Raw genomic sequence first — 288,358 nt, forward strand, 5'->3', positions numbered from 1 at the left:
AGTTTCAACCCTTAGGTATTCATCAGGCATCCATATCCCAGGTAGGGGTGGAAGGTCCTATATATAGGGGCAGTACTCTGTGACATCACTTCCTGAAACAGGAGATTAAAAATGTATAACATAGGTTCACAATATTAACATTCAATAAATGAAAATATATGATCATATACAAGGAATGCAATCAATATTTACAGTAATATACATACAATATTCATACAATGTTCAATTAGGATTTTTTTGAAAACACAATTTGGACATATTGAAACTATAAAAACGGTTTCAAGTCAAACTCCTTGTTAAGGCCAAGAGGAGACAGTGTGTTGAGCCTGTGGATCAAGAAAGATTCCCTTTGAAGAAGTTTCCTTTCAATGTCCACTCCCCTGCGTGAAATTTTTTCCAAGTAGTTGTGGTGGCCAGTAGTTGTGGTCAGTAGTTTGGGTCAGTAGTGATTATCAGTTTTGGTCAGTAGTTGTGTTGTTTTGGAGAGTAGTTGTGTGGTCAGTAGTTGTGTGGTTGTGGTCAGTAATTATGTTCAGTGGTTGTGGTCAGTAGTTGTGTGGTTGTGGTCATTAGTTGTGTGGTTGTGTCCAGTAATTATGGTCAGTGGTTGTGGTCAGTAGTTGTGGTCATTACTTGTGGTCTATAGCTGTGTGGTTGTGGTCAGGTGTTGTAGTCAGTAGTTGTCTGGTCAGTAGTTGTGGTCAGTTGTTGTTTGGTTGTGGTCAGCAGTTGTGAGGTTGTGGTCAGTAGTTGTGTTCAGTAATTGTGTTTTCAGTATTTGTGTGGTTGTGGTTGCCAGTAGTTGTGGTCATCAGTTTAGGTCAGTAGTTTAGGTAAGTAGTCGTGTGGTTCAGTAATTGTGGTCCGTGGTTGTGGTCTGTGGTTGTGTGGTTATGGTCAGTTGCTGTGGTCAGTAGTTGTGTTGTCGGTATTTGTGGTCAGTAGTGGTCAGCAGTTGTGGTCAGTAGTTGTTTGGATGTGGTCAATAGTTGTGGTCAGTTGTTGTCAGTGGTTTGGGTCAGTAGATGTGGTCAGTAGCTGTGTGGTTGGTGTCAATATTTGTGTGGTTGGTAGTTGTGTGGTTGTGGTCAGTAAATGTGGTTAGTAGTTGTGGTCAGTATTTTTGTGGTCAGTATTTTAGCTCAGTAGTTATGTTCAGTGGATGTGTTCAGTAGTTGTGTCATCAGTAGTTGTGTCTGTGGTCAGTACTGGTGGTCAGTAGTGGTAAGTAGTATTATTAAGTAGGTCTGTGGTTCAGTAGTTGTGGTTAGTAGTTGTGTGGTTGTGGTCAGTAATTATGTTCAGTGGTTGTGGTCAGTAGCTGTGTGGTTGTGGTCATTAGTTGTGTGGTTGTGGTCATCAGTTTTGGTCAGTAGTTGTGTGGTTTTGGTGAGTAGTTGTAGTCACTAGATGTGTGGTCAGTAGCTGTGTGGTTGTGGTCAGTAATTATGGTCAGTTGTTGAGGTCAGTATTTGTAGTCATTAATTGTGGTCTGTAGCTGTGTGGTTGTGGTCAGGTGTTGTGGTCAGTAGTTGTCTGGTCAGTAGTTGGGGTCAGTTGTTGTGTGGTTGTGGTCAGCAATTGTGTGGTTGTGGTCAGTAGTTGTGAGGTTGTGGTCAGTAGTTGTGTTCAGTAGTTGTGTGGCTAGTAGTTGTGTGGTTGTGGTAAGTAGTTGCGGTGGCCAATAGTTGTAGTCAGTAATTGGGGTCAGTAGTGGTCATCAGTTTTTGGCCAGTAGTTTTGGTAAGTAGTCGTGTGGTTCAGTAATTGTGGTGTGATTTTGGTCAGTAGTTGTGTTCAGTAATTGTGTCGTCAGTATTTGTGTGGTTGTGATAAGTAGTTGTGGTTGCCAGTAGTTGTGGTCAGTAGTTGTGGTAATCAGTTTTGATCAGTAGTTTAGGTAAATAGTTTTGTGGTTCAATAATTGTTGTCAGTGGTTGTGGTCTGTAGTTGTGTGGTTGTGGTCAGTTGTTGTGGTCAGTAGTTGTGTTGTCAATATTTGTGGTCAGTAGTAGTCAGTAGTTGTGGTCAGTAGTTATTTTGTTGAGGTCAATAGTTGTGGTCAGTTGCTGTCAGTAGTTTGGGTCAGTAGCTGTGTGGTTGGTGTCAATAGTTGTGTGGTTGGTAGTTGTGTGGTTGTGGACAGTAAACGTGGTTAGTAGTCAGCATTTATGTGGTTGTGGTTAGTAGGTTAGGTCAGTTGTTGTGGTCAGTTGTTTTGTGGTCAGTAGTTTAGGTCAGTAGTTATGTTCAGTGGATGTGTTCAGCTATTGGGTCGTTAGTAGTTTTTCTGTGGTCAGTACTGGTGGTCAGTAGTGGTCAATAGTGTTATTAAGTAGGTCTGTGGTTCAGTAGTTGTGGTTAGTAGGTTAGTTCAGTAGTTGTATAGTCAGTAGTTATGTTAATTAGTTGTGTGATCAATAGTTGTGGTCAATAGTTGTGTGTGGTTCAGTAGTTGCGGTCAGTAGTTGTGTGGTCAATAGTTATGTGGTTGTGGTCATTACTTGTGTGGTTGTAGTCAGTAGTTGTGGTCAGTAGTTGTTTGGTTGTGGTCAGCAGCTGTGTGGTTGTTGTCAGTAGTCGTGTGATTCAATAATTGTTGTCAGTGGTTGTGGTCTGTAGTTGTGTGGTTGTGGTCAATTGTTGTTGTGGTCAGTACTTGTGTTGTCGATATTTGTGGTCAGTAGTTTATCGTCAGTAGTTATTTTGTTGTGGTCAATAGTTGTGGTCAGTTGCTGTCAGTAGTTTGGGTCAGTAGATGTGGCGGTAGCTGTGTGGTTGGTGTCAATAGTTGTGTGGTTGGTAGTTGTGTGGTTGTGGTCAGTAAATGTGGTTAGTAGTCAGCATTTACAGTGAGGGAAAAAATAATTTGATCCCCTGCTGATTTTGTACGTTTGCCCACTGACAAAGACATGATCAGTCTATAATTTTAATGGTAGGTTTATTTGAACAGTGAGAGACAGAATAACAACAACAAAATCCAGAAAAACACATATCAAAAATGTTATAAATTGATTTGCATTTTCATGAGGGAAATAAGTATTTGACCCCTCTGCAAAACATGACTTAGTACTTGGTGGCAAAACCCTTTTTGGCAATCACAGAGGTCAGACGTTTCTTGTAGTTGGCCACCAGGTATGCACACATCTCAGGAGGGATTTTGTCCCACTCCTCTTTGCAGATCTTCTCCAAGTCATTAAGGTTTCGAGCCTGACGTTTGTCAACTCAAACCTTCACTCCCTCCACAGATTTTCTATGGGATTAAGGTCTGGAGACTGCCTAGGCCACTCCAGGACCTTAATGTGCTTCTTCTTGAGCCACTCCTTTGTTGCCTTGGCCGTGTGTTTTGGGTCATTGTCATGCTAGAATACCCATCCACAACCCATTTTCATTGCCCTGGCTGAGGGAAAGAGGTTCTCACCCAAGATTTGACGGTACATGGCCCCGTCCAACGTCCCTTTGATGCGGTGAAGTTGTCCTGTCCCCTTAGCAGTAAAAAAACCCCAAAGCATAATGTTTCTACCTCCATGTTTGACGGTGGGGATGGTGTTCTTGGGGTCATCGGCAGCATTCCTCCTCCTCCAAACACGGCGAGTTGAGTTGATGCCAAAGAGCTCGATTTTGGTCACATCTGACCACAACACTTTCACCCAGTTCTCCTCTGCATCATTCAGATGTTCATTGGCAAACTTCAGAAGCGTATGTATATGTGCTTTATTGAGCAGGGGGACATTGCGGGCGCTGCAGGATTTCAGTCCTTCACGGCGTAGTGTGTTACCAATTGTTTCCTTGGTGACTATGGTCCCAGCTTCCTTGAGATCATTGACAAGATCCTCCCGTGTAGTTCTGTGCTGATTCCTCACCGTTCTCATGATCATTGCAACTCCACGAGGTGAGATCTTGCATGGAGCCCCAGGCTGAGGGAGATTGACAGTTCTTTTTGTGTTTCTTCCATTAGCGAATAATCGCACCAACTGTTGTCACCTTCTCACCAAGCTGCTTGGCGATGGTCTTGTAGCCCATTCCAGCCTTGTGTAGGTCTACAATCTTGTCCCTGACATCCTTGGAGAGCTCTTTGGTCTTGGCCATGGTGGAGAGTTTGGAATCTGATTGATTGATTGCTTCTGTGGACAGGTGTCTTTTATACAGGTAACAAACTGAGATTAGGAGCACTCCCTTTAAGAGTGTGCTCCTAATCTCAGCTCGATACCTGTATAAAAGACACCTGGGAGCCAGAAATCTTTCTGATTGAGAGGGGGTCAAATACTTATTTCCCTGATTAAAATGCAAATCAATTTATAACATTTTTGACATGCGTTTTTCTGGATTTTTTGTTGTTATTATGTCTCTCTCTGTTCAAATAAACCTACCATTAAAATTATAGACTCATAATTTCTTTGTCCGTGGGCAAACATACAAAATCAGCAGGGGATCAAATACTTATTTCCCTCACTGTATGTGGTTGTGGTTAGTAGGTTAGGTCAGTTGTTGTGGTCAGTCGTTTTGTGGTCAATAGTTTAGGTCAGTAGTTATGTTCAGTAGTTATGTTCAGTGGATGTGCTATTGTGTCAGTAGTAGTTTTTCTGTGGTCAGTACTGGTGGTCAGTAGTGGTCAATAGTTTTATTAAGTAGGTCTGTGGTTCAGTAGTTGTGGTTAGTAGGTTAGTTCAGTAGTTGTATAGTCAGTAGTTATGTTAATTAGTTGCGTGATCAATAGTTGCGGTCAGTAGTTGTGTGTGGTTCAGTAGTTGCGGTCAGTAGTTGTGTGGTCAATAGTTATGTGGTTGTGGTCATTACTTGTGTGGTTTTGGTCAGTAGTTGTGGTCAGTAGTTGTTTGGTTGTGGTCAGCAGCTGTGTGGTTGTTGTCAGTAGTTGTGTGGTTTTGGTCTGTAGTTGTGGTCAATAGTTGTTTGGTCAGTAGTTGTGTCGTTGTGGCTAGTAGTAGTTGGGGTCAGTAGTGGTCATCAGTTTTGGTCAGTAGTTTTGTTAAGTAGTCGTGTGGTTCAGTAGTTGTTGTCAATAGTGTTGTGGTCAGTAGTTTTGGTCAGTAGTTGTGTTCAATAGTTTGGGTCAGTATATGTTTTCAGTAGGTGTGTGGTTTTGGTCAGTAGTTGTGGTTAGTAGTTTTGGTCAGTAGTTGTGTGGTTTTGGTGAGTGGTTTTTGTCAGTAGTTGTGTGGCTGTGGTCAGTAGATTTGGTAAGTCGTTTTAGTCTGCAATTGTGTTGTGGTCAGTAGTTGTGGTCAGTAGTTGTGTGGATATGGTCAGTAATTGTGGTCAGTAGTTATGGCCAGTAGTTGTGTGGTTGTGGTTAGGAGTTGTTTCGCTCAGTAGTTGTGTGGTTGTGGTGAGTAGTTGTGGTCAGTAGTTGTGTGGTTGTGGTTAATACTTGTGGTAAGGAGTTGTGGTAAGTAGTTGTGTGGTTGTGGTCAGTAGTTGTGTAGTTGTGGTCTGTATATGTGGTCAGAAGTTGTGGTCAGTAGTTGTTTGTTCAGTAGTTGTCTGGTCATAAGTTGTGTTGTTGTAATCAGTAGTTGTGTGGTCAGTAGTTGTGTGGTCAGTAGTTGAGTGGTTGTTCTCAGTAATTGTGGTCATTACTTGTGGTATGCAGTTGTGTGTTTGTGGTCAGTAGTTGTGGTCAGTAGTTGTGTGGTTGTAATCAGTAGTTGTGGTCAGTGTTTGTGGTCAGTAGTTGTAGTCTGTAGTTGTGGGGTTGTGGTCAGTTATGTGGTTGTAATCAGTAGTTGTGGTCAGTAGTTCTGAGGTCAGTAGTTGTGTGGTTGTGGTAAGTAGTTGTTATGGCCAGTAGTTGTCGTCAGTAGTTGTGGTCAGTAGTTGGGGTGAGTAGTGGTCATCAGTTTGGTAAGTAATTTTTGTAAGTAGTCATGTGGTTTTGTAATTTGGTCAGTGGTTGTGGTCAGTATTTGTGGTCTTTAGTTGTGATCTGTAGTTGATTGGTGGTCAGTTGTTGTGAACAGCAGTTGTGTGGTCAGTAATTGTGGTCAGTAGTGGTTAGTAGTTTTGGTCAGTAGTTGTGGTCTGCCGTTGTGTGGTTGTGGTCAGTTCTTGTGGATAGTAGTTGTGTGGTCAGTATTTCTGGTCAGTAGTGGTCAGCAGTTTATTTCAGTAGATGTGGTCAGTAGCTGTGTGATGGTGGTCAGTAGTTTTGTGGTTGTGGTCAGTAATTGTGGTCAGTAGTTGTGTGGTAAGTAATTATGGTCAGTAGTTGTGGGCAGTAATTACAGTGAGGGGAAAAAAGTATTTGTTCCCCTGCTGATTTTGTATGTTTGCCCACTGACAAAGAAATTATCAGTCTATAATTTTAATGGTAGGTTTATTTGAACAGTGAGAGACAGAATAACAAACAAAAAATCCAGAAAAACACGTCATAAATGTTATAAATTGATTTGAATTTTAATGACGGAAATAAGTATTTGACCCCCTCTCAATCAGAAAGATTTCTGGCTCCCAGGTGTCTTTTATACAGGTAACGAGCTGAGATTAGGAGCACACTCTTAAAGGGAGTGCTCCTAATCTCAGTTTGTTACCTGTATAAAAGACATCTGTCCACAGAAGCAATCAATCAATCAGATTCCAAACTCTCCACCATGGCCAAGACCAAAGAGCTCTCCAAGGATGTCAGGGACAAGATTGTAGACCTACACAAGGCTGGAAAGGGCTACAAGACCATCGCCAAGCAGCTTGGTGATAAGGTAATTGTGGTCCGTAGTGTTCAGTAGTCTTGGTTAGAAGTTAGTTTTGAACAGTAGTTGTGCTCAGTGGCTGTGTGGTTTTGGTCATAAGTTTTGTGGTTGTGTTAAGTGCTTGTGGTCAGTAGTTGTGGTCTGTAGTTGTGTTATGGTCAGTAGTTGTGTGGATGTGGTCAGTAATTGCAGTAAGTAGTTATGGTCAGCAGTTGTGTGGTTGTGGTCAGTATTTGTATGGTTGTTGTATGTCATTGTTGGGGAATCATTGTGTGTTCAGTAGTTGTGTGGTTGTGGTCAGTAGTTGTGTGATCATTAGTTGTTTGGTTGTGGTCAGTAATTGTGGTCAGTGGTTGTGGTCAATAGTTGTGGTAAGTTGTTGTGGTCAGTGGTTTTGTGGTTGTGGACAATACTTGTGGTCAGTAGTTGATGTCAGTCGTGGTCAAATGTTTTGGTAAGTACAGTTGAAGTCGGAAGTTTACATACACCTTAGCCAAATACATTTAAACTCAGTTTTTCACAATTCCTGACATTTAATCCTAGTAAAAATTCCCTGTTTTAGGTCAGTTAGGATCACCACTTTATTTTAAGAATGTGAAATGTCAGAATAATAGTAGAGAGAATGATTTATTTCAGCTTTTATTTATTTCATCACATTCCCAGTGAGTCAGAAGTTTACATACACTCAATTAGTATTTGGTAGCATTGCCTTTAAATTGTTTAACTTGGGTCAAACGTTTCGGGTAGCCTTCCACAAGCTTCCCACAATAAGTTGGGTGAATTTTGGCCCATTCCTCCTGACAGATTTGGTGTAACTGAGTCAGGTTTGTAGGCCTCCTTGCTCGCACACGCTTTTTCAGTTCTGCCCACACATTTTCTATAGGATTGAGGTCAGGGCTTTGTGATGGCCACTCAAATACCTTGACTTTGTTGTCCTTAAGCCATTTTGTCACAACTTTAGAAGTATGCTTTGGGTTATTGTCCATTTGGAAGACCCATTTGCGACCAAGCTTTAACTTCCTGACTGATGTCTTGAGATGTTGCTTCAATATATCCACATCATTTTCCTTCCTCATGATGCCATCTGTTTTGTGAAGTGCACCAGTCCCTCTTGCAGCAAAGCACCCCCACATCATGATGCTGCCACCCCCGTGCTTCACGGTTGGGATGGTGTTCTTCGGCTTGCAAGCCACCCCGTTTTTCCTCCAAACCCATTATGGCCAAACAGTTCTATTTTTGTTTCATCAGACCAGAGGACATTTCTCAAAAAAGTACGATCTTTATCCCCATGTGCAGTTGTAAACCGTAGTCTGGCTTTTTTATGGCGGTTTTGGAGCAGTAGCTTCTTCCTTGCTGAACGGCCTTTCAGGTTATGTCGATATAGGACTTGTTTTACTGTGAATATAGATACTTTTGTACCCGTTTCCTCCAGCATCTTCACAAGGTCCTTTGCTGTTGTTCTGTGATTGATTAGCACTTTTCGCACCAAAGTACGTTCATCTCTAGGAGACAGAACGCCTCTCCTTCCTGAGCGGTATGACGGCTGTGTGGTCCCATGGTGTTTATACTTGCGTTGTCATGATTTAACTGGATTAGAACCCAAATGCAGACAAGTACACCAAGCCAGAGAAGGTTTAACAGGTTATTTTACAATGTTCAAAAAGTCCAGGTTTCCAATAATAGGGGAAGAGCAAGTCCAGGTTACAGGAAGGGTAACAGATCCAGGTCAGGGCAGGTGTGGTACCGTAATGTCCTAGTGTCCGTGGTGAGTCCAAAAGGGAGGTCCGGTAGTGGGGAGCAGGATGGTGGTGGCAGGAGTGAAGCGGAGGCAGGAGTCAGGTTCCCATAATCTGTGGCACAGGAGAAAAGTAAATAGAACAGGCCAAAAACACAAAGAGCGAAAACAAACAGGTTGAGTCGGCAGCGAGACTAACATGGTCGTCTTGACTATGATCTGACGATGAGTGGAAAGTTTGACCGGGTCTTAAAGGCTGAGGTGATTATGGTGAATGAGCTGCAGCTGGAACCCTGACTCCCGCACACCAGACTTCACTCCTGCAATCAAGGACAGACAGAGGGGAGGGGAGAGCAGAGAGAGAGCTACCTAGCAGCAGTAGGCCTAAAAGTACCCCCCCTCTACGGACGCCACCTGGCGACCCGACAGGGTTTATCAGGATGTAACCTATGAAACTCACGGACCAGAGCAGGATCCACAATGAAGCTCCTGGGCACCCAGGAACGTTCCTCAGGACCATAACCCTCCCAATCCACCAGGTACTGGAAACCACGACCCGGCGGTGAACATCCAGAAGTCGCCGGACAGTGTAGACCGGACCCCCACCCACGATCCTGGGCGGAGGAGGGGGACGAGAAGCGGGCACAGAGGGCTAACCGACACAGGCTTAATCTGGGAAACATGAAAGGTGGAATGAACCCGTAGGGGAGGCAGGAAGCTGTAGCTTAACCGCGCAGGGGTTACCAATAGACAGTATCTTGAACGGTCCTATAAAACGAGGCGCCATCTTCTTAGACTCCACTTTCAACGGAAGGTCACGTGACTTAAGCCATACCTCTTGACCAGGAGAGTAACCGGGAGCCTGGGACCGGTGACGGTTGGCTTGCCTCTGCATGTACGCCGAAGCTCGGGACAGAGCTACCCTGGCCTTCCTCCAGACCTTGAAGCAGCGGCGCATGTGGGACTGCACCGAGGGTACCGCCAGTTCCCTCTCTTGAGAAAGGAACAGGGGAGGTTGATAACCCAGAGCACACAGAAAGGGAGACAAACCAGAGGAAGCGTTAGTCAAGGTGTTATGAGCATATTCCACCCAGGGGAGCATGGAGCTCCACGACCCAGGGTTAGACCCTGTGACACAGCGGAGAGTGGTCTCCATCTCCTGGTTCGCTCTCTCGGCTTGCCCGTTGGTCTGGGGGTGATATCCAGAGGACAGGCTGGATGTAATGCCCAAAGCTTTACAGAAAGCCTTCCAAACCTGGGAGACAAACTGGGGAACCCTGTCAGAGACAATATCCGTGGGTAGACCATGAGAGTGGAACACATGTTCAACCAAAATATCAGCAGTTTCTCTGGCAGTGGGCAGTTTAGGTAGGGCCAAAAAATGAGCAAACTTAGAAAAACGATCAATAACAGTAAGAATGACAGTCTTTCCAGACGAGGGGGGAAGTCCAGTGACAAAATCCAAGGCAATGTGGGACCAGGGCCGGCTGGGTATTGGCAGAGGTCTTAGATGACCAGCGCTGGCCTGCGTGGAGTTCTTACTACGTGCACATACCGTACAAGCAGCAATGAAGGCTCGAGTGTCCGCCTCCATCCTGGGCCACCAGAACTTCCGTCGCACAAAGTCAAGGGTCCGAGTAACTCCAGGGTGACAGGTAAGGGGAGACGAGTGAGCCCACTGAAGTACCTGGGAGCGAACAGATTCAGGGACAAACAACCGGTTAGGAGGACCGCTCCCAGGGTCAGCTTGATGATGTTGAGCCTGTCTAACAATCCCTTCGATGTCACATGTAATGGCCGCAATACTGCAGGTAGGAGGCAAGATGGGTTCAGGGTTACTACCAGTATCAACAGCAGAAAAAACACGAGACAGGGCGTCAGGTTTGACGTTGCGTGACCCAGGACGGTAAGACAGAGAAAAATTGAATCTACCAAAAAATAGTGCCCACCTGGCTTGACGGGGGTTGAGCTGCTTCGCTGACTGGATGCTATGCCAGATTCTTATGATCCGTCCAAACGATGAAGGGTTGTTCCGCCCCCTCCAGCCAATGCCGCCACTCTTCGAGAGCCAGCTTCACGGCGAGCAGTTCACGATTGCCAACATCATAATTCCTCTCTGCCTGAGAAAGTTTCCGTGAAAGGAAAGCACAGGGATGCAGTTTGTTATCTTCCGGTGAACGTTTTGACAACACCGCACCTACCCCAGTGTCGGATGCATCCACCTCCACGAAAAACTGGCGGTCGGGGTCGGCTGCATCAGAATGGGAGCCGAGGCGGCGATGTTTCAGTTCTTCAACGCTGCTTCGGCCCCTTCATTCCAAGCGAACGGTCGTGCGATGGAGGTGAGAGCGGTGAGTGGCGCCGCAATGCGGCTGTAGTCCTTGATGAACCTCCTGTAGAAGTTCGCAAACCCCAGGAATCGTTGAAGTTGTTTTGCGGGTGGAGGGGCTGGCCAGTCCGTGACAGCAGAGATCTTAGCTGGGTCCATCCGCAACTCCTCCTGAGCTATTATGTAACCCAAAAAAGAGGTCTCAGACACATGAAATTAACATTTCTCCATCTTCACAAACAGTTTGTTCTCCAACAACCTTTGCAACACCTGGCGCACATGCAGTTCGTGTTCCTGGGAGGACTCTGAAAAAATCAGGATATCATCCAGATAGACAAAAACAAACCGATTCAACATGTCCCGAAGGACATCATTGACTAGTGCCTGAAAACGGCAGGGGCATTGGACAACCCAAAAGGCATAACCAGGTACTCAAAATGTCCCAAAGGTGTGTTGAAGGCAGTCTTCCATTCATCACCTTTACGAATGCGCACCAGGTGATACGCATTTTGTAGATCCAGTTTAGTGAAGATAGTTGCACCATGAAGGAGGGAAAAGCAGAGTTAATTAAAGGCAGAGAATATTTGTTCTTAATGGTGATGTTGTTAAGTCCACGGAAATCAATACAGGGTCTGAGGGTCTTATCCTTCTTAGCAACAAAAAAGAATCCCGCTCCTACAGGTGACGAGGAAGGACGAATAATACCTGACGCCAAGGAGTCCCGAATGTAGTTCTCCATAGCCTCCGTCTCCAGGCGGGAGAGATTGTACAGGCGACTGCTGGGGAGAGGGGCTCCTGGCTGGAGGTCAATGGCGCAGTCGTAAGGCCGGTGAGGAGGAAGAGAAGTAGCTCTGTGTTTGCAGAAAACGGATGCCAGGTCATGATACACGTCAGGGACAGCAGAAAGATCCATGGACTCCAGTGGAGGTTGAGGCACAGTGCTGGCAGGGGTCTGAGCAGAACACAAACAATTCACATGACAAAATGTGCTCCATGAAACAATTCTACCGGTCACCCAATCAATGTGTGGATTGTGTCTTATGAGCCAGGGGATACCAAGGACCAGGGGGTCTGTGGGCAGTCAATTATATGGAATTGAATGTTCTCCTGATGATTACCCGACACTCTGAGACAAACAGGAACAGTCTGATGAGTAATACGGGTCAACAATTGTCCATTTAGACCCTTAGCCTGCAGCGGACAGTCCATAGGAACAGTCTCTAACTCCATTTGTTGAGCCAACTCTCGATCCAAAAGCTTTCATCGGCACCAGAGTCAACCAGCGCACTAACCGAGAAATTCTGGGACTGCCACTGGAGGGATGCCTGGAGCAGAATGCGGGGAGAAGAGGAAGAATCCGCTGCTCGGCTCACCAAAACTTCTCCCAATAATGATGAGCCGGCCCATTTCCCGGACGAACTGGGCAGGAAGGAACGAAATGATCAGCTTCTCCACAATACAGGCAGACCCGAGCCTGAATACGACGTGCACGCTCCTCTGAGGACAACCGTGCACGACCCACCTCCATGGCTTCGGGTTCAGTGCTCCTCGTATCGACTCGGGAAGACTCGGCTTTCTCCGTAGGGAAGATGCGGGAAGGAGTTTGTTGACGACAGACCAGTTGCTTGGAACTAACACTCCTCTCCCGGCGGCGCTCCCGAATCCGATTATCCATCCTGATTGTGAGTGAAATAAGATTATCCAGCGTAGGCGATACATCATATGACACCAACTCATCTTTTAAAGTCTCAGACAAAGCATTGATGAACACTCCTTGTAATGCCTCGTCATTCCAACCGCTCAACGCCGCTAACGTCCGAAACTCCACTGCCATCTCCGCCACACTGCGAACCCCCTGCAGAAGAGACAACAACCGTTTCGCAGCCTCCTTGCCCCGTACGGGGTGGTCAAAAACCTTCCTCATCTCAGTGGAGAAGGCCACGTAAGCGTTGCAAATGTCCGACTGACTCTCCCAGACCGCGGATCCCCAGGCACGAGCGGAACCGCTAGTAGAGTTGATAAGGTAGGCAATACGGGCTCTTTCTGAGGCATAGGTGAGGGGCTGTTGTTCAAACACTAACGAGCATTGAGTCAAAAATTCACCACAGGTTCCCATGTTCCCATCATAGCGCTCTGGAGCAGGAACAAAAGGCTCTCTGATCTGGGCTGGAGGGCCAGGAAAAACAGGTGGAGCAGGAGAAGGGGCAGTTTGTATGGCATGCCCGAGGGTTGCATTATTAACTTGGGTAGTAAGGACAGACACCTGATTGGTGAGTAATTGAACCTGATTAAACAGCACCTGACTGTTCTCAACAATAGTCTTAAACAGGGTATCATGTTGGCCAAGTAAAATGTCCTGATTGGCTATAGCAGTCCGAATTTGAGTGCACTCTGGGGTGGTATCCGAGCTACTGTCTGCTGGGTTCATGTTGGTCAGATCATACTGTCATGATTTAACTGGATTAGAACCCAAATGCAGACAAGTACACCAAGCCAGAGAAGGTTTAACAGGTTATTTTACAATGTTCAAAAAGTCCAGGTTTCCAATAATAGGGGAAGAGCAAGTCCAGGTTACAGGGAGGGTAACAGATCCAGGTCAGGGCAGGTGTGGTACCGTAATGTCCTAGTGTCCGTGGTGAGTCCAAAAGGGAGGTCCGGTAGTGGGGAGCAGGATGGTGGTGGCAGGAGTGAAGCGGAGGCAGAAGTCAGGTTCCCATAATCTGTGGCACAGGAGAAAAGTAAATAGAACAGGCCAAAAACACAAAGAGCGAAAACAAACAGGTTGAGTCGGCAGCGAGACTAACATGGTCGTCTTGACTATGATCTGACGATGAGTGGAAAGTTTGACCGGGTCTTAAAGGCTGAGGTGATTATGGTGAATGAGCTGCAGCTGGAACCCTGACTCCCGCACACCAGACTTCACTCCTGCAATCAAGGACAGACAGAGGCGAGGGGGAGAGCAGAGAGAGAGCTACCTAGCAGCAGTAGGCCTAACATGCGTACTATTGTTTGTACAGAAGAATGTGGTACCTTCAGGTGTTTGGAAATTGCTCCCAAGGATGAACCAGACACATTTTTTTCTGAGGTCTTGGCTGATTTCTTTTGATTTTCCCATGATGTCAAGCGAAGAGGCACTGAGTTTGAAGGTAGACCTTGAAATAAATCCACATGTACACCTCCAATTGACTCAAATGATGTAAATTAGCCTATCAGAAGCTTCTAAAGCCATGACATAATTTTCTGGAATTTTCCAAGCTGTTTAAAGGCACAGTCAACTTAGTGTATGTAAACTTCTGACCCACTGGAATTGTGATACAGTTAATTATAACTGAAATAATCTGTCTTTAAACAATTGTTGGACAAATTACTTGTGTCATGCAAGTACATGTCCTAACCGACTTGCCAAAACTATAGTTTGTTAACAAGAAATTTGTGGAGTGGTTGAAAAACGAGTTTTAATGACTCCAACCTAAGTGTATGTAAACTTCCGACTTCAACTGTAGGTGTGTGGTTCAGTAGTTGTGGTCAGTAGTTGTGTGGTTGTGGTAAGTAGTTGTGGTTGCCAGTAGCTGTGGGCAGTAGCTGTGTGGTTTTGGTGAGTGGTTGTGGTCAGTAGTTGTGTGGTTGTGGTAAGTAATTTTGATATGTAGTTGTGTTGTGGTCAGTAGCTGTAGTCAGTAGTTGTGGTCAGGAGTTTTGTGGTTGTGACCAGTAGTTGTAGTCAGAAGTTGTCAGTAGTTTTGGTGAGCAGTTGTGTTCAATAGTTTGGGTCAGTAGTTGTTTTCAGTAGTTGTGGTTAGTAGTTTTGGTCAGGAGCTGTGATCAGTAGCTGTGTGGTTGTGGTCAGTAGCTGTGTGTTTTTGGTGAGTGGTTGTGGTTAGTAGTTGTGTGGTTGTGGTCAGTAGTTGTGGTAAATATTTTAGGTCTGCAGTTGTGTTGTGGTCAGTAGTTGTGGTCAGTAGTTGTGTGGATATGGTCAGTAATTGTGGTCAGTAATTATGGCAGTAGTTCTGTTGTTGTGGTTGGGAGTTGTGTGGTCAGTAGTTGAGTGGTTGTGGTTAGTAGTTGTGGTAAGGAGTTGTGGAAATAGTTATGGTCAGTGGTTGTGTGGTCAGAAGATGTGTGGTTGGGGTCAGTAGTTGTGTTCTGTAATTGTGGTCAGTAGTTGTGTGTGCAGTAGTTGTGTGGTCAGTAGTTGTGTGGTTGTGGTCAGTAATTATGGTCAGTGGTTGTGGTCATTGGTTGTGGTCAGTAGTTGTGTGGTCAGTAGTTGTGTGGTTGTGGTCAGTAATTATGGTCAGTGGTTGTGGTCAGTAGTCGTGGTCTATAGTTGTGTGGTTGTGTTTAGAAGTTGTGGTCATTGGTTGGGTGGTGGTGATCAGCAGTTGTGTGGTCGTGGTCATTAGTTGTCTGGTTGTGGTAAGTAGTTGTGGTGGACAGTAGTTGTGATCAGTATTTGTGGTCAGTAGTTGGGGTCAGTAATGGTCTTCAGTTTTGGTCAGTAGTTTTGGTAAGTAGACTTGTGGTTCAGTAATTGTGGTCAGTGGCTGTGGTCAGTATTTGTGGTAATTATTTGTGATCAGCAGTTGTATGGTCATTATTTGTCGTCAGTAGTTGTAACGATCCCGGCAGTCTGAGTCGGGTCCTGTCTGTGGACTAGTTTTTCTGCTCGGGATCTCCAGTTTCCCGAGGGTTCTGGAACGCTCCGGGGAGCTCTCTTGATTTCCGCACCTGCATCCCATCTGCAATCTGCACACCTGGTCCTGATCATCACCCTTCTTAGGCTCTGGCCTAACATCCATTCCCTGCCGGATCGTTAGCCATGAACAGTAGGTTTACCAGAGTATCAGTCTTAGAGCCTCTAGCGGTAGTTTTGTTGTTTTTGCACCTTGTTGGTTTGTTGTTTACTTACCTCCGTTTTGTTCCATCTGCAGTCACTCGTCCGGAGCCTTCATCCAACCTCTGCCTGGTGGTCGGCGGCTGCCGAGCCATGACGGGATCAACCACTGCACCCCCAACAACTAATCAACGCCGCCCGCTCTGTTCCCTGGATTATTCAGCATCACTCTTGAATTTGTAAATAAACACTCACCTTCGTTTCAACTTACCTTGTCCTGGTCTGCTTCTGGGTTCTGGCTTTGTAACTCGTGACAGAAACGATCCGGCCAGTAATGAACCCAGCGGACCTGGACTCTGTTCGCCATGCCATTACCCATCAGGAGAAGATGTTGGGCCATCATAGCACGGTACTACAGGAGATCGCGTTGTCAGTTCGGAACCTTTCTACCGGTCTGACGGAGGTCCAGAACCAACGCAAGAGTCCGGTGGAGGATCCACTACCGGTTTCACCCATCTCGCCTGCCGCTTCTGGAGCTGTGTCCTTCCGTGAGCCCAAGGTTCCGACGCGGATAAATATGAGGGGAGCTGGGAAGATGCCGTTTCCTTCCTTATGCAGTGTGGATTAGTGTTCGATCTACAGCCCTACTCTTATGCCACAGACAAGGCTAGGATAGCCTTTGTGATTGAGTTGCTGCGTGGTCGGCGCTGGAGTGGGCTTCAGCCGTTTGGGAACGACAGGATCCCTGCATGGCTTCATACCAGGGGTTCACGGCCGAGATGAGGAAGCTCTTCGACCATTCCGTCCGTGGGAGGGACGCAGCTAGGCGCCTGTTTTCGCTTCGCCAAGGAACTCGCAGCGTGGCCGACTTCGTGATCGAGTTCAAGACATTGGCTGTGGAGAGTGGGTGGAATTAGGAGTCTCTGCAAGCGGCCTTTTACCAGGGTCTGTCGGAGCAGCTCAAGGATGAGTTGATCTCCTATCCGGAGCCTAGTGACCTGGACAGCTTGGTAGCCTTGTCTATTCGGGTGGATAATCGAGTCCGAGAGCGAAGGAGGGGAGAAGCAATGGGTTCCGTCCAACCGATCAGCTTCTCAGGTTCCAGTCGGGTCGGGTGGTGGACCAGAACACGTCGATCATGCTCCACCACAAAGGATTAGTGGAGAGGTCCTCTCTCCCAATTCTGAACCCATGCAAGTGGGGCGGCACGGGTTAACCAAGGAGGAGCGTCAACATAGACGTAAGACCAACTGCTGCCTCTACTGTGGTAGCTCGGGACATTACATCTCCACTTGTTCCCGGCGGTCGTCAAACTGCCCGGCTCGCTAAAGTTGGGAGGACTTTTAGCGAGCCAGTTTCAACCTCTCAGTACCTCTGTCAGACCCGTTTCCCGGCTACCCTTGTGAACAGGAATCAGAGCTTAGCGATTAACGCTTTTATCGATTCAGGTGCCGATGGAAGCTTTCTTGATGCCGAGTTGGTGGAACAGCTGGGGCTTTCCAAGGAGCAATTGTCGGAAGCCATTGAAGCGACCACTCTGAACGGCAGTAGTCTGGCACGTATCACGATGAGGACTGAACCGGTTAAGATGCTGTTGTCGGGGAATCATTCGGAGATGATTTCATTCTTCATTCTGCCGTCTTCCCATGTTCCTCTGGTCCTTGGATACCCCTGGCTGAAGGAACACAATCCCACGTTCGATTGGGTGACGGGCAAGGTAACGAAGTTGGAGCCTTGATTGTCATGCTAACTGTCTCAAGACTGCCTGTCCCCATTCGGTTCCCAGTCAGGTGATTGAGGCTAAACCCCCAGATTTGTCCCTGGTTCCCGAGACATATCACGATTTGGGGGAAGTGTTCAGTAAGCAGAAGGCTCTGTCACTCCCTCCCCACCGACCATATGATTGTGCCATCAACCTGTTCCCTGGAGCTGTCTACCCCAAGGGAAGGTTATACAGTATCTCCCGCCCTGAACGTGAGGCTTTGGAGACCTACATCAAGGAGTCCCTAGCTGCTGGTCTCGTTCGTCCCCCTCGTCATCACCCCTGGGGGGCAGGATTCTTCTTTGTGGGTAAGAAGGATGGCTCTCTTCGACCGTGTATTGATTATCGGGGGTTGAATGACATCACGGTCAAGAACAAGTATCCCCTGCCCTTGATGAGTTCTGCCTTCGACTCCTTAAAGGGTGCTACGGTGTTCACCAAGCTAGACCTACGCAATGCGTATCACATGGTCCGGATCAGAGAGGGAGACGAGTGGTTGACGGGTTTCAATACACCGATGGGTCACTCGAGTATCAGGTGATGCCGTTTGGACTGACCAATGCTCCAGCGGTATTCCAGAGTATGGTGAACGACGTCCTGAGAGATATGATCGGTCTCTTTGTGTTTGTTTACCTGGATGACATTCTGATCTTCTCGAAGGAACCTTCCGACCACGTCCAGCATGTCCGGCAGGTTCTGCAGCGATTGTTGGAGAATCGCCTGTTCGTGAAGGCCGAGAAGTGCGAGTTTCACGCCCACACAACATCCTTTCTCGGGTACATCATCTCCAGGAGAGAGATTAGGATGGACCAGGAGAAGGTTAGAGCGGTTCTGGAATGGGCCCAGCCCGGTGCGAGATTGCAGCTCCAGAGATTTTTGGGGTTTGCGAATTTCTACCGCAGATTCATCCGGGATTACAGCCGTGTGGCCGCTCCGTTAACTGCCTTGACTTCCAGTATCAGGAGCTTCAAGTGGAATCCGGAGGCGGATCGAGCGTTTCTGGATTTGAAGAGGCGATTCACCAACGCACCGATTCTCTCTCAACCGGACACGGCCCGTCAGTTCGTCGTTGAAGTGGGACGCGTCTGATGTGGGAGTTGGCGCCATCCTGTCGCAGCGATGCTCCACGGACAGTAAACTCCATCCCTGCGCCTACTACTCTCGTCGCCTTTCGCCTGCGGAGAGGAATTACGATGTGGGTAACCGGGAGCTTCTCGCGGTGAAACTTGCCTTGGAGGAGTGGCGCCACTGGTTGGAGGGGCGGAGCAACCGTTTATTGTCTGGACGGACCACAAGAATCTTGCTTACGTGCAATCGGCTAGACGTCTCAACTCCCGTCAGGCCAGGTGGTCGTTGTTTTTCGGACGATTCAATTTTTCCCTGACGTTCCGACCTGGATCTAAGAACGGCAAGGCGGACGCCTTGTCTCGGATGTTCTCAAGACGGAGGAGAGTGGGTCCAAGACCGAGACAATTCTCCCCCGGAACTGCGTCGTGGGAGCTGTTAGGTGGAAGATTGAGGAGGAGGTGATGGCGGCTCTTCGGACGCAGCCCGGTCCCGGTAACGGTCCACCCGGTCGGTTGTTTGTGCCTGAGTCGGTTCGTCTTGCGGTCCTCAAATGGTCCCCACGCCAGCAAGATGGCTTGTCACCCTGGCGTGGCTCGGACGATGGCGTTTCTTCGCAGGCGTTTTTGGTGGCCTGCCATGGCCGAGGATACTCGGGGTTATGTTGCTGCCTGTCCAGTGTGTGCGCAGAATAAGGGTACCAATCGGCCCAGCTCTGGACTACTTCACCCCCTTCCTATTCCCCGGCGACCATGGTCGCATCTGGCCCTGGACTTTGTCACTGGGTTGCCCTTCTGAGGGGAACACGGTCGTTCTGACTATCGTGGACAGATTCAGCAAGTTCGCCCACTTTGTGCCAATTGCCAAGCTTCCCTCTGCCTCGGAGACGTCCGAGATCCTGGTTAGGAGGTTTTCAGGGTCCACGGGTTGCCCAGTGATATCGTTTCCGACCGTGGCCCTCAGTTTACCTCTGCTGTCTGGAAGTCCTTCTGTTTGGCCATTGGAGCTACAGTCAGTCTCACATCTGGTTTTCACCCCCAATCTAATGGTCAGGCGGAGAGAGCCAACCAGAAGATGGAATCCACGCTACGCTGCCTGGCCTCTTCCAACCCCACCTCCTGGGTCTCTCAGTTGCCTTGGGTTGAGTATGCCCACAATACGCTCCCCTACATCTGCCACTGGGATGTCTCCCTTCCAGTGCCTGTATGGCTACCAACCTCCTTGTTCCCTTCTCAGGAGAAGGAGCTCTCAGTGCCTTCTGTTCAGGCCCATATTCGTCGTTGCCACCGGACCTGGCATCGGGCCAGAAAGGCACTCCTTAGAGTTTCGGACCGGTATCAGCTCCAGGCGAATCGTCGCCGGATCCTCGCTCCCACCTACACCATCGGAGATAGGGTCTGGTTGGCCACACGGATCTTCCTTTACGGACTGAGTCTAGGAAGTTGTTGCGAAGTTCATTGGTCCGTTTGTGGTGGAGAAGGTGATCAATCCGGTGGCAGTTCGACTCAAACTCCCGAGGACGCTCAGAGTCCATCCCACCTTTCATGTCTCCTGCCTCAAGCCTGTTTTCCTTAGTCCTCTGTTGCCTCCTCCGCCTCCTCCTCCTCCTCCTCGGATGATCGGAGGTGGTCCTGCCTACACGGTGCGACGCATCATGGATTCCAGACGGCGGGGCCGGGGTTTCCAGTATCTCGTGGACTGGGAGGGGTATGGTCCTGAAGAGAGGAGTTGGATTCCGCGGCGACAGATCCTAGATGCTGACCTCATCGTGACTCTACCGCCTCCATCCTGGCGCTCCGGGGAGTCCGCCCGGTGGCGTTCGTCGGAGGGGGGTACTGTAACGATCCCGGCAGTCTGAGTCGGGTCCTGTCTGTGGACTAGTTTTTCTGCTCGGGATCTCCAGTTTCCCGAGGGTTCTGGAACGCTCGGGGAGCTCTCTTGATTTCCGCACCTGCATCCCATCTGCAATCTGCACACCTGGTCCTGATCATCACCCTTCTTAGGCTCTGGCCTAACATCCATTCCCTGCCGGATCGTTAGCCATGAACAGTAGGTTTACCAGAGTATCAGTCTTAGAGCCTCTAGCGGTAGTTTTGTTGTTTTTGCACCTTGTTGGTTTGTTGTTTACTTACCTCCGTTTTGTTCCATCTGCAGTCACTCGTCCGGAGCCTTCATCCAACCTCTGCCTGGTGGTCGGCGGCTGCCGAGCCATGACGGGATCAACCACTGCACCCCCAACAACTAATCAACGCCGCCCGCTCTGTTCCCTGGATTATTCAGCATCACTCTTGAATTTGTAAATAAACACTCACCTTCGTTTCAACTTACCTTGTCCTGGTCTGCTTCTGGGTTCTGGCTTTGTAACTCGTGACAGTAGTGGTCTGTATTTTTGGTCAGTAGTTGTGGTCAGTAGTTGTTTGGTTGTGGTCCGTTGTTGTCAGTTGCCAGTAGATGTGGTCAGTATCTGTGTGGTAGTGGTCAGTAGTTTTGTTGTTGTGGTGGTGTGTGATTGTGGTCAGTAACTGTGGTCAGTAGTTGTGGTTAGTTGTTGTGTTGTTGCAGTCAGTAGCTGTCATCAATAGTTGTGTGGTTGGTAGTTGTGTGGTTGTAGTCAGTAGTTTTGGTTAGTAGTTGTGGTCAGTAGTTTTGGCCAGTAGTTTTGGTAAGTAGTCGTGTGGTTCAGTAGTTGTGGTCGGTATTTTCATGGTCAGTAGTTGTGTAGTTGTGGTAAGTAGTTGTGGTGGCCAGTAGTTGTGGTCAATAGTTGAGGTCAGTAGTGGTCATCAGTTTTGGTCAGTAGTTTTGGTAAGTATTAATTTGGTTCAGTAATTGTGATCAGTAGTTGTGGTCAGTAGTGGTCATCAGTTTTGGTTAGTAGTTTTGGTAAGTAGTCATGTGGTTCAGTAGTTGTGGTCGACAGTGGTCATCCGTTTTGGTCAGTAGTTTAGGTAAGTAGTCGTGTGGTTCAGTAGTTGTGGTCAGTAGTTTTGTGGTCAGTAGTTTTGTGGTCAGTAGTTTTGTGTGTTGTGGTCAGTAGTTGTGTTCAGTAGTTGTAGTCAGTATCTGTGGTAATTAGTTGTGGTCAGGTGTTTTGTCGTTTTGGCCAGTAGCTGTGGTCAGTAGTTGTCAGTTGTTTTCAGGAGTTGTGGAAAGTATTCATTTGGTTCAGTAATTGTGATCAGTAGTTGTGGTCAGTAGTGGTCATCCGTTTTGGTCAGTAGTTTTGGTAAGTAGTCATGTGGTTCAGTAGTTGTGGTCGACAGTGGTCATCCGTTTTGATCAGTAGTTTTGGTAAGTAGTCATGTGGTTCAGTAGTTGTGGTCGACAGTGGTCATCCGTTTTGGTCAGTAGTTTTGGTAAGTAGTCGTGTGGTTCAGTAGTTGTGGTCAGTAGTTTTGTGGTCAGTAGTTTTGTGGTCAGTACTTGTGTGTTTGTGGTCAGTAGTTGTGTTCAGTAGTTGTAGTCAGTATTTGTGGTAATTAGTTGTGGTCAGGTGTTTTGTCGTTTTGGCCAGTAGTTGTGGTCAGTAGTGGTCAGTTGTTTTCAGGAGTTGTGGTAAGTAGGTATGGTCTGTAGTAATACCTAGCAGTAAAATAAAAAATACACACATATCCCCCCTTCCCTTTATGGTATTAAGGGAAAGTGTCTATCGACTCTGCAGTGTACATACACATGAATCTGAGCTGTTGATAGACTGTCAAGGCCTAAGTGTTGGCTGAGTAAATGCTGTGGCTGGAATATGTTATTCTACTCTGCATTGACTAGAAAACAGCACCCCAGCCCCAGCACTAGGATTGAATACATACTTTTCATAATAAAACTTTATAAGGGGTGTGATGTCACGAGAGGCTGTGTCCTGGAGGGACGTTACATCCCCCTGAGGTGGCTGCAAACCCAGACAGCTATGGCTCCATCTGCTGGTATGGTCGGGAACTCCACCCCTCTATGGCCAATCTTCCCACGCAGCTGAAACAAATGAGGAGCTGATGAGCTGAAGGTTGGGGAAGGGAAGAGACACAGTCTCCAACCTGGGCTCTCTGGAGGACAAGAGTGCTGCACGTCCACTTCCATGAGGAATATAAGGATTTGGAGATACTTACCTTTGGGAAATACTCACCTTTGGATATATGCACCTGTGGAAATACGTGAGAGACATTTGGAAGGACTTTTTGCTGGGTTGGCCACTAGCTGCAACGTGGACTACAGTAAGGCTGGGGAAAAGTTATCTGAGCGAAGTGAGAATTATGATTTTGGATGTGGAAGAGACATCCCGAACTGCTTAACCCTTAAAGAGCCACAAGAGAACAGAATTTTTGTTATATTTTCGTTAATTTCCCAAGACCTATAATAAAATCCTTGTTTTGTTTGAACCTTGTCTCCTTGCACTACTTGAGCAATCCCGCTGAAAGCTGTGTAGCCCTCGTGACATCACAGATGGTGGAGAATACGGGCACGCTCAAGCGTTAATAGTGCATGTCAGAGGAGGATACCGAAGGTTTGATCACCCAGTTTTCCAAAGTTGGCCGTGAGGCTCCCCGCCGACTGAAATGGAGGACATATTGAAAGCCCTTGTTGCTGGCCAGCACGCCCAGATGCAAGCAAACGTGGCTCTCTTGGAGGAGCAAAAGAAAGCCAACCTTCTGAAGGCAGAGGAATTGCAGTTGCAGAGACAGAGGGTTGTCCAAAATACCCGCCCAATAAAGGCAAGTGACTTTATATCTAAGATGGGAGCTACCGATGACATTGAGGCATACCTGCATGCATTTGAGGCCACGGCCACTAGGGAAGCCTGGCCCAAGCAACAGTGGGTTGGTCTGTTAGCCCCTTTCTAACCGGGGAATCGCTGAATGCTGTCCGGGACCTGGGCCCTGACCAGGTTACTGACTATGATGCCCTGAAGTCTGAGATCCTCAGCAGATATGGACTCACAAAGTTTGGTATGGCCCAGCGCTTTCACAGCTGGACCTTCCAACCAGACCAACCTCCTCGGGGCGCAGATGCATGAACTTGTCCGAATCGCAAGGGAAATGGCTGGATCCGCAGAGGAATACAGCAGCGGCGGTGGTGGAGGCCGTTGTGGCGGATCGTTACTTACGCAGCCCTGCCTTATGAGGCAAAACGGTTCATCAGTCAACAGGCCTTGATCACGGCTGATCTGACCGTGGAAGCTGTGGAAAAGTACCAGGCCACAGCGGAGATGCTGAATGCTTCCCGAAAAAGACCCCAGGAGTGCGGCCCCACCACAAATGGGAAGAACCCCGTCCAAAGGACCCCAAGGTCTCGAACCCAGCCACGTCAGGACTTATCCCGGCTCAGGGGAGCCAGAAACCAGGCGGGTCCAAGAAGAGTACACCAGGAGGGGAAACTCGACAGTGTTGCGGTGTGGGGAGATGGGACATATCTCCTGGCAGTGTGGAAACCAGCCGATGAACCTATGCCCACTGCGGAGTCCTCCAGCTCAGCACCCACACACCGTTTTTGCCTCGCTCTTGGGAGTCAGTAGATGGCGGCCCAGATCGACCCCCCACCTGCCCGGTAACTGTGAATCACCATGATGTGGAGGCCTTACTGGATTCTGGTAGCGGGCCACCCTGGTGCGTAAGGATTTGGTGGGCCCAACGTGTCTGACCCGGGGAAAGTCCTCCCAGTTTCCTGTGTCCATGGGGACACCAGAGAATACCCCATTACTGAACTTACAATGACCAGCACACGGGGAACCATACACACGGCCGAGCGGGGGTGGTTGATTCCCTCCCCGTCCCTGTCCTAATTGGACGAGACTGCCCAGCCTTTTACCCACTCTGGAGAGAGTCTCAGGAGAGGATAACCCCGAGTACCTTGGAAACGGAGAGGCAAGACTCATCCTGGGAAGGCTCCGGTGCAATCCTCCCGAGTTACTCACTCCCGCCCGGGCTCTGATAGGGATGGCAGGTGCCCAGACCGACACAGAGACGGAGCTACAGAATCTGGACAAGAACTGTCTGGTCTGAAGGGGACCGCTGAGAGGTATCGTTTGTTAAAGCAACAGTTAGACATGAAGACAGAAGAGTTAGATATCCTCCAGGCTAAACTCCAACAGAGCTCCTTCCATAAGCAACAGGAGGAGCTGGAGAGGCTGCGCAGGACCATCGAGGAGAGTGTGAGGAGACCCTGCGCAGTAGTAAGGAGGTCCAGAAGAAGGCAGAGGGAGAAGTACAAGGTGTTGGAGAACAAGATGAAGAATGCGGAGGCAGAGAGAGAGAAGGAACTGAAAGCTGCTCAACAGAAGCTAAACTCTGCTAAAACCAAGGCTGATGCGTTTCAGTAAGAAACTCAAGGAGAGACAACAGGAGGCTGAGTCCCTGGTCCTAGAGGTGGAGGAGTTGAAGAGAGAGCAGGCTGGCAAGCACCACGGCAATGCGGGACGCCCTCTCCCGGCGTGATGCCTTCTTCGGCTGCCTTTGCCCGGCAGGGCGTCGGTCGAGGAGGGGATGTGTGATGTCACGAGAGGCTGTGTCCTGGAGGGACGTTACATCCCCCCTGAGGTGGCTGCAAACCCAGACAGCTATGGCTCCATCTGCTGGTATGGTCGGGAACTCCACCCTCTATGGCCAATCTTCCCACGCAGCTGAAACAAATGAGGAGCTGATGAGCTGAAGGTTGGGGAAGGGAAGAGACACAGTCTCCAACCTGGGCTCTCTGGAGGACAAGAGTGCTGCACGTCCACTTCCATGAGGAATATAAGGATTTGGAGATACTTACCTTTGGGAAATACTCACCTTTGGATATATGCACCTGTGGAAATACGTGAGAGACATTTGGAAGGACTTTTTTGCTGGGTTGGCCACTAGCTGCAACGTGGACTACAGTAAGGCTGGGGAAAAGTTATCTGAGCGAGTGAGAATTATGATTTTGGATGTGGAAGAGACATCCCTGAACTGTTAACCCTTAAAGAGCCACAAGAGAACAGAATTTTGTTATATTTTCGTTAATTTCCCAAGACCTATAATAAAATCCTTGTTTTGTTTGAACCTTGTCTCCTTGCACTACTTGAGCAATCCCGCTGAAAGCTGTGTAGCCTCTCGTGACATCACAGGGGTCATAAGCGTTTATGTCTTACAATGCATTATAATCGCATCATAATGCATCATACATGGAGCCTTTATGTAAAGTGTTAGTTTTTTCACTGAAGTAGGTTATTGTGAGGTGACTCGGTGCTGTGGAGAGTTACCATAGTGATGGCAGGCAGAGAGATTGGACTGATATGACACAGTGGTAGGTAGAATACCAGGCATTACTTAGCAACCACACTTCTTCCCTCAGGAGGATCGCTCCTTTCCTCTCATGAGGGGGAATGATGATGCAACAAACACCCTATTATTTACAAGCCTGTGTTCTACTCAAGGAGCCACAGAACAAACGAACCTGCAGGAAACCTGACCACTATGCCCCACTGTTTCTTTTTTTGCAGTGTTTTTTTGCTCTCATTGCTAATGCCTTTGTCTGTCTGTGTGTCTACACAGAGACAGAAACAGAATTATAGGTTTTTTTGCATACTGTATAGTCGATGGCTGGTTTAAATGCTCGTCAGTTCTTCTTTTGGGTCTGATATACAGTGGGGAGAACAAGTATTTGATACACTGCCAATTTTGCATGTTTTCCTATTTACAAAGCATGTAGAGGTCTGTAATTTTTATCATAGGTACACTTCAACTGTGAGAGACAAAATCTAAAACAAAAATCCAGAAAATCACATTGTATGATTTTTAAGTAATTAATTTGCATTTTATTGCATGACATAAGTATTTGATCACCTACCAACCAGTAAGAATTCCGTCTCTCACAGACCTGTTCGTTTTTCTTTAAGAAGCCCTCCTGTTCTCCACTCATTACCTGTATTAACTGCACCTGTTTGAACTCGTTACCTGTATAAAAGACACCTGTCCACACACTCAATCAAACAGACTCCAACCTCTCCACAATGGCCAAGACCAGAGATGTGTAAGGACATCAGGGATAAAATTGTAGACCTGCACAAGGCTGGGATGGGCTACAGGACAATAGGCAAGCAGCTTGGTGAGAAGGCAACAACTGTTGGCTCAATTATTAGAAAATGGAAGAAGTTCAAGATGACGGTCAATCACCCTTGGTCTGGGGCTCCATGCAAGATCTCACCTCGTGGGGCATCAATGATCATGAGGAAGGTGAGGGATCAGCCCAGAACTACACGGCAGGACCTGGTCAATGACCTGAAGAGAGCTGGAACCACAGTCTCAAAGAAAACCATTAATAACACACTACGCCGTCATGGATTAAAATCCTGCAGCGCACGCAAGGTCCCCCTGCTCAAGCCAGCGCATGTCCAGGCCCGTCTGAAGTTTGCCAATGACCATCTGGATGATCCAGAGGAGGAATGGGAGAAGGTCATGTGGTCTGATGAGACAAAAATAGAGCTTTTTGGTCTAAACTCCACTCGCCGTGTTTGGAGGAAGAAGAAGGATGAGTACAACCCCAAGAACACCATCCCAACCGTGAAGCATGGAGGTGGAAACATAATTATTTGGGCATGCTTTTCTGCAAAGGGGACAGGATGACTGCACCGTATTGAGGGGAGGATGAATGGGGCCATGTATCGCGAGATCTTGGCCAACAACCTCCTTCCCTCAGTAAGAGCATTGAAGATGGGTCGTGGCTGGGTCTTCCAGCATGACAACGACCCGAAACACACAGCCAGGGCAACTAAGGAGTGGCTCCGTAAGAAGCATCTCAAGGTCCTGGAGTGGCCTAGCCAGTCTCCAGACCTGAACCCAATAGAAAATCTTTGGAGAGAGCTGAAAGTCCGTATTGCCCAGCGACAGCCCCGAAACCTGAAGGATCTGGAGAAGTTCTGTATGGAGGAGTGTGCCAAAATCCCTGCTGCAGTGTGTGTAAACCTGGTCAAGACCTACAGGAAACGTATGATCTCTGTAATTGCAAACAAAGGTTTCTGTACCAAATATTAAGTTCTGCTTTTCTGATGTATCAAATACTAATGTCATGCAATAAAATGAAAATTAATTACTTAAAAATCATACAATGTGATTTTCTGGATTTTTGTTTTAGATTCCATCTCTCACAGTTGAAGTGTACCTATGATAAAAATTACAGACCTCTACATGCTTTGTAAGTAGGAAAACCTGCAAAATCGGCAGTGTATCAAATACTTGCTCTGCCCACTGTAACTGGAGTATTGATATGACACAAGCCCAGCAAATCAGACAGCAGCAAACCCTGCTATATTTCTCTGATAGTAGCACTCTCCCTCTGAATCCTCTTTGGCAGCAGTAACCCCATGGTGTGTGTGTGTGTGCGTGTTCGTGCGCGTGTGTGTGATTGCACTTTTATGCACACATCCTGCCAACTCCCCCCATATTAAGTCTGTTCTTCATTGGTTCTATAAATTGCCTATTGGAGGGAAGCAGTGCTGCGCTGCGTGTGTCATCCAACCTCTATGTCCTCATCAAATGAACACTCTGGGTGCCCTGACTCGCTCATACAGTGAGTGTATGTTTCCCCCACAACTTAGTCGTACAACTTGCCCATTCACAAAAACTGCAAGTGACATTCAGTCAATACCGAAAAGAACACACAAAAACTGGCCCTCTCAAATTCAACTCTGGACATCGAAGCCAGTTCCACTGCTTTTTTTTCGTTGTTCCTCTCTAATCAGGGACTGATTTACCATGTAGAACAGAAAACCAGCAGGCTCTGGACCTCGTAGGGTAAGAGTTGAATACCCTTGAACTAGCCAATGAAAAGGGAAAACAACTCATAAAATAAGTTATCCAGTAAATGCTGGATTGGACCTTATATATAATAATACTTTTTGTTGCTGTTTTACAGTGTCAGCATGAAAAGATACAGTAAGACAAAGACACAGTCAAGTTACGATCAGAGTTGTTTTCTGTCCTTTGTTGTTGTAGTGGTTGGTCGTATAGAAAGAAAGAAAAAAAGAAAGAAAGAGTAACGTATACACTAGGAGTCAGGAAGCAGGTGCAGTTTAATAATGAGAATAAGCAGATAAATAAAATAGTGTACTGAACGTGAACAAAACCAATACTGCCTGAAGACTGAGGCTACTGAGGGATAAATAAAGGGGAAGTAATCAAGGTAATGATGATGTCCAGGTGTGCATAACGATGGGGAGCAGGTGTTCATAATGATGGACGACGTTTCACACCTCCTCTGCAGGTCAGAACCACTCGTCCACTGCAGGGCCTCGGTCTGGCTTGGAGTCCACGGAGCCAGGGCCGGCTGATATCCCAGGACGCTCTGGAAGCCCGGTGGAGGAGTGACAAAGTGAATTGGGATCCAGCACAACAGAGAAGGAACCGGGCCCACTCCCCCTGCCGATCCTGGCAGTGACTCCTTAAGAACCTCCCCAACTCCTGGTTGGTCCTCTCCACCTGCCCGTTGGACTGAGGCCGGTACCCGGATGTGAGGCTGACCGTGGCCCCCAGCTTCTCCATAAAGGCTTTCCAGACCAGCAACATGAATTGGGGACCACGATCGGAAACGTGGCCATAGTGCTGGAAAACCTGCTGGAATAGTGCCTCAGCGACCTGGAGAGTGGTAGGTAGACTAGAGAGAGGGGTACAACGGCAGGATTTAGAGAATCTATCAACAACGACCATAATAGTGGTAAAACCATCAGAAAGGGGGAGATCAGTTACAAAGTCTATGGAGAGATGTGACCAAGGCCGCTGAGGCACAGGAAGGGGAAGTAGTTTCCCTGCTGCAGTGTCCCGGGGAGATTTGGATTGGATACATACGGTGCATGAGTTGGCATAGTGGGTGACGTCCTGCGTCAAGGTAGGCCACCAGTATATATCGGAGAGGGATTGGATGGTGCGAGTGAAACCTGGGTGTCCAGCGGCGAGGGATATATGTGCCTAGGTCAACAGCCGATCTCTCACCCCTGTGGGGATGTAGATGCGCTCTGTAGGGCAGGTAGCAGGAGTGGGTTCCCTCTCCAGAGCCTGGCGGATGTCCACATCTACGTCCCAAAACATGGGCCAATGATTTGGGAGGACAGATTGATAGGCTGGAGGGCACTCACAGGACCCTCCACCAACTTGGAACCACAGGGTGCGGGAAAGCAGGTCCTCCGTCACCCTGGTCCCCAGGCGGTGATTCTCATCCTTGACCTGGAGATGGTGGGGTTATGAAGTTGGAGCCACGGGAGGCCGAGGATGACTTTATGTAAGGGTGCGGTGGTGATGAGGTAGGGAAGGCTTTCCTGGTGCATGGGTCCCACGGTGAGGGTGAGTGGTGCTGTGATGAACGTAATTGTGCCGGATCCCAATTGTCGCGTATCCAGGGCTTGGACAGGAAAAGGAGAGCGTGTATGAAGTTATGATGATAATGAAATGGGAACCAGCAATAGTACTCACGCCTACCGAGGAGACGGAATGGTCATGGGGCCGCCCCTCTGCTCTAGTGGACACCGCTGAAGCTGGTGACCCTCCTGGAGGCAATAGGGACAGAGACCCAGCTGTCTCCGGCAACGCCGCTCTGCCCCTACCTCCATGGGTTCAGGCTCTGCCTCAGGACAGCCAAAGGAGGGAGGCAAGTGGCGAGGTGGACACCGGCGCTCCCGAAGTTTATCCACATGGATGGCCATCGCAATGAGATCGTCCAAGGATATGTTATCATCCCGACATGCCAACTCAGTCTGGACCTTCTTGCGCAGTCCACTGCGAAATAGAGTGCGGAACGCCGGCTCGTTCCATCCGCTGGAGGCTGCCACAGTCCGATAGGTGAGGGCGTACCCCACAGCGGTTTGGGCACCCTGCTGGAGTTGGAAAGGTCACTCACCTCCCTCTCTGCCCTCTGGAGGATGGTTGAAGACTGCCCTGAACAGAGCCATGAACCTCTTATAGGAACACAGCTCCTCCTCTCCTCTCTCCCAGATGGCCGAAGCCTACTCCAACACCTGTCCGGTCAGCAGGGAAATAACAGTGGCAACCTTGAACCTCTCGGTGGTGGGGCTCCGTCATACTCCTCCGGAAGGGACAGTCGGGCATCGCTGACCTGGGCGGATGGCTGGGTAGGCTGGGGTACTGGCTCACTGTGACGACCCGTGGTAGGAGGCCCTCCGTCAGAGGTATGGAGAACCTCGCTGGTGGTGTCGAGGCGTTGGAGAATGCGGATTAACTCCTTCATGGCCGTACCCAGTAGAGCCAGCTGGTCGTGGGGTTGGTGGAGTAGATGACCCTGTTCCTCGAGCGTCCGGGAGATGGTGTTATCTTCTGCTGCTTCCATTTTTTTCAGTGGAGTCAGGAAACAGGTACAGAAGGTGAGTTTTAATAATGAGAATAAGCAGATAAACAAAACAGGAGAAGAGTACTGAACGTGAACAAAACCAATACAGCCTGAAGACTGAGGCTACTGATGGCTAAATAAAGGGGAAGTAATCAAGGTAATGATGAAGTCCAGGTGTGCATAACGATGGGGAGCAGGTGTACGTAGTGATGGTTGCCATGTGTGCGTAATGTGGGTTGCCAGGACCAATGGTTAGTAGACCAGCGACGTTGAGCGCCCGTGAGAGGGAACGGGAGTAGGCGTGACAGAAAGAAAGAAAGAAAGAAAGAAAACCCTTTAATGAGATGCAGAGTAAAAGACAAAAACTCAGAAACTGAGAAACTGAAATTCCAATTCAATTTTCCTCAATGCTTCTCTACTTTCCTGAATTGACTGAAATTAAATGGAATGGACCACAACCCTGCAATCAACAGCCAACACTCACCGCGAGGAGAGAAGTGTGTACATCGTTCATTGTCATTTTCTGGGTTGGTGGTATAGAACCAACTGGTTAATGCTGATCCCTTGCTCTTTCGCTCCCTTGCTCCTCCGTTCGGCATCTCATGATGTGACAGGAGGTTCAATCAAGCGGCCCTCCCCGCCTCTCGCTGATGGCCCATTAGGAGGGAGGAAGTAGGAGGCTACGGCTGGAATTACCAGCTGTGTGTGCATCCGTGTTTGCGTGCACAAGTCTGTGTGTCTGTGCGCGTGCTGCGGCCCTGTTCACTCTCCAGCATGCTATCGCTATCGATCCACGCTGTCCATTCCCTTCCCTCTCCTGTCCTCCTGTCCCAGCAGTGTCTGGAGACCTGTAGGAGGAGGATAAGAGGGGTGTGGAGTGGAGCTCTCTTCCTTCAATATGCTGCTTATGCTGTGTCAGGAAACCAATATCACCTGCTGGCTGCAGGAAGGGGCGTGGGCTTGAATTCAAAGTGGTGTCAGACCTATTGCAATGAGAAAACTGAGAAAAGTGGTTGGAATTCTTTTGGAAAACGTTTATTGACAGGTTTCCCTTGGCCAAACTGTTTAGTCTCTTTGCTTAGTGGGAGAAGTGATATTGACTCAGTCTTTTGTGTGCTTGCCTTCGTGTAATAAAATAATATATTCCACTTTTATCCAAAGCGACTTATTGTACTGTGTTTGTGATCTCTGACGGAATTGAATCAACAACCTTGCAATTAACAGTACCACGTTCTTAACAAATGCGCCACACAGGGATAATCCGCAATCACTTTGATGAAGGGAGCAATATTACAGGGTTATCTGGGTCCTTACTCAGCCAGTGGTTTGGCTCTAGCATAGACTTTCTTCTTCACTGCAGAGGGACAGCAACAGCGACAGGGAGCGAGAGAGCGGAAGAGATCAATATAGAGAGTCCGGAGAGGGGGAGATATTTTTCCCTTTGTCACATTGTTCCTCCAAGTAGTCAGAATCTGATTGAGTCTCGTGGTCGCTTTCTCTACTCCAGCCCCGTTTATACCTGTGACGAGGTGTGAATGAAGGAGTCAGGCGCAGGAGGTAAAACACTGATGTCCAGAGTATATTCCGTTTACATAAATAAAACGCACCCAGCGTCAAAACGAAACTATCACAAGGGAAATATTCACAAATACAATCACTCACAAAGACATCCTCCTCAGGACTTTAAACGGCCCCACAAACCGCAGGCTCAGCTTCCGGCAGGGCAGGCGGAGGGGTAGATTACGGGTCGAGAGCCAGACCTGATCCCCCGGTACGAAAACCGGGGCTTCCCTGCGGTGTCGGTCAGCGTTCGCCTTCTGACGACGCACAGCGTGCTGGAGGCGAACGTGGGCAGCATCCCAAGTCTCCTCCGCGCGCCGAAACCAGTCATCCACCGCAGGAGCCTCGGTCTGGCTCTGGTGTCACGGTGCCAGGACCGGTTGGTAACCCAAAACACATTGGAAGGGTGTTAGGTTAGTAGAAGAGTGGCGGAGAGAGTTCTGAGCGTATTCTGCCCATGGCAGGAGGTCCGCAGGAACCTACCCACATCTTGATTCACCCTTTCCACCTGCCCATTACTCTCGGGGTGAAATCCAGAGGTCAGGCTGACTGAGACCCCCAGAGGTTCCATGAACGCCTTCTAGACTCTAGACGTGAACTGGGGACCTCGGAAGGACACTATATCCTCTGGTACCCGTAGTGCCGGAAGACGTGGGTAAACAGAGCCTCCGCAGTTTGCAGGGCCGTGGGGAGACCGGGCAGAGGAAGGAGGCGGCAGGACTTCGAGCGATCCACAACGACCAGGATAGTGGTGTTACCTTGGGAGAGGGGAAGATCAGTAAGAAAATCAATACTAAGGTGAGACCATGGTCGTTGTGGAACTGGTAAAGGTTGTAACTTACCCGCTGAGAGGTGCGTGGGTGCTAACTCTGGGTGCACACTGAGCAGGAGGAAACATACACCCTCACGTCCTTAGCCAAGGTAGGGCACCAGAACTTCTCGGTCAGGCAGCGCATTGTACGATCGAAACCTGGATGACCAGAGGAGGGTGTCGTGTGTGCCCAGTAGATCAGACAATCACGGATAAGCGCAGGCACGTACTGCAGCCCAGCTAAATAAAGGGGAAGTAATCAAGGTAATGATGAAGTCCAGGTGTGCATAACGATGGGGAGCAGGTGTACGTAGTGATGGTTGCCATGTGTGCGTAATGTGGGTTGCCAGGACCAATGGTTAGTAGACCAGAGACGTTGAGCGCCCGTGAGAGGGAACGGGAGTAGGCGTGACAGAAAGAAAGAAAGAAAGAAAGAAAGAAAGAAAACCCTTTAATGAGATGCAGAGTAAAAGACAAAAACTCAGAAACTGAGAAACTGAAATTCCAATTCAATTTTCCTCAATGCTTCTCTACTTTCCTGAATTGACTGAAATTAAATGGAATGGACCACAACCCTGCAATCAACAGCCAACACTCACCGCGAGGAGAGAAGTGTGTACATCGTTCATTGTCATTTTCTGGGTTGGTGGTATAGAACCAACTGGTTAATGCTGATCCCTTGCTCTTTCGCTCCCTTGCTCCTCCGTTCGGCATCTCATGATGTGACAGGAGGTTCAATCAAGCGGCCCTCCCCTTCTCTCGCTGATGGCCCATTAGGAGGGAGGAAGTAGGAGGCTACGGCTGGAATTACCAGCTGTGTGTGCATCCGTGTTTGCGTGCACAAGTCTGTGTGTCTGTGCGCGTGCTGCGGCCCTGTTCACTCTCCAGCATGCTATCGCTATCGATCCACGCTGTCCATTCCCTTCCCTCTCCTGTCCTCCTGTCCCAGCAGTGTCTGGAGACCTGTAGGAGGAGGATAAGAGGGGGTGTGGAGTGGAGCTCTCTTCCTTCAATATGCTGCTTATGCTGTGTCAGGAAACCAATATCACCTGCTGGCTGCAGGAAGGGGCGTGGGCTTGAATTCAAAGTGGTGTCAGACCTATTGCAATGAGAAAACTGAGAAAAGTGGTTGGAATTCTTTTGGAAAACGTTTATTGACAGGTTTCCCTTGGCCAAACTGTTTAGTCTCTTTGCTTAGTGGGAGAAGTGATATTGACTCAGTCTTTTGTGTGCTTGCCTTCGTGTAATAAAATAATATATTCCACTTTTATCCAAAGCGACTTATTGTACTGTGTTTGTGATCTCTGACGGAATTGAATCAACAACCTTGCAATTAACAGTACCACGTTCTTAACAAATGCGCCACACAGGGATAATCCGCAATCACTTTGATGAAGGGAGCAATATTACAGGGTTATCTGGGTCCTTACTCAGCCAGTGGTTTGGCTCTAGCATAGACTTTCTTCTTCACTGCAGAGGGACAGCAACAGCGACAGGGAGCGAGAGAGCGGAAGAGATCAATATAGAGAGTCCGGAGAGGGGGAGATATTTTTCCCTTTGTCACATTGTTCCTCCAAGTAGTCAGAATCTGATTGAGTCTCGTGGTCGCTTTCTCTACTCCAGCCCCGTTTATACCTGTGACGAGGTGTGAATGAAGGAGTCAGGCGCAGGAGGTAAAACACTGATGTCCAGAGTATATTCCGTTTACATAAATAAAACGCACCCAGCGTCAAAACGAAACTATCACAAGGGAAATATTCACAAATACAATCACTCACAAAGACATCCTCCTCAGGACTTTAAACGGCCCCACAAACCGCAGGCTCAGCTTCCGGCAGGGCAGGCGGAGGGGTAGATTACAGGTCGAGAGCCAGACCTGATCCCCCGGTACGAAAACCGGGGCTTCCCTGCGGTGTCGGTCAGCGTTCGCCTTCTGACGACGCACAGCGTGCTGGAGGCGAACGTGGGCAGCATCCCAAGTCTCCTCCGCGCGCCGAAACCAGTCATCCACCGCAGGAGCCTCGGTCTGGCTCTGGTGTCACGGTGCCAGGACCGGTTGGTAACCCAAAACACATTGGAAGGGTGTTAGGTTAGTAGAAGAGTGGCGGAGAGAGTTCTGAGTGTATTCTGCCCATGGCAGGAGGTCCGCAGGAACCTACCCACATCTTGATTCACCCTTTCCACCTGCCCATTACTCTCGGGGTGAAATCCAGAGGTCAGGCTGACTGAGACCCCCAGAGGTTCCATGAACGCCTTCTAGACTCTAGACGTGAACTGGGGACCTCGGAAGGACACTATATCCTCTGGTACCCCGTAGTGCCGGAAGACGTGGGTAAACAGAGCCTCCGCAGTTTGCAGGGCCGTGGGGAGACCGGGCAGAGGAAGGAGGCGGCAGGACTTCGAAAAGCGATCCACAACGACCAGGATAGTGGTGTTACCTTGGGAGAGGGGAAGATCAGTAAGAAAATCAATACTAAGGTGAGACCATGGTCGTTGTGGAACTGGTAAAGGTTGTAACTTACCCGCTGAGAGGTGCGTGGGTGCTAACTCTGGGTGCACACTGAGCAGGAGGAAACATACACCCTCACGTCCTTAGCCAAGGTAGGGCACCAGAACTTCTCGGTCAGGCAGCGCATTGTACGATCGAAACCTGGATGACCAGAGGAGGGTGTCGTGTGTGCCCAGTAGATCAGACAATCACGGATAAGCGCAGGCACGTACTGCAGCCCAGCTGGACACTGCGGTGGAGATGGATCTGTGCGTAATGCCTGCGCTATATCCGCGTCCATCGTCCATACTACCGGCGCCACAATGCATGAGGCCGGGAGTATGGGGGTGTTGTTTCTGGGCCTCTCCTCTGTGTCATACAGCCGAGACAGTGCATCTGCCTTCACGTTCTTCGTACCCGGAATGTATGAGAGTGTGAAATCAAACCGGGTGAAGAAGAGGAGCCACCTGGCCTGGCGAGGATTCAGTCTCCTCGCTGCCCGAATGTACTCCAGGTTACGGTGGTCTGTCCAGAAGAGGAAAGGGTGTTTCGCCTCTTCGAGCCAATGCCTCCACACCGTCAAAGCTCGGACAACAGCCAGCAGCTCCCGATCACCAACGCCGTAGTTCTGCTCCGCCGAGCTGAGCTTTTTTGAAAAGAAGGCACGGGCGGAGCTTGGGTGGCGTGCCCGAGCATTGGGATAAGACAACGCGTATCCCTACCTCGGATGTATCCACCTCCACTACGAACGATAGTGATGAATCGGGTTGAGCCAGTACCGGGGCTGAGGTGAACAGACCCCGCAATCTACTGAAGGCCAAATCAGCCTCCGCAGACCAGCGGAGCCGGGACGGCCCACCCTTCAACAAGGAGGTAATGGGAGCTGCGACCTTGCCAAAGCCCTGAATAAACCTCCGATAGTAGTTGGCAAAGCCAAGGAAGTGCTGCCCCTCCTTCACCGTGGTTGGAGTCGGCCAATTACGCACGGCTGAAATGCGATCTCCCTCCATCTCCACACCTGTGGTAGTAATGCGGTATCTGAGGAAGGAGATTGACTGCTGGAAAAACTCACACTTCTCTGCCTTGGCATGAAGATCATTCTCTAGCAGTCGGACCAGTACCTTGCGAACCAGGGCCACATGCTCGGCGCGCGTAGCGGAATACACAAGGATGTCATCGATGTAGACCACCACACCGAGACCAAGCATGTCCTGAAACACCTCGTTCACAAAGGACTGGAAAACGGATGGAGAAGAAGAAGAAACTCGAGGAAGCAGGTGAAGTGGAGGGACATATATACTCCTGGCACAGGGACTCAGTGACGTATGTTTCCATAGCCTCCGTTTCAGCCTGCGACAGGGGATACACATGACTCCTGGGAGGTACAGTGTCTACCCGAAGGTTTATCGCACAATCCCCCTCCCGATGAGGTGGTAATTTAGTCGCTTGAGTCTTGGAAAACGCGAGCGCCAGATCATGGTATTCGGGGGGAATGCGCATGGTGGGGGTACCGTCCGGACTTTCCACCGTGGTCGCACCAACGGAAACAACTAGACACTTACTTGGACACTCACGCAACCACCCCGTAAGAACCCTCTGTGGCCATGAAAAATTGGGGTTGTGAAGGGCTAAAACATGGGTTATTGCAACGGTCTTTGTCTGGCAACTTTCTACTTCCACAGCTTGATAGACTACAGGGTAAGCAGGAGACTCAATAATCAAAAAAGTGATCTGCTCAACATGCGTCTCCTGTGTAATCATGGTGACTGGTACAGTAACCTCCTTAACCAACCTGGACCCTAATGGTCGACTATCAAGTGCTCTGGTGGGGAGTGGAATGGATCGGGAACCAATGAAATGCCTTGACGGCGTGCAAATGCCCTGTCCATAAAGTTTCCAGCTGCGCCTGAATCGACTAGCGCCTTACACTGGGAAACTACCAGGTGATCGGGAAAGGAGATAGATAAGGTACAGTGCGCCGCAAAGGGCTCTGAACAAGTTTGGGTGTTCGTTACCTGGGGTGATGCGTGAGTACCCTGCCTACCGCTTCCAGACCCAAAGGAACGTTGACTGCGACGTGAGGTGGATTGTCCCTTCGTGTTGCTGTCCTCCTGCACTCTCTCGACCGGCGGCTCCCCCCATCTCCATCTGCTCGGGGTCAGAGTCGTCCGTAGTGGGAATGGGCAGACCCCTACCAGGATGTCCTCTGGCTGCTAGCAGATTGTCCAGCCGGATGGCCATGTCCACCAGTTGGGAGAACGATAGCATGGCATCACGGCAGGCTAGCTCCTGTCGGATGTCCTCCCTTAGGTGGCACCGGAAATGGTCGATCAGGGCCCGCTCATTCCACCCGGACCCCGCTGCCAGCGTCCGGAACTCCAGCGCATTGTCCTGTGCGGTCCTCGTCCCCTGCCTCAGACGGACCTCTCGACCCTCAGGCGGGTGATCGAACACGGTCCGAAAGAGGCGAGCAAACTCCCCGTAGTCCTCCAACGCGGCAGCTCCCTCATTCCACACCGCGTTGGCCCACTCCAGGGCTCTCCCACAAAGGCAGGAAACGAGGACGGATACCTTCTCCCACTCCAGTGGCGCCGGCCTGATGCTGGCGAAATACAACTCTAGTTGGAGCAGAAATCCTGCCATCCCATCAAACGCCGGTGGCCGGGATATCTGTATCCCTCCAGGGGCTGGGGTGTAGGTGGCTGGATCCGGTTGACCAGCTGGTCTCGATAGATCGGTTCCTCTCTTCTCCAGGCGCTGTCCTACCTGAAGAACCCGATCCATCGCTTCCCCCAAGCTGGCCAGCATCTAGGAATGCTCCTGGACCCTTGCCACAACTCCAGGCATGCGGTCTTCTCCTGCTGACTCCATATCGCGGGTGAGTGATTCTGTGACGAGGTGTGAATGAAGGAGAGGCGCAGGAGGTAAAACACCGAAGTCCAGAGTTTATTCCGTTTACATAAATAAAACGCACCCAGCGTCAAAACGAAACTATCACAAGGGAAATATTCCACCTTGGCAATAACAAAATAGAAGAGTAGCTCAACCGAGCTACTCGCTCTCACAAATACAATCACTCACAAAGACAAGCGGAACAGAGGGAACACTTATACACATACTAATTAGGGGGATGAGCACCAGGTGTGTGTGATTGACAAGACAAGACATGACAAGTGGAGAGATGAGAATGGGATCGTCAGTAGCTAGAACGCCGAAACCTGCCCGAACATGGAGGGGAGGCAGCTTCGGCGGAAGTCGTGACAAAACCTTTGTCCTTTATCCTGATATTGTCATGATCTTGTCCATTTACACTTATAAGATCTGATCACTATCAGATCACAATGCGTATTTTAATCGTCTACACGTGTCATAAAATGTGGGCACAATCAGAATGTGGACAAGATCAGAACAAAGGACACATTAGCACCAGGTATAAAAGGGGCTTAAGTTATGAAACATAATAGCTGCATAATAACCACTGAGAGACAGCTTTACCTGCCATTTCAGCACCCCCAACACAATCATTTCAGCACCCCAGAACGATATTTTCATCCTAATTAGTCAATTTCACTGTGTAGGCGAATGGCTCATTGGGCTCTGAGAAAGGATCCTAATTTGAATGACTAGTGAATAATTGGGTAGATTTTGTGTGAATTATAATCATAGAACTTTCTACCTGTCTTCAGGGGGACCATACACATATATTTCTAGGAGGGAACAAGCTCCATAAGATGACTGTGTGATTCTCCTAAGTAGGGTAGAGTCACATTTTTGGGAGGAATGGGGGCGTGTTCAATGTGAATGGGGGAGTGTTCGGCCCTCCTTTTCCTGTAGTCCACGATCATCTCCTTTGTCTTGCTCATGTTGAGGGAGAAGTTGTTGTCCTGGCACCACACTGCCAGGTCTCTGACCTCCTCCCTATAGGCTGTCGGGCCATCAGGAAGTCCAGGAGGACGTGTTTCTTCCAAATGGAAGAAACATAAAATAACTGTCAATCTCCCTCGGCCTGGGGCTCCATGCAAGATCTCACCTTGTGGAGTTGCAATGATCATGAGAACGGTGAGGAATCAGCCCAGAACTACACGGGAGGATCTTGTCAATGATCTCAAGGCAGCTGGGACCATAGTCACCAAGAAAACAATTGGTAACACACTACGCCATGAAGGACTGAAATCCTGCAGCGCCCGCTGCTCAAGAAAGCACATACACAGGCCCGTCTGAAGTTTGCCAATGAACATCTGAATGATTCAGAGGAGAACTGGGTGAAAGTGTTGTGGTCAGATGAGACCAAAATCGAGCTCTTTGGCATCAACTCAACTCGCCGTGTTTGGAGGAGGAGGAATGCTTCCTATGACCCCAAGAACACCATCCCCACCGTCAAACATGGAGGTGGAAACATTATGCTTTGGGGGTGTTTTTCTGCTAAGGGGACAGGACAACTTCACCGCATCAAAGGGACGATGGACGGGGCCATGTACTGTCAAATCTTGGGTGAGAACCTCCTTCCCTCAGCCAGGCATTAAAAATGGGTTGTGGATGCATATTCCAGCATAACAATGACCCAAAACACACGGCCAAGGCAACAAAGGAGTGGCTCAAGAAGAAGCGCATGTCACGATCGTCATAAGAAGTGGACCAAGGCGCAGCGTGATATGCGTACATCTTTTAATGAGTACTTTATAACCATAACAAAACGATACGTGAAGTCCTAAGGTTAACAAACACAAACCTCTCCGGAACAAGATCCCACAATTAACAAGTGCCAACAGGCTGCCTAAGTATGGTTCCCAATCAGAGACAACGAGAATCAGCTGCCTCTGATTGGGAACGACCCTGGCCAACATAGAAATACACAAACTAGACCATGAACATAGAACATACAACATACTAGAACAGAAACCTAGAAAACTAAACATAGAAACTAACACCCTGGCTCAACATTAAAGAGTCCCCAGAGCCAGGGCGTGACAGCGCATTAAGGTCCTGGAGTGGCCTAGCCAGTCTCCAGACCTTAATCCCATAGAAAATCTGTGGAGGGAGCTGAAGGTCAGAGTTGCCAAACGTCAGCCTCAAAACCTTAATGACTTGGAGAAGATCTGCAAAGAGGAGTGGGACAGAATCCCTCCTGAGATGTGTGCAAACCTCGTGGCCAACTACAAGAAACGTCTGACCTCTGTGATTGCCAACAAGGGTTTTGCCACCAAGTACTAAGTCATGTTTTGCAGAGGGGTCAAATACTTATTTCCCTCATTAAAATGCAAATCAATTTATAACATTTTCTACATGCGTTTTTCTGTTTTTTTGTTGTTATTCTGTCTCTCACTGTTCAAATAAACCTACCATTAAAATTATAGACTGATCATGTCTTTGTCAGTGGGCAAACGTACAAAATCAGCAGGGGATCAAATACTTTTTTCCCTCACTGTAGTGATGAGCTTTGGGGGCACTATGGCATTGAACGCTGAGGTGTAGTCAATGAACAGCATTCTCACATTAGTGTTCCTTTTGTCCAGGTGGGAAAGGGTAGTGTGGAGTGCGATTGAGATTGCGTCATCTGTTGATCTGTTGGGGCGGTATGCGAATTGGCGTGGGTCTAGGATTTCGGGGATGATTGTGTTGATGTGAGCCATGACCAGCCTTTCAAAGCACTTCATGGCTACTGACGTAAGTGCTACGGGGCGTTAGTCATTTAGGCAGGTTGCTTTCTTGGGCACAGGGACTATGGTGGTGTGCTTGAAACATGTAGGTATTACAGACTAAGGGAGAGGTTGAAAATGTCAGTGAAGACACTTGCCAGTTGGTCCGCGCATGCTCTGAGAACACGTCCTGGTAATCCATCTGGCCCCACAGCCTTGTGAATGTTGACCTGTTTAAAGGTCTTGCTCACATCAGTTACGGAGAGCGTGATCACACAGTCGTCCGGAACAGCTGGTGCCCTCACGCAGTGCTGCTTGCTTCGAAACGAGCATAAAAGGCATTTTGCTCGTCTAGTAGGCTCGCATCACTGGGCGGCTCGCGGCTGGGTTTCCCTTTGTAGTCCGTAATAGTCTGAAAGCCCTGCGACATCCGATGAGCATCAGAGCCGGTGTAATAGGATTCAATCTTAGTCCTGTATTGACGCTTTGCCTGTTTGATGGTTTGTCTGAAGGCATAGCGGGATTTCTTATAAGCATCCAGATTAGTGTCAGGCTCCTTAAAAGCGGCAACTCTAGCCTTTAGCTTGGTGCTAATCCATGGCTTCTAGTTGGGATATGTACGTACGGTCACTGTGGGGACGACGTCGTCGATGCACTTATTGACGAAGCCAGTGACTGAGGTGGTATACTCCTCAATGCCATTGGATGAATCCCAGAACATATTCCAGTCTGTGCTAGTAAAACAGTCCTGTAGCGTAGCATCCACATCATCTGACCACTTCCGTATTGAGCGAGTCACTGGTACTTCCTGCTTTCGTTTTTGCTTGTAAGCAGGAATCAGGAGGATAGAAATATGGTCAGATTTGCTGTCACGTTCGTTTATAGACGGGACGGACCAAGGCGCAGCGTGATATGCGTACATGTTCATTTTTCCGAATAAACACAATGACAAAACAACAAACGAAATGTGAAGTCCAAGGTACACAAAACAAACATACCTAACACGGAACAAGATCCCACAACCCACTAGTGCCAATAGGCTACCTAAGTATGGTCCCCAATCATAGACAACGAGCTACAGCTGCCTCTGATTGGGAACCACACCGGCCAACATAGATCTACACGATCTAGATCTAAACATAGAAAATGCAACATAGAACATACCACACAGAAAATACACACCCTGACTCAACAAATACGAGTCCCCAGAGTCAGGGCGTGACAGTACCCCCCCCCAAAGCTGCGGACTCCGACCGCACAACATAAACATAACAGGATAGGGGCCGGGTGGGCATTCCGCCTCGGAGGCGGATCCGGCTCCGGGCGTGACCAACACCTATTCTCTGCCTCCCTGTTGCGCCCCTGGTCTGGTCTGGACCTCGGCGCGCTGCTTGCCCTCTCCTTCCTCCCATGAAGTACCAAGCCCTGTCTGGACCCTGGTGTGGGAGACCCCGAAACTGGAGAGGGGCTGACGTCTGAGTCTGGACTGGAACCGCTGACTGGAGATGGACCCGACGACGGTGGATCGAACTGCTCTGGCTCCAGAGTGGAGCCGCTGACCGGAGCTGGATCAGGAACCGGTGGAGCAGACTGCTCTGGCTCCGGAGTGGAGCCGCTGACCGGAGCTGGACTGGACCCCGGTGGAGCGGTTTGCTCTGGCTCCGTAGTGGAGCAGCTGACCGGAGCTGAACTGGGCACCGGTGGAGCGGACTGCTCTGGCTCCGGAGTGGATCCGCTGACCGGAGCTGGATTGGACCCCGGTGGAGCAGATTGCTCTGACTCCGGAGTGGAGCAGCTAACCGGAGCTGGAACAGGCACCGGTGGAGCGGACTGCTCTGGCTCCGGAGTGGATCCGCTGACCGGAGCTGGACTGGACCCTGGTGGAGCGGATTGCTCTGACTCCGGAGTGGAGCAGCTAACCGGAGCTGGATCAGGCACCGGTGGAGCGGACTGCTCTGTCTCCGGAGTAGAGCAGCTGACCGGTGCCGGACCAGGCACCGGTGGGACAGGCACGGGCCGTGCCGGACTGGACACACGCACCACTGGCTTGGTGCGAGGAGCAGGAACAGGCCGGACCGGGCTGGCGACGTGCACCACTGGCTTGGTGCGAGGGTCAGGAACAGGCCGGACCGGGCTGGCGACGCGCAACACTGGCTTGGTGCGAGGGACAGGAACAGGCCGGACCGGGCTGGCGACGCGCACCACTGGCTTGGTGCGAGGGACAGGAACAGGCAGGGCTGAAGATGCGCACCACTGGCTTGGTGCGAGGGACAGGAACAGGCCGGACCGGGCTGGCGACGCGCACCACTGGCTTGGTGCGAGGGGCAGGAACAGGCCGGGCTGGCGACGCGCACCACTGGTTTGGTGCGAGGGGAAGGAACAGGCCGGACCGGGCTGGCGACGCGCACGACTGGCTTGGTGCGAGGGACAGGAACAGGCCGGACCCGGCTGGCGACGCGCACCACTGGCTTGGTGTGAGGGGCAGGAACAGGCCGGGCCGGGCTGGCGACGCGCACCACTGGCTTGGTGCGAGGGACAGGAACAGGCCGGCCTGGGCTGGCGACGCGCACCACTGGCTTAGTGCAGGGAGCAGGAACGGGTCGGGCCGTACTGGGAACACGCACCACTGGCTTAGTGCGGGGAGCAGGAACGGGCCGGACTGGCGACACGCACCACTTGCTTGGTGCGAGGAGCGGGACTGGGTTCCTTTATTAACCCCCGCTCCTTCTGCTGCCTAACCAGCTCCTCTCGCCGTGCCTCTACACCTTCCTTCTCCCTTTTTGCCTCCTGTAGCTCCTCCCGCTGACCGAATAACTCCTGCTCCCTCTGAACCAATAGCCCCCGTAACATGGTGGCCTCTTCTCCTAACCTGCAGATCCGCCCTGTCGCTGCCTCCTGCTGCCTCGTCGTCCACACCGTGTGCCCCCCAAATAAATGTCCTTGGGGTTGCCTCTCGGGTCTCCGTCGTCGGCACTCCTCTTCCCGTGAGGACTCCTCCGGGAGACCCCACTAGTTAGGGAACAGACACTCGTCGTCGTCGTCATCCTCCGACTCCTCAGTGTAATACTGTTCCCACTCCTCTTCCCAAGGTCGTAGGGACCCAATCCGAAACCCAACCGGGTGCAGTGGTCAGGGCTCTTCTCTATCGCTCCCCGACCACCCCTTTAGCCCCCCCAACATTTTTTATTGGGGCTGCTTCTCGGGCCTCCTCCTCGGCCGGCTTCCATGTTGCCGTCGTTCCTCTCCTGCCTGGGCATTAACCTTCGCCCATGGCCCTTTCCCCGCGAATATCCCTTCCCATGACCACAATTTACTCACCTGTGACATGGCTATTCGCTCTTCCTGGGCACGCTGCTTGGTCCTCGTTTGGTGGGATCTTCTGTCACGTTCGTTTATAGACGGGACGGACCAAGGCGCAGCGTGATATGCGTACATGTTTATTTTTCCGAATAAACACAATGACAAAACAACAAACGAAACGTGAAGTCCAAGGTACACAAAACAAACATACCTAACACGGAACAAGATCCCACAACCCACTAGTGCCAATAGGCTACCTAAGTATGGACCCCAATCAGAGACAACGAGCTACAGCTGCCTCTGATTGGGAACCACACCTGCCAACATAGATCTACACGATCTAGATCTAAACATAGAAAATGCAACATAGAACATGCCACACAGAACATTCACACCCTGACTCAACAAATACGAGTCCCCAGAGTCAGGGCGTGACATTTGCCAAATGGAGGGCGAGGGAGAGCTTTGTATGCGTCTCTCTGTGTGGAGTAAAGGTGGTCTAGAGTTTTTTTTCCTCTGGTTGCACATGTGATATGCTGGTAGAAATTAGAAGACGTTAAGACGTTAAGTTGACCTTCTATGTCCAAGGACCCCATTATCAGATTAATATTTTGCCATTGCCTCCCTCTGATTCATTGGAGTGAAGGAAAGGAAGTATGAAACAATGGCTAGAAGTTGGTACAGCCTGTTGGTACCACTGCCTACTGGACATTTGTTAGGGTTGTTGTACATGCTGTTGGAGTAGGTGCCTCAGGCCGTTTGGTTTTCAAAAGAGAAACGTGATTTGGAATTTCCTCATGTCAACAGTTGCACTTCCAACAACTACCAGCAGATGGTGAACAACATGCTTTTGGGTGGGCAGAGTTCAGCTGTATGCCCCCACACAGTGATGAACTGTATACAGATATTGTGTGGAGGGTAAGAGTCTGGTAAGGGGTGTCTGATGTTCCCATACATATTGTGCAAATAGTATGTTATGATTATCATGTGTTTGTAAAGCCTAAATTGTAGAGCACACAGTACCACAATACACTATAATACACTGCTCAAAAAAATTAAGGGAACACTAAAATAACACATCCTAGATCTAAATGAATGAAATAATCGTATTAAATACTTTTTTCTTTACATAGTTGACAACAAAATCACACACAAAATATCAATGGAAATCAAATGTATCAACCCATGGAGGTCTGGATTTGGAGTCACACTCAAAATTAAAGTGGAAAACCACACTACAGGTTGATCCAACTTTGATGTAATGTCCTTAAAACAAGTCAAAATTAGGCTCAGTAGTGTGTGTGGCCTCCACGTGCCTGTATGACCTCCCTACAATGCCTGGGCATGCTCCTGATGAGGTGGCGAATGGTCTCCTGAGGGATCTCCTCCCAGACCTGGACTAAAGCATCCGCCAACTCCTGGACAGTCTGTGGTGCAATGTGGCGTTGGTGGATGGAGCGAGACATGATGTCCCAGATGTGCTCAATTGGATTCAGGTCTGGGGAACGGGCGGGCCAGTCCATAGCATCAATGCCTTCCTCTTGCAGGAACTGCTGACACACTCCAGCCACATGAGGTCTAGCATTGTCTTGCATTAGGAGGAACCCAGGGCCAACCGCACCAGCATATGGTCTCACAAGGGGTCTGAGGATCTCATCTCGGTACCTAATGGCAGTCAGGCTACCTCTGGCGAGCACATGGAGGGCTGTGCGGCCGCCCAAAGAAATGCCACCCCACACCATGACTGACCCACCGCCAAACCGGTCATGCTGGAGGATGTTGCAGGCAGCAGAATGTTCTCCACGGCGTCTCCAGACTCTGTCATATCTGTCACATGTGCTCAGTGTGAACCTGCTTTCATTACATTGTGTTGTTTAAGTGTTCCCTTTATTTTTTTGAGCAGTGTATATTGCAGCGACCTTAACACAATACCTAGCAATCTCGTCAAGAGATTCGGACCTCATGGCGTAACGGTTAAGGTGTTGGCTTGACAGTCGCCTGACCCAGGTTCATGTTCTGGTCGGGGCTACCCGCAGAATACTCTTTAAAATTCTCCATGCTGGCATCATATTTTTACTTTATTGAAAACATGGGTCTTATCTTAATTTTCTACCACTGTGCACATTGTGTTTGTGTTTGTGTGTGTGTTTGTGTGTGTTGTGAATCTTCACAGGTTTGTTACATACAGTGGGGGGAAAAAGTATTTAGTCAGCCACCAATTGTGCAAGTTCTCCCCCTTAAAAAGATGAGAGAGGCCTGTAATGTTCATCATAGGTACACGTCAACTATGACAGACAAATTGAGAAAAAAAAATCCAGAAAATCACATTGTAGGATTTTTTATGAATTTATTTGCAAATTATGGTGGAAAATAAGTATTTGGTCACCTACAAACAAGCAAGATTTCTGGCTCTCACAGACCTGTAACTTCTTCTTTAAGAGGCTCCTCTGTCCTCCACTTGTTACCTGTATTAATGGCACCTGTTTGAACTTGTTATCAGTATAAAAGACACCTGTCCACAACCTCAAACAGTCAAACTCCAAACCACTATGGCCAAGACCAGCTGTCAAAGGACACCAGAAACTAAATTGTAGACCTGCACCAGGCTGGGAAGACTGAATCTGCAATAGGTAAGCAGCTTGGTTTGAAGAAATCAACTGTGGGAGCAATTATTAGGAAATGGAAGACATACAAGACCACTGATAATCTCCCTCGATCTGGGGCTCCACGCAAGATCTCACCCCGTGGGGTCAAAATGATCACAAGAACGGTGGGCAAAAATCCCAGAACCACATGGGGGGACCTAGTGAATGACCTGCAGAGAGCTGGGACCAAAGTAACAAAGAGTACCATCAGTAACACACTACGCCGACAGGGACTCAAATCCTGCAGTGCCAGACGTGTCCCCCTGCTTAAGCCAGTACATGTCCAGGCCCGTCTGAAGTTTGCTAGAGTGCATTTGGATGATCCAGAAGAGGATTGGGAGAATGCCATATGGTCAGATGAAACCAAAATATAACTTTTTGGTAAAAACTCAACTTGTTGTGTTTGGAGGACAATGAATGCTGAGTTGCATCCAAAGAACACCATACCTACTGTGAAGCATGTGGGTGGAAACATCATGCTTTGGGGCTGTTTTTCTGCAAAGGGACCAGGACGACTGATCCGTGTAAAGGAAAGAATGAATGGGGCCATGTATCGTGAGATTTTGAGTGAAAACCTCCTTCCATCAGCAAGGGCATTGAAGATGAAACATGGCTGGGTCTTTCAGCATGATAATGATCCCAAACACACCGCCCTGGCAACGAAGGAGTGGCTTCATAAGAAGCATTTCAAGGTCCTGGAGTGGCCTAGCCAGTCTCCAGATCTCAACCCCATAGAAAATCTTTGGAGGGAGTTGAAAGTCCGTGTTGCCCAGCGACAGCCCCAAAACATCACTGCTCTAGAGGAGATCTGCATGGAGGAATGGGCCAAAATACCAGCAACAGTGTGTGAAAACCTTGTGAAGACTTACAGAAAACATTTGACCTGTGTCATTGACAACAAAGGGTATATAACAAAGTATTGAGAAACTTTTGTTATTGACCAAATACTTATTTTCAATGTGATTTTCTGGATTTTTTTTCTCATTTTGTCTGTCATAGTTGACGTGTACCTATGATGAAAATTACAGGCCTCTCTCATCTTTTTAAGTGGGAGAACATGCACAATTGGTGGCTGACTAAATACTTGTTTTCCCCACTGTACATGGCCAATTACAATTGGCATGCCTGTCATGCATTTGGCACAGTGCCAGTGCCTGTCAACTTTTTCTGCACTCGCGCAGCGCCAAGACCAAACGAGGTAAAGTATCACTTGTTCTTATCAGGATGGAGCTGTTCAAACACAACTGGGTTACACAACGAATCCTTCTGATCTCAACAAGTTGCGGGGAAAATGGGCCCATACATTTTAAACTCTTTTTGTAGGCCTCAATTATCATTTGAAATCATGGATATTTATTTGAAATTTACGGGAAAGAGCGCAAAGTCCAATGAGGAATTCACCCACAAGAGAAATCAGCTTCATAGATTTCCAAGCGGATTTCAAACATAGAGGATAGTATGGTAATACCACCGCTGAACAATTAACACTGTTTGTATGCTCTGTGCGCATGTTGGAAATGTGATATAGATATAGGATAGACACTTCAAAACCTTACTCCTTATTATTGGTTTTTTGACAGTTTTTTTGACATTTATAAATGTGTTACGGGCAATAGTAGTAAAGGCCAAATTCAATATTTTATTAAATACATTTTTTGTATTTATTTTTTATACTTAAAGGGGTCCTAAAATTCAAAATCAAATAGCTAAATGATCCATGGTAATCTTTAAAACAATTCCATATGTCAGACCATTGACCATTGACCAAGTGGTACAAGTTGAACTCCTAGGAGTAACATTGGATAGTCAGTTATCATGGTGAAATCATATTGACAAAGTTGTTGTTAAAATGGGGAGAGGTATGTCTGTTATAAAAAGATGCTCTGCGTTTTTGACGCAAAGATTATGACTGTGTGGCCAAGCATGTCTCCAACTCAATCGTCAAGTTTGCAGACGACACAACAGTAGTAGGCTTGATTACCAACAATGACGAGATCGCCTACAGGGAGGAGGTGAGGGCTCTGGGAGTGTGGTGCCAGGAAAATAACCTCTCACTCAACATCAACAAAACAAAGGAGATGATTGTGGACTTCAGAGGGTGCACCCCCCTATCCACATCGACGGGACCGCAGTGGAGAAGGTGGAAAGCTTCAAGTTCCTTGGCGTACACATCACAGACAAACTGAAATGGTCCACCCACGCAGACAGTGTGGTGAAGAAGGCACAACAGAGCCTCTTCAACCTCAGGAGGCTGAAGAAATTTGGCTTATCACCTAAAACCCTCACAACCTTTTACAGATGCACAATTGAGAGCATCCTGTCGGGCTGTATCACCGCCTGGTACGGCAACTGCACCGCCCACAACCGCAGGGCTCTCCAGAGGGTGGTGCGGTCTGCCGAACGCATTACCGGGGGCAAACTATCCGCCCTCCAAGACACATACAGCACCCGATGTTACAGGAAGGCCAAAAAGATCATCAAGGACATCAACCACCCGAGCCACTGCCTGTTCACCCCGCTATCATCCAGAAGGCGAGGTCAGTACAGGCCATCAGACTGTTAAATAGCCATCACTGGCACATTAAAGGCTGTTGCTGCCTATTGAAATCACTGGCCACTTTAAGAAATGCAACACTAGTCACATTAATAATGTTTACATATCTTGCACTACTCATCTCATATGTATATACTGCATTCTATTCTATAATATTCTTCTGTATCTTAGTCCATGCCGCTCTGTCATTGCTTGTCCATATATGTATATATTCTGAAATCCCATTCCTTACTTTTTTGTGTGTATTGGGAATATGTTGTGAAATTGTTAGATATTACTGCACTGTCGGAGCTAGAAGCACAAGCATTTCGCTACACCCGCTATAACATCTGCTAAACACGTGTATGTGACAAATACAATTTGAATTGATTTGATTAACTGTACTAGTTGTTCAGGCTCTGATCTTGACCCATCTTGATTACTCTCCGGTAATATGGTCAGGTGTAGAAAGAAAGATCTAGCAAAGTTGCAGCTGGCTCAAAACAAAGCAGCATGCAATGCCCTGAAAGAAAAACTCCACCCAAAAACTCCACCCAAATCTTTTGGTATTTGTTTCATTAGTCCATTGTTGATGTAGTCACAAAATGTTTTGCTTGTAAGCAATCCAGTTTTCAAGATATGTAACTTTCAAAATACAGAAATCCTCCCTGTATAATGCATTTTGCATCATATGATGCTGCTTTTTGCAAAATCCTAATTATCATACATTTGTTAGTCTTGAACAGATGGTACCTATTTTATCATTCTTTGCCAGCCTTGGCGCCACCATCAAGTGGTCGGGCTAGACTCCCAGCGGCAGAGGCAACAGAAACATGTAAGACACCCACTCAAGTCTGCTGTAACTTGACAGGAGGAGACTGGACTTGGGATGAAAATGCAGCGTTTGTGTTTCTTTTAGATGATCACACCACTTTCTCTGTATCGCTCGAAGTGGTAACAAGAGATTTGCAGTAAGTCCTATGTGTTTCGTATTACATAGTAGGCTTGCTACTGTACTGTCTCACCACCAGTTATATAGGGTCCAAGCCTGGATGTGGCCCCTTACACTGGGTGTGGCCCCTACTGAATGAGGATGTTGGAGTGAGTGGGGCAGTGTTAAATATTGGAAGATCAGTTTTTATTCAACTGACAAAGCATAGGAGAGATCTTTGAAAGACTCAGATTTATGCAAAACACTGCATGAAATGTCACAACTGAATTAAATGTCCCAACACCATTGGAGAATGCGCTAAAGGATGTTTGCAGCATGAACATGCCATGGGAGACAATAATGCAATGTAACAGCTAGAAGAAGTAGAACGTGCGTATGAGTGTATAACACAGGGTGGGTGGGATATGTATGACAGCCTAGACTAGAGCATGGACAACTAGGCCTTTATTCATTTGAATGCTCTGAAATACCTTGAAACAGGTGTCTTCAACTGTCAACTATGCTGTAACACATTGTCAACATGTAACAAAATAACCAACATTTAACTAAATATAATTGTTAGGCCTATAATTGATAGACAACAAGCTAAAGTAGAGCCTGGGACACTTGGCCACACCTGGCACTCCCTCCCTGGGCTCCAAGGTTGTTGTCCTTGTGGTGGTCTTGGATCTTGGATGAGGAAGGGCACCACCCTGTAGCTGGCTTCCTTGGTTCCCCATTGCTCGCTGTGCGTCTGCAAGGCATCTGCTGCCAAGCAGTGAGCTTCCGTTACCATATGGAGTTTTCAATGAGAAGTGAGAGAGCTAAAAAAATAACCATAGCGGAGGTAATCTCAGCCAAGTGAATATAGGGGGGTGAGGTAGCGGATGTGTTAAAGAAAAACACCTCAATCTCAGTCTCTGCCCATGGACCGCAACATTTTTGTTTGCAAATTGAGGGGTGAGTCTGGGCATATGTAACTGCTGCCACTGAGTGATTTGAATTATGTGGTAAATGCCCCCACTACCATACCAAAGATGGGGTGGTGTGTTTGTGTGGGTTTGAAACTTACTCCTCAGCCTGAAGATTCGGCATTTGCGCCTCCGACTTGTTAACTTCTTGTTGGCGTTGATGCTTCGGAAGGGCGGTAATGTGTGTTAAAAAGGTCCTGAGTTCGAACCTCGGTGTGAGCCGAATCAGGAGGAAGCGATACTCCCTAAGCAGACAGCGTGACGTCCATTACAGATTAGTGATGGGGGGGAAAAACCTATACAGTTACATATCACAATTTTATTTGATATACAGTTGAAGTCGGAAGTTTAAATACACCTTAGACAAATACATTTAAACTCAGTTTATCACAATTCCTGACATTTAAACCTAGTAAAAATTCCCTGTCTTAGGTCAGTTAGGATCACCACTGTCCCGCCCTGGCTCTGGGGACACTTGTATGTTGAGCCAGGGTGTGAGTTTCCTTTGGGTATTCTAGTTGTTGCATTTCTATGTTGGCCAGAGTGGTTCTCAATCAGAGGCAACGAGTGTCAGCTGTTGCTGGTTGTCTCTGATTGGGAACCACATTTAGACAGGCTGTTTTCCCACAGTGGTTGTGGGATCTTGTTCCTTTTGGTTTGTACCGTAGGACTGCACGTATCGTTTGTTGTATTGTTCGTGTGATCATCAATTAATAAATATGTTCACCTTCAACGCTGCGCCTTGATCCTCCTCCTTCGACGATCGTGACAACCACTTTATTTAAAAAATGTGAAATGTCAGAATAATAGTAGAGAGAATTATTTATTTCAGCTTTTATTTATTTCATCACATTCCCAATTGGTCAGAAGTTTACATACACTCAATTAGTATTTGGTAGCATTGCCTTTAAATTGTTTAACTTGGGTCAAACGTTTCAGGTAGCCTTCCACAAGCTTCCCCCAATAAGTTGGGTGAATTTTGGCCCATTCCTCCTGACAGAGCTGGTGTAACTGAGTCAGGTTTGTAGGCCTCCTTGCTCACACATGCTTTTTCAGTTCTGCCCACAAATGTTCTATAGGATTGAGGTCAGGGCTTTGTGATGGCCACTCCAATACCTTGACTTTGTTGTCCTTAAGCCATTTTGCCACAACTTTGGAAGTATGCTTGGGGTCATTGTCCATTTGGAAGAGTCATTTGCGACCAATGTTTAACTTCCTGACTGATGTCTTGAGATGTTGCTTCAATATATCCACATAATTTTCCTTCCTCATGATGCCATACATTTTGTGGAGTGCACCAGTCCCTCCTGCAGCAAAGCACCCCCACAGCATGATGCTGCCACCCCCGTGCTTCACGGTTGGGATGGTGATACTTTTGTACCGGTTTCCTCCAGCATCTTCACAAGGTCCTTTGCTGTTGTTCTGGGATTGATTTGCACTTTTCGCACCAAAGTACGTTCATCTCTAGGAGACAGAACGTGTCTCCTTCCTGATGGCTGCGTGGTCCCATAGTGTTTATACTTGTGTACTATTGTTTGTACAGATGAACGTGGTACCTTCAGGCATTTGGAAATTGCTCCCAAGGATGAACCAGACTTGTGGAGGTCTACAATTTTTTTCTGAGGTCTTGGCTGATTTATTTTGATTTTCCCATGATGTCAAGCAAAGAGGCACTGAGTTTAAAGGTAGGCCTTGAAATACATCCACAGGTACACCACCAATTGAATCAAATGATGTCAATTAGCCCATCAGAAGCTTTTAAAGCCATTAAATCATTTTTTTGAATTTTCGAAGCTGTTTAAAGGCACAGTCAATTTACTGTATGTAAACTGCTGAACCACTGGAATTGTGATACAGTGAATTATAGGTGAAATAATCTGTCTGTAAACAATTGTTGGAAAAATGACTTGTGTCATGCACAAAGTAGATGGCTTAACTGACTTGCCAAAACTATAGTTTGTTAACAAGAAATTTGTGGAGTGGTTGAAAAACGAGTTTTAATGACTCCAACCTAAGTGTATATACCGTGCTTTGAAAAAGTATTTGCCGCCTTTCTAATACTAATACTTTCTAATACTTTCTCTACTTTTGCATATTTGTGATACTGAATGTTATCAGAACTTTAACCAAAACCTAATATTAGATAAAGGGAACAGAAGTGAACAAATAACACAACAATTACATGTTTATTTCATTTATTTCATAAACAAAGTTATGCAACACCCAATTCCCCTGTGTGAAAAAGTAATTGCCCCCTTACACTCAATAACTGGTTGTGCCACCTTTAGCTGCAATGACTCCAACAAAATGCATCCTGTAGTGGTTGATCAGTCTCTCACGTCGCTGTGGAGGAATTTTGGCCCACTCTTCCATGCAGAACTGCTTTAACTCAGTGACGTGTGGGTTTTCAAGCATGAACTGCTAGTTTCAAGTCCTGCCACAACATCTCAGTTGGGATTAGGTCTGGACTTTGACTAGGCCTTTTTAAAACTTCCAATTTGTTGCTTTTTAGCTATTTTCATGTAGACTTGATTGTGTGTTTTGGATCATTGTCTTGCTGCATGACCCAGCTGCGCTTCAGCTTCAGCTCACAGATGGATGGTCTGACATTCTCCTGTAGAATTCTCTGATACAGAGCAGAATTCATGGTTCCTTCTATTAAGGCAAGTTGTCCAGGTCCTGAGGCAGCAAAGCATCCCCAAACCATCACACCACCATGCTTGACCTTTGGTATGATGTTCTTACTGTGGAATGCAGAGTTTGGTTTTCGCCAGGCATTACTGGAACCATGTCGTCCAAAAAGTTATACTTTTGAATCATCTGTCCATAGAACGTTCTTCCAAGAGTCTTGATGATCATCCAGGTGCTTTTTGGCAAACTTGAGTCAACTTTTTGGACGAGATGGGTCCCATTATGCCTGGCGAAAATGGCGGTATCCATGCTGGTTAAGTGTGCCTTGAATTCTAAATAAATCACAGACAGCGTCACCAGCAAAGCACCCCCACACCATCACACCTCCTCCTCCATGCTTCACAGTTGGAACCACACATGCGGAGATCATCCGTTCACCTACTCTGAGTCTCACAAAGACACGGCGGTTGGAACCAAAGATCTCAAATTTGGACTCCAGACCAAAATACAGATTTCCACCGGTCTAATGTCAATTGCTTGTGTTTCTTGGCCCAAGCAAGTCTCTTCTTATTATTGGTGCCCTTTAGTCGTGGTTTCTTTGCAGCAATTCGACCATGAAGGCCTGATTCACGTAGTCTCCTCTGAACAGTTGATGTTGAGATGTGTCTGTTACTTGAACTCTGTGAAGCATTTATTTGGGCTGCAATCTGAGGTGCAGTTAACTTTAATGAACTTATTCTCTCCTTTCCTGTGGCAGTCCTAATGAGAGCCAGGTTCATCATAACGCTTGATGGTTTTTGCGAATGCACTTGAAGAAACTTTCAAAGTTCTTGAAATGTTCCGGATTGACTGACCTTCATGTCTTAAAGTAATGATGGACTGTTGTTTCTCTTTGCTTATTTGAGCTGTTCTTGCCAAAATATGGACTTGGTCTTATACCAAATAGGGCTATCTTCTGTATACCACCCCTACCTTGTCACAGCACAACTGATTGGCTCAAACGCATGAAGATGGAATGAAATCCCACAAATTAACTTTTAACAAGGTACACCTGTTAATTGAAATGCATTCCAGGTGACTACCTCATGAAGCTGGTTGAGAGAATGCCAAGAGTGTGCAAAGCTGTCATCAGGGCAAAGGGTGGCTGCTTTGAATAATCTCAAATATTACATATTTTGATTTGTTTAACACTTTTTTGGTTACTACATGATTCCATATGTGTTATTTCATAGTTTTGATGTCTTCATTATTATTCTACATTGTAGAAAATAGTAAAAATAAACAAAAACCCTGGAATGAGTAGGTGTGTCCAAACATTTGACCATATTTATTCCATTTTGAATTGAGGCTGTAACAACAAAATGTGGAATAAATCATGATGTATGAATACCTCCTGAAGGCGCTGTATTGAGAAATATGTTTGGAACATCAAATCTCAACAAGATTGCAGCATCAAATCACAATACAGAAAGAATATCGTTTCGGCACCTAAGTATCGTGAATATATCGTATCATGAGGTCCCTGGCCATTCCCAGCCCTATTACAGATGGTGCTAGTGACTCGGATCTGCAGTTGCACTCAGCCCAACGCTGTGGTTGCTGTGGAGTAAATATGGGGGGTGAATGTAGCGTATGGGGATGTGTGAAACATACTCATCAGCCTGAAGTGTCGCCACTTGCGCCACCAAATGGTTTACTTTTCGGTGGTGGTGACTGGTAAGACCCTTTGGGAGGGCGGTCATGTGTGCTAGCAAGGACTGGGTTCGAGCCTCGGTGTGAGCCGGAAGCGGTACTCTCTAATCAGGCAGCGTGACGTCTGTTACGCGTGTTTGCGTGCATGCGTGTGTGTGTGTGTGGTATTTTAATCTACAACAGAAGATGCAGATGAGAATATACAGGCAGATAGAGTAATACACTCTCCTAGTCCCTGGTTTTCTGAGTGAATGACACTCGATACTACACGGGTGACAGCCAGGTGAGAATAGGCAGGTGTCATCATGGCTGTGTCTCAGAATTATGGAATGCACCGGAACTTCCCACACCAACATGCTTCTCTAGGGGATGAAACGCCTTGACACGGTTATCTTGGCATGCAAGAAGTGGTTATTTATCATCGAAGGCCATTCTTAGATGCTGCTCTCATGCGGTAGTGATTGTTTTTCCCCAACTGTCTTGCCATAACAACAATAAAATGTAGTAACCAAACATTCCTCATTCAAATGCACCAAACAGCATACAGTAGCTAACCACAACCAGGCATGCTGCACAGCATACCAACAATAACTTAGTCTGCCTCAATTCAAATGATTCTGGGGGCTTCCCGAGTGACACAGCGGTCTAAGGCACTGCATTGTAGAGCTTGAGGCGTCACTACAGACCCAGGTTCGATCCCAGGCTGTGTCACAGCCGGCCATGACCGGGAGACCCATGAGGCAGCGCACATTTGGCCCGGGTTAGGGGAGGGTTTGGCCGGGATTTCCTTGTCCCATTGTGCTCTGGCGACTCCTTGTGGTGGGTCGGGCGCCTGCAAGCTGGCTTCAGTCGCCAGCTGGACAGTGTTTCCTCCGGTGCGGCTTGCTTCTGGGTTAAGTGAGCAGTGTGTTTTGGCAGGATTGTGTTTCGGAGGACGCATGGCTCTTGACCTTCGCCTCTCCCGAGTCCGTAGTGGAGTTGTAGCGATGGCACAAGACTGTAACTACCAATTGGGGGTAAAAGTACCAAAATAAAGTCAAGTAAATCAAAACAACCAGAAGCTGCTATATATGAGGCTAATAATGAGCTTCATATTACCCAGGGAAATGTATATGTAAATACATTGTACATGTTTTTCATTAGGTTAATTACACTGAACAGATGAAACTATCATTTTAAATCAAAATAGCCTTTAGGCCTAATGGAGAAGAAATTATGATAAATGTGTTTTTAAATATAAAAACACATGGAGTTTTTTCATTGAATTCTAGTTGGCTGCGAGGAGGTGAATTGAACCGGGACGCACCTCCTGCTAACATTTATTTCGACAACAAATCATTCTCCCCCTGGAGTCTCAACACCCAATGCCCAGGTCGAGGCAGGCTACATACAGACGTAAACAGCTATCCCCTGCTGCTGTCATAGCTTACCTGACGAGGTAGGAGAAGGAGAGCGAGAGTGAGAGAGAGAGGGGGAGAGAGAGAGGGGAGAGGGAGACACACAGATACAGTACATAGAGTGAGATAAGAGAGAGGAGAGATAGGGGGGGTGTTGAGAAGGCAAGGTGAAAAAATACATGGCAGACGGGCTAATCGACAAGCAGGCAGACAGGCTTGAGTTAGGCAGGCAGAGAAGCGGGGAGGAGAGCAGCAGCAGAAGGCAGAGATGAGATGAGGAGAAGGGAGGGGAGAACCATGAGCGTAATACACACCTCTCTCCCTTTGCATTCAGATACGGGCCAAAAGAAGACTCCCGAGAGGAAGGATGTGCGTAGCATGTCATTCCAGAGACCCAAGGGAACCGTGGAATATTCCGTGAGTAATATTATTATTATTTATTTTTTATTCTCTTCCGGCAGTGTTTAGAGAAGTGGAGCTGTATTCTCTGTGTGTGTTTGTGTGTGTGTGAGTGGCACATCCTTATTCTCTGACTCAATTTGGCTTATGCAAAAACAGCAACAACTGTTTTTTCCTGGCCATGTGTGATATGGAGGCATTAGAGCCAGACGTTCTCTCTCTCTTTCTCTGTACCCCTCCAGTTCTGCCACTCACAAATGACCGCTCCTCTTGCATCTATCATTTCTATTGATTCCATGTTGGGGAGAGGCAGAGAGACAGGGAGGGGGAGACAGAAAGCGAGAGAGGCAGATGGGGAGAGAGAGAGAGAGAGGGAGAGGGAGAGGGAGAGAGAGAGAGAGAGAGAGAGAGAGAGAGAGAGAGAGAGAGAGAGAGAGAGAGAGAGAGAGAGAGAGAGAGAGAGAGAGAGAGAGAGAGAGAGAGAGAGAGAGAGAGAGGGGAGGGGGGGGGGGACAAGGGACATGAGAGAGATATCCTATTCCATGCCATTTACTGGAAACCGAGCTGAAGCCGTAGCAGCCTTGTGATGTGCTCCGCTCTTGAAATGACCCTCAAATCCTGTTCCTCATCTCCCTGGTAACAGTGGGATGGGGAGAGGAGAGTGGGATGATGCTGGATGGGGAGAAGGTGACAGTGGAGTGGGGATGGCTCTCTGACCTATCATTGCAGCCTGTTCTTTCTGATACAGGAAGGAGCGCAGCAGCAGAGCAGCACGGGGGTCCTTCCATCCTGTTGTGGTGATGAATGATGATGACTCTGATGACTGAGCTGCCTATTTGTTGTTGATTTTGTTGTTCAGAGCACTGCCCTCCACATTGGCGGAGGCTTTACCTATGATGTTCCCAAGGCCACCTGCCTTATGTGGTTGGTTGCGCTTGCAGATAAAATCCGTATTCAAATGGGCAGAAAGAGCTTAGTAATAGTGCCCGTCTCTGCCAGAGAGGGAGGCAGGGACTCATGCCAATGTTTTTGAGTGGACTCTTTGTCAATAACTGAGTTCGAACCAACGGAAGTGCTCACTCACTCTGTAAAACATGTATGACCACAAGGGAATCTGAAAGTGATTATGTAGTGTAGTGTTCAGTTTTCTTCATAAAGCAATTGGAACGAAGGCAGGAAGCAAACTGGGTGAAAGAAATGTGTAGATGCAGTCAGAATAAGCAAGTCAAAGAAATGTTGCTTTTGTGACTGTTACTGCGAAATTTGTACACCTTTATATTAGTAAAGGGTAAGCAGCTTCTCTGTATAAACAGCATTGTAAATAGAATATTCATAACATTCGAAAAATCTATAGAGGAAAGTGAATGGCGCACTAGTAGATTTCATTGGTATATTTTAGTCAAGGTTATCCGCTGTCTCTTCTCACCTGATATTGTACAGCTTGGATTTAATGAAGGTGCTGACCTGTTCCTTGTCCTAAATATCGTTATCCACATGATTCATTTTGCATAAAGTAACAAAGCAATTTCCGCAAAGTTACTGTGTGATTTCAATATATAGTTTTTTATCAATTTGATGTAATAGTGATATATCGGCTTTGGATCAGTTTTCAGAGTGGTTGGATAGGTCTTTGAATTTGTATCAGGCATATAACTTTCCCCAGTGATGTTTCTAAGGGGGAGATGAAAACACATGGCAACATGGTCGTTCATTATTCATGCTAAACTGTACCGCGGTAAGTGATACCCACTGAGCTGCATTGATTTGGCTTGGTAATGGATAAGGTGGCCATGTGATCCTGTGACCTGAGATGCCATCACCATATAAATAGAATGACTAGACTCATGGAACAATTGACTTGAATGGGGGTGCCTATCTAGTTATTATATTTCTATGGCTGTCACCTAGGAGTCAGTCTTCTGATGTTCCAGCAGGACAGACAGAGCACAAGGAGCTAATGACTGTTTTGTGAAAATGCCCTTGTCTTGACTGTCCGAATCCCAATGTTTATGGTGCTACCTGATGTCCGGTTTAAGGTCTCCACCAGGTGGGATACTGCTCTCTTTGATCGTAGGCCAGAGGTTGTGGATGTGCTACTGCTAACCTGGTGATGCACCCTTGGAGCTGTGTATTCCCCAATGCACCATTTTTACTTTTCTGTGGTTGTTTAAGAGCTACAGTCTATAATGCATTTGGTGACCTTGTTCGTCCTGCCCTGGTTGCCTCTGTTCATCTGAAGGCCAAGTATACATCCCAAATGGCGCCCTATTGCCTTAATTTTTGTAAATGTTATTTTACCAGGTAAATTGAATGAGAACATATCCTATTTTACAGCAACGACCTGGAGAATAGTTACAGGGCAGAGGAGGGGGAATAAATGAGCCAATTGGTGTACTATGTGCTCTGGTCAAAAGTAGTGTACTTAATAGGGAATAGGCTGCCATTTGGGACGCTACACAAGTGTTGGGTCTGAGAGGGGAATGAAAGACTCTCTAACCGTGTTTTCTTAATGGGTATTCTACATTCTCTTGAAGAACATTGCTTTCCACATTCCCTCTTATTTGGCTTCAGCCAGTCCTCCTTTCCATTGCTTACTGTATCACACTGAGTTACCAACCTCAGAACACACAAACCAGTGCTTGAGTTGGGGTTCATTTACATTTACATTTTCGTCATTTAGCAGACGCTCTTATCCAGAGCCACTTACAAATTGGTGCATTCACCTTATGATAGCCAGTGGGACAACCACTTTACAATATATATATATATATATATATTTTTTTTTTTTTGGGGGTGGAGTAGGGGGAGGATAGAAGGATTACTTTTATCCTATCCCAGGTATTCCTTAAAGAGGTGGGGTTTCAAGTGTCTCCGGAAGGTGGTGAGTGACTCCGCTTTCCTGACGTCGTGAGGGAGCTTGTTCCACCATTGGGGTGCCAGAGCGGGAACTGTGCTTCCGCAGAGGTAGGGGGGGCAGCAGGCCAGAGGTGGATGAACGCAATGCCCTCGTTTGGGTGTAGGGACTGATCAGAGTCTGAAGGTACGGAGGTGCCGTTCCCCTCACAGCTCCGTAGGCAAGTACCATGGTCTTGTAGCAGATGCGGGCTTCAACTGGAAGCCAGTGGAGTGTGCAGAGGAGCGTGGTGATGTGAGAGAACTTGGGAAGGTTGAACACCAGACGGGCTGCAGCGTTCTGGATGAGTTGTAGGGGTTTAATGGCACAGGCAGGGAGCCCAGCCAACAGCGAGTTGCAGTAATCCAGACGGGAGATGTCAAGTGCCTGGATTAGGATCTGTGCCGCCTCCTGTGTAAGGTAGGGTCATACTCTGCGAATGTTGTAGAGCATGAACCTACAGGATCGGGTCTCCGCTTTGATGTTAGCGGAGAACGACAGGATGTTGTCCAGGGTCACGCCATGTTCTTTGCACTCTGGGAGGAGGATACAACGGAGTTGTCAACCGTGATGGCGAGATCATGGAGCGGGCAGTCATTCCCCAGGAGGAAGAGCAGCTCCGTCTTGCCGAGGTTCAGCTTGAGGTGGTGATCCGTCATCCACACTGATATGTCTGCCAGACATGCAGAGATGCGATTCGCCACCTGGTTATCAGAAGGGGGAAAGGAGAAGATTAATAGTGTGTTGTCTGCGTAGCAATGATAGGAGAGACCATGTGAGGATATAACAGAGCCAAGTGACTTGGTGTATAGAGAGAATAGGAGAGGGCCTAGAACTGAGCCCTGGGGACACAAGTGGTGAGAGCACGTGGTGCGGAGACAGATTCTCGCCACGCCACCTGGTAGGAGCGACCTGTGAGGTAGGACGCAATCCAAGAGTGAGCCGCGCCGGAGATGCCCAACTCGGAGAGGGTGGAGAGGAGGATCTGATGGTTCACAGTATCAAAGGCAGCAGATAGGTCTAGAAGGATGAGAGCAGAGGAGAGAGAGTTAGGTTTAGCAGTGCAGAGAGCCTCCGTGACACAGAGAAGAGCAGTCTCAGTTGAATGACCAGTCTTGAAACCTGACTGGTTTGGATCAAGAAGGTCATTCTGAGAGAGATAGCAAGAGAGTTGGCTAAAGACGGCACGCTCAAGAGTTTTGGAGAGAAAAGAAAGAAGGGATACTGGTCTGTAGTTGTTGACATCGGAGAGATCGAGTGTAGGTTTTTTGAGAAGGGGGTTCCCTGTTCTGATAGCTACAGCACTGCCACTTTGTTACGCTAAAGACCACTCTCCAAGTCCCAGCACTCCCCTGCTATGTTCTTGAATCAATCATTATTTGATAAGTATTTTTTCTCTATTTGCTAAGCAAACACCTTCAAAAAAGAGTGTGTGTGTGTGTGTGTGTATGTATGTGTGTGTGTGTGGGTAAGTGTGTGTGTGGGTGTGTGAGTGTGTGTGTGAATGTGCTCAATGCTCAGTATCTGTGTTTGTTCTGTTCTCCTGATTATGGTGGACACACATGCCTTCCAAAGCTTTTAGTCACACACACTTTGACATGGTCATTCCCTGACCTCAAACTGTCAATGCCCCCGTCTCCTCAAAGTGTAACAGACTATCAGCTATCAGACTCTATTGATCCAATGCCAATACACTGATCAATGTCCTACAGTTCAAGATAAGTTATAACTTATATGTCACAGCAATGAAGGGAATGGAGAACTTGAGTAACAGTATTGATATGCCTCTCTTAGACTACTAGGATAGTCAGCAGTAGCTTGTTGCTGTAAAAGAGAATGTGTTCTCTGTCAATCTACCAGGTAAAATAACGGCCAAAAAAGGACAATTCAGAAATCACAAATTTCAAGAAGGCTAATAGGGAAGCACCATAACAAGCTTCAAACAACATTCAATTAACATCAACAGCTTGCTTCCTTTGCATGCAAAACAATGCCTGTCTATTGTCTAGATTGAAGAACTGTACTACATATGAATTTAACTGGATGCATGGATATCCTGAGGGAATTGATCTTTCAAGTAAGTGTGTATGCAGACCTACAACGCATACTGGCTGTGTACTCTGGCGGCAGGTAGCCTAGCGGTTAAGAGCGTTGGGCCAGTAACCGAAAGGTTGCTGGTAAGAATCCCATAGGTGGAAAAATCTGCCATTCTGTCCTTGAGCAAGGCAGTTAACCCTCAGCAACAATTGTTCCACGGGTGCCTGTGATGTTGATTAAGGCAACCCCCGCACCTCTCTGATTCAGAGGGTTTGGGTTAAATGCGGAAGACACATTTCTGTTGAATGCATTCAGTTGTGCAACTTACTAGGTATTCCCTTTCCTCTAGAGTTTATCGTGTCAAGCTCATCCCTCACCCTAGCCACTAAAAGGAATCATGGGTAACTGCATACGTGGCGTGTCTGGAAGTGGGGGTGTCAACAGAAGTGGGAGAATGGAAAGCGAATCAGCTAATTGGGCAGATTTGCTACCACTCAACACCGTTTTCAAACTTTCCGTGTGTGGTCTTGGTCGGCAGAGATGACGGTAAGAAAGTTCAGTTAGGCTAACATTTATGAGCTGTGTCTTTGGTGTAGCTACCTAAGTTCTTCATAGCTGTATGCTAACTTTTTATTGCTATCTAACATTAACGTGGCTATAATCTACCAAGCCAACGTTAGCTAACCAAGCCTGTTAAAGTCACTATCATCACCGAGAGTCCTGTTTGCTGCGAGCGAATGTTAGCTAACGTTATCAACTCATCTAACTAACAAGCTAGCTAGCTTACTAAACTCTTTGTTATTTATGTTTTTGTTTGACAACATATCTCAGTTTTTAAAGATGCTGATGGCCACATGGTTTTATCCCAATGTCAGAAGTGGCAATTGTATCATTGCACGTTCTGCCAGCCGTCCATTATCATGCCCAGAGACTATGACAGTTTGTGAGTACACATTGAGTCTCACATATTGAAGGCTGGCAGTAATTGCGCAAACATACAAAAAATATATATATACAGTACCAGTCAAAAGTTTGGGCACACCTACTCATTCAAGGGTTTTTCTTTATTTTTTAAATGTTTTACATTGTAGAATAATAGCGAAGACATGAAAACTATGAAATAACACAGTAACCAAACAATTGTTTGTGGTCCTCTGTAGCTCAGCTGGTAGAGCACGGCGCTTGTAACGCCAAGGTAGTGGGTTCGATCCCCGGGACCACCCATACACAAAAATTTATGCACGCATGACTGTAAGTCGCTTTGGATAAAAGCGTCTGCTAAATGGTATATTATTATTATATTATAATTGTTAAACAAATATTTTATATTTGAGATCTTCAAATAGCCACCCTTTGCCTTGATGACAGCGGTGCACACTCTTGGCATTCTCTCAACCAGCTTCATGAGGTAGTCACCTGGAATGCATTTCAATTAACCGGTGTTCGTTGTTAAAGGTTCATTTGTGGAATTTATTTCCTTCTTCATGCGTTTGAGCAAATCAGTTGTGCTGTGACAAGGTAGGTGGGGTATACAGAAGATAGCCCTATTTGGTAAAAGACCAAGTCCATATTATGGCAAGAACAGCTCAAATAAGAAAAAAGAAACAACAGTCCATCATTACTATAAGACATGAAGGTCAGTCAATCCGGAAAATTTCAAGAACTTTTAATGTTTCTTGAAGTGCAGTCGCAGAAACCATCAAGCGCTATGATGAAACTGGCTCTCATGAAGACCGCCACAGGAATGGAAGACCCAGAGTTACCTCTATTACAGAGGATAAGTTCATTAGAGTTACCAGCCTCAGGAATTGCATCCCAAATAAATGCTTCACAGAGTTCAAGTAACAGACACATCTCAACATCAACTCTTCAGAGGAGACCGTGTGAATCAGGCCTTCGTGGTCGAATTGCTGCAAATAAACCACTACTAAAGGGCACCAATAAGAAGAAGAGACTTGCTTGGGCCAAGAAACATGAGTAATGGACATTAGACCGGTGGAAATTTGTCCTTTGGTCTGGAGTCCAAATTGGAGATTTTTAGTTCCAACCGCCGTGTCTTTGTGAGACTAGGTGTGGGTGAACAGATGATCTCTGCATGTGTTTTTCACACTGTAAAGCATAGAGGAGGATGTGTTATGGTGTGGGGGTGCTTTACACCATCCCATCTGGTTTGGGCTTAGTGGGACTATCATTTTTTTTTCTCCAACAGGACAATGACCCAAACCACCTCCAGGCTGTGTAAGGGCTATTTTACCAAGAAGGAGAGTGATGGAACACTGCATCAGATGACCTGGCCTCCACAATCTCCCAACCTCAACCAAATTGAGATGGTTTAGGATGAGTTGGACCGCAGAGTGAAGGAAAAGCAACCAACAAGTGCTCAGCCTACGTAGGAACTCCTTCAAGATTATTGGAAAAGCATTCCAGGTGAAGCTGCTTGAGAGAATGCCAAGAGTGTGCAAAGCTGTCATCAAGGCAAAGGGTGGCTATTTGAAGAATCTCAAATATTAAATATATTTTTATTTGTTTAACACTTTTTTGGTTACTACATGATTCCATATGTGTTATTTCATAGTTTTGATGTCTTCAGTATTATTCTACAATGTAGAAAATAGTAAAAATAAAGAAAAACCCTGGAATGACTAAGTGTCCTAAAACTTTTGACCGGTAGTGTATATAGATTGTAAACAGTAGTGGGCCGAGTATCAAACCTTGGGGCACCCCTTTATGTAACTCAAGGAACTAAGATTTGACTCCATCTACCTTGATGGCCTGAGTACTGTCATTGAGATAATTATGAAACCATCAATAATCATCAATACCCAACCCTATCGATGACAGCTTATTCAACAGAATAACAGCACAATTATTTCTATCATCTAAGGCTTTTGCAGTATCATTTACAACCAGCATGGTACCCATAGTGGTGCTATGTTTAGGTCTGAATCCAGATTAATTAACAGTAAGAATACCCTGTAGCTCAGTTGGTAGAGCATGGCGCTTGCAATGCCAGGGTTGTGGGTTCGTTTCCCACGGGGGCTAGTATGAAAAATGTATGCACTCACTAACTGTAAGTCGCTCTGGATAAGAGCGTCTGCTAAATTACTAAAATGTCAAATGAATACCAGAAAATAACGTAGCTGCTTGTTTACCAATGATTCTAGTATTTTCAAGGACAAGAATGCCTGGAAATAGGTAGATAACTATCAAGATCCCTACTATCCCACCCTTATGGAGTGGTAGCACAAAAGCTGCTTTCAACACTTTTGGAATATTTCCTGATACCAAAGTAAAAAAAAAAAAAAAAGTGTTTTGGGCCAGCAATGGGGGGCACTGCATACTTAAGCAAAGATGGGTCCAAATTGTCAGCCCCTAATGACTTATTGGTGTCAGTAGCTAATAAGGCAGTAAGAACTTCTGTTTCTGTGAGTTTCCAAAACTAAAAACCCTGACTACCATTTCCGAAGTCACGAGACCAAAGCCCAGCTCAGTTAATCCCTACCATTGTGTTGCTGAGTCATCATAATGCTTTAGCAAATGTACATTATACCAGGGGCATTTGTAGACAATGTAAGTAACCTAAGATATGTTCCTCTAACTGCACTGAATGCCTCTGCTGATCCTACAGCGATTGTATGCAGCAATCATGTGCCTATGAACCAAAGTATTCAGACCCATTGACTTTTTCCACATTTTGTTACGTTACAGCCTTATTCTAAAATTGATTAAATAAAAAAATGTCCTCATCAATCTACACACAATACCCCATAAGGACAAAGCGAAAACAGGTTTTTAGAAAAAGATAAAAACAGAAATACCTTATTTACATAAGTATTCAGACCCTTTGCTATAAGACTCGAAATTGAGCTCAGGTGCATCCTGTTTCCATTGATCATCCTTGAGATGTTTCTACAACTTGATTGTAGTCCACCTGTGGTAAATTCAACTGACTGGACATGATTTGGAAAGGCACAGACCTGTCTACATAAGGTCCCACAGTTGACAATGCATGTCAGAGCAAAAACCAAGCCATGAGATCAAAGAAATTGTCCGTAGAGCTCCGAGACAGGATTGTGTCGAGGCACAGATGTAGGTAAGGGTACCAAAACATCATTCTTAAATGGAAGAAGTTTGGAACCACCAAGACGCTTCCTAGAGCTGGCCGCCAGGCCAAACTGAGCAATTGGGGGAGAAGGGCCTTGGTCAGGGAGGTGACCAAGAACAAGATGGTCGCTCTGACAGAACTCCAGAGTTCCTCTATGGAGATGGGAGAACCTCCCAGAAGGAGCACTACACCAATCAGGCCTTTATGGTAGAGTGGCCAGACTGAAGCCACTCGTCAGTTAAAGGCACATGACAGCCCACTTCAAGTTTGTCAAAAGGCACCTAAAGACTCTCAGAACATGAGAAACAAGATTCTCTGGTCTGATGAAACCAAGATTGAACTCTTTAGCCTGAATGCCAAGCATCACATCTGGAGGACACCTGGCACCATCCCTAAGGTGAAGCATGGTGTTGGCAGCATCATGCTGCGGGGATGTTTTTCAGCGGCAGGGATTGTGAGACTAGTCAGGATCGAGGGAAAGATGAATGGAGCAAAGTCCAGAGTGATCCTTGATGAAAACTTGCTCCAGAGCGCTCAGGACCTCAGACTTGGGCGAAGGTTCACCTTCCGACAGGACAACAACCCAAAGCACACAGCCAAGACAACGCAGGAGTGGCTTCGGTACAAGTCTCTGAATGTCCTTGTGTGGCCCAGCCAGAACCTGGACTTGAACCCGATCGAACATCTCTGGAGAGACCTGAACATATCTGTGCAGCGACGCTCCCCATCCAACCTGACAGAGCTTGAGAGGATCTGCAGAGAAGAATGGGAGAAACTCCCCAAATACAGGTGTGCCAAACTTGTAACGTCATACCCAAGAAGACGCAAGGCTTTAAAGGCTGCCAAACGTTCTTCAACAAAGTACTGAGTAAAGGGTCTGAATACTTATGTAAATGTATTTTCAGTTTTATATTTTTAATACATTTGCAAACATTTCGAAAAACCTATTTTTGCTTTGTCATTATGCGATATTGTGTGTAGATTGTTGAGGAAAAAAAACAATTTAATCCATTTTAGAATAAGGCTGTAACGTAACATAATGTGTAAAAAGTAAAGGGGTCTGAATACTTTCCGAATGCATTGTAGTGTATTTGAGGTCATATAAGAAGTTTTGTAGTGATCAAATCAAATCTTATTGGCCACATGCGCCGAATACAACAGGTGCAGACATTACAGTGAAATGCTTACTTACAGCCCTTAACCAACAGTGCATTTATTTTTTATAAAAAAGTAAAATAAAACAACAACAAAAAAGTGTTGAGAAAAAAAGAGCAGAAGTAAAATAAAATAACAGTAGGGAGACTATATATACAGGGGTATAGATTGCAAAATAGTTGGGAAGAGATCTTTGACGTACCGATCCCATGGCATAGTGTTTATGAACTGACACGCAAAACGACACCGGATTCAAAAATTAGAATCTTTCAATTTAAATTATTATATAAAAATCTTGCTACCAATAGAATGTTATTTATATGGGGGATACAATCTTCCCAGCTCTGCAGATTTTGCTGTGAAGAGACCGAATCATTAGATCATTTGTTTTGGTTCTGTCCATTTGTAGCTTGTTTTTGGACACAGGTCCAGGAATGGCTAAAGGATTGCAATATTTACTTGGAACTAACCTTGCAGATAGCATTACTGGGTGATCTGAAAAGTCATAGTCAATCAATCAATAATATAATAATACTTTTAGCAAAAATGTTTATTTTTAATTCACAATCTGTAGAAGCAATGAGAATAGAAAGGTTCAGAACTTTTGTAAAACATCACAGTACGGTTGAAATATATATGGCAAATAGAAATCCTATATGGATGGTGTTAAGAGATAGATGGGAGGTATTGAATAGAGTTGAAGGATGGGACTAATAACAAATAACAACAAATAATAACAAAGATAGCTAATAATGTAAGCATACTGTGTCCATAATAAGTATATAGGTTGTATGTTGGGAGCTTTTGGGAAAGAGCACAGTTAGAAAGATATGGCATTTAGAAGCAAACCGGATGGACATCATGAAAATGATCAGAGAGGTTGAGAGTAGAAGAAGTTCAGGAGCAAAAAAAAATATATGTATATATATATATATATATATATATATATATATAGAGAGAGAGAGAGAGAGAGAGAATTATTGTAAAATTAACTCTGTCCATAAGGTGTAGATAGTAAGTATAGACCGGAAGTAGAGGCCTGGGCGTCGTTGTTCACTAATTTACTCCAAGTAGGGAAAGGATGGTGGGGTTGAAAAGTAATAAAGGGGAATATATATATAAAAAATAAAAATAAACATGGGGGATTGGAAGTGATGCAGACAATTACATTGATAGAAGATACAATCTATCTGCAATATTAAGCTGATCCATTCCCCCCCCCCAAAAAAAAAAAAATAAAAACAGTAGGGAGACTATATATACAGGGGGGTACCGGTGCAGAGTCAATGTGCGGGGGCACCTGCTAGTTGAGGTAGTTGAAGTAATATGTACATGTGGGTAGAGTTAAAGTGACTATGGATAAATAATTAACAGAGTAGCAGCAGCGTAAAAAGATGGGGTGGGTGGTGGGGGGTTGGGGGGGGCAGTGCAAAAGTATGGGTAGCCATGATTAGCTGTTCAGGAGTCTTATGGCTTGGGGGTAGAAGCTGTTGAGAAGTCTTTGGGACCTAGACTTGGAACTCTGGTACCGCTTGCCGTGCAGTAGCAGAGAGAACAGTCTATGCCTAGGGTGGCTAGAGTCTTTGACAATTTTGAGGGCCTTCCTCTGACACCGCCTGGTATAGAGGTCCTGGATGGCAGGAAGCTTGGCCCCAGTGATGTACTGGGCCGTACGCACTACCCTCTGTAGTGCCTTGCGGTCGGAGGCCGAGCAGTTGCCATACCAGGCGGTGATGCAACCAGTCAGGATGCTCTCGATGGTGCAGCTGTAGAATTCTTTGAGGATCTGAGAACCCATGCCAAATCTTTTCAGTCTCCTGAGGGGGAATAGGCTTTGTCGTGCCCTCTTCACGACTGTCTTGGTGTGTTTGGACCATGATAGTTTGTTGGTGATGTGGACACCAAGGAACTTGAAGCTCTCAACCTGTTCCACTACAGCCCCGTCGATGAGAATGGGGGCGTCCTCAGTCCTCTTTTTTTTCCTGTAGTCCACAATCATCTCCTTTGTTTTGGTCACATTGAGGGAGAGGTTGTTATCCTGGCACCACACGGCCAGGTCTCTGACCTCCTCTCTATAGGCTGTCTCATCGTTGTCGGTGATCAGGCCTACCACTGTTGTGTCGTCGGCAAACTTAATGATGGTGTTGGAGTCGTGCCTGGCCATGCAGTAATGGGTGAACAGGGAGTACAGGAGGGGACTGAGCACGCACCCCTGAGGGGCCCCCGTGTTGAGGATCAGTGTGGCAGATGTGTTGTTACCTACCCTTACCACCTGGGGGCGGCCCGTCAGGAAGTACAGGATCCAGTTGCAGAGAGAGTTGTTTAGTCCCAGGATCCTTAGCTTAGTGATGAGCTTTGAGGGCACTATGGTGTTGAATGCTGAGCTGTAGTCAATGAATAGCATTCTCACGTAGGTGTTCCTCTTGTCCAGGTGGGAAAGGGCAGTGTGGAGTGCAATAGAGATTGCATCATCTGTGGATCTGTTGGGGCGGTATGCAAATTGGAGTGGGTCTAGGGTTTCTGGGATAATGGTGTTGATGTGAGCCATGACCAGTCTTTCAAAGCACTTCATGGCTACAGACGTCAGTGCTACGGGTCGGTAGTCATTTAGGCAGGTTATCTTAGAGTCCTTGGGCACGGGGACTATGGTGGTCTGCTTGAAACATGTTGGTATTACAGACTCAGTCAGGGACATGTTGAAAATGTCAGTGAAGACACTTGCCAGTTGGTCAGCACATGCTCGGAGTACACGTCCTGGTAATCCGTCTGGCCCTGCGGACTTGTGAATGTTGACCTGCTTAAAAGTCTTACTCACATCGGCTACGGAGAGCGTGATCACATAGTCATCCGGAACAGCTGGTGCTCTCATGCATGCTTCAGTGTTGCTTGCCTCGAAGCGAGCATAGAAGTGGTTTAGCTCGTCTGGAAATCTTGTGTCACTGGGCAGCTCGCGGCTGTGCTTCCCTTTGTAGTCTGTAATAGTTTTCAAGCCCTGCCACATCCGACGAGCATCAGAGCCGGTGTAGTACGATTCAATCTTAGTCCTGTATTGACTCTTTGCCTGTTTGATGGTTCGTCGGAGGGCATAGCAGGATTTCTTATAAGCGTCCGGGTTAGAGTCCCGCTCCTTGAAAGCGGCAGCTCTACCCTTTAGCTCAGTGTGGATGTTTCCTGTAATCTATGGCTTCTGGTTGGGGTATGTACGTATGGTCACTGTGGGGATGACATCATCGATGCACTTATTGATGAAGCCAGTGACTGATGTGGTGTACTCCTCAATGCTATCTGAAGAATCCCGGAACATGTTCCAGGCTGTGCTAGCAAAACAGTCCTGTAGCTTAGCATCTGCGTCATCTGACCACTTTTTTATTAACCGAGTCACTGGTGCTTCCTGCTTTAGTTTTTTATTTTATTTCATACTGGCCCCCCGTGGGAATCGAACCCACAACCCTGGCGTTGCAAATGCCATGTTCTACCAACTGAGCTACATCCCTGCCGGCCATTCCCTCCCCTACCCTGGACGATGTGTGCGCCAGAACAGACTATGGGAGGCACACAGTACTACATTGTCACACCCTGGCTCTGGGACTCATTATGTTGAGCCAGGGTGTGTTCATTTCTATGTGTGTATTTCTGTGTTGGTGTTCATTCTAGTTTGTTGTATTCTATGTTTGCCTGAGTGACTCCCAATCAGAGGCAACGAGTGTCAGCTGTTGGCTGGTTGTCTCTGATTGGGAGCCATATTTAACTGTATGTTTTTCATTTGTGGTGGTGGGTTTTTGTTCCGTGTTCGGTCATTGATACCGTGGACGTCACGAGTCGTGTTTTGTTTTGTATTTTGATGCTTTAACTAATTAAAGTATGTTTGTTCATCACGCTGCGCCTTGGTCTACTCCTTACCTCGATCGTGACAGAAAAACCCACCATGCAACGACCAAGCAGCGTGTCCAGGGGCAGCCCTTGGGGTGGACATGGGAGGAAGCGCCGGGAAAGGCCCTGGCGAAAGAGGAGCAGCGTGTCCAGGAGCAGGCAGCCTGGACATGGGAGGAGATATTGGACGGTAAAGGGTCCTGGACTTGGGGGGAAATCCTGGCCGGGATGGATCGCCGGCCATGGAGTGAGACAGTGGAGAGGCGACGGAGAGAAGAGCAACGGCGTGATCAGGGTCGTCGTCGGACGGTCGTGAGGCAACCCCAGAAATTTTTTAGGGGGGGGCACACGGCATGGACGACGGGGCTGACGGAGGAGAAAAGGGGGCGGATCCAGAAGGCCACCAGGCCAGGGGTTCACCGCCCTGTACGTCCTGTGCGGATGCCTCACACAGAGTGTGTGAGGGTAGGCATTCAGCCAGGACGGGTGGTGGCCGCTCTTCACTCCAGGCCTCCTATCCGTCTCCACAGCCCGGTTCGGCCTGTCCATCTCCACGCACCAAGCCTACGGTGTGCGTCGCCAGCCCGACCCGGCCTGTTCCTGCCACTCGCACCAAACCTACGGTGCGCGTCGCCAGCCCGGTCCGGCCTGTTCCTGCCACCCGCACCAAGTCTACGGTGCGCGTCGCCAGCCCGACCCGGCCTGTTCCTGCCACTCGCACCAAACCTACGGTGCGCGTCGCCAGCCCGGTCCGGCCTGTTCCTGCCACCCGCACCAAGTCTACGGTGCGCGTCGCCAGCCCGACCCGGCCTGTTCCTGCCACCCGCACCAAGTCTACGGTGCGCGTCGCCAGCCCGACCCGGCCTGTTCCTGCCACTCGCACCAAACCTACGTTGCGCGTCACCAGCCCGGTCCGGCCTGTTCCTGCCACCCGCACCAAGTCTACGGTGCGCGTCGCCAGCCCGACCCGGCCTGTTCCTGCCACTCGCACCAAACCTACGGTGCGCGTCGCCAGCCCGGTCCGGCCTGTTCCTGCCACTCGCACTAAGCCAGGGGTGCGAGAAGTCAGCCTGGTAAGGCCCGTTCCTTCTCCACGCATCAAGCCAGGGGTGCGAGTCGTCAGCCTGGTAAGGCCCGTTCCTCCTCCACGCACCAAGCCAGGGGTGCGCGTCGTCAGCCTGGTAAGGCCCGTTCCTCCTCCACGCACCAAGCCAGGGGTGCGAGTCGACAGCCTGGTAAGGATCGCTCCTGTTAAGTCCAGTCCTGCTCCAGCTGGCGGGGCCAGACTGGACCAGGGGCACTATGGGGGGTGTATTGGAGGGTGGTGGTCAAGGCCGGAGCCAGAACCGCCGCCGAGGAGGTATGCCCGCCCAGCCCTCCCCTGGTTTGTTTAGTTGAGGCGCGGTCGCAGTCCGCGCCTTTAGGGGGGGGTACTGTCACACCCTGGCTCTGGGACTCATTATGTTGAGCCAGGGTGTGTTCATTTCTATGTGTGTATTTCTGTGTTGGTGTTCATTCTAGTTTGTTGTATTCTATGTTTGCCTGAGTGACTCCCAATCAGAGACAACGAGTGTCAGCTGTTGGCTGGTTGTCTCTGATTGGGAGCCATATTTAACTGTATGTTTTCCCTTTGTGGTGGTGGTTTTTTGTTCCGTGTTCGGTCATTGATACCGTGGACGTCACGAGTCGTGTTTTGTTTTGTATTTTGATGCTTTAACTAATTAAAGTATGTTTGTTCATCACGCTGCGCCTTGGTCTACTCCTTACCTCGATCGTGACATACATAGAGCCATGACTACATGGAACTCTATTCCACATCAGGTAACTGATGCAAGCGGTAGAATCAGATGTTTAAAACAGATAAAAAATACACCTCATGGAACAGCGGGGACTGTGAATCAACACAAACATAGGCACAGACACAAGCATACACAAACGATAACATATGCACTATGCACACACGTACACATGGATTTTGTGTTGTATATACAGTAAGGAGAACAAGTATTTGATACACTGTCGATTTTGCAGGTTTTCCTATTTACAAAGCATGTAGAGGTCTGTAATTTTTATCATAGGTACACTTCAACTGTGAGAGACAAAAATCCAGAAAATCACATTGTATGATATTTAAGTAATTAATTTGCATTTTATTGCATGACATAAGTATTTGATCACCTACCAACCAGTAAGAATTCTGGCTCTCACAGACCTGTTCGTTTTTCTTTAAGAAGCCCTCCTGTTCTCCACTCATTACCTGTATTAACTGCATCTGTTTGAACTTGTTACCTGTATAAAAGACACCTGTCCACACACTCAATCAAACAGACTCCAACCTCTCCACAATGGCCAAGACCAGTGAGCTGTGTAAGGACATCAGGGATAAAATTGTAGACCTGCACAAGGCTGGGATGGGCTACAGGACAATAGGCAAGCAGCTTGGTGAGAAGGCAACAACTGTTGGCGCAATTATTAGAAAATGGAAGAAGTTCAAGATGACGGTCAATCACCCTCGGTCTGGGGCTCCATGCAAGATCTCACCTCGTGGGGCATCAATGATCATGAGGAAGGTGAGGGATCAGCCCCGAACTACACGGCAGGACCTGGTCAATGACCTGAAGAGAGCTGGGACCACAATCTCAAAGAAAACCATTAGTAACACACTACGCCGTCATGGATTAAAATCCTGCAGCGCACGCAAGGTCCCCCTGCTCAAGCCAGCGCATGTCCAGGCCCATCTGAATTTTGCCAATGACCATCTGGATGATCCAGAGGAGGAATGGGAGATGGTCATGTGTTCTGATGAGACAAAAATAGAGCTTTTTGGTCTAAACTCCACTTGCCGTGTTTGGAGGAAGAAGAAGGATGAGTACAACCCCAAGAACACCATCCCAACTGTGAAGCATGGAGGTGGAAACATCATTCTTTGGGGATGCTTTTCTGCAAAGGGGACAGGACGACTGCACCGTATTGAGGGGAAGATGGATGGGGCCATGTATCGCGAGATCTTGGCCAACAACCTCCTTCCCTCAGTAAGAGCATTGAAGATGGGTCGTGGCTGGGTCTTCCAGCATGACAACGACCCGAAACACACAGCCAGGGCAACTAAGGAGTGGCTCCGTAAGAAGCATCTCAAGGTCCTGGAATGGCCTAGCCAGTCTCCAGACCTGAAACCAATAGAAAATATTTGGAGGGAGCTGAAAGTCCGTATTGCCCAGCAACAGCCCTGAAACCTGAAGGATCTGGAGAAGGTCTGTATGGAGGAGTGGGCCAAAATCCCTGCTGCATTGTGTGCAAACCTGGTGAAGACCTACAGGAAACGTATGATCTCTGTAATTGCAAACAAAGGTTTCTGTACCAAATATTAAGTTCTGCTTTTCTGATGTATCAAATACTTATGTCATGCAATAAAATACAAATTAATTACTTAAAAATCATACAATGTGATTTTCTTGATTTTTGTTTTAGATTCCGTCTCTCACAGTTGAAGTGTACCTATGATAAAAATTACAGACATCTACATGCTTTGTAAGTAGGAAAACCTGTAAAATCGGCAGTGTATCAAATACCTGTTCTCCCCACTGTATGTTGTAGTGTAGTAGGGGCCTGAGGGCACACACTTAGTGTGTTGTGAAATCTGTTATGAATGTATTGTAATGTTTTCTAAAATTGTTTAACTGCCTTAATTTTGCTGGACCCCAGGAAGAGTAGCTGCTAATGGGATCCATAATAAATACAAATACAAATACAAATCCATCGAGGCAACTGGAGGCTTTACGCCTTCAGAAAGTATTCATACCCTTTGAATTATTCAAAATGATGTTGTGTTACTGTCACGCCTGCTCCCGCTCCCCCTCCCTGGTGCTCGAGGGCACCAGGCAGCCCATCATTACGCACACCTGTCACCATCCTTACAAGCATCAGTGCTTCATTGGACTCACCTGAACTTCATCAATGCTTGGTTACCTCCCCTATATCTCTCTGTTCCTCAGTTTGATCCCGGTGTCTGCATTGATGTTGTGTAGTTTCCCCTGTCCATACACTGTCCGTGTTTTGTTCCTGTCTGTTTTTTCCATTAAATGTTCACTCCCTGTACTTGCTTCCTGTCTCCCAGCGTCTGTCCTCACAGAATGCTGACACCAAAGTTGGAAGCATCAGGAAGTTTTTTTTTTTTTTTTTTTTTGGGGTTGGTGAAATCGGGTCCGGGTGCCACGGCCGAAGGAACCGGGGGTGCCTCAGCTGGCTCCTCTGGCTTCCACGCCTTAGCTGGCTCGAGAGGTTTCATTGCCTCAGCGGGCTCGTCATGCTCCCATCCCACTTCATGCCTCAGCCGGCTCGTCAGGTTTCCACGCCTCAGCCGGCTCGTCAGGTTTCCACGCCTCAGCCGGCTCATCAGGCCTCCACGCCTCGGCCGGCTCGTCAGACCCCCATGCCTCGGCCGGCTCGTCAGGCCCCCACGCCTCGGCCGGCTCGTCAGGCCCCCACGCCTCGGCCGGCTCGTCAGGCTCCCACGTCGGCCGGCTCGTCAGGCTCCCACGCCTCAGCCGGTCCATCAGGCTCGAGAGGTTCCTGCGCCTTGGCCGGCTCGTGAGGCTCCCATGCCTCGGCCGGCCCGTCAGGCTCGACAGGTTCCCGCGCCTCGTCCGGCTCCCATGCCTCGGCCAGCCCGTCAGGCTCGCCCAGGTGGGAAGACGGGTGGCGTCCCTAGCGGGGGGGTACTGTCACGCCTGCTCCTGCTCCCCCTCCCTGGTGCTCGAGGGCGCCATGCTGCCCATCATTACGCACACCCGTCACCATCGTTACACGCATCAGCGCTTCATTAGACTCACCTGAACTTCATCACTGCTTGGTTACCTCCCCTATATCTGTCTATTTCCTCAGTTTGATCCCGGTGTCTGCATTGATGCTGTTTCGTTTCCCCTGTCCAGACGCTGTCCGTGTTTGGTTCCTGTCTGTTTTTTCCATTAAATGTTCACTCCTTGTACTTGCTTCCTGTCTCCCAGCGTCTGTCCTCACAGCTACAGCCTTAATTCAAAATGGAATAAATATATTTTTTTCTCACCCATCTAAACACTAACCCATAATGACAAAGTGAAAACATGTTTTTAGAAACTTTGGCAAATTTTTGGAAAATGAATTACAGAAATATCTCATTAACATAAGTATTCACACCCCTATGTAAATACATGTTAGAATCACCTTTGGCAGTGATTACAGATGTGGGTCTTTCTGGGCCTTAATGCAGGCCTTAATGCTCAAATCAGTTTTGTTTTTCAAATCCATTTTGGACTACTGACTCTCCAAACAGCAAGTTACAATTGACCAAATTGGATTTGTGTTTGTTCAGACAGCAGTCATTTGCTGACAAGGCTACACTAGTTGTCATAGTAACGACAGGTGTGTGTGCAGTGGTGTAGGCTGATTGGTGTTGGTGCTCTTGGTTCCTATCACTCAGAAGTTATGTAGCAAGCTAAGGTGACAACAATGCCTGCCATGGACATTTCCAAGTTTCTTTGAATGTTCAAAATCATAGGGTAAGAACACTTTTAAAGCCTCAAATGATGAAATGATTTAGCTTTCCAGCAAATTCACGAATTTGTTTGTAAACAATTAACAAGCTAGTTAGCTACCACATCTTCTTGTCAAATTGTCAACAGAGTAGCTAGCAAGCAACGATGTGCTAAATAACAGTCTAAAAACAACTTTAGGGCAAATAAATCAGATTTGACTGTTCAAACACAAGTCACATGGCCAGAAATCATATTTGTATCTGACTTCAAACCACCTACGAAGGTGGTTTGAAATATGGTTTGAAATATCTGATTCCATGTGCTTTTTGGCTGTTCAGACTGCAGGAAAAAGAACAGATTCAAATCAGATATGCAAATAAATAGGATTTGAGTCACTTCAAACTGACAATATGACCAAGGCTTAAGAGGCCCAACCTGGATTGTACAATATTTACCCATTATTGTTCTCAAAATTCTTCAAGCTCTGTCAAATTGATTGTTGATCATTGCTAGACAACCATTTTCACATCTTGCCATAGATTTTCAAGCCGATTTAGGTCAAAACTGTAACTCAGCCACTCAGGAACATTCACTGTCTTCTTGGTAAGCAACTCCAGTGTCGATTTGGTATTGTGTTTTAGGTTACTGTCCTGCTGAAAGGGGAATTAATCTCCCTTTGTCTGGTGGAAAGCAGACTAAACCAGGTTTTCCTCTACCACTATATGGTGACTGCTCAGTAATTTGCACCAAATATAACACTTTGTATTCAGGACAAAAAGTGAATTGCTTTGTCACATTTTTTGCAGTATTACTTTAGTGCCTTGTTGCAAACAGGATGCATGTTTTGGAATATTTTTATTCTGTACAAGCTTCCTTCTTTTCACTCTGTGAATTAGGTTAGTATTGTGGAGTAACTACAGTGTTGTTGATCCATCCTCAATTAAACTCTGTAACTGTTTTAAAGTTACCATTGGCCTCATGGTGAAATCCCTGAGTGGTTTCCTTCCTCTCCGACAACTGAGTTAAAAAGGACACCTGTATCTTTGTAGTGACTGGGTGTATTGATTCACCATCCGAAGTGTAATTAATAACTTTACCATGCTCAAATTGATATTCAATGTCTTCTTTAAAAAATGTTTACCCACCTACCAATAGGTACCGTTCTTTGTGAGGCATTGGAAAACCTTCCTGGTGTTTGTGGTTGAATCTGTGTTTGAAATTCACTGCTTGACTTAGGGACCTTACAGATAATTCTATGTGCGTGGTAAAGAGATGAGGTAGTCATAAAAAAATTATGTTAAACACTATTATTGCACACAGAGTGAGTCCATGCAACTTATTATGTGACTTGTTAAACTAATGTTTACTCCTGAACTTATTTAGGCTTGCCATAAAAAAGGGGTTGAATACTTATTGACTCAAGACATTCAGTTTTTCATTTTTTATTAACTTGTACAAAAATTCAAAAAACATAATTCCACTTTGACATTATTGGGTTTTGTGTGTAGGCCAGTGACAACAAAATCTCAATTTAATCCACTTTAAATTCAGGCTGTAACACAAAAAAAGGGGAAAAAGTCAAGGGGTTTTAATACTTTCTGAAGGCAATGTATATGGGAACAGTCAACTGACTGGCCAAGACCGGTATGACCACCATTTCTTTCAAATAGGAAACAACCTGAGATTAAATGCTGATTAAAATCATCACAAATAGAAACTTTTTCAGTAATGATGCAGGATTCTAAAACTACTTACTTAAGCAGGGAAGTATTCAAGATGGCGCCAATAGACATGGCCACCTTGTTTCAGGCTCCTAAGCAACTTTGCAGTATTTTAATTTTAATGTTATTTCTTACGCTGTTAGCCCAGAACGTTCTTTGCATTTTTATATACAGCCAGAAATAAACTAACTCACCAGCATTTCCACCAGGAATACGACTTTCCTGAATTGGATCCTTTGTTCATACCTTTCAGGTGAAGTGAACTTATCCCAGAGGCTGCTCCAAGACACCGCCGGCGGAGAAGAGGTATTCGGAGTGGACTTTTAGTCAGACTCAGGAGGCGTGCACACCATCCACCACTTCCAAGTAGATTACTCGCTAATGTTCAGTCCCTGGACAATAAAGTAGACGAGCTCAGGGCGAGGATCTCCTTCCAGAGACATCAGGGGCTGTAACATACTCTGTTTCATGGAATCATATATACTGTCCCCATCCATACAGCCAGCTGGGTTCTCAATACATAGTGCGGATAGGAATAAAGAACTCTCTGGGAAGAAGAAAGGCAGAGGTGTATGTTTCACAATTAACCTTTTCATGCGTGAGTTCCAAATATCTCTAATGGTTGCCCCAGTGTGAGTTGTTTTATGCACGTGATGTCAGAATGCACTCACTGTTCCAAAATGTGATTGTTACGCAACAGGACAGTAACGCTGTCTGCTAATTATCTATAGGCAATGTTTCAACTTGTCAATTTCAAATTATTTTCTAACAAGTTTTATTTTCTAACAACAGTTTGAATTGAGGTGGGTTCCGCCTCCTCATTAATTCACATAGAAGTAGCCCATTTCACTGTTGCGGACAATTTATGTTTGAGGCTTTCCTGAGCCGGACAAACTTCTCTCTTCTAGGAGAGCCCAAGCACTTCACCAGTGTTTCCACAGGCATTTGCTCAGTCTTGCACGAACTGGCACATTTTCTGGCTGGCGCTCGCATTGCCTTCATTGTTGTTTTCCTTACAAATAATAACTTTGGACATGTGTGCGTTCCTATCAAAGTAAGTGCCTTATTTTCTGTATATCTTGTTGTCGTTTCTACTGTAGCATACAGTATGTAAGTATGGAGCATAATGCATTTACAGTTTTATTCACATGTTTTCAAGTACTGGTGACAAATAATGCCTTCCGATTATTGCATAGATTGTAATGGACACCTATGATGTGTGTAAAATACTTTTTTGAAGGTTGTACTGATTATGATGAGCTAATGCTAAGCTATTTGCCAGCTATGTGTGGCGACATGTTTTTTAAAGTTATACAATGCATTCTGGGTGTCACGTAAATGTCTGTCAGACCAAAGATGTTATAATGAGGTGATGGAATGGTAAACTTCCGGAAGTGAATGAAGGGAAATTAATGATAGTAGACAACACACCCCCTTCAACATGCGTACAGCAAACAGACCAAACTCATCTTGTGTCCTCTTCTTTTCTTTGGTTGACGCGAAAAAACATACATGTTGGCGCTCACAAACGACCTATCGTCGGATTACTTTCGATTTTTAGAAAGTGTTTTACTCAATTATTTTGATCAGTGGTGAGCTCAACCGTGATATGATGAATTGTAAATAGTAATTGCTATTAGCTAATTCATATTGTGGTTTCTGTCTGCCCGAGATTTAGCTAAATATGACCGCTTGTGTTAAGTCAATCTTTCCTCAGTTAGCATTAGGACTAATGTAGCCTACATTTTCCAGTTTGGATGATTGTGTTATGCTTTCACTACTTATGTGAATTTCTGAATATTGCATCCAAAAATAAACTGGTCACATTCAGGACATAACTTTGGAAGGTCTGTGTTTGTGCAAAATGTTTCTATAAAAAAAAACAGCTCAAATGCTGACTGTTGTGTCAATCGAAACTGGACGTTCTAAATAAGCGTTCTAGTCACACCAGTGACTTCAGGGACCACTATAGAGTGATCACACCCGTTTGTTGGTACATGTCAAAGGGTTAACTACTCATGGTGTGATAGTGATTACATACAGGAACTCAAGTCCTTTTGTTCTCCCAACCTATAATACCTCACAATCAAATGCAGACCATGTGGGTTACCTCCCTAGAGAATATTCTTCGGTTATCGCCGCAGCCGTTTATGTTCCCCATCAAGCCAATACCACGACAGCTCTCAAGGAACTACACTGGACCTTGTGCAAACTGGAAACCTCATATCCTGAGGCCGCATTTATTATAGCTGGGTACTTTAATAAAGCAAATCTTAGGAAAATGCTACCGAAGTTCTATCAACAGAACTTGTTTTTGCATGGATTCCACGATGCGGTTAGTTTTTAACAGCTAGGACCGCTATTTATTGTCCCGGAATCCCGCTTTAGAGACAGGTTGAATCCTGCTTGACAGAGACGCTAAGCTGCTAGCCATCAAGCTAACGAAGTTGGTACCAGATGAGTTTTGCAATGGAGCCCTCTTTGTCTGGGGAACTAAATGAACGGTTCCAGCGCTGTAGGAGCTGTATCTATTACTCTTTGTTTCGGGACAAACCGGATCACTCGGAGTTCCAATACGGCAATTGTTTACTTGCCGAGGATTATAGGCTTGAGGTGGCTTCCTTGATCACGCAGGTCGCCAGCCTAAGTAAGAAACTGGGGAAAACGCAGTTTGCGCTTGTTGGATGCATCTCCGCCTTGTCGTTTATCGTTATCCGACTGGCCGGTGTTGCCCGGAGCTCCCCAATCTGATAGCGCCGTCGAAGGAGCCCAGCGTGAGGAGAAAGGCAATCAACGATGGTCGCATGTCATGAGCTGTGGAAGCCAAAGACAGCGACCTCCCGCAAAGCAACGAGAGGCCCGGAGTGGATACAAACAACGTATAGTTTTGCCGTCCTGGAACCTGATCTTCCTGCACCTACGTCGCTGGGGGTGCCTGTGTCTGCGGCCACAGTGCCTACTACTACGAAGTCGACATCGGCAACCTTCCATCCCTGCTCTGGATCAAGTGGGGCCTCGTCCTTCTCACCAGCTGTGATTTTGGGCAGCTCTATGGTAAGAAATTTGACCGTTCCTGGTGCAAAAACAACGTCCTATCCCGGAGCTCGAATAAATGACATTACTAAGCTGCTACATCACTAAAATTATATCATAGTCCATGTTGGTTTTAATAACATTATGAAGGGCAGCTCTGAACAGTTGAAACTGCTCTGCTAGACACTAATAAAAGACCCATCATATCTGGCCCTGTGCCCTCTCTGAAACGCTTTAACAGGATTCTTTCTCTTTACAACTCACTACGTGATTATTGCAGCTCAATGGGTGTAACTTTTGTTTACAATGTTGATACATTTTGGAAACAAAACACGTTTTATAAGGAGGATGGGATCCATCCAAATAATTTAGGTTCCTGGATCCTTTCGCAGCATTATAAGGCTGAATTGAGAAAATGACTTATCAATGACCCAAGCCCAGCTCAGTTAATCCCTACCATTGTGACGCAGAGTTGTCAAAAGGCTTCAGCAAATGTACATTACACCAGGGGCATCGGTAGATACATTATAAGTAGCCTAATTTATGTCCCTCTAACTGCCCTGAATGCCTCTGCTGATCCTACAGCTATTGTATGCAATAATCATGTGCCTAATAACCAGATTTATACTGTTAGCACTGAGCCGCTGAGCCTGAGGAGGCAGTCCACTGTGTGCAGCTCATCCTGCACTAACATAAAGAACATGAGCACATCTACAGCTGCTAAGCTTCCCAGTAAAGCAATAAAAACAAGTAAGCATCCCAGAAGAAAAGTGCTCAAAATAGCACACATTAACATATGTAGCTTAAGAAACAAGGTTCACGAAATCAATAATTTGCTAGTAACAGATGACATTCATATTCTGACTATCTCTGAAATTCACTTAGATAATACATTTGATGATACAGTGGTAGCAATACAAGGTTATAACATTTGCAGAAAATATAGAAATGCCAGTGGTGGAGGTGTTGCTGTTTATATTCAGAACTACATTCATGTAAAGCTTAGAGAGGATCTCATGTTAAATAATGTTGAAGCAACATGGCTACACGTTCATCTGCCTCACCTAAAGCCCATTCTGGTGGGATGCTGTTATAGACCACCAAGTGCTAACAGTCAGTATCTGGATAACATGTGAGAAAAGCTTGATAATGTACAGTTGAAGTCGGAAGTTTACATAAACCTTAGTCAAATACATTCAAACTCAGTTTTTCACAATTCCTGACATTTAATCCTAGTAAAAATTCCCTGTTTTAGGTCAGTTAGGATCACCATTTTATTTTAAGAATGTGAAATGTCAGAATAGTAGTATAGAGAATGATTTATTTCAGCTTTTATTTCTTTCATAATATTCCCAGTGCATCAGAAGTTTACATACACTCAATTAGTATTTGGTAGCATTGCCTTTAAATTGTTTAACTTGGGTCAAACGTTTCGGGTAGCCTTCCACAAGCTTCCAACAATAAGTTGGGTGAATTTTGGCCAATTTCTCCTGAGAGAGCTGGTGTAAATGAGTCAGGTTTGTAGGCCTCCTTGCTCGCAAACGCTTTTTAATAATATACACTGCTCAAAAAAATTAAGGGAACACTTAAACAACACAATGTAACTCCAAGTCAATCACACGTTTGTGAAATCAAACTGTCCACTTAGGAAGCAACACTGATTGACAATACATTTCACATGCTGTTGTGCAAATGGAATAGACAACATGTGGAAATTATAGGCAATTAGCAAGATACCCCCAATAAAGAAGTGGTTCTGCAGGTGGTGACCACAGACCACTTCTTAGTTCCTATTCTTCCTGGCTGATGTTTTGGTCACTTTTGAATGCTGCCGGTGCTTTCACTCTAGTGGTAGCATGAGACGGAGTCTACAACCCACACAAGTGGCTCAGGTAGTGCAGCTCATCCAGGATGGCACATCAATGCGAGCTGAGGCAAGAAGGTTTGCTGTGTCTGTCAGCGTAGTGTCCAGAGCATGGAGGCGCTACCAGGAGACAGGCCAGTACATCAGGAGACTTGGAGGAGGCCGTAGGAGGGCAACAACGCAGCAGCAGGACCGCTACCGCCGCCTTTGTGCAAGGAGGAGCAGGAGGAGCACTGCCAGAGCCCTGCAAAATGACCTTCAGCAGGCCACAAATGTGTATGCGTCTGCTCAAACGGTCAGAAACAGACTCCATGAGGGTGGTATGAGGGCCCGACGTCCACAGGTGGGGGTTGTGCTTACAGCCCAACACCGTGCAGGACGTTTAGCATTTGCCACTGGCGCCCTGTGCTCTTCACAGATGAAAGCAGGTTCACACTGAGCACATGTGCCAGACGTGACAGAGTCTGGAGACACCATGGAGAACGTTCTGCTGCCTGCAACATCCTCCAGCATGACCGGTTTGGCGGTGGGTCAGTCATGGTGTGGGGTGGCATTTCTTTGGGGGGCCGCACAGCCCTCCATGTGCTCGCCAGAGGTAGCCTGACTGCCATTAGGTACCGAGATGAGATCCTCAGACCCCTTGTGAGACCATATGCTGGTGCGGTTGGCCCTGGGTTCCTCCTAATGCAAGACAATGCTAGACCTCATGTGGCTGGAGTGTGTCAGAAGTTCCTGCAAGAGGAAGGCATTGATGCTATGGACTGGCCCGCCCGTTCCCCAGACCTGAATCCAATTGAGCACATCTGGGACATCATGTCACGCTCCATCCACCAACGCCACGTTGCACCACAGACTGTCCAGGAGTTGGCGGATGCTTTAGTCCAGGTCTGGGAGGAGATCCCTCAGGAGACCATCCGTCACCTCATCAGGAGCATGCCCAGGCATTGTAGGGAGGTCATACAGGCACGTGGAGGCCACACACACTACTGAGCCTCATTTTGACTTGTTTTAAGGACATTACATCAAAGTTGGATCAGCCTGTAGTGTGGTTTTCCACTTTAATTTTGAGGGTGACTCCAAATCCAGACCTCCATGGGTTGATACATTTGATTTCCATTGATAATTTTTGTGTGATTTTGTTGTCAGCACATTCAACTATGTAAAGAAAAAAGTATTTAATAAGATTATTTCATTCATTCAGATCTAGGATGTGTTGTTTAAGTGTTCCCTTTATTTTTTTGAGCAGTGTATAATAATATGCCATTTAGCAGATGCTTTTATCCAAAGCGACTTACAGTCATGCGTGCATACATTTTTTTTGTGTATGGGTGGTTCCGGGGATTGAACCCACTACCTTGGCGTTACAAGCGCTGTGCACTACCAGCTGAGTTACAGAGGACCAGTTTCAGTCCTGCCCACAAATATTCTATAGCATTGAGGTCAGGGCTTTGTGATGGCCACTCCAATACCTTGACTTTGTTGTCCTTAAGCCATTTTGCCACAACTTTGGAAGTCTGCTTGGGGTCATTGTCCATTTGGAAGACCCATTTACGACCAAGCTTTAACTTCCTGATTGATGTCTTGAGATGTTGCTTCAATATATCCACATAATTATCCCTTCCTCATGATGCCATCTATTTTGTGAAGTGTACCAATCCCTCCTGCAGCAAGGCACCCCCACAGCATGACGCTGCCACCCCCGTGCTTCACGGTTGGGATGGTGTTCTTTGGCTTGCAAGCACCCCCTTTTTCCTCCAAACATAACGATGGTCATTATGGCCAAACAGTTCTATTTTTGTTTCATCAGACCAGAGGACATTTCTCCAAAATGTATGATCTTTGTCCCCATGTGCAGTTGCAAACCGTAGTCTGGCTTTTTTATGGTGGTTTTGGAGCAGTGGCTTCTTCCTTGCTGAGCGGCCTTTCAGGTTATGTCGATATAGGACTCGATTTACTGTGGATATAGATACTTTTGTACCTGTTTCCTCCAGCATCTTCACAAGGTCCTTATCTGTTCTTCTGGGATTGATTTGCACTTTTCGCACCAATGCACGTTTATCTCTAGAAGACAGCGGTATGACGGCTGCGTGGTCCCATGGTGTTTACACTTGTGTACTATTGTTTGCACAGATGAACGTGGTACCTTCAGGCATTTGGAAATAGCTCCCAAGGATGAACCAGACTTGTGGAGGTCTACAATTCTTTTTCTGAGGTCTTGGCTGATTTCTTTGGATTTTCCCCTGATGTCAAACAAAGAGGCAATGAGTTTGAAGGTAGGCCTTGAAATACATCCACAGGTACACCTCCAATTGACTCAAATTATGTCAATTAGCCTATCAGAAGCTTCCAAAGCCATGACATCATTTTATGGAATTTTACAAGCTGTTTAAAGGCACAGTCAACTTAGTGTATGTAAACCTCTGACCCACTGGAATTGTTAAATAATCTGTCTGTAAACAATTGTTGGAAAAATTACTTGTGTCATGCACAAAGTAGATGTCCTAACCGACTTGCCAAAACTATAGTTTGGATAAGAGCGTCTGCTAAATGACAAAAATGTAAATGAAAATGTAAATGTATACTTTCTGGGTGATTTAAATATTGACTGGCTTTCATCAGGCTGCCCACTCAAGAGAAAGCTTCAAATTGTAACCAGTGCCTGCAACCTGGTTCAGGTTATCAGTCAACCTACCAGGGTAGTTACAAACAGTACAGGAATTAAATCATCAACATGTATTGATCATATCTTTACTAATGCTGCAGAGATTTGTTTGAAAGCAGCATCCAAATCCATTGGATGTAGTGATCACAATATAGTAGCCATATCTAGGAAAACCAAAGTTCCAAAGGCTGGGCCTAATATTGTGTATAAGATGTCATACAATACGTTTTGTAGTGATTCCTATGTTGTTGATGTAAAGAATATATGTTGGGCCGTGGTGTGTAATGAGTGGCAAACAGACACTGCACTTGACACATTTATGAAATTGCTTATTCCAGTTACTAATGAGAATGCACCCATTATGAAAATGACTGTAAATACTGTTAAATCCCCATGGATTGACGAGGAATTGAAAAATGTTATGGTTAAGAGGGATGAGGCAAAATAAATGGCAAATAAGTCTGGCTGCACAGCCAACTAGCAAACGTATTGCAAACTCATTCATGTGACTAACCTGAATAAAAAGAAGAAGAAACTACACTATGAAACAAGGAAAAATGACAAAGAATGATTGTAAAAAGCTTTGGAGTGCCTTAAATGAAATTTTGGGAAAAAAGGCAAACTCAGCTCCATCATTCCTTGAATCAGATGGGTCATTCATTACAAAACCAACTGATATTGCAAACTACTTTCATGATTTTTTCATTGGCAAGATTAGCAAACTTAGGCATGACATGCCAGCAACATTTGCTGACACTACACATCCAAGTATATCTGACCAATTTCTGAAAGACAAGCATTGTAATTTTGAATTCCGTAAAGTGAGTGTGGAAGAGGTGAAAGAAATATTGTTGTCTATCAACAATGACAAGCCACTTGGGTCTGACAACTTGGATGGAAAATGTCTGAGGATAATAGCGGACGATCTTGCCACTCCTATTTGCCGTATTTTCCTATTTAAGCCTACTAGAATGTGTGTGCCCCCAGGCTTGGAGGGAAGCAAAAGTCATTCCGCTACCTAAAAATAGTAAAGCCCTCATTACTGGCTCAAATAGCCAACCAATTAGCTTGTTACCAACCCTTAGTAAACTATTGGAAAAAATTGTGTTTGACCAGAAACAATGCCATTTTACAGTAAACAAATTGACAACAAACTTTCAGCATGCTTATAGAGAAGGACATTCAACAAGCAAAGCACTTACACAAATGACTGATGATTGGCCGAGAGAAATTGATGATACAAATATTTTGTGGGGGCTGTTTTGTTAGACCTCAGTGCGGCTTTTGACATTATCGATTTTAGTCTGCTGCTGGAAAAACGTATGTGTTATGGCTTTAATCCACCTGCTATATTGTGGATACAGAGTTACCTGTCTAGCAGAACACAGAGGGTGTTCTTTAATGGAAGCCTCTCCAACATAATCCAGGTAACTAAATCTTGTAATAAATAATGTGGAAATTGAGCAAGTTGAGGTGACTTAACTACTTGGAGTAACCCTGGATTGTGGACTGTCATGTTCAAAGCATATTGATACAACAGTAGCTAAGATGGGGAGAAGTATGTCCTTAATAAAGCACTGCTCTACCTTCTTAACAGCACTATCAACAAGGCAGGTCCTACAGGCCCTAGTTCTGTCACACCTGGGCTACTGTTCAGTCGTGTGGTCAGGTGCCACAAAAAAGGACTTAGGAAAATTGTAATTGGCTCAGAACAGGGCAGCACGGCTGGCCCTTGGATGTACACAGAGAGCTAACATTAATAGTATGCATGTCGATCTCTCCAGGCTCAAAGTGGAGGAGAGATTGACTTCCTCACTACTTGTGTTAATGAAAGGTGTTGACATGTTGAGTGCACCGAGCTGTCAGTTTGAGGTACTGGCGCACAGCTCGGTCACCAATGCATACCCCACAAGACATGTCACCAGAGGTCTCTTCACAGTCCCCAAGTCCAGAACAGACTATGGGAGGTGCACAGTACTACATAGAGCCATGACTACATGGAACTCTATTCCACATCAAGTAAATGATGCAAGTATGAAAAATGTATGCACTCACTAACTGTAAGTCGCTCTGGATAAGAGCGTCTGCTAAATGACTAAAATGTAAATGTAAATGCAAGTAGTAAAATTAGATTTAAAAAATCTGATTAAAAAACACCTTATGGAACAGCGGGGACTGTGAAGCAACACAAACATAGGCGCAGACACATGCATACACACACAATAACATACGCACTATACACACATGTTCACATGGATTTTTGTACTGTAGATATGTGGTATTGGTGGAATAGGGGCCTAAAGGCACACAGTGTGTTGTGAAATCAGTGAATTTATTGTAATGTTTTTTAAATTGTATGAACTGCCATAATTCTGCTGGACCCCAGGAAGAGCTAATGGGGATCCATATTAAATACAAATACAAACACATCGCCTGCAGTACTCACGCTTCAAAAACTCTCGACCATTGTTACTCTCCTTCCGGGAAGGCTACAAGAACCTCCCTTCGGTAAATCAGATCACGACTCCATTTTGCTCCTCCCATCCTATAGGCAGAAACTCAAACAGGAGCTACCCGTGCTAAGGTCTATTCAACGCTGGTCTGACCAATCGGAATCCATGCTTCAAGACTGTTTTGATCACGCGGACTGGGATATGTTCCAGGTTGCCTCTGAGAATAACATTGATGTAAACACTGCCACGGTGACTGAGTTCATCAGGAAGTGGATAGGAGATGTTCTTCCCACTGTGACAATTAAAAACTATCCAAACCAAAAACTGTGGATAGATGGCTGCATTCGCGCAAAAATGAAAGCGCGAACCACCGCATTTAACACAAGGCAAGGTGACTGGGAATATAATTGAATACAAACAGTCCAGTTATGCCCTCTGTAAGGCAATCAAACAGGCAAAACGTCAGTACAGAGACAAAGTGGAGTCACAATTCAATGGCTCAGACATGAAACGTATGTGGCAGGGACCCCAGACAATCACGGATTATAAAGGGAAAACCAGCCACGTCGCAGACACCGACGTCTTGCTCCAGGACAAGCTAAACACCTTCTTCGCCCGCTTTGAGGATAACACAGTGCCGCCGACACGGGCCGCTCATGAGGACTGTGAGCTCTCGTTCTCCGTGGCCGATGTAAGTAAGATATTTAAGCGTATTAACCCTCGCAAGACTGCCGACGCAGATGGCATCCCTAGCTGTGTCCTCAGAGCATGCGCAGACCAGCTGGCCGGAGTGTTTACGGACATATTCAATCTCTCCCTGTCCCCACTTACTTCAAGATGTCCGCCATTGTTCCTGTACCGAAGAAAGCAGGTAACTGAACTAAATGACTAGCACTCACTTCTGTCATCATGAAGTGCTTGAGAGGCTAGTTAAGGATCATATCACCTTCACCTTACCGACACCCTAGACCCCACTGCAATTCACATACCGCCTCAATAGATCCACGGATGACGCAATCGCCATCGCACTGCACACTGCCTTATCCCATCTGGACAAGAGGAATACCTATGAAAGAATGCTGTTCATTGACCACAGCTCAGCCTTCAACACCATAGTACCCTCCAAGCTCATCCTTAAGTTTGGGGCCCTGTGCAACTCGGTCCTTGACTTCCTGACAGGCCGCCCCCATGTGGTGGAGGTAGGCGACAACACCTCCACTACGCTGATCCTCAACATAGGGGCCCCACTAGGGTGTGTGCTGATTCCCGTCCTGTACTCCCTGTTTACCCATGACTGCGTGGCCAATCATCAAGCTTGCAGACGACAATACAGTGGTAGGCCTGATTACCAACAACGACTAGAGGTGAGTGCCCTGGCAGAGTGGTGCCAGGAAAATAACCTCTCCCTCAAAATCAACAAAACGAAGGAGCTGATCGTAGACAGTAGAGGTAGCACACCCCCATCCACATCGACGGGGCCGCAGTGAAGAAGGTGAAAAACTCGGCGTACACATAATATTTGTTATTTTATTAGGATCCCCATTAGCTGTTGCAAAAGCAGAAGCTACTCTTCTTGAGGTCCACACAAAACATGAAACATGATATAATACAGAACATTAATAGAGAAGAACAGCTCAAGGACAGAACTACAGTACCAGTCAAATGTTTGGACACACCTACTCATTCAAGGGTTTTTCTGAATTTTTTTAAGACATCAAAACTATGAAATAACACATATGGAATCATGTAGTAACCAGAAAAGTGTTTATATTTGAGATTCTTCAAATAGCCACCCTTGATGACAGATTTGCACACTCTTGGCATTCTCTCAACCGGCTTCACCTGGAATGCTTTTCCCACGGTCTTGAAGGAGTTCCCACATATGCTGAGCACTTGTTGGCTGCTTTTCCTTCACTCTGCCGTCCGACTCATCCCAAACCATCTCAATTGGGTTGAGGTCAGGGGATTGTGGAGGCCAGGTCATCTGATGCAGCACTCCATCACTCTCCTTCTTGGGAAAATATACTTTACACAGCCTGGAGGTCTGTTGGGTCATTGTCCTGTTGAAAACAAATGATAGTCCCACTAAGACCAAACCAAATGGGATGGCTTATCGCTGCAGAATGCTGTGGTAGCCATGCTGTATTTCCCACTAAGACCAAACCAAACAGTGTCACCAACAAAGTACCCCCACACCATAACACCTCCTCCTCCATGCTTTACGGTGGGAAATACACATGCAGAGATCATCCGTTCACCCACACTGTGTCTCACAAAGACACAGCGGTTTGAACCAAAAATCTCAAATATGGACTCCAGACCAAAGGACACATTTCCATCAGTCTAATGTCCATTGCTCATGTTTCTTGGCCCAAGCAGGTCTCTTCTTCTTATTGGTGTCCTTTAGTAGTGGTTTCTTTACAGCAATTCGCAGTCTCTCCTCAACTCTTAGCCAAGAGAGACTGGCATGCTTATTTATATCAGCCCTCTGATTACAATGAAGAGCAAGACGTGTCACTCTTTTCTGGGCCACCTGAAGCTTAACTAGGTCTTTCCTTACAGCACTCGACCACACGACTGGACAATAATCAAGATAAGACAAAACTAGGGTCTGCAGGACTTGCTTTTTGGAGTGTGGTGTCAAAAAAGCAGAGCATATCTTTATTACAGACAGACCTCTCCTCATCTTTACAACCATTGCATCTATATGTTTTAACCATGACAGTCATTTGTTCAATAGAATTCATTACCTGATTCAGCTGAGGTCTAGAACTTAGGGAATGATTTCTACCAAATACAGTGCTCTTAGTTTTAGAGATGTTCAGGACCAGTTTATTACTGGCCACCCATTCCAAAACAGACTGCAACTCTTTGTTAAGAGTTTCAGTGACTTCATTAGCAGTGGTAGCTGATGCGTATTTGGTCGAATCATCAGCATACATGGACACACATGCTTTGTTTAATGCCAGTGCCAGGTCATTGGTAAAAATAGAAAAGAGTAGAGGGCCTAGAGAGCGTCCCTGCGGTACACCACAGTTTACATTATTGACATTAGAGAAGCTTCAAATAAAGAAAACCCTTTGAGTTCTATTAGATAGATAGCTCTAAATCCACAATATGGCAGAGGTTGAAAATCCATAACACATACGTTTTTTTCAACAACAGGTTATGGTCAATAATATCAAAGGCTGCACTGAAATCCAACAGTACAGCTCCCACAATTTTCTTATTATCAATTTCTTTGAACCAATCATCAGTCATTTGTGTCAGTGCAGTACATGCTGAGTCCTTCCCTATAAGCATGATGAAAGTCTGTTGTTAATTTGTTTACAGCGAAATAGCATTGTATTTGGTCAAACACAATTATTTCTGACAGTTTGCTAAGAGCTGGCAGCAAGCTTATAGGTCTGCTGTTAGAACCAGTAAAGGCCGCTTTACCGCTTTACCAGTAGCGGAATTACTTTGGCTTCCCTCCAGGCCTGAGGACAAAGACTTTCCTCTAAGCTCAGATTAAAGATATGACAGATAGGAGTGGCTATAGAGTCAGCTACCATCCTCGGTAGCTTTCCATCTAAGTTGTCAATTCCAGGAGGTTTGTCATTATTGATCGATAACAATAATTTTTACACCTCTCCCACACGAACTTTACAAAATTCTAACTTGCAATGCTTTTCTTTCATTATTTGTTTTTTTATTCATGAATACGATGGCTCACGGTTCGTTGTATGCATTTCCTGCCTAAATTTGCCCACTTTGGCAATTAAGTAATCATTAAAATAATTGGCAACATCAAATGGTTTTGTGACGAATAAGCCATCTGATTTGATGAAAGATGGAGTTGAATTTGACTTTTTGCCCATAATTTCATTTAAAGTACTCCAAGGTTTTTTTTTTCTTCATCATACTTTATATCATTGATCTTGGCTTCATAATACAGTATCTTCTTCTTTTTGTTGAGTTGAGTCACATCATTTCTTAATTTGCAGTAAGTCGGCCAGTCAGATGTGCAGCTAGACTTATTAGCCACTCCTTTTGCCCCATCTCTTTCAACCATACAGTTTTCAATCCCTCATCAATCCATGGAGCTTAACAGTTCTGACAGTCAATTTCATAAATTAATCAAGTGCAGCGTCTGGATTAGACCAACAAATATTTTTTACATCACTGGGAGCACACTCCTTGCCCTTCAGGACATCTACAGCAACCGGTATATTTTAAGTCCAAGAAGATCATGAAGGACCTCAGCCACCCGAGCCACGACCTGTTCACCCCGCAATCATCCAGAAGGCAAGTTCAGTACAGGTGCATCAAAGCTGGGACCGAGAGACTGAAAAAAATGCTTCTATCTCAAGGCCATCCGACTGTTAAATAGCCATCACTAGCCGGCTACCACCCGCTTACTCATCCCTGCACCTTAGAGGCTGCTGCTCTACAGTATGTACATAGACATGGAACACTGGTCACTTTAATAATGTTTACATACTGCTTTACTCATTTCATATTTATATACCTGTATTCTAGTCAATGCCATCCTTTTCAACTATTGCTGTACATATACTATTCTATCCACGTATTCTTCAGATATACTACATATTCTATTCACATACTGTCCATAAAGACCCATCCTACATATACAGTGGGGAGAAAAAGTATTTGATACACTGCCGATTTTGCAGGTTATCCTACATACAAAGCATGTAGAGGTCTGTAATTTTTATCATAGGTACACTTCAACTGTGAGAGACGGAATCTAAAACAAAAATCCAGAAAATCACATTGTATGATTTTTATGTAATTAATTTGCATTTTATTGCATGACATAAGTATTTGATACATCAGAAAAGCAGAACTTAATATTTGGTACAGAAACCTTTGTTTGCAATTACAGAGATCATATGTTTCCTGTAGATATTGACCAGATTTGCACATACTGCAGCAGGGATTTTGGCCCACTCCTCCATACAGGCCTTCTCCAGATCCTTCAGGTTTCGGGGCTTTCGCTGGGCAATACGGACTTTGAGCTCCCTCCAAAGATTTTCTATTGGGTTCAGGTTTGGAGACTGGCTAGGCCATTCCAGGACCTTGAGATGCTTCTTACGGAGCCACTCCTTAGTTGCCCTGGCTGTGTGTTGCGTGTTGTTGTCATGCTGGAAGAGCCAGCCACGACCCATCTTCAATGCTCTTACTGAGGGAAGGAGGTTGTTGGCCAAGATCTCGCGATACATGGCCCCATCCATCCTCCCCTCAATACGGTGCAGTCGTCCTGTCCCCTTTTCAGAAAAGCATCCACAAAGAATGATGTTTCCACCTCCATGCTTCACAGTTGGGATGGTGTTCTTGGGGTTGTACTCATCCTTCTTCTTCCTCCAAACACGGCGAGTGGAGTTTAAACCAAAAAGCTCTATTTTTGTCTCATCAGACCACATGACCTTCTCCCATTCCTCCTCTGGATCATCCAGATGGTCATTGGCAAACTTCAGACGGGCCTGGACATGCGCTGGCTTGAGCAGGGGGACCTTGCGTGCGCTGCAGGATTTTAATCCATGACGGCGTAGTGTGTTACTAATGGTTTTCTCTGAGACTGTGGTCCCAGCTCTCTTCAGGTCATTGACCAGGTCCTGCCGTGTAGTTCGGGACTGATCCCTCACATTCCTCATGATCATTGATGCCCCACAAGGTGAGATCTTGCATGGAGCCCCAGACCGAGGGTGATTGACTGTCATCTTGAACTTCTTCCATTTTCTAATAATTGCGCCAACAGTTGTTGCCTTCTCACCAAGCTGCTTGCCTATTGTCCTGTAGCCCATCCCAGCCTTGTGCAGGTCTACAATTGTATCCCTGATGTCCTTACACAGCTCTCTGGTCTTGGCCATTGAGGAGAGGTTGGAGTCTGTTTGATGGAATGTGTGGACAGGTGTCTTTTATATAGGTAACGAGTTCAAACAGGTGCAGTTAATACAGGCAATGAGTGGAGAACAGGAGGGCTTCTTAAAGAAAGACTAACAGGTCTGTGAGAGCCGGAATTCTTACTAGTTGGTAGGTGATCAAATACTTATGTCATGCAATAAAATGCAAATTAATTACTTAAAAATCATACAATGTGATTTTCTGGATTTTTGTTTTAGATTCCGCCTCTCACAGCTGAGTGTACCTATGATAAAAATTACAGACCTCTGCATGCTTTGTAAGTAGAAAACCTGCAAAATCGGCAGTGTATCAAATACTTGTTCTCCCCACTGTATATATACGGTATATACACACAGTGCCTTCGGAAAGTATTCAGACCACTTGACTTTTTCCACATTTTGTTACATTTCGGCCTTATTCTAAAATTGATTAAATACGAAAAAATTCTCAGCAATCTACAAACAATACCCCATAATGACAAAAAAAATATATAGAAATACCTTATTTCTACAACTTGATTGGAGTCCACCTCTGGTAAATTCAATTGATTTGACATGATTTGGAAAGGTACACACCTGTCTATATAAGGTCCCACAGTTGACAGTGCATGTCAGAGCAAAAACCAAGCTATGAGGTCGAAGGAATTGTCCATAGAGATCCGAGACAGATTGTGTCAAGGCACAGATCTGGGGAAGTGTACCAAAAAATTACTACAGCATTGAAGGTCCCCAAGAATACAGTGGCCTCCATCATTCTTAAATGGATGAAGTTTGGAACCACCAAGACTCTTCTTAGAGCTGGCTGACCGGCTAAAGTGAGCAATCGGTGGAGAAGGGTTTTGGTCAGGGAGGTGACCAAGAACCCGATGGTCACTCTGACAGAGCTCTAGAGTTCTTCTGTGGAGAGGGGAGAATCTTCCAGAAGGACAACCATCTCTGCAGCACTCCACCAATCACACCTTAATGGTAGAGTTGCCAGACAGTAAAAGGCACAAAACAACCTGCTTGGAGTTTGCCAAAAGGCACCTAAAGACTCTCAGACCATGAGAAACAAGATTCTCTGGTCTGATGAAACCAAGATTCAACTCTTTGGCATGAATGCCAAGCGTCACGTCTGGAGGAAACCTGGCACCATCCCTACGGTAAAGCATGGTGGTGGCAGCATCATGCTGTGGGAGTGTTATTCAGGAAACTAGTCTTATGTCGCTGGTCGCTACTTCACAGGAGAGCCATTTGAACGTAAACTTTTTTTAAAAATCAAAATGCGTTTTTTGGCAGAAATGCCTTCTGGAACATGTGAACTTTAATATGCCTTAATAACAAACTTGTATGCCATCTGTAAATACGAATACAATTGTTAAATATTGAGCCTAGTTAGTTAAGCCACAGAAAAAGACAGCAACTTTCCCACTAGCCATGATTGGCTGAGATAATGAGTGGGCTGGACATGCCGAGAGAAGAGTTTGGATTGGTCTGCCATATAGAAGGCTTCTATCTATTTGAGCTGGTCAGTATGTGTAGGTAATCCTGTCTAACACTGCTTTTTTTTATGTGTCGTGTAGTGCAGCTGCATAAGTGTCGCTCTCCACTTTCTGGAGGATCGAGTTTTGACATCAGTGGAATTAGAGTATGATAGCTAAAGAGATGGAGAAAACATCTGTCTCCAGGTTACATCTTCAAACTAAGGGCAACCATGGCATCCATGACAGGGAGACGCATCCATCATGCTTGATGTATATGGGTAAGATGTTCTAGCTAGCTATATTTTCAGATATTACACATTTCTAATTGACAGAAAGTGGTTTCATTTCAAGTTAAAGTGTACTGTTAGCTAGCTAGCGAACGTTAGCTGGCTGGCTCGCTAGCTTACTTTACATGTATGATGTTATTATTCGTATATCAGAGCAGTTTGCTTGGCTAGTTAGAGCACAATGTTAGCTAGCTAACATTGATCCTGGTTGGTTAGCTACCAGAAGATTCATGCAGGGTAGTAACGTCATGAGTTGGCACTATGGTTCATTGTTTAACTAGCTACGTTAACTGGCTGGCTTATGACTGGCTCGCTAGCTAACGTTACGTGTATGATGTTATTATTTGTATCTCAGAGCCATTTGCTTGGCTAGTTAGAACCTAATTTTAGCTAGCTAACATTGAACCTGGTTGTTAGCTACCAGCAGATTCATGCAGGGTAGTAACATCATGAGTTGGCACTATGGTTCATTGTTTAACTAGCTAACGTTAGTTGGCTGGCTCGCTAGCTAACCTTATGTGTATAATGTTATTATTTGTATCTCAGAACCATTTGCTTTGCTAGTTTGAGCCTAATGTTAGCTAGCTAACATTGAACCTAGTTGGTTAACTACCAGCAGATTCATGCAGGGTAGTAACGTCATGAGTTGGGATTATGGGACATTGTTTAGCTAACATTAGCTGGCTGGCTCGCTAGCTAACGTTATGTGACGTGTATGATCTTACATGTTGTTTACCTATCTAGGTTAATTGTTTACCTAGCTAGCTACACGTCTTAACAAAATACTCCACTGTGCAAGTAATCATTTTGGGGGCATTCGTAAATTCAGTCTGAGTATGCCAAAGTACAGAATAACAGATTCATTTACGAACGCACAACACCCGTTGGCCGGTGTCAGTAAACGTCGGCAAAAAAAAAGCGTAATTAAATTGTTGTCGGCAGAGCTGGTTAGGCTTTTTTCATGAGGTAAACAATGAACCATAATCCCAATTTTGTGTCTGAAAGTAAATAGCAAGCTAGCCAATGTTAGCCAGTTAACTTGGGTGCTTGACTACCGTTGTGAGGTCAGAACGCTCGGATCAACCCTACTCATCGGCCAGTGCGTCAAGTGTGCGCTCTGAACGCTCCGAGAGCGAAACGAGATTGGTGGGGCTAAAGCTTAAGAGGGTGTGAATGATGCTGAATGGGTGTAGACAAAGAAGAGCTCTTCACTAGGTACCAAAACATTCAAAGGCCAAGTTTATCAACTTTCAAAGCAGAATTACTTTCCCATTGTTCCCTTAAATGCAATGTATGATATACAATTGTCTAGCTTTGTCTCTGCTTTTATCTAATGTAAAAAACACAATTTAAATGTTTTATACATAAGACCAAATCAAGGCGGTCGGTCACATATGTGTATGCGAACAATAAAAATTGATTTGAAGTAGAGGAGTTACCCCGCTTCAGTGAATTAACGGTCTTCCAGAATTTAGAGGGATTACTAACTAAATGTGCCATAGGGCTCAGGAAGTAGTTTTATTTGGCCTGTTTAAGTGAGGCAGTGCACCAATTTCTCAATTGCCTAAATAGCTGCCAATCAGGTAATGAGTCAGTTTGTCTAGCCTGGGTCCAGGCTTGATTTCTTATCAAGAGGAGGTCTGACAGTACAGGAGTGTACCATGGATTAGTTAGTTTTTTTACTCTGAGTCGCTCAAAAATGACATTTTTATCAGCCAGAGACGTAAAAATGGATGAGAAAAGTTCAAGTGCCAAAACAGGGTCTGGTATGCAGCTAGTAGGAAAAAGCTTTGAAAAATATAGATCACGAAGGAACGCCTGGGGTGAGATTTTTATTTCATTTTTCCTTATCCGTAATCAAATTATTCAGCCAGGTCTCTGAGATAACCAGTATGTCTGGGTGAGTGTCATGCACCCAGACATCCAGAAAGTCCAGTTTAGACATCAAGCATCGCACGTTTATATGTAACTTTCCAAGCCCTCTGCAAGATTTATAAACAGCACGAGTATCTATGGTGACACAAGAGTCAATAGAGCTGGATGAACTAGCCATAATAGGCTTCCTGATTGGATTGAAAGTTGCAGAGCTAGTAGTAGAATTCAGGTTAATGTGCACAACATTACTATTGACAATACCCCTATGCGTCTGAGCACATGTAGCAAAACGATAACTTGATACAAAACTATAAATAGCATAGGTGGAGCTATTAACAGTGGGTTCCTTAAGGGGGCTAACAGAGCTATCAATGGAAATTAAATTAACAGGTGCATAATTACAATACCCCTTTCAACGTGGGAAGCTGTGGCGGAATGATATCGCTGCAATAAATGGGAGTAAATACCTTTGAGGAGCTTCATTTAATCAGTCAATGCCTCAGTGCTGCCTTTTAGTGTTTGAAGAGGACTCGTGTAAGAACAACCATCCCACCCCAAGGAGAAAGCAATTGCTCAGAGGGAGTAAGGCAAGGCTGCGTTCAATAAAGGGGATAAATGACTGTGAAGGGCGTTGTTAAAAACGTCTGCCCGTGAGCTCTTTGATTTCCTCAGATTCGGGGCGAAATGGATTTTAATAAAGAACACGGTGAGGCTTAATTGGCTTTTAATGTGAAAGCTTTTTATGAGGTGCTCGGCTGATAACAGCCAGCAGTGTCTATAGCCTGGCAGTCCATGTTTGACACAGTGCTTTACTCTAATACTGCTTGGGATTACATTGCTGCACCTAGATGGTTTTGTACTTTCATAATAGTCATGCACCTAATACAGGATTACAATCATGAAAATGAGAATTGGTTTATTCAGAGAACAAGGGATTAAAACTAGGCAACATAACGAGCAGTCAGTGCTTTGAAATACTGTGACTGTATAGCTTTTATAGACTATCGCATATGGCTATTTTTCAGTGTGTCATGACCCCTGGCAATATAGGGCTCAAGGTTCAAAGTCAAATGCCATAGATATCACGACTCAGGATATGACCCAGATGCAGACATAGGAGGCGGATGGTTCAGTACTCAGATAATTTATTATAACACGGGGAGCCGGCAAAGGGCAGGTCGAGGACAGGCAGAGGTTCGTAACCAGATCAGATTCCGACAGGTACAGGACGGCAGGCAGGCTCAGGGTCAGGGCAGGCAGAAGTTCATAAACCAGGTCAGAATCAGGCAGGTACCGGTCAGAATCAGGCATGTACAGAACGGCAGGCAGGCTCAGGGTCAGGGCAGGGTCAGGGCAGGCAGAAAGGTCAGAACCGGAAAGGCTAGAAACGCTGGGATGACCTGACAATACAAGACGAACTGGCAACAGACAAACAGAAAAAGCAGGTATAAATACACAGGTGATAATGGGGTAAATGGGAGACACCTGGTGGGGGGTGGAGACAAGCACAACATTTACATTTAAGTCATTTAGCAGACGCTCTTATCCAGAGCGACTTACAGTTTAGTCACATTATTATTATATATATATATTTTATTTGTATTTATTTTTTATACCCCCTGTGGGAATCAAACCCACAACCCTGGCGTTGCAAACGCCATGCTCAATCAACTGAGCTACATCCCTGCCGGCCATTCCCTCCCCTACCCTGGACGACGCTGGGCCAATTGCGCGCCGCCCCATGGGTCTGTTTCACAAGACCTGTGAAACAGATCAGGGTGTGACAATGGAGATGTAATGCACACACTATATCATTGCCATTACAGCCATGTGTTGGACTCACACTAGGTAGATTTGTGATTTCACATTTGTGATTATTTTTAATTTAACCTTTATTCTAACAAGGAAAACATATTTAGACACAGGTCTCTTTTACAAATGTGCCCTGTATACACAACATAGACATACACATTATACCCAAACATATACAAATTAAAATACACAAATACAGTCATGGGAAGCACAAATAAAACATCACCCAGAAAACTGTTAAATTCCTCCACAAATAAATCCCCAATAAATACTTTAAATTGCCAGAACTGCACCAGAACATCAAGATTAAATTAATTTAGAATTTTGTTCCAGCAATACGGTGCATTAAAACTAAAAGCAGATTTACCTAGCGCGGTGGAGACTCTAGGAACATCAATAATTAACCAATCCGGTGAATGGTTTAGGCAACTCAGATGTCTATACTTCAGCAGCAAAGTTAGATAAGATGGAAGTTTATAAAGTAGGGCCTTGTAAACAAAAAGGGAGTAACGTAGAGATCTACAGGTCTTTAGCGAAGTGCAGCCAACCTTTTGATACAGGATGCAGTGATGAGTATCAAAACTGTCACCTGTAACAAAACGAAGGGCACTATGGTAGATGGCATCCAAAGGTTTAAGAGTAGTAGCAGCTGCACTTTGATAAATAATATTACCCTAATCAAGAACAGATAAAAAGGTTGACTGAATAATCTGCTTCCTACTGCATGATATGTTTCTGTAGAAAAGGCCAACTTTAAATCTTAGCTTCTTATTAACCAGCTCATCTATATATTTCAAAGAAAAGTCAAATCCATATCAATCCAAATGCCTAAATCTTGATATGCGGGCACATGTTCAATTGGAGAACCATCTAATGAATAAACATGTAGTTCATCTGAAACATTCTTATGAGAGTTTGAAAACAACATGTATTTCGTTTTGCCTGTATTAAGCACAAGTTTTAAATCAGCAAGGGATTCCTACATAGCTATAAAATCTGGCTGTAGTTTTGCAAATAGTCCGGGTGGCCATTATATTAATTGTTCAGCAGGCTTATGGCTTGAGGGTAGAAGCTGTTAAGGAGCCTTTTGGACCTAGACTTGCCGCTCCGGTACCGTTCAGTGATGCATCAATGATGGCATTCTTTTCCGTAATGAGGCCAGTGTCTGAATTAATTTGTTGTGGCAGAGAGGAGAAGGTAGAACCCCTCAGGGATTTGACAGTTTTCCATAATTTAGCCGGGTTCCCCTTACAATCCGAAGGAGTGGTTATATAATAATCCTATTTAGCCTTTATGATTTCTCTTACACAATGATTCCAGTTCCTCCAGTCCGAGGCTAAGGCTGTGTTCCTGGCTATGATCCAAGCATCAACTCTTTTATGAATGACTTCTGATAATTCCGGAGTGTACCAGGCCTTCGATCTACCTTTTAACTCTTATTTTTTTGAAGGTAGAATGATTATCCACAATAGTGTTGAAGACATCTGTAAATAGGCTGAAAGCTAAATCAGCTTTAGGGATAGCTGAAATGCAATCATGGTCACTAAAATAAAGATAATGTAAAAAAGCCTGTTCACTGAAGTTTTTAAAGTTACTCTTTGTGATGACACAAGGCTTAGATGTTTTATTCTCACGTCTCTATCACAAACAACTGGGCAATGATCACTAATGTCTTGGGCGAAGACACCAGGAGAAACATATTTCTCTGGTGTATTCGTTAAGATAAAATCAACCAGAGTTGACTTTGAAGGATCTTAGGGTTGGGCCGTGTAGGCTTAGTCACCAGCTGGGATTTAGGTTTAGATCATTACACGTCTTTTAGATTATCTGAAGCCTGCATTTCCCAATCATATTTTAGGTCACCCAGGATATTAACTTCTGATTTAATAAAAGAAGACAACAAACTAGTTAACTCCTCGAGAGCACAAATATTAGACCAGGGAGGATGGTAGAACCCTATAATAGTTATGGATATATTTTTCCCCAGAGAAAGGCAAGGGAAATGGATTTCAGTAAAGAGACAGAGAAATAATGTTGAATAAAAATGGCCACCCCATCACCTTTACCCTGTCTGTCAGCTTTGAACACATTATAACCCTTAATATTAATATCAGAATCTTGAATGTCCCCAGAGATCCAAGTTTCAGTCAATACCAGAATGTCCGGATTTGTCTGCATAGCCCAGATCTTAATGTAATCCAGTTTATGAAGTAAGCTCCTAATGTTCAGAAGCATCAACCCAAGGGCTTTACAAATGTTAAAGTCACGTGGCCTCCAACTTAAACAAGCTACGTTCAATAGGCGGTTGCAGACCCTGTCTGATGGTTGATATTGATATAGTTGGTATGGCTGTAAGATTGCATAGAACTGCACCATTTGGTCTATCCCTATTGGCAATAGAGGAAGTAGTAGAAATTGGAATTACTTTTCCAAGGTTAGCACCATAGGGCCTGAGGCCGCAGCCGATGTCAACTCTCAGAGTAACCAATGATGGAATGTTCTAAACTGACTTACATGGGCTTTGGTTGCTATCGTGCAACAGCCCAAGTCCTCTACGTGATTTGAAAACTGAGGGGGTATTCAAAATGCCAGGCCTAAATCCCTTTTGATTAGTAGCAGTGGAGATTTTACAAAGATCCTGACTTTTACATTTTAGTGTAAGTCCACAAGGGGGAAATAGAGCCATCCATAAAATGTCATATTTATTTACCACCAGCCAGCTGGTATCCAACAGCTAAATCCAGCAGGCTAAGCTAAATTGCTCTATTTCAATACACCTATTTCTGGGCCACTAATGTATCAATAAAACTGTTACCCTGCACTAGTATGCATTGATTTCCAAGCGTCAAATATCCTGATAACCATAGCTAATAAGAAACTGTAGTTTTCAGTCTCTGATTCAGATAACTACAGTGTAAAGAACCTTCTAGTCATAGTCTCAGTCATCTCGTTCTCTGGCTGAATCTAGCTCCGTCTGGTTGAGCCTACCAAATGGCAGCAGTCAACACTGGCCTGTGTCCTGGAGGTGACACACACACATGCACGCACTAACACACACACACACAGGGGCTGTGTGTGTGTCACCTCCAGGTAGGATTGTATTGGGTCTCTGGGTCTGGGCCAGGGGTCCTACAGTCAACACAGTGGAGAAAGACTCCAGATGGTCCTAGTGACTAGAGCTGCCAGGACACCAGGACAGCGCAGTCATATTTCCTCTATGACTCACCTTCTAGTTATACACATCGCAACAGGCATGCACACAAGCTTGCGGATGTAGGCTACACATACTAATCAGTGCACTCACACATACACACACAAATAAACACACACACTCAGGTCCATTCATTGGCACCTCTCTCTCTCTCTCTCTCTCTACAATTCAATCTCAAATACTGTGGAAAAGAGAGAGATGCCTGTAGAGAAGAGAGAGATGCTTGTAGGATTGAAGCATGTGAACATTGCTCTGAAAGGAGTTAAAGGATCCTTTCTTGAGTTAGAAGCATTATTTTGTCAATTTCCAATAAAGTTATACCTTAAAGGGATAGTTCACCCAAATGACAAAATGACAGATTAGTTTATTTTCCCTGTGGACAGTCTATGGACAAGGTATGACAGCATTCCATGCTTTGGTTTTGTTTACCTGGCCACTCTTTCCAAATGTTATCTTTTAGCATTTATGGCACAAATCAAATGCAAGTCAATGGTAACGAAATTTATATTTTTTACGCTTCATGTCCAAATCATTGGATTTGTGCCACATAGTAGTATTTAGAAACAGAGGCCAGGTAAACAAAACCAAAGCATGGATTGCTGTCATACCTTGTCCATGTACTGCTTACAGGGTAAGAAAACAAATGTGTCATTTTGTAATTTGAGTGAACTATCCCTTTAAATATTTTGCTAATGTTGTTTTTCACTGCCCAGTTTACTGGGAGATGTTGATGATTTAGTGCATATGTTAACAGTATCCTCAATTAGAGGCTATTGATCTAATTTGGATGACATTAATGTGATTTGCAGCAGCAAAGGGCTCAGATTTACCTCTCTCCTGGTAAACAACTAATTCACCCTTGGGGATGAACGGGGGTAAGTCAAGTGTGAGTGTTAGTTCACGAAAGGCAATCTTTTGCCTGTCCTAGCTTCATGGGGAAGCTGGTTCCAACATTGGGGTGCTAGGACAGAGAAGCGCTTTGACTGGGCTGAGCGGGAGCTCATAAAAAATGAATCACAAAAAAGTTTTTGCTTAGCAGCTGGGTCTGCCAATGCAGTGACCCAATGGGATGAAATGGAAAACAAAAATTGTTGTGTTTCCAAAATCAACGTAATATTTTTTTATTGTACTTAATTTCTAACTTGATTTTCTATGCTTTAAGCTCCAGACAACACCATTGACACTGAACACTCGTTCTTCATTCGTAACACCAGGGTTGTAGCTCAACGCATGTGTTCCATTGAGCAACCATTGTAGACAGAATAAATTAAAATTAAATTAAAATGGAATGGATTAAAAGCCATTCACAAGGCCTCCCGGGTGGCGCAGCGGTCTAAGGCACTGCATCGCAGTGCTAGAGGTATCACTACAGACCCGGGTTCGATCCCGGGCTGTATCACAACCGGCCGTGATCGGGAGTCCCATAGGGCGGCGCACAATTGGCCCAGCATCATCCGGGTTAGGGGAGGGTTTGGCCGGGGGGCCTTTATTTGGCTCATCATACTCTAGCGACTTCTTGTGGCGGGCCGGGCGCCTGCAGCTGACATTGGTCGTCAGGTGAACGGTGTCTCCTCCGATACATTGGTGTGGCTGGCTTCTGGGTTAAGCGGGTGGAGGTTAAGATGCACGGTTTGGCGGGTCATGTTTCGTAGGACGCATGACTCGACCTTTGCCTCCCGAGCACGTTGGGGAGTTTCAGCGATGAGACAAGATCGAAATTGGTGCATGGATGAATACAGAGCTACTGACCACCAGGCGCCCCTCCCTCTCGCTCACTCTCTCCCTATCTCTCTCTCATATCGCTCTCTCTCTCTCTCGCTCTCGCTCTCTCACTCTACTAGGACTCAGATGACATCCATCGGCGGGATTCCACACCGTCCCCTGCCCACCCCATGTCCCGTCCGGCCAGAGTGGTGTTGTCCACATCTGAAGAAGAAGAGGCTCTAACACAGAAGTTTCTCAAAATCAACTGCAAGTACATCACAGATGGCAAGGTCGGTTAGCCCCCAGAGATCCATAGATCTCACATCATCGCTATCTTTTATTTTAAATTTATTTTTTTGTATTTCATTTTCCCTTTATTACTTTCCAACCCAACTACCCCTTCCCTAATTGGAGTAAACTAGTGAACAACAACGCTTAGGCCTCTACTTCCAGCTTATACATACTATATAAATTTGATGGACACAGTCAATTTTACAATAATTATATTTTGTTTGTTTTTACTCCTGAAGCTCCTCTACCCTCAACCTCTCCGATCATTTTCATCATGTCCATCCGGTTTGCTTCTATATGCCATATCTTTCTAACTGTGCTCCTTCACAAAAGCTCTAAACCTATAACCTTTACACTTATGGACACAGCATGCCCTACATTAGGTATCTTGCTGTTATTAGTTGTTATTAGTCCCATCCTTCAGCTGCATTCAACACCTCCCATCTATCTCTTAACACCATCCATATTGGATTTCTATTTGCCATATATTTTTCAACAGTACTGTGATGTTTCACAAAAGTTCTAAACCCTTCTATTCTCATTGTTTCTACAGATTGTAAATTGAAAATATATTTTTTTACTAAAAGTATTATTATATTATTGATCGATTGACTATGACTTTTCAGATCACCCAGTAGTGCTATCTGCAGGGTTAGCTCCAGGTAAATATTGCAATCCTTCAGCCATTCCTGGACCTGTGACCAAAAACAAGCCACAAATGGACAGTACCAAAACAGATTATCTAATGATTCTGTCTCTTCTCAGCAAATTCTGCAGAGCTGGGAAGATTGTATCCCCCATATAAATAACATTCTATTGGTAGCAAGAATTTTGTATAATAATTTAAATTGAAAAATTCTAAGTTTTGAATCCGGCGTCGTTTGCGTATCAGTTCATAAACACTATGCCATGGAATCGGTACGTCAAAAATCTCTTGCCAACTATTTTGCAATCTATATGGGACGGCTGTCAATCCTTTGGTCCTTAAATGAAACTGGTATACTTTTTTATTTATCACAATTTTCTTTAACCAATTATGTTCTTTAATGCAGGGCCGACAGACAAGTTCCTTACTTTTTCCCCTTTCCACTTTCCTCTACCATTTTTGCGGTAATGCTGCAATTATTTGGTTGTAATTTTGGGTAGAGCAGACATTTCCATATGTTTTTGTTAGCTGCATAACTCCACCAGTCCTACCTATGATATCATTTATGAAGATTATACCTTTGTTAAAAAAAAAATCAAAAAATACTGGCTTTTTATCAATTAGTATATTTAAGTTTAACCACAATATTTGTTGCATTATTTGTTCTGTCATTTCTGGAGGATTAAATTGAAATTGCAAGCAACTTTCTATGGCTTGTTTTAGAAATAGTGATATTTGGGAGATTATTTCCTTTTCAAATAACTGAAAGTGAGAGGTTGTAATCTGAATAAAGGGAAAAAGGCCATTCTTGAACATGGGGTGAGACAATCTTACTAATTTAAGTATAACTTTTGTATGACTGAAGCTTTTAGTGCTAGATCTAATGCTTTAATATTTAATATATAATTTATGTCCTCCGAATTCATATTCATTATATAAATAGGCCCGTTTAATTTTGTCTGGCTTGCCGTTCAAAATAAAATGGAATATTTTTTTCTCATATAATAAAAAAAAAACTGTTCGCTAGGCGTAGGCAAGACCATAAGTAAATAGATAAACTGGGATAATACTAAATAGTTAATCAGGGTGATTTTTCAACAAATAGACAGGTATTTACCTTTCCATGGTAGCAAGATCTTATCTATTTTTGCTAACTTTCTATTAAAATGTATTGGAGTGAGATCATTTATTTAATTTGGGACATGTATTCCGAGTATATCCACATCACCATCAGACCATTTTATTGGTAAACTACATGGTAATGTAAAAATTGTATTTTCAGTGATCCAATACATAATATAGTACATTTATCATAATTTGGTTGTAATCCAGAGAGGTTCAAAAATGTATCTAGACCCTCTATGAGGCTGTGGAGGGATTCACGTTGTGTATTTAAAAGAAAACATGAAGCATCAGCATACAATGACACCTTTGTTTTTAAGCCCTGGATTTCTAATCCCTTGATATTATTTTTGGATCTGATTTTATTAGCTAACATTACATTTGAGATTTGATTAACCTATATCAAGTCCTAGGTGATGGAGATCAGATCCACCCTCTTCCCCTGAGACAGAAACACACTGGTCCCCCGTTGTAACCATTTTCCTCAAGCATCTCCGAGCAGTCATACCTTTGATTATTTTGTGCCACCAGGGCCACAGTAATATGCCCCCTCTCTGATTGTCCGAGTGTGACCCCCCTCCCCATGGGTTACTGCAGCCAGTGTTGCCAGCAATGCCACTACCTGAATGGGGGTGCCCCACCGGAATCCCCACCGGCTAGGTACAAGGTCGTCAAGGTTCTCATTAGCAGCTTTGAGAATTTCCTTGGAAATTATGCTCTCCCATCAGGGGGCTCTGGCTTTGTTGGACCAACCCTAACAGGCAGGCTCAGAATCTTGAGGGGGCTGTGCTGCTCTAGTATGTCTCTGACCGCATTTATCTTTCTGTTTTGGCTGCATATAGGCAACTTACAGCAGGACCATAAAACAGATGGGGACTTCTCTTTGGTGTATGGGTCGCTCAGGTGGGTGTCTAGGATATAGGGTTGGGGACCGTTCCATCATGATAGGACAATAAAAATAAATTAGATGTATACTTTATTTTAAGATGTATATCCCTCATCTGCACAAAATTGAAAGCTCCCTCTCACAACCCCTGCTCACAGACACACATTGGTTCTGGGATATGCAACCATTTCCTTTCTCACTCACTTAACGCCACACTTTTCCAAACACAAAAATGCACACCACACCTTCCATCACAATACATCCACACATACCCACATACAGTGCCTTCTATGTCTTCTGTTTGCTATGTTTTTATCTCCACTATGTTGATTGAGTACTTGTGTTCTAATTAGTTATATTTGAAGATGTATTATTTCGCTTGTTGTCCTTTCTTGTAATACCGTCTTATCCCTTTATAAAATACTTGTCACGCCCTGACCTTTAATGCCTGTTGTTTCTTGTTGGTTTGGTCAGGGTGTACATTCTATGTTTTGTATATCTATGTTGGCCGGGTGTGGTTCCCAATCAGAGGCAGCTGTCGATCTTTGTCTCTGATTGGGGATCATATTTAGGCATCCATTTTGCCTACCTTTAGTTGTGGGATCTTGTTTCAGTTTGGCTTGTTGGAAGTTTAGCCTTTTGAACTTCACGTTACGTTGCGTTTGTTGTTTTGTCGGTGTTTAATATAATAAACGACTATGTACGCATACCACGCTGCACCCTGGTCCAATCCTTCTATCAATGAACGTGACAGAAGATCCCACCACCAACAGACCAAGCAGCATGCCCAGGAGGAGCAAACACCCTGGACACAGGTGGGGAAGACATTGTGGTCTTTGGAGGAGATTTTTGCTGGGAAAGGACCCTGGGCGAAGGTAGAAGCCCAGGTAGGAGAGGATCAACGGCGACGCCAACGGTGCCGACCGCTAAGGAAGCCAGAGAGGCTACCCCAATATTTTTTTTGGGGGGGGGCACACGGGGTGGTTGGCTAAGCAGCAGGAGGCTCGGAGAGACCTGCAGATTAGCACTCTGACAGAAGAGATAACCACCTTACAGGGGCTGATCGCGAAGATAGAGCAGGAGAGCTCCCTTCAAAAGGAGGCGCTGCAGGAGGCCCTTAGGGAGAAGGAGTAAATGGTTGCACGGAGAGAGGAGCTGGCCAAGCAACAAGAGAAGCTGAGAGAGGAATTAACCCTCCAGCAGCAGAGAGCTCAGTCTTTAGAGCAGAGGTTAGCAGAGCCAAATCCCCGCACTCGCTTTGAGGAGCGTGTGACCGTGCAGGCACCAGGCTATGCGCCGGATTTACGCACTGTGCCGCCAGTGCGCCTTCACAGACCGGTAAAGCCTGTGCCTGTTCCTCGCACCAAACCAGTGGTGCGTGTTTCCAGTCCTGTACGGCCCGTATCTGCTCCTCGCACCAAACCAGTGGTGCGTATCCCCAGCCCGGTGCGCTCCGTGCCTGCTCCTCGCACCAAACCTGTGGTGCGTGTCTCCAGTCTGGCGCGGCCCGTGCCTGCTCCTCGCACCAGACCAGTGGTGCGTGTCTCCTCTCCGGTACGGCCCGTGCCTGCTCCTCGCACCAAACCAGTGGTGCGTGTCGCCAGTCCGGTACACCCCGTACCTGCTCCCCGCACCAAACCAGTCGTGCGTGTCTTCAGTCCTGTATGGCCCGTACCTGCTCCTCGCACCAAACCAGTGGTGCGTGTCACCAGCCCGGTACGCCCCGTACCTGCTCCCCACACCAAACCAGTGGTGCGTATCCCCAGCCCGGTGCGCCCCGTGCCTGCTCCTCGCACGAAACCTGTGGTACGTGTCTCCAGTCCGGCGCGGCCCGTGTCTGCTCCTCGCACCAGACCAGTGGTGCGTGTCTCCTCTCCGGTACGGCCCGTGCCTGCTCCTCGCACCAAACCAGTGGTGCGTGTCGCCAGTCCGGTACACCCCGTACCTGCTCCCCGCACCAAACCAGTGGTGCGTGTCTTCAGTCCTGTACGGCCCGTACCTGATCCTCGCACCAAACCAGTGGTGCGTGTCGCCAGCCCGGTATGCCCCATACATGCTCCTCGCACCAAACCTGTGGTGCGTGTCTCCTGTCCGGTACGGCCCGTGCCTGCTCCTCGCACCAAACCTGTGGTGCGTGTCTCCAGTCTGGCGCGGCCTGTGCCTGCTCCTCGCACCAGACCAGTGGTGCGTGTTCCCAGCCCGGTGCGGCCGGTGCCTGTTCCTCGCACCAGACCAGTGGTGCGTGTCCCCAGTACGGTACGGCTGGTGCCAGAGAAGTCCGCTCCAACGGTGCCTAGTCCAGTTCCGGTCAACTGCTCCACTCCTGTGCCAGAGCAGTCCGCTCCACCGGTGTCCAGTCCAGCTCCGGTCAGCTGCTCCAATCCAGTGCCAGAGCAGTCCGCTCCACCTGTGCCCAGTCCAGCTCTGGTCAGCTGCTCCAGTCCAGAGCCAGAGCAGTCCGCTCCACCGGGGTCCAGTTCAGCTCCGGTCAGCGGCTCCACTCCAGAACCAGATGGCAACAGGGCTTGGTGCATCGCGGGGGGATTGCCGGTCCAGGCCCAGACGTCAGCCCCTCTCCAGGGTCAGTGCCTCCCACACCAGGGTCCAGACAGGGCTTGGTGCATCGTGGGAGGACTGAGAGGGGAAGGATCGCACCAAGGTCCAGACCGGACCAGGGGTGCAATGGGGAGGCAGAAACGGAGAGGATGTCACGCCCGGAGCTGGAGCCGCCACCGAGGCTAGATGCCCACCCAGACCCTCCCCTGTTAAGTTAGGTTTTGCGGCCAGAGTCCGCACCTTTGGGGGGGTACTGTCACGCCCTGACCTTTAATGCCTGTTGTTTCTTGTTGGTTTGGTCATGGTGTACATTCTATGTTTTGTATATCTATGTTGGCCGGGTTTGGTTGCCAATCAGAGGCAGCTGTCGATCGTTGTCTCTGATTGGGAATGTACTGTGGAAATACAGTGAAGTAAACATTGTTAAATTGGAAACTAGTCGCTTTGTCATTTTGAGTTAACATTGGTAGCAGAGGATGGCTAATAACTACAATGTGTCACTTCGCTTCGACAAGAAGAGGTCGTATGAAAGTTAGAAAAATTAACTTGGAATCTGGACACGGGTTACTAATCTGGACGAGAAAAAGCAAGCACTTGCGATGGTATTATCGCTCGAGGGAAGAGCGACAGATACAGCACTGGAAATATCCACGGAGGATTTGAAAAAGGATGATGGTATGGGAACTTTGATCAGAGCACTGGATTCTGTGTTTCTTAATGAAGAGAAAGACCGTGCCTTCGAGGCATATTCAAATATTGACAGTGTTACTAGAGACATTTCGGTTGCAATGACGGACTACATCATTGATTTCGAACAGAGGTACAAAAGGATGCGCAAGTACGACATTGTTCTCCCGGATGCAGTGTTAGCTTTCAAGTTGCTAGATATTGCCTGTCTGGATGGTAGGGAGAAACAGTTGGCTTTGACTGCTTGTACTGTGCTGACTTTTGCGTCAATGAAGTCGGCACCCCAAAAATATTTTGGGTGAAAAGACGTCTGTTGCGCCAATAACAGATGGAATGCAAGTGAGTGACGTGGCATATTACACTTAGCAGCAGAGAGAAAAGGCGCCAACCAGTCACGTTCTCAAGACAACCAGACGAGGGCGCCATGGCCCGGCACAAATCCACTGGACAGGTATGGAAGGAGATCAAAATGTGCTACTTGTCAAAGCACTTACCATTGGGTTAAAGACTGTCCTCATAAAAATGAACAAGTTAAACTAACAGAGGAAAATGTAAACACAGAGATGGAGCACTGTAACATTCCACTGTTTTCAAACGAATCTGCTTCTGATACTGAGATCTTTATAGTTGAATCCTTAGGATCTGCTGTGATGTATACTGCATGTACACACACATTGTGTGGTGCAAAATGACTTGATGGCTATGTCAGTGTACAAAATATGATTGACACACCAAGCAACAGAGCTTTCGAATTTGGAGATGGGAGAATCGTCCATTCTACCAAGAAAGTCAAGATACCAGCAAAAATTGGTCAGACTAAGTGTCACGTTGAAACAGAGGTGGTCCCTGCAGATATCCCGAGTGGCGCAGTGGTCTAAGGCACTGCATCGCAGTGCTAGCTGTGCCACTAGAGATCCTGGTTCGTGTCCAGGCTCTGTCGCAGCCGGCCGCGACCGGGAGACCCATGGGCGGCGCACAATTGGTCCAGCGTCGTCCAAGGTAGGGGAGGGTTTGGCCGGCAGGGATGCAGGTTCGTTTCCCATGGGGGGCCAGTATGAAAAAAAACAAAAAAACAAAAAAAACATGTATGCATTCACTAACTGTAAGTCACTCTGGATAAGAGCGTCTGCTAATTGACTTAAATGTAAAATGTAAATCCCCTTACTATTAAGCAAAGCTTCCCTCAAGAAGATAGGGGCTGTACTAGACATAAAAAAATGACAAGGCAGTGATGTTTAAACAACCAGTGACCCTTGAACTTACTACCTCAGGCTACTATTGTGTAAACATTTTAGACAAAGACATCACACAGAGTCCATGTAAAAATGAGATTCTGACGGACACAGAGCACATAGAGATTCTGGCAGACACAGAGAACATGAACACAGAGGAAAAACACAAAGTATTGTTAAAACTTCACAAACAGTTTGGACATGCTACAGTTGACAGACTTCATAAATTACTCAGCAGTTCTGGGAATAATGATGAGAGTATTTCCATTCTACGGCAGATAGTTAACAGTTGTGAGACATGCCAGAAATACAGCAAACCTATGCCCAGACCAGCTGTTGGTTTGCCACTGGCTTCCAAGTACAATGAAACCAGTGGCTGTAGATCTACATGAGCTAGGACCAAATGTGTGGTACCTTCACATAATTGACCACTTCACACGCTTCAGTACTGGAAGCATTGTGAATACAAAGAAACCCAGTGAAATCTTCAAGCACTTCATTCATTTCTGGATAAGCGTGCATGGCCCGCCCCAGAAATTATACAGTGACAAAGGAGGAGAATTCAGTAATAATGAAATAAGAGAAATGGCTGAGAAATTCAACATGGAAGTAAAGACAACTGCTGCAAACAGTCCATGGAGCAATGGACTTCTGGAGAGACATAATCAAACACTCACAGAGATCATGCTGAAAGTGAAGCAAGACAATGGATGTGACTGGAAAAAAGCCCTAGATTGGCAAAAAACTCAATGCACAATGTTCACTGCCCACACCAACTAGTGTTTGGGCAGAACCCTAATCTTCCCTCTGTACTGGTTGACAAGCCACCAGCACTAGAAGGGGCCAGTGTGAGCGCACCTTTCAGCACTACATGCAGCGAGATAAGCGTTCACTGAAGCAGAGTGTTCAGAGAGAACGCGCAGGGCTCTGCGTAAACAGATTCGACCCACCGATGAGAAGTACGAGACTGGAAACAAAGTGTACTACAAACGAGTTGACTGTCAAGAGTGGAAAGGACCAGGAGTAGTCATTGGCCAAGATGGTGTGGTGATATTTGTGAGGCACGGAAGCACCATTGTCAGGGTGCATCACTCAAGATTGTGGAAAGTAAATGATCAACAAGATGGAGAGGCTGTTACTGAGATTCAGCCTCTTACTGAAAATGACAAAAAGGACACATTAACAGACACAAACCTGCCAGATGTCGCATCCAATGATATGGACACTGAAACTGACACAGGAAATGGAGCAGAAACCTTTAACTATGACACAGGTAATACTGTTGAGGGTTCAAATGGGGAAAACATTCAACAACAGCCACGTGTTAAGACCACATGGTTGTTCCAATCTAAAAACTGGACAAACTGTTAAATACATGGACAGAGAAAGTGGTATTCCACACACAGCAACCGTTATTGGATGAGCAGGAAATGCCAAAGGCAAACACCAGAACTGATACAACTTGCAGTACTCTGAACCAGCTACACTTTCTGGTACAACAGGGTCAGCTGACCTGTCACTTTTAGATAATCTCAGAGTTGAACCCATGGAAAATCAAGAAAAACAGAATGACATTCAAAATGATGATGTACTTGAAACAAAGGACATGTCATTTGACTCAGCTACAGTATTTAGTCAGCCACCAATTGTGCAAGTTCTCCCACTTAAAAAGATGAGAGAGGCCTGAAATTTTCATCATAGGTACACGTCAACTATGACAGACAAAATGAGATTTTTTTCTCCTGAAAATCACATTGTAGGATTTTTAATGAATTTATTTGCAAATTATGGTGGAAAATAAGTATTTGGTCAATAACAAAAGTTTCTCAATACTTTGTTATATACCCTTTGTTGGCAATGACACAGGTCAAACGTTTTCTATAAGTCTTCACAAGGTTTTCACACACTGTTGATGGTATTTTGGCCCATTCCTCCATGCAGATCTTCTCTAGAGCAGTGATGTTTTGGGGCTGTCGCTGGGCAACACGGACTTTCAACTCCCTCCAAAGATGTTCTATGGGGTTGAGATCTGGAGACTGGCTAGGCCACTCCAGGACCTTGAAATGCTTCTTACGAAGCCACTCCTTCGTTGCCCGGGCGGTGTGTTTGGGATCATTGTCATGCTGAAAGACCCAGCCACGTTTCATCTTCAATGCCCTTGCTGATGGAAGGAGGTTTTCACTCAAAATCTCACGATACATGGCCCCATTCATTCTTTCCTTTTACACGGATCAGTCGTCCTGGTCCCTTTGCAGAAAAACAGCCCCAAAGCATGATGTTTCCACCCCCATGCTTCAGAGTAGGAATGGTGTTCTTTGGATGCAACTCAGCATTCTTTGTCCTCCAAACACGACAAGTTGAGTTTTTACCAAAAAGTTATATTTTGGTTTCATCTGACCATATGACATTCTCCCAATCCTCTTCTGGATCATCCAAATGCACTCTAGCAAACTTCAGACGGGCCTGGACATGTACTGGCTTAAGCAGGGGGACACGTCTGGCACTGCAGGATTTGAGTCCCTGGCGGCGTAGTGTGTTACTGATGGTAGGCTTTGTTACTTTGGTCCCAGCTCTCTGCAGGTCATTCACTAGGTCCCCCCGTGTGGTTCTGGGATTTTTGCTCACCGTTCTTGTGATCATTTTGACACCACGGGGTGAGATCTTGCGTGGAGCCCCAGATCGAGGGAGATTATCAGTGGTCTTGTATGTCTTCCATTTCCTAATAATTGCTCCCACAGTTGATTTCTTCAAACCAAGCTGCTTAGCTATTGCAGATTCAGTCTTCCCAGCCTGGTGCAGGTCTACAATTTTGTTTCTGGTGTCCTTTGACAGCTGGTCTTGGCCATAGTGGAGTTTGGAGTGTGACTGTTTGAGGTTGTGGACAGGTGTCTTTTATACTGATAACAAGTTCAAACAGGTGCCATTAATACAGGAAACGAGTGGAGGACAGAGGAGCCTCTTAAAGAAGAAGTTACAGGTCTGTGAGAGCCAGAAATCTTACTTGTTTGTAGGTGACCAAATACTTATTTTCCACCATAATTTGCAAATACATTTATAAAAAATCCTACAATGTGATTTTCTGGAAAAAAAAATCTCAATTTGTCTGTCATAGGTGACGTGTACCTATGATGAAAATTACAGGCCTCTCTCATCTTTTTAAGTGGGAGAACTTGCACAATTGGTGGCTGACTAAATACTTTTTTTCCCCACTGTAAACTAGATGAGCTCAGTAATTGGAGGAAAAATTTAGTGTTTGAGGAAGTCAAATACATTGGCCACAAATGTGTCTCAACCAGGTGGGTCTGTACCCTTAAAGAATCCTTAACTAAAATAGTGCCAAAAACATGTCTAGTGGCTAGAGGTTTTGAGGAGCTGGCTGCTAAAGAACTCCCAAAAGACTGATCGACATGCGCCTCAGAATCACTCAGATTGCTGATGACAGTGATCTGCCAGAAAAAAATGGAAACTTCAGTCCATAGACATCATCTGCATTTTTGCAGGGAACATACAGTGGGGAGAACAAGTATTTGATACACTGCCGATTTTGCAGGTTTTCCTACTTACAAAGCATGTAGAGGTCTGTAATTTTTATCATAGGTACACTTCAACTGTGAGAGACGGAATGTAAAACAAAAATCCAGAAAATCACATTGTATGATTTTTAAGTTATTAATTTGCATTTTATTGCATGACATAAGTATTTGATACATCAGAAAAGCAGAACTTAATATTTGGTACAGAAACCTTTGTTTGCAATTACAGAGATCATACGTTTCCTGTAGGTCTTGACCAGGTTTGCACACACTGCAGCAGGGATTTTGGCCCACTCCTCCATACAGACCTTCTCCAGATCCTTCAGGTTTCGGGGTTGTCGCTGGGCAACATGGACTTTCAGCTCCCTCCAAAGATTTTCTTTTGGGTTCAGGTCTGGAGACTGGCTAGGCCACTCCAGGACCTTGAGATGCTTCTTACGGAGCCACTCCTTAGTTGCCCTGGCTGTGTGTTTCGGGTCGTTGTCATGCTGGAAGACCCAGCCACGACCCATCTTCAATGCTCTTACTGAGGGAAGGAGGTTGTTGGCCAAGATCTCGCGATACATGGCCACATCCATCCTCCCCTCAATACGGTGCAGTCGTCCTGTCCCCTTTGCAGAAAAGCATCCCCGAATAACGATGTTTCCACCTCCATGCTTCACGGTTGGGATGGTGTTCTTGGGGTTGTACTCATCCTTCTTCTTCCTCCAAACACGGCGAGTGGAGTTTAGACCAAAAAGCTCTATTTTTGTCTCATCAGACCACATTACCTTCTCCCATTCCTCCTCTGGATCATACAGATGGTCATTGGCAAACTTCAGACAGGCCTGGACATGCGCTGGCTTGAGCAGGGGGACCTTGCGTGCGCTGCAGGATTTTAATCCATGACGGCGTAGTGTGTTACTAATGGTTTTCTTTGAGACTGTGGTCCCAGCTCTCTTCAGGTCATTGACCAGGTCCTGCCGTGTAGTTCTGGGCTGATCCCTCACCTTCCTCATGATCATTGATGCCCCACGAGGTGAGATCTTGCATGGAGCCCCAGACCAAGGGTGATTGACCGTCATCTTGAACTTCTTCCATTTTCTAATAATTGCGCCAACAGTTGTTGCCTTCTCACCAAGCTGCTTGCCTATTGTCATGTAGCCCATCCCAGCCTTGTGCAGGTCTACAATTTTATCCCTGATGTCCTTACACAGCTCACTGGTCTTGGCCATTGTGGAGAGGTTGGAGTCTGTTTGATTGAGTGTGTGGACAGGTGTCTTCTATACAGGTAACGAGTTCAAACAGGTGCAGTTAATACAGGTAATGAGTGGAGAACAGGAGGGCTTCTTAAAGAAAAACTAACAGGTCTGTGAGAGCCGGAATTCTTACTGGTTGGTAGGTGATCAAATACTTATGTCATGCAATAAAATGCAAATTAATTACTTAAAAATCATACAATGTGATTTTCTGGATTTTTGTTTTAGATTCCGTCTCTCACAGTTGAAGTGTACCTGTGATAAAAAATTACAGACCTCTACATGCTTTGTAAATAGGAAAACCTGCAAAATCGGCAGTGTATCAAATACTTGTTCTCCCCACTGTAGCTGTCAAGGGACATTCACATCCGAGCTCTGCCTGAAGCTAAGAGCGTAGGAACACTGTGTAAAAAAGTGTGTGTATGGCCTGGCAGATGCATCACTCTACAGGTATAACAAAGTCAAGGCAACAATGCTGAGTACAGGTGGAAAAATGTCAAAAGTGGATCCTGCAGTCTTCTACATGCTTGTCATGTTGATGACTTCATCTGGGGTGGCTCACAGACCTTTGCTACAACTGTGATTCCACACCTCAAAGCTGTTTTCCAGGTCGGCCGTGAGGAGCATGATAGTTTTTGTTATGTTGGCATAGACTTTATTACAATTGACGGAACAATGCAGATTCAACAGGAAAGCTATATCAAGAATCTTCAACCCATCCAAATGGATTCTTAAAGAGCCATACAAAGGAATTTCCTGATCAATTGAGGTCAAAGATAAGTCAAATTCTATGGGTTGCTAGACAGAGTATTCCTGATGTAATGTTTGATGGCTGCAACTTGGCATCCAACACAAAACACGCCTCTGTACAAACCATTCAACTTTGAGGCAAACAAAGTTCTTCGTAAACTGAAATCACAACAAGTGACACTAAAGTTTCAGCATGTTGGAAAAGATGACTCTCTGAAACTAGTTGTCTTCAGTGAGGCTTCCCTAGGGAACCTTACAGATGGAGGCACACATGGTGGACATCTAATCGTGTTAATGGGTGAAGAAGGAAGATTCTCACCAATCTGTTGGCAGTCAAAAAGGATCAGAAGGATTGTCCGAAGCACACTTGCTGGAGAAACCCTTGCTCTTGCAGATGGAATTGACAATGCCATCTTTCTGGCAACTCTGTTCTCAGAGCTTACCATTGTTGAGACAAAACGGTACATTCTACCTGTAGTTTGTGTCACTGACAACTACTCCTTAGTTGATGCTGTCAAGTCAACCAAGTCTGTCACAGAGAAAATACTTCATCTTGAGATTAGCAGCATCAAGGAACTTATTCAAGCACAGAGAATCCACAAAGGAACAGTCTGACAAAAAAGGGAGCATCCGGTCTTGTGCTTCTAAAGGCACTCAGTAATGGAAAGTGGCAGCTTGAGTAATACAAATAAAAACTTTGTCACACAACCCATTTATAATGGGTTACTTAAATAATACTTGGGATATAAAATTATTTTGTTGATGTTTTATTTCTTTAAAGAAAAGTGGGAGATTGTTTAAAGTATCCATATATTTCTGTTATTACGGTGCTATCACTCTGTTATTAGTACGCCTGCGCAGTAGTCTCACTGGAGATGGACCTGGCCTGAGCGTGATGGCAACTATGTACTGTGGAAATACAGTGAAGTAAACGTTGTTAAACTGGAACCTAGTCGTTGTGTCATTTTGAGTTAACACATACAGTATGACGGTACTAACACTCAATTGACATGTTTGTTGCCTTGCGGTCTAAGCTGCTGCCTCTGGACACATACTGTATAAACTGCAGCTTGGTTTCGATTCGGCCCACAACTATTTCAGCATCACCCTCCTCATATCTTTCTCATCTTTCCTCTGTCTCTATCCATTCCAAAACACTACTGTTGTCTGTTTGTGTGACCTTTCACTGATATTTCCAGATCTATATAGAGGTATTGTCAGTTAGTCACTCAGTCACTGGCCTTTTCTTATTTGGGAAAAAGTCTGTCCTCCACCCTCCTTCCTCCATCCTCTCTCCTCCGTGACCTGGAAATTGATGTGGTGGTGTGGTCAAGGAGATGTCAATTTGTTTGTAGGCAAAAAGGAAGAGTGTCCTCCTCTCCTCGATAGCCACCTTTCATCGAGGACAGTCATGTGTATCCTACATGAGTCCTTTGCGGAAGAGTTTTGAAATCTACCACACCCCCTTTGAATCAGCTTTTGTTTTGTCGGAGGACAAAAGCATCCACATTTTTTAAAACAATATGCTACTTTTATCTATAAAATGTCTTGCACAAGTAACTTGTTTGTTTTTATCACTTTAAACATTTATTTTGGGATCCACCCCTGTAAACGTAATTTGCCTGATGACGTACGAGTGGAGAAGGAGAGTCTCATTTCATACAAGCACATTTTCATCTACGTTCCCTCTCCTCACCACCTCTCCTGGATTACCTTTGACCTTTTTCAAAAGGAGGCGAAAGAGGAGAGAGGACACAGGAGTTGAGCAAATCCAATTGAGAAAAGGCCACTAACTCAATACCTCCCACCCTCACCTACTTCCTGTTTCTCTCTCTCCTTAGGGGGTGGTCAGTGGGGTGTTGCTGGTCACGCCCAACAACCTCATGTTCGAACCCCACAAGGCGGACCCGCTGGTGCAGGACCGCGGCTGTGAGGAGTATGGCATCATGTGCCCGCTGGAGGAGGTCATGTCTGCCGCCATGTGCACCGAGGTCACCGACAGCAGGATCAAAGAGTTTGTTCCCCCGTAAGTCTCTAGCAGTTACTCTACTTTATAATCAGTTTTCATATTAGCATGGTATGTTATGCTGTATGTCAATAATCAGCAGGGCCGGGAGTGTTTCCAAGGTAATATATCTTGTTGTACATTTTTAGGGGCCCTGTGTTTTTCCAAGTCAGGTCACTTAGGAAAAACTCAGGGTTCTATCATGATGTCAGGAAAATCTCAGGGCCCTAATCATCAGTTATAACCACATAATTAAATAGAACTCAAATAAATACAGTATTACTTTTTATCTCTTTGGTAATAACCCACAGTATCTGTGAACAGCTAACACTATATTTCTCTATATGTCTCTCTTTAGAGAACTGGAGCTGCTGTCATCAGCGCCAGAGCCCTGCCACATGAAGAGGGTGCCTTGGAGCAACCTGGAGGACGCGGCACAGCGTGCCCGTGATGCAGGAAATGACAGCGCCAGCACGACTGCTCGCAGCACTGAGGACTCCCCTGTACGGGATGACCCAGGGTCCTCAGACGAGCTACGCCGGGACAAGTCCTCTGGGGCCTCACCTGAGTCTGACCAGACCATCAACCAGGCCCAGGACTCTGAGTTAGCCATGGAGGAGCTCAGGAAGCTTTGGAAGAGCCACATTATGCAGTCAGCCAATGAGCAGGGAGAAGGGGACCAGCAGGAGGCCAAGACAGCCAATCAGGATCAGTCAGAAGAGGGCACAGGCAAAGGTAGAGTGTGAAGAGTGTGGTCTTTCTGTTTAGGAGTTAATGACCGCCCAAAAAAAACACTACGAACAGAAGCTTGAAATGATTATATATATAAGAAATTAATATCACTGTTTTTAAACCTAGCCTCTTTGATTTAGTTTTACAGAATAACATTTAAGTGGGTAGAAATACAGTGTTGCAAACATTGCAGGCAAAAAATAAATGGAAATAATATGCCACATTTTCAAGATTATTACTGTATCCTCTGGCTAATTTCTGCAATGAGGGAAGAGAGGAGGGCTGATGCTTTGAAGAATATTGCCTCTACACTGTTAGAATTAGTGGTGACTCAAAGAACCCTGGAGATTCTCAAGGAACCATTAATCCTGTTTTTACGGTAACTTACTGGCGGCCAGTTACTGTAAGTTACTGTTAAAAAAATTACGGCCATGTACTGTTAAACCAACGTTTCTTTGGAATTTACGGTAACATACTGTACCTTTACAGGTAACTGGCTGCCAGTAAGATACTGTTTAGCAGTGTAGTCAATGGTTCATATTTGCACTTTTGGTTAGTTGAGGGTTCTTGGAGGAACCTTTCATGTTTCAATGTAGCAAAGGTTTCCTGGAGGAACCTTGGACTAGAGGTATTTGTATTTGTATTTGTATTTATTAGGGATCCCCATTAGCTGCTGCGAAGGCAGCAGCTACTCTTCCTGGGGTCCAAACATATTAAAGCACTTACATTACATATAAAACAAAATATAAAACAGTGCATCATAGGACATTATTACACCACTACCTATCTACAATACAAAATGTTTAATACCACCATACAACAATATCACAATGTGTGAGTATGCATGTGTGTGTATATACCCTTGTGTGTGTCTCTTCATAGTTCCCGTTGTTCCATAAGGTGTATTTTTTACCTGTTTTTTAAATCTGATTCTACCGCTTGCATCAGTTACCTGATGTGGAACAGAGTTCCATGTAGTCATGGCTCTATGTGGTACTGTGCGCCTCCCATAGTCTGTTCTGGACTTGGGGACTGTGAAGAGACCTCTGGTGACATGTCTTGTGGTGTATGCATGGGTGTCCGACACCACTTACACCACTCAGCTTGTCAACACCACTTACAAAAACAAGCAGTGATAAAGTCAATCTCTCTTCTACTCTGAGCCAGGAGAGACTGACATGCATGTCATTAATGTTAGCTCTCCGTGTACTTTTAAGGGCCAGCAATGCTGCCCTGTTCTGAGCCAACTGCAATTTTTCCAAGTCCCTCTTTGTGGCACCTGACCAAACTACTGAACAGTAGTCTAGGTGCGACAAAATTAGGGACTGTAGGACCTGCCTTGTTGATAGTGTTGTTAAGAGGCAGAGCAGCACTTTATTATGGAAATACTTCTCCCCATCATAGCTACTGTTGTATCAATATGCTTTGACCATGACAGTCCACAATCCAGGATTACTCCAAGCAGTTTAGTCAACTCAACTTGCTCAATTTCCACATTATTCATTACGAGATGTAGTTGAGGTTTAGGGTTTAGTGAATGATTTGACCCAAATACAATGCTTTTAGTTTTGGAAATATTCAGGACTAACGTATTCCTTGCCACCCATTCCGAAATGAACTGTAACTATTTGTTAAGTGTTGCAGTTATTTCAGTTGCTGTAGTAGCTGACATGTCTCCGACCACTACTTTGTATCCTTTTCTCTCTCGCTCTCCTCCAACACTACTCACTCTGCCCCTACACAGATGGTAACGCGCCGCCGCAACCTTCGCTCTCTCTCTCCCACTACTCTCTCCTCTTCCATCCTATCATCTCTTCCCTCTGCTCAATCCTTCTCCCTCCAATCTCCTGATTCTGCCTCCTCAACCCTCCTCTCCTCCCTTTCTGCATCCTTTGACTCCCTGTGTCCCCTATCCTCCCGGCCGGCTCGGTCCTCCCCTCCAGCTCTGTGGCTTGATGACTCATTGCGAGCTCACAGAACAGAGCTCCGGGCAGCTGAGCGGAAATGGAAGAAAACTAAACTCCCTGCCGACCTGGCATCTTTTCACTCCCTCCTCTCTACATTTTCTTCATCTGTTTCTGCTGCTAAGGCCACTGTCTACCACTCTAAATTCCAAGCATCTGCCTCTAACCCTAGGAAGCTCTTTGCCACATTCTCCTCACTGCTGAATCCCCCCCACCCCCTCCTCCCTCTCTGTGGATGACTTTGTCAACCACTTTGAAAAGAAGGTTGACGACATCCGATCCTCGTTTGTTAAGTCTAATGACACTGCTGGTCCTGCTCACACTGCCCTACCCTATGCTTTGACTTCTTTCTCCCCTCTCTCTCCAGATAAAATCTTGCGACTAGTGACTGCAGGCCGCCCAACAACCTGCCCGCTTGACCCCATCCCCTCCTCTCTTCTCCAGACCATCTCCGGTGACCTTCTCCCCTATCTCACCTCGCTGATCAACTCATCCTTGACCGCTGGCCATGTCCCTTCCGTCTTCAAGAGAGCGAGAGTTGCACCCCTTCTCAAAAAACCAACACTCGATCCCACTGATGTCAACAACTACAGACCAGTATCCCTTCTTTCTTTTCATTCCAAAACTATTGAGTGTGCCGTCTTTAGCCAACTCTCTTGCTATCTCTCTCAGAATGACCTTCTTGATCCAAACCAGTCAGGTTTCAGGACTGGTCATTCAACTGAGACTGCTCTTCTCTGTGTCACGGAGGCTCTCCGCACTGCTAAAGCTAACTCTCTCTCCTCTGCTCTTGTCCTTCTAGACCTGTCTGCTGCCTTTGATACAGTGAACCATCAGATCCTCCTCTCCACCCTCTCCGAGCTGGGCATCTCCGGCGCGGCTCACTCCTGGATTGCGTCCTACCTGACCGGTCGCTCCTACCAAGTGGCGTGGCGAGAAGCTGTCTCCGCACCACGTGCTCTCACCACTGGTGTCCCCCAGGGCTCAGTTCTGGGCCCTCTACTTTTCTCCCTATACACCAAGTCACTTGGCTCTGTCATATCCTCACATGGCCTCTCCTATCATTGCTACGCTGACGATACACAACTAATCTTCTCCTTTCCCCCTTCTGATAACCAGGTGGCGAATCGCATCTCTGCATGTCTGGCCGACATATCAGTATGGATGACGGATCACCACCTCATGCTGAACCCTGGCAAGACGGAGCTGCTCTTCCTCCTGGGGAAGGACTGCCCGTTCCATGATCTCGCCATCACGGTTGACAACTCCGTTGTGTCCTCCTCCCAGAGTGCGAAGAGCCTTGGCGTGACCCTGGACAACACCCTGTCGTTCTCCGCTAACATCAAGGCGGTGACCCGATCCTGCAGGTTCATGCTCTACAACATTCGGAGAGTACGACCCTGCCTTACACAGGAAGCGGCACAGGTCCTAATCCAGGCACTTGTCATCTCCCATCTGGATTACTGCAACTCGCTGTTGGCTGGGCTCCCTGCCTGTGCCATTAAACCCCTACAACTCATCCAGAATGCCGCAGCCCGTCTGGTGTTCAACCTTCCCAAGTTCTCTCACGTCACCCCCCTCCTCCGCACACTCCACTGGCTTCCAGTTGAAGCTCGCATCCGTTACAAGACCATGGTGCTTGCCTATGGAGCAGTGAGGGGAACGGCACCTCCGTACCTTCAGGCTCTGATCAGTTCCTACACCCAGGCGAGGGCATTGCGTTCATCCACCTCTGGCCTGCTGGCTCCCCTTCCTCTGCGGAAGCATAGTTCCTGCTCAGCCCAGTCAAAGCTGTTCGCTGCTCTGGCACCCCAATGGTGGAACAAGCTCCCTCACGACGCCAGGACAGCGGAGTCACTCACCACCTTCCGGAGACATTTGAAACCCCACCTCTTTAAGGAACACCTGGGATAGGATAAAGTAATCCTTCTACCCCCCCAAAAAAAAATAAAAAAATATTATCCCACTGGCTATAGGGTGAATGCACCAATTTGTAGTCGCTCTGGATAAGAGCGTCTGCTAAATGACGTAAATGTGCCCTTGAGCAAGGCACTTAACCCTAATTGCTCCTGTAAGTCGCTCTGGATAAGAGCGTCTGCTAAATGACTAAAATGTAAATGTTAATGTTATCCGCATACATAGACACACTGGATCTACTCAAAGCCAGCGGCATGTCGTTAGTAAAGAAGGAAAAAAGCAAAGGGCCTAGACAGCTGCCCTGGGGAATTCCTGATTCTACCTGGATTATGTTTGAGAGGCTCCCATTAAAGAACACCCTCTGTGTTCTGTTAAACAAGTAACTCTTTATCCACATTATAGCAGGGGGTGTAAAGCCATAACACATACGTTTTTCCAGCAGCAGACTATGATTGATAATGTCAAAAGCTGCACTGAGGTCTAATAAAACAGCCCCCACAAGTTTTTGATCATCAATTTCTCTCAGCCAATCATCAGTCATTTGTGTAAGTACTGTGCTTGTTGAATGTCCTTCTCTATAAGCATGCTGAAAGATTGTTGTCAATTTGTTTACAGTAAAATAGCATTGTATCTGGTCAAACACAATTTTCCCCAATAGTTTAATAAGGATTGGTAACAGGCTAATTGGTCGGCTATTTGAGCCAGTAAAGGGGGCTTTACTATTCTAAGGTAGCGGAATGACTTTTGCTTCCCTCCAAGCGTGGGGGCACACACATTCTAGTATGCTTAAATTGGAAAATATGGCAAATAGGAGTGGCAATATCGTCCGCTATTATCCTCAGCAATTTTCCATCCAAGTTGTCAGACCCGGGTGGCTTGTCATTGTTAATAGACAACAACAATTTTTTCACCTCTTCCACACTCAATTTTTGGAATTAAAAATTACAATGCTTGTCTTTCATAATTTGGTCAGATATACTTGGATGTGTAGTGTCAGCAATTGTTGCTGGCATGTCATGCCTAAGTTTGCTAATCTTGCCAATGAAAAAATGATTAAAGTAGTTGGCAATATCAGTTGGTTTTGTGATGAATGAGCCATCTGATTCAATGAATGATGGAGCTGAGTTTGCCTTTTTTCCCAAAATTTCATTTAAGGTGCTCCAAAGCTTTTCACTATCATTCTTTATGTCATTTATCCTTGTTGTTTCTTCTTCTTTTTATTCAGTTTGCAATACGTTTGCCAATCGGTTGTGCAGCCAGACTTATTTGCCATTCCTTTTGCCTCATTCCTCTCAACCATACAATTTTTCAATTCCTCATCAATCCACAGGGATTTAACAGTTTTTACAGTCATTTTCTTAACTTCCTCCAAAAGTTCTACAACTGCACCATTGAGAGTATCCTGACTGGTTGCATCACCGCCTGGTATGGCAACTGCTCGGCCTCCGACCGCAAGGCACTACAGAAGGTAGTGTACAGTGGGGAAAAAAAGTATTTAGTCAGCCACCAATTGTGCAAGTTCTCCCACTTAAAAAGATGAGAGAGGCCTGTAATTTTCATCATAGGTACACGTCAACTATGACAGACAAAATGAGGAAAAAAATTCCAGAAAATCACATTGTAAGATTTTTAATGAATTTATTTGCAAATTATGGTGGAAAATAAGTATTTGGTCAATAACAAAAGTTTCTCAATACTTTGTTATATACTCTTTGTTGGCAATGACACAGGTCAAACGTTTTCTGTAAGTCTTCAAAAGGTTTTCACACACTGTTGCTGGTATTTTGGCCCATTCCTCCATGCAGATCTCCTCTAGAGCAGTGATGTTTTGGGGCTGTCACTGGGCAACACAGACTTTCAACTCCCTCCAAAGATTTTCTATGGGGTTGAGATCTGGAGACTGGCTAGGCCACTCCAGGACCTTGAAATGCTTCTTACGAAGCCACTCCTTCGTTGCCCGGGCGGTGTGTTTGGGATCATTGTCATGCTGAAAGACCCAGCCACGTTTCATCTTCAATGCCCTTGCTGATGGAAGGAGGTTTTCACTCAAAATCTCACGATACATGGCCCCATTCATTCTTTCCTTTACACGGATCAGTCGTCCTGGTCCCTTTGCAGAAAAACAGCCCCAAAGCATGATGTTTCCACCCCCATGCTTCACAGTAGGTATGGTGTTCTTTGGATGCAACTCAGCATTCTTTGTCCTCCAAACACGACGAGTTGAGTTTTTACCAAAAAGTTCTATTTTGGTTTCATCTGACCATATGACATTCTCCCAATCCTCTTCTGGATCATCCAAATGCACTCTAGCAAACTTCAGACGGGCCTGGACATGTACTGGCTTAAGCAGGGGGACACGTCTTGCACAGCAGGATTTGAGTCCCTGGCGGCGTAGTGTGTTACTGATGGTAGGCTTTGTTACTTTGGTCCCAGCTCTCTGCAGGTCATTCACTAGGTCCCCCCGTGTGGTTCTGGGATTTTTGCTCACCGTTCTTGTGATCATTTTGACCCCACGGGGTGAGATCTTGCGTGGAGCCCCAGATCGAGAGAGATTATCAGTGGTCTTGTATGTCTTCAATTTCCTAATAATTGCTCCCACAGTTGATTTCTTCAAACCAAGCTGCTTACCTATTGCAGATTCAGTCTTCCCAGCCTGGTGCAGGTCTACAATTTTGTTTCTGGTGTCCTTTGACAGCTCTTTGGTCTTGGCCATAGTGGAGTTTGGAGTGTGACTGTTTGAGGTTGTGGACAGGTGTCTTTTATACTGATAACAAGTTCAAACAGGTGCCATTAATACAGGTAAGGAGTGGAGGACAGAGGAGCCTCTGAAAGAAGAAGTTACAGGTCTGTGAGAGCCAGAAATCTTGCTTGTTTGTAGGTGACCAAATACTTATTTTCCACCATAATTTGCAAATAAATTCATTAAAAATCCTACAATGTGATTTTCTGGATTTTTCTTTCTCAATTTGTCTGTCATAGTTGACGTGTACCTATGATGAAAATTACAGGCCTCTCTCATCTTTTTAAGTGGGAGAACTTGCACAATTGGTGGCTGACTAAATACTTTTTTTCCCCACTGTATATGGCCCAGTCCATCACTGGGGTCAAGCTTCCTGCCATCTAGGACCCCTATACCAGGCGGTGTCAGAGGAAGGCCCTAAAAATTGCCAAAGACTACAGCCACCCTGTGTCATTGCCAACAAAGGGTATATAACAAAGTATTGAGAAACTTACTTTTCTTAAAGCTGCATTGTTGGTTAAGGGTTTGTAAGTAAGCATTTCACAGTATGTAACAAATAACATTTCATTTTATTAGATTTTTATAAGATTCTAAATGTAACCCCTCCCAGCACAAAAATATTTTGGTTTAACCTTTACACAGGGGTTCCTCTAGGAACCTTTTTTAACTGCAAAGTTTCCACCTGTCAGGCAATTGTTTTAGCCCCAAAAGTTTCTTCCAGGCTCCTTTACTTCTAAAAGTGTAAAAAAAAAAAAAACTGTGACAGAATTCTCAACAGGACCCGGTTTTTACTTTATTTTTATGCAGCTGTTATCAAATCATTTCTGGGTAACAATTGAGTACCTTACTGTCATAGTTTTCAATAAGAATTGTAAAAATAAATACATCTGGAATAATTTTGCTAGGACTGTCTGGGAGTGGTCTGAGTGGGGAGGGGAAAACTTAAAACTAGCTGTTATTGGCAGAGAAGTTTGGAACTCGTCAGCTGTTGTACAATATGACACAAAACACACAGAAAACATAATTTCTACTGCACTGGGCCTTTAAAGCATCAATCAGCAGTTGAAACCGTAACAAAGTGTCCTGTTTTGGTAAAAAGCTGAGCGATAGGGCTGGAGAAATGTAACCACTTTCAAATTCATAAACAGAGCTATGGATGCAAGGACTGACCATCCATGATATCAAAATTATAGTTTGAACCATGTTTTGAGGCTATATAGTGTTTGTTTACATTTACCCCATCAGAACCCAAAATATACATTTGTTTCACTCCAATGTTTGTAAACAAAGTAAATATAAACAAACACTATATAGCCTCAAAACATAATTGAACTAGGCATTTATAAGTTATACTATTCAAGAATAATTTAATTAATTCAGAAGTCCAAAAATGGATGAAGCAACTGCAGATTGCCCATTTAAAACCAGTATTAGGCTTAGTAAGACATTATTCATCAGAGAAAGGGCTTTTTAAACAATCTCAGGAGTGGATGAGCCTGAAATTGATTTTCTGTTGTTGAGGATGGTGTGAGTAAAGCAATGCTTTCTTATTACAGTATACTTCATATGAGGGACCTTTATTTCAGGGTTTAAATCTAAAATCTACAATAAATACATTTCAGGAATGATCTAGTATTGATAATTTTTTCGAAAATTATTTGAGATGTGTTCCTCAATCTACTAACACCTTTAAGTTAGGAGTTTGTGTGATATGCATCACATACTTTGAAATTACATGATTTTTCGACACAAGACAGAGGTCCGTTCATCATCATGAACTAATGTGCTAACGAACACATTCTGTACATAGACTGTTGGAGCTGCTGGCACAGATCAGTAGCCATTACCCTTCCTGTTTCATTACACCTAGATTACCTGTCCTCTCTGCCCCCTGCCACAGCCTTGCCGGTGCCCAAGGAGAAGCGGAGGCAGCGGTCCCATAAGTTTCTGTGTCTGCAGGTGGGCAAGCCCATGAAGAAGACCTTTGTGTCCCATGCCAGCGCCTCCATGCAGCAGTACGCCCAGAGGAACCGGAAGCATGAGTACTGGTTTGCAGTCCCACACGAGAGGTGAGCAGCATGGGCGCAGGAGGAGGCCAGAGCAGGCCGTTGGATCAAATCAAATCAAAATGTATTTGTCACATGCGCCGAATACAACAGGTGTAGACCTTACAGTGAAATGCTTACTTACAAGCCCTTAACCAACAATGTAGTTCAAGAAACAGTTAAGAAAATATATACTAAATAAACTAAAGTAATATACAGGGGGTACCGGTACCGAGTCAATGTGCGGGTGTACAGGTTAGTCGAGGTAATCTGTACATGTATGTAGGGGTAAAGTGACTATGCATAGACAATAAACAGGGAGTAGCAGCAGCGTAAAAACAAATGGGGGGGGGGGGGTCAATGCAAATAGTCTGGGTGGCCATTTGATTAATTGTTCAGCAGTCTTATGGCTTGGGGGTAGAAGCTGTTAAGGAGCCTTTTGGTCCTAGACTTGGAGCTCTGGTACAGCTTGCCGTGCGGTAGCAGAGAGAACAGTCTATGACTTGGGTGACTGGATTCTTTGACAATTTTTTGGGCCTTCCTCTGACAACGCCTAGTATATAGGTCCTGGATGGCAGGAAGCTTGGCCCCAGTGATGTACTGGGCAGTATGCACTACCCTCTGTAGCGCCTTATGGTCAGATGCCGAGCAGTTGCCATACCAGGCGAGGATGCAACAGGTCATGATGCTCTTGATGGTGCAGCTGTATAACTTTTTGAGGATCTGGGGACCCCATGGCAAATATTTTCAGTCTCTAGACGGGGAAAAGGTGTTGTTGTGCCCTCTTCACGACTGTCTTGGTGTGTTTGGACCATAATAGTTTTTTTGTTATGTGGACACCAAGGAACTTGAAACTCTCGACCCGCTCCACTACAGCCCCGTCGATGTTAATGGGGGCCTGTTCGGCCCGCCTTTTCCTGTAGTCCACGATCAGCTCCTTTATCTCGCTCACATTGAGGGAGACGTTGTTGTCCTGGCACCACACCGCCAGGTCTCTGAACTCCTCCCTATAGGCTGTCTCATCGTTGGCGGTGATCAGGCCTACCACTGTTGTGTCGTTAGCAAACTTAATGATTTTGTTGGAGTCGTGTTTGGCCACGCAGTCGTGGGTGAACAGGGAGTACAGGAGGGGACTGAGCACGCACCCCTGAGGGGCACCAGTATTGAGGATCAGCGTGGCAGATGTGTTGTTGCCTACCCTTACCACATGGGGTGCAGCCCGTCAGGAAGTCTAGGATCCAGTTGCAGAAGGAGGTGTTTAGTCCCAGGGTCCTTAGCTTAGTGATGAGCTTTGCAGACACTATGGTGTTGAACTCTGAACTGTAGTCAATGAACAGCATTCTCACATACAGTGGGGGAAAAAGTATTTAGTCAGCCACCAATTGTGCAAGTTCTCCCACTTAAAAAGATGAGCGAGGCCTGTAATTTTCATCATAGGTACACGTCAACTATAACAGACAAAATGAGGGGAAAAAATCCAGAAAATCACATTGTAGGATTTTTTATGAATTAATTTGCAAATTATGGTGGAAAATAAGTATTTGGTCAATAACAAAAGTTTCTCAATACTTTGTTGTATACCATTTGTTGGCAATGACACAGGTCAAACGTTTTCTGTAAGTCTTCACAAGGTTTTCACACACTGTTGCTGGTATTTTGGCCCAGTCCTCCATGCAGATCTCCTCTAGAGCAGTGATGTTTTGGGGCTGTCGCTGGGCAACACAGACTTTCAACTCCCTCCAAAGATTTTCTATGGGGTTGAGATCTGAAGACTGGCTAGGCCACGCCAGGACCTTGAAATGCTTCTTACGAAGCCACTCCTTCTTGCACGGGCGGTGTGTTTGGGATCATTGTCATGCTGAAAGACCCAGCCACGTTTCATCTTCAATGCCCTTGCTGATGGAAGGAGGTTTTCACTCAAAATCTCACGATACATGGCCCCATTCATTCTTTCCTTTACACCGATCAGTCGTCCTGGTCCCTTTGCAGAAAAACAGCCCAAAAGCATAATGTTTCCACCCCCATGCTTCACAGTAGGTATGGTGTTCTTTGGATGCAACTCAGCATTCTTTGTCCTCCAAACACGACGAGTTGAGTTTTTACCAAAAAGTTCTATTTTGGTTTCATCTGACATTCTCCCAATCCTCTTCTGGATCATCCAAATGCACTCTAGCAAACTTCAGACGGGCCTGGACATGTACTGGCTTAAGCAGGGGGACACGTCTGGCACTGCAGGATTTGAGTCCCTGGCGGCGTAGTGTGTTACTGATGGTAGGCTTTGTTACTTTGGTCCCAGCTCTCTGCAGGTCATTCACTAGGTCCCCCCGTGTGGTTCTGGGATTTTTGCTCACTGTTCTTGTGATCATTTTGACCCCACGGGGTGAGATCTTGCGTGGAGCCCCAAATCGAGGGAGATTATCAGTGGTCTTGTATGTCTTCCATTTCCTAATAATTGCTCCCACAGTTGATTTCTTCAAACCAAGCTGCTTAGCTATTGCAGATTCAGTCTTCCCAGCCTGGTGCAGGTCTACAATTTTGTTTCTGGTGTCCTTTGACAGCTCTTTGGTCTTGGCCATAGTGGAGTTTGGAGTGTGACTGTTTGAGGTTGTGGACAGGTGTCTTTTATACTGATAACAAGTTCAAACAGGTGCCATTAATACAGGTAGCGAGTGGAGGACAGAGGAGCCTCTTAAAGAAGAAGTTACAGGTCTGTGAGAGCCAGAAATCTTGCTTGTTTGTAGGTGACCAAATACTTATTTTCCACCATAATTTGCAAATAAATTCATAAAAAATCCTGCAATGTGATTTGAAACATGTAGGTATTATAGACTCGGTCAGGGAGAGGTTGAAAATGTCAGTGAAGACACTTGCCAGTTGGTCTGTGCTTGCTTTGAATACACGTACTGGTAATCCGTCTGGCCCCGTATCTTTATGAATCTTGACCTGTTTAAAGGTCTGGCTCACGTCGTCTACCGAGAGCATGATCACACAGTCATCCAGAACAGCTGGTGCTCTCATGCATGCTTCAGTGTTGCTTGCCTCAAAGTGAGCATAAAAGGCATTTAGCTCGTCTGGTAGTCTTGCGTCACTGGGCAGCTCGTAGTTGGGTTTCCCTTTGTAGTCCGTAATAGTTTTCAAGCCCTGCCACATCCGACGAGCATCAGAGCCGGTGTAGTAGGATTCTATCTTTATCCTGTATTGACGCTTTGCCCGTTTGATGGTTCTTCTGGGGGCGTAGCGGGATTTCTTATAAGCGTCCGGATTAGTGTCCCGCTCCTTGAAAGTGGCAGCTCTAGCCTTTAGCTCGATGCGGATGTTGCCTCTAGTTGGGATATGTACGTACGGTAACTGTTGGGACGACGTCGTCGATGCACTTATTGATGAAGCCGGTGACTGAGTTGGTATCCTCCTCAATGCCATTGGATGAATCCCGGAACATATTCCAGTCTGTGCTAGCAAAACAGTCCAGTAGCGTAGCATCCGTGTCATCTGACCACTTCCGTATTGAGCGAGTCAGTTTTTGCTTATAAACAGGAATTAGGAGGATAGAATTATGGTCAGATTTGCCAAATGGAGGGTGAGGGAGAGCTTTGTATGCGTCTCTGTGTGTGGAGTAAAGGTGGTGTAGAGTTTTTTTCCCTCTGGTTGCACATGTGACATGCTGGTAGAAATGAGGGCAAATTGATTTAAGTTTGCCTGCATTAAAGTCCCAGATTTCTGGGGAATTTGCAAGGATATTCACTGAATTTCCTGGACACATTCAAAAGGTTATTTATTAGTAGTGTTTTTTTTATTATTGGGAAAGATGCTAATTAACGATCTGATATTGGGTTCATTACGACAATTGCTTCAATTTGGTTGTGTTTCGGGTCCAGCAAATATTTGATGTGCTTGATTGAACTTGCCAGTCCCAATGGAACCAATGGAATTGTTCCAAAACTGCAAACCGCCCATCTGGCACTCCTTGTCAGGCTCAGGAAAATGCTCAAAGTATTTGAAAGAAAACAAATAAGATTTGAACCCAGGTGTGGATAAGTCCCACACAGGAAGCCTGTTTCTGAGAGGCTTCACATGTTTTCTGTTTAACCTGTTTAAGTTAGCTTGAACTATGGCTTTTTCAAGGAAAGTAAATCTATCTAATTTGCCTTAAAATCATGGTATCATTAGAGATATGTTTGTGATGTCATTTCTTGTAATCCAGAGAGAAAATACATCGGAAATACATTTTTATCAGTTCTGGACGCAGTTTGCAAAGCACAAATTTCGTCAGTGGAGAAGAGGTGAACTGAGTGTCATCTACAGTCGTGGTCAAAAGTTTTGAGAATGACACAAATACTAATTTTCACAAAGTCTGCTGCCTCAGTTTTGATGATGGCAATTTGCATATACTCCAGAATGTCATGAAGAGTGATCAGATGATTTGCAATTAATTGCAAAGTCCCTCTTTGCCATGAAAATGAACTTAATCCCCCAAAAACATTTCCACGGCATTTCAGCCCTGCCACAAAAGGACCAGCTGCCATCCTGTCAGTGATTCTCTCGTTAACACAGGTGAGAGTGTTGACGAGGACAAGGCTGGAGATCACTCTCTCATGCTGATTGAGTTAGAATAACAGACTGGAAGCTTTAAAAGGAGGGTGGTGCTTGAAATCATTGTTCTTCTTCTGTTAACCATGGTTACCTACAAGGAAACACGTGCCGTCATCATTGCTTTGCACGAAAAGGGCTTCACAGGCAAGGATATTGCTGCTAGTAAGATTGCACCTAAATCAACCATTTATCGGATCATCAAGAACTTCAAGGAGAGAGGTTCAATTGTTGTGAAGAAGGCGTCAGGGCGCCCAAGAAAGTCCAGCAAGCGCCAGGACCATCTCCTAAAGTTGATTCAGCTGCGGGATCCGGGCACCACTAGTGCAGAGCTTGCTCAGGAATGGCAGCAGGCAGGTGTGAGTGCATCTGCACGCACAGTGAAGCGAATACTTTTGGAGGATGGCCTGGTGTCAAGAAGGGCAGCAAAGAAGCCACTTCTCTCCAGGAAAAACATCAGGGACAGACTGATATTCTGCAAAAGGTACAGGGATTGGACTGCTGAGGACTGGGGTAAAGTCATTTTCTCTGATGAATCCCCTTTCCGATTGTTTGGCGCATCCAGAAAACACCTTGTACGGAGAAGAAAAGGTGAACGCTACCATCAGTCCTGTGTCATGCCAACAGTAAAGTATCCTGAGACCATTCATGTGTGGGGTTGCCAAGGGAGTGGGCTCACTCACAATTTTGCCTAAGAACACAGCCAGGAATAAAGAATGGTACCAACACATCCTCCGAGAGCAACTTCTCCCAACCATCCAAGAATAGTTTGGTGACGACCAATGCCTTTTCCAGCATGATGGAGCACCTTGCCATAAGGCAAAAGTGATAACTAAGTGGCTCGGGGAACAAAACATCAACATTTTGGGTCCATGGCCAGGAAACTCCCCAGACCTTAATCCCATTGAGAACTTGTGGTCGATCCTCAAGAGGCGGGTGGACAAACAAAACCCCACAAATTCTGACAAACTCCAAGCATTGATTATGCAAGAATGGGCTGCCATCAGTCAGGATGTGGCCCAGAAGTTATTTGACAGCATGCCAGGGCGGATTGCAAAGGTATTGTAAAAGAAGGGTCAACATTGCAAATATTGACTCTTTGCATACACTTAATGTAATTGTCAATAAAAGCCTTTGACACTTATGAAATGCTTGTAATTATTCTTCAGTATACCATAGTAACATCTGACAAAAATATCACAACACTGAAGCAGCGAACTTTGTGAAGACCAATATTTGTGTCATTCTCAAAACTTTTGACCACGACTGTACTGTAGACTAACTGTATGACAGTCAACAATAAATTAACATGTTTATTTTACTTCAATCAAATTCAATGACATCTCCATCTAATTTTGCAGGATTTCAATGCCACACTTCATTCTGTGCATGTGTTTCTGTCTGCATGTCTATGTGTATATGTACAGTTTGCGTGTGCTGCTGACAGTGCTTACTGAAGTTGCAGTCAACATTTGCTACATCCAAATCTCTAACACACAAGAGACACAGTCCCCATGCCATAAACTTTGTATGGGACTACTCTTCCACTGCCTGGGCCAGTTGAGTAGCCAGCCGGAAGATATGTGTGAGGTAGCATAACAATAGTTGGAGAGTAGCTGTACAGTAGAGATGAAGACTTTTCAGGTCACTCGTTATTGGGCCGATGACCTGGCAGGTTTCTGGCTATGGTTAAAACGTTCTGGGTCTGTTTTTGTCCCATGTTTTCATTACCTCAGCCAAATTGTATGCTAAGTCGCTTTGAAAAAAAGGGGCAGCTAAATGGCATATTACAGCGACTTCAGAAGTATTCACACCCCTTGACTTTTTCCACATTTTGTTGTGTCACAGCCTGAATTTAAAATGAATTAAATGTAGATGTTTTTATCACTGGCCTACACACAATACCCCATAATGTCAAAGTGGAATTATGGTTTTCTAAAATCTTTCGAATTAATTATAAATTTAAAAGCTTAAAACTCTTGAGTCAATAAGTATTCAACCCATTTGTTATGGCAAGCCTAAATAAGTTCAAGAGTAAAAATACAAAACATGCATCCTGTTTGCAACAAGGTACTAAAGTAATACTGCAAGAAATGTGGCAAAGCAATTAACTTTATGTCCTGAATACAAACTGTTATGTTTGGAGCAAATCCAACACATAACTGAGTATCACCCTCATATTTTCAAGCATAGTGGTGGCTGCATCATGTTATGGGTATGCTTGTAATTGTTAACGACTGGAATGTTTTTCAGGATAAAAAAGCAACGGAATGGAGCTAAGCACAGGCAAAATCCTAGAGGAAAACCTGGTTTGGTCTGCTTTCCACCAGACGCTGAGATATTAATTCACCTTCCAGCAGGACAATAACCTAAAGCACAAGGCCAAATTGACACTGGAATTGCTTACCAAGAAGACAGTGAATGTTCCTGAGTGGTCGAGTTACACTTTTGACTTAAATCTGCTTGAAAATCTATGGCAAGACCTTAATATGGTTGCCTAGCAATGGTCAACAACCACTTTGACAGAGCTTGAAGAACTTTTAAAAGAATAATGGGAAAATGTTGGAAAATCCAGGTGTGGAAAGTTCTTAAAGACTTACCCAGAAAGACTCACACCTGTAATCGCTGCCAAAGGTGATTTAACATGTATTGACTCAGGGGTTTGAATACTTATCTAATCAAGATCTATATTAGTGTTTTATTTTTCATGATTTTTTAACAAATGTTTTTTTTTCATTGACAAAACATGACAATTAAATATATTTGAATCCACTTTCTGACAACAAAATGTGGGAAAAAATCAAGGGGTGTGAATACTTTCTGAAGGCACTTGACATCATTTTTTTATCTCACCACCAACTTTTCTCTATGATCTCTCCTTTCCAGGTCAGACCACCTTTATGCCTTCTTCGTCCAGTGGAGTCCAGACATGTACCGGGAGGATATGGGAGGAAGAGGGGCGTCCGGAGAGCCGGGGTTCGTAGTGGTCAAAAACAACTGGGAGTCTGAAACAGGGTCTGACGTGCCGCCAGGCCCTGACATCACCGCTAAAGAGTGGGAGGTAAGAGATGGAGAAGCATAGAGACTGCGTCCAAAATGGCACCCTCTTCCCTATATAGTGCAGTACTTTTGACCAGTACCCGCTGGCACTTACAGATTGTCAATGTCTTCTATTCGGCAGCCATATGCAATATACAGATGTGTGTTTCAGCAAATAAAATCATTACAGTACGTCTCTGTGTGTGTCTCAGCATCAGTTATGATATATTAGCATAATTTCATGCAGTGAACTTCTCTGATATAAATAGTTGATGTGATGATAATATTACATAAATGTATACGTGTAGCAGGCCCACATTTGTAGTACTATGGTATGTCTCTCAGTTCAGGCTTGTTCATAAGGATTTGTGAAGTTACTGTGACGTATATGCTAAGAGTCAGGAAGCAGGTGCAGAAGGTAAGTTTAATGATGAGAAAATGCAGATAAACAAAACAGGAGAAGCGTACTGAACGTGAACAAAACCAATACTGACTGATGACTGAGGCTACTAAGGGCTAAATAAAGGGAGAGTAATCAAGGTGATGATGAGGTCCAGGTGTGCGTAATGATGGGGAGCAGGTGCGCGTAATGATGATGCCAGGACCGGTGGTTAGTAGACTGGCGACGTCAAGCCCTGGAGAGGGGGAGTGGGAGTAGGCGTGATAGTTACTATGAGTTTCAGACTGCTGTATGCTTGTCTGCAGCTCTCCTATTGTACTGTACTGTGCAAATCCCTAAACCATCATACTACCACCACCATGCTTGACTGTCGGTATGAGGTTCTTACTGTGGATGCAGTGTTTGGTTTTCGCCAGACATAATGGGACCCATCTCGTCCAAAAAGTTTACTCAAGTTTGCCAAAATGCACTTCGAAGCACCTTGATGATCATCAAGACTCTTGGAAGAATATTCTATGGACAGATGAGTCAAAAGTATAACTTTTTGGATGACATGGATTCCATTATGTCTGGCGAAAACTAAACACTGCAATCCACAACAAGAACCTCATACCAACGGTCAAGCATGGTGGTGGTAGTGTGATGGTTTGGGGATGCTTTGCTGCCTCAGCATCTGGACGACTTGCCTTAATAGAAGGAACCATGAATTCTGCTCTGTATCAGAGAATTCTACAGGAGAATGATAGGCCATCGGTCTGTGAGCTGAAGCTGAAGCGCAGCTGGGTCATGCAGCAAGACAATGATCCAAAACACACAATCACGTCTAAATGAAAATGGGTAAAAAGCAACAAATGTGAAGTTTTGTAATGGCCTAGTCAAAGTTCAGACCTAATCCCATTTGAGATGTTGTGGCAGGACTTGAAACGAGCAGTTCGTGCTTGAAAACCCACAAATGTCGCTGTGTTAAAGCAGTTCTGCATGCAAGAGTGGGCCAGAATTCCTCCACAGCGATGTGAGAGACTGATCAACAACTACACAAAGCATTTGGTTGCAGTCATTGCAGCTAAAGGTGGCGCAAACAGTTATTGAGTATAAGGGGGCAATTACTTTTTCACATAGGGGAATTGGGTGTTGCATAACTTTGTTAATTAAATAAATAAAATAAGTATCCATTTTTTATTTGTTATTTGTAAACTCAGGTTCCCTTTATCTAATAGTCGTTTTTGGTTGAAGATCTGATAACGTTCAGTATAAAAAATGTGTAAAAATAAAGAAAATCTGAAAGGGGGCAAATACTGTTTCACAGCACTGTATATAGATAGATCTTTATTAAGAGTTGGAGAAACCGGCTTTGGGGTTTGTCTAGATTTTATTTGTCCACCAGACAACCACTGAAACATTTCAGTTTATTCAAAAAGATGTTGTTGTTTTTTGAGGAAATTTAATCTAATCAAATGTATTGAGGCCAATTGAATAGAAGGCTTCAAAAGTGATACAAAAATCTAGCGTGAAGGAAAACGGGGAAGTAATAAGTAATCAACCAATATCGATAGAGAAATATCGTTACATTTTATGTTGTGAAGTCATTGGAAATAAAATATGTTCAAGCCGTTTTTCTCCAGAAAATCCCGCACTTCACTCCGAAGTACAGCTTTTTGGCAGAGGTGTGATCAAGTCACTATTATTCGAGTCACAAGCAAGTTTCAAGTCACAAAGTCTGATCCTCAAGTCGAGTCCCAAGTAGAACGGGTCGAGTCTAGAGTCATGTTCAAGTCGTGCATTCTAACTCGAGTGTGGAGTCACAAGTTTTTTCAAGTCAAGTCTCTAGTCAAGTAAAAAAAAAACAAGAAGCCTTGAGTCTTCTTGGGTATGACGCTACAAGCTCGGTACACCTGTATTTGGGGAGTTTCTCCCATTCTTCTCTGCATATCCTCTCAAGATCTGTCAGGTTGGATGGGGAGCGTCACTACACATCTATTTTCAGGTCTCTCCAGAGATGTTTGATCAGGTTCAAGTCCAGGTTCTGGCTGGGCCACTCAAGGACATTCAGAGAGTTATCCCGAAGCCACTCAGGTCGTTGTCCTGTTGGAAGGTAAACCTTCGCCCCAGTCTGAGGTCCTGAGCATTCTGGAGCAGGTTTTCATCAAGGATCTCAATGTTCTTTGCTCCGTTAATCTTTCCCTCGATCCTGACTAGTCTCTCAGTCCCTGCTGCTGAAAAAGGGAGTTACCATCACCAAATGGACAGGCTAAAATCAACACTGAACGGCAAACAAACGGCATCACAATAGTCTCTAGGCCGTTCCGAGTTCAACAAGGTGCCCCACTTGGCCGTAGCTCTCTCGGTCTGACCGCAGCGACTGTGCAAGAAGGCCCAAAATGAAGCATGACCTAAATATGAGGTGCTTTCGGGTGACAGTGGCAGAACGGTTGAGTCTAGAAACATAATTCAACCACAGGACAGTTCCCAAGATCCTCCCCATCTGCACAAGCCTACCCTTGACCATGTGGAATTAACCCTTACACCCTGTTTTTATCTGTTATTTCATCTAAGAGTTGACCTTGACTTCTATCCCCATAGGAATACATTTCTGCTGCACTAACTTCAACCTGATGCCTATGTGGGATATGATTGCCATATCAAACTGTCTTCAATGACAACCCATCAGGCCACTATAAGGATTACCTGTGTTAATTTTAAGCTTCCTGGAGCAACCAGAAGTGGTTAAATTGACCATAAACCACAATGCATTCAACCCTCTGTAAATCAGTCAGTTCTTAACATAAAGACTTGAAACTCAGGATTCTGTAAAAGCTTCCAGTGACAACTGGAAGTGCCTTAAATTGGGGTCATAATGGGTGTTTTTCGAAGGACGAAAAAGGTAACATCTTTCCAAAATGTCATATGTGTGATTAGGCAACCCTCATGAACTGTAAATCAGTCAGTTCTCGAATCAGACCTCCAAGAAAAAACTCACACACATACAGCTAAGATGAAGTGACACAGTGTGTCTCCCTTAGGATAACATTGGTGTACAGGGTATGCTCTAACTCTGCTTCCGTGCATGCAATTTGCAAAGATCCTTTTGCCATGTGTTCAGGGTCACCAGTAGCTCTACAGATATCAATATGAATAGAGTACATGGTCCCCTTCATTTCCTAAATGGGATGTATGAACTTGCAATATATCAAATTGCAAATGCCTTTGTAACATATTGCAATTGGACAGCAATCAAGTCAGCCATCTCATTGCTTAAAATCCTCATAAACAGTCAAAGGACAGCCCATTTGAATTGTATTTTTACAGTAGAGTGTCCCAGTAGTGGACTTCATTAGTTTAAACCCTTTAACTGCAGGTCCAATTTGTTATGGTAAATGCCCATTGTAATATATTGCTAATGGACAGTGCCCATTTGCCATATGATATATTGCCAGTGCCAATATGTTATACTGGACATATTGGTACGGGCAAAATATCATATGGCAAATGGACACTGTCCATTTTCAATATGTTTAAACAGGGATTTACCATCACCAAATGAACAGGCTGAAATCAACACCAACAAGCAAGGGAGAGGAACCACTATCACTGCTAGGCCATTACGAGTTCAACGATGTGCCCTACTTGACCGTAGCTCGATCGGTCTTACCGCAGCGACTGTGCAAATAAGTAGGCCCGGAATGAAGCCTGACTAGTAGTGATTTCAACATGCTTTTCACATATTACGGCCTCTGGGTCACGCAGAGACACGCCATTTTCGACTGGGCTCATCAGGGGGAGGTTGGGGTGGACAAGCCACAGAGTTTTTCTAGCTTTGTGCGGTGGTTCATGTGGTTGGACACATCCACATTTCTCCCTTAGGATAACATTGGATTACAGATTACACTCTAACTCTGCTTCTGTATATGGAATTTGCAAAGTTCCTTTTGCCACGTGTTCAGGGTCGCTCAGGGTAGTTTTTAAACTAATGAAGTCCACTACTGGGACACTCTAATGTAAAAATACAATTCAAATGTGCTGTCCTTTGACTGTTTATGAGGATTTTAAGCAATGAGATGGCTGACTTGATTGCTGTCCAATTGCAATATGTTACAAAGGCATTTGCCATTTGATATATTGCAAGTTCAGGGTAGCTCTACAGTTATCAATATGAATACAGTACATGGTCCCCTTCATATCCTGAACGGGAAGTATGAACTTTACGATCAACAAATGAACAGGCTGAAATCAGGCTGTGACTTTCGGGTTCGGAACCCAACTTCCTATGATCATATGTTACAAGTGGACACTTTGCCCATTTGGAGTATTATATGTGACAAGTTGACATTTTGACCATTTGCAGTATAATTTGCCAGATATGGACATCACATAGGCCTTATGGACAAACTCAAATAAAATAAGACGAATCTATATCCATAAGGTTCTTTAGTAATGTGTAATTGAGACAAAATCTTTTTTTTTCTCGAAAAAAACAGTCCAAAACGCACTTTTGAAGAAGGATTTATAATTGCTAATTTCACTCTTGAGAAACCCTTAGGATTTTTGAATTATTACACTGGCATTTGCCATATACCATTTGCAATATGTTTTGCACCATTTGCTGTGCATTTGAGTGGTATTTGCAATTGTGTATATGTTTTGCCCAATGGCAATAAGTTGCCATTCATTTTTGTCCATTAGGCATATGCTTTCCCTTACCTTTCCCTTAAGCGTGCTGAAAGTCTGTTGTCAAACACATTTTTTTCCAAAACATTACTAAATGTTGGTAACAGGCTAATTGGTCGGCTATTTGAGCCAGTAAAGGGGGCTTTACTGGCTTTACTTTTTCTTCCCTCCAGGCCTGAGGACACACACTTTCTTGTAGGCTTAAATTGAAGATATGGCAGATAGGAGTGGCAATATCGTCCGCTATTACCCTCAGTAATTTTCCATCCAAGTTGTCAGCTTGTCATTGTTGATAGACAATAATATTTTTTTCACCTCTTCCACACTCACTTTATGGAATTCAAAATTACAATTCTTGTCTTTCATAATTTGGTCAAATATACTTGGATGTGTAGTGTCAGTGTTTGTTGCTGGCATGTTGTGCCTAAGTTTGCTAATCTTGCCAATGAAAAAATCATTAAAGTAGCTGGCAATATCAGTCGGTTTTGTAATGAATGAGCCATCTGATTCAATGAATGATGGAGCTGAGTTTGCCAAAATTTCACTTGAAGGTGCTCCAAAGCTTTTTACTGTAATTCTTTATGTAATTTATCTTTGTTTCATAGCATAGTTTCTTCTTCTTTTTATTCAGTTTAGTTACATGATTTCTCAATTTGCAGTACGTTTGCCAATCGGTTGTGCAGCCAGACTTATTTGCCATCCCTTTCAACCATACCATTTTTCAATTCCTCATCAATTCACAGGGATTTAACAGTTTTTACAGTCATTTTCTTGAAAGGTGCATGCTTATTAGCAACTGGAATCCGTCTGGCCGCTCTACCATAAAGACCTGATTGGTGGAGTCCTGCAGAGATGGTTGTCCTTCTGGAAGATTCTCCCATATCCACAGAAGAACTCTGGAGCTATGTCAGAGTGACCATTGGGTTATTGGTCACCTCCCTGACCAAGGCCCTTCTCCCCCGATTGCTCAGTTTGGCCGGGCAGCCAGCTCTAGGAAGAGTCTTGGTGGTTCTAAACTTCTTCCATTTAAGAATGATGGATGCCACTGTGTTCTTGGGGAACTTCAATGCTGCAGACGTTTTTTGGTACCCTTCCTCAGATCTGTGCCTTGACACAATCCTGTCTCGGAGCTCTACGGACAATTCCCTCGACCTCATGGCTTGGTTTTTGCTCTGACATGCATTGTAAACTGTGGGACCTTATACAGACAGGTGTGTGCCTTTCCAAATCATCTCCAATCAATTGAATTTAACACAGGTGTACTCCAATCAAGTTGTAGAAACATCTAATGGATGATCAATGGAAACAGGATAAACCTGAGCTCAATTTCGAGTCTCATAGCAAAGGGTCTGAATACTTATGTAAATAAGGTATTTCCGTTTTTTATTTTTAATACATTTGCCAAAATGTCTAAAAACCTGTTTTCACTTTGTCATTATGGGATGTTGTGTGTAGATTGATGAGGAAAAGGCTATAACGTAACAAAATGTGGAAAAAGTCAAGGGGTCTAAATACTTCCGAATGCACTGTATGTTATGAATTCTAGCTAGGTGGCTAACGTTAGCTAGGCTATGGGTTAGAGTTAGGGGTTAGAGTTAAGGTTAGGGTTAAGTTTAGGAGTTAGCTTAAAGGGTTAAGGTTAGGGTTAGGGGAAGGGTTAGCTAAAAGGGTTAAGGTTAGGGTTAGGTAAAAGGGTTAGGGTTAGGGGAAGGGTTAGCTTACATGCTAATAAGTTGCGAAGTAGCAAGAAATGAGTAAGTAGTTGAAAAGTTGCTAATTAGCTAAAGTTGTCTGTGATGAGATTCGAACTCGCAACCTTTGGGTTTCTAGACGTTAACGTTATACGCTGCCCAAACCACCCTACTTTCATTTTTGTCTCAAGTAACCATCTGTCTTATGTAACCATACCAAACGTAACATGTGAAACTAATTCTGAGTGTCCCGGATTTATATTTACTATGTTACATCTAGTCTATGAGACCAGGTTGGTCTGCACCGCAATCTATCACTTTGGAGGGCTGCCTGGCCGCGGAATGCTCGTTGCCAACTGGGTAGCCCTTTTCTTCCTCACAAATACTGTAATTAATTTGCCAAAATACGTTACATCTTCATCACATAATATTTAAGGCAGTGCAATATCACGGCTATCTTTAGATAATATAGCCAGCCAGTAAACACCCAAACTAGGTCTATCTGAAATCTGAAAGTTATCAATTGTTCTGGCAAAGATGCCTCTGTAGTACATTTCTAAATTGAATTGTATATGGGTAATATAAAGGTAGGGGTATGCACGACCGCCTTTGCACGCCAATGCTGATGACTGGTCATTGATCAACAATCAAGATGCGCAACTTTTTGTTTCTGAAGCACAGATTAGATGTTTTTGAGACAAAAATGTAGTGCAATACTGTAGGCCTATATTAGGGACCAGATCAAATAGGTAAAGGTATTTAAAATACAAATGGTAGACATCGCGCAGACAGGAATAAAGAACTCTCCGGGAAGAAGAAAGGCGCTGGTGTTTGTTTCATGATTAACTACTCATGGTGTGATTGTGATAACGTACAGGAACTCAAGTCCTTTTGTTCACCCGACCTAGAATACCTCACAATCAAATGCTGACCTTATTACCACCCAAGATAATTATCTTTGGTTATAGTCACAGCCGTGTATATTCCCCTTCAAGCCGATACCACGATGGCCCTCAAGGAACTACAGAGTACTGAGGCTGCATTTATTGTAGCTGGGGACTTTAACAAAGCAAATTTGAAGAAAACGCTACCTTAGTTCTATCAAACCAAATACTAGCACTTCAAAAACTCTCGACCATTGTTACTCTCCCTTCCGGGATGGCTACAAGACCCTCCCCCGCCCTCCCTTCGGCAAATCAGATCACGACTCCATTCTGCTCCTCCCTTCCTATATGCAGAAACTCAAACAGGAAGTACCCGCGCTAAGGTCTATTCAACGCTGGTCTGACCAATCGGAATCCATGCTTCAAGATTGTTTTGATCACACGGACTAGGATATGTTCCGGGTTGCCTCTGAATAACGTTGACGTATACACTGACACGGTGACTGAATTCATCAGGAAGTGTATAGGGGATGTTGTTCCCACTGTGTCTATTAAAACCTACCCAAACCAAAAACTGTGGATACTTGGCAGCATTCGGGCAAAACTGGAAGCGCAAACCACCACATTTAAACACGACAAGGTGACTGGGAATATGTTTGAATACAAACAGTGCAGTAATGCCCTCCGTAAGGCAATCAAAGAGGCAAAATGTCAGTACAGAGACAAAGTGGAGTCGCAATTCAACAGCTCAGACACGAGACGTACGTGGCAGGGACTCCAGATAATCATGGATTACAAATGGAAAACCAGCCACGTCGCAGACACCGAGGTCTTGCTCCGGGACAAGCTAAACACCTTCTTCACCCGCTTTGAGGATAACACAGTGCCACCGACATGGCCCACTGCCAAGGACTGTGGGCTCTCATTCTCCGTGGCCGACGTGAGTAATACATTTAAGCGTGTTAACCCACGCAAGGATGCCGGACCAGACGGCATCCCTAGCCGCCTCCTCAGCTGGCTGGAGTGTTTACGGACATATTCAATCTCTCCCTATCCCAGTCTGCTGTCCCAACTTGCTTCAAGATGTCCACCATTGTTCCTGTATCCAAGAAAGCAAAGGTAACTGAACTAAATGACTCTCGCCACGTAGCACTCACTTCTGTCATCATGAAGGTATAAGAGGTTAATAAGCTGTAAGAGGCTAGTTAAGGGTCATATCACCTCCACCTTACCTGACACCCTAGACCAGGGTTGGGCAAACCTTTTGGCTCAAGGGCCACATTGAGTTTTTGAAACCAAGTGAAGGCCACATACTGTATGCGTGACAAAACATGTGAAGCCTTTATTTATTTTCACATTGACACGCAACTACTCGTGTACTGTAGGTGTACATATGCTTGCAGAACTATTCTACCTTTGTACCATCTCTACCCTTGTTTTTTGTGAACACATTTTTCACAAAATGGAGATCAAATCAAATCAAATCAAATTTTATTGGTCACATGCGCCGAATACAACAGGTGCAGACATTGCAGTGAAATGCTTACTTACAGCCCTTAACCAACAGTGCATTTATTTTAAACAAAAAAAGTAAGAATAAAACAACAACAACAAAAAAGTGTTGAGAAAAAAAGAGCAGAAGTAAAATAAAGTGACAGTAGGGAGGCTATATATACAGTAAAATAAAGTGACAGTAGGGAGGCTATATATACAGGGGGGTACCGTTGCAGAGTCAATGTGCGGGGGGCACCGGCTAGTTGAGGTAGTTGAGGTAATATGTACATGTGGGTAGAGTTAAAGTGACTATGCATAAATACTTAACAGAGTAGCAGCAGCGTAAAAGGATGGGGTGGGGGGGCAGTGCAAATAGTCCGGGTAGCCATGATTAGCTGTTCAGGAGTCTTATGGCTTGGGGGTAGAAGCTGTTGAGAAGTCTTTTGGACCTAGACTTGGCACTCGGTACCGCTTGCCGTGCGGTAGCAGAGAGAACAGTCTATGACTAGGGTGGCTGGAGTCTTTGACAATTTTGAGGGCCTTCCTCTGACACCGCCTGGTATAGAGGTCCTGGATGGCAGGAAGCTTGGCCCCAGTGATGTACTGGGCCGTACGCACTACCCTCTGTAGTGCCTTGCGGTCAGAGGCCAAGCAGTTGCCATACCAGGCGGTGATGCAACCAGTCAGGATGCTCTCGATGGTGCAGCTGTAGAATTTTTTGAGGATCTGAGGACCCATGCAAAATCTTTTTAGTCTCCTGAGGGGGAATAGGCTTTGTCGTGCCCTCTTCACGACTGTCTTGGTGTGTTTGGACCATGATAGTTCGTTGGTGATGTGGACACCAAGGAACTTGAAGCTCTCAACCTGTTCCACTACAGCCCCGTCGATGAGAATGGGGGCGTGCTCAGTCCTCTTTTTTTTCCTGTAGTCCACAATCATCTCCTTTGTCTTGGTCACGTTGAGGGAGAGGTTGTTGTCCTGGCACCACACGGCCAGATCTCTGACCTCCTCCCTATAGGCTGTCTCATCGTTGTCGGTGATCAGGCCTACCACTGTTGTGTCGTCGGCAAACTTAATGATGGTGTTGGAGTCGTGCCTGGCCATGCAGTCATGGGTGAACAGAGAGTACAGGAGGGGACTGAGCACGCACCCCTGAGGGGCCCCCGTGTTGAGGATCAGTGTGGCAGATGTGTTGTTACCTACCCTTACCACCTGGGGGCGGCCCGTCAGGAAGTCCAGGATCCAGATAAGTTATAACATCACAGACACAGTCAAACACACACACACAGATCCTGCATCTCTACCCTTGTAAAGTACAATCAAACTTACAGTCACAATATTCAAACTTAAAAATAGATATATATTATATGACATTCAAAATGTAACAGTAGATGTGTAAAAAAATACTCTTCTAAAATTTGAGTGAAACATATGGTAAGAGCATCCATTTCATTTGGAATGGTCTGCTTTTGAAAGCATATTAAGGAACAATTCTCATCTCCATTGTGAGCCATATTTACAGTTATCCAATCACCTCAACCCAAATCTGACTGATTAGTTATTACCAGTATCCAAGTGCATTGCTGGATAATTCTCACTGCATAACCATCACCATGAAAAAGCATAATCCTTGCCTACCCCAGTCACGGTTGTTCGAGTTTTAATGTGAACAATGGGTCTGGTTACCTCTCTTGGCAAGGGCATCAAAGTCAGGTGTCATCTTTGATATAGATATTCTCAGAACAGCTGACAAGTGGTCATTTGTTACATTTGACTGAGAACGTTTGTTCACACACATATGTGAACCTGAATAAAACAAGCATCCTTTGGGCGTGCATTTTAATGTTTGGAAACGTTGTTTCATTCAGTGAGCCATAGAACTGGTCTATTGTTGCTGTTTTGTACTTCTCCTTCAAAGCACTGTCACATTGGATGTCGATGAGCTCCAATTGTGTGTCACTGTCGAAAGACAAGGGGCATGATACAAGCTCCAGCTCAGTCTCAATCTTGGTGAAGTCTGAGAAGCGGCGGGAAATCTCAGCATGCAGGTCGATCAAAGTGCTACTCTATGTCTCACTGCGGCACTGCGATGTGGGCGCGTTCAGTGCGGCCAGTGTCGGAAAATGAGCGAGAGACCGGCTGCTCATTTGTCTGGAGAACAACATAAGTTTGGCCTTGAATGCTTTCATGTTGGAATACATGAAATATTTATATATTTTACTTTTACTTTGAGATTTGTGTGTATTGTTGTGAATTGTTAGATACTACTGCACGGTTGGACCTAGGAAAACAAGCATTTAGCTTCACCCGGAATAACATCTGCTAAATATGTGTATGTGACCATGTCAGTGTGCAGCGGTAGGACGGAGTCAGGCGCAGGACACAGAACTGAGTAAATAACAAACTTTACTCGGAAAACAACAAATCTAATTTCCACGCAGGGAAATACAACAGCTCACAGCAGTATACAACACCAAACAAAGAACAATCACGCACAACACCAAGAGGGAACCAGAGGGTTAAATAGGGAAACAAATGAACGTGATGGGAACCAGGTGTGTACAATACAGACAAAATAATTGGAAAACAGAAACGTAGATCGGTGGCAGCTAGAAAGCCGGTGACGACCGCCGATAGCCGCCTGCACAAGGAGAGGCACCAACTTCAGCGGAAGTCATGACAGTACCCCCCCCCCTTGACGCGCGGCTCCAGCAGCGCGCCGACACCGACCTCGGGGACGACCCGGAGGACGAGGCGCAGGACGTTCCGGGTGGAGACGGTGAAATTCCTGCAGTAAGGAAGGATCCAGGATGTCCTCCACCGGCACCCAGCATCTCTCCTCCGGACCGTACCCCTCCCACTCCACGAGGTACTGAAGGCCCCTCGCCCGACGCCTTGAGTCCATGATGGCTCGCACAGTATACGCCGGGGCCCCCTCGATGTCCAGTGGGGGCGGAGGAACCTCCCGTACCTCAGACTGCTGGAGAGGACCAGCCACCACCGGCCTGAGGAGAGACACATGGAACGAGGGGTTAATACGGTAATCAGGGGGGAGCTGTAACCTATAACAAACCTTGTTCAGTCTCCTCAAGACTTTAAATGGCCCCACAAACCGCGGACCCAGCTTCCGGCAGGGCAGGCGAAGGGGCAGGTTTCAGGTCGAGAGCCAGACCCGGTCCCCCGGTGCATACACCGGGGCCTCACTGCGGTGGCGGTCGGCGCTCGCCTTCTGTCGCCTGATGGCCCGTTGCAGGCGCACATTGGCAGCGTCCCAGATCTCCTCCGAGCGCCGTAACAATTCATCCACCGCAGGTGCCCCGATCTGGCTCTGATGCCACGGTGCCAGGACCGGCTGATACCCTAGTACACACTGAAATGGAGACATGTTAGTGGAGGAGTGGCGGAGGGAGTTTTGGGCCATCTCTGCCCAAGGGATGAAAGCCGCCCACTCCCCCGGCCGGTACTGGCAATAGAACCGCAGAAACCTACCCACATCCTGGTTTACTATCTCCACCTGCCCATTACTCTGGGGGTGAAACCCTGAGGTCAGGCTGACCGAGACCCCCAGACGTTCCATGAACGCCCTCCAGACCCTCGATGTGAACTGGGGACCCAGATTAGACACTATATCCTCAGGCACCCCGTAGTGCCGGAAGACGTGGGTAAACAGAGCCTCCGCAGTCTGTAGGGAGACCGGGCAAAGGAAGGAGACGGCAGGACTTAGAAAACCGATCCACAACGACCAGGATCGTGGTGTTACCTTGTGACGGAGGAAGATCCGTCACAGAGTCCACGGATAGGTGTGACCACGGCCGTTGTGGAATGGGTAGGGGTTTTAATTTCCCTCTGGGTAGGTGTCTAGGTGCCTTGCACTGGGAGCACACCGAGCAGGAGGAAACATAAACCCTCACGTCCTTAGCTAAAGTGGGCCACCAGTACTTCCAACTAAGACTGTCCGACCGATGCCAGGATGACCAGAGGAGGGTGACGTGTGGGCCCAACAGATCAATCGATCGCGGATCTCAACCGGAACGTACAGACGCCCAACTGGACACTGGATGGGAGTGGGCTCTGTACGTAACGCCCGCTCGATGTCCGCGTCAACATCCCATACCACCAGTGCCACCAGGCAAGAAGCCGGAAGTATCGGAGTGGGATCCATGGACCGCTCCTCTGTGTCATACATCCGGGACAGTGCGTCTGCCTTAGCGTTTTGGGAACCTGGTCTGTAGGATAGGGTGAAAACAAAACGGGGGAAAAACATGGCCCACCTTGCCTGGCGAGGGTTCAGTCTCCTCGCCGCCCGGATGTACTCCAGATTGCAGTGGTCAGTCCAAATGAGGAAAGGGTCAAGCCAATGCCTCCACGCCTTCAGAGCCCTGACAACAGCTAACAGCTCCCGGTCCCCCACATCATAGTTTCGCTCCGCCGGGCTGAGCTTCTTTGAAAATAAAGCACAGGTGCGGAGCTTTGGTGGCGTACCCGAGCGCTGAGACAGCACAGCTCCTATTCCAGCCTCGGACGTGTCCACCTCTACTATGAATGCCAAGGAGGGATCAGGATGAGCCAGCACGGGAGCCAATGTTAACAAAGCCTTCAGGTTGTCAAAAGCCCTGTCCGCCCCAGCTGACCACTGCAGTGGCACCGGTCCCCCCTTCAGCAAGGAGGTAATGGGAGCCGCTACCTGACCAAAGCCCCGGATAAACCTCAGGTAGTAGTTGGCAAACCCTAAGAACTGCTGCACCTCCTTTACCGTGGTTGGAGTCGGCCAATTACGCACGGCTGAAATGCGGTCATTTTCCATCTCCACCCCTGACGCGGACAGGCGGTACCCTAGGAAGGAGACGGACTGTTGGAAGAACAGACATTTCTCAGCCTTGATGTACAGGTCATGCTCCAACAGTCAACCAATCACCTTGCGCACCAGGGACCCATGTTATCTATATACACCACTACACCCTGCCCATGCAGGTCCCTGAAAATCTCGTCTACAAAAGATTGGAAGACTGATGGAGCATTCATCAACCCGTACGGCATGACAAGGTACTCATAGTGCCCAGATGTGGTACTAAATGCCATCTTCTACTCATCCCCCTCCCGGATACGCACCAGGTTGTAAGCGCTCCTGAGATCCAATTTGGTGAAGAAGCGCCCCCCGTGCAATGACTCTGTCACACTGGCTATGACAGGCAGTGGGTAACTGTACTTCACCGTGATCTGATTTATGCCCCGATAGTCAATGCACAGGCGTAAACCTCCATCCTCTTCTTCACAAAAAAGAAACTCGAGGAGGCAGGTGAAGTGGAAGGCCGAATGTATCCCTGTCTCAGAGATTCGGAGACATATGTTTCCATAGCCACCGTCTCCTCCTGAGACAGCATATACACGTGACTCCTGGGAAGTGCTGCGCCTACCTGGAGATTTATTGCACAATCCCCCTGTCGATGGGGTGGTAGTTGAGTCGCCTTCTTTTTAAAGAAGGCGAGAGCCAAATCGGCATATTCGGGGGGAATGTGTGTAGTGGAGACCTGGTTTGGACTCTCCACCGTAGTTGCACCTATGGAAACACCTACACACCTCCCTGAGCACTGACGTGACCATCCCTTGAGAGCCCTCTGTTGCCACGAAATAGTGGGATCATGAGAAGCCAACCAGGGTAGCCCCAACACCACAGGAAACGCAGGAGAATCAATCAGGAAGAGACTAATTCTCTCCTCATGACCCTCCTACGTTTTCATCCATAGTGGAGATGTGACCTCCCCAATCAGGCCCGACCCTAAAGGACAACTATCTAAGGCATGTACAGGGAAGGGCACCTCAACAGGAACAATAGGGATCCCTAATCTAAGTGCAAAGGAACGGTCAATAAAGTTACATTTTTATAATTTTAGTCATTTAGCAGACGCTCTTATCCAGAGCGACTTACAGGAGCAATTAGGGTTAAGTGCCTTGCTCAAGGGCACATCGACAGATTTTTCACCTAGTCGGCTCGGGGATTAGAACCAGCGACCTTTCGGTTACTGGCACAACGCTCTTAACCACTAAGCTACCTGCCGCCTGTTCCCAGCTGCGCCTGAATCGACTAGCGCCTTATGCTGGGAATGCGGGGAAAACTCAGGAAATTCTATACCAATATACATGTGCACAACAGGGAGCTCTGGGGAAGTCAGGTGCCTACTCACCTGGGATGATCCACCAGTGCCCTGCCTGCTGCCTCGACTCCCTGGGGAACCTCCCCAGCACCGACCAGCAATGTGCCCTCTGCGGCCACACTTGGTGCAGGAAACGGCCCCCCCTCCGGTCACCCTAGGAGCAGCACCTCCGAGCTGCATATGGGGTAGGGTCGGAGGTGCTGGGGGATGGAATGGACGGACCCTGATCCGGACGTCCGCGGGTGGCCAATAGGTTATCCAGCCGTATAGATAGATCCACCAGCTGGTCGAGGGTAAGGGTGGTGTCCCTGCATGCCAGCTCCCGACGAACATCCTCACGTAGACTACACCGGTAATGGTCGATCAGGGCCCTCTCATTCCATCCCGTGCTGGCCGACAAGGTCCGGAAGTCCAGTGCGAAGTCCTGTGCGCTCCTCCTCCCCTGTCTGAGGTGGAACAAGCGTTCCCCCGCCGCTCTCCCCTCCTGTGGATGATCGAAGACCGCCCGGAAGCGGCGGGTGAAATCCTCATAGCGGACCAACGCTGCGTGTATTCCTCCCCATTCTGCGTTGGCCCACTCAAGCGCTCTCCCCAACAGACAGGAGATGAGGGCGGACACGTATCCCGAGGGAGCCAGGTGGATGGTCACCAGGTAGAGCTCCACCTGGAGCAGGAACCCCTGGCACCCGGCAGCCGTCCCATCATATGCCCATCGGGAGCGAGAGCCGAATCACACTGGGTCCAGGTGACGGAGGGGTGGACATCGGTGTGGGTTGACCTGAAGTGGATGGGGTTGTGGGAAAAACCCTTCTCTCCCATCGCTCCATGGTCTGCAGCACGCGATCCATCGCTCTGCCGAGATTCTGGAGCATCGTCGCTTGCTGCTGGACGCACTCCTCCACTGGTACCGGAGGACTGGCTGCACTCCATATCGGGTGCTTGATTCTGTCAGTTGTCAGTGTGCAGTGGTAGGACGGAGTCAAGTGCAGGACACAGAACTGAGTAAATATCGAACTTTACTCGGAAAACAACAAATCTAATTTCCACGCAGGGAAATACAACAGCTCACAGCAGTATACAACACCAAACAAAGAACAATCACGCACAACACCATGAGGGAACCAGAGGGTTAAATAGGGAAACAAAGTAACGTGATGGGAACCGGGTGTGTACAATACAGACAAAACAAATGGAAAACAGAAACGTAGATCGGTGGCAGCTAGAAAGCCGGTGAAGACGACCGCCGATAGCCGCCCGCACAAGGAGAGGCACCAACTTCAGCGGAAGTCGTGACAGACCAATACAATTTGATTTGATTTAGCTGGTTTGTACTAGCCTTGGAGATTGATTGATAAACCTTAGATTTATAGTTGTGAAGCCTAATTTGCACCCTGCACAGCCTATGTTTGTTTAGGGGGTTTCCGACTCGTCACACGAGAAAGACAATCACAAGTGTTGATTGGTGAGGTGTCTGTTGCATTTGCTGTCTTACACAGAGTCGTGGCTGAACAAGGACATGGTCAAAAAAAAATCTAGCAGTTTTCTATACATCAGCAGGACAGAACGGTGGCGTCAGGGAAGCTAGGGGGAGGGGATGTGTTTCTCTTTCTTAACAACAGCTCTCTAATATTAAGGAAAACATCAAGGTTCTACTCGCCTGAGTTAGAATACCTCATTATAAGCTGTAGACCATACTATTTACAAAGAGAGTTTTCATCTATATATTTCATAGCTGTCTATTTACCACCACAAACCAATGCTGGCACTAAGACTGCACTCAACGAGTTGTATAGGGCCATAAGTAAACAAGAAAAGGCTCACCCAGAGGAAGTGCTACTAGTGGCTGGTGACTTTAATGCAGGAAAACTGAAAACCGTTTTACCTAATTTCTACCAGCATGTCACCTGTGCAACCAGAGGCGATAAAACTCTAGATCACCTTTATTCCACACAGAGAGACGCATACAAAGCTCTCCCTCGCACTCCATTTGGCAAATCTGACCTTAACTCTATCATCCTGATTCCTGTTTACAAGCAAAAACTCAAACAGGAAGTACCAGTGGCGCTCATAATGGAAGTGGTCCGGTGAAGCGGATGCTAAAGGACAGTACATTATAATGAGGGATACCTGGGGAAAATCGGATCCCTCTGAAATGAAAATTGATGGCCCTCCCTTCAGTAAAAAATATTTTTACCCAACCCTTCCTGAACGCTTGAAAAAAAACAAGTGACCCTCCCCTATACCCAAAATAATTATTAAAACATAAAGTGGATAGCAGAGACCATGCCTACCGTTTACCCTCACGCCTAAGCCAGACTTAGAGGTGCAGTTTTAGAAATGGTTCTTTGTTTTGTAAGCATTGTAAGTGGATTCGCAGACCACCGCGGACAAGGGTGAAAATATATTCATTATAATAAATGCACTGCATGAATCTATCATCTTATTTGTGGTCTGAGAAAAAAATTGCTTTTTATAAACCTATTTCATGCAATTCTACATAATTTTACATGACTGGGGACAAGCAGAATCTTTTTTAATACCACAACAGAGCAGGACAACGAATGAGCACATGCTGCAGCACTGGAGATGTTTTGATTTATATACAGGCTGTTGTTAAAAAAGAGGATAGTCTTAAGTTTGGAACAGTGCTAAAGTTGTCAATCAACAAAAAATTAAGCGCAACAGAACCAGTTACAACTGATGATTTCAAGAAATAGCCATTCATTGTTTAACACAGCAGCCACATATCATCAGGTATTCACTTGTAACTTTTTTTCCTTTGGAAAACTATCATTTTCTAATTTATTATATTTTATTCTATGATATTGTTACAAAATAGATTTGGGTTGACTGTAATTAGGGCATGGGAATATAAGTGCATCTGCTAGGCTAAATTAACAACCTAGGCATGCATAACTCACCACATGATCCTCAAGCCAAAGACTGGCCAAAATCGTGTTTCTAAAAGTGAATTCAAAGCCTAGATTTGTGTTGACTGTAATTAGGGCATGGGAATATAAGAGCATCTGCCAAATATGTGTTTCTAAAAGTGAATTTATAGTCTAATAAGGCATTTTTCATTTCATTATTATTTAATTATAATTAATTACATATTTCTATTTAATTTTATACAGCCTAAATGCTAAATGTATAGGGAAGTTGAAGTGCTGTTGTTGATGTGTTGTTGAAATGCTTAGAGCTCCTGCCAGCCTGTAGCGTTTCACAAATGCTTTACAATTGATTTCCTAAGCCTTGAAATAATAATAATATAAACTAAATAATTGATTTTCGTTCCTTCTTAGGCTACCTGGTTTGCTCCTGACTTTTAGAGTTAGTATGTTGTTTAATACTCTGTTGAAATGTCGAAGGTCAATTGATAGTGACAGAATCATTACATACCAAGCAAAGTCTCCTCGTCCTCGACTATAGAAGGTTGTAGCCTCTGAATGTCATAGAGACGAACCAAATGTATACATATGCATCGGAGTCACGTCTTTCCCCAGCATTTTACAGCTTGTTTCTAGCATGAAGCATTGAGGACTAAAGAGTTGTTATAGATCGGGTCCATTAAATGTTTTTAAAAATCTTAAGTTAACAAATGTGCTTTCAGCCATTTTCAATTCGAGCCCTGGTTTTAACTTAACACACCAAGCTCTTCACTGAGACTGATATATTTAAGGAGTGCATGGTGACTGACGGAATTGGCTGACAAAATACATGGATAGTCGACTATAATTTTGTCATTCAAACAGGTCCCGTGTGGCTCAGTTGGTAGAGCATGGCGCTTGCAATGCCTGGGTTCTGGGTTCGATTCCCATGGGGGACCAGAATGAAAAATGTCTGCACTCACCACTGTATGTCGCTCTGGATAAGAGCGTCTGCTAAATTACTAAAATGTGACCTGTTTCAGGAAACTAGATGTATGTCGCGGGTCACTACTTCACAGGAGTGCCTTTTGAACGTAATTATTTTTGGCAGAAATGCCTTCTCGAAAATGTGAACTTTGATGTGCCTTAATAACAAACTTGTATGCCATCTGTAAATACACTACCAGTCAAAGGTTTGGACACACCTGCTCATTCAAGGGTTTGTCTTTATTTTTTTTATTTTAAATTACATTGTATAATAATAGTGAAGACATCAAAACTATGAAATAACACATATGGAATCATGTAGTAACCAAAAAAGTGTTAAACAAATCAAAATAGGTTTTATATTTGAGATTCTTCAAATATCCACCCTTTGCCTTGATGACAGCTTTGCACACTCTTGGCATTCTCTCAACAAGCTTCATGAGGAAGTCACCTGCAATGCATTTCAATTAACAGGTGTGCCTTCTTAAAAGTTAATTTGTGGAATGTATTTCCTTCTTAATGCATTTGAGCCAATCAGTTGTGTTGTGACAAGGTAGTGGGAGTAAACAGAAGACAGCCCTATTTGGTAAAAGACCAAATCCAGATTATGGCAAGAACAGCTCAAATAAGCAAAGAGAAACAACAGTCCATCATTACTTTAAGACATGAAGGTCAGTCAATACGGAACATTTCAAGAACTTTGAAAGTTTCTTCAAGTACAGTCGCAAAAACCATCAAGCGCTATGATGAAATTGGCTCTCATGAGGACCGCCACAGGAATGGAAGACCCAGAGTTACTCTGCTGCAGAGGATAAATTCATTAGAGTTACCAGCCTCAGAAATTGCAGCCCATATAAATGCTTCACAGAGTTCAAGTAACAGACACATCTCAACATCAACTGTTCAGAGGGGACTGTGTGAATCAGGCCTTCAAGGTCGAATTGCTGCAAAGAAACCACTACTAAAGGACACCAATAAGAGGAAGAGACCTGCTTGGGCCAAGAAACAAGAACAATGGACATTATTGGAGATTTTTGGTTCCAACCGCCGTGTCTTTGTGAGACACGGTGTGGGTGAACGGATGATCTCCGCATGTGTAGTTCCCACCGTAAAGCATCTAGGAGGAGGTGTTATGGTGTGGGGGTGCTTTGCTGGTGACACTGTCTGTCATTTATTTTGAATTCAAGGCACACTTAACCAGCATGGCTACCACAGCATTCTGCAGTGATACGCCATCCCGTCTGGTTTGGACTTGGTGGGGCTATCATTTCTTTTTCAACAGGAGAATGACCCAACACACCTCCAGGCTGTGTGAGGGCTATTTTACCAACAAGGAGAGTGATGGAGTGCTGCATCAGATGACCTGGCCTCCACAATCCCCCGACCTCAACCCAATTGAGATGGTTTGGGATGTGTCGGACGGCAGAGTGAAGGGAAAGTATCCAACAAGTGCTCAGAATATGTGGGAACTCCTTCAAGACTGTTGGAAAAGCATTCCAGGTGAAGCTGGTTGAGAGAATGCCAAGAGTTTGCAAAGCTGTCATCAAGGCAAAGGGTGGCTATTTGAAGAATCTCAAATATAAAATATATTTAGATTTGTTTAACACTTTTTTGGTTACTACATGATTCCATATGTGTTATTTCATAGTTTTGATGTCTTCGCTATTATTCTACAATGTAAAAAATAAAGAAAAACGTTTGAATGAGTAGGTGTGTCCAAACGTTTGACTGGTACTGTAGAAATAAAATTGCTAAATTACGAGCAAGTTGGTTTAGCCAGAGAAAAAGACAGCGACCTTCCCGCTAGGCATGATTGGCTAAGATAATGAGTGGGCTGGACATGCCGAGAGATGAGTTTGGATTGGTCTGCCATATAACACGCTTCTGTCTATTTGAGCTGGTCAGTATGTCTGGCTATCCTGTCTAACGCGGCTTTAAAAAAAAAAAGTATTGCGTAGTAAAACTGCATAAGCCTAATGTAAAGTTAAAGTGTACTGTTAGCTAGCTAACGTTAGCTGGCGGGCTCGCTAGCTAAGCTGTATGCTCTCCACTTTCTGGAGGACCGAGTTTTGAAATCTGTGGAATTCGAATATGATAGCTAAGGAGATGGAGAAAACACCTGTCTCCAGATTACATCTTCAAACTAAGGGCAACCATGGCATCTGACAGGAGATGCGTCCAGCCATGATGTATACGGGTAAGATAGTCCAGCTAGCTACATTTTCAGATATTACACGTTTCTAATTTTGACAGAAAGTGGTTTCATTTCAAGTTAAAGTGTACTGTTAGCTAGGTAACGTTAGCTGGCTGGCTCGCTAGCTAACGTTATGTGTATGATCTTATTTTTCGTATCTCAGACACATTTGCCTGACTAGTTATAGTCTAATGTTAGCTAGCTAACATTGAACCTGGTTGGTTAGCTACCTGCAGATTCATGCAGGATAGTAACATCATGAGTTATGATTATGGTTCATTGTTTAGCTAGCTAGCTAAATGTCTTAACAAAAGACTCCACTATGCAAGTGTCCATTTCAATAGAATGTCACTGCAACTATTGATAGACGTACTATCTGGTAAATTCGCTCTGGCTATCTAGTCCGATTTCAGACCACGGGTAAGATAGTCTAGCTAGCTATATTTTCAGATATTACATGTTTTTAATATTCACATAAAGTATTTTCATTTCAAGTGAAAGTGTACTGTTAGCTAGCTAGCTAACATTAAATGGCTGGCTTGCTAACTAACGTTATGTCATGCGTTTGGATTCATTGTTTACCTAGCTAGCTATCTTAATGTCTTAACAAAATACTATTGTCTTAGTGTACCAGAGTGCAGAATAACTGATGAATTTACGAACGCTCAACACTCGTTGAATATGGCCGGTTTCAGTAAACGTTGGCAAAAAAAAGCGTAATTAAATTGTTGTCAGCAGCACAGTTACAGTCACCAACGCTCTGGATAACATGAAAACAGCCTAACCAGCTCTGCTAGGGCGCGTAAAATGGTCCGAGTGGGGTGTTCTCTCATTATGTGTCTGGAAGTAGCTAGCCAATGTTAGCCAGTTAGCTTGGGTGCTTGACTATCAAAACATTCAAAGGCCATTTTCTCAAAAGTGAGTTTACAAATTTATCAACTTTCAAAGCAAAATTACTTTCCCATTGTTCCTGATATACCATTTTGTAGCTTTGAGTGTCTACTTTTATCCAATATAAAAAACACAATTTCTAATTTTGCTACATAAGACCGATTTGAGCCGGTTGGTCATGAATGTAAAAAATAATCGTGTTTCTTGAACAGGAAGAAATAGGCTCTAACACAAAGCCCTCGTGTTGTTAGTAGCCTAAAGTCAAATTAAAATGAAGACCGTTTAAATTAATTAGGTATTCTCGAATTAGCCTACTTTCAGCACCCATGCGCTGTCCATCTCTGCGGCTGCCGCTTCATAGTAATGTACACTACCATTCAAAAGTTTGGGGTCACTTAGAAATGTCCTTGTTTTCGAAAGAAAAGCAATTTTTTTGTCCATTAAAATATCATCAAATTGATCAGAAATACAGTGTAGACATTGTTAATGATGTAAATGGCTATTGTAGCTGGAAACGGCTGACTCTTTATGGACTATCTACATAGGCGTACAGAGGCCCATTATCAGCAACCATCAGTCCTGTGTTCCAATGGCATGTTGTGTTTGCTAATCCAAGTTTATCATTTTAAAAGGCTAATTGATCTTTAGAAAACCCTTTTGCAATTATGTTAGCACAGCTGAAAACTGTTGTGCTGATTAAAGAAGCAATAAAACTGGCCTTATTGAGACTAGTTGAGTGTCTGGAGCATCAGCAATTGTGGGTTCGATTACAGAATCAAAATGGCCAGAAACAAATAACTTTCTTCTGAAACTCGTCAGTCTATTCTTGTTCTGAGAAATGAAGGCTATTCCATGCGAGAAATTGCCAAGAAACTGAAGATCTCATACAACGCTGTGTACCACTCCCTTCACAGAACAGTGCAAACTGGCTCTAACCAGAATAGAAAGAGGAGTGGGAGGCCCCGGTGCACAACTGAGCAAGACGACAAATACATTAGTGTCTAGCTTGAGAAACAGGCGCCTCACAGGTCCTCAACTGGCAGCTTCATTAAATAGTACCCGCAAAACACCAGTCTCAACGTCAACAGTGAAGAGGCGACTCCGGGTCGCTGACGTTCTAAGCAGAGTTTTAAAAAAAAGCCGTATCTCAGACTGGCCAATAAAAATAAAAGATTAAGATGGGCAAAAGAACACAGACAATGGACAGAGGAAGATTGGAAAAAAGTGTTATGGACAGACGAATCGAAGTTTGAGGAGTTCGGATCACAAAGAAGAACATTTGTGAGATGCAGACCAGATTAAAAGATGCTGGAGGAGTGCTTGATGCCATCTGTCAAGCATGGTGGAGGCAATGTGATGGTCTTGGGTTGCTTTGGTGGTGGTAACGTGGGAGATTTGTACAGGCTAAAAGGGTGTTTGAAGAAGGAAGGCTATCACTCCATTTTGCAACGCCATGCCATACCCTGTGGATGGCGCTTGATTGGAGCCAATTTCCTCCTACAACAGGACAATGACCCAAAGCACAGCTCCAAACTATGCAATAACTTTTTAGGGAAGAAGCAGTCAGCTGGTATTCTGTCTATAATGGAGTGGCCAGCACAGTCACCGGATCTCAACCGTATTAAGTTGTGGGAGCAGCATGACAGTATGGTACGTAACAAGCCAATTCAACTTGTGGGAGGTGCTTCAGGAAGCATGGGGTGAAATCTCTTCAGATTACCTCAACAAATTGACAACTAGAATGCCAAAGGTCTGCAAGGCTGTAATTGCTGCAAATGGAGGATTCTTTGACGAAAGCAAAGTTTGAAGGACACAATTATTATTTCAATTAACATTCATTATTTCTAACCTTGTCAATGACTACATTTCCTATGCATTTTGCTATATTTCCTATTCAAACTCATTTCATGTCTGTTTTCATGGAAAACAAGGACATTTCTAAGTGACCCCAAACTTTTGAACAGTAGTGTATGTAAATTACTCGAATATGGCTTATTGTGACGTCAGTAACTCTGATAAATAGCTTCATTATGGACAACAAAAATATTGTTTTTATTAAAATCAATTATAGCAATAGCAAGCATACCTCCGGTCCTCCTTCTCATCTTCACACTCTCCCTCACAAGCTGAACAGGACATCAGTAGGCCTAGTCCGTGCGCACAGATATTGCATTTTTTAAACAAATTGACTCGCCTCCTGAAGTGCCTCCATACACAGCACAGTCATTGGTTAGGCAGAACAAAAGGGTTTACATTAGCAAGAGCAGCGCAGGCCTGGGCTCATGATTGGGAACGCCTATCAATTGCACTGTGTAATGCAGTGTAGCCTAGTTTAATATACATCATCCGAGCAGTGCAAAAACTCGGGTAGGAAGTACATTTTCTTAGAAATATAACTTTGCCCTTTGATTCTCCGAGCATGCTCTTCATATAGCTCAGACCTATAACCTATAAGGCCAGCCTTTCTCAAACGTTTTTGTGCCCCGGACACCCCAGTGTTGTCAAGGTGTTTTCAACAGCCAGTCTGTAGAGATTTTTTGATTTTGTTGCAGCAAGAGAGGAGAAGCTGGTCTCACATAAGTAGGTAGAATAAAAGGGGATTAACGTCTTCACTGCCATCTCACAGAGTTGCGGGTATTTTCTGCTGCTGAACAGCCAGAGAATGTGGACAGGATCTTTCAGATACTCCTGATTTCCCCAGGATTTATATTGTTACAACACACCTTCTCAGTGCTATGATGGGGTCTAAAACCAGACTGAAGCGTTTTGTATACATTATATGTCTTCAGGAAGACAGCTTTTTCTAAAAATGTTGAGAGGAATGGGAGATTCGATATAGGCCGATAGTTTTTTACATTTTCAGGGTCAAGGTTTGGCTTTTTCAAGAGAGGCTTTATTACTGCCACTTTTTGTGAGTTTAGTAAACATCCCGTGGATAGGGAGCCATTTATTATGTTCAACATAGGAGGGCAAAGCACAGGAAGTAGCTCTTTCAGTAGTTTAGTTGGAATAGGGTCCAGTATGTAGCTTGGAAGTTTAGAGACCATGACTACTTTCATGAATGTGTCAAGAGATATAGGATTAAAAAACTTGAGGGTCTCCATTGATTCTAGGTCCAGGTAGTTTTGTGCAGACTCAGGACAATTGAGCTTTGGAGAAATACGCTGATTCAAAGAGGAGTCCGTAATTTGCTTTCTAATGATCATTATCTTTTCGTCGAAGAAGTTCATGAATTCATCACTGCTGAAGTGAAGGCATCCTCTCTTGGGGAATGCTGCTTTTTAGTTAGCTTTGTGACAGTATCAAAAATACATTTAGGATTGTTCTTATTTTCCTCAATTAGGTTGGAAAAATAGGATGATCGAGCAGCAGTGAGGGCTCTTCGATATTGCACGGTACTGTCTTTCCAAGCCAATAAGAAGACTTCCAGTTTGGTGGAGCACCATTTTCAATTTTCTGGAAGCTTGCTTCAGGGCTCAGGTATTTTCTGTATACCAGGGAGCTAGTTTCTTGTGAGAAATGTTTTTTGTTTTTAGGGGTGCGACTGCATCTAGGGTATTACGCAAGGTTAAATGTAGATTTTAGGTGGTTAACCGAATGTTGTACTCCGACGTCTTTGGGTAGGTGTAGGGAGTCTGGACGGGCATCTAGGAATCTTTGGGTTGTCCGAGAAGTTATAGCACAGCTTTTGATGATCCTTGGTTGGGGTCTGAGCAGATTATTTGTTGCGATTGCAAACGTAATAAATTGGTGGTCCGATACTCCAGGATTATGAGGAAAAACATTTGGTTCCACAATATTTATTCCACGGGACAAAACTAGAGTAGGTCCGGAGACATGTTGGAAAAAATCCACTGAGTCGATGATGGCTCCGAAAGCCTTTTGGAGTTGGTCTGTGGACTTTTCTATGTGAATATTAAAGTCACCAAAAATGTGAATAATTTATATGCCATGACTACAAGGTCCGATAGGAATTCAGGGAACTCAGTAAGGAACTCTGTATATGGCCCAGGAGGCCTGTAAACAGTAGCTATAAAAAGTGATTGAGTAGGCTGCATAGATTTCATGACTAGAAGCTCAAAAGTCAAACACAGTCATTTTTGTTTTTGTAAATTGACATTTGCTATCACGTTTGCGGGATGCACGGGGGATATGGTCACTAGTGTAACCAGGAGAAGATGCCTCATTTAACACAATAAATTCATCAGGCTTAAGACATGTTTCAGTCAGGCCAATCACATCAAGATTATGATCGGTGATTAGTTAATTGAGTATAACTGCCTTGGATGTGAGGGATCTAACATTAAAAAGCCCTGTTTTGAGATGTGAGATATCACAATCTCTTTCAATAATGACAGGAATGGAGGAGGTCTTTATTCCAGTGAGATTGCTTAGGCGAACACCGCCATGTTTAGTTTTGCCCAACTGTCACAAACGAGACTCCCGCTGTTCCTCCTGCTCACCACCAGAGGGAACCCTCTCCTGAGTATTAAACCCCTGAACTACATTTCCCACATACCTGGCTCTGATTACCGTTGCACCTGACTCCCATCAGTAGACTATTTAGGTGCTCTCAAACTCTCTCTCTTTGCGAAGTCTTGTTTACCCTGGTGATCATTTCTGAGCGTTTTCGCCTGTGTCTGTCTGCCCGTGGATTTACTCTGGACTGTTTTTCCCTCCTTGATTCTTTGCTGCCTGCCCTGGACTATATTCTTTACTGGACTGATTTTTGTAAGCTTGCTGCCTGCCCTGACCTTATGCCTGTACCTGGATTACGAGTTGCCTTATCCCTACTGTTGTGTCTGCTGGCGATTGACCCTGTTTGTACGACCCAGATTGTAATAAAACTGCAAATGGATCCTCACTCTCCTGGAGCGTCATTACAGAAGACTTCGCCAACACACGATCCAGCAGCTCTGGTTCAGATGTCCACGGAGATCTCCACTCAAGCTCACCAACTCGCCATTCATCAACAGCAGCTAACCCATTTAACTACAGTAACAGAGGAACTCGTCAGGACGCTACAGAGGTTGCCGGTGTCGCTAACGAACCCAGCCCCTCCTCCACCGAACGCGAGTGTGGGCGCTTCTCCACCACCGTCACTCACAGTTAACCCACGTCTGGCTCTCCCTGATAAGTTCGACGGCAACCCAACTAAAAGTAAGGGATTTCTACTGCAATGTTCATTATTCATTGATCAACAACCAGCTATGTATGTCACCGATGCCAGCAAGATTTCCTTGGTATGCTCACTCCTCGCTGACAAGGCGTTAGAGTGGGTGACGGCGGTTTGGAGAGAGGATGGCACTGCTTTTCCATCGTTTGGTACCTTTCTTCAACGCTTCCGGGAAATATTTGAACACCCGGAGGGGAGGTATGAGAGCTGATGACCGACTACTTGCGTTGAGCCAGGGCAGGAATACCGCAGCAGAATATGCTTTGACATTTCGCACTCTAGCAGCTCAAACCGACTGGGTGGAGAGCACACTTAAACTGCTCTTTCGCAAGGGACTCAGCTTGGAGTTGCAATCCGAACTGGCCTGCCGAGATGAAGGGAAATCGCTGAATCAATTCATCGAACTAACCATTCAGATTGACAATCTGATTCGTTCACGTCGTCCACTCAGAACGGTACCCACCAGCACACAATACCCGGTCACTCTGTCTCAAACTGAACCCATGCAGCTCGGATATACTCACCTGACTCCGGAAGAACGAGAACGCCGCATACGTCAACATCTCTGCCTCTATTGTGGTCAACCGGGCCATCTGAGGGCGTTTTGCCCCACAAGACCACCTCCTCGTAATCCCTCTTCGGTGAGTCCTTGTGTTCAAGCACATCATTCCAGTTCTTGCATCAAAGTACCTATAGTATTATCTCTAGAGGGCAATCATATATCCACATCAGCTCTATTAGATTCAGGAGCAGCCGGCAACTTTATGTCTCACGAGTTTGCCCAACAACAACAACTCCCATTAATCTCCTGTAACTCTCAATTGGCAGTGGAGGCGCTAGATGGACGGCCTCTCGGCGATGGGAGGGTCCTGCACACCACCGTGGACCTTCAACTACAGACCGGTACCCTTCACACTGAGGTAATTCGTTTCTACGTCATCTCATCACCTCATAACCCGGTTATTCTTGGACTCCCCTGGCTACGTCAACATAATCCCCTCATCTCATGGAGGGAGGGTCGTATCATCAAATGGGACCCGTCATGTCACTCCAACTGCTTAACTGGCAGCCCTTCACTCTCCATTCAGACCGTCACGCTAAAGGACGAGCCGGTCCTTTTCCCCACTCTTCCCATTGAATACTCTGACCTCATCGAAGCTTTTAGCAAGACCAAGGCGATGGAACTCCCCCCCCACCGATCAAGCGACTGTTCCATCGAACTATTACCAGGCACAACACCACCTAAGGGCCGAATCTTCCCCCTATCACAACCCGAATCAGAAGCCATGAACAACTACATCGAGGAGGAACTTTCGAAGGGGTTCATTAGAACGTCGACATCACCTGCAGCCTCTGGCTTCTTCTTTGTTAAAAAAAAACGGTGGCCTACGCCCCTTGTATCGACTACCGGGGTCTCAACGACATCACCGTCAAGTTTCGATATCCTTTACCGCTGGTACCAGCTGCCCTAGAACAACTCCGCAAAGCCAAGTACTTCTCCAAACTGGACCTCCGCAGCGCCTACAATCTCATTCGCATCCGGGACGGTGATGAATGGAAGACAGCCTTCTCTACCAGCACTGGGCACTATGAGTATTTGGTGATGCCTTTCGGGCTGTCCAATAGTCCGTCCGTATTTCAGTCGTTTATCAATGACGTCTTTCGGGACATGCTTAATTGTTGGGTAATTGTTTACATCGATGACATTCTCGTCTATTCCAACACCTATGAGGAACACGTGCAACACGTGAGAACAGTATTACAACGACTCATTGATCACCAATTATACGCCAAAGCAGAGAAGTGCGAATTTCACCAGACTTCCACGTCTTTCTTGGGCTACATCATCAACCAGGAGGGAGTCGCCATGGACGAGAAGAAGGTCAAGGCCGTTCTAGACTGGCCACTGCCAGTAACCTTAAAGGAGTTACAACGCTTCTTGGGATTTGCGAACTTCTACCGACGCTTCATCAGGAATTTCAGCTCGGTAGCCTCTCCCTTAACCTCTATGACTAAGAGAAATGCACCACACCTCACCTGGTCAACTACAGCACAGGAGGCTTTCGCAGAACTCAAGTCACGTTTCACATCTGCCCCCATCCTCCACCACCCTAATCCTGAAATCCCGTTTACAGTTGAGGTGGACGCTTCTAATACGGGTATTGGAGCCATCCTCTCACAGCGGCACGGATCCCCACTCAAGCTCTATCCGTGCGCCTATTACTCCCGCAAACTTAGTCCAGCCGAACAGAACTACGACGTCGGTAACCGAGAACTGTTGGCCATGAAAGCAGCTATGGAGGAGTGGCGTCATTGGCTGGAGGGAGCTAAACACCCGTTTGTGATTCTAACTGACCACAAGAATCTGGAATACTTGCGATCTGCCAAGAGACTGAATCCCAGACAAGCGAGGTGGGCTCTCTTCTTTACACGATTTGACTTCACCGTTACCTATCGTCCCGGTTCAAAGAACACCAAAGCAGACGCATTATCACGCCAACACGACGGTGTAGTTCCCACTGAATCCAAGGAAACCCTGCTTCCTGAGTCATTAATCGTGGCCCCTATTCAGTGGGACATCATGACAGAGCTCACCCAGGCCAATTCACAAAAGACCCCTCCTCCCGAATGCCCCCCTAACAAAACTTTTGTACCTCAGGATCTCTGTCAGAAAGTGCTACAGCAAGTTCACTCCGTACTCAGCTCCGGTCATCCTGGAATCGCTGCCACTGTTCACCTGCTTCAGAACAGCTTTTGGTGGCCAACCTTGCGGGCAGACACAATAAAATTCATTAACGAATGCACCACCTGTAACACAAGCAAACATCTCAGACAACTACCATCGGGCCTACTGCAACCACTGCCAGTTCCCCACCGACCATGGTCCCATCTTGCCATAGACTTTATTACCGATCTTCCCAAGTCCAATGGGAACACCACAATACTCACTGTCATAGATCGCTTCTCCAAGGCCTGCCGGTTGATTCCACTTCCCAAACTGCCCACAGCATTGGAAACAGCCGAACTCATGTGCAACCTTGTGTTTCGCTTCTATGGCCTGCCTGAGGACATCGTGTCGGACCGGGGGCCCCAATTCACATCCAGAGTATGGTCAGCATTCTTCCAACAACTCAACATCAACATTAGCCTCACTTCAGGATATCACCCACAATCTAATGGTCAGACAGAACGCCTCAATCAGGAGATCACCCGGTTTCTCAGAGCCTACTGTCATCAGAACCAAGCAGACTGGAGTCGATTCCTCATGTGGGCGGAGTATGCACAGAACTCACTCCAGAAACCCTCCACCGGTCTAACTCCATTCCAATGTGTAATGGGCTTCCAACCTCCCCCTATTTCCATGGTCAGGGGAACCCACCGAGGTACCCTCTGTCAACGACTGGCTCCAGAGAAGCGAGGACATCTGGAGTCAGGCTCACACCCACTTGCTACGTGCTGTCAGGAGACAGAAGTTGCAGGCCAATCGTCACCGCCGCCCCAATCCCGAATATACTCCAGGTCAATGGGTCTGGCTATCCACTCGAGACCTACGCCTCAGACTTCCTTGCAAGAAACTCAGTCCCAGGTATGTAGGTCCCTTCCAAATTGTTAAACAGATTACACCAGTTTCCTTCCGTTTGGCATTACCCTCTAATTATCGTATCTCTCCCACTTTTCATGTATCACTTCTCAAACCCGCTGGTGGTCCGAGAGCGGAGGAGGAGGAGCAGACCAGTGATCAGGGCCCCCCACCCATCTTGGTGGACGGCGAGGAGGCATATCAGGTTCGAGATCTACTCGATTCCAGACGCGGGCAGGCTCCTCCAATATCTGGTGGATTGGGAGGGGGTACGGACCGGAAGAGCGATCCTGGGTTAATACAGAGGACATACTCGACCCCGCACTCATGACTGAGTTCCATAGGACGCACCCGGAGAAACCGGCCCCCGACCTCGAGGAAGACCCCGGCGTCGTTCGCCTCTTGCGTCAGGAGCCGCTCGCAGGGGGGCTCTGTCACAAACGAGACTCCCGCTGTTCCTCCTGCTCACCACCAGAGGGAACCCTCTCCTGAGTATTAAACCCCTGAACTACATTTCCCACATACCTGGCTCTGATTACCGTTGCACCTGACTCCCATCAGTAGACTATTTAGGTGCTCTCAAACTCTCTCTCTTTGCGAAGTCTTGTTTACCCTGGTGATCATTTCTGAGCGTTTTCGCCTGTGTCTGTCTGCCCATGGATTTACTCTGGACTGTTTTTCCCTCCTTGATTCTTTGCTGCCTGCCCTGGACTATATTCTTTACTGGACTGATTTTTGTAAGCTTGCTGCCTGCCCTGACCTTATGCCTGTACCTGGATTACGAGTTGCCTTATCCCTACTGTTGTGTCTGCTGGCGATTGACCCTGTTTGTACGACCCAGATTGTAATAAAACTGCAAATGGATCCTCACTCTCCTGGAGCGTCATTACACCAACCTAGATCGAGGCACAGACACGGTCTCAATGAGGATAGCTGAGCTAACTACACTGACTATGCTAGTGGCAGACTCCACTAAGCTGGCAGGCTAGCTGACAGCCTGCTGCCTGGCCTGCACCCTATCTCATTGTGGAGCTAGACAAGTTAGAGCCCTGTCTAATGTTCATAGATAATATGAGAGTACTCCTCCAGCTGGGATGGAGTCCGTCACTCCTCAGCAGGCCAGGCTTGGTCCTGTTTGTGGGTGAGTCCCAGAAAGAGGGAAAATTATCTACAAATTCTATCTTTCGGGTGGGGCAGAAAACAGTTTTCAACCAGCGATTGAGTTGTGAGACTCTGCTGTAGAGCTCATAATTCCCCCTAACTGGAAGGGGGCCATATACAATTACTCGATGCCGACACATCTTTCTAGCTAATTTACACGCTGAAGCTATGTTGCGCTTGGTGACCTCTGACTGTTTCATCCTAACGTCGTTGGTGCCGACGTGGATAACAATATCCCTATACTCTCTACGCTCGCCAGTTTTAGCCTTAACCAGCACCCTCTTCAGATTAGCCTTTACGTTGGTAGTGCCCCCTGGTAAACAGTGTAAGATCGCTGGATGATTATATTTAAGTCTAATATTGCGGGTAATGGAGTCGCCAATCCTCGAATTTGAGCAGGCACCAGAGCATCAAAGATGAAATGTATTTTCAATTTTGTTCCAGCAATACGGTGCATTAAAACAAAAAGCAGATTTACCTTGCTTGGTGGAGACCCTAGGAACCTCAAGAGTTAACCAATCCTGTGAACGGGATAGGCAACACAGGTGTCTATACTTCAACAGCAAAGTTAGATAAGACGGAAGTTTATGAAGAAGGTCCTTGTAAACAAAAAGGGAGTAATTTAGAGATCTACAGGTCTTTAGCGAAGTCCAGCCAACCTTTCGATACAGGATGCAGTGATGAGTATCAAAACTGTCGCCTGTAACAAAATGAAGGGAATTATCGTAGATGGCATCCAAAGGTTTAATAGTAGTACTTTGCACTTCGATAAATAATATCACCATGTCTCTTCAGCCAACGTTAGCTCTCTGCAACCTTACTAACCAATATATTCTCCCCAGCTTGTTCTTGGTGACCTTTGTGCCATCTCAAATGGCACCCTATTCCTTATAGTGCACTACTTTTTACCAGATCCCGTGCAGGTGTTGCTACACGTGGTCTGCCACTGCGAGGACGATCACCTGTCCATCCTGTCTCCCTGTAGCGCTGTCTTAGGCGTCTCACAATACGGACATTGCAATTTATTGCCCTGGCCACATCTGCAGTCCTCACGCCTCCTTGCAGCATGCCTAAGGCACGTTCACGCAGATGAGCAGGGACCCTGGGCATCTTTCTTTTGGTGTTTTTCAGAGTCAGTAGAAAGGCCTCTTTAGTGTCCTAAGTTTTCATAACTGTGACCTTAATTGCCTACCGTCTGTAAGCTGTTAGTGTCTTAACGGCCGTTCCACAGGTGCATGTTCATTAATTGTTTATGGTTAATTGAACAAGAATGGGAAACAGTGTTTAAACCCTTTACAATTAAGTTCTGTGAAGTTATTTGGATTTTTACAAATTATCTTTGAAAGACAGGGTCCTGAAAAAGGGCTGTTTCTTTTTTTGCTGAGTTTATATCCATTTGAGTGCTGTGTTGGTGAAAGGTAGATCTAGATCCACATTTTACTTATTGGATTGCTGTGACATTTTTCTCTCCCCCTGTGTCACGACTTCCTCCGAAGCTGCCACCTCTCCTTGTTCGGGCAGGCTTCGGCGTTCGTCGTCACCGGCCTTCTAGCCACTGCCGCTCCGCATCTCATCATTCCATTTGTTTTGTCTTGTTTATTACACACACCTGGTTCATATCCCCTCATCAGTACCTATATAAGTGTTCCCTCTGCCCCCTTGTCTTTGTGTGTGATTGTTTATTGTGGAGGATAGTGAAGCTCGGTGGAGCTCCGTGTATTTTGTATAGCGGGGATATTTCTCCATGTGCCGTGTATTTTCCAGTGCGCCTGTTTTGCGCACTAGAGTGTTTTGACGCATTTCTGAGTAACTCTGTAATTGCGGAATAAAGCCTGTTATTCTGTGATTTACCCTCCTACGCCTGACTCCTTCGACATCACCTCATCACACCCTCTGATCTCTCCCTGTGTATGCTGACTGACAGTCTAGCTATAATACAGTACCATCCTCTACATTGAGAATGTATGAAGGAAGCCCAAAACAGGACTGCATAAACTAAAACAAGTAATTGATTGACATGGGCTGTGCTTATTGTAACGTATGACGTTTGTCTTTCATGCTTCTCCCAGTGTGCACTATCTACATCCCTCTGTAGCTCAATTGGTAGAGCATGGCGCTATTGTAACGCCAGGGTAGTGGGTTCGATCCCCGGGACCACCCATACGTAAAAATGTATGCACACATGACTGTAAGTCGCTTTGGATAAAAGCGTCTGCTAAATGGCATATTATTATTATTATCTCCTCTGAAAGACTCTACGGATGTAGATGCGCACAATGCTGCACATAGTCCCATTTATTTCCAAGTCACAGTCCTGATTACTTCTCCTTCATGGCTGCTTCTAGTTCTGCCCCCTCCCTCCCACTTTCTGACTCTGATATCATACAACAAATCTCTGAAGGCTGCTGTTCTCCTATCAGATCATTACCAAGAGGGAGGTGAACTCGAAGCATGGCCCCGCCATAAGGACTGATCTGGAGCCAGAGGTCTTCAGGCCAAACCTGAGCAAGCCCAGCGACCTCCTGCAGATGGACCAGATAGAGAAGGTGACTTGATTGCTATTCTCGATCAGAAGAACACAGAGGAGCTATTTGTACAGTCGTGGTCAAAAGTTTTGAGAATGACACAAATATTAATTTTCACAAAGTCTGCTACCTCAGTTTTTATGATGGACATTTGCATATATTCCAGAATGTTATGAAAAGTGATCAGATGAATTGCAATTCATTGCAAAGTCCCTCTTTGCCATGAAAATGAACTTAATCCCCAAAAAACATTTCCACTGCATTTCAGCCCTGCCACAAAAGGACCAGCTGACATCATGTCAGTGATTCTCTCGTTAACACAGGTGAGAGTGTTGACGAGGAAAAGGCTGGAGATCACTCTGTCATGCTGATTGAGTTAGAATAACAGACTGGAAGATTTAAAAGGAAGGTGGTGCTTGAAATCATTGTTCTTCCTCTGTTAACCATGGTTACCTGCAAGGAAAGATGTGCCGTCATCATTGCTTTGCACAAAAACGGCTTCACAGGCAAGGATATTGCTGCTAGTAAGATTGCACCTAAATCAACCATTTATCGGATCATCAAGAACTTCAAGGAGAGAGGTTCAATTGTTGTGAAGAAGGCTTCAGGGCGCCCAAGAAAGTCCAGCAAGCGCCAGGACCGTCTCCTAAAGTTGATTCAGCTGCGGGATCGGGCACCACCAGTGCAGAACTTGCTCAGGAATGGCAGCAGGCAGGTGTGAGTGCATCTGCATGCACAGTGAGGCGAATACTTTTGGAGGATGGCCTGGTGTCAAGAAGGGCAGCGAGGAAGCCACTTCTCTCCAGGAAAAACATCAGGGACAGACTGATATTCTGCAAAAGGTACAGGGATTGGACTGCTGAGGACTGGGGTAAAGTCATTTTCTCTGATGAATCCCCTTTCCGATTGTTTGGCGCATCCGGAAAAAAGCTTGTCCGGAGAAGACAAGGTGAGTGCTACCATCAGTCCTGTGTCATGCCAACAGTAAAGCATCCTGAGACCATTCATGTGTGGGGTTGCTTCTCAGCCAAGGGAGTGGGCTCACTCACAATTTTGCCTAAGAACACAGCCATGAATAAAGAATGGTACCAACACATCCTCTGAGAGCAACTTCTCCCAACCATCCAAGAACAGTTTGGTGACGAACAATGCCTTTCCAGCATGATGGAGCACCTTGCCATGAGGCAAAAGTGATAACTAAGTGGCTCGGGGAACAAAACATCGACATTTTGGGTCCATGGCCAGGAAACTCCCCAGACCTTAATCCCATTGAGAACTTGTGGTCAATCCTCAAGAGGCAGGTGGACAAACAAAAACCCACAAATTCTGACAAACTCCAAGCATTGATTATGCAAGAATGGGCTGCCATCAGTCAGGATGTGGCCCAGAAGTTAATTGACAGCATGCCTGGGCAGATTGCAGAGGTGTTGAAAAAGAAGGGTCAACACTGCAAATATTGACTCTTTGCATAAACTTAATGTAATTGTCAATAAAAGCCTTTGACACTTATGGAATGCTTGTAATTATACTTCAGTATACCATAGTAACATCTGACAAAAATATTTAAAAACACTGAAGCAGCAAACTTTGTGAAGACCAATACGTGTCATTCTCAAAACGTTTGACCACGACTGTACTATCTGTATTCACCTGTATTTATTATTCATCTGGATCCTGTGAATAAAAATAGTACACATAGGGAGATTTGTTATTCTGGTCCATATTACAAGTGGATTATGAATGTTCTATACATTGCGTTTATATCTGCTGTGTTCCCTATTTTAAGAGGCTGATCTAAACTAAGTGTTCTACTAGATGCCCCAGGAGCAATGTCTCCACTGAGACCCAGAGCAGGCAGTAAGAGCTGGAGACTAAACCTGTCCTCAGCTGCTTTTAACTGTCGTCTCTCTGGGATCCTCTGTGCCTTAGTCTCTGTTTAATTGGCTCCCTACTAAATTAGTCTCTTTCTTTCTTTCTTTCTTTCTTTCTTTCTTTCTTTCTTTCTTTCTTTCTTTCTTTCTTTCTTTCTTTCTTTCTTTCTTTCTTTCTTTCTTTCTTTCTTTCTTTCTTTCTTTCTTTCTTTCTTTCTTTCTTTCTTTCTTTCTTTCTTTCTTTCTTTCTTTCTTTCTTTCTTTCTTTCTTTCTTTCTTTCTTTCTTTCTTTCTTGTAGCTGGCCAAAAACCTCCCTCCCAGGACAATCGGCTACCACTGGTCTCTGGCCTTCAGCACCAATAAACATGGCATGAGCATCAAGACCCTGTACCGGGCCATGCAGGGCCTGGACACACCCGTGCTCATGGTGATCAAGGACAGCGACGGACATGTGAGTGGTGTGGATGGTGACCAGTATACAGTTAGACCTAGGTTGAATACTTGAACTGAGATTGTGCTTGATTTAGCTTGAAGTTTGCACTTGTAGGACTATTTCATTGGTTACATTGGGCTATGTGTACTACATTATTGCTAGTATTTGAAAGCATTTATATTTCAACCAGGTATATATACAGTACATCTTTAGAAAATATGTGTGCTCAGGTCTATTGTTAAGGATCACTGTAAGTTAACTCATGAGGACCCCTCATGAGGACCAATCAAATGTATTTGTCACATAATCCGAATACAACAGGTGTAGACTCCAGTGAAATGCAAAAAAAAAAGAAAAGACTCCAGTCACCCAAGTCATAGACTGTTCTCTCTGCTACCGCATGGCAAGCGGTACCGATGCTCCAAGTCTGGAACCAACAGGACCCTAAAAAGCCTCTACCCCAAGCATTACGACTGATATACAGTGCCTTCAGAAACTATTCAGACCCCTTGACTTTTTCCACATTTTGTTATGTTACAGCCTTATTCTAAAATTGATTAAATTGTCCTGATGGAAGGTGAACCTTCGCCCCAGTCTGAGGTACTGAGCGCTCTGGAGCAGGTTTTCAACAAGGATCTCTCTGTATTTTGCTCTGTTCATCTTTGCCTCGATCCTGAATAGTCTCCCAGTCCCTGCCGCTGAAAAATATCCCCACAGCATGATACTGCCACCCCCATGCTTCACCGTAGGGATGGTGCCAGGTTTCCTCCAGACGTGACGCTTGGCATTCAGGCCAAATAATTCATTCTTGGTTTCATCAGACCAGAGAATCTTGTTTCTCATGGTCTGAGAGTCTTTAGGTGACATTTGGCAAACTCAAAGCGGGCTGTCATGTGCCTTTTACTGAGGAGTGGCTTCCGTCTGGCCACTCTACCATAAAGGCCTGATTGGTGGAGTGCTGCAGAGATGGTTGTCCTTCTGGAAGGTTCTCCCATCTCCACAGAGGAACACTAGAGCTCTGTCAGAGTGACCATCGGGTTCTTGGTCACCTCTCTGATCTAGGCCCTTCTCCCCAATTGCTCAGTTTGGCTGGGCGGCCAGCTCTAGGAAGAGTCTTGGTGGTTCCAAACTTCTTCCATTTAAGAATGATGGAGGCCACTGTGTTCTTGGGGACCTTCAATGCTGCAGAATTATTTTTTGTACCACGACACAATCCTGTCTCTGAGTTCTACGGACAATTCTTTGTGGCTTGGTTTTTGCTCTGACATGCACTGTCAGTTGCGGGACCTTTATATAGACTGGTGTGTGCCTTTCCAAATCATGTCCAATCAATTGAATTTACCACAGGTGTAATCCAATCAAGTTGTAGAAACATCTCAAGGATGATCAAAGGAAACAGGATGCATCTGAGCTCAATTTCGAGTCGCATAGCAAAGGGTCTGAATACTTATGTAAATAAGGTATTTCTGTTTTTTAAATTTAAATTTGCTAACATTTCTAAAGACCTGTTTTCACTTTGTCATTATGGGGTATTGTGTGTAGATTGGTGAGGACAAATGTTTATTTAATCCATTTAATAATAAGGCTGTAACGTAACAAAATGTGGAAAAAGTCAAGGATTTGAATACTTTCCGAATGAACTGTACAGTGGGGAAAAAAAGTATTTAGTCAGCCACCAATTGTGCAAGTTCTCCCACTTAAAAAGATGAGAGAGGCCTGTCATTTTCATCATATGTACACGTCAACTATGACAGACAAATTGAGAAAAAAAAATCCAGAAAATCACATTGTAGGATTTTTAATGAATTTATTTGCAAATTATGGTGGAAAATAAGTATTTGGTCACCTACAAACAAGCAAGATTTCTGGCTCTCACAGACCTGTAACTTCTTCTTTAAGAGGCTCCTCTGTCCTCCACTCGTTACCTGTATTAATGGCACCTGTTTGAACTTGTTATCAGTATAAAAGACACCTGTCCACAACCTCAAACAGTCACACTCCAAACTCCACTATGGTCAAGACCAAAGAGCTGTCAAAGGACACCAGAAACAAAATTGTAGACCTGCACCAGGCTGGGAAGACTGAATCTGCAATAGGTAAGCAGCTTGGTTTGAAGAAATCAACTGTGGGAGCAATTATTAGGAAATGGAAGACATACAAGACCACTGATAATCTCCCTCGATCTGGGGCTCCACGCAAGATCTCACCCCGTGGGGTCAAAATGATCACAAGAACGGTGAGCAAAAATCCCAGAACCACACGGGGGGACCTAGTGAATGACCTGCAGAGAGCTGGGACCAAAGTAACAAAGCCTAACATCAGTAACACACTACTCCGCCAGGGACTCAAATCCTGCATTGCCAGACGTGTCCCCCTGCTTAAGCCAGTACATGTCCAGGCCCATCTGAAGTTTGCTAGAGTGCATTTGGATGATCCAGAAGAGGATTGGGAGAATGTCATATGGTCAGATGAAACCAAAATATAACTTTGTAGTAAAAACTCAACTCATCGTGTTTGGAGGACAAAGAATGCTGAGTTGCCTCCAAAGAACACCATACCTACTGTGAAGCATGGGGGTGGAAACTTCATGCTTTGGGGCTGTTTTTCTGCAAAGGGACCAGGACGACTGATCCGTGTAAAGGAAAGAATGAATGGGGCCATGTATCATGAGATTTTGAGTGAAAACCTCCTTCCATCAGCAAGGGCATTGAAGATTAAACGTGGCTGGGTCTTTTAGCATGACAATGATCCCAAACACACCCCCCGGGCAACGAAGGAGTGGCTTCGTAAGAAGCATTTCAAGGTCCTGGAGTGGCCTAGCCAGTCTCCAGATCTCAACCCCATAGAAAATCTTTGGAGGGAGTTGAAAGTCCGTGTTGCCCAGCGACAGCCCCAAAACATCACTGCTCTAGAGGAGATCTGCATGGAGGAATGGGCCAAAATACCAGCAACAGTGTGTGAAAACCTTGTGAAGACTTACAGAAAACGTTTGACCTGTGTCATTGCCAACAAGGGGTATATAACAAAGTATTGAGAAACTTTTGTTATTGACCAAATACTTATTTTCCACCATAATTTGCAAATAAATTCATAAAAAATCCTACAATGTGATTTTCTGGATTTTTTTTCCTCATTTTGTCTGTCATAGTTGACATGTACCTATGATGAAAATTACAGGCCTCTCTCATCCTTTTAAGTGGGAGAACTTGCACAATTGGTGGCTGACTAAATACTTTTTTGCCCCACTGTATATATACACTACCGTTCAAAAGTTTGGGGTCACTTAGAAATGTCCTTGTTTTAGAAAGAAAAGCCTTTTTTTTGTCCATTAAAGAAAAAGCCATATCTCTTACTGGCCAATAAAAAGAAAAGATTAAGATGGGCAGTCTGAGATATGGCTTTTTCTTTGCAATTCTGCCTAGAAGGTCAGCATCCCGGAGTCGCCTCTTCACTGTTGACGTTGAGACTGGTGTTTTGCGGGTACTATTTAATGAAGCTGCCAGTTGAGGACCTGTGAGGCGCCTGTTTCTCAAGCTAGACACTCTAATGTATTTGTCCTCTTGCTCAGTTGTGCACCGGGGCCTCCCACTCCTCTTTCTATTCTAGTTAGAGCAAGTTTGCACTGTTCTGTGAAGGGAGTAGTACACAGCGTTGTATGAGATCTTCAGTTTCTTGGCAATTTCTCGCATGGAAAAACCTTCATTTCTCAGAACAAGAATAGAGTGACGAGTTTCAGAAGAAAGTTATTTGTTTCTGGCCATTTTGAGCCTGTAATCGAACCCACAGTTGTTGATGCTCCAGATACTCAACTAGTCTCAAGAAGGCCAGTTTTATTGCTTCTTAAATCAGCACAACAGTTTTCAGCTGTGCTAACCTAATTGCAAAAGGGTTTTCTAATGATCAATTAGCCTTTTTAAAATGATAAACCTGAATTAGCAAACACAACGTGCCATTGGAACACAGGACTGATGGTTGCTGATAATGGGCCTCTGTACACCTATTTAGATATTACATAAAAAATCAGCCGTTTTCAGCTACAATAGCCATTTACAACATTAACAATGTCTACACTGTATTTCTGATCAATTTGATGTTATTTTAATGGACAAAAAATTTGCTTTTCTTTCGAAAACAAAGACATTTCTAAGTGACCCCAAACTTTTGAACTTTAGTGTGTACTCCAATATATATATATATATATATATATATATATATATATATATATATATATATATATCATTGTTTTTTTTTGTTGTCAATTTCGACCAGCCCACCCTCATAAAAGATGATCCGGCCCTTCTGGTATGATAAAAGGCAGTTAGCTCATCTGGTAGGCTCGCTTCACTGGGCAGTTCGCTGCTGGTTTTCCCTTTGTAATTCATGTCCCACTCCTTGAAAGTGGCAGCTCTAGCCTTTAGCTCAGTGTGGATGTTGCCTGTACTCCATGGCTTCTGGTTGGGATATGTACGTACGGTCACTGTGGGGATGACGGTGTCGATACACTTATTAATGAAGCTGGTGACTGATGTGGTAAACTCCTCAATGTTACCGGATGAATCCCGGAACATATTCCAGTCTGTGCTAGCGAAACAGTCCTGTAGCTTAGCATCCGCTTCATCGCTCCACTTCCGTATTGAGCACATCACTGGTACTTCCTGTTTTAGTTTTTGCTTGTAAGCAGGAATCAGGAGGATTGAGTTATGGTCAGATTTGACAAAGGGAGGGCGAGGGAGAGCCTTGTATGCATTTCTGTGTGTGGAGTAAATGTGATCTAGAATTTTGTCGCCTCTAGTTGCACAGATGACATGCTGGTAAAAATGAGGTAAAACGGATTTCAGTTTCCCTGCATTAAAATCACCGGCCACGAGAAGCGCCACCTCTGGATGTTTATTTTCTTATTTTCTTATGACCCTATGCAGCTCATTGAGTGTGGTCTTAGTGCCAGCATCGGTTTGTGGTGGTAAATAGACCGCTACGAAAAATATAGATAAACTCTCTTGCTAAATAGTATGGTCAGCAGCTTATCATTAGGTTTTCTAACTCAGGCGAGCAAAAACCTGAAACTTCCTTAACATTAGAGATCGCGCAACAGCTGTTAACAAATAAACACCCTCCCCAGTTCATCTTACCCAAGGCTCTTGTCCGGTCTAGACGATGCATGGAAAAACCAGTGAGATGTGTATAATCCATGTCCTTGTTCAGCCACGAGTCCAAGAAACATAGAATATTACAGTTCTTCAGGTCACGTTGATAGGACAGTCTCGAACGGAGCTCATCCTACCGCCCCATAGCACTCACGTCGGTAGCCATGAAGTGCTTTGAAAGGCTGGTCATGACTCACATCAACAACATCATCCCGGAAACCCTAGACCCACTATAATTCGCATAGCGCCCCAACAGATCCACAGATGACGCAATCTCAATCGCACTCCACACTGTCCTTTCCCACCTGGACAAAAGGAACACCTATGTGAGAATGCTGTTCATTGACTACAGCTCAGTGTTCAACACCATAGTGCCCTCAAAGCTCATCAATAAGCTAAGGACCCTGGGGCTAAACACCTCCCTCTACAACTGGAACCTGGACTTCCTGACGGGCCGCCACCAGGTGGTAAGGGTAGGCAACAACACATCTGCCACGCTGATCCTCAACACTGGGGCCCCTCAGGGGTGCGTGCTTAGTTCCCTCCTGTACTCCCTGTTCACCTACGACTGCGTGGCCAAGCACGACTCCAACACCATCATTAAGTTTACTGATGACACAACAGTGGTAGGCCTGATCACCGACAACGATGACACTACCAGGTCTCTGATCTCCTCCCTATAGGCTGTGTGGTGCCAGGACAACAACCTCTCCCTCAATGTGAGCAAGACAAAGGAGCTGATGGTGGACTACAGGAAAAGGAGGGCCGAAAAAGCCCCCATTAACATCGACAGGGCTGTAGTTGAGCGGGTCGAGAGTTTCAAGTTCCTTGGTGTCCAGTACATCACTGGGGCCAAGCTTCCTGCCATCCAGGACCTATATACTAGGCGTTGTCAGAGGAAGGCCCAAAAAATTGTCAAAGACTCCAGTCACCCGAGTCATAGACTGTTCTCTCTGCTACCACACGGCAAGCGTTACCAAAACGCCAAGTCTAGGTCCAAAAGGCTCCTTAACAGCTTCTACCCCCAAGCCATAAGACTGCTGAACAATTAATCAAATGGTCACCCGAACTATTTACATTGACACCCCCCCATTGTTTTTACACTGCTGCTACTCGCTGTTTATTATCTATGCATAGTCACTTTTCCCCTACCTACATGTCAAAATTACCTCGACTAACCTGTACCCCCGCACATTGACTTTGTACCGGTACCCCCTGCATATAGCCTCGTTATTGTTATTTTATTGTGTTACTTTTTAATTTATTTTTTACTTTATTTTATTTAGTAAATATTTTTCTTAACTCTATTTATTGAACTGCATTGTTGGTTAAGTGCTTGTAAGTAAGCATTTAATCTAGCTACTTTCTCATTTCTATCTCAGACTGCTGGTGATCCGTCTAAATTTGGGAAAACAGTGAATGCACTATTGGTTTATCCTTCCCTCTCTCTCCCTCCCTCCCCTTCCTTCCTCTCTCTCTCTCCCTCCCTCTCATTATATCTCTCTCTCTATCTATTACCCCCCCTCTCCATCTCCATATTCTCTCTCTCCCTCCCTTCTTTTCTCTCCCTCTATTTGCCTCCCTCTGTCTCTCTCTACATACTCTTTATCCCTTTATAAAGCTGAAATTTGTAAATTGGTAATGACAGCTAGATAGAGCCCCTCTATTACTGCAAAACCATTGTGTCCACTGGAGGTCAAAAATCATTTTGGCCCGATTTCCTTCAAATGTTTGACCTCCATTGAACACAATGGTCTTGCAGTACTAGACGGTCTCTGTGTCTGTCTGTCTGTCTGTCTGTCTGTGAGTGTATAAGTCTTTAAAGCAATGTATTGAGTTATGGATGAAATCAATTGACGTATATATTTTGAGAGAGAGAGAGAGAGAGAGAGAGAGAGAGAGGCAATTTGACGCACATTAATGCATCTGGCTCAGTTGGTAGAGCGTCTGCTAAAATGTAAAAATTATTATCTCTAGACATCAATATTGTGACACTAATAATCTTCCGCTGGTTGACTGCAATGTATTAACTTAAGCATCATATTTCTTGAAGCATTTAATTTTGATAAAACATACCAGATTGATGCTTTTCAATGATATCATGTTGTCTATAGAAACAGGTCCTTTCTTAATTGAAATATCAGAAAACATATCACATAGTCAAGATTAATTCCGGTTATTGACTATGGTGATATCATCTATAGAAATTCAGCTGCAACTGTTTTGAAGTGTTGGAAGCAGTTAATCATAGCACATCACGTTTTATTACGGGCGATATGTTCAGTACACATCATTGCATTCTGTATCAGAAAGTTGGCTGGCCCTCCTTGAAGTCTCGTAGATCGATGCATTGTGCTCTTTTTGTCTATAAAGCCCCCTTGTATAAACCTCCGCCATACCTTACCTCATTATTAACCTTCAGACGTATAAGTTACCAGACCGGGACTCAGGGATAGCTAACCCTGGAGATCCCTTCAATCTCCACTGAGTTAGGTGAATCTGTTTTTAGTTTTTTTGCGCCTCTCATGTTGAATGATCTCCAAAATACCATAATGTTGGTGGAGTTGGTGCCTCTAGGGCAATTCAGGCAGCCTTTTAACTGAAGAATGTGTTTGTTTCATATGATTTACATTTACATTTTAGTCATTTAGCAGACGCTCTTATCCAGAGCGACTTACAGTTAGCGCATACATTATTTTATCGAACCCACAACCCTGGCGTTGCAAACACCATGCTCTACCAACTGAGCTACATCCCTTGCCGGCCATTCCCTCCCCTACCCTGGACAACGCTGGGCCAATTGTGCGCCGCCCCATGGGTCTCCCGGTCGCGGCCGGCTATGACAGAGCCTGGATTCGAACCAGGATCTCTAGTGGCACAGCTAGCACTGCGATGCAGTGCCTTAGACCACTGCGCCACTCGGGAGGTGATTGTGTTTTGCTTTTTGAACCAGGATCTCTAGTGGCACAGCTAGCACTGCGATGCAGTGCCTTAGACACACTGCGCCACTCGGGAGGTGATTGTGTTTTGCTTTTTGTGTTTTGTATTTGCTTTTCATGTATTGTGTAATTGATGCAGTGGCGGCTCCTGAAAAAATTCTCAGGAGGGGCAATTTTTCTGATGATTTAGGTGACCTACACACATTTTTAAAAAGATATGTCCAGCAACAACATGAAGACAGGGGCAGCATATAAGTCAATACCAGAATCATTTATTGACTGATCTCAGGGAGTGCTCCTAATCTCAGCTTGTTACCTGTATAAAAGACACCTGTCCACAGAAGCAATCAATCAATCAGATTCCAAACTCTCCACCATGGCCAAGACCAAAGAGCTCTCCAAGGATGTCAGGGACAAGATTGGAGACCTACACAAGGCTGGAATAATAATAATAATAATAATAATATGCCATTTAGCAGACGCTTTTATCCAAAGCGACTTACAGTCATGCGTGCATACATTTTTGTGTATGGGTGGTCCCGGGGATCGAACCCACTACCTTGGCGTTACAAGCGCCGTGCTCTACCAGCTGAGCTACAGAAAGTGGATACTCATGGATGCGCATCGCAATTGTAAAATGTAAACACAATTGGAGACACCACGTCATTTTTGGAGACATGTTATTGACAGTAAACTATTGTAGATGCGACTGCTAACTAAATAAAACATTTTAGCTGGCTAGCTAATCATCTTAGCTAAATGTGGGGCAAACAATTCAGTTATTTACCGTTAATTTGAGGGATTGGGGTGAAAGAAATCGAGTTACATAGTGATACTTTACGATATACTGTATTGACAATATCGCAATATAACCATATCCACCCTGTCCAAAGTCTCTACTTGGTCTCAGTTCTCCAGTAAACTTGTGATTATCAACACTAACCTCATCGTTGTGGCGGCGGACAGCTAGCCTGTATCCCTCATCCAGTTGAGTGGCAATGTTATTTTTTTCGTTCGTACCATTTTTTGGAAAATCCTCGGGTGTAGGACTTCCCCCTTTAGTAGAAACCTGTTGAATTATTAAATTTGGTCTGGGAGGTCCTAATTGTTTCGTTGCCAATTTATCTTCATTTGTTCGCCGACAAAAAGGAAATTCTTTCAAAGACACAATCGAGTTGCACTGAAGCCTAGCCATGTTGATAGTAGTAGTGAATTGATTGACGCTGCTACCCTCTCTTTTCTTAGTTACGTTCATGTGACGAAAGCGCGTAAGTGCAAGCCCACAGACACCCATTGAGATTGTATTGAAGGCTCTGAAATTTGAAAAAAATAGATTTTACATGGGAGTCTATGACAGAAGTTCTGGGCGATTTTCAATCTGACTGAAATCGCCCCAAAAGGGGGTGGAGCCATTTGAAGCACGACTTTAGCCTGATTCGACATTTAGTGGCAGTGTGGCACTGTGGCAGATCAGACGTATAGATTACAACACTGATAACTACTGTTGCCGTGATATAATTGATTAGAAAAAAAATCCCTTCCTTTTCCCGTTTGGCAGTGCGTCGCCCATATCGCCCTATTGAACAGGCCGTCCCTGAATTGATGTGTATATACAGTAGATATGTATCAGTGGAGGCTCCTCGGAGGAGGAAGGGGAGGACCATTCTCAGTGAATTTCATACAAATAAAAATGGTAAAACATTGAAAAAGTTATCCTTTTTAGATAAAACTATACTAAATATATTAATGTCACCAAATAATTGATTAAAACACACCGTTTTGCAATGAAGGTCTACAGTAGCCTCAACAGCACTCTGTAGGGTAGCACCATTGTGTAGCCGGAGGACAGCTAGCTTCCATCCTGCTCTTGGTACATTGACTTCAATACATAACCTAGGAGGCTCTTGGTTCTCACTCCCTTCCATAGACTTACACAGTAATTATGACAACTTCCGGAGGACGTCCTCCAACCTATAATAGCTCTTGCAGCATGAACTGACATGTTTTCCACCCAGTCAAAGGATCAGAGAATGAATCTAGTACTGAAAACATAAGCTACAGCTAGCTAGCACTGCAGTGCATAAAATGTGGTAAGTAGTTGACTCAAACAGGGAGAAAGACAATAGTTGAACAGTTTTCAACAAACTAATTTCTTCAAAAATGAAGGAGAAGCAAGAGAGAGAGAGAGAGAGAGAGAGAGAGAGAGAGTGTGTCATTTTTTTTTCAGTTTCACTTACTTAGCTAGCAAATGCAGCTAGCTAGTATAGTTACTCAAACACCTGGCTTAAACAGAGGGATGCTATGTTAGCTAGCTGGCTATGACTAGCCAACACAACACGGGAACTCTTCCAAGTCAAGGTAAGCTTGTGGTTTTATTAATTTATTGCCACCGGGGCCCGCCGGTCTAACTGCTTACTGACTATACACTGTAACGTTACTGCATGATTGTGGCGGGTTTACAAATGCATTAGTTCTATTGGCTGTGTTGACTAGAACGTTACTTTAGCTAATATGGGGACAACGATGTAGGCTGTGTGTAGCGGTTATGAAATGGTTTGGTTTGGATTTTTTTGTTGTTGCCTGGTCAACATGTGTTGTTCATTGAAGTCCACAAACGAAGGGAAAAGGTGAAAGGAGGAGAGTGCATAGAGGATAGAATGAATACAACGTGGCTGCTATGAAAGTGAACTCTGTTTATACGTGATCAGGAGTGTATTCATTCCGCCGATTCTATTGAAAAACGTTTCTTAAACGGAAGCAAACGAAACTGGGATAAACATTTGAATTTGTCCAATAGAAACTCTTGTTTGCAACTGTTGGACTAATGATTACACCCTAGATAAGCTAGATGCAGGCAAGAGTGTGTGGTATTGAATGTGTCACTGTCTGTCCATGTGTCACTGTCTGTCATCTCACATTTTTCTCTCGACCTGTGTGCACCTACGTTGTAAACTTTCATTCATAGGCTAGGTTGTAGCAACCTCATGATGGGTATAGGGACATTTTGAGTATCATGTAGTAGCCTAACCCTGGGTGAATGGAATATGACTGACAGTCATCCAACATGCTGTAATAGAAATAAGGCCATGCTCATGAAAAAAAGAATTGTCCTCCCTCATCATAGACGGCACTGACCGCCACGGATATGTATAGTGTAATTGTTGTTTATTGATGTGTTCATGCAGGGCTCGTCTGCGAAAGAGACTGTTGTATCAGCATGACTCCCTGCTTAAATAAAGGTGAAATAAAATGAAAAAGTTGTTTATGGCTGATTTGAGTTTGACTTTTGTTCTCTGTGTCTTTGCAGATGTTTGGTGCCCTGGCCTCTGAGCCCTTTAAAGTCAGTGACAGCTTCTATGGAACAGGAGAGACCTTCCTTTTTACCTTCTGTCCTGACTTTGAGGTACTTTTTTTAACTTTGACTTTTATTTAGTAATTTTTCATTGGGGGTACAACATTTTCCACATACACTGACTGTACAAAACATTAAGAACACCTGCTCTTCCATGACATAGACTTACCAGGTGAATCCATGCAAAAGCTATGATCCCTTATTGATACCACTTGTTAAATCCACTTCAATCAGTGGAGGAGACAGGTTAAAGAAGGATTTTTAAACCTTGAGACAATTGAGATATGGATTGTGTGTGTGCCATTCAGAGGGTGAATGGGCAAGAACATATATTTAAGTGCCAGGCGCACCAGTTTAGGTGCCAGGTGCACCGGTTTGTGTCAAGAACTGTACACTTTTTTATATGTACCCGTGGGCTGCCAGTCAAAAAAAATAAAAAACATAAATACAAAGTATTGATGATCATTTTTATCATATTACAGAGTTAAAAAAGTATAATAAATGTATTATGTAATGGGAAAAAAACAAAAAGAAGTGAGCCTCTACCCACAACCTGTCACGATCGTTCATTAACGAGAAGGACCAAGGCGCAGCGTGATATGTATTCATGTTTATTGATGACTAAACACACGACAAAACAACAAACGAAACGTGACGTCCAAGGTAGACAAATAACATACCTCACACGGAACAAGATCCCACACCCCACTAGTGCCAACAGGCTACCTAAGTATAGTCCCCAATCAGAGACAACAAGCTACAGCTGCCTCTGATTGGGAACCACCCTGGCCAACATAGATCTAAACGATCTAGAAACTAACAGACAAACCCAACACAGAAAATACACACCCTGACTCAACAAATACCAGTCCCTAGAGTCAGGGCGTGACAGTACCCCCCCAAAGGTGCGGACTCCGACCGCGCCACATAAACCTAACAGGGTAGGGGCCGGGTGTGACCACCACTTACTCTCCACCTCCCCGTTGCGCCCCTGGTCTGGTCTGGACCTTGGCGCGCTGCTTCCTCTCTCCTTCCTCCCACGCAGTACCACGCCCTGTCTGGACCCTGGTGTGGGAGACCCCGAACCTGGAGAGGGGCTAACGTCTGGGTCTGGACTGGAACCGCTGACTGGAGCTGGACCCGACGACGGTGGATCGAACTACTCTGGCTCCGGGGTGGAGCCGCTGACCGGAACTGGATCAGGCACCGGTGGAACAGGCACGGGCCGTGCCGGACTGGACACACGCACCACTGGCTTGGTGCGGGGAGCAGGAACGGGCCGGACTGGGCTGACGACGCGCAACCCTGGCTTGGTGCGGGGAGCAGGAATGGGCCGGACTGGGCTGATGACGCGCACCACTGGCTTGGTGCGGGGAGCAGGAACGGGCCGTACCGGACTGGCGACGCGCACCACTGGCCTGGTGCGGGGAGCAGGAACGGGCCGGACTGGGCTGACGACGCGCACCACTGGCTTGGTGCGGGGAGCAGGAACGGGCCGTACCGGACTGGCGACGCGCACCACTGGCCTGGTGCGGGGAGCAGCAACGGGCCGGACTGGGCTGACGACGCGCACCACTGGCTTGGTGCGGGGAGCAGGAACGGGCCGTACTGGACTGGCGACGCGCACCACTGGCCTGGTGCGGGGAGCAGGAACAGGCCGGGCCGGGCTGGCGACGCGCACCACTGGCTTGGTGCGAGGGACAGGAACAGGTCGGACCGGGCTGGCGACGCGCACCACTGGCTTGGTGCACGGGACAGGAACGGGCCGAACCATACTGGGAACACCCACCACTGGCTTAGTGCGGGAATCAGGAACGGGCCGGACCGGACTGGCGACACGCACCACTTGATTGGTGCGAGGAGCGGGACTGGGTTCCTTCATTAACCCCAGCTCCTTCTGCTGCCTAACCAGCTCCTCTCGCCGTGCCTCTACACTTTCCTTCTGTTCCCTCTGAACCAATGACTCCTTTAATCTGGCGGCCTCCTCTGCTAAACGGCTGAACCGCTCTATCGCGGCCTCCTGCTGCCTCGTCGTCCACGGCGTGAGCCCCCCCCTAAAAAAATGTTGGGCTTGTCTCTCCCCCGTGATCATGGCCTCCATCCCTCTTGCCAGACTCTCGCTCATCTCCTCCCAAGTCCATCCTCTCTCCTCGTCACGCTGCTTGATCCAGGCTTGGTGGGATCTTCTGTCACGATCGTTCATTAACGAGAAGGACCAAGGCGCAGCGTGATATGTATTCATGTTTATTGACGACTAAACACACGACAAAACAACAAACGAAACGTGACGTCCAAGGTAGACAAATAACATACCCCACACGGAACAAGATCCCACACCCCACTAGTGCCAACAGGCTACCTAAGTATAGTCCCCAATCAGAGATAACAAGCTACAGCTGCCTCTGATTGGGAACCACCCTGGCCAACATAGATCTAAACGATCTAGAAACTAACAGACAAACCCAACACAGAAAATACACACCCTGACTCAACAAATACCAGTCCCTAGAGTCAGGGTGTGACACAACCCCCCATCCCATTCCCCCAACCCACCCATCCAATATGAATCAATTCAACCACCACTAGCACCATTCATTCTCGCTGTCAATAATTATACTGTTATAACTTCTAATAGTAACTGTATCCACTAGCGAATTGGGCGAGACTTAGGTGATTGCCATCTAAGAGCCAACATATTTTTTTGCGGCAGTGCTGCCTGCCGTAAGTAATCATCTCTTACTGATTGAGTGATTCAAGGAGCTATCATTGTTAAGTAACATAGTAGACGCAAAGCATTGAATATTTACATTCATGCACTTCAAATTATTTTTTTTACTTCGTCCCACATCATATGAAAGAATGTGCCTACCTGATTTAGGGGACACAGTGAACAGTTGGGAGTTGGGGCCAATTTTATCATAAAAAGTTTCCTTGGTGTTAAATACACAAATTTTAAACGTATAAATTGATGGTTCAGATTACGGGATGTCAAGATCATATTTTTCCATATTCTGTTACAGTTAAAGGGTTGTTCAGATTCACTTACAGTTGAAGTCGGAAGTTTATATACACTTAGGTTGAAGTCATTAAAACTCGTTTTTCAACCACTCCACAAATTTCTTGTTAACAATCTCTATTTTTGGCAAGTCGGTTAGGACATCTACTTTGTGCATGACACAAGTAATTTTTCCAACAATTGTTTACAGACAGATTATTTCACTTATAATTCACTGTATCACAATTCCAGTGGGTCAGAAGTTTACATACACTAAGTTAACTGTGCCTTCAAACAGCTTGGAAAATTCCAGAAAATTATGTCATGGCTTTTGAAGCTTCTAGGCTAATTGACATAATTTGAGTCAATTGGAGGTGTACCTGTGGATGTATTTCAAGGCCTACCTTCAAACTCAGTGCCTCTTTGCTTGACATCATGGGAAAATCAAAAGATATCAGCCAAGACCTCAGAATAAAAATTGTAGACCTCGACAAGTCTGGTTCATCCTTTGGAGCAATTTCCAAACGCCTGAAGGTTCCACATTCATCTGTACAAACAATAGTACGCAAGTATAACCACCATGGGACCACGCAGCCGTCATACCGCTCAGGAAGGAGACACGTTCTGTCTCCTAGTGATGAACGTACTTTGGAAAAGAAAGTGCAAATCAATCCCAGAACAACAGCAAAGGAACTTGTGAAGATGCTGGAGGAAACAGATACAAAAGTATCTATATCCACAGTAGAACGAGTCCTATATCGACATAACCTGAAAGGCCGCTCAGCAAGGAAGAAGCCACTGCTCCAAAACCGCCATAAAAAAGCAAGACTACGGTTTGCAACTGCACATGGGGACAAAGATCATACTTTTTGGAGAAATGTCCTCTGGTCTGATGAAACAAAAATAGAACTGTTGGGCCATAATGACCATCGTTATGTTTGGAGGAAAAAGGGGTGGCTTGCAAGCCGAAGAACACCATCCCAATGTGAAGCATGGGGGTGGTAGCATCATGCTGTGGGGGTGCTTTGCTGCAGGAGGGACTGCTGCAGGAGGGACCAAGTTAAAGCTTGGTCGCAAATGGGTCTTCCAAATGGAAAATGACCCCAAGCATACTTCCAAAGTTGTGGCAAAATGGCTTAAGGACAACGAAGTCAAGGTATTGGAGTGGCCATCACAAAGCCCTGCCCTCAATCCTATAGAAAATGTGTGGGAAGACCTGAAAAAGCATGTGCGATCAAGGAGGCCTACAAACTTGACTCAGTTACACCAGCTCTGTCAGGAGGAATGGGTCAAAATTCACCCAACTTATTGTGGGAAGCTTGTGGAAGGCTACCCGAAACATTTGACCCAAGTTAAACAATTTAAAGGCAATGCTACCAAATACTAATTGAGTGTATTTAAACTTCTGACCCACTGGGAATGTGATGAAAGAAATAAAAGCTTACATAAATAATTCTCTCTACTATTATTCTGACATTTCACATTCTTAAAATAAAGTGGTGATCCTAACTGACCTAAAACAGGGAATTTTTACTAGGATTAAATGTCAGGAATTGTGAAAATCTGAGTTTAAATGTATTTGGCTAAGGTGTATGTAAACTTCCAACTTCAACTGTAGATACTTTTTTAAACCCTTAACACTCGTGGGAATTGGCCTAAATGGATAGGGCTAAATTGAAATATTTCTTACAGAAGAAATATGAAATGCATAACCATGGTAGCAATTGAAAGGGAACAGTTTGGAGATTAAGGGAAGATTATTAGACCAAAGGTGATGACACAGTTCACACAACAGTTGGTGAACTGTTCCCTTTCAAAGACTGAATCCAAACATTACACTGTTGATTTTATGTTTATTTTACATTTACTGTACTTTTGTTGATAACGAAATCTGAAAATACTCCTGATACATTCAGTAACATGATAAGAATATTACTGGAAAATGTGGGGTAGGTGCAACATAAGACAAATAAATTACAAGGGTTTGAGTGAGAAGACTAACTGGTGTCCCCAAGTGGCCACACACCTCTACAAAGTGTATTTGTATTTATTGAGGATCCCCATTAGCTGCTGCGAAGGCAGCAGCCACTCTTCCTGGGGTCCAGTAACATTAAGGCAGTTATATTCAATTACAACTATTATATGACATTATATTTCATAACACTTTTCCACAACACATTAAGTGTGTGCCCTCAGGCCACTATGCTACTACCTCATATCTACAATACAAAATCCATGTCTATGTGTGTGTAGAGTGTGTGTGTTATCATGTGTATGCGTGTCCCCGCTGTTCAGTAAGGTGTATTTTTTTATCTGTTTTCTAAATCTGTTTCTACTGCTTGCATCAGTTACCTGATGTGGAAAAGAGTTCCATGTAGCCATGGGTCTATGTAGTACTATAATAAAGCCCTTTAGTGGGGAAAAACTCACTGGGCCTAACTCCCCAGTGGGTGGGCCTGGCACCCAAGTGGGTGGTCCTACGCCCTCCCAGGCCCACCCTTGGCTGCACCCCTGCCCAGTCATATGAAATCCATTTCAATTGACTGATTAACTTATATGAACTGTAACTCAGTAAAATCGTTGAAATTGTTGCATGTTGCGTTTATATTTTTGTTCAGTATAGATCAAGTTTACAATTTTTAACAGATTGACCAATGTTGTTTATATAAATAGTGAAGAGAACAGGTCCCAAAATCGACCCCTGTGGTACACCTATATGTACTTCAAGAAATTCTGATTTAAACTTCAGATAATCATGAAGGGCAGCGCTGAACAGTTGAAACTGGATTTGAAAGAGCTGATTGACTCTCTGCTAGACACTAATAAAATACCCATCATATCTGGCCCTGTGCCCTCTCTGAATCATGGCATTGAATGCTTTAGCAGGATTTTTTATCTTCATAAATGGCTACGTGATTATTGCAGCTCAATGGGTGTAAATTCTGCTGACAATTTCGATACCTTTTGGAAACAAAACACGTTTTATAAGGAGGATGGGATCCACCCAAATCATTTGGGTTCCTGGATCCTTTCACAGCATTATAAGGCTGCATTGAGACAATGACTTATCAATGACCCAAGCCCAGGTCAGTTAATCCCTACCATTGTGACGCTGAGTTGTCATTATGCTTCAGCAAATGTACATTATACCAGGGGCGTTGGTAGACACAATCTTCCCAGTAAAGCAAGTAAGCATCCCAGAAGAAAAGTGCTCAAAATAGCTCACGTTAATATATGTAGCTTAAGAAACAAGGTTCATGAAATCAATAATTTGCTAGTAACAGATGACATTCATATTCTGACTGTCTCTGAAACTCACTTACATAATACCTTTGATGATTCAGTAGTGGCAATACAAGCTTATAACATTTACAGAAAAGACAGAAATGCCAATGGTGGAGGTGTTGCTGTTTATATTCAGAACCACATTCATGTAAAGTTTAGAGAGGATCTCATGTTAAATACTGTTGAAGTAATATGGCTACATGTTCATCTGCCTCACCTAAAGCCCATTCTTGTGGGAAGCTGCTATAGACCACCAAGTGCTAGCAGTCAGTATCTGGATAACTTGTGTGAAATGCTTGATAATGTATGTGATATTAACAGAGAGGTATATTTTCTGGGTGATTTAAATATTGATTGGCTTTCATCAGGCTGCCCACTCAAGAAAAAGCTTCAAACTGTAACCAGTACCTGCAACCTGGTTCAGGAATGAAATCATCAACATCTATTGATCATATCTTTACTAATGCTGCAGAAATTTACTTTAAAGCAGTATCCAAATCATCTGATGTAGTGATCACAATATAGTAGCCATATCTAGAAAAACCAAAGTTCCAAAGGCTGGGACTAATAGAGTGTATAAGAGGTCATACAATACGTTTTGTAGTGATTCCTAAGTTGTTGATGAAAGAATATTTGTTGGTCCATGGTGTGTAAAGAGGAGCAAACAGACGCTGCACTTGACACATTTATGAAATTGCTTATTCCTGTTACTAACAAGCATACACCCATTAACAAAAGGACTGTAAAAACTATTACATCGCTGAGGATTGATGAGGAATTGAAAATGGTATGGTTGAGAGGGATGAGGCAAAAGGAATTGCAAATAAGTCTGGCTGCACAACCGATTGGCAAACGTATTGCAAATTGAGAAATCGTGTGACTAAAATGAATAAAAAGAAGAAACTACACTATGAAACAATGATAAATGACATAAAAAATGATAGTAAAAAGCTTAGGAGCACCTTAAATGACATTTTGGGAAAAAAGGCAAACTCAGCTCCATCATTTATTGAATGAGATGGCACATTCATCACAAAAATGACTGATATTGCCAACTACTTTAATAATTTTTTAATTGGCAAGATTAGCAAACTTAGGCATGACATGCCAGCAACAAACGCTGACACTACACATCAAAGTATATCTGACCAAATTCTGAAAGACAAGCATTGTAATTTTGAATTCCGTAAAGTGAGTGTGGAAGAGGTGAAAAAATTGTTGTTCTCTGACAAGCCACCGGGGTCTGACAACTTGGATGGAAAACTACTGAGGATAATAGCGGACGATATTGACACTCCTACTTGCTGTATTTTCAATTTAGGCCTACTAGAAAGTGTATGCCTCCAGGCCTGGAGGGAAGCAAAAGTAATTCCTCTACCTAAGAATAGTAAAGCCCCCTTTACTGGCTCAAATAGCCGACCAATCAGCCTGTTACCAACACTTAGTAAAGTTTTGGAAAAAGTTGTGTTTGACCAGATACAATGATATTTTACACTAATCAAATTGACAACAGACTTTCAGTACACTTATAGGGAAGGACATTAAACAAGCACAGCACTTACACAAATGTCTGATGATTGGCTGAGAGAAATTGGTGATAAAAAGATTGTGGGGGCTGTTTTGTTAGACTTCAGTGCGGCTTTTGACATTATCGATCATAGTCTGTTGCTGGAAAAACGCATGTGTAATGGTTTTACACCCCCTGCTATATTGTGGATAAAGAGTTACCTGTCTAACAGAAGACAGAGGGTGTTCTTTCATGGAAGTCTCTCCAACATAATCCAGGTAGAATCAGGTTTTCCCCAGGGCAAATGTCTAGGCCCCTTACCTTTTTCCTTCTTTACTAACGACATGAGTAAAGCCAGTGTGTCTATGTATGTGGATGACTCAACACTATACACGTCAGCTACTACAGCAACTGAATTGACTGCAACACTTAACAAAGAGCTGCAGTTAGTTTCAGAGTGGGTGGCAAGGAATAAGATAGTCCTGAATATTTCTAAAGCTAAAGGTATTGTATTTGGGACAAATCATTCACTAAACCCTAAACCTCAACTAAATCTTGTAATAAATAATGTGGAAATTGAGCAAGTTGAGGTGACTAAACTGCTTGGAGTAACCCTGGATTGTAAACTGTCATGGTCAAAACATGTTTATACAACAGTAGCTAAGATATGGAGAAGTCTGTCCATAATAAAGCGCTGCTCTACCTTCTTAACAGCACTATCAACAAGGCAGGCACCTACAGGCCCTAGTTTTGTTGCACTTGGACTACTGTTCAGTCATGTGGTCAGATGCCACAAAAAGTGACTTAGGAAAATTGCAATTGGCTGAGAACAGAGCAGCACAGCTGGCCCTTGGATGTACACAGAGAGCTAACATTAATAATGTGCATGTCAATCTCTCCTGGCTCAAAGTGGAGGAGAGATTGACTTCATCACTACTTCTATTTGTGAGAGGTATTGACATGTTGAAAGCACCGAGCTGTCTATTTAAACGACCAGCACACAGCTCAGACACCTATGCAAACCCCACAAGACATGCCACCAGAGGTCTCTTCATGGTCCCCAAGTCCAGAACAGATTGTGGGAGGCGCAAAGTACTACATAGAGCCATGACTACATGGAACTCTATTCCACATCAGGTAACTGATGCAAGCAGTAGCATCAGATTAAAAAAACAATAAAAATACACCTTATGGAAAAGCGGGGACTGTGAAGCAACACAAACATAGGCACAGACACATGCATACACACACATGGATTTTGTGTTGTAGATATGTGACTCGTTTCAGGAAACTAGGCGTATGTCGCGCGTCACCACTTCACAGGAGCGCCATTTAAACGTTAACTTTTATTTATTTATCAAAATGCGTTTTGGGGCAGAAATGCCTTCTGGAACATGTGAACTTTCATGTGCCTTAATAAGAAACGTGTATGCCATCTGTAAATACGGATAAAATGGTTAAATTATGAGCCTAGTTGGTTTAGCCATGGAAAAAGAGAGCAACCTTCGCGATAGCCATGATTGGCTGAGATAATGAGTGGGCTGGACATGTTTGGATTGGTCTGCCATGTAACACGCTTCTGTCTATAATATGAGCTGGTCAGTATGTGTAGGTAATCCTTTCTAACGCGGCTTTTTTGAAAGATATCATGTAGTAGAACTGCAAAAGTGTTGCTCTCCACCTTCTGGAGGACCGAGTTTTGAAATCAGTGGAATCAGAGTATGATAGCTAAGGAGATGGAGAAAAGTCTGCTGTTTGATTGCTAATATGCAGACTGAGTCGAAAAAAGAACACACAGAAGGCTGTTGTATAAAACACCTGTCTCCGGATTACATCTTCAAACTAAGGGCAACCATGGCATCCGTGAGAGAGCGGGGGAAGCGTCCTTCCATGTATACGGGTAAGAGAGTCTAGCTAGCTACATTTTCAGATGTCACACGTTTGTAATTTTGTCAGAAAGTCGTTTTCATTTCAAGTTAATGTGTACTGTTAGCTAGCTAGCTAATGTTACGTGTATGATCTGTGTAGTAATATTATACGTTTCTCAGAGCTACTTTAGCTAACATTGAACCTGGTTGGTTAGCTACCTGCAGATTCATGCAGGGTAGTAACGTTATGAGTTGGGATTATGGTTCATTGTTTAGCTTGCTAGCTACATGTCTAAACAAAAGACTCCACTATGCATGTAACTATTTCAATAGAATGTTTATGATGTCACTGCGACAACTGTAGATAGACGTAGCTGGTAAATTTGCTCTGGCTATCTACTCCGATTTCAGAGCACTCTTGCCTCAGTGTGCCGGAGCGCAGAATAACTAACGAATTTACGAACGCTCAATACCCGTAAACGTTGGCAAAAAAAGCATCATTGAATTGTTGCCAGCAGGACAGTTGCAGTCACCAACGCACTGGATAACATAAAAACAGCCAACCAGCTCTGCTAGGGCGATTAAAATGGTCAGAGTGAGCTGTTCACTCATTTGTGTCTGGAAGTAGCTAGCAAGCTAGCCAACGTTAGCCAGTTAACTTGGGTACTTGACTGCTGTTGTTAGGTCAGAATGCACGGATCAACCCTACTCCTCGGCCAGAGCATCGAGTGTGCACTCTGAATGGTCCGAGAGCGAAACGCCCTGAATTTACGAACAGACAATCTGACAACGCTCTGAGTTTACGAATTCCCAGGGCACACTCTGGCATTCCAGCTTAAATTTACCAACACACCCGTAGTATAGGCCAGCCTTTAGTCTTGAAATCTTTGGTTGTTTAGTACATGGCCTCACATGTCAATCCTTAAAGAGATGGGTGGGGCTAAAGCTTAAGAGGGTGTGAACGACACTGAATGGGTATAGACAAAGAAGAGCTCTCCAGTATCCACATTCAAGGGCCAATTTCTCAAAAGTAAAGTTACAAGTTGATCAACTTTCAAAGCAGAATTACTTTCCCATTGTTCCTCAACTGTAGTGTATGATATACCATGTTCTAGCTCTGAGTCTCTACTTTTATCCAATGTAAAAAACACAATTTCAAATTTTGCTACATGAGATCGAGCCGGTCGGTCACATATGTGATAGTGGAGTAGGGGCCTGAGGGCACACACTAAGTGTGTTAGCCTTGGAGCAGCTAATGGGTATCCGTAATAAATACAAATACACATTTTAAGCGATTGGAGTGCCCTTCGTGGTGCTGAAAGGACAGTGCTAGGGATCGCGCATGTCAGTAGCTGAGTGTAGATGCGGTGAGGAAATCAAGCGCAGGAAACACGGGCGTTCGTCAACAGACTTTAGTTAACAAAATGCAGCACCAAACAGGCGAACAGCCAACCCAACCGGGAGGCAAAATACAAATTACGCACAACACACACAGTGCGTAAAATGAAGATAGCGCACACAGTGCGGACTCTCGGAAAACAACAAACACGAGAGTAATACAAAAAGAGCAACAGCTTGACAATAAACAATACCACATACCACCTGCCCCCACACACGAAAACTAAATAGGCAACCAAATCAAACACTAACAAGGGACAGGTGTACAAACAGACAAAACCAAACAAACATGAAACATCGAACGGTGGCAGCTAGTACTCCGGGGACGACGACCGCCGAAGCCTGCCCGAACAAGGAGGAGCAGCCTCGGCCGAAACCGTGACAGCGCAATGACGTTAACAAAGTTAAACCAACTTGTGGTACTGAAGAATAGCTGAAGGATAGCGCTGCCATTCGGACAGTTCAGGAACAAACAACAATAATTTGCTTATAGCCTAATAGGCCTACGACTAGATGGTATAGCTACAGTATTTATAGGCTATAGCCTAATGTAAATACAAATACATATTGCTTAATATCATTGCACTGTTTACGAGGAGAGCTTTATTGCGAGTAGGCATTTCATTGCACGCTGTATCATAAATAAACTTTTATTTCATTGGCTTGAACACATGGTTACAATATACCCTATTTCAGAAAAAAAGAAAACAGAGGTGAACTATCAATTCATAGAATTGATTTGCATAGATTAAACATGCTATCAAATCAATTGACCATGTAGTGAACATAAATCAGTAGAATTGCAGATGTTTGTTTTTTTAACAGCCATAACATCAAGCTTTTGGTGTGGTGTATTCATTCGACCCAGAACATATCGGTTTTTCTGCCGGAATCACTGAATCACTGGACCTTTAACACCGGATCATCGCAACTAGCTAGCTGCAACCAAATGGATGTTGTTGTTGGCTAAACAGCCTTTAGCTAGCCTCGAGTCAGGCCCAACACTATCTATCTATCAGCTATCTACCTCTCTGTCAACCGGACGGGACCTCCTAGAGTCGACACGGCGCCCTGCCGATCCATCACGACTGGTCTGCCGACGTAATCGTCTGTGGTTTCAACAGGCTTCCCGTTGCGACGACCACGAAGATCCATCAGCTAGCCCCGGCCCCTAGCACATGCAAACAACAGCCGTGCTTCCTGCTCGCCTGTGCTATAGCACCAATTCGAACTGCTCTCGGACTCACATATTGCTGTTCACTGGACCTTATGATCACTCAGCTGCACAGCTGATGCCTGCTGGACTGTTCCTTTACACGGTACCCTGTCCTGTTTATTCTGTTTAGCCTCAGCCCAAACTTTCATCGCCATTACCAGTTGTTGTCTTAGCTCTCTCGAATAACACCTGTGATTGCTTTATGCCTCTCTCCCATGTCAATATGCCTTGCCTATTGCTGTTCCAGTTAGTTCTTATTATACAATTTCACTGTAGAGCCCCAAGTCCCTCTCAAACTGCCTCAAATAGCTCCTTTGTTCCACCCCCCATACACGCGGAGACCGGCTCAATCGGTGCCTCCATTGATGCTATCTCTTTCATTGTTACCCAACGCTTAGGTTTACCTCCACTGTACTCATTTCCTTCCATATCCTTGTCTGTACATAACGCCCTGAATCTATTCTACAACGCCCGGAAATCTGCCCCCTTTATTCTCTGTACCCAGCACTAGATGACCAGTTCTTAAAGCCTTTAGCCATACCCTTATTCTAGTCCTCCTCTGTTCCTTTCGTGATGTAGAGGTTAACCCAGGCCCTGCAGCCCCCAGTATCACTCCTACTCCCCAGGAGCTATCATTTGTTGACTTCTGTAACCGTAAAAGCATTGTTTTTTTGCATGGTAACATCAGAAGCCTCCTCCCTAAGTTTGAGTTATTCACTGCGTTAGCACACTCCGCCAACCCTGATGTTCTAGCAGTGTCTGAATCCTGGCTTAGGAAGGCCACCAAAAATTCAGAAATGTCCATCCCCAACTACAACATTTTCCATCTAGATAGAACTGCCAAAGGGGGTGGAGTTGCAATCTACTGTAGAGATAGCCTGCAGAGCTCTATTATACTATCCAGGTCTGTGCCCAAACAGTTCGAGCTCCTACTTCTAAAAGTCCACCTTTCCAGAAATAAGTCTCTCACTGTTGCCGCTTGCTACAGACCCCCCTCAGCCCCCAGCTGTGCCCTGGACACCATATGTGAATTGATTGCCCCCCATCTATCCTCAGAGTTTGTACTGCTTGGTGACCTAAACTGGGATGTGCTTAACACCCCGGCCATCCTACAATCCAAACTAGATGCCCTCAATCTCACACAAATTATCAAGGAACCTACCAGGTACAACCCTAAATCCGTAAACATGGGCACCCTTATATATATCATCCTGACTAACTTACCCTCTAAATACACCTCCGCTGTCTTCAACCAGGATCTCAGCGATCACTGCCTTATTGCCTGTGTCCGTAACGGGTCCGCGGTCAAACGACCACCCCTCATCACTGACAAATGCTCCCTAAAACACTTTAGCGAGCAGACCTTCCTAATTGACCTGGCCCAGGTATCCTGGATGGATATCGATCTCATTCCGTCAGTAGAGGATGCCTGGTTGTTCTTTAAAAGTGCTTTCCTCTCAATCTTAAATAAGCATGCCCCATTCAAAAAATTCAGAACTAAGAACAGATATAGCCCCTGGTTCTCCTCAGACCTGACTGCCCTTGACCAGCACAAAAACATCCTGTGTCGTACTGCATTAGCATCGAATAGCCCCCGCGATATGCAACTTTTCAGGGAAGTTAGGAACCAATATACACAAGCAGTTAGGAAAGCAAAGGCTAGCTTTTTCAAACAGAAATATGCATCCTGTAGCACTAACTCCAAAATGTTTTGGGACACTGTAAAGTCCATGGAGAATAAGAGCACCTCCTCCCAGCTGCCCACTGCACTGAGGCTAGGAAACACAATCCCCACCAATAAATCTACAATAATCAAGAATTTCAACAAGCATTTTGCTACGGCTGGCCATGCTTTCCACCTGGCTACCACTACCCCGGCCACCAACTCTGCACCCTCTGCCACAACTACAAATACCTAGGTGTCTGGTTAGACCATAAACTCTCCTTCCAGACTCACATTAAGCATCTCCAATCCAAAGTTAAATCTAGAATCGGCTTCCTATTTCGCAACAAAGCCTCCTTCACTCATGCTGCCAAACATGCCTTCGTAAAACTGACTATCCTACCGATCCTTGACTTCGGCGATGTCATTTACAAAATAGCCTCCAACACTCTACTCAGCAAATTGGATGTAGTCTATCACAGTGCCATCCGTTTTGTCACCAAAGCCCCATATACTACCCACCACTGTGACCTGTACGCTCTTGTTGGCTGTTCCTCACTACATATTCGTCGCCAAACCCACTGGCTCCAGGCCATTTATAAATCACTGCTAGGCAAATCCCCGCCTTATCTTAGCTCACTGGTCATCCCCAAAGCCAACACCTCCTTTGGCCGCCATTCCTTCCAGTTCTCTGCTGCCAATGACTGGAACATTTTACATTTTTAAATTTTAGTCATTTAGCAGACGCTCTTATCCAGAGCGACTTACATGAGCAATTAGGGTTAAGTGCCTTGCTCAAGGGCACATCGACAGATTTTTCACCTAGTCGGCTCGGGGATTAGAACCAGCGACCTTTCTGCCACCCCAACGAACGAACTGCAAAAATCTCTGAAGCTGGAGACTCTTATCTCCCTCACTAACTTTAAGCATCAGTTGTCAGAGCACCTTACCGATCACTGCACCTGTACACAGCCCATCTGAAATTAGCCCACCCAACTACCTCATCCCCATATTGTTATTTATTTTGCTAATTTGCACCCCAGTATCTCTATTTGCACATCATCATAATAATAATAATAATATGCCATTTAGCAGACGCTTTTATCCAAAGCGACTTACAGTCATGCGTGCATACATTTTTGTGTATGGGTGGTCCCGGGGATCGAACCCACTACCTTGGCGTTACAAGCGCCGTGCTCTACCAGCTGAGCTACAGAGGACCACATAATCTCTTGCACATCTACCATTCCAGTGTTAATACTAATTGTAATTATTTTGCACTATAGCCTATTTATTGCCTTACCTCCATAACTTGCTACATTTGCACACACTGTATATATATTTTTTGTTGTATTTTTTTGACTTTATGTTTTGTTTTACCCCATATGTAACTCTGTGTTGTTGTTTTTATCGCACTGCTTTGCTTTATCTTGGCCAGGTCGCAGTTGTAAATGAGAACTTGTTCTCAACTGGTTTACCTGGTTAAATAAAGGTGAAAAAAAATTTAATATATATAAATAAATAAATTCATGCATCTCAATAAACTATAATTTAAGTGCATTATTACCTCCAACTTGGCCCAATTCACATTTCCAATTGCCCACCCTGACATACCAAGCTAGAACAGGCCCTGTGTCTCAACCAATAGCCAATGTAGGCTAAATATTCCAAGCAGGGCTACAGCAACTTCCAGAGAGGGTCAGACTCCTTAGGCTTTACGGTGGCCACTCTGTCATCGGTGTCCTCGGCAGAACGGTATCTCCGTAACCAAGTGGTCACATATCGTTCTCGGTTCCACTGCGCAAGAGGGGTCCGTGGAGTTTTATGAACGTCAAGGCAGACACAAGTTGAATTTAGATTTTTCTTCAACGTGATGGCCAAAGTGGTCAAGCCTCCGACGGGCCTCCGCAGTGCACACACATAGCCCATAATTGTTCATCATTCTCGCAACCGCCATAGAGAAGACAAGGAAGAAACCACCATTGACCTACCTCTAGGCTGCTATACATATTTGATTTGTCATTCTATCATTTTTCATGGAATTTTTGTGGTAATTAAATATAATTTATTTAGAATTTATCAGAATTAATTTTCCAGAAATAGTTTTATCAGCTCCATTTATTCTCAATATGAAAAAAGTGAGGGAGTGCCGCTCCTCTGTGTTCCGGCAGCATTACACCCCTGATGGCAATATATCACAGATTATCCATTATATTGACCAGATACTCCATTGGCCGCTCTAACAATGAAAATAAATGTCTTCAAAAATGGAAGGCATTTGGGAGGAGGCAAGATCAGGTGAGACCATTCTAGCCAACGAGAGGGCAGATACAAGTGTGATAACAGGCGCAACTCTGATATAAAGGTTTTTTTCTGAAAGTTGCCAGGATGTCACGTGTCATACTTATATCAATACACTCGTAACACCCTAAGCATTACGAAACTTCTATTCGATCAAATAAGCATTTACATTTTCTGCTAACCATATTCTGCTGGTTAAAAACCTTTTAAATGTAACTACATGCAATCTAAAATGTAATCTATGTAATCCCCGAAAGTAATTATTTATCATGAGAAGACCATAAACAATAACTAGTAATGATGCATACTCCAAGAAAGGTTAAGATCTCACCTTTCTGGTAAAAAGTTATAAATTGCTGAGGTGTAGTCACTTTTGAGGACACAAACTCAAATACAAACATGATAAAAATATGAAAATATGAAATATTTGATATGACGTATTTCCTATTCAACATAACTGTATGAATAAGGCTTGAAATGACTTATATGCTTTCTAAATATAGTATAATCCAATTGCAAAACCACTAACTATAAGATTTCACCTTCCTTATAACTGTAAAATACATATTTGTATGTTTAGTGTTAGAGACAATCTGCATATTTTCTAAAGGTCTCTCTTGATCAAAACATCTGCCCACACTCTCTCCTGCTGCGGCACAATGTAAGGATTGCAGGCATGTGCTTTGTCAGTGGCTGTGACATAGGGTTCAACCAGGAGTTGATAGACAGTCGGAAGAGCGAATGAAATGGTAGGAGGGACATCCCAGCTTCAAGTGGTTTCAGATTTCACATCCCACATCACACAGTTACAAAAACTACTTGGTCCGTGGGAACCATGGCTATCACTCAATGCAAGCCATTTCTATATACGGTGTCCACAGATCGATTTCTAAGCGAAAATGTAGGTCAGAACCAGTACCAGAACTACGCAGGTGCCCTAAACAAGATATTCTGCCCGTTTTAGGTACTTTCTATCATAAAATATTTACTTTATTTTATATTTATATATATATATATATATATATATATATATATATATATATATATATATATTTTACCTTTATTTAACCAGGTAAACCAGTTGAGAACATGTTCTCATTTACAACTGCGACCTGGCCAAGATAAAGCAAAGCAGTGCGATAAAAAACAACAACACAGAGTTACATATGGGGTAAACAAAACATAAAGTCAAAAATACAACAGAAAATATATATACAGTGTGTGCAAATGTAGCAAGTTATGGAGATAAGGCAATAAATAGGCCATAGTGCAAAAAAATTACAATTGAGTATTAAGAGATGATGTGCAAATAGAGATAGTGGGGTGCAAATGAGCAAAATAAATAACAAGATGGGGATGAGGTAGTTGGGTGGGCTAATTTCAAATGGGCTGAGTACAGGTGCCGTGATCGGTAAGGTGCTCTGACAACTGATGCTTAAAGTTAGTGATGGAGATAAGTGTCTCCAGCTCATTGGCAACAGAGAACTGGAAAGAATGGCGGCCAAAGGAGGTGTTGGCTTTGGGGATGACCAGTGAGATATACCTGCTGGAGCGCATATTACGGTGAGTGTTGCTATGGTGACCAATGAGCTAAGATAAGGCAGGGATTTGCCTAGCAGTGATTTATAGATGACCTGGAGCCAGTGGGTTTGGCGACGAATATGTAGTGAGGACCAGCCAACAAGAGCGTACCGGTCACAGTGGTGGGTAGTATATGGGGCTTTGGTGACAAAACGGATGGCACTGTGATAGACTACATCCAATTTGCTGAGTAGTGTTGGAGGCTATTTTGTAAATTACATCGCTGAAGTCAAGGATCGGTAGGATAGTCAATTTAACGAGGGCATGTTTGGCAGCATGAGTGAAGGAGGCTTTGTTGCGAAATAGGAAGCCAATTCTAGATTTAACTTTGGATTGGAGATGCTTAATGTGAGTCTGGAAGGATAGTTTACAGTCTAATCAGACACCTAGGTATTTGTAGTTGTCCACATACTCTAGGTCAGACCCGCCGAGAGTAGTGATTTTAGTCGGGTGGGCGGGTGCCAGCAGTGTTCGATTGAAGAGCATGCATTTAGTTTTACTAGTGTTTAAGAGCAGTTGGAGGCTACGGAAGGAGTGTTGTATGGCATTGAAGCTCGTTTGGAGGTTTGTTAACACAGTGTCCAATGAAGGGCCAGATGTATACAAAATGGTGTCGTCTGCGTAGAGGTGGATCTGAGAGTCACCAGCAGCAAGAGCGACATCATTGATATACACAGAGAAAAGAGTCGGCCCGAGAATTGAACCCTGTGGCACCCCCATAGAGACTGCCATAGGTCCAGACACCAGGCCCTCCAATTTGACACATTGACCTCTATCTGAGAAGTAGTTGGTGAACCAGGCGAGGCAGTCATTTGAGAAACCAAGGCTATTTAGTCTGCCAATAAGAATGCGGTGGTTGACAGAGTCGAAAGCCTTGGCCAGGTCGATGAAGACGGCTGCACAGTACTGTCTATTATCGATCGCGGTTATAATATCGTTTAGGACCTTGAGCATGGCGATGACCAGCTCGGAAACCGGATTGCATAGCGAAGAAGGTACGGTGGGATTCGAAATGGTCAGTGATCTGTTTGTTTACTTGGCTTTCAAAAACTTTCGAAAGGCAGGGCAGGATGGATATAGGTCTAACAGTTTGGATCTAGAGTGTCACCCCCTTTGAAGAGGGGGATGACTGCGGCAGCTTTCCAATCCCATGCATTGCAAGTCCTTTGCTGAGTGTGCTCATGTGCATTTATGGTCTTTGTAGGTGTTCAAATGGACTGGTGACAACATGTTTTTCCTCAAAGGAGATATGGATTCTCTAGCGTTTGGTGGTGGAGGGTAAGTGGACAGATTAAGCCATCAGTTGTTGTTATTGATCAGAAATAGGTGTAGTTAATTCATTCTTCTTTTACAATTTTATCCAAAATATGTAAATGTAGTTGTGTGTAAATATTTAGATTTTATTTTGCATGCATTTCCAAATTATCTCGATTTCTGTCTGTAATCAGTCATTCATGATAGTCACCGTCCTCTCTTTATCCTCTTTTCTTCCCCAGGGGTGAGTTTGGTCTATGGCTAGATGGAGACCTCTACCACGGCAGAAGTAAACCCTGTAAAACCTTTGGCAACCCCATGCTGACCAAGACGGAGGACTTTGTTCTTCAGGACATTGAGATCTGGTCGTTTGAGTAAAAAGCCTAACTATGCCCTGCCAGAGAGAACTGGAACTCTTATGGAAAAGGTATGTAGGAATGTTGTCCCCCATGCCTCAAAAAGCAACATCGACCCAGACTTGCCTGCATGTCCTCTTGGCTCATTGGAGGCCTGTTACAAACAAACAGCTATCACTGTGCTGATTAACCAATCACTCGTTATCACTACTACTGCATCCAATACAGAGAGTTATGTCTCTGTTAAAACACTGTCAGTTTATTTCATTAGACGTGTGTGTAGGTTCAGGTTGAGTATAGAGGGGTGTGAGGGATGGGACATGGAGATGTCTTTGTTGGAAGTAGGCTACAGAATGTCTTGATTGTTAGAACTCTGTGGGTCGACTGATGGCCGACGACTTGGTTTGTGATCAAGAGGAAGAAGAAGAACTTTAACTCTTGACTCCAGGACATCGGAGCATCTACATGTACATAAACATGGCCACTGTCAAAAACGTTCCATTACTCAAAAACCTTATGGCAATATGTGATGTGGTAAAAAAAAAAGCGGTACATGATACAGGGTGAGGAGCGATTATGTTTTTGTCATTGTAAAATGCCTGATGAGAAAACATCACAATTACCACATCAGGAGGACACAAGCAATAGGTTGCATTCACTGAATGGGAGAAATTGTTACATGGCAGCAACTGAAAAACAAAATCCTTTTCGAGCTCTACAGTATACTGTCAGACCACAAAGGCACACCATCGGCTCCAAGCATATGTTACAAATATATATTCAAAGATCCATTGATGGTATAGCGTTCTGTTTTTGTCAGTTGTATCATTGAGTATGTGAACATACAGTAACACTAATGCACACCGGCCTTGTTCCAATCAGACACTGTGTCTCTCCACTGTCTGTCCATATGCAGTATAATGTGTTCCAATAAATAGATCTCTGTGGAGTAATAATGTGCAAGTTAAGTACACTACCAGTCAAAGGTGTGGACACACCTACTCATTCAAGGGTTTTTCTTTATTTTTAAAATGTGTACATTGTAGAATAATAGTGAAGACATCAAAACTATGAAATAACACATATGGAATCATGTAGTAACCCAAAAAGTGTTAAACAAATAAAAATATATTTTATATTTGAGATTCTTCAAATAGCCACCCTTTGCCTTGATGACAGCTTTGCACACTCTTGGCATTCTCTCAACCAGCTTCATGAGGTAGTCGCCTGGAATGCATTTAAATTAACAGGTGTGACTTCTTAAAAGTAAATTTTTTGAATTTCTTTCCTTTTTAATGCGTTTGAGCCAATCAGTTGTGTTGTGACAAGGTAGGGGGGTATACAGAAGATAGCCCTATTTGGTAAAAGATCAAGTCCACATTATGGCAAGAACAGCTCAAATAAGCAAAGAGAAATGACAGTCCATCATTAATTTAAGACATGAAGGTCAGTCAATACGGAACATTTCAAGAACTTTGAAAGTTTCTTCATGTGCAGTCACAAAAACCATCAAGCGCTATGATGAAACTGGCTCTCATGAGGACCACGACAGGAATGGAAGACCCAGTTACCTCTGCTGCAGAGGATAAGTTAATCAGAGTTACCAGCCTCAGAAACTACAGCCCAAATAAATGCTTCACAGAGTTCAAGTCACAGACACATCTCAACATCAACTGTTCAGAGGGGACTGTGTGAATCAGGCCTTCATGGTCGAATTGCAGCAACGAAACCACTACTAAAGGACACCAATAAGAAGAAGAGACCTGGTTGGGCCAAGAAACACAAGAAATGGACATTAGACCGGTGGAAATGTGTCCTTTGGTCTGGAGTCCAAATTGGAGGTTTTTGGTTCTTTGTGAGACACGGTGTGGGTGAACGGATGATCTCTGCATGTGTATTTCCCACCGTAAAGCATGGAGGAGGAGGTGTTATGGTGTGGGGGTGCTTTTCTGGTGACACTGTCTGTGATTTATTTAGAATTCAAGGCACACTTAACCAGCATGGCTACCACAGCATTCTGCAGCGATACGCCATCCCATCTGGTTTGGGCTTAGTGGGACTGTCATTTCTTTTTCAACTGGACAATGACCCAACACACCTCCAGGCTGTGTAAGGGCTATTTTACCAAGAACGAGAGTGATGGAGTGCTGCATCAGATGACCTGGCCTCCACAATCACCCAACCTCAACCCAATTGAGATGGTTTGGGATGAGTCGGACGGTAGAGTGAAAGAAAAGCAGCCAACAAGTGCTAAGCATATGTGGGAACTCCTTCAAGACTGTTGGAAAAGCATTCCATTCCAGGTGAAGCTGGTTGAGAGAATGCCAAGCTGTCATCAAGGCAAAGGGTGGCTATTTGAAGAATCTCAAATATAAAATATATATTTATTTTTAACACTTTTTTGGTTACTACATGATTCCATATGTGTTATTTAATAGTTTTGATGTCTTCACTATTAATCTACAATGTAGAAAATAGTAAAAATAAAGAAAAACTCTTCAATGAGTAGGTGTGTCCAAACTTTTGACTGGTACTGTGTGTGGTGCCCTTGCCATACCTATGGCCGATTTGTCTTTATGTTTGGCTGCAGACCAACTGTAGCTTCAACACATATAATCTCGACAGGCTGTTGCTTTTTCTTCAGGTACGATGTGATTTATTTTTCTTTAAATACATACATAGCAAATATATATTTATACTATATAATAATATTGCTGTTATCAATGTTACGGTGATATGTTTTGTGCTGATGTCCTGACTGCAGCTCATATATTTAATGTATATTACCTTGTAAATAAAATGTTAATATAAATAACAGATCTGTTCCTATATTATCAGTGTAAACATGTACCGTTTTATTAAGTATTGATTGGTGTCTTTCTTCTAATAGCAATGTAATCTAAACAGACAGGGAGTTTGTTATTCTCTGGGGGCAAAGCCTGACTCCTCCTGGGCGTATAGAACACTGAGGTCTTAATTGTGTACAGAACGAAAGACTTCTGCAAAATTTAGAAAAGGCAAATGCAATGTGGTGTTATGTGTTACAGAGGTGAACTGGAATACCAACGCCTAATGCTGAATGTGGAGAATGTGTGTAGACCTACTGTGTGTGCTGCAAAAGGCAACACAAGTACTTGTACGTTTTCTGTGTTTTAAGTACGATATTATTAATCTGCAGCTCCCTGACTACCCCTCTTTGGTCTTCCAAAGCAGTGGTTCACATTTTTATTAAAAGTCACAATGGTAACACATGGACCAATTACCCTCACCAGGTAACAATGTGTAAGTGAATAACAATTTTAAAAAATAAATCACTGTCATTATAAAACGGAGGTCCTTGTACTTTTTTGTTTATTACTGTGTCAAGTGTGAGCTTTGAATTGTGATTATTTAAATTAATGATATATAGCCACTGGTTCTTGAATAATTAAATGACTCATGAGCTTAACTGTTGTACTCCATTGTTTGTAAGCAATGTAATTGTAAATAAACACTGTATACCATAGCTTTAAATTTAAATTGTCTTTTTGAGCTCATGGTTGGCCAGTTCTTGTGCCCATAGCTGCGTCTGAATTTGAGAGTGGTTACATTTCTCCAGCCCCATCCCTCGCACAAAAAGTGATGTGATGACCGCTTTGTTGTTGATTGAATCCTATCGATTCATTCAACTGAAATGAATCTTCCACATTTAACCCAATCCCTCTGAATCAGAGAGGTGCGGGGGGCTGCCTTAATCGACATCCACGTCATCAGCGCCCGGGGAACAGTGGGTTAACTGCCTTGCTCAGGGGCAGATTGACCGATTTTTACCTTGTCGGCTCGGGGATTTGATCCAGCCACCTTTTGGTTACTGGCCCAACACTCCTACCCTCCAGGCTACCTGGCCGCATTCATGTAATGTCGAAAACTCTGACATTTCCGACTTGCTAACCTAGGTGGAAGAGTCGAATTCCGAGTTTCCCACTTGGGAGGTATCAATCAACCAATATGAACTCCTAGCCTATCCAATAATTGGATGCTATGTGTACCCTGTTAGCATACTGCTTACATTGTAATAGCTATGTAGCCTATCACTGTACAGCCATGATCAGATATTCTATATTGCTATTCCTGCTATGTGTTACATCATTGCCATTCCTATTCTATGGCCTTACATTGCTTTACTCTGCTGTAATATATATTCCCTGTTTTCTTCTGTCCATGACAGAAAACCACTACAACACTTTCACCTATTCCATCAGTCCACTTCCTATTGCCGTGTGTGCCTGTCTGTTGTGTGGTCATTCACCCTTCTAACCCGAGGGCCCAGGCCAATTGTACCTATTCAACCGGCTCTTTCGAGACCACCACCAGCTGGTGGCGCTTTTTTTCACAACCCATTTGAAATGTACTGTACATATGCTAACCTTTAAAAATGTTTCACATCAACGTACGCTAAGCCGGAACATTGGCACTTGAGGGAGGCAACCCGTCTGTCTAGACTATAGAGACTACATCAGCTGTGCTGATCCTTTTGATCTACACTGCCTTCAGAAAGTATTCACACCCCTTTATTTTTTCCACATTTTGTTGTTACAGCCTGAATTTAAAATGGAATAAATTGAGATTTTTTGGTCACTGGGCTACACACAATAACCCATAATGTTAAAGTGGAATTATGTTTTTCAACAGTTTAAAAAAATTATTTAAAAATGAAAAGCGGGGAGTCACGCGATGCTGCGAAGCAAGGTGGTTGTCTGAAAGGAGCCTCCTGATAAAACTCTCCCAATTTCCTCATAGTTCGATAGAATAGTCAATTTAGTATAATTGTTTTTGTGGGGAAAGTTACTTTTATTTGTTTTATCACCATTTTTCAACAATGTCTGCGTTGAATTCAGCTTCAACACGTACACGTAGCACAATCGCTAGCGCAGCAGCTAACAGGGCTAGTACTGTTGCTAGCACTTCAGCACGCATGATTTTGGAAGGCCAGAATATATAACCCAGTTCGTTCTCGGCCTTGCAATCATCCCTACAGAAGGCCATTGAAGAAATGGGTAGAGTCAGCACCGTTCTTGAATCTGATATTTCTTAGGTCAAGCAATCTCAGATGGATATGCAAGAAGATGTAACGGTCATATTACAGAGGCTAGATGAGGCAGAGGGTCGGATATCAATGCTGGAGGACAACAACGACCGACTGATTAAGGAAGCCGAGAAGAACGGCAAACTGTATGAGGATCTCCACAGAAGCGTGCAAGACGCAGCTAAACGAGAGAGGCGCCTCAATTTAAGACTTTTAGGGGTCAAGGACGGTCTGGAGGATAGCAACCCAAGGGAATGCGTAAGACTAATTATCTCGGAGGCCCTGGGGGTGGATCTGGACGAATCCTAACTTCAACGAGTCCACCGTTCCCTAGCACCAATACCACGCGAGAATCAGCCGCCTATACCGATCATCATCCGCTTTCTCAGGGATCTGGAGAGAGAGAGAGTACTGGCCGCTGGGAAGGGAATGTATCGGGAGAAGAGAGAGGTGACCTGGAAGGGCTGCAAGCTGTCATTCTTTCCCGATATGACCAAAGAGCTGGCGGATAAAAGGAGGATTTTTACCTCAACAAGGAAGAGGCTGCATGAGTTGGATGTATGTTTCACACTCGCCTACCCAGCTGTGATACGCTTTACATGGAAGGGGAAAGACAGACCTTCGATGACTATTGCAAGGCGATGGAATTCTTCAAGAAAAACTCAGAGGACCAGAAATAAGGCCATGGATGGCATAGCTATATTGGCCGGTGAGTTCTATATGGGACAGAGTTAGTGTGACACACTATCGCAACGACACTGTGAAATGACAATTCGACTAGCTACAGTATTTGGCTATTTCAGACTGTATATTTTGGTCACTGGAGGTTTAGCCGGTTGGCTACTCAGTGACTGTATTCAAGTTGCCTGATCAAAACTACCCTTAAGCAAAGATGTCGGTAAAGTACGTAGATGGAACTAGCAACCTTGACATTATTTTAATTGATCTGATTTCATATGGTTGCATAGAAAATGTTGTTTTCCCCCTTTCCTTTAATTTCAGTTTAGTTTATTTTTCTTCTCTATTATTTTTTATTGTTGCCATTTGGTGGATGAATACAAGTATTGTTAGCTATATGCTATGGTTAAATAAGCAGAGGAAAGGGGGTGCTTGCTTTCATATTTCCTTTTTATATGCAGTGGGGGAAAAATGTATTTAGTCAGCCACCAATTGTGCAAGTTCTCCCACTTAAAAAGATGAGAGAGGCCTTTAATTTTCATCATAGGTACACGTCAACTATGACAGACAAATTGAGGAAAAAATATCCAGAAAATCACATTGTAGGATTTTTAATGAATTTATTTGCAAATTATGGTGGAAAATATGTATTTGGTCACCTACAAACAAGCAAGATTTCAGGCTCTCACAGACCTGTAACTTCTTCTTTAAGAGGCTCCTCTGTCCTCCACTCGTTACCTGTATTAATGGCACCTGTTTGAACTTGTTATCAGTATAAAAGACACCTGTCCACAACCTCAAACAGTCACACTCCAAACTCCACTATGGTCAAGACCAAAGAGCTGTCAAAGGACACCAGAAACAAAATTGTAGACCTGCACCAGGCTGGGAAGACTGAATCTGCAATAGGTAAGCAGCTTGGTTTGAAGAAATCAACTGTGGGAGCAATTATTAGGAAATGGAAGACACACAAGACCACTGATAATCTCCCTCGATCTGGGGCTCCACGCAAGATCTCACCCTGTGGGGTCAAAATGATCACAAGAACAGTGAGCAAAAATCCCAGAACCACACGGGGGGACCTAGTGAATGACCTGCAGAGAGCTGGGACCAAAGTAACAAAGCCTACCATCAGTAACACACTACGCCACCAGGGACTCAAATCCTGCAGTGCCAGACGTTTACCCTTGCTTAAGCCAGTACATGTCCAGGCCCGTCTGAAGTTTGCTAGAGTGCATTTGAATGATCCAGAAGAGGATTGGGAGAATGTCATATGGTCAGATGTAACCAAAATATAACTTTTTGGTAAAAACTCAACTCGTCGTGTTTGGAGGACAAAGAATGCTGAGTTGCATCCAAAGAACACCATACCTACTGTGAAGCATGGGGGTGGAAACATCATGCTTTGGGGCTGTTTTTCTGCAAAGGGACCAGGACGACTGATCCGTGTAAAGGAAAGAATGAATGGGGCCATGTATCGTGAGATTTTGAGTGAAAACCTCCTTCCATCAGCAAGGGCATTGAAGATGAAACGTGGCTGGGTCTTTCAGCATGACAATGATCCCAAACACACCGCCCGGGCAACGAAGGAGTGGCTTCGTAAGAAGCATTTCAAGGTCCTGGAGTGGCCTAGCCAGTCTCCAGATCTCAACCCCATAGAAAATCTTTGGAGGGAGTTGAAAGTCCGTGTTGCCCAGCGACAGCCCCAAAACATCACTGCTCTAGAGGAGATCTGCATGGAGGAATGGGCAAAAATACCAGCAACAGTGTGTGAAAACCTTGTGAAGACTTACAGAAAACGTTTGACCTGTGTCATTGTCAACAAAGGGTATATAACAAAGTATTGAGAAACTTTTGTTATTGACCAAATACTTATTTTCCACCATAATTTGCAAATAAATTCATTAAAAATCCTACAATGTAATAACAAGTTCAAACAGGTGGCATTAATACAGGTAATGAGTGGAGAGGAGCCTCTTAAAGAAGAAGTCACAGGTCTGTGAGAGCCTGAAATCTTGCTTGTTTGTAGGTGACCAAATACATATTTTCCACCATAATTTGCAAATAAATTCATTAAAAATCCTACAATGTGATTTTCTGGATATTTTTTTTCTCAATTTGTCTGTCATAGTTGATGTGTACCTATGATGAAAATTACAGGCCTCTCTCATCTTTTTAAGTGGGAGAACTTGCACAATTGGTGGCTGACTAAAGACTTTTTTTCCCCACTGTATATATATTTTTACTAAGGTGTCCTGTATATTTTCAAGTAGATGACTAAATTGAGAAAGGGAGGGGTTGGGGGGGCTTGGGACTAGGGTGACCACTTGTTAGTGTCTCATGGACCGAGTGAGGAAGGGCTTTTCTCTTCAAGTAGAAAAACAAGGGGAGAGGGGTGGGGTGGTTGTTACTGTTTTGTGTTTTGTATTGTGTTGTCAGGTTCATGGCTCGTGCAAGTGTTTTTTGCAAGGTTGAGGTTATAATATGTGACAGCATGACAGCATCGAAATGATTGATTTTCAATATAATTATAACACCCAATATGCAATGTTTGATAAATGGCTAAAACATATACAAAGATAATTTCATGGAATCCTATTACGAGGAAGAAATGTTTATGTTATCTCAAATCCCAACAAGCTGATATAGCTTTTATCCAAGAAACTCATTTGGTTGATTCAGAGGCTGCTAAATTGAAAAGGGATTGGGTTGGGCAGGTATTTCATAGTTCATTTTAAAGCAAAAAACATGCTGTTGCAATTTTGGTACATAAAAGTTGATTTTTTTCATGTTAAAGCAACAAAAGGATGAGGAAGGAAGAGTGATTTGTGTTGAGGCTCTGGCGCAGCGGTCTAAGGCACTGCATCTCAGTGCTTGAGGCATCACTACAGACCCTCTGGTTCAATTCCAGGCTTTATCACAACCGGCCGTGATTGGGAGTCCCATAGGGCGGTGCACAATTGGCCCAGCGTCGTCCGGGTTTGGCCGGTGTAGGCCGTCATTGTAAATAATAATTTGTTCTTAACTGACTTGCCTAGTTAAATAAAGGTAAAAATAAAAATGAGGGTAATATTTATGCACCAAACAAGTAGGATCGTGGGTTTTTCCATAAGGTTAATAAGGTCATGGGAGAAATCATTGGTGGCAATACAGTGGTGGCGGGAGACTTTAACCAGGTTCAAGATGGTATCCTTTATAAAACGACTTATTCTAAAACTGTACCAAGGAATAGGGATCTGGGTCTGGTAGATATATGGAGACTTGTCAATCCTAGAGAGAAGGAATATACATTTTATTCACATAACCATCAATGTCATTCTAGGATCGATTACTTCCTAATTTCCAAGAGTATGACTAAAGAGGTGATAGATTGTAAAATAGGGGTTATTGCTTTGACTGACCACGCAACAGTGGAAATATGTATAGCAGTTGAGGCTGATATGGCTAAGAAAAGCATTAGAAGGAGGATGAATACATCCTTATTCTAAGACGAAACATTTAATCTTTCCCTCGATGAAGACCTCAAGTGTTTTTTTTAAACAAATATTGGTTCCACTGACAAATTGAGTACGGCGTCAACTAGCTAAAGTTACGTGTATGATCTGTGTAGAAATATTATTTGTATCTCAGAGCCATTTGCTTTGCTAGTTATAGCCTGTATGTACAAAATGTATTTCAGCAGATTTTGTGTGCTTTTGTGAATTTTTGTGTGGCTTAATTTGTGTGAAAATACACTAATTTTTCTGCAACTTAATTCGTTGGAAAATACACACTTTTTTGTGCAACTTCATTCATAGGAAAATACATTTTGGGGGGCAAACTTTGGTAAAATCTTTTGAAAGTTATTAGAGCAATGCATGATGGGCACTGCCTTTTTTTTGTGTCCCACATTTATTTATATAAAAAAATAAACTGTTAACAACCCAATATTGTTGCTCAACCAGGTTGTCACTGAAATAATAATAATATAATAGTAGCCTTATGTAGTTTTTTTATTTTATTAATGCCAATACTTTTTTCTATGCTTGTTTTCACTTAATACTTTGGGATACTGGTGCACTTGTAGTCAAAAAGGCTCTTTTTTCGTGTAGGCCTTTGCCTACATGATTTTCTTGATAAAGCATTTCATATTTCGTGGAGCCTACATTACACAATTTTCTTCATAATGCATTTAATACAAGGCTCCACTTTTTTGTGTACATTACAGCATTTATTTCATAATGCAATTTATACAAGGCTATGTCGAATTTTATGAGGGTTGCCAGATTGGAGAAAAAATACAGATGTTATGTTGTTGTTGTTTTTTTTCTTGTTTTCTTCTTGTTGTTTTTGTTTGGGGGGTATTGTATACATATACACATACTCACTTGGTTTGTACTCATGTTATAGCCAACTCTTGACTTATATTAATTATGTTTTATAAAATATTTGTATCTAGTTGTCATGTATTATTATCTGTAACTGGTTAAATGTTTGTAGTTTGCATGTTTCAGTAATGATTGACATGGTTAAATAGTCGTAAATCTCTGCTTGATTTAGCTTTTGGTATATTTTGAATTTTTATACATATTCTGTATTTCCACTGAAGAAAGCAATAAGTAATCAACACACTACTGTAAATAAATGGGCACTACCTGTTATAAAACGGAAATTGCTCTCCCTAAATATATGGTGAGAAATGCTCAGTCTGAAGCCATTCGGCTCTGGGTTTCACAGCCCTATAATAATGATACAAGTTATATCATCTTAAAAAGGGTTTATTTACAACCTATGGGGTATAGGATGTTGGGAATAGTGGCATAGGAGAGTCTGAAATGAATTAAATACCCTAACCCTAAGCTATGTTCAATGTTATCAGCAATTTCCAGTGAGAAATGCTCAGTCTGAAGTCATTCTGCTATCAGTTTCACAGCCCTATAATAATGATTCAAGTTATATCAGCTTAAAAGGGGTTTATATGCAACCTCTAGGGTATAAGATGTTGGGAAACTCATGGTATGAGTAGGTGTGTCCAAACCTTTGACTGGTAGTGCATGTATGTATGGTGACAAATAATGCATTCCGATTATCGCATAGATTGTAATGGACACCTATGATGTGTGTAAAATACTTTTTTGAAGGTTTTACTGATTATGATGAGCTAATGCTAAGCTATTTGCCAGCTATGTGTCGCGCCATGTTTGTTGACAATTTACAATGCATTCTGGGCGTCACCTAAACTTCTGTCAGACCAAAGATGTTATAATGAGGTGAAGGAATGATTCACTCATCTTTCGAGTAAACTTCTGGAAGTGAATGACGGGAAGTGAATGATTGTAGACAACACACCCCCTTCAACATGTATACTGCAAACAGACCAAATTCATCTTGTCTCCTCTTCTTATCTTTGGCACACACAAAAGACCCATCGTCTAATTACGATAGATTTTTAGAAAGTGTTTTACTCAATTATTTCGATCAATGGTGAGTTCACCCGTGATCTGATGACTTGTAAATAGTAATTGCTATTAGCTACTTCATATTGTGGTATCTGTCAGCCGAGAGTTAGCTAAATATGACCACTTGTGTTACCTCAATCTTTCCTCAGTTAGCGCTAGGACTAATGTAGCCTACATGTTCCGGTTTCAATGATTGTGTTATGCTGTCGCTACTTCTGTGAATGTCTGAACATTGCATCCAAAAATAAACTGGTCACATTCAGGACATAACTTTGTAAGAACTGTGTTTGTGCAAAATGTTTCTGTGAAAAAACAGTGTTGCCAGCTCAAACGCTGACTGTTGCGTCAATCGAAACTGGACGTTCTAAATAAGCGTTCTAATCACACCGGTTTGAGTGTACGCTGCAGTGACCACTGTAGAATGATCACACCCGTTTGTTGGTAAGTGCCAAAGGGTTAAAAATTGTTTATTTACAACCTATGGAGTATAAGATGCTGGGAATAGTGGCAAAGGAGAGTCTGAAATGAATTAAATACCCTAACCCTAAACTATATTCAATGTCAGCAGCAACTTACAGTGAAAAATGCTCAGTCTGAAGCCATTCGGCTATGGGTTTCACAGCCCTATAATAATGATACAAGTTATATTACCTTAAAAATTGTTTATTTAGGGCGCAGCGCTCTAAGGCACATGGGAGACCCATGAGGCGGCGCACAATTGGCCCAGCATCGTCCGGGTTAGGGGAGGGTTTAGCCGGTTGGGATTTTCTTGTTCCATCGCGCCCTAGCGACTCCTTGTGGCAGGTCGGCCGCCTGTAAGCTGACTTCGGTCGCCAGCTGGACAGTGTTTCCTCAGACACATTGGTGCAGCTGGCTTCCAGGTTAAGCGAGCAGTGTGTCAAGAAGCAGTGCGGCTTGGCAGGGTCGTGTTTCAGAGGACGCATGGCTCTTGACCTTTGCCTCTCCCAAGTACGTAGGGGAGTTGCAGCGATGGGACAAGACTGTAACTACCAATTGGATATCATGAAAATTGGGGAGAAGTGGTAAAAAGTACAACAACAATTTTTTAAAACATTTACAACCTCTGGGGTATAACATGTTGGGCAAAGTGGTATAGGAGAGTCTGACATATAACCCCTAACTTCAGTTCAATCTTCGCCAATGAGAACCAAGAGGGGCCTAGCTTCGTCCTTCATGACTGGGAGAGGCCTCGATTCTACGCCGTAGAAAATCCTACATCCATCTCATTAGATCAGAACAGGATGGATCAACAGTGATTCATTTTACTGGTTTTGTATTCTAAAAAAAGGATAGTTGTGTTTTGCTGCATAACACACCTACATTATTTGTCTACCCATATGATGTGGAATATTGTCAAGTTTTTTAAAATATATAAGCTTCAGTAACAAAAGAACACCATGGTTGTAATAACACTTTAAACAGGTAGTTTGTAAATGTGTTTGTTTTGGGTCCACGCTGGTAAGTTAACTTATGTAAATTAGTCAGTCACAGGGGATTTTCTTCTGAAACTCTGGTCAGGGCATAGCACTTTCATTCAGCTTCAGGCAACTTTGATGTAAGGCTTGATCACACCTGTAGTGACTACTTCTATCCGTCACGCCCATGGTTGCTTATTGTTCACTAGATACACTACATGGCCAAAAGTATGTGGACAACTGCACGTCAAACATCTTATTCCAAAATCATCTGCATTAATATGGAGTTGGTCCCCCCTTTGCTGCTATAACAGCCTCCACTCTTTTAGGAAGGCTTTCCACTAGATGTTGGAACATTGCTGCAGGGACTTGCTTCCATTCAGCCACAAGAACTCTAGTGAGGTCGGGCACTGATGTTGGGCAATTAGGCCTGGCTCGCAGTCGGCATTCCGACTTATCCCAAACGTGTTCGATGGGGTTGGGGTCAGGGCTCTGTGCAGGCCAGTCAAGTTCTTCCACACCGATCTCGACAAACCATTTCTGTATGGACCTCGCTTTGTGCACGGGGGCATTGTCATACTGAAACAGGAAAGGGCCTTCCCCAAACTGTTGCCATAAAGTTGGAAGCACAGAATCATCTAGAATGTCATTGTATGCTGTAGCATTACGATTTCCCTTCACTGGAACTAAGGGGCCTAGCCCGAACCATGAAAAACAGCCCCAGACCATTATTCCTCCTCCACCAAAATGTCCAGTTGACACTATGCATTGGGGCAGGTAGCGTTCTCCTGGCATCCGCCAAACCCAGATTCATCCGTTGGACTGCCAGATGGTGAAGCATGATTCATCACTCCAGAGAACGCATTTCCACTGCTCCACAGTCCAATGGCGGCAAGCTTTACACCACTCCAGCCGACGCTTGGCATTGTGCATGTTGATCTTAGGCTTGTGTGCGGCTGCCTGGCCATGGAAACCCATTTCATGAATCTCCCGACGACCAGTTCTTGTGCTGACGTTGCTTCCAGAGGAAGTTTGGAACTCGGTAGTGAGTGTTGCAACTGAGGACAGACGATTTTTACGCGTTACGCGCTTCAGCACTCGGCGGTCCCATTCTGTGAGCTTGTGTGGCCTACCACTTCACGGCTGAGCCGGTGTTGCTCCTAGACGTTTCCACTTCACAATAACAGCACTTACAGTTAACTGGGTCAGCTCTAGCAGGGCAGAAATTTGATGAACTGACTTGTTGGAAAGATGGCATCGTATGACGAGCTCTTCAGTATGGGCCATTCTTCTGCTAATGTTTGTCTATAGAGATTGCATGGCTGTGTGCTAAATGTTATACACTTGTCAGCAATGGGTGTGGCAGAAATAGCCAAATCCACTAATTTGAAGGAATGTCCACATACTAGTGTATATCAATGTAATTACACCCAACACAATGTCCCACCACTAGATCACATAACTAGACGTGAGCTGGACACGATCCTAACGCTTCCACAAATATAGCAGAAGAAAGTGAAAGCTGCAACAGGGAGTCTAACCAGCGCTCATATGTGGCAAAATGAGCTCTAACGGCCGTTGCCATGAAAGCCTAGTAGGCTTCTGGGCAGAGGCCTACAATGCTGGTATATGCCTTGTTACAATAGCCTAAGTATATAACATGATTGACATGACCGTAATAATCATCATGAAACGGCCTTGGAAGTGTCATAAGTATAAGCCAACATAATTCATTATTTTACATTAACCAGTTTAACTGCATTTATATGGCTTAATTGATCATAGTCCAGTCGTTATAGTTGCACATACCGTGAAGTTGCACCAGGGGAATTTAAACCAAACCAAATTTTTTTGCAAGTCTTCTGTTTCCCCACATTTATTGATGAATTAATTTCCCATCATGAAAATGTATCCCCATTCCCCAATCAAATACCTTCATCGATACCACAAATAAATCTGACAAATACAGCTTTTTACTCCAATCTTGCAACCCTCATAAAATCCGACATAGCACCAGTATCCCAAAGTATTAAGCGAAAACAAGCATAGAAAACGTAAGGCTGCTATTATATTATAAGTATTTCGGTGACAACATGGTTGATTATCAATATTGGGTTGTTAACACGTTCGTTTTTTTATATAAATAAACGTAGGACCCCAAAAAAGGCAGTCTAGAACACCATTGCCCAAAATGCATTGCTCCAATAACTTTCAAAAGATTGGTCTGAAGTTTGCCCCCCAAAAATGTATTTTCCTATTAATGAAGTTGCAAAAAATGTGTGTATTTCCTATGAATTAAGTCGCAGAAAATGTGTATATTTTCACACTAATTAAGCCACACAAAAAAGCACAAAGTCTGCTGAAATTATTTTTGTACATATTTGCACGAATTGAGATTGTGTTGCTCCAGAAGATAGAGCATTCAATCAATCAATCAATCAAACTTTATTCATAAAGCCCTTTTTACATCAGCAGATGTCACAAAGTGCTATACAGAAACCCATTCTAAAACCCCAAACAGCAAGCAATGCAGATGTAGAAGCACGGTGGCTAGGAAAAACTCCCTAGAAAGGCAGAAACCTAGGAAGAAACCTAGAGAGGAACCAGGTTCTGAGGGGTGGCCAGTCCCCTTCTGGCTGTGCCGGGTGGAGATTATAACAGTACATGGCCAATAAGGCCAGATTTTCCTCCAAGATGTTCAAATGTTCATAGATGACCAGCAGGGTCAAATAATAATCACAGTGGTTGTAGAGATTGCAACAGGTCAGTACATCAGGAGTAAATGTCACTTGGCTTTTCATAGCCGGCAATTTAGAAGTTGAAATAGCAGGTGCGGTAGAGAGAGACAGAGAGCGAGAGAGTTGAAAACAGCAGGTCTGGGACAAGGTAGCACGTCCGGTGAACAGGTCAGGGTTCCATAGCCGCAGGCAGAAGAGTGGAAACTGGAGTAGCAATACGACCAGGTGGACTGGGGTCAGCAAGGAGTCATCAGGCCAGGTAGTCCTGAGGCATGGTCCTAGGGCTCAGGTCCTCCGGGATGGGAGGGAGAGAGAGAGAGAGAGAGAGAATTAGAGGGAGCATACTTAAATTCACACAGGACACCGGATAAGACAGGAGAATAACACCAGATATAACAGACTGACCCTAGGCCCCTGACACATAGACTATTGTAGCATAGATACTGGAGGCTGAGACAGGGGGGGTCGGGAGACACTGTGGCCTCGTCCGATGACACCCCCAGACAGGGCCAACCAGGCAGGATATAACCCCACCCACTTTGCCAAAGCAGCCCCCACACCACCAGAGGGATATCAACGTCTGTAGCCATGAAGTGGCACTCACGTCTGTAGCCATGAAGTGCTTTGTAAGGCTGGTCATGGCTCACATCAACACCATTATCCCAGTACATCACTGGGGTCAAGCTTCCTGCCATCCAGGACCTCTATACCAGGCGGTGTCAGAGGAAGGCCCTCAAAATTGTCAAACACTCAAGCCACCCTAGTCATAGACTGTTCTCTATGCTACCGCACGGCAAGCGGTACCAGAGCGCTAAGTCTAGGTCCAAAAGGCTTCTCAACAGCTTTTACCCCCAAGCCATAAGACTCCTGAACAGCTAATCATGGCTACCCGGACTATTTGCACTGACCCCCCCACCCAACCCCATCACCCTCTTTTACGCTGCTGCTACTCTGTTTACTATTTATGCATAGTCACTTTAACTCTACCTACATGTACATATGACCTCAATTACCTCGACTAGCCGGTGCCCCCGCACATTGACTCTGTACCGGTACCCCCCTGTATATAGCCTCCTTACTGCTATTTATTTTACTGCTGCTCTTTAGCTATTTGCTTTTATTTTAAATTTTTCTTAATTAACACTTTTTTATTTTACATTTTTCTTTTAAAAAACTGCATTGTTGGTTAAGGGCTTGTAAATAAGCATTTCACTGTAATATCTACACCTGTTGTATTCGGCGCATGTGGCAAATACAATTTGATTTGAACAGACCACCAACCTACTACCCTGAGACAAGGCTGAGTATAGCCCCAGAATATCTCCACCACTGCACGAGCCCGAGGGAGCGACAAACCGGACGGGAAGATCACATCAGTGACTCAACCCAAACAAGTGATGCACCCCTCCTAGGGACGGCATGGAAAGCACCAGTAAGCCAGTGACTCAGCCCCCGTAATAGGGTCAGAGGCAGAGAATCCCAATGGAGAGACAGGAACCGGCCAGGCAGAGACAGCAGGGTCCAGAGTAACGCCGAGGTCCTTCACAGTTGTTTTTTTAGACGACTGTACAACCATCAAGATTAATTGTCAGATCCAACAGAAGATATCTTTGTTTCATGGGACCTAGAACTAGCATCTCTGTTTTGTCCGAGTTTAAAAGTAAAACATTTGACGCCATCCACTTCCTTATGTCTGAAACACATGCTTCCAGGGTAGGCAATTTTGGGGCTTCACCATGTTTCATCGAAATGTAGAGCTGTGTGTCGTCCGCATAGCAATGAAAGTTAACATTGTGTTTCCGAATGACATCACCAAGAGGTAAAATATATAGTGAAAACAATAGTGGTCCTAAAACGGAACCTTGAGGAACACCGAAACTTACAATTGATTTTGTCAGAGGACAAACCATCCACAGAGACGAACTGATATCTTTCCGACAGATAAGATCTAAACCAGGCAAGAACTTGTCCGTGTAGACCAATTAAGGTTTCCAATCTCTCCAAAATAATGTGGTGATCGATGGTGTCAAAAGCAGCACTAAGGCAGCATTGCTTACAAGCATGAGCTAGCAGTTAAAAAAGCTGGATCTATTACCTGGGCTACTGGGGAAGGTTGAGGCCATAAAAACAGGAATGGATTACAGTAATAAAATGGAAGAAATACGAGCGGAAAATAAGATATTGAAAACTACCGTGAACTCCCTATAAAACACTACAGAGAGGCTACGGTATGATAATAAAACAATGAAAGCTGAATTACTTGATTTAAAGTGCAGAAGTATGAAGAATAATATTGTTATAATGGGAATAAAGGAGAGAAAACTATCAGTCAATGGAGGAAAAAGTAAAGGTTTTCATGAAACGTAATCTCAAGATGACGGACGAACAGGTGGATACAATTGATTTTCAAAGGGCTCACCATTTCGGTGGCAGAAGGGAGGGAAGGCCATGTCCGATAGTAGCTATGCTAACTCCATACAAAGTGAAGATTGCCTTGTTACAACAGGGTAGGGAGCTGAAGAACACCGCTGTAACCCACTTTCAAAAGGCTCCGAACAGAGAAGCAGAATGTTTGTCTAGTGGTCGATAAATTGTATGTAAACAACCAAATGTTGAAGGACTCGAAGATTACAATGTGGCTGTGAGTGATAGCTACCTCCTGCGTAAGTAGTCCCCAATACACATTTGCACTGCATTACAATTATAGATTATTATTATTATTTGTTTTTTTGCATGGTGGATTTTTAAATGTGTTTTTATTCATGCAGAAGGGAAGACCGGGGATGGCTAAAATCATGTGACTCCCTGTGCACATGCTCAGTTTAGTCCTCAAACCTCATGTGAAGAAGCAAGACCCTGTGATAAACTCTGCAGATTTGATTGACCAAAATCAGATTTTTAGGTAAGAAAGTAAAGTGCAAGTTCTCCCACTTAAAAAGATGAGAGAGGCCTGTAATTTTCATCATAGGTACACGTCAACTATGACAGACAAAATGACAAAAAAAATTCCAGAAAATCACATTGTAGGATTTTAATGAATTTATTTGCAAATTATGGTGGAAAATAAGTATTTGGTCAATAACAAAAGTTTCTCAATACTTTGTTATATACCCTTTGTTGGCAATGACACAGGTCAAACGTTTTCTGTAAGTCTTCACAAGGTTTTCACACACTGTTGCTGGTATTTTTGCCCATTCCTCCATGCAGATCTCCTCTAGAGCAGTGATGTTTTGGGGCTGTCGCTGGGCAACACGGACTTTCAACTCCCTTCAAAGATTTTCTATGGGGTTGAGATCTGGAGACTGGCTAGGCCACTCCAGGACCTTGAAATGCTTCTTACGAAGCCACTCCTTCGTTGCCCGGGCGGTGTGTTTGGGATCATTGTCATGCTGAAAGACCCAGCCACGTTTAATCTTCAATGCCCTTGCTGATGGAAGGAGGTTTTCACTCAAAATCTCACGATACATGGCCCCATTCATTCTTTCCTTTACACGGATCAGTCGTCCTGGTCCCTTTGCAGAAAAACAGCCCCAAAGCATGATGTTTCCACCCCCATGCTTCACAGTAGGTATGGTGTTCTTTGGATGCAACTCAGCATTCTTTGTCCTCCAAACACGACGAGTTGAGTTTTTACCAAAAAGTTATATTTTGGTTTCATCTGACCATATGACATTCTCCCAATCCTCTTCTGGATCATCCAAATGCACTCTAGCAAACTTCAGACGGGCCTGGACATGTCCTGGCTTAAGCAGGGGGACATGTCTGGCACTGCAGGATTTGAGTCCCTGGCGGCGTAGTGTGTTACTGATGGTAGGCTTTGTTACTTTGGTCCCAGCTCTCTGCAGGTCATTCACTAGGTCCCCCCGTGTGGTTCTGGGATTTTTGCTCACTGTTCTTTATGATCATTTTGACCCCATGGGGTGAGATCTTGCGTGGAGCCCCAGATCGAGGGAGATTATCAGTGGTCTTGTATGTCTTCCATTTCCTAATAATTGCTCCCACAGTTGATTTCTTCAAACCAAGCTGCTTACCTATTGCAGATTCAGTCTTCCCAGCCTGGTGCAGGTCTACAATTTTGTTTCTGGTGTCCTTTGACAGCTCTTTGGTCTTGGCCATAGTGGAGTTTGGAGTGTGACTGTTTGAGGTTGTGGACAGGTGTCTTTTATACTGATAACAAGTTCAAACAGGTGCCATTAATATAGGTAACGAGTGGAGGATAGAGGAGCCTCTTAAAGAAGAAGTTACAGGTCTGTGAGAGCCAGAAATCTTGCTTGTTTGTAGGTGACCAAATACTTATTTTCCACCATAATTTGCAAATAAATTCATTAAAAATCCTACAATGTGATTTTCTGGAGAAAAAAAATCTCAATTTGTCTGACATAGTTGACGTGTACCTATGATGAAAATTACAGGCCTCTCTCATCTTTTTAAGTGGGAGAACTTGCACAATTGGTGGCTGACTAAATACATTTTTTCCCCACTGTACATTTCACAACAAGCCCTGTTACAACTTACCTGGGAGGTGGGATAAATTGTATCATTTCACTCCTTGTATTTAAGACAAAGTCACACCTTGTCTGTTTGATTTAGAGAGATAATACCTATACCAATTTGTAGCAGACAGATATGTTGTTTCTATCACATTTTACATTTTACATTTTGAATGTAGTAGCTCAAACAATATCTGAGAAATTGACAAAAAAATTCAAAAAGTGTTACAGCCGTCCCCTGTCTCCCATACGGATCTGTGGACTATGTGGATTTAAAATAAGGTTGGACTTGGGTATGATGAACTCATCCTTTTTTTATTTAGGCAATATGGAACTATATGGGCTTAAAATCAGGTTTTGATTTAGGGGAAGGTGAAGATGGGTAAGGCTGACCTTTTTGTTTGTTTATTTATTTAATTTGAAGATTGCACAGGCAGTACATTAGAAATACCAAGGTTGTTTTTTTTGTTTTGTAGTGTCGAGTCAATGTTGCTAATTATGCTGTAACAAAGGAGTCCGCTTATACTGAACTTTGATCATAAGTTTTATTCATATCACAAGATTTCAGCATAAGTTTACAGATGTATATAGCATCCGGAGAACAGAGTCCCAAAAGAATATGTCTGCTCTAATGTTCTTTGTTCAAACCCAGTACTTATAATATTCCCCAAAATATGGGTGGCTCCCTCTACTATCCAATCCCCTGTCTACAACACACACTCCCTGTCTTCTATGGGGTGTCACCCTAAAACAACTCCCTCTGAAACTAAATAAACATCCTCTCAGGTTCCACTTGAAAACATTAGCAAAGTCATAATCTTAATACACTACATATTTCCCCCCTTCGAGACTAACTAAAAGTCTCGAAAACAAAAAGAATAGGATTATGACAAGTAACAATTTCTCTTATTGAGTATCTTTAACATTAAACCCAAACCACTTTTCTCTGGAGTGTAAATACCTTTCTATGAAACATGAACAAATCTTTATGAAGTGTGAATACATTACTATGAAATATGAACAAATCTTTATGAAGTGTGAGAGCGAAAAACCTGTCTGGCAGCCTTCTTTCCAAATATCCATCCATCCATCAAGACAGTAAAATTCTCTCACGGCCCCTCTGCCCCAGGCAACCACCTAGGTACTCCAGATCAATTCATACATCTTTATCAATGCATTTGAAACTATGATACAATTAAATACACATGAAAGCCCCAGCAAACAAAATACTATCCAAAATGTCCACTCTCAGGCTGGTCGACCCATCGGACCCTACGGTGGATTATCTCTATCCCTGCCTAGACTCCATGTCCCTAAGCTTCCACGAAATAAACAAAAACATCTAAGATCCCCACATGTATCCAATAACATCAAATATCATTCTACAAAAATTAATACCTAAGAATATGACACAAATTATGTATTACACATGCAAATATGTCTATATTTCATTGCAGACACTGGAATGTAGTCCACTACACTTCATTTCCTCAGCAGTCTCGACTTCCAATGCATCGCTGATGATGGAATTGGAACATTTCCACACCTTCCTTGTTCCATCTCCTCCTTTCCCTTCATATTCTCCTTTCATATTGTCCTTTCATATTGTCCTTGTTTGAGTATTTCAATCTCTACATATTCCCCCAAATGCTTCTGGAAGAAAAGAAAAGACCAAACAGTATCTTTTGCAAAACAACACATTCAAATTAAAACATCAATATCAACTAAGAATATAAAAAATGATATAAAATGATATATGAATGAATATAAAAATGATATAAAATGATAGAATAATGTGATTCATTCATACATTTCCCCCCTTTGATTCATAACAAAATACTAAAATCACACTAATATTGAAAAACATTTGAAAAATAATCAAATAATCAAAAAGGATATTTATCCATCAATACTCCATCCAGTCCCACTTGTCCCTCTTCATCCAGATCAGGAACAGTCAACAACGGCATCTGAGTGTTGTCTCCAGGCATCACTACTCCAACCCATCTCAATATCATAGCTTTCGCAAAGGTCGGTAACAAATTACAAAAGCAAAACATCAAACACAGTGCTATCAAAGCTGCTACTAAAATCTGAACCATCACTGCTCCCACTGGGCCTAACTAATCTTGCAACCAAGACTTCGCTGACCATCCAGCTCCTTCAGATCTACCAAATGCATCCCTTATATTCTTCAATGCATCTATAACACTAGTGATATTATCAGAACTATCTGGAATCAAAGTATAACAATCATCCCCCGTCAAATTCATAGCCAAACATAAGCCACCTTGTTTTGCTAAAATATAGTCAAGAGCCATATCATGTTTCAACAGCGTCAGTCTGTGACTTCTTTGAGTATTCGACAGAAGGTTAAACCCTCTTATCGTTTCATTTGCAAAACCCTGCAAAGTATAGGTAATATTATCAATATGATCTGCCAGAAATGTTACACCATACCATGGAAAAAGTCCCCACTTCTCTCTTAGACTTATCCTCCAATGATAGGCTTCCCAGACTATGAAATTCCTCTAAAATTGGTGCTGGAGCTATTTGCTCCCTTGTGATATTTATGGCTTTAATAACTATCAATGTTGAAAGAGTTAAATTGCTTCTCACTGTTGTCATAATAGGCTGAAGTGTTGATGTCCTTGTTGTTACTTCATCCATTCTCCCTAAGACTCTGAACTCCTTACTTGTATTTCCATCTATCACCACTAGTGTCACTCTCTCTTACTACTAACATTGAAACTTAGCTAACTGTCCTAGAGTTCCTTCAACCCTAGTTCTCATAACTTTTTTTATCTAATCTTTTCTCCTAACTTTTAAAAAACGTCTTCCACTGATTTATTTACAAAATCCCTTTACCACCAATTTTTAGAATATGTGATCGGGTAATCCCCACCTGCTTCTGACTTCTTTACACACAGACTTGGCAAACGATTGAACATCTTTTAGCCTAGTTTGAAATCTCTTGGTGTAGGAATGTAACCAAGAATAACAGTCACCCCTTTTAACTTTATTTTTCAGACAGATTGTCTAATAGGCAGTCTAATAGATTGTCCTCCTTCCTATGATATTATCTTTTCAAGCAAATATGATTCCCAAAAACCCTACTCTTTTAAAATCTTCTACCAGACAGCCGTCTAGTGTACATCTTATTGTACAGTTCAATTTACACAATGCATCTCTTCCCAACAATGTAATGGGTAGATGTTCTGATACCAGTATGTGTATTTTAATTTCTCTTTGATTTTTTATAGCAGAACTCAATTGGTTCCTTAAGTGTAATCAACTGTTTTACTCCCTCAAATCCCTATCCTAATTAGTTAATTTTACATAGTGAGATGTTTAACCTCTTTAGGCTCAACACAGATAAAAGCTTTTCCTCTATTCACCATCACTTCTCATAGTCCTTTGTTTTCACTTCAATTGTTGGATATTTTTTCTCTTCTCCCTAATCGGTGCTATCAGCTGACACCCCCCTTCGGATCTTCTAGGCACTCTAGAATCCTTGCTCCTTTAAGGGTTCACCTGTCCTCCAGATGATCTTCACTTGCTCCTTTATCTTCCTCAGAAATTCCCTCTGTTGTTTCCTCCTGGCGCATTGCACTCACAGGCAAAGTGACCAACCTGTCCACAATTATAACACACTTCTGAAAGTTGCTGGAAGTGTAGCTGAAACCTTCCTCCTCCTTCTAAGCCTTCTTGTCCTCTTCCTCTCCAATTCTGTGTCTGTCCAGAAACTGGCTGTGGATATGGAACAACTGGAACCGCTATTGGTGGCTGATACAATTGCGGTTGGAACTGGTCCTGTTGAAGCTGTAGCAGTGATTGTTGATTCGGTTCACTCTGATTCTTCATAACCAAAGCTTGCTTCTTCTCCTTCTTATTCTCCACCAGCTGTATTTGATTGAGTTTTCTGAGAGTTTCTTGGTCCTGTTCTTTCTGGTTGTGTTCCTTTTTTCTGTACAAATCCACTTGATGGGCTATATGATCTATATAGACACATTTTGTCATGCTTCCAAGTCCAACCACCTCTGCCAGTTTACTCCTTACTGGTGAGGGCAGTCCCATCTGCAATTTAGCTCTCAAAATTGACTGCTCAATTTGACTCACATCTGGATCATTTCCAGTAATATTTCTCCACACTTGATGAACTCTTGACACATAGGCTCTCGGATTTTCTTGTTGTCTTAGTGGATCAATCAGAATGTTATCAGGATGTACATTTGTTGAAAATGTATCTTTCAATGCTCTCCACAGACGATTCCTACTTGCAGCCAACAATTCAGGGTCGTTCACTGCAGTCCTCACATATCTATTCAGTCCCGCTCTCTGAAAAATGTATTCCATACCTGGAATCCCCAGGAGATTAGCCAAAAGTCTCTTAATGTCTCCTATAGCAGACTGTGTTCCCACTGTAATTTCTTCCAATTTTGAAATCCAAGGATAGGCTCCATCTTGAAGAGTAGGCAGCTTCTCAAGTATATCTGACATATCGGTACTTTGCAAAGGCTTATATTCTAAGTTTTGACCTCGAATGATCACCTGCATAATTTTCTTACTAGTGCCCTCTTTCCTTGGCCTCAATGTATATTTTTTCTCAGATTCTTGGGATTCTTTTCTAAGCAGTTTCTTCTTCTGTATCTTCAGCTTCTTGAGTTGTTCCTCCAGTTCTTTTACTTCTTCTAAACTATTCGCTTTATCCAGGCATGATACGCATCGGTCTATATCTCTTTCTATTTCTTCTGTGCTAGTCATTGCTGGATAAAATCCTCTTGAATATGAAGCACCTTTACTCTCCCACTCTTTATCGCAGTCTTTATCTTTGCTTTTATCAGAACTCGAATCTCTTGTATTCTTCTTCTTCAAACATCCATCACCCCTTTTTTCCTCTCTTGCCAACCTCCGTCTGATCACAGGGTCATATCCACCCATGATCTCTTCTGGATCACTCTGATCATCATCATCATCATCATCTTCATCATCAAGTTCCATTCTCCTGAACCTCATTCTACCCTTAGTTTCCAGACATCTCGGTTTTTTCTTACTTCTGGAGTTTGGAGTCATTTTTATGGTCGTTTCTGCTTGTCCTCTCTCTATTATTCGTTCATCTTCATCTCTGATGCAATAATCACCCTCTTGAACGATCACCAGAAGCTGAGGATAGACGTCCTTAAGCTCTACTTCTTTCTCATAAGGTGGGGGTCTTTTTGCTGAATCCGTATGTGAGAAAGGTGTACTGACTTCTGCCATTAGTATTTCTGTCGCCTTTCCTTGTTTCACCATTTTCTCTATACCTTTGTTTATTTTATCGCTGGCATCTTTTATCAGTTTTTGTCTGAGAATGAAGGACAACTTAAGAACACCCAGCTCTCTTTGTCTCTTTTCTTTACGTTGTTCCCTTTTTTCCCTTTCTTTTGTTCTGCTTTATGAATTGACAGAAGCACTTTCATTATGTTGATTACATCAGGGTTAAGAGTCCCTTCCACTGGCCATGGTTGTTCAATGTCAGGCCAACGTTTGTTCCATTTGCCGGATAACCTAGCAATACCATTAACTAAAGGATTACTATTTTGTACTATATCAACAGGTGTAATTACCTTCATAGTCCTGATATCCTTTTTCCCCATTGTAACAACTCTTTTATATTCCTTTATTGTGAATTATTTTATTATTTTTAGAATATATAGTTTAGTGTCCTCCCTCTGATTATTAATATAAACTAAAAAACGTTGTTGTTTTTTTCTCTCTAAATAATAAAAATTAATCAATAAAAATATGAATATTCAAAAATAATTAATCATTTTTTTTATTTTTTATTAAACAATTAATCAATAAATTAATTAATAATCAAAAATATTTTATTTTTTTATTTTACTAATTTATCAATTAGTGGCTATCTTACCACCTTCAATCAGGAAAAGTACAGGAAAGTAGACACCTTCAGAGCAATCCAAAAAGAAAATACCTATAATCCAGCAACACTAGAGTACTCATAAACCCCATTGCTTAATAAGCATCCAATCATCTTAATTTTACAGAATAATGTCAGTACTCGATTCCCAACACAACTGTAATCAAACCCACTCATGCACAAAAACTCCAAAATGCAATTTTTAATTTCAATTGATCAGTCTGTTGCCAAGTCCCTGCCAAATTGTCATAACATCAAATATCCTGTAGGGGAAGACTTTTGTAAACAGAACAGAACTAGCCTGATATTTGACTTGATCCGGCTCAGCAGACTCTTGTCGCGTCACACCCTGTCACATGATGTATACGTCAGCACTTCCTCTCTTTCTCTCTCTCCTCTCTCGTTCCTCTTATCGTCTCTCATATGACAAAAGAACAAAGAAACAGACAATAATTTAGAAGTTTATGCAATCACTGAGCTATTTCAACCATTCAATATTCCTCCAGTCACATTCGCTCTAAGAATTAACTCAGGAATAATTATAGATAGCTCAATAACATTTTATTTATTTAATTATTTTTATTTTTAATCCGTCAACATCTCTCTCTCATTTATCAATTCAATAGGTCTCAAGAAAACAGTTTCATCTTCAAACAACAGCCAATGTAACAACCAGAATACACCATTAGACTCTAAATGTCTCTGTCTTTTGTTCCTTCGTTCGTCTACGCCTCCCCCCTTGCACAGTGTAGCAGAGGAGTGACCTATTTACCCCTACGTCACTCTAGTGTCGTAAAATCACACGCATGCGCAGTACATTCATCACTACGATTTCACAGTGGAAGGAGCCCTCTTCACTCCAGACAACAGAACGTTAGCATTCCCGCTATAGCTCCTCTCCTTTACCCCTTATAGACAAACAATAACACTTAACAGAGCTCACAAAACATCAGGCACCAGGCCCAAACTATCTAAACACACCTTTTGGTGGCTCGTCCCATTCCTATGGACCACCAAGGAAAAAATATTAAACATAACCCGCATCAAAAATTGGCATGTAGCAAGAATTAGCATTTAGCATTAGCATTAGCATTAGCATGTAGCATGAGGCATAATTAGCAGGCCACGTTAGCATTTCTCCCTCCGCCGTGCCGTAAAATTTCTTTGTTTGCTAAATTTGTGCTACCACGAGGACTGTGGAATTGAAACGAGTGGTTACATCAAACAAACAATTCGTCAACTGTCAGCTGAGAGGCAACATACAGTATCAATATACCACGGCCTCCAGTCCCCAGGACTCACCTAACTACACCTAACGCGTTATTAGGATTTTGGCCCACCTTAGAGGTCGCCTTCATCAAAGGGCTTACCGTTGATCCACAGCGGTTCTAAGTTACATACATATGCCTAGGCCTTCCTTATTCCTCTCAATCGATTGTTGTTGAACTCTTATTCAAGCAAAATATCTCTATAGACACTCTATAGACACTCCCCCCTTTTGCGCTGTTTACCAGTGCAAATAAATTTAGAATGGTTAGGCCAGACCCCCAGTTCGCAACAATAAAAGCAACAGCAGCACGCACCGGTCCTTTACGGTACATCTCCTGAGCACACACACCCAGAAGCAGACGAAGGAAACACACACAAGACCGTGAGAAATCTCACCTTAAGCCGGCGTCTTGAGCGAGAGTCACGTCGTTGCTCATGAATATAACACTGCAGAGACGCAGACCCATCCCATCCTCGTCGCCAAATTTGTAGTGTCGAGTCAATGTTGCTAATTATGCTGTAACAAAGGAGTCCGCTTATACTGAACTTTGATCATAAGTTTTATTCATATCACAAGATTTCAGCATAAGTTTACAGATGTATATAGCATCCGGAGAACAGTCCCAAAAGAATATGTCTGCTCTAATGTTCTTTGTTCAAACCCAGTACTTATAATATTCCCCAAAATATGTGTGGCTCCCTCTACTGTCCAATCCCCTGTCTACAACACACACCCCCTGTCTTCTATGGGGTGTCACCCTAAAACAACTCCCTCTGAAACTAAATAAACATCCTCTCAGGTTCCACTTGAAAACATTAGCAAAGTCATAATCTTAATACACTACAGTTTGATATGATATGGCCTAATTGTAGAGATCGGGTATATTATGACTTGAAAGCTGTTATATAGTCCGGCCCTTTTTGGCGGATGTGAAGAGATCTAATGTAAGGATAAAGGATTACATAATTAAAAACCTGTCTAGGTTCTCTACTGAAGTAGGCCTATACGATCCATAAAATAAATCTCAATATTAAAAATGTTCTGATACACAAATGGATTGGGTATTGTCAACACCTCTATTAGTGTGCGGTGGGCTGGTTAACACTGGGTTAAACTGATTAAGTTAATGGTAGAGCCAAAACAATAACTGGCTTATGGAAGCACTTCTCTAAGCAAGAAGTATATTATATATTTTGACATGACCTATTTACATGACCCTTATATTCTTGATCCTAATGATATAGGCCTAGGTGTAAAACAGCCGAGGTGATAGAGCAACGACCCTGGAATAAAAACTAAATGTGTGTGGGTGGAGAAAGGGTTGGTTCTTTGCTATCGTGCCAAGGCTGTGTCAGGGTTGATTTTAAGTTAAACTTATGTATCCCTTTATGGGTAGTGTGACGCCTTAGACACATTTTTACTGGCAGTCATTAGCGGCCGTTAGAATGTATGTTCCTTCTTCCTTTTTGTCGGAGTAAAACAGGATATAAAAAGGACTACATTAAATATGTATCTCTGCCGACAGGCAGTGTGCATGTAATGGACATCAAGAACTGGTCTTGCAATATTTATAGGTATTTTTCTCTTCATTTTTTTTATTTTTTTTGAACAATTGGATCCAATGAGCCTTTGCTAGGACTTTCTTAATATGAGAATGAATTTATAAATATTGTGCTGTTATTATTTCTATTAATATTATCTATTTTTGTTATAATAAATGTTTTCTGACTGTTTTCCATGTTATTTGGTTAGTTCTCTCTTAAAAAGTACCCTCATAGATATGCAATATACCTATGGGGCTTTGAATGTGTGAGTTAAGGTTGGCAGTATTGAATTATGTTATCATGGGACTGCCCATATTTCCCTCTGGCCTACGCCAATTGGCGGCCAAGGGTTTGCCTTAGGACGCAAAGGTGCATCATAAGTCAGGGAGATGGTCTGATGGTCTTAGTGACAACAGACCTACTGTAGATATGGGGGGAGGTTTTAGGGGGTGGAATATTAGGACAATTAGAGGTTTACACAGTTGCAGCTACAGTATGCTTAACAGTGCAAATATTATGGTACAGCTACAGTATATGGACACTTAATGGGCTCTCGAGTGGCGCAGCGGTCTAAGGCACTGCATCTCAGTGCTTGAGGCGTCACTACAGACCCCCTGGTTCGATTCCAGGCTGTATCACATCCGGCCGTGATTGGGAGTCCCATAGGGCGGCGCACAATTGGCCCAGCGTCGTCCGGGTTTGGCCGGTGTAGGCCGTCATTGTGAATAAGAATTTGTTCTTACCTGACTTGCTTAGTTAAACAAAGGTTTTTTTTTTTTTATCATCATGGTGCTTTTTCATGGTAAGTTTACAAACATTGGTTGTGGTAAGTATAATTGAAACATAGGTATTATTATGGTAAGTGGAGAAATAAGTGTAGCCAGTTACAATTGTAATTGCTTAGCAGATCATAAAAAAAGAAGATACATTTTTACCTGGCTAAAAGAGAAAGAATATAATATCTATTGTTTACAGGAAACTCACTCTACAAATATAGATGAGGTTGGGTGGAAAAAGGACTGGGAGGGAGAAATATATTTTTGTCATTTTTTTTATAAATGTGCAAAAATGTATAAAAACCTGTTTTCGCTTTGTCATTATGAGGTATTGTGTGTAGATTGCTGAGGATTTGTTTTTATTTAATCCATTTTAGAATAAGGCTGTAACGTAACAAAATGTGGAAAAGTCATGGGGTCTGAATACTTTGCGAAGGCAATGTATGTAAAATGTGTATGTAAAATGTATGTATATGTAGCAGAAAAGCTGTAAAAACAAAAAAGATATGTGTTCTCCAAAGATGCGGGGTGGTGGATGGGTTGAAACAAATAAAATAAAAATGGGCACCTATTGGTAGATGGGTAAATATATATATATATATACACTGAACATCCCTTTGAGAATGGTGAAGTTATTAATTACATTTTGGATGGTGTATCAATACACCCAGTCACTACAAAGATACAGGCGTCCTTCCTAACTCAGTTTTCAGAGAGGAAGGAAACCGCTCAGGGATTTCACCATGGTGACTTTAAAATAGTTAGAGTATAACAGCTGTGATAGGAGAAAACTGAGGATGGATCAACAATATTGTAGTTACTCCACAATACTAACCTAATTGAAAGAGTGAAAAGAAATAAGCCTGTATAGAAAACAAATATTCCAAAATATGCATTCTATTTGCAACAAGGCACTAAAGTAATACTGCAAACAATTTGGCAAAGCAACTAACTTTTTCTCCTGAATACAAAGTGTTATGTTTGGGGCAAATCCAATACAACACATTATTTAGTACCACTCTTCATATTTTCAAGCATGGTGGTGGCTGCATCATGTTATAGGTATGCTTGCCATCGGCATGGATTAGGGAGTTTTTTAGGATAAAAATAAATGGACTAGAGCTAAGCACAGGAAAAATCGTAGAGGAAAACCTGGTTCAGCCTGCTTTCCAACAGACATTGGGAGACAAATTCACCTTTCAGCAGGACAATAACCTAAACCACAAGGCCACAACGCCACTGGAGTTGCTTACCAAGACAACAGTGAATGTCCCTGAGTGGCCTAGTTACAGTTTTTATTTAAATCAGTTTGAAAATCTAATGCAAGAATTGAAAATGGTTGTTTAGCAATGATCAACAACCCACTTCACAGAGCTTGAAGAATTTTAAAAATAATATTTGCAAATATTGTACAATCCAGGTGTGCAAAGCTATTTTATTTTATTTTAGGGAGGAATACAAAATGTAACACTACATAATCTGAACTAATTTGTAAGTGACAATATAGACTTATTTAATTATGTAACAAACTCTTAAGACAATTTAGGGGTTGGTGCAGATAACATGAGGTTCTAGTTAATTAGTATCTAATTAATGTTGTAATGTAGTGAACATTGTGCCATAATCCAGTCCATGTATTCGTACTCTGGGATTCCAGTTTCATGTTTTACAGTAGCCAGACAGTGGGAGCGATATGCCATGTGAACCATATAATGCCAGCATTCTTCCGAGTAAAATTAAACTAAAGTATACGAACGCCCTGACCTCAGTTCCTATAAACATAAGCAATCTAAACAGTGGGACATTACAAATGCAATGACCTATCTTCTAAAAACTATCCATACCTACACATATAGGCTTTCGTGTGGGAATAACTTAAACATTGTCCATTTACTATATACACTTCTACTTCAGCCCCTAACATGTCATCCTCAATGACTACCAATAGGACAAAAAGTCCCTGAAGGAGTAATATGGCTGCAGTCCACTGGTGTGCTTCCCAGGACACACCACAGCTCAGTAGACAAGGTACTTGAACTTGGGTGAAGATGAGGGGGAACATGACAGCAAAGGCACTGTAGAGAATAACACCACTCTTCAGCATGGCTCCGACTTGAAGCTGAAGTAAATGGAGTAGAGAGCCACCCAGAGGAAGTGACCAATCAGGGTCATTGGTTTGTGCTTCAACCTGTGAAATAGAGGGTCAGTGTCTTAATTGAACATAAACAAATAAATACACCCAATATCTTCAGGGGATGGACAGAAAAAACGAATCTATGGCAAAAAGTAATGTTTACAACTATGCAGTGACGTTGTCTGTGATGTGTGCGTCTCAATAAATCACTGTAGAAAAAAAATCAGCGTTATAGACATTCATTTTTTCATGATCTTACTTGGCCATCTCATACCCATTCTGGTGCATCGTTGCCAAGTTCGTAAGTTCATATCATGACTGAATATCACAGACAACAACAGCCAGAAATGGAATGTTTTGCCAACACTGAAAGAAGTCAAAGCTAAAGTACCACCTCTGCAATTTTAACAACTCAACCTGCCTACCCAAGAGCAGTCAGTTATTCCTTGTCATTAATCCCCCAGATCTGATAGATGCCCCTCTGCCTTACCACTGAGCTAGTTTACATCTAGGGACTGTTCCTCAAACTCAAAAGTAAGGGCCTTACAGTAAAGTGGGCTATCCCCAGAGCCTAGTGTCTATGCTGCCTCCCTCTCATTCCACTTGGCGCCTTCTCAGGATCGTCCAGGCCAGAGCTTCCATCGTAGCCCACTATGAGGGGCCCCTATTTCCTGGGTTGGCTTAGCCTAGAATAATCCCTCTTACTACTCCGACCAATACACTCAGTACCTATAGTTCGGTCTCAGGTTATTTTATTCCAGCAACTCAGGTTCCCAATAGACTAATTAAGCAGATGCTAAAAATCCTCAATCAATCAACCACATTTCAGAAACTTGGAGTAAAACGACATGCACTTGTATGACTCTGATGACACAGGGTTTCAGAACAATAAAGTGCATTCAAAATTCCAGAAACAGGCATAACAAGTCCCAGCTCAATCAATCAATCCATGATAATAAGCACAAATTAACCATGGAGTAGATATCTCCAGCACCCTTATCTAAACCCCTATTAGGCTGCCAATGCAATATTTTTTGTCTATTACAATTTTATGAGAAGCACAGCATTTAATAACAAGAAAAACGGTCTCTTACCTATCTGTTGTGAATGTTTTGTAATGTTTTTAAAATTGTACAACTGCCTTAATTTTGATGGACCCCAGGAAGAGTAGCTGCTGCCTTGGTGGCAGCTAATGGGGATCCATAATAAATACAAATACAAATACAGTGAATTCGGAAGGTATTCAAACTACTTCCCTTTTTACACATTTACAGCCTTATTCTAAAATGGATTAAATTAAATGTTTAACCTCATCAATCTATACACAATACCCCATAATGACAAAGCGAAAACAGGTTTTTAGAAAGGTTTGCAAATTTATAAAATATATTAAACAAAAATACCTTATTCACGTAAGTATGCAGGCCCTTTGCTATGAGACTCGAAATTTATCTCAGGTGCATCCTGGAACTTGGAGTCCACCTGTGGTAAATTCAATTGATTGGACATGATTTGGAAAGGCACACACCTGTCTTTATAAGGCCCCACATTTGACAGTGCATGTCAGAGCAAAAACCAAGCCATGAGGTCGAAGTAATTGTCTGTAGAGCTCCGAGACAGGATTGTGGCGAGGCACAGATCTGGGTAAGGGTACTAAAAAGTTTCTGCAGCATTGAAGGTCCCCAAGAACACAGTGGCCTCGATCTGATGAAACAAAAATAGAACTGTTTGGCCATAATGACCATCGTTATGTTTGGAGGAAAAAGGGGGATACTTGCAAGCCGAAGAGCATCATCCCAACGGTGAAGCACGGGGGTGGCAGCATCATGCTGTGGGGGTGCTTTGCTGCAGGAGGGACTGGTGCACTTCACAAAATAGATGGCATCATGAGGAAGGAAAATTATGTGGATATATTGAAGCAACATCTCAAGACATAAGTCAGGAAGTTAAAGCTTGGTCGCAAATGGGTCTTCCAAATGGACAATGACCCCAAGCATACTTCCAAAGTTGTGGCAAAATATCTTAAGGGCAACAAAGTCAAGGTATTGGAGTGGCCATCACAAATCCCTGACATCAATCCTATAGAAGATTTGTGGGCAGAACTGAAAAAGCGTGTGCGAGCAAGGAGGCCTACAAACCTGACTCAGTTACACAAGCTCTGTCAGGAGGAATGGGACAAAATTCACCCAACTTATTGTGGGAAGCTTGTGGAAGGCTACCCGAAACGTTTGACCCAAGTTAAACAATTTAAAGGCAATGCTACCGAATACTAATTGAGTGTATGTAAACTTCTGACCCACTGGGAACATGATGAAAGAAATAAAAGCTTAAATAAATAATTCTCTCTACTATTCTTCTGACATTACACATTCTTAAAATAAAGTGGTGATCCTAGCTGACCTAAGACAGGGAAGTTTTACTAGGATTAAATGTCAGGAATTGTGAAAAACTGAGTTTAAATGTATTTGGCTAAGGTGTATGTAAACTTCCGACTTCAACTGTATCTATTCAAATATCTTAATTTCCATCATTATAAATGTATATGCGTAATAATGTTGGCATTTAATTTGAAGGATTCATACCTATAACCCAGATTGCCATTGCATTACATTACATTTTTGTCAAGCAATTATTATTTTAGCAAATAATTGTTGTGGTTCATCCTATATTCTCCCTAACATCCTTACCCCCTTGCAACAGATGTGGGATTCATACACACCCATTCACAAACATATTCTAACACACTCAACCCCTTTCCTCCACAATCAACCATAAGCTCAGATGCTCAAAGGTTGTTACATCCAGGACCTGATTTACGAATTCATATAGAGTTACAGCTGTTTGAGAAAGCATGCAAGATTGAGCAAAAATTGAAAAAAAATGAGATTTGATTAACCTATGTCAAGTCCTAGGTGATGGAGATCAGATCCACCCCCTTCCCCTGAAACACACACACTCTGGTCCCCCGTTGTAACCATTTTCCCAAGCATCTCCGTGCAGTCAGACCTTTGATTATTTTGTGCCACCAGGGCCACAATAATATGCCCCCTCTCTGATTGTCCGAGTGTGACCCCCTCCCCATGGGTTACTGCAGCCAGTGTTGCCAGCACTGCCACTACCTGGGTGGGGGTACCCCACCGGAATCCCCACCAGCCAGGTACAAGGTCGTCAAGGTTCTCATTAGCAGCTTTGAGAATTTCCTTCTATATTATGCTCTCTCATCAGGGGGCTCTGGCTTTGTAGGACCAACCCTGCCAGGCAGGCTCAGAATCTTGAGGGGGCGGTGCTGCTCTAGTATGTCTCTGACCGCATTTATCTTTCTGTTTTGGCTGCATATAGGCAACTTACAGCAGGGCCATAAAACAGATGGGGACTTCTCTTTGGTGTATGGGTCGCTCAGGTGGGATATAGGGTTGATGACCGTTCCATCATGATAGGACAAAAAATAAAAATAGAAGTATACTTTATTTTAAGATGTATATCCTTCATCGGCACAAAATTGAAAGCTTTCTCTCACAACGCCTGCTCACAGACACATTGGTTCTGGGATATGCAACCATTTCCTTTCTCACTCACTTAACGCCATACTTCACAATACACCTTCCATCACAATACATCCACACATACCCACATAATGTGCCTTCTATGTCTTCTGTTTGCTATGTTTTTATCTCCACTATGTTGATTGAGTACTTTTGTATTCTAATTAGTTATATTTGAAGATGTATTATTTCGCTAGTTATCCTTTCTTGTAATGCCGTCTTATCCCTTTATAAAATACTAGAAATGTGTTTTATTATTACAATCCCTACCATGGCTAGTATTGGGTGTTCCATTATTCGACTCCTCTATTAGAACTTTCAAAATAGCCATGGAGTAGTCTTTATGTCGCGGAACATTTGGTTGTCAATATACAGTTTATCGACTATGAGAGCAACACGCTTCCTTTTAATCTATTTTCCTTGAAGATTGGGTACAGAACTTTGCACCGTTCAGGAATCTCCCTCAGGAACTGATCATTCATGCCTATTTTCGTGCCAGCAAGTCTTTTACCTTTTAACCATTACTTTATCCTTAAAGAAAGCAAATTTGGCAACGAATGGACGCTCATATCTCTGTCCTCTTTGTCCGAAACGGTGTACACGTTCGAGTTGGATTTTATCGACAGCATCGAGTGGGATTTGAAGCGTTGTAAGAAAGAAGTCCTTCACAATTTGTTTGGGAACCTCTCCTTCTTTTTCTTGGATACCCATAAGGACTAGATTTTCTCTCATCGATCTAGTCTGTATGTCTAGTAAGGCTTCTCTCAGAAAGATGTTCTCCTTTTTAAGTTCATTAAGGTCCGTTTCTATCTTAGTGACTGTCCCTTTTAGCTTTTTTGTATCTTTCTCCAATATCACATATTTTTTGTCACTCATTTCAAGGCTCGCCTTCAACTCCTTTACATCCTTACTGACTAATTATAGTATGCCCAGTTTGTAATTTATCGACTTCAACAGATCGCTTTACACACTTACCAGTCCCAGTGGTGAAAAGCGTAAATCATCTGTATCCGTTGAGGAGTCGCATTTTCTCTTGGAAATTGATTCTCCTTGTTTATCCTCTGTCATGTTTGAGTGTTGCTTGTTGTTGTAATATTTGTTGATACATTTCTCTAGCCTTATGATTTGTTTTATGTTATTATCCAGATTGAATGTTATTAACCACGAGTATATGAAGTGATAATATTTAGTGTAACTTACTGATATTGAATATTACGTTTTTTATCTTGAGGTGATTCAATACGCCATCTTGGAGATTGTTATTTTAGTGTTACTATTTTCCCTTTAGTTTATTGAGCAAATGTTTCTTACTTCGTTTTTTAAAACTCTGTATTGTTGGTTAAGGGCTCGTAAGTAAGCGTTTCACGGTAAGGTCTACACCTGTTCTATTCGGCACATGTGACAAATAAAATTTGACCGCACCTGGAACGTATCATACTGCACCCGCCCGCACCCTCTGGCTTTCTGTCCGACTCACAACTGCTACCACAAGAACTGGTCCTGAACCCAACCGCAGTTCCGTAATGTTATTTTAGGCATATGTGGCGCAGCTCACTTGCCAGCCATGGTCCTAGCAATTTTGCACCCTACAGGCAATATCAAAATGCACAAATAATAACCTAAGAAATTGGTTAAATTACCAGAGATTCTCACGTGGCCTATTATATTAGGCTATCGGTATTAATGGGCTATGTCAGCCAATATGCTAGAGTTAATGTGAAGAGAGCAGAGTTGGAGAGACTTGCACTTTCTCTTGAGCATCGTTTTATAGCCTACATTTTAGCTTCCAATTGGCTCATTCGTCCCCCCTCTTCTCTCTGTAACTATTCCCCAGGTCATTGCTGTAAATGAGAATGTGTTCTCAGTCAATTTACCTGGTAAAATAAGTGTAAAATTCAAAAAATTCTGACAGATACAAATATGGGTGATCAATATTTACTTCTAGGCAACGTAGTAAACTATAGCCTAATTGTCACGGAATCAGCCGAGGCTGCTCCTCCTCCTTGCTCGGGCAGGTTTCGGCGTTCGTTTGTCCTGATTGTGTACACCTGTTCCCCATTATGTTGTATTGTTTCCCATATTTAACCCTCTGTCGTGCATTGTGTGTTGTGTGTTATTGTATTCGTCTTCGGCAGTGTTAGTGTGCGGGTTGTTTTCCTCCTTGTATGGAGATGGTTTTCTTCTCTGGTTACTTTCAAGTAAAGTACGTTTCCAGTAAGCTCTGTGTCCTGCGTTTGACTTCGCCTACCGCATTTCACCGTCGCCTTCTGACAGAATAACACACCTTCCGATGGAGTCAGCAGGATCGTCCTCGCTCAGGGGAGCACTGGAAGAGCGTGTAACCCAACAAGAGGCCTAGATCCAGCACCTGGGCACTACCATCCAAGGGGTGATGGACACCTTGAGGCGATGGGAGAGTGGAGGTTTGCCCACACCTCATCCTACGATACCACCACCATCAGCCATACCCATCGGTCCATCTCCGGAGTCCAGTGGGATTCGGCTCTCGCTCCCGAGGGCTTATGATGGCACCGCGGCCGGGTGTCAGGGTTTCCTACTCCAGGTTGAACTCTACCTAGCAACCATTCACCAGGCACCCTCGGGATACGAGAGCGTGTCCGCCCTCATCTCCTGTCTGTCCGGCAAGGCGCTGGAATGGGCCAACGCCGAATGGGGTGGGATAGACGCCGCTACGGTCAGCTATGCGGAGTTCACCCGCCGCTTCTGGGCAGTATTCGATCATCCCCCAGAGGGTAAAGTGGCGGGTGAGCGTCTAATCCACCTTAGACAGGGGAGGAGGAGCGCGCAGGAGTTCGCGCTGGACTTCCGGATGCTAGCAGCCAACACGGGATGGAATGAGAGGGCCCTCATCGACCACTACAGATGCAACCTGAGGGAGGACGTGCGTCGGGAATTAGCCTGCAGGGACACCAACCTCAGCTTTGACCAACTGGTGGACATGTCGATTCGCCTGGATACCCTGTTGGCTACCCGCGGACGTCCGGATTCGGGGCCGTCCATTCCATCCCCCAGCACTTCCGAGCCGACCCCTATGGAGCTCGGGGGTGCTGGTGCTAGGGAGACCAGGAGGGAGACCAGGAGGGAGGCCGTCCCCCGCACCAACTGTGGCCGCAGAGGACACACTGCTGGTCTGTGCTGGGGAGGGCCTCCTAGGAATCGAGGCAGTGGGCGACGCACTGATGAGTCATTCCAGGTGAGTAGGGACCCAACTCACCCAGAGCTCTCTGCTGATCATATGTGTATTAAAGTGGTGTTTCCCGAGGTTTCTCCTCACTCCCAGCATAAGGCGCTAGTAGATTCAGGCGCAGCTGGGAATTTCATTGATCGCCAGTACACCTATAAGTTAGGGATTCCTATCGTACCTGTTGATGTGCCCTTCCCCATTCATGCCCTAGATAGCCGCCCGTTGGGGTCTGGGTTGATTAGGGAGGTCACGGCGCCTCTCCGGATGAAAACGCAGGAGGGTCATGAGGAGATAGTACGTTTGTATTTGATTGATTCTCCTGCATTTCCCGTGGTGTTGGGGCTTCCCTGGTTAACCGCTCATGACCCCAACATTTCATGGCAGCAGAGAGCTCTCCAGGGATGGTCTGATCAGTGTACTGGGCGGTGTGTAGGCTTTTCCGTAGGGGCAACGACGGTGGAAAGCCCGAAACCAAGTTCCCACCTTGCATATTCCACCTGAGTATGCCGATTTGGCTCTCGCCTTCAGTAAGAAGAAGGCGACTCACTTACAACCTCATCGACAGGGGGATTGTGCGATAGACCTCCAGGTAGGCGCTGCGCTTCCACGTAGTCACGTGTATCCTCTGTCTCAGGAGGAGATGGCCGCTATGGAAACCTACGTCACCGAATCTTTGAGACAGGGTTACATACGGCCATCTACTTCCCCTGCTTCCTCAAGTTTATTTTTTTGTGAAGAAGGATGGGGGTTTACGCCCGTGTATTGATTACCGTGGTCTAAATCAGATCACCATCAAATACAGCTATCCTTTCCCTCTGATTGCTAGTATGACGGAGTCTTTACACGGGGCGCGATTCTTCACAAAATTGGATCTCAGGAGCGCGTACAACCTGGTGCGCATTAGGGAGGGAGATGAGTGGAAGACAGCATTCAGTACCACCTCGGGTCACTATCAGTACCTCGTCATGCCATACGGGTTAATGAATGCTCCTTCAGTCTTCCAATCATTTGTGGACGAGATTTTCCGGGACTTGCATGGACAGGGTGTTGTGGTATATATTGATGACATTCTAATATATTCCGCTACACGAGCCGAGCATGTGTCCCTGGTGCGTCGAGTGCTTGGTAGACTGTTGGAGCATGACCTGTATGCGAAGGCGGAGAAATTTCTGTTCTTCCAGGAGTCCATCTCCTTCCTGGGACATCGGTTGTCCGCATCAGGGGTAGAGATGGAGATTGACCGCGTTTCTGCCGTGCGTAATTGGCAGACTCCCACCACGGTAAAGGAGGTGCAGTGCTTCTTGGGTTTTGCCAATTACTACTGGAGGTTTATCCGGGGCTTTGGACAGGTAGCAGCTCCCATTACCTCTCTGCTAAAGGGGGGTCCGGTGCGCCTGCAGTGGTCACCTGAGGCGGACAGGGCGTTTAAACGTCTGAAGGACCTGTTTACCTCGGCTCCGGTGCTGGCGCATCCGGATCCCTCTTTGGCATTCCAGGTGGAGGTGGACGCTTCCGAGGCTGGGATCGGCGCTGTGCTGTCTCAGCGCTCGGGTACGCCACCTAAACTCCGCCCCTGTGCTTTCTATTCTAAGAAGCTCAGTCCGGCAGAGCGCAATTATGACGTGGGGGATAGGGAGCTGCTGGCTGTGGTTCAAGCCCTGAAGGTGTGGTGACATTGGCTTGAGGGGGCTAAACACCCTTTTCTCATTCTGACTGACCATCGTAACCTGGAGTACATCCGGGCAGCGAGGAGGCTGAATCCTCGCCAGGCAAGGTGGTCAATGTTTCTTTCCCGCTTTGTATTTAAGCTCACCTATATACCAGGGTCCCAGAACGCTAAGGCAGACGCCCTGTCCTGACTATATGACACAGGGGAGAGGTCCATTGAGCCCAGTCCCATACTCCCGGAGTCTTGTTTAGTGACACCGGTGGTGTGGGAGGTGGATGCGGAAATCGAGCGGGCGTTACGTTCCGACCCTACTCCTCCACAGTGTCCCGAGGGTCGGAGGTACGTGCCGCTCGAGGTTCGTGACCGGTTGATATACTGGGCTCACACGTCACCCTCCTCTGGTCATCCAGGTATTGGTCGGACAGTGCACTGCCTTAGTGAGAAGTACTGGTGGCCAACCTTAGCCAAGGACGTGAGGGTTTATGTTTCCTCCTGCTCAGTGTGCGCCCAGTGTAAGGCACCTAGACACCTGCCCAGGGGGAAGTTACAACCCCTACCCGTTCCACAACGGCCGTGGTCTCACCTATCGGTGGATTTTGTCACGGACCTTCCCCCCTCCCAGGGGAACACTACGATCTTGGTCGTTGTGGATCGGTTTTCTAAAGCCTGCCATCTCATTCCCCTGCCAGGTCTCCCTACTGCCCTACAAACGGCTGAGTCCCTGTTTACACACGTCTTCCAGCACTATGGGGTGCCTGAGGATATAGTGTCTGATTGGGGTCCCCAGTTCACCTCTAGAGTCTGGAGGGCATTTATGGAACGTCTGGGGGTCTCGATTAGCCTTACCTCAGGTTTTCACCCCGAAAGTAATGGGCAGGTGGAGAGAGTTAACCAGGATGTGGGTAGGTTTCTGAGGTCATATTGCCAGGACCGGCAAGAGGAGTGGTCGGGATATATTCCCTGGGCAGAGATATCCCAAAACTCCCTCCGCCATTCGTCCACTAACCTGACGCCTTTCCAGTGTGTGTTAGGTTATCAGCCGGTTCTGGCACCTTGGCATCAGAGCCAGACCGAAGCCCCTGCGGTGGACGAGTGGTTTTGGCGCTCTGAGGAAACTTGGAACGCTGCGCATGTCCATCTGCAGCGTGCCATCAGGCGGCAAAAGGCGAGCGCCGATCGCCACCGCAGTGAGGCTCCGGTGTATGCACCAGGAGACCGGGTCTGGCTCTCGACCCGAAACCTGCCCCTTCGCCTGCCCTGCCGGAAGCTGGGTCGGCGGTTTGTGGGGCCCTTTAAAGTCCTGAGGAGATTGAACGAGGTATGTTATAGGTTACAACTGCCCAGGTATTATCGCATTAACCCCTCGTTCCATGTGTCTCTCCTCAGGCCGGTGGTGGCTGGTCCACTCCAGGAGAATGAGGTACGAGAGGCTCCTCCGCCCCGTTGGACATCGAGGGGCTCCGGCGTACTCAGTCCGTTCCATCTTGGATTCGAGGCGTCGGACGGGGGCCTGCAGTATCTCGTGGAGTGGGAGGGGTACGGTCCGGAGGAACGGTGCTGGGTCCCCAGGAGGGACATTCTAGATCCCTCCATGTTGAGGGACTTCCACCGGAGTCATCTGACTCGCCCTGCTCCGCGTCCTCCTGGCCGTCCCCGAGGCCGGGGTCGGCGCACGGCTGGAGCCGCGCGTCAAGGGGGGGGGTACTGTCACGGAATCAGCCGAGGCTGCTCCTCCTCCTTGCTCGGGCAGGTTTCGGTGTTCGTCGTCCCCGGAGTACTAGCTGCCACCGATCTATGTTTCGGTGTTTGACTTGTTTTGTCCTGATTGTGTACACCTGTTCCCCATTATGTTGTATTGTTTCCCCTATTTAACCCTCTGTCGTGCATTGTGTGTTGTGTGTTATTGTATTCGTCTTCGGCAGTGTTAGTGTGCGGGTTGTTTTCCTCCTTGTATGAAGATGGTTTTCTTCTCTGGTTACTTTCAAGTAAAGTACGTTTCCAGTAAGCTCTGTGTCCTGCGTTTGACTTCGCCTACCGCATTTCACCGTCGCCTTCTGACACTAATCATATTTAGGAAGTACATTTCCTTGGAAAGATAACTGCCCCGTGCCTCTCCGCACATGCATAGGCTTTATAGCCTACTCTATTTAATTGAGACCACAAGTGCTGCTTGCTGATCTCGAAGCAGCAAGCGGCCACTTGCACTTTCTCTTGAGCTACGTTTTGCATATAGGATATAGCCTACCTTTTAGGAGGACCATTTGCATGCAGAGACAAATAAATGGGTAATGAATATTTATTGAAAATGAATGGGTGCAATGCTCGCTCACCATGGTAGCCTGTGCGCACGTTGCACCTTTTCCTTTTCAATGATGATCACATTTTTTGATTGCACCTCGACTCACATTGTAATGAACACTCTGAGAAAGGTGTAGATTCACGCGCAAAGCGCAGCAGGTGTTTATTTCGCCTTCGCAAAAGGCAGGAATCGTGGTCACAGGCAGGCAATGGTCATACACAGGTAGGCAAACAGGCAGCAGAATCTAAAACTTGGACTGAAGGATATAACTGGTTCTCACAAACGAGCTATAAAAAGGCTTAGTAGAGTCAAAACAAACAATACCTCACAAGGCACAAACAGAAAGAACTGAACTAAATAAGGAGCTGATGAGACCAGGTGAGTAACTAACACGTGAAATCAATGAACAAAAATGAAAGACAGGGCCACGTTCAAGAACACAAAGAAACAGGGCTACGTACAAGAACAAGAGGGTGGAGTGGGCGGGCGGGAGAGCAGAGGCGGCTGCCTACCTCTGGGGCGAGGTCCGGCAGGCTGGTTCGACTCGGTCGTGGACTGACCCGACGTTCTGCGTTGAGGCTGATGTCCAGTGGATCTGTTCGGGGGTCGACCCCGAGGTCGGGGAGCGGGATTATTCGGACGGTTACGGTGGAATGCCTGAATACTCTATGGGTCGAGGATGTCCTGGTCGGGGACCCAGGACCGGTCTTCTGGCCCATAACCTTCCCAGTCCACTAGATAGTGGATACGACCTCTCAGGCGTTTGGAATCAAGGATGGCCTGAATGGCATAGGCAGGTTCCATTCCGACATCCAACGGAGGGGGCGCACTGCGGGTTGAGACTGGAGGATGAAGAGGACTGTAGGTGACCGGTTTTAACAGAGACACATGGAAGGACGAGGAGATCTTATACTGACGGGGTAACTGGAGGCGGTACGTGACAGGGTTGATGCGATGGGTTATCTTGAAGGGACCAATGAAGCGAGGACAGAACTTTTTGCAGGGGAGGCGGAGCCGGATGTCTCTGGTAGAGAGCCACACACGCTGTCCAGTGTGAAAGAGTGGCGTAGGTTGGCGGCGTCTGTCGGCAAAGCGTTTCTGGGTTTAGAGGCTTCCTGCAGATGACGGTGAGCGGTCTCCCATACCCGCACACTAGCCGAAACCAGTCGGTCGTCGACAGCTGGGACAGTACCAGGCTCCACCTCCCAGGGAAACATGGGGGGTTGGTAACCAAGGACACACTGAAACGGAATAAGGCGGAGGGATGAATGCATGAGTGAGTTCTGAGCGTATTCGGCCCAGGCCATATACCGACTCCAGTCATGTGGAGAGGCAGAACATTTTTGGCGGAGGTACTTCCCTATTTCTTGGTTCAGGCGTTCCATCTGCCCATTGGTCTGGGGATGGTACCCGGAGGAGAGGCTGAGGGCGACCCCCAGTCAGTCACAGAAGGCTCGCCACACCCGGGAGACAAACTGGGGCCCGCGGTCAGAGACGATGTCCTCCGGAATTCAATACAGACGGAACACCTGTTGGAACATACACTCAGCCAATTCCATGGCATTAGGTAAATGAGGAAGAAGAACCAGACGACACATTTTTGAAAAACGGTCTACTATGACAAAGATGGTGGTGTTACCAGAGGATTCAGGAAGGTCTGTGATGAAGTCAACAGCTATGTGGGACCAGGGTCTGTGAGGGATTGGCAAAGGTTGAAGCTTACCGGAAGGGAGATGACGAGGGCTTTTGGTTTGGGCGCAGACTGGACAGGTGAGTACGTAATCCCTGATGTCGGATGCCAGTGAGGACCACCAGAACATACGGGCTAGAAGTTTGGTGGTTCGTGTAATGCCTGGATGTCCTGACCCCAAGGACGTGTGACACCATTGCATCAGTTGGGGTCTAACAGCTGCTGGTACGTAACTCTTCCCAGCTAGTGTCTCAGGAGGAGCCGGGTCTGAGGTTAGGGCTTCCTGTATGTCAGAGTGAACCTCCCACTGTACCGGTCCCATAATGCAAGAGGAAGGAAGAATGAAAGTAGGGTCTGAGTTACTGGTCGGAAGGTCAAATTTGCGGGAGAGAGCATCAGCTTTTACCTTTTTCCTTCCAGGGATGTAAGTAACATGAAAATAGAAGCGTGTGAAGAAGAGAGCCCAGCGGGCTTGTCTGGAGTTTAACCTCTTGGCCCCTCTGATATATTCCAGATTACGATGATCTGTTAGGATGAGAAAGGGATGTTGTGCACCCTCCAACCAGTGGCGCCACTCGTCGAGGGCCAGCTTGATGGCGAGGAGTTCTCTTGTTCCCCACATCGTAATTCCTCTCAGCGGGGGATAACTTCCTGGAGAAGAAGGCACAAGGATATGATTTTGGAGGTGTTCCCACCCACTGAGAGAGTATGGCTCCTACTCCTACTTCGGAGGCATCCACCTCCAGGATGAAAGGAAGGGTTGGATCAGGTTGGCGAAGGACAGGAGCTGAGGTGAAGAGGCGTTTCAAGGTGTTGAAAGCAGTCAGTGCGGTATCAGTCCATTGAAGGGTCCGGGTCTTTTGGCTGGTAAGGGCAGTGAGGGGAGCGGCAGTAGAACTGAAGTTCCGAATGAACCGGCGATAGAAGTTGGAGAACTTAATGAAACGTTGCAGTTCCTTAACGGTGGTGGGTTTGGGCCAGTTACTGACGGCGGTGACTTTGTTCTCATCCATGCTGACCCCTCCAGGTGTCAGTACGAAAACCGAGGAAGTTTACTGAGGTTACATGGAAGGTGCTATTTTCACTCTTCACATAAAGGTTATGGTCAAGGAGCCGTTGAATAACCATTTGTACATGCTGTATGTGTTCCTTCAGGGAGTGGGAGTAAATCAGGATGTCATCAATGTAGACGATGAGAAAGCGGTTGGTCATATCCTGGAAAACCTCATTCATAAAGGATTGGAAGATGGCGGGGGCGTTAGTAAGGCTGTAGGGCATGACCAGGTATTCATAGTGCCCTCATGCAGTGATAAAGGCTGTCTTCCATTCATCGCCTTCACGTATACGGACAAGGTTATAAGCACTCCGCAGGTCGAGTTTTGTATAGATGTTGGCGTGGCCCACTTGTTCAAGGGTCGCTGGGATCAGAGGAAGAGGGAAACGGTTCCTGACCGTAACGTCATTCAGGGAACGGTAATCAATACATGGACGAAGACCACCGTCCTTTTTTCCAACAAAGAAGAAGCTGGACGCAGTCGGGGAAGAAGAAGGACGAATGAAACCGTTTTCAAGTGCTTCATCAATGCAGTTCTCCATTGCCTCATTTTCCGGGATAGATAGGGGGTAAACACGGCCCTTCGGTGGGGACACTCCAGGGAGTAAGTCAATAGCACAGTCCCCTGGGCGATGTGGTGGCATAGTGGAGGCCGTGATTTTTCTGAAGACATTGCTGTACTGGGCGTACTCAGATGGTATGGTGGGTGGCACTGCAGAGGCAGAGTCCTCAATGGTGGTGGCTCTGCAGGGTAGGCTGAGACAACTGGTGAAGCAGGTAGAAGACCAGGAAAGTAGTTCACCTTGTCGCCACGAGATGGCAGGGTCGTGACGACAAAGCCAGGGGTGTCCGAGGATGAGTGGCTGTTTGGGGATGAGAGTTCCATGAGTTGAATGGTTTCGGTGTGGAAGACTCCAATCTGGAGGGTAACGCTCTGTGTCAGGTGCATAATGAAGCCCGTGCCCAATGGCTGCCCGTACAGGGTGTTAATCATTAAGGGAGGGGTGACAGGTGTAAGATCAATGTCAAGCTCTTGTACTAGCTGGTGATCGATAAAACTACCTGCTGCTCCCGAATCTATCAAGCCCTCTACGTACTTCGTAACCCCCTTCACAGTTATCAATACTGGGATGGAGAATTGCTTCTGGGAGATATTTAGAAATACAGACCTGCCTACCTGCATGGCAGCGGAGGGACCCTTCTCATCTCTCCGTGGGGGACGAACAGGGCAATGGCTAAGTAGATGATATTTCCCTCCACAGTATAGGCAGAGCCCTTCTTGGATCAGCCTTTGACTTTCGATACATGGGAGAGGAGCATGACCCAACTGCATGGGCTCTGGAAGACTCGGACGGGATGACGGAATCATGGAAAGATACGTTTTAGGGTTCCTGGGTGGCAGAGGTCTTCGGCGGTCGCGATGAGGTGGTCGATGGAGATGGACATACAGTGGGGAAAAAAAGTATTTAGTCAGCCACCAATTGTGCAAGTTCTCCCACTTAAAAAGATGAGAGAGGCCTGTAATTTTCATCATAGGTACACGTAAACTATGACAGACAAATTGAGGAAAGAAAATCCAGAAAATCACATTGTAGGATTTTTAATGAATTTATTTGCAAATTATGGTGGAAAATAAGTATTTGGTCACCTACAAACAAGCAAGATTTCTGTCTCTCACAGACCTGTAACTTCTTCTTTAAGAGGCTCCTCTGTCGTCCACTCATTACCTGTATTATTGGCACCTGTTTGAACTTGTTATCAGTATAAAAGACACCTGTCCACAACCTCAAACAGTCACACTCCAAACTCCACTATGGCCAAGACCAAAGAGCTCTCAAAGGACACCAGAAACAAAATTGTAGACCTGCACCAGGCTGGGAAGACTGAATCTGCAATAGGTAAGCAGCTTGGTTTGAAGAAATCAACTGTGGGAGCAATTATTAGGAAATGGAAGACATACAAGACCACTGATAATCTCCCTCGATCTGGGGCTCCACGCAAGATCTCACCCCGTGGGGTCAAAATGATCACAAGAACGGTGAGCAAAAATCCCAGAACCACACGGGGGGACCTAGTGAATGACCTGCAGAGAGCTGGGACCAAAGTAACAAAGCCTACCATCAGTAACACACTACGCCGCCAGGGACTCAAATACTGCAGTGCGAGACGTGTCCCCCTGCTTAAGCCAATACATGTCCAGGCCCGTCTGAAGTTTGCTAGAGTGCATTTGGATGATCCAGAAGAGGATTGGGAGAATGTCATATGGTCAGATGAAACCAAAATATACGTTTTTGGTAAAAACTCAACTCGTTGTGTTTGGAGGACAAAGAATGCTGAGTTGCATCCAAAGAACACCATACCTACTGTGAAGCATGGGGGTGGAAACATCATGCTTTGGGGCTGTTTTTCTGCAAAGGGACCAGGACGACTGATCGGTGTAAAGGAAAGAATGAATGGGGCCATGCATCGTGAGATTTTGAGTGAAAACCTCCTTCCATCAGCAAGGGCATTGAAGGTGAAACGTGGCTGGGTCTTTCAGCATGACAATGATCCCAAACACACCGCCCGGGCAACGAAGGAGTGGCTTCGTAAGAAGCCTTTCAAGGTCCTGGAGTGGCCTAGCCAGTCTCCAGATCTCAACCCCATAGAAAATCTTTGGAGGGAGTTGAAAGTCTGTGTTGCCCAGCGACAGCCCCAAAACATCATTGCTCTAGAGGAGATCTGCATGGAGGAATGGGCCAAAATACCAGCAACAGTGTGTGAAAACCTTGTGAGGACTTACAGAAAACGTTTGACCTGTGTCATTGCCAACAAAGGATATATAACAAAGTATTGAGAAACTTTTGTTATTGACCAAATACTTATTTTCCACCATAATTTGCAAATAAATTCATTAAAAATCCTACAATGTGATTTTCTGGAAAAAAAATTCTCATTTTGTCTGTCATGGTTTCCGTGTACAGTGGGGAAAAAAAGTATTTAGTCAAATCAAATCAAATCAAATTTTATTGGTCACATGCGCCAAATACAACAGGTGCAGACATCACAGTGAAATGCTTACTTACAGCCCTTAACCAACAGTGCATTTATTTTTTTACTACAAAAAAAGTAAAAATAAAACAACAACAAAAAAAGTGTTGAGAAAAAAAAGAGCAGAAGTAAAATAAAAAAAGTCAGCCACCAATTGTGCAAGTTCTCCCACTTAAAAAGATGAGAGAGGCCTGTAATTTTCATCATAGGTACACGTCAACTATGACAGACAAAATGAGAAAAATAAATCCAGAAAATCACATTGTAGGATTTTTTATGAATTTATTTGCAAATTATGGTGGAAAATAAGTATTTGGTCAATAACAAACGTTTCTCAATACTTTGTTATATACCCTTTGTTGGCAATGACACAGGTCAAACGTTTTCTGTAAATCTTCACAAGGTTTTCACACACTGTTGCTGGTATTTTGGCCCATTCCTCCATTTATATCTCCTCTAGAGCAGTGATGTTTTGGGGCTGTCGCTGGGCAACACAGACTTTCAACTTTTTTTCTATGGGGTTGAGATCTGGAGACTGGCTAGGCCACTCCAGGACCTTGAAATGCTTCTTACGAAGCCACTCCTTCGTTGCCCGGGCGGTGTGTTTGGGATCATTGTCATGCTGAAAGACCCAGCCACGTTTCACCTTCAATGCCCTTGCTGATGGAAGGAGGTTTTCACTCAAAATCTCACGATGCATGGCCCCATTCATTCTTTCCTTTACACCGATCAGTCGTCCTGGTCCCTTTGCAGAAAAACAGCCCCAAAGCATGATGTTTCCACCCCCATGCTTCACAGTAGGTATGGTGTTCTTTGGATGCAACTCAGCATTCTTTGTCCTCCAAACACAACGAGTTGAGTTTTTACCAAAAACGTATATTTTGGTTTCATCTGACCATATGACATTCTCCCAATCCTCTTCTGGATCATCCAAATGCACTCTAGCAAACTTCAGACGGGCCTGGACATGTATTGGCTTAAGCAGGGGGACACGTCTCGCACTGCAGTATTTGAGTCCCTGGCGGCGTAGTGTGTTACTGATGGTAGGCTTTGTTACTTTGGTCCCAGCTCTCTGCAGTGTGGTTCTGGGATTTTTGCTCACCGTTCTTGTGATCATTTTGACCCCACGGGGTGAGATCTTGTGTGGAGCCCCAGATCGAGGGAGATTATCAGTGGTCTTGTATGTCTTCCATTTCCTAATAATTGCTCCCACAGTTGATTTCTTCAAACCAAGCTGCTTACCTGTTGCAGATTCAGTCTTCCCAGCCTGGTGCAGGTCTACAATTTTGTTTCTGGTGTCCTTTGAGAGCTCTTTGGTCTTGGCCATAGTGGAGTTTGGAGTGTGACTGTTTGAGGTTGTGGACAGGTGTCTTTTATACTGATAACAAGTTCAAACAGGTGCCATTAATACAGGTAACGAGTGGAGGACAGAGGAGCCTCTTAAATAAGAAGTTACAGGTCTGTGAGAGCCAGAAATCTTGCTTGTTTGTAGGTGACCAAATACTTATTTTCCACCATAATTTGCAAATAAATTCATTAAAAATCCTACAATGTGATCTTCTGGATTTTTTTTTCTCAATTTGTCTGTCATAGTTGACGTGTACCTATAATGAAAATTACAGGCCTCTCTCATCTTTTTAAGTGGGAGAACTTGCACAATTGGTGGCTGACTAAATACTTTTTTTCCCCACTGTACCTATGATGAAAATTACAGGCCTCTCATCTTTTTAAGTGGGAGAACTTGCACAATTGGTGGCTGACTAAATACTTTTTTTCCCCACTGTACGAATGTATTGATTTAAATCCTGAAGGTCACCTCTACAGGCCAGCTCTGCCTGAAGTTCCCTGTTGAGCCCTCTTCGGTAGACGGTAAGTAAAGCAGCCTCACTCCATCCACTCCCTGCAGCCATGGTGCGGAACTCGAGGGCATACTCGGCAGCTGAATTGCGTCCTTGTTGAAGGTCTATGAGGAGATCCCCTATAGGATGACCGGAAGGGGAGTGATCGAATACCTCTTTGAAGAGGGTGTGGAAATCGGTCTCGGATCCGAGTTCTGTGCTGTTAGCAGTCCAATCCAGGGCTTTGACTGTGAGTAGAGACACAACAAAATCCACCCTGCTCTTGTCGGTGGCGAAGTTAGTGGGGTTGTGCTCAATGTATTTGCTGCATTGCATCAGAAATCCCTGACATTTCCCAGGTGAACCGTCATATTTTCCAGGTATGGATATGAATGGAGGGCTATGGGGTTACGATACCTGGCATCGGAGGAGTAGGGATAGGCTGGTGGAGAAGATGTCCGATTACCTCCATACGCTCCTCTTGCCGGGTTAGGCGCCACTGTAGCTCCGCTGAATCCATTCCGTTTTTTGGTAAGGTATTTTGTAATGAATACTCAGGGAGAAAAAGGTGTAGATTCACACGCAGAGCACGGCAGGTGTTTATTTCGCCTTCGCAAAAGGCAGGAATCGTGGTCACAGGGAGGCAATGGTCATACACAGGTAGGCAAATAGACAGGAGAATCAAAAACTAGGACTGAAGGCTATAACTGGTTCTCACAAACGAGCTATAAAAAGGCTTAGTAGAATCAAAACAAACAATACCTCACAAGGCACAAACAGAAAGAACTGAACTAAATAAGGAGCTGATGAGACCAGGTGAAATCAATTAACAAAAATGAAAGAGGGCTACGTTCAAGAACACAAAGAAACAGGGCTGCGTACAAGAACAAAAGGTGAACTAAGACTCTAAAAATGGGAATTCCAAACCACCCGTTGTATAATCAGGGCTAGACGACTAGCCATACCATAACAGAGATACAGTATCAAAGAGACTGAGTAATGTAATGGGATGAGTGTCTGTGGCGATAGCAAGCTACCACTTATGGCTCTGGTATACTGTATATAGCTAGCCAGCCATAGTGATGTAGGCCTTGATTAGTGTTCTAGGTAGCTGGGGCGTATTCATTACGCCAATTCTGTTGCAAAACGCTTCTTAAACGGAAGCAAACAAAGCGGGGATGGACCTACCTGAATTTATCCAACAGAAAGCCTTGTTTTCGTTGCAAAACGCAACTATTTTGGACTAATGATTGCACCCCTGGTAGCTAGTGTTCTTTAGCTTCAAGTTGTAGTACAACATGTTGAGCTAGCAGTTAGCTAGCATGTAAAGTTTATCTTGAATGTTTCGGATCCACCAAATGTGTATCATGAGATGGACAGATACCGATTTAGGGTCTGAGGATGGTATAAGGGGTGATATTTCTAAATGTTCTTACCAGGAGCAGCGCCATTGAGGGCTTCCACCAATTTAATTAAGAGTCTTTTGACGCACCTGTGCTTCAACCTAAGTAACATAATAAAAACATCCCCATCAAAATCTGTCAGTTTAAACTAGAGATATCAGGTTTTTTGCATGGGCTGCATCTCAATCCACCGCATCCACCTACAGTATGTCAGCCTTCCGCATCTGCGGTGGAAGATGGCTGAGCTACAGCAATGTTTGTCAGACCATGAGACATTCCAAAAATCGGTCTTCTGTCTTTTTTGTCATTTATGAATGTGTTATTCAATGTGTTTCTATGGGCTTTAGTAGTAAAGGCAAAATTCAATATTTCATCAAATAATTATTTATATATATATATATGTTTGGATACCTAAAGGGGTCCTACAATTCTAAATCAAATAGCTAAATGATCCATGGTATGCCCATATGATCGTTTAGTAATGTTTGGTATACTCAGTGTATAAACATTAAGGACACCTTCCTAAAATTGAGTTCCACCCCCCCCTTTTGTCCTCAGTACAGCCTCAATTCATCGGGGCATGGACTTTACAAGGTGTAGAAAGCATTCCACAGGGATGCTGGCCTGTGTTGACTGCAATACTTCCCACAGTTGCCTACTGGCTGGCTCCCCAACTGACAGGTTGTGTTTTCTCTAGCAGGAGGTAAGCTTGAGGTAAGCTTGGCTTCTTATATGGTGTTGAGTAAAGCTTAAACCATGCATTTGATCGTAGGTAGGTAGTTGTAGTTAGGTATTGTAGGTAGATTATTTAGGTAGTTATTGTAGGTTTCCGTAGGTAATTATTGTAGGTAAGTATTGTTTACGGCGGAGCCCGGAGAAAGCACGAGGCTAGCTAGCTAGCGGGTAGCTACTGGTAACGTTTAACAACGGTGGAGAGTTGTTTCCAATGTTAATGTGCTAGCTAGCCAACGTTTAATTTTTGCTGCGTTATGAAAGGAACTAGACACGGACACTAATTATCTGTTTAGTGTGTTAACACACTATTGGTAGTTTGTTGTAACCAAGTATTGGTGCTAAACTGTGTGTTATTGGATGCTAGCATGCTAGTTAGCTATGGTGTCATAGTTAGCTAGCTGAATAAAGTGGGTTGAGTCTACTCCTTTAAACATTGAACCGCTGTGGTTCACAACAATTCTGATTTCTAAAGGTGGAAGTTGGGAGAGTTTTTGTTCGGGTGGTTCAGTGAAACATTTATAGTTTCTGAGGTGGAAGTTTTGGTGAGGGAGGCCCTGCTCTCTCTTCTTCCAGATGTTTAGTTCATTTCATTCCGATCTCCTCTGCATTATTGTAGCCATTTGCTACAGCCTGTCAACTATGCCTCTGCCTATCCCTGTTCTCTCCTCTCTGCACAGGCTACACAAACGCCTCACACCGCGTGGCTGCTGCCTCTCTAACCTGGTGGTCCCTGCACGCACCCCCACACCTGGAGTTCCAGGTCTCAGGCAGCCTCTGGAACTGCCGTTCTGCTGCCAACAAAGCTGACTTCATCCCAGCCTATGCTAACCTCCAGTCCCTCGACTTCCTGGCGCTGACGGAAACATGGATTACCACTGAAAACACTGCTACTCCTACTGCTCTCTCCTCGTCTGACCATGTGTTCTCGCATACCCCGAGAGCATCTGGTCAGAGGGGTGGTGGCATAGGAATCCTCATCTCTCCCAAGTGGACATTCTCAATTTTTCCCCTAACCCACCTGTCTATCTCCTCATTTGAATTCCATGCTGTCACAGTCACTAGCCCATTTAAGCTTAATATCCTTGTCATCTATCGCCCTCCAGGTTCCCTTGGAGAGTTCATCAATGAGCTTGACGCCTTGATAAGTTCCTTTCCTGAGGATGGCTCACCCCTCACAGTTTTGGGGGATTTCAACCTCCCTATGTCCACATTTGACTCATTTCTCTCTGCCTCCTTCTTTCCACTCCTCTCCTCTTTTGACCTCACCCTCTCACCGTCCCCCTACTCACAAGGCAGGCAATACGCTTGACCTTATCTTTACTAGATGCTGCTCTTCTACTAATCTCACTGCAACTCCCCTCCATGTCTCCGACCACTACTTTGTTTCCTTTTCTCTCTCGCTCTCCTCCAACACTACTCACTCTGCCCCTACACAGATGGTAATGCGCCGCCGCAACCTTCGCTCTCTCTCTCCCACTACTCTCTCCTCTTCCATCCTATCATCTCTTCCCTCTGCTCAATCCTTCTCCCTCCAATCTCCTGATTCTGCCTCCTCAACCCTCCTCTCCTCCCTTTCTGCATCCTTTGACTCTCTGTGTCCCCTATCCTCCCGGCCGGCTCGGTCCTCCCCTCCAGCTCCGTGGCTTGATGACTCATTGCGAGCTCACAGAACAGAGCTCCGGGCAGCGGAGCGGAAATGGAAGAAAACTAAACTCCCTGCCGACCTGGCATCTTTTCACTCCCTCCTCTCTACATTTTCTTCATCTGTTTCTGCTGCTAAGGCCACTTTCTACCACTCTAAATTCCAAGCATCTGCCTCTAACCCTAGGAAGCTCTTTGCCACATTTTCCTCCCTCCTGAATCCCCCTCTCTCTCTGTGGATGACTTCGTCAACCACTTTGAAAAAGAAGGTTGACGACATCCGATCCTCGTTTGTTAAGTCTAATGACACTGCTGGTCCTACTCACACTGCCCTACCCTATGCTTTGACTTCTTTCTCCCCTCTCTCTCCAGATAAAATCCTGCGACTTGTGACTGCAGGCCGCCCAACAACCTGCCCGCTTGACCCCATCCCCTCCTCTCTTCTCCAGACCATCTCCGGTGACCTTCTCCCCTACCTCACCTCGCTGATCAACTCATCCTTGACCGCTGGCCATGTCCCTTCCGTCTTCAAGAGAGCGAGAGTTGCTCCCCTTCTCAAAAAACCAACACTCGATCCCACTGATGTCAACAACTACAGACCAGTATCCCTTCTTTCTTTTCTTTCCAAAACTATTGAGCGTGCCGTCTTTAGCCAACTCTCTTGCTATCTCTCTCAGAATGACCTTCTTGATCCAAACCAGTCAGGTTTCAGGACTGGTCATTCAACTGAGACTGCTCTTCTCTGTGTCACGGAGGCTCTCCGCACTGCTAAAGCTAACTCTCTCTCCTCTGCTCTTGTCCTTCTAGACCTGTCTGCTGCCTTTGATACTGTGAACCATCAGATCCTCCTCTCCACCCTCTCCGAGCTGGGCATCTCCGGCGCGGCTCACTCCTGGATTGCGTCCTACCTGACCGGTCGCTCCTACCAAGTGGCGTGGCGAGAAGCTGTCTCCGCACCACGTGCTCTCACCACTGGTGTCCCCCAGGGCTCAGTTCTAGGCCCTCTCCTTTTCTCCCTATACACCAAGTCACTTGGCTCTGTCATATCCTCACATGGCCTCTCCTATCATTGCTACGCTGACGATACACAACTAATCTTCTCCTTTCCCCCCTTCTGATAACCAGGTGGCGAATCGCATCTCTGCATGTCTGGCAGACATATCAGTATGGATGACGGATCACCACCTCAAGCTGAACCCTGGCAAGACGGAGCTGCTCTTCCTCCCGGGGAAGGACTGCCTGTTCCATGATCTCGCCATCACGGTTGACAACTCCGTTGTGTCCTCCTCCCAGAGTGCGAAGAGCCTTGGCGTGACCCTGGACAACACCCTGTCGTTCTCCGCTAACATCAAGGCGGTGACCCGCTCCTGCAGGTTCATGCTCTACAACATTTGGAGAGTACGACCCTGCCTTACACAGGAAGCGGCACAGGTCCTAATCCAGGCACTTGTCATCTCCCGTCTGGATTACTGCAACTCGCTGTTGGCTGGCCTCCCTGCCTGTGCCATTAAACCCCTACAACTCATCCAGAACGCCGCAGCCCGTCTGGTGTTCAACCTTCCCAAGTTCTCTCACGTCACCCCCCTCCTCCGCACACTCCACTGGCTTCCAGTTGAAGCTCGCATCCGTTACAAGACCATGGTGCTTGCCTATGGAGCAGTGAGGGGAACGGCACCTCTGTACCTTCGGGCTCTGATCAGTCCCTACACCCAAACGAGGGCATTGCGTTCATCCACCTCTGGCCTGCTGGCTCCCTTCCTCTGCGGAAGCATAGTTCCCGCTCAGCCCAGTCAAAACTGTTCGCTGCTCTGGCACCCCAATGGTGGAACAAGCTCCCTCACGACGCCAGGACAGCGGAGTCACTCACCACCTTCCGGAGACATTTGAAACCCCACCTCTTTAAGGAATACCTGGGATAGGATAAAGTAATCCTTCTACCCCCCCCAAAAAAAAATTGTAAAGTGGTTATCCCACTGGCTATAGGGTGAATGCACCAATTTGTGAGTCGCTCTGGATAAGAGCGTCTGCTAAATGACGTAAATGTGCCCTTGAGCAAGGCACTTAACCCTAATTGCTCCTGTAAGTCGCTCTGGATAAGAGCGTCTGCTAAATGACTAAAATGTAAAATGTTGTCTCAAGTTGGCTGGATGTCCTTTGGGTGGTGGACCATTCTTGATACAAACAGGAAACTGTTGAGTGTGGAAAAACCCAGCAATGTTGCAGTTCTTGACACAAACCGGTGCGCCTGGCATCTACTACCATACCCAGTTCAAAGGAACTTAAATATTTTGTCTTGCCCATTCACCCTCTGAATGGCACACATACACAATCCATGTCTCAATCGTCTCAAGGTTTAACAATCCTTCTTTAAGCTGTCCCCTCCCCTTTATCTACACTGATTTGCTTGGATTTAACATGTGACATCAATAAGGGATCATAGCTTGCACCTAGATTCACCTGGTCATTTTATATAATGGAAAGAGCAGGTGTCCTTCATGTTTTGTATTGCTTCCTAATATTGTACAATCTGTGTCGCTTCATTGGCCTGGGCTATTCTTTGTTTGAATTCAAGGCCAGATTGATCTCAGTTTGTCAGTGTCAGAGTAGCCACTCATTTTGGCCATTTGTGTGGTATAAAAAAAAAATTCTGCTGTCTTCTGTAAATGTCGTAGAATTGCATGGAGGGATCAGCCAATCGTGAAGAAGAAAATGTACTATTCAAAATAGAGAGAGCCTCAATAGAGCTCTTCAGCATGTAGTCCTAAAACCCGGAAATAAGTTATCTCTGGTTCGTTCAGCCATCCCTATGGGAAAAATGAATGGGGAAAGAATTAGTGTTTTGGATTAAATGCCGAAAATAAGGTCTGAGGTTAACACAGGCTTAGGAGATCTTGTACGTTTTGTTCTATAAGATAATAGCAGTCAGTTAACATGACTTTTTTGAATTATGAAGCCTTTATGTGATCTGTGTTTTTTATTATTACATACTGTAAATTCAAAAAAATTCACAAAAGTGATGTTAGCTGATGAAGTGTCAGGAGCGACGTGTATGCGGTGAGTGAAGTCAAGCGCAGGACACAGAGATACTAGCAGACGTACTTTACTAATAGTAAAGAACAAAACAAAACCTCCAAACCGGGAGGGAAAAAACAACATACACGAGATATGACAAAAGCGATGCCGATACCGCCTAGACACAAACAATAACACACAAATACCAAACGTGAGACAAGGGTAATTATAGGATCTACAATCAAACATAATAGACAACAGGTGTAACCACTCAAGACAAAACAAGACAAACACCGAAACATCGATCTGCAGTAGCTAGTACTCCGGGGACGACGAACGCCGAAGCCTGCCCGAGCAAGGAGGAGGAGCAGCCTCGGCAGAATCCGTGACATGAAGATTATCTCATAGATCAAAACGTATAAGATCTCCTAAACCTGTTTACCACAGACCTTATTTTCGGCGTTTATCAAAAACCCTCCAAAAACGACATTCATTTTCCTCATAGGCTTTGTCCAACGAACCATGGCAGAGTTTATTTAAAATGTACTTCAAAAGTTGAAAATGAGGGGGTTCGATTAATCCCACCCAGCGCCCGTGTAGGGGTGTTTTGCATTGGCTTTATATTTTCATTGTTAGTGTGGCCACTTGAGTATCTGGTCAATATAATGGATCATCTGTGATGAAACCCATGGTGCTTTCAAGACAATTGGGAACTCTGAAAAATCATGATGTCAGTAATCTTCAGGTCGGAAAGTCGGAACTTTAGAAAGATGGCAGTTTCCGCCTTGGAATACAGAGTTGGATGACCGTTTATATATAACCACGGTTATGTGAGCAATTGGATCACTCTAATATGGTATCCTTCCACGCGGCAGGATACATTTAGAGTAAGAATTTCAGATTAGTCCCATGTACCGGGTAGTGCTGCGGCTGACCCCCTTAAATAGCTGCCGCCGACCTACTTCCACCTGTCCTTTTCGAGGCGCCATAGATCACTGACAGAGGATTGGAGTGATCCAATAGCTCACATAACCGTGGTTACATACGTAACCTTCATTATGTAGCACTATATTGGATCACTCCAATATGGTATCACAATACCAGATTAACCGGTGAACTAGGTAAGGGCCAGACAGAGAGCAAAGTCCCGTAGGACTGAGCTCAGGGCAGCCGCGGGAGGAGCATATGCAGACAAACGTAAGAGCTGGTTCACATGTCTGTCAAACAGGACCTTCGGCAAGAATGAGAGGTTAAGTCAGAGGGTGACACTCCTCTTGTCTGGACCCATTCTGAAAAACATTCAGTGCTCACTGAAAAAGCTTGAAGTTCACTCACCCTCTTAGTGGAGGTAATAGCCAACAGGAATGCCACCTTCATGGATAGGTGCTTCAAAGTCATCGACTCTAGGCGCTCGAGGGTGGCTTAGCAAGCGCTGACAGCACCAGAGCGAATGTGGATGCCACTCGGCCCGCATCAAGCAGTGACTGTGAAAACCGTAAAACTGTTTGCACATATGGCTCTCAAACCAGGTACAGAATATGCCCCACCACATTTGATATGATGCATTGGTGGAAGAAACCATGGCGTGCCGCAACGTGTTCACCACATTGCCCTGCAGGCCTAGACTGGTCTACTAACACCTCTCAGAGGCCATGTCTGAAGCTGGAGGCAGTGCGGGTCCGGATGCCAGTGTCCTCCCAGCCTGAAGAAAAGGTTGGGCCTCAGGGGCAGCTGCCATGGGGTCCCTGATAGGAGAGACAACAGAAGGCTGAATCATGGTTGTCTTGGCCAGCATGGAGCTATCAAGAGCACCTGGTGTCCAATCAAGATGACCCTGTCTAGCGTAGCTGTGATCAGGGGAAATGGTGGGAAAGCATAAAGCGGTGTTGCCGGCCAATCGTGAGTGAGGGCGTCCAGACCCATAGGGTCCGACATCAAGAACCAGCTTGGGTAATGAGTGTTCTCCTGAGGGTGTAGACTCTAGCCCCTCAGGGTGACTGCAGAGTGCCACCCTTCTTAGACACAGTCCACTGCCTGTGGGCAGGGACACCTCGCATTTCTCAAGGCGAAAAGCCATACAGGAAATGGTAGTTTCTCTCTGTGGGAAGAAGAGATGGGTAATGTATATCCTGCAGTATAACAAAAGAATATGGCAACCTCAGCTACACACTGCATAAGACCAGCAGTGTAATCTAGCTGTTATGTGAGATTCTAAGGGAACTAGGATAGTTACTGTCTGTACTGTAAAGTAATGTAACAAAACTATAGTAGACCCAGCTATATACTGAAACCCTCAGTGTAATAGAGCTGAGATATGAGTTTCCAGGGGAAACTAGGATAGTTACTGTCTTAACTGTAAGTACAACAGAAAACTAGTAGCCCCAGCTACACACTGTGGAAGACCGCAGAGTAATAGCTGAAAAGTGAGTTTCCAAGGGGAACAAGGATAGTCACTGGAAACTAGCATCGTTACTGTATGTAGCCTACTGTAAGTAGTGCAACAGAAAAAACTATAGTAAACAAAGCTACACAATGTGTGAAAAAAACAGTAGTGTAATAGAGATGTCAGTTTCTAATTAAGGGATAGTTACTGTCTGTACTGTAAAGTAGTGCTACAGAACTATAGTAAACCCAGCTACACACTGAAACCCTCAGTGTAATAGAGCTGAGATGTGAGTTTCCAAGGGAAACTATGATAGTTACTGTCTGCACTGTAAAAAAGTGTAACAAAAACAATCGCAACCCAGAAACTGTGTGAAAAAAACACCAGTGTATTCTCACTATGGTTGGGCTAACATAAACTAAGCCCAATACTGTAAAATGAAGCCTACAGTGTAATATCACTGTAACTATAGTATACACTGTGATAGTATAGAATGGGACCTACAGTATCAGCCTTAGTCTCATACACTATCTGAAAGAGAGGAGACCTGAATGGCTGTACCTTTTTCCTTGTGGAAAAAATTAAGCCAACAGTGTAATATACTGTTTATAGTAAATTGAGTAATACTGTATAATAATAAAGATTACTACGGACCCAGTATCAGCCTTTGTCTTATACACTATCTGAAGGAGAGGAGACATGAATGGCTTTAGCCTTTCCTTGTGGAAAAATAATTAAGCCAACAGTGTAAACTGCCTGACCGTGAAGGGGCATTCTACCTCACACGTTTATAGCTTATTTCTTGCTTTATACTTGGGGGTGCACGTCCCGTGTGGCTCAGTTGGTAGAGCATGGCGCTTGCAACGCCAGGGTTGTGGGTTTGATTCCCACAGGGGACCAGTATGAAAATGTATGCACTCACTACTGTATCTCGCTCTGGATAAGAGCAGCTGCTAAATAATGGAAATGGAAAATGTGCAGGTTGGCAGGACTTAAGGGAAAGTGTGTTTATAACAGTGCTTAGTCCTGCAATGGTCACCTCTCCTTAAGCTAGCTACTTTGCATAGCTCGTTCACCGTGGAATACACACGAGTCTAGGCAAGATGGCTGCGCCCTGTGAGAGATGAAACTTGGTGCACCTAGCTCACACTCAGGGGAGAAGTGCAAGCCTGCCGGAGCGAAACATACACAGTCTCCCGGGGTAGGCACGGTCCCCGAACCCGAAGGCTATAACCGGGAGGGTTCCGGTGAACAGACAAGTGACACAAACAACTAAGACAAACCCTCAGTGCCACAATACTGGTAGACCAAACCGAGTATCGCCCAGGTTGGTAGCCTGTAAGTAATAAAACAAGGACGAAACCCTTACGAGATGGCACAAGCCAAACCGAGTGGGGGGACAGCAGAGCAGCCTGATGTGATTGTTAAGCATTGTGTCGTTTACTCTCTCTTTGTTATTCTCTTTCTCATTATTAAGTAAACCTTGTTAATTCCTGCATCTGCATCCTGCCTCTTCGTATATCAGTACTCGTCACAGAATCACACACCTCACGAAAATGGATGCAGCAGGAGTTTCTCAGTGCCTCGACCAGCACCAACAGCAGCTTGCCCAGTTGAACGCCACCATGCAGGTAGTGCTCCAAACTCTGCATAATCTGCCCAGCGCTCCGGTTCCACCTCAGGGAGCGGCGAGTGCATCCAAGCCACCTGTTCCCGTGCTATCACCCACTTCTGCGGGAACCCTCGCCCTACCGGAGCGCTATGACGGTAAAACTACTAAATGTAGCAGCTTCCTGCTACAGGTTTCACTTTATCTGGCACGTCAGCCTGGGGCATATCAATCTGACCAAGCCAGGATAGCGCTGGAGATTTCGCTACTTAAAGGAAAGGCGCTGGATTGGGCCACGGCAGTCTGGGAAGGAGAGGAGGCAGTGGCGCTTCCCTACCCCACCTTACTCGCTCGGTTCAGGGCAGTGTTTGATCATCCCCCGGAGGGAAAGGACCGGGGTGAGCGTCTCCTCCATCTACAACAGAGAGAGGGGCCCGCGTCCGAGTACGCTCTGAGCTTTCGCACAGTGGCGGCGTCTTCCAACTGGAATGAGCGTGCTCTGCGCACGGCCTTCAGGAGAGGCTTACGGGAGGACATTAAGACGCATGTCGGGATGACGAGATGGACCTTGATACCCTCATCACCACGTCCATCCGTCTTGATGACATGTTGAGAGAGAGACGGCGTTCCCAACACCTCCCGGAGCCTCAACGCTCACCCCATCTGAGCTATGGAAGCCGCCCTGCTTCCGAGTCCTCACCCCATGGAGGTGGGCAGCACCCCCTACACCACCACGGACCACAGATCTCCTGGCGGCTCCCTATCTAGGTGGTATGACTCCCGTCGCCACTCCGTGAGTGTTACGTCATCTCCTATCACAAAACCATTGTTTTTAGTTCCCATAACGGTGACTGGTTATTCCTTCTCTTCCATTTCTACTGCAATGATAGATTCCGGATCAGCAGGGAACCTTATAGATAGGGAGCTGGTCTCTGAATGGGGGTTGCCCACTGTGCCACTGCCATCTCCGCTACACGTCACCTCACTAGACAATAAACCCCTTTGATCAGGCACCATTACGCACGTCACTCTCCCCATCACCATCACCATTCCCACACTACCGGAGCACCACGAGGAGCTGTCATTCCACATCATCATGTCACCCCTTCACCGGATCGTCTTGGGATTGCCCTGGCTCAGACTACACAACCCCACCATCAATTGGATCACCAAGTGGATCACAGCCTGGTCCACCTCATGCCGGAAGACCTGCCTGCCGGTGGTTTGTTGTTCCACGTCAGTGGAGAGTCCGGAGTCCACCCTCCAGACCAACATTCCACGTGAGTATGCAGATCTCTCTGATGTCTTCTCTTCATTAAAAGGCTACGTGTCTCCCTCCTCACAGGCCCTGGTACTGCGCCATTGACCTGCTGGAGGGACAACACCCCCCGAAGAGTCGCATTTACCCCCTTTCCATGGCGGAGACTGAGGCCATGGAGAAGTATGTGGCGGAGACCCTGAAACAGGGGTTCATCAGACGTTCTACCTCTCCTGCCTCCGCAAGCTTCTTCTTCATGGCCAAAAAAGACGGAGGACTGAGACCATGCATTGACTACAGGGGGCTGAACGCAGTCACCACCAAGTACCGGTACCCCCTCCCTCTGGTTCTGTCGGCCATCGAGCAGCTACGAGGGGCCCGGTACTTTACCAAGTTGGACCTGAGGAGTGCCTACAACCTGATCCGAATCCGGGAAGGAGACAAGTGGAAGACTGCATTCAGCACTACCTCAGGCCACTATGAATACTGCGTCATGCCCTACGGCCTCGCCAACGCACCTTCTGTGTTCCAGTCCTTCGTCAATGACATGTTCCCGGGACATGCTGAGTAGACAGGTGGTGGTGTACATCAACAATATCCTGATCTACTCGGCTACGTTCGAGGAGCACATCAGGGACGTCCGAGCTGTCCTACTCCGCCTCCGGGAACACAGCCTGTTGGTGAAGGGGGAGAAATGCGAATTCCACCAACAGGCCATCTCCTTCCTGGGATTTAGGATCAGTGGTCAGGGGGTGTTCATGGAAGGAGTGAAGACGAACAGCGTCAGGTCATGACCAGTCCCAACCACCATCAAGGGCCTACAGAGCTTCCTGGGCTTCTCCAATTTCTACCGGCGTTTCATCAGGTCCTTCAGCTCCATTGCCGCCCCGCTCACCTCTCTCCTTAAGGGTGGGCCTCAGAAGCTGGCCTGGAACCCTGAGGCTGACGCTGGCTTCATGAGACTGAAGGAGAGGTTCACCACAGCGCCCATCCTAAAACACCCAGATCCATCTCGTCCTTTCATCCTGGAGGTGGACGCATCGGAGGAGGGTGTGGGTGCGGTCCTCTCCCAGCGGCACAGTAAGCCAGAGAAAATGTATCCCTGTGCCTTTTTCTCTAAAAAGCTTACCCCCACAGAGAGGAACTATGGAGTTGGAGACAGGGAGCTGTTGGCGGTGGTCCTCGCTCTGGAGGAATGGAGACACTGGCTGGAGGGCGCAGTAACATCCTTTCCGGATTCTTACTGACCACCGGAATTTGGAGCACATACGGGCAGCGAAATGGGTGAACTCTCGTCAAGCAAGGTGGGCCCAATTTCTTACTCACTTTCAATTCATTCTGTCCTACCGCCCAGGATCCCAGAATGTGAAAGCCGACGCACTCTCCAGGATGCACCATACTGGAGCAAGGAAGGATCTGGGGGGTCCTATCCTGCCCTCGTCTCTCATCGTTGCACCTGTCGTTTGGGATGTGGACGAAGACATCTGCCTGGCGGCTCAGGAGGACCCAGCGCCTACCAACGCACTCCGGGGCGCGTGTATGTACCCACCAGTGTCCGTGACCGCCTGCTGATCTGAGCGCACACCACCCTTACGGCAGAGCACTCTGGTATTACGCGTACCCTGCATTCTCTAGCCCCAAAATACTGGTGGACCACCTTGGCTTCTGATGTCTCCCGCTATGTCAACTCCTGTTCCGTATGTGCCCAAACGAAGACACCTCCGAACGTCCCGGCAGGCAAACTAGTTCCTCTCCCAGTGCCTCAGCGACCTTGGTCACACCTGTCCATAGACTTTGTCACCGACCTTCCACGTTCTGACGGCTTCACCACAGTCATGGTGGTCGTAGATCGGTTCTCCAAATCATGCCGTTTTTTGCCACTAACTGGTCTTCCTTCTGCTCTCCAGGTCGCTGAGGTCCTGTTCCAACAGGTCTTCCGGCATTATGGACTTCCGGAGGACATCGTCTCGGACCGTGGCCCCCAATTCACCTCCCGAGTGTAGAAGGCTTTCCTGGAGAAGATCGGGGCCACGGCCAGCCTCACTTCCGTGTATAGGCCTCAGTCGAATGGGCAGGTGGAGCGCATGAACCAGGAGCTGGGGACGTTTCTTCGTTGCCACTGTCAGGACCGGCAGGGTGAGTGGGCGAGGTTTCTTCCCTGGGCAGAATATGCCCAGAACTCCCTCGTTCACTCCTCCACGGGGCTCACTCCCTTCCAGTGCGTCTTGGGGTACCAGCCGGCCCTGGCCCCTTGGACACCCCACCAGACCGATGCGCCCGCTGTCGACGAGTGTTTCCACAGGACCGGACAGGTCTGGGACGCCGCCCATGTCCTTCTCCAGAGGGCCATTTGTTGGCACAATGACCAAGCCGACCGCCACCGCAGTGAGGCCCCTGTATTCCAGCCTGGTGATCGTGTCTGGCTGTCCACAAAAAACCTCCCTCTCCACCTGCCCTGCAAGAAACTGAGCCCCCGATTTGTGGGGCCGTTTAAGGTCCTCCTGCGGATAATTGAGGTATCATACCGGCCTCTCTTTCCCCCTCACTACCGTGTCTCACCCACTTTTCATGTGTCTCTCCTCAGGCCGGTGGTACCCTGTACACGGGACTAATCTGAAATTCTTACTCAGAATGTATCCTGCCCCGCGGAAGGATACCATATTGGAGTGATCCAATATAGTGCTACATAAAAAAAAATCCCAGTTGTCTTGAACGCACTGAAGTCGGAGTTCCCAGTTGTTTTAAACGCGGCAAAAGTCGTATTTCCGACATCACAACTAGAAAATAGGAAGTTGCGACAAGCATGTGATGTGAACGTGAAATAGAAACAACAACCGAAACAAAATAAAATGTTAATGCACCAAGAAACTCTAAAAAAAATTACAGACCCAATGAACAGTTTGTCTCTTCTGTTTGTTGGATTGTTTCCTGATTTTTTCTCCCTTCAGAAATGGTCTCAGAGGTTTTGGCGCATGAGACCCTATATTATATGGGGCAGAGCGAAATGTACAGTTTTAAAGCAAATTTCCTGCCATTCTACACATTATCAGTTCTTGATTATGATGATATAGCTAGAGGACTCCTGATATCTCCAGGAGTACTAAGTATCTTTTTTTAAATCTGTTGTGGTCTAGTACGGTCTTTTGCTAGCTAGGGCCATCTACTTTAAGTGCTGCCGGTCTTCCCAGTTACCTACTTGGTGAGTGAACTGCTGACTGCTCATCATTTGCAGATACAGTGGGGGAAAAAAGTATTTAGTCAGCCACCAATTGTGCAAGTTCTCCCACTTAAAAAGATGAGAGAGGCCTGTAATTTTCATCATAGGTACACGTCACCTATGACAGACAAATTGAGATTTTTTTTCTCCAGAAAATCACATTGTAGGATTTTTAATGAATTATTTGCAAATTATGGTGGAAAATAAGTATTTGGTCACCTACAAACAAGCAAGATTTCTGGCTCTCACAGACCTGTAACTTCTTCTTTAAGAGGCTCCTCTGTCCTCCACTCGTTACCTGTATTAATGGCACCTGTTTGAACTTGTTATCAGTATAAAAGACACCTGTCCACAACCTCAAACAGTCACACTCCAAACTCCACTATGGCCAAGACCAAAGAGCTGTCAAAGGACACCAGAAACAAAATTGTAGACCTGCACCAGGCTGGGAAGACTGAATCTGCAATAGGTAAGCAGCTTGGTTTGAAGAAATCAACTGTGGGAGCAATTATTAGGAAATGGAAGACATACAAGACCACTGATAATCTCCCTCGATCTGGGGCTCCACGCAAGATCTCACCCGTGGGGTCAAAATGATCACAAGAACAGTGAGCAAAAATCCCAGAACCACACGGGGGACCTAGTGAATGACCTGCAGAGAGCTGGGACCAAAGTAACAAAGCCTACCATCAGTAACACACTACGCCGCCAGGGACTCAAATCCTGCAGTCCCCCTGCTTAAGCCAGTACATGTCCAGGCCCGTCTGAAGTTTGCTAGAGTGCATTTGGATGATCCAGAAGATGATTGGGAGAATGTCATATGGTCAGATGAAACCAAAATATAACTTTTTGGTAAAAACTCAACTTGTCGTGTTTGGAGGACAAATAATGCTGAGTTGCATCCAAAGAACACCATACCTACTGTGAAGCATGGGGGTGGAAATATCATGCTTTGGGGCTGTTTTTCTGCAAAGGGACCAGGACGACTGATCCGTGTAAAGGAAAGAATGAATGGGGCCATGTATCGTGAGATTTTGAGTGAAAACCTCCTTCCATCAGCAAGGGCATTGAAGATGAAACGTGGCTGGGTCTTTCAGCATGACAATGATCCCAAACACACCGCCCGGGCAACGAAGGAGTGGCTTCGTAAGAAGCATTTCAAGGTCCTGGAGTGGCCTAGCCAGTCTCCAGATCTCAACCACATAGAAAATCTTTGGAGGGTGTTGAAAGTCCGTGTTGCCCAGCGACAGCCCCAAAACATCACTGCTCTAGAGGAGATCTGCATGGAGGAATGGGCCAAAATACCAGCAACAGTGTGTGAAAACCTTGTGAAGACTTACAGAAAACGTTTGACCTGTGTCATTGCCAACAAAGGGTATATAACAAAGTATTGAGAAACTTTTGTTATTGACCAAATACTTATTTCCCACCATAATTTGCAAATAAATTCATAAAAAATCCTACAATGTGATTTTCTGGATTTTTTTTCCTCATTTTGTCTGTCATAGTTGACGTGTACCTATGATGAAAATTACAGGCCTTTCTCATCTTTTTAAGTGGGAGAGCTTGCACAATTGGTGGCTGACTAAATACTTTTTTTCCCCACTGTAGTTGTTGACACATCAACCAGGATCAAGGGGCAGGGCAATTTGTGACTTGTTTTGGTAATCAGTGGCTGTATTGGAGAGGGAGTGGTTTCATCTCTTTTCTGAGTGTATATAACCAGCTTCTCAGGCTCCATCTCAGTGTGCTTCATTCTATAGCTAGAGGACTCCTGATATCTCCAAGGAGTGAGAAGTATAATTTTTTTGGGTCATTATCTGTTGTGGTCTAGTATTGTCTTTTTGCTAGCTAGTGCCATCTACTTTAAGTGCTGCCTGTCTTCCCAGTGGCTTACTTGGTGTGTGAACTGCTTACTGCTAATAATTTGCAGATAGTTGTTGACACATCAACCAGGATAAAGGGGTAGGGCAATTTTTTAATTGTTTTGGTAATCAGTGGCTGTATTGGTGGGGGAGTGGTTTCACCTCTCCTAGGCAATCATCAATTAGTACAGGGAGGTGTGCTCTCCACCTCTGCTAGGCAATTAGCAATTAGTGTTAATTCTTCAGCCTCCCCTGGTTTCTCAGCGGCATCTGTAAATGGCGGTCGTGTCAGTTTTGTCACAAAACTGAGTTGTTCTGCAGAGATATTCTGCACACCACCCTCTCACTTGAGTATCTTACCTAGCTATCTACAGATTATCTAACTTTGCTCTTTTGTAGCTTTGTCAACTATGTGTGTGTTTTCTATACCTGTTCGCAACTCTCCCTGTAGGCTTTACAGACGCTCCCCACCCCCTGGCTGCAACACTTCTAATTTAGTGTACCCGGCGCGCACAACCCATGTGGAATTCCGAGGTCATCTCAACCTATGCTGCCTTTCAGTCCCTTGACCTTTTGGATGACTCTCATTCATATTCCATTCACCCAGTTCAATGTAACAGCGATAGGTTTAGGCTACCTCATGATACTCAAATTTTCCCTATACCCATCATTAGGTTGCTACAACCTAGCCTATGAATGAAAGTTTACAATGTAGGTGCACACACGTCGAGAGACAAATTTGAGGTGCGTTCTAAATGTTCCATTGGCTGGCAACGTTCTTATCCCTTGCATGCTAGCTAGTCAACTACGGCTAACTTATAGTCACATTGTCACGGTTTCGGCCGAGGCTGCCTCTCTCCCTTGTTCGGGCAGGCTTCGGCGTTCGTCGTCTCCGGAATTCTAGCTGCCACCGATAGATGTTTCATGTTCGTTTGCTTTTGTCTGTTTGTTTCCACACCTGTTTCTGTTTTACGTAATTAGTGTCCTATAAGTTTCTCGTTGTGTTTGTCTAGTGTTGTGTATGATTGTTTCCGTCAGTGTTGTGTTTTGCTCGGTTGAGCGTATTTCTCCACTGTGCTGGAGCTTAGTTGCACTTGTGTGTGCACCGTTTCATTTTTGTCGCACCTGTTAGTGCGCATCTACCTTTCGCCTTCGTGCGTGTTTTTGCTGTCGGGCTTAGTTGTCCTGTTGCCTGTGTTGGGCCAGTATTACAGCATTTGGAACATTCAGTCTGCGTCCTGCGTTTGATTCCTACACTACACCTACAACACGCCCTGACAGAATCATACACCTGCAATGGAATCAGCAGGAGCCGGAGCAGCCCAGACGAGACTGGAAGCCCAGGTTCGGGACCAGCAAGAGCAGCTCCTGCAGATGGGGACCGCCCTGCAGGAGGTGATTACCACACTCCGAGGCTGGGGTTCGCCTCCACCGCCGCCCGCCCTGCCAGCACCATCGGCCAGCCCGCCCAGTCCAGCGCCGGAACCTCGAGGAGTCCGACTATCTCTCTCGAGGGCCTACGACGGGACCGCGGCTGGGTGTCAGGGATTTCTGCTCCAGGTAGAGCTATACCTGGCCACAGTGCACCCGGCACCTTCAGGGCATGAGAGCGTGTCCGCCTGATCTCCTGCCTGGCCGGAAAGCGTTGGAGTGGGCCAACGCGGAGTGGAGGAAGATCGACGCCACGACGATTACGTACACCGAGTTCTCCCGCCGCTTCAGGGCGGTGTTTGACCATCCCCTGGAGGGGAAAGCGGCGGGGGAGCGTCTGGTCTTCCTCCGGCAGGGGAGGAGAAGTGCCCAGGAATTCGCGCTCGAATTCCGTACTCTAGCGGCAGATGCAGGGTGGAATGATCGGGCCCTCATCGATCTATACCGATGCAGCCTACGAGAGGACGTCCGTCGGGAGCTGGCGTGTAGGGACACCAGCCTCACTTTCGACCAGCTGGTTGATATGTCCATCAGGCTGGATACCCTGCTGGCTACCCGCGGACGTCCTGCGGAGGGTCCGTCCATTCCACCCTCCAGCGCCTCCGAGCCTTGTCCTATGGAGCTCGGGGCGCTGGCGCTAGAGAGAGGAGGAGTCGGCAGGCTAGGGGGGTCCATCCACTGCACCAACTGTGGTCGGGAGGACACACCGCGGCTAGGTGCTGGGGATGGCCTCCTAGGGGAGATGACGACAGGTCCCGCACTGGGGATTCCCTCCAGGTGAGTAGGCGCCCACTCACCCAGAGCTCTCTGTTGCCCATTTTTGTATGCCTGTACGTTTTCCACAGGTAGCACCTCATTCCCAGCATAAGGCGCTGGTAGATTCAGGCGCGGCTGGGAATTTTATTGATAAAAAGTTTTGTTTAGCGTTAGGGATTCCCCTCATTCCTGTTGATGTTCCTTTTCCCGTTCACGCCCTAGATAGTCGTCCGTTGGGTACGGGCTTAATCAGGGAGGTCACGGCGCCACTTAGGATGTGTGCGCAGGGGGATCATCAGGAGATGATTCAGCTGTTCCTGATTGACTCTCCTGCGTATCCGGTGGTGCTGGGCATGCCCTGGTTGAGTACCCATAACCCAGTGATTTCGTGGCAGGAGAGGGCTCTGATGGAGTGGTCTGCTCAGTGTGTGGGTAGATGTTTGGGCGTTTCCGTAGGGGGCTACCTCGGTGGAGAGTCCAAACCAGGTGCCCGCATTGCACGTTCCACCTGAGTATGGGGATTTGGCCATTGCGTTTAGTAAGGCGAGGGCGACGCAGTTGCCACCCCATAGGCAGGGGGATTGTGCGATAAACCTCCAGGCAGGAGCTGCGCTCCCACGGAGCCATGTGTATCCTCTGTCTCAGGAGGAGAAGAAGGCTATGGAGATTTACATAGACGAATCGCTGAGACAAGGATACATACGGCCGTCCACTTCCCCCGTGTCCTCGAGTTTCTTTTTCGTGAAGAAAAAGGATGGTGGTTTGCGCCCATGCATCGATTACCGTGGTCTCAATCAGATTACGGTGAAGTATAGTTATCCACTCCCGCTGATTGCGACCATGACTGAGTCGTTGCATGGGGCGCGTTTCTTCACGAAACTAGATCTCAGGAGCGCGTACAACTTGGTGCGCATCAGGGAGGGTGATGAATGGAAAACAGCCTTTAGTACCACCTCGGGCCATTACGAGTATCTGGTCATGCCATACGGGTTGATGAACGCTCCATCAGTTTTCCAATCATTTGTGGATGAGATCTTCAGGGACATGCAGGGGCAGGGGGTGGTGGTGTACATTGATGACATTCTCGTGTACTCACCTACCCGTGTCGAGCATGTGGCCCTGGTGCGCAGGGTGTTGCGGATGCTGGTGGAGCACGACCTGTATGTGAAGGCAGAGAAGTGTCTGTTTTTCCAGGAGTCGGTCTCCTTTTTGGGTTATCAGTTGTCTGCGTCAGGGGTGAAGATGGAGGTAGACCGGGTGTCGGCCGTGCGTAATTGGCAAACACCAACCACTGTGAAGGAGGTGCAGCAGTTTTTGGGGTTTGCAAATTACTACAGGAGTTTATCCGGGGTTTTGGACAGGTGGCAGCTCCCATCACGTCTCTGTTGAAGGGGGGTCCGGTGCGTCTGCAGTGGTCGGCCGAGGCGGACAGGGCGTTTGGGAGGCTGAAGGACCTGTTTACCTCGGCCCCGGTGCTGGCGCATCCGGATCCCTCTTTGCCGTTCCAAGTAGAGGTGGACGCGTCGGAGGCCGGTTTAGGAGCCGTGCTTTCACAACGATCTGGCGCGCCACCTAAACTCCGCCCCTGTGCTTTTTATTCTAAGAAGCTCAGTCCGGCGGAGCGGAACTATGACGTAGGGGACAGGGAGCTGTTAGCCGTGGTACAGGCTCTAAAGGTGTGGAGGCACTGGCTTGAGGGGGCTCAACACCCTTTCCTCATTTTGACGGACCACCGTAACCTGGAGTACATCCGGGCGGCGAGGAGGCTGAACCCTCGCCAGGCAAGATGGAGTATGTTCTTGACCAGGTTTACTTTTAAGATCACGTACATCCCTGGGTCACAGAATGGCAAGGCAGATGCGCTGTCTCGGCGGTATGACGCGGAGGAGAGGTCCGTGGAGCCCACTCCCATACTGCCTGAGTCGTGTCTGGTGGCACCGGTAGTATGGGAGGTCGATGCTGAACTCGAGCGGGCGTTACGCATCGACCCTAGTCCACCACAGTGCCCGGAGGGTTGGAAGTACGTTCCGCTCGAGGTTCGGGATCGATTGATCTATTGGGCTCACACGTCACCCTCCTCTGGACATCCGGGTATCGGCCGGACAGTGCACTGTCTTAGTGCCAAGTACTGGTGGCCCACGTTGGCAAGGGATGTGAGGGTTTATGTTTCCTCCTGCTCGGTGTGCGCCCAGTGTAAGGCGCCTAGACATCTACCTAGGGGTAAGTTGCTACCCCTGCCCGTTCCACAACGGCCATGGTCCAACCTCTCAGTGGACTTTATAACAGACCTTCCCCTCTCCCAAGGGAATACTACCATCCTGGTCGTTGTGGACCGGTTCTCTAAGGCCTGTCGTTTGCTCCCCATGCCGGGTCTTCCTACGGCCCTGCAAACTGCCGAGGCACTGTTTACCCATGTGTTCCGGCACTACGGGGTACCCGAGGACATTGTGGCTGATCGGGGTCCCCAATTCACCTCCAGAGTCTGGAGAGCGTTTATGGAGCGGTTGGGGGTCTCGGTGAGCCTCACCTCGGGTTACCACCCGGAGAGCAATGGGCAGGTGGAACAGCGTAAACCAGGATGTGGGTAGGTTTCTCAGAACATACTGCCGGGGCCGGCCGGAGGAGTGGTCAAGGTCGTTTCCCTGGGCCGAGATGGCCCAGAATTCCCCTACGCCATTCCTCCACTAACCTAACTCCATTTCAATGTGTGTTAGGTTACCAGCCGGTTCTGGCACCCTGGCAGCAGAGCCAGATCGAGGCTCCTGCGGTGGATGAGTGGGCGCAGGCGCTCGGAGGAGACTTGGAACGCTGCACACGTCCACCTGCAGCGGGCCCTCCGACGTCAGAAGGCGGCGCTGATCTCCACCGCAGTGAGGCACCGGTGTACGCACCTGGGGATCGAGTCTGGCTCTCTACCAGAAACCTGCCCCTCCGCCTGCCCTGTCGGAAACTGGGTCGGCGGTTTGTAGGGCCATTTAAAGTCCTGAGAAGGTTGAACGAGGTATGTTATAGATTACAGCTACCTGTGGAGTATAAGTGTATTAACCCCTCGTTCCATGTGTCCCTTCTCAGGCCGGTGGTAGCGGGCCCACTCCAAGAAGATGAGATCTTGGAGACTCCTCCGCCCCCGTTGGACATCGAGGGGGCACCGGCGTACTCCGTGAGATCCATCTTGGATTCGAGACGTCGGATGGGGGGTCTCCAGTATCTAGTGGAGTGGGAGGGGTACGGTCCGGATGAGCGGTGCTGGGTGCCGAGGAGAGACGTGTTGGACCCGTCGCTCCTGACGGAGTTCCATCGGAGGCATCCGACGCGCCCTGCGCCGCATCCCCGAGGCCGGAGTCGGCGCACGTCTGGAGCCGCGCGTCAAGGGGGGGGTACTGTCACGGTTTCGGCCGAGGCTGCCTCTCTCCCTTGTTCGGGCAGGCTTCGGCGTTCGTCGTCTCTGGAATTCTAGCTGCCACCGATAGATGTTTCATGTTCGTTTGCTTTTGTCTGTTTGTTTCCACACCTGTTTCTGTTTTACGTAATTAGTGTCCTATAAGTTTCTCGTTGTGTTTGTCTAGTGTTGTGTATGATTGTTTCCGTCAGTGTTGTGTTTTGCTCGGTTGAGCGTATTTCTCCACTGTGCTGGAGCTTAGTTGCACTTGTGTGTGCACCGTTTCATTTTTGTCGCACCTGTTAGTGCGCATCTACCTTTCGCCTTCGTGCGTGTTTTTGCTGTCGGGCTTAGTTGTCCTGTTGCCTGTGTTGGGCCAGTATTACAGCATTTGGAACATTCAGTCTGCGTCCTGCGTTTGATTCCTACACTACACCTACAACACGCCCTGACACACATCAAACAGTGCAGACAGAATAACAACAGTAGCTGCATTTGCATTTGTTTTAGCTGTTTTCTAGTGACATTTATTTGAATACATCCATAACAATGAGTTAATGAGGCGCGATTTCACCTGGCATAGCAAATGTTCTCTCTCGTCAGAGGAGCAAGCCAACAACACAGCTTACACAAACAATAATGTAATTATTAGTCCGTCAGTTGCAAACGAGAGTTTCTATTGGACAAATTCAGGTATGTTTATCTCTGTTTTGTTCTGTTTAAAAAACGTTTTTCAACTCTCTCTCTATTTCTCTCTTGCTTCTCCTTCATTTTGGAAGAAATTAATTTGTTGAAAACTGTTCAACTATTGTCTTTCTCTTTGAGTCAACTACTCACCACATGTTATACACTGCAGTGCTAGCTAGCTGTACCTTATGCTTTCAGTACTAGATTAATACTCTGATCCTTTGATTGGGTGGACAAAATGTCAGTTCATGCTGCAAGAGCTCTGATAGGCTGGAGGACGTCCTCCGGAAGTTGTCATAATTACTGTGTAAGTCTATGGAAGGGGGTGAGAACCATGAGCCTCCTAGGTTTTGTATTGAAGTCAATGTACCCAGAGGAGGACGGAAGCTAGCTGTCCTCCTGCTACACCATGGTTTTACCCTACAGAATGCTGTTGAGGCTACTGTAGACCTTCTTTGCAAAAAAGTGTGTTTTAATCAGTTATTTGGTGACATGTTATATTTAGTATAGTTTTATCTAAAAAGGATAACTTTTAAAATGTTTTACAATTTTTATTTTTATGAACTTCACTGAGGGGATTGTCCTCCCCTTCCTTCTCTGAGGAGCCTCCACTGATGGAGACATGGATCACCCCAGAGAACACTGCTACTCCAGCTGCACTTTCTTCCTCTGACTATTTTCTCTCATAGTCCGAGAGCATCTGGTCGTTGCGGTGGAGGCCCAGTTCTACCTTTCTCTTTTCTCCCACTCTCACCTGTCCATCTCCTCATTTGAATTCCATGCTGTCACTTGTCCACTCAAGCTTAACATTATTGTCATCTATCGCCCACCAGGTGCTCTTGGAGAGTTCCTCAAAGAGCTTGACACCTTGATAAGCTCATTTCCTGACGATGGCTCACCGCTATTTGTACTTCGCGACTTCAACCTCCCTATGTCTGCCTTCGATGAATTTCTTTCCAACTCTATCTTTCCCCTCCTTACCTTTTTGACCTCACCCTTTCCCAATCCCCTCCAACTCACAAGGCAGGCATCATTACCTCATCTTTGCTAGAGGCTGCTTGCCTACTAATCTCACTGCAACCCCCATCCAGGTCTCTGATCACTACTTTGTTTCCTTTTCTGTCTCCCTTTCCTCCAACCCTAACCACTCAGCCCCTACCCAGATGGTCATGCGCCGTCGCAATCTTCACTCACTCTCTCCCACTACTCTCTCCTCTTCTATCCTATCATCTCTCCCTTCTGCTAAATCCTTCTCCCTCCTTTCTCCTGATTATTTGATTGATTCTGGTTCGGCCCTCCCATCCTGCTCCGTGGCACAGTGACTCATTGCGAGTTTACAAAACAGGGCTGTGGGTAGCTGAGCAAAAATGGAGGAAAACTAAACTTCCGGAGGACCTATAATCCTTTCATTCCCTCCACACTACCTTCTCTTCCTCTGTATCTGCTGCTAAAGCCACTTTCTACCACTCTAATTTTCAAGCTTCTGCCTCTAACCCTATGAAACTATTTTCCACCTTCTCCTCAATCCTCCACCCCCTCCCCCTCCTTCTCTGCCGAATACTTTGTTAACCACTTTGAAAAAAAGATTAACGACATCCGCTACTCATTCACTCAGCCTATAGAGTCCACTGGTCTCACTCACACAGAACTACCCTATGCCTTAACACCCTGTAGTTCTCTGCAAACATCAAAGCAGTGACCCGCTCCTGCAGGTTCATGCTCTACAACATCTGTAGAGTACGACCCTACCTCACACAAGAAGTGGTGCAGGTCTTAATCCAGGCAAGTGTCCTCTCACGTCTGAACTACTGCAACTCGCTGTTGGCTGGGCTCCCCGCTTGTGCCATCAAACCCCTGCTACTTATCCAGAACGCTGCAGCCCGCCTGGTTTTCAACCTTCCCAAGCTCTATAATGTCACCCCACTCCTCCGCACACTCCACTGTCTTCCAGTTGAAGCTCACATCCAATACAAGACCATGGTGCTTACCTACGGAACAGCAAGAAGAACTGTCCCTCCCTACCTTCAGGCTATGCTCAAACCCTACACCCCAACCTGAGCACTCCGTTCTGCCACCTCAGGTCTCTTGGCCCTCCCACCCCTATGGTAGAGCAGCTCCCGCTCAGCCCAGTCAAAGCTCTTCTCTGTCCTGGCACCCCAATGGTAGAACCAGCTTCCCCCTGAAGCGAGGACAACACAGTCCCTGCCCATCTTCCGAAAACATCTGAAACCCTATTTTTTTCAAAAAGTATCTTAAATAATCCTCCTCCTCACCTCGACATAACATAACCAGCACTTGCACTCCAACCCCCCTTCTAGCTCTGACTCTACTGATAACTACGTTATTGAGGAAAAATGTACTTTCTATGCCTGTGATATGTGGTTGTCCCATCTAGCTATCATAAGATGAATTCACTAACTGTAAGTTAGTGAATTCATCTAAAATGTAAATGTTAATATGACTAAAATGTAAATGTTAATATTATATATCAAAGTGCAGCTGCTACTACTCTTAAACCTTTGGATGCCATCTACCATAGTGCCCTTCGTGTTGTTACAGGTGACAGATTTGATACTCATCACTGCATCCTGTATCAAAAGGTTGGCTGGTGTCACGGTTTCGGCCGAGGCTGCCTCTCTCCCTTGTTCGGGCAGGCTTCGGCGTTCGTTGTCTCCGGAATACTAGCTGCCACCGTTGTATGTTTCATGTTCGTTTGCTTTTGTCTGAGTGTTGTCACACCTGTTTTCATTTAGTGTCATTAGTGTCCTATTTAGTTCCCGTTGTGTTTGTCAGGTGTTGTGTATTATTGATTGTGTCAGACGTGTTTTCGCTCGGTTGAGCTTCTCTCCACTGCGCTGGAGTTTACGCACCTGTTTGTGCGCTGTTTTGTTTCTTTTTCGCCTTCGTGCGTATTTCGCCTTCGGGCAAGTGTTGTCCGTTTGCCGTGTTTCGGCTTAATACAAGTCTGTTGGATTATCCGTCTGCGTCCTGCGTTTGATTCCGCCACTGCACCTACAGCACGCCTTGACAGAATAATACACCACAATGGAATCAGCAGGAGCCGCAGCAGCCCAGGCGACGCTGGAGGACAGGGTTCGGGAGCAAGGGGACCAGATCCTGCAGATGGGGACCGCACTGCAGGAGGTGATCACCACCATCCGAGGCTGGGGGACGCCTCCACCGCCACCCTCCGTGCCAGCACCATCGGCCAGTCAGCCTATTCCCGCACCAGAACCCCGAGGAGTCCGACTCTCGCTCCCGAGGGCTTACGATGGGACCGCGGCCGGGTGCCAGGGTTTCCTTCTCCAGGTGGAGCTGTACCTGGCCACCGTGCATCCGGCGCCCTCGGGACATGAGAGCGTGTCCGCCCTGATCTCCTGCCTGTCCGGGAAGGCGTTGGAATGGGCCAACGCGGAGTGGAGGAGGATCGACGCGGACACCATAACGTACAACGAGTTCTCCCGCCGCTTCAAGGCGGTGTTTGACCATCCCCGGAGGGGAAGCGGCGGGGGAGCGTCTGGTCTTCCTCCGGCAGGGGGAGGAGGAGTGCTCAGGAGTTCGCCCTCGAATTCCGTGACTCTAGCGGCAGATGCAGGGTGGAATGATCGGGCCCTCGTCGATCCCTACAGGTGTAGTCTACGAGAGGACGTCCGTCGGGAGCTGGCCTGTAGGGACACCAGCCTCACGTTCGACCAGTTGGTCGACATGTCCATCAGGCTGGATAACCTGCTAGCTACCCGCGGGCGTTCCGAGGGGGTCCGTCCATTTCACCCTCCAGCGCTTCCGAGCCGTGCCCCATGGAGCTCGGGGCGCTGGCGCTAGAGAGAGGAGGGGTCGGCTTACTAGGGGGTCCATCCCTTGCACCAACTGTGGTCGGGGAGGACACACCGCGGCTAGGTGCTGGGGATGGCCTCCTAGGGGAGAGGACGACAGGTCCCGCACTGGGGATTCCCTCCAGGTGAGTAGGCGCCCCACTCACCCAGAGCTCTCTGTTGCACATTTTTGTATGCCTGTGCATTTTCCACAGGTAGCACCTCATTCCCAGCATAAGGCGCTGGTAGATTCAGGCGCAGCTGGGAATTTTATTGATAAAAAGTTTTGTTTAGCGTTAGGGATTCCCCTTCTTCCTGTTGATGTTCCTTTCCCCGTTCATGCCCTAGATAGCCGTCCGTTGGGTACGGGCTTGATCAGGGAGGTCACGGCGCCACTTAGGATGTGTGCGCAGGGGGGTCATCAGGAGATGATTCAGCTATTTCTGATTGACTCTCCTGCGTATCCGGTGGTGCTGGGCATGCCCTGGTTGAGTACCCATAACCCATCCATTTCGTGGCAGGAGAGGGCTCTGATGGAGTGGTCTGCTCAGTGTGTGGGTAGATGTTTGGGCGTTTCCGTAGGGGCTACCTCGGTGGAGAGTCCAAACCAGGTGCCCGCATTGCACGTTCCCCCTGAGTATGGGGATTTGGCTATTGCGTTTAGTAAGGCGAGGGCGACGCGGTTGCCGCCCCATTGCAGGGAGATTGTGCGATAGACCTCCAGGCAGGAGCTGCGCTCCCACGGAGCCATGTGTATCCTCTGTCTCAAGAGGAGAAGAAAGCTATGGAGACTTACATAGAAGAATCTCTGAGACAAGGATACATACGGCCTTCCACTTCCCCTGCGTCCTCGAGTTTCTTTTTTGTGAAGAAAAAGGATGGTGGTTTGCGCCCGTGCATCGATTACCGTGGTCTCAATCAGATTACGGTGAAGTACAGTTATCCACTCCCGCTGATTGCGACCATGACTGAGTCGTTGCATGGGGCGCGTTTCTTCACTAAATTAGATCTCAGGAGCGCGTACAACTTGGTGCGCATCAGGGAGGGCGATGAATGGAAGACAGCCTTTAGTACCACCTCGGGCCATTACGAGTATCTGGTCATGCCATACGGGTTGATGAACGCTCCGTCTGTTTTCCAATCATTCGTGGATGAGATCTTCAGGGACATGCAGGGGCAGGGGGTGGTTGTGTACATTGATGACATTCTCGTGTACTCGCCTACCCGTGTCGAGCATGTGGCCCTGGAGTGTTGCGGAGGCTGGTGGAGCACGACCTGTATGTGAAGGCAGAGAAGTGTCTGTTTTTCCAGGAGTCGGTCTCCTTTTTGGGGTATCAGTTGTCTGCGTCAGGGGTGAAGATGGAGGTAGACCGGGTGTCGGCCGTGCGTAATTGGCAAACACCAACCACTGTGAAGGAGGTGCAGCAGTTTTTGGGGTTTGCGAATTACTACCGGAGGTTTATCCGGGGTTTTGGACAGGTGGCAGCTCCCATCACGTCTCTTTTGAAGGGGGGTCCGGTGCGTCTGCAGTGGTCGGCCGAGGCGGACAGGGCGTTTGGGAGGCTGAAGGACCTGTTTACCTCGGCCCCGGTGCTGGCGCATCCGGATCCCTCTTTGCCGTTCCAGGTAGAGGTGGACGCGTCAGAGGCCGGTCTAGGAGCCGTGCTTTCACAACGGTCTGGCGCGCCACCTAAACTCCGCCCCTGTGCTTTTTATTCTAAGAAGCTCAGTCCGGCGGAGCGGAACTATGACGTAGGGGACAGGGAGCTGTTAGCCGTGGTACAGGCCCTAAAGGTGTGGAGGCACTGGCTTGAGGGGGCTCAACACCCTTTCCTCATTTTGACGGACCACCGTAACCTGGAGTACATCCGGGCAGCGAGGAGGTTGAACCCTCGCCAGGCAAGATGGAATATGTTCTTGACCAGGTTTACTTTTAAGATCACGTACATCCCTGGGTCACAGAATGGTAAGGCAGATGCGCTGTCTCGGCGGTATGACACGGAGGAGAGGTCCGTGGAGCCCACTCCCATACTGCCGGAGTCGTGTCTGGTGGCACCGGTAGTGTGGGAGGTCGATGCTGAACTCGAGCGGGCGTTACGCACCGACCCTAGTCCACCACAGTGCCCGGAGGGTCGGAAGTACGTTCGGCTCGAGGTTCGGGATCGATTGATCTATTGGGCTCACACGTCACCCTCCTCTGGACATCCGGGTATCGGCCGGACAGTGCACTGTCTTAGTGCCAAGTACTGGTGGCCCACGTTGGCAAGGGATGTGAGGGTTTATGTTTCCTCCTGCTCGGTGTGCGCCCAGTGTAAGGCGCCTAGACATCTGCCTAGGGGTAAGTTACTACCCCTGCCCGTGCCACAACGACCATGGTCCCACCTCTCGGTGGATTTCCTTACTGACCTTCCTCCTTCACAGGGGAATACCACTATACTGGTCGGTTGTGGACCGGTTTTCTAAGGCCTGTCGTTTGCTCCCCATGCCGGGCCTTCCTACCGCCCTGCAAACTGCCGAAGCCCTATTCACCCATGTGTTCCGGCACTACGGGGTACCCGAGGATATTGTGTCTGATCAGGGTCCCCAATTTACCTCCAGAGTCTGGAGGGCCTTTATGGAGCGGTTGGGGGTCTCGGTGAGCCTCACCTCGGGTTACCACCCGGAGAGTAATGGGCAGGTGGAACGTGTAAACCAGGATGTGGGCAGGTTTCTTAGAACATACTGCCAGGACCGGCCGGAGGAGTGGGCAAGGTACGTTCCCTGGGCCGAAATGGCCCAGAATTCCCTACGCCATTCCTCCACTAACCTAACCCCTTTCCAATGTGTGTTGGGTTACCAGCCGGTTCTGGCACCCTGGCAGCAGAGCCAGATCGAGGCTCCTGCGGTGGATGAGTGGGCGAGGCGCTCGGAGGAGACATGGAACGCTGCACACGTCCACCTGCAGCGGGCCCTCCGACGTCATAAGGCGAGCGCTGATCTCCACCGCAGTGAGGGACCGGTGTACGCACCTGGTGATCGAGTCTGGCTCTCTACCAGGAACCTGCCCCTCCGCCTGCCCTGTCGGAAACTGGGTCGGCGGTTTGTAGGGCCATTTAAAGTCCTGGGAAGGTTGAACGAGGTGTGTTATAAATTACAGCTACCTGTTGAATATAAAAGTATTAACCCCTCGTTCCATGTGTCCCTTCTCAGGCCGGTGGTAGCTGGCCCACTCCAAGACAGTGAGATCAGGGAGACTCCTCCGCCCCCATTGGACATCGAGGGGGCACCGGCGTACTCCGTGAGGTCCATCTTGGATTCGAGACGTCGGATGGGGGGTCTCCAGTATCTAGTGGAGTGGGAGGGGTACGGTCCGGAGGAGCGGTGCTGGGTGCCGAGGAGAGACATTTTGGACCCGTCTCTCCTGACGGAATTCCATCGTGGGCACCCGACGCTCCGCGTCCTCCGGGTCGTCCCCGAGGCCGGAGTCAGCGCACGTCTGGAGCCGCGCGTCAAGGGGGGGGTACTGTCACGGTTTCGGCCGAGGCTGCCTCTCTCCCTTGTTCGGGCAGGCTTCGGCGTTCGTTGTCTCCGGAATACTAGCTGCCACCGTTGTATGTTTCATGTTCGTTTGCTTTTGTCTGAGTGTTGTCACACCTGTTTTCATTTAGTGTCATTAGTGTCCTATTTAGTTCCCGTTGTGTTTGTCAGGTGTTGTGTATTATTGATTGTGTCAGACGTGTTTTCGCTCGGTTGAGCTTCTCTCCACTGCGCTGGAGTTTACGCACCTGTTTGTGCGCTGTTTTGTTTCTTTTTCGCCTTCGTGCGTATTTCGCCTTCGGGCAAGTGTTGTCCGTTTGCCGTGTTTCGGCTTAATACAAGTCTGTTGGATTATCCGTCTGCGTCCTGCGTTTGATTCCGCCACTGCACCTACAGCACGCCTTGACAGCTGGACTTCGCTAAAGACCCATAGATCTCTACATTACTCCCTTTTTTCTGGGTGATTTGTGATGTTTTATTTGTGCTTCCCATGACTGTGTTTTTGTATTTTAATGTGTATATAGAGTGCATTCGGAAAGTATTCAGACCCCCTTCACTTTTTCCACATTTTGTTTGGCTACAGCCTTATTCTAAAATTGATTAAATAGTTTTTTTCCCCCTCATCAATCTACACACAATACTACAAAATGACAAAGCTTAAAACTGGCTTTTAGACATTTTTGCAAATGTATTAAAAATACAAAACTGAAATATGACATTTACATACAGTTGAAGTCAGAAGTTTACATACACCTTAGCCAAATACATTTAAACTCAGTTTTTGACAATTCCTGACATTTAATCCTAGTAAAAATTCCCTGTCTTAGGTCAGTTAGGATCACCACTTTATTTTAAGAATGTGAAATGTCAGAATAATAGTAGAGATAATTATTTATTTCAGCTTTTATTTATTTCACCACATTCCCAGTGGGTCAGAAGTTTATATACACTCAATTAGTATTTGGTAGCATTGCCTTTAAATTGTTTAACTTGGGTCAAATGTTTCGGGTAGCCTTCCACAAGCTTCCCACAATAAGTTGGGTGAATTTTGGCCCATTCCTCCTGACAGCGCTGGTGTAACTGAGTCAGGTTTCTAGGCCTCCTTGCTCACACATGCTTTTTCAGTTCTGCCCACACATTTTCTATAGGATAGAGGTCAGGGGTTTGTGATGGCCACTCCAATACCTTGGCTTTGTTGTCCTTAAGCCATTTTGCCACAACTTTGGAAATATGCTTGGGGTCATTGTCCATTTGGAATACCCATTTGCGACTGACTGATGTCTTGAGATGTTGCTTCAATATATCCACATAATTTTCCTTCCTCATGATGCCATCTATTTTGTAAAGTGCACCAGTCCCTCCTACATCAAAGCACTCCCACGGCATGATGCTGCCACTCCCGTGCTCCACGGTTAGGATTGTGTTCTTCGGCTTGCAAGCTGCCCCCTTTTCCCTCCAAACATAACGATGGTCATTATGGCCAAACAGTTATATTTTTGATTCATCAGACCAGAGGACATTTCTCAAAAAAGTATGATCTTTGTCCCCATGTGCAGTTGCAAACCGTTGTCTTGCTTTTTTATGGCGGTTTTGGAGCAGTGGCTTCTTCCTTGCTGAGCGGCCTTTCAGGTTATGTTGATATAGGACTAGTTTTACTGTGGATATAGATACTTTTGTAGCTGTTTCCTCCAGCATCTTCACAAGGTCCTTTGCTGTTGTTCTGGGATTGATTTGCACTTTTTGCACCAAAGTACGTTCATCTCTAGGAGACAGAACGTGTCTCCTTCCTGAGTGGTATGATGGCTGCGTGGTCCCATGGTGTTTATACTTGTGTACTATTGTTTGTATAGATGAACGTGGTACATTCAGGCATTTGGAAATTGCTCCCAAGGATGAACCAGACTTGTGGAGGTCTACCATTTTTTTTCTGAGGTCTTGGCTGATTTCTTTTGATTTTCCCATGATGTCAAGCAAAGAGGCACTGAGATTGAAGGTAGGCCATGAAATACATCCACAGGTACACCTCCAATTGACTCAAATGATGTCAATTAGCCTATCAGAAGCTTCTAAAGCCATGACATCATTTTCTGGAATTTTCCAAGCTGTTTAAAGGCATAGTCAACTTAGTGTATGTAAACTTCTGACCCACTGGAATTGTGAGACAGTGAATTATAAGTGAAATAATCTGTCTGTAAACAATTGTTGGAAAAATTACTTGTGTCATGCACAAAATAGATGTCCTAACCGACTTGCCAAAACTAGTTTGTTAACAAGAAATTTGTGGAGTGGTTGAAAAACAAGTTTTAATGACTCCAACCTAAGTGTATGTAAACTTCCGACTTCAACTGTAAGTATTAAGACCCTTTACTCAATACTTTGTTGAAGCACCTTTGGCAGCGATTACAGCCTCAAATCTTCTTGGGTATGACACTACAAGCTTGGCACACCTGTATTTGGGGAGTTTCTCAAATTCTTCTCTGCAGATCCTCTCAAGCTCTGTCAGGTTGGATGGGGAGCTTCGCTGCACAGCTATTTTCAGTTCTCTCCAGAGATGTTCGATCGGGTTCAAGTCCGGGCTCTGGCTGGGCCACTCAAGGCCATTCAGAGACTTGTCCCGAAGCCACTCCTGCGTTGTCTTGGCTTTGTGCTTAGGGTCGTTGTCCTGTTGGAATGTGAACATTCGCCCCAGTCTGAGGTCCTGAGTGCTCTGGAGCAGGTTTTCATCAAGGGTCTCTCTGTACTTTGCTCCGTTCATCTTTCCCTCGATC

At 45.3% G+C, this 288,358-nt stretch overlaps 1 protein-coding gene across 4 annotated transcripts; it reads left to right on the plus strand.

Moving 5' to 3' along the window:
- Positions 1–57,212: 57,212 nt before the first annotated feature.
- Positions 57,213–206,058, plus strand: LOC121586257 (oxidation resistance protein 1). 4 transcript variants are annotated; one of them, XM_041902810.1, is made up of 12 exons: positions 57,213–57,350; positions 57,644–57,726; positions 105,407–105,559; positions 120,052–120,236; positions 120,574–120,950; positions 129,469–129,637; positions 137,087–137,261; positions 171,802–171,927; positions 174,077–174,229; positions 185,602–185,697; positions 204,665–204,738; positions 204,957–206,058. In XM_041902810.1, exons 2-12 carry the CDS (start codon positions 57,688–57,690, stop codon positions 205,090–205,092), a joined length of 1,683 nt encoding a protein of 560 aa, XP_041758744.1. In that variant the 5' UTR covers positions 57,213–57,350; positions 57,644–57,687; the 3' UTR covers positions 205,093–206,058. The 4 variants fall into 4 exon arrangements, with proteins under 4 accessions (XP_041758744.1, XP_041758743.1, XP_041758745.1 ...); XM_041902809.1 differs by lacking the exon at positions 57,213–57,350 and having other exon boundaries at positions 57,398–57,726; XM_041902811.1 differs by lacking the exons at positions 57,213–57,350; positions 171,802–171,927 and having other exon boundaries at positions 57,398–57,726.
- Positions 206,059–288,358: the final 82,300 nt, after the last annotated feature.

The sequence above is a fragment of the Coregonus clupeaformis genome, chromosome 17, assembly GCF_020615455.1.
Source record: "Coregonus clupeaformis isolate EN_2021a chromosome 17, ASM2061545v1, whole genome shotgun sequence".
In the NCBI taxonomy this organism is placed as follows: domain Eukaryota; kingdom Metazoa; phylum Chordata; class Actinopteri; order Salmoniformes; family Salmonidae; genus Coregonus; species Coregonus clupeaformis.

Excerpts from the sequence above, each read along its gene's own strand:
- LOC121586257 (XM_041902809.1), top strand. The coding sequence starts at position 57,583 with ATGAGGAGAAGGGAGGGGAGAACCATGAGCGTAATACACACCTCTCTC. Across the intron at positions 137,262-171,801 it reads TCACCGCTAAAGAGTGGGAG|ATCATTACCAAGAGGGAGGT; the intron begins GTAAGAGATGGA and ends TTCTCCTATCAG. Across the intron at positions 185,698-204,664 it reads CCTTCTGTCCTGACTTTGAG|GTGTTCAAATGGACTGGTGA; the intron begins GTACTTTTTTTA and ends TGGTCTTTGTAG.